At 35.3% G+C, this 288358-nt stretch overlaps 1 protein-coding gene across 2 annotated transcripts; it reads right to left on the bottom strand.

Annotated features, from left to right (window-relative positions):
- Window positions 1-69873: 69873 nt before the first annotated feature.
- SFR6 (sensitive to freezing 6) lies at window positions 69874-282824 on the bottom strand. 2 transcript variants are annotated; one of them, XM_089798209.1, is made up of 16 exons: window positions 282220-282824; window positions 264044-264112; window positions 256955-257043; window positions 208299-208411; window positions 167905-168006; window positions 138600-138690; window positions 133897-134490; window positions 126039-126660; window positions 125886-125965; window positions 123589-123671; window positions 114695-114931; window positions 91493-91670; window positions 90630-91153; window positions 71092-71268; window positions 70626-71015; window positions 69874-70423 (listed from the first exon to the last, which is right to left on the bottom strand). In XM_089798209.1, the coding sequence occupies exons 1-16, from the start codon at window positions 282531-282533 to the stop codon at window positions 70274-70276; spliced, it is 3813 nt and encodes a 1270-aa protein (XP_089654335.1). In that variant the 5' UTR covers window positions 282534-282824; the 3' UTR covers window positions 69874-70273. The 2 variants fall into 2 exon arrangements, with proteins under 2 accessions (XP_089654335.1, XP_089654336.1); XM_089798210.1 differs by lacking the exons at window positions 167905-168006; window positions 208299-208411; window positions 256955-257043; window positions 264044-264112; window positions 282220-282824 and adding an exon at window positions 163118-163140.
- Between the last annotated feature and the right edge of the window lie 5534 nt (window positions 282825-288358).

Below are 288358 nucleotides of genomic sequence, written 5' to 3'. Positions count from 1 at the left end.
TTTCACTAAGTATGCTATTTTTATTAGGCCTAGTATTTCATGTATAGTTTTTCTTGGGAACTCCAAATGTCCTTTCTTGTGGGTTGTAATTATTGTTATCCCTATTGTTATTATTGTACCTATTATTGTTGTAGGAACTGTAGCTATACTTTGGTTTCTACGAATAAGTATTTGGAGCAACATATTGATGTTGGTAATTTTGGTTTGTTAATGGGTTCAACTTTACTCTAATCTTCTTGTTCTATAGTTGTGATATGGCTTTCTTCATAATCTTAAACTCACTAGCCAAGCTATTTTATGGTTTGATCAGGATGAAAATTTTTGCTTCAGAAAAAAATGATTTTATAGGGCTCGCAACAAGGATGTGTAATAGTCAATAGAGGGACAAAATTTGTGTGACAAGTAGAGGGTTTTGATGTATCAGTAAATTTTTTTATTAGTGACACATAGTTATTTAGATTGTATATAGCTATTGAGCTTATTGTACAGCTATTACTATTTGCCAAGTATTTCAGTTGTCACCGAGTTCCACAATTACTACCGAATCCTTTGGAAAAATCTTAGTGGTTATCGAGCAATAACAATTATAGTGAAGATCAGCAGTGTAAACTGTGCATCTCAGTGTATGCCAAGTTTACCAATGTAAGTCAAGCTATGCAATATTCACTAAGTTTTCTAGTGTATGTCATGCAAGTCCAACGTTAACCGAGCTACTCAGTGTTAACTAGGAGACTCAATTTATACCAAGCTCAAGGTGATAGTGTTTTTCGAGTCATATAATGTAAATCAAGAGACTCAATTTATGTGACGAGTTTTACAATATCTATCAAGTCACTAGTGCAGACCGAGTTCAAGACTACTTGGAAGTGATCAATATGGAATAAGCTTCTACATCTACCAAGTGCATGACGATGCTAAACATTGATAGTGGATGTCAACTATTAGAACCTGACTGAGTTAGTCTTCAAAACCCAAATGTCTTCATGTGGGCTGACTTTGTAATATTTGTGGTAACTTGTGTTGTGGCCAACTTTGTAATTTGAATAATTGGATTGATATATATGTAATGTATTGTATCATATCCAAAGTAGTAAGTATGAGAATGAGTATGAGTGTGAAATCAATGTAATCATCAAAGAAGAGTAGAAAGAGAAAATTTGAAAAGGCTATAGTAGTATAAGGAGCAGCAAAGATATATCTATCATAGCAAGGTGATTAATACTTAAAGGAAACTCATTTAGCAAACAAAGTTGGAGATCAGAGTTCATCTACTATTTCATCCTAATTGGTGAATCAGTCAAATCCATTCGCAAGGTAGACCTAACAATATTTTGAAAATCTCTTTACTAAGTGCATACTTAATTGTGTGTTTGTAAATCCTTTCACAAGGTGGACCTAGTAGTCCTCATTGCTTCTAATAGGGTAGATCATCAAAAGTGATCAATGTAAGCTTTAATAGCCTAACTTTATATTGCAATACTAAAGTTGTGGGTATCATCCCCAACCTAGTTTTACTTTTTATTTGGAAGGTTTTTGGGTCACCAAATCTTTGTGTCACAGTGTTACGAATGCTTTCATATTTTTAGTTTCTTATGCATGCAATTAGATCAGATTATATGTGATGAATTAAATGCTAATTGGATTGTTGGATTAAGAACTAAAATTGTTAAAATTCTAAAATTTATTGATTCACCCCTCCCCTCTCAGTAACTTAGCATAGTCTTGAATATTTCCAACAATTGGTATCAGAGCTTTGTGGTTCTCATGAGAAAGCTTAACAACTTGAGCAAAGATCAAAGCTATGGAGATATTCAGACTTGACAAAGCTATTGATAATGAGAAGCTAGATTTAGAAATGGAGAAATTCTGTCAATCCCTAAAAAGAAGAAAAGAACTTGAAATTCAAATGAATGATCATCTCTACATTAAAGAAAGAAGTAAAGACTTTCATTCAAGAAATTCAGATGAAGCCAATGAGGCAATCAAAGAACTTCTAGAAAAGAATAGTTTCCTACAAGAAGTAAGAAAACTTAAAAGAGAGAAAGAAATTCAGGCAATAAGGTTATGTGAATTCATGTAATAGAAAAACAAGATAAATGAAGAGATAGATGGAGGAAACAATGAAATTTAGAACCAATCCCTTCAGCAAGTAGAACTTATTGATCAGCTCTCCAATGCAAATGAGTAAATCATGAGCCTAAGATTTGAAAATGACATAATGAGGAATAATCTAAATTCTGAAAGGAAAATCAATGAAAGAATGAGGAATGATCTAAATTCTGAAAGGAAAATCAATGAAAGATTATGAAATGATTTGAAATCTGAGAGGCAAGTCAATGAAAGAATGATGAAATCCCAAGCAGACATGAATCAATTGAATGAGAAAAATCTTTTATAGGCAAAAAGGAAAAGTAGGAATTGGATATACAAAAGGAGAATCATCCAAGCAAGGAGCTCAAAAGAACTAAAGACTTACTTGCAATCACTGTGGTAAGATAGTTCATACATCAAACAAATGTTAGAGCAATGGAAAAGAAAAATTCAATGGAAAGTACTACAATTGCAATCAGCATGGTCATAAGGCTAATGAATGCAAAGAGAAACCAAGATTTGAAGGCAAATGTCACAAATATAAGAAACATGGACACAAGCCATCAGAGTGCAAAACCAAGGTATTGAATCTAGTAGAGAAAATTGTGAAAGCAATATTTGGTTGGGACTACAATACCTAGTGCAAATGTCATTATTGTGGAGAATTTGGACACATTGGAATAAATTGTGTAAAGCATCATTTGAGGAAAAGAGACACTACCAAAAGATGTTTCATTTGTATAGAACTTGGTCATCTTGCCAAGAACTACATGAATACTAGTAGAATTGAAAATGAGAAAAAGGCAAAAGTTGATAACATCTAAAAACAAATGAGATAGAAATGGGTTCCTAAGTCTACTGAGGACACAAGTCCAAGTAATGATGATCAAGTCACTTAGGAATTGGGTGACTCTATCATTTCTTCCTAAGTTCTTATAAGAGAAACTGGAACTATGCTATCAAAGAAGACATCCAAAACAGTTCCAGATTGAAAGACCAAAATGATTCAAATAAGTATTCAAGATACAAAGGGATCACCAAGTACAAGTTTGTTCTCTACCAAGTAAGGTTAGGTCATAGACTCTACCGAGCAAGGTTAGGAGTGATAAAGATGTTTATGGTTATCAAGTCATGAAGACTTTGTCGAGTGTTCAATACAAACATATTGGATGATAGTTTGTCAATATGATGTTTGTAACGCCCCGCCAAGAGATCCAAAAGAAATAACCTAAATTTTGACTAAGTTTGATAGCATTTTTATTTTTTATTTTGAAACTTGAAAGATACACCATTCACATCAAACACATAATAGCGGAAGCAATAACATACATAATAGGTTACATTCCTTAAAGATTCCATGACATTGAATCACATTTAAATCTAATCCAAAACTAAGTCCATCAAATACTACGTCCATATGAAAGAATAATGATAATTCCAATGTCCATTTAATATACATTGTTTCTGAATGCCTCTTGGCAAATTAATTCACAATGCTCATTCATCCACTGTACATGTCACAGGGTATGAAAGGCTTAAAAGAATATACATATGTAAAAATAGATATACATCATCCTCTTTGGATCCATGATACACGTGCAATAAAATAAATGAAATCATCCACCATACATAGTACATCCATACATCAAAATATATAACATCCATCATAAAATATAACCATCTATCATAATGATCCATGAACCAAATGAAGGTAAATGCCAACAAGAATGCTCTAGCCATGGTGACCACGGACGGATCTCAATGGTAAGAGTAAAAATCACTACCACCTGACCACATGGAACCTAAATGGTCCACTCCCATCGCATTGAGGAGATAGTCTCAAGTCCCAAATAGGATATCAGATCACATAACACAAGAATTCTTTAAGTCCAAGAAATCCTAAAAGTAAACTAACTCAAAAGGTTCTAACACATAGATCGACATCTAGACCCAAAGGCACACAAAGACACATAGGTATCTACTATGTAAGTAGGAAAGTGTCATCGTAAAAATCATGTTCAGAGTTACCCAAGCAGTCCCTTAGGACTCTCGGGTCCCTAGTGATCCCTACAGCCACTAGTATCCTCTCACACTGACAAGGCATACTACAGAATGGAAGGTCATAACCAGGCGTTCTCTCTACTCACATCCTAGTCTGTATTAGCACTCAAGGCATGGGTGAGAACATACAATTATCTCTTATTAGGTTCATTTAAGTTAGTATTAAGTGTAAATTTATCACTTATTAAACAACTTACAATGGGTTACCCCTAGGACCACTTAGGGTCCCCGGCCCCCATTGCAAGCCACTTCCCGACACTGCATAAAGATAACCTACCCTAGGCTCATGAAATCACAAATCACATAATCATAGCAAAATCACTTCAGTCCTATACAAGTGACTGGGAAGCATAATAAAGATAGTCATAGTAATCACATCAGTTCTCTACGAGCAACTGGAAAGCAATAAGATAAATCACAATATCCATCGGTTCTCAACGAGCAACCAAAAAGTAATCCAACAATATTGATCAATGACTCAGAATGGTTAATCAGGTATCTCATAGCATACATCCCTCTATTCCATAAAGACACTGAAACATAGTAATTAACCAACAAAATAAACATACTCATCATAAGCATACCATCACATACATGGTTGAGCAATAATGATCGAGATCAAGTCAACATGATACCGCACTCACAAAACCTTGAGCCTCTGGTAGACGTCCTATAACTGGTCAACAATCTAGTCAACCCAAAAATCCCAAACATAAATAGCATAAAGAAAACAAGATACAAGCACATGTTTTTAGTTTATTGAAAGCACATGGTTAAGTTAAACGTGGGTTTTCAATATCTATTCCAGATTTCGCTAACAAGTGAAGAAATATTTTCATCATTTTCCTTATAATAAATTCAAGTATTAGCTTAAGTAAAAACAAATATTTACCCCATGATAAATTTCCTAAATTTACTAAGGTAAATATTATTATATTTGCTTTTAAGTTTGCTAATGGTAAGATTCTCGTTGATTCACATTGATCAAGACTTAAATTAAATAGTCACATAATTTAAAACAAATAATTAATTTAATAATAAAAATTTATTAAAACATAGTTTTAAATCATTATAATAACTCATCATTATTTAATAATTTAAAGTTTGGTTAACACATATTAATTAATATTAAAATAATTATTAAATAACATATATAATACTTAATAAATATATATATATATATAATTTTATAAATTACTATTAACAACTACTAACTTTTAACTTTACAAAAATATAAATTAAATAATTTTAAAAAAACTTTTAAAACAAAACAAGCGATTTTAAAAATCGTTGTGGCTTATATTAAAAAGAGTCATGTGGCCCTGCCCTCTGTCATAGGGCCTACGACAACAGTCACAATACTACGACAATGGGTACGACTACCGCTAGCAGTTATGATGGGGATGGGGTGGGGTAAAACTCCCCCTCCCAATAAAATTATATATATATATATATATATATATATATTTTTTTTTTTTTTTTTTTTTTTTTTTAAATTTTTTAAATTAAAACCAACATTTTTTTAAACGTTTCTACATTCCTTGCCAATATAAATTTTCTTTTAATAATTTTGAGATAATGAATTTGGTTTTAACTAAATTTATTTTAAATGAATATATATTTATTGTATATATATATATATATATATATATATATATATATATATATATATATATATATATATATATATATATATATATATATATATATATATATATATATATATATTCTTTTACCAAAACTCAGAAATAAATCTAAAAGACAAATACTAGGTACCCATTCTTTATTTTCTTTTTTCCTTTTTAAGAAGATTTTCCAATAAAATTCAACCCTTCCTAGTAAGTTTTCTCAAACTATAATCTACTGGAGGAAATTATATTGAACAATTAAAATATTCCATGTACAGAATAATTTCCCAATATCCAGAATTCACAACATGATTGTTAACCTCATAATGGTTTTTGACACTTGAGTGCCAATAACACTTACCTACTATATATTGGAGCCAAGTACACCATGCATGCCGAGCCACAACAAATGTCGAGTTAGGAAAGAGTTCAGGTGCCGAGTGATCTTCATGTGCCGAGTAGTTTTCAAATGCTGAGTGAAGATCAGATACCGAGTGAAGTGTAAGTGTCGAGTAACATAAGGTGCCAAGTGTTAACAAGTGCCGAGTAACATAGGGTGCCGAGTGTTAACAAGTGCCGAGTAACATAAGGTGTCGAGTGATACAGTTTTGTTTAGGTGACGAGCTATCCAAGAAACAGCATGTGTCAAGTATCAACAATACTTCAGGTGCCAAGTAACTCAGAATATCAGCATAAGAGTTTGTACTTGCACAAATTATGAAGTAAACCATTTTTACAGCCGACATAAGGTAAATCTCGAAGGATTTAATGATGAGATCGAATATTTTATTTTTCCTATGCAATCTACATGTAGCCAATAAGAAAAATGATGAAGGCATGCAACCAATAGAAGAAGTGCAAATAATAAGCGAAAAATGAAGATTGAATATGGATCATAGATCCATACCTAACCCTAAATCCTCAAATGTCTTTATAAGGAAGACGAAATATGAGTGGACATACAAGAGTGCACAAGGAAATCTATTTTTAGAAGTGAGGGTTATCAGATCACAAAAGGATCAAGATCAGAGAAAGCAAAAAAGGTGCTTGCATTCAGCAATCAAGGATTGTAATCTATCAAGTTCATTATACCTAATACTTTCTAGCAATTGTATTAGAATGAAAATCCTATGGTGATAGGTTAGCTTAACAACTATTTCGTAGATCCTTTAATTAGGTGATTAAATCCTTTAACATGGTGACACTTCATGTAAAGTGTTTGTAAAGCCTCTAACCAGGTCACTATTAATACAGTTTAAAGCCTTTAACAGGGCAGGCCTTTAATAGGGAAAACCATCAGAAGTGGTTGAACAATATTGCTACAGTAATTTTTGTGGGTATCATCCCCACCCCAGTTTTACCTTCTTATTCTTTGAGGGTTTCTGGGTTACCAAATTTCAGTGTTATGAGTTGTTGATGCATGTCTTAGTTTCATGTTTACTAGATGTATTAACATGCATGCAATTTATTTTCACCCAAAAGTTTTAATGGATAAAGTGGGATACTTCTTTCCATATTTGAATATTCCAACAATGATATATATTCTTTACCAGAATTATCTAAACAATCATCTAGCAAACACGAAGAAGACAGGAATTAAAAGAACATATTTAAATTATGCAAATTTTCACAAGCGTCTACCTAGACACCGATGCTAATTTGCTACACTCCAAAAATCTGTAGAGAACAATTCCCCTTTCAAAACTTTCTCCTTCTTTGAAAACTTCTTCGTTCTCCAAAATTTTCTAGCCTTTTGAAAAATGAGCCCCCCCAAATTGTGATAAGGAGTTCTCTCCCTAAAATTAGGGCACTAATTGTGCATTCACCTCATAGAACTCTTTGCTCACACCTTTTTAACTCTTTATTAACTTTTATTTATCTTTCTTTTATCTTTTTCATGCACACACAATAATCCATTAGATTACTTTATTTAATTTTTTTACTTGACCTCTTTTAAATTGATTTATTTAATTTAGTCGCATGCACGTATTATGCAATCATGAAACTTTTAATAAATGAATTTCTTTTCCCACTTCTAAATTTATTTTTGAACATTAATTTTGATAACTATCTATTAGTTTAAATAATAATAATATTTAGCATTTAATTTAAAATGCAGTCCAAATATATATATTATTATTAAACCAACTAAATATTATCACGTTCCAAATTTAAACTTATAAATTTATCCTCAAATTAATTCTTTTATTTAATTATTTTTATTTAATTAATTTTCTCAATTAATTAAATAACATAACATGTAATTTTCTATTAAATTAAATCATTAATTAAATCTTTTAATTAGACTTAATTAACAAAAAATTCACCAAAAACTCATACAGTAACATACGAGAATCCATCATAGTAAAACACATACAAAATCAACTAAGTGTTTAAAATCATGAATTAACATCATTCGACACATTCAAAAGGTACATGACTTAGATACTTGTCCTAAGTGTCAATTAGGACGAATGGCTCAAAGGTTTAGGATTTGGACTTAAGAATTTATCTCCCCTCTCTTACCATTGAGATAACATGATAGGGTACGCTCATCCTAGAAATTCAGGAAAGTTGATACCTGGTACCTACAACTTGAATAAAATCCATGCATGTACATACACAATATATACTAAGCTAAATAGGCAATGGTAGGAAGTGGTGCATCATGTAGATCTTGATTAGTAGGTGACTACGACTCCCTTCCTTAACCACATCATAAACACCATACATAAAGAAAACAAATACGCACACCATACACATGCAGTATGGGGTAAGTATCCATAAGAAAACACGTATGATAATCCATCTAACTAAACATCATCAATAATTTAATAGCATTGTAATAATCATCATGCACACATGAAGTATAGAGTACCAAGTAATCTCATCATATATCAACTGAGTCTGAAACAATATCTAATAATCTCAAGATAATGCTACTAATCATCAAACATAAAACTGGCCTAAAAGAGTTTGGCAATAATAGCAAAAATGTAAACTAGGAAAATGTATATTAGGGGCAAGCTCTACAATTTTAGTCGATCTACCTTTATACTGAGCATTTATGGAAAAAAATTTAACAAAATTCAAGAAATCAAAATCATTTCCTACTGTGAAACTTTGAGTGCTATTGCGAAAGTGCTATCCTCAAAGCTTCCAAGTGATTTGAGTGAATTTCCAATGGAAGTTTTTGAATTCCCTCAAACCCTACTAAGTGAAGATACCATCTAGTAGTAGCAAGGTTAAGCAAGGATCTAACATGTTGGTTCATGGAGTGGAATGGCACCTGATTTCAAGCTCACTCCTGTGACTGCTGAAACCCTAGATTTGAGTGGAGCGTAATCACAAATCCCTCCAAAGGTACTTTTGATCAACAATATTCACACTCATTTCAAATTTTTTATTCAAGAAATTGGTACATTGGAAATGAATGATACTCTATGTCAACTATGTGTTAATGAAGTTTTGAAACTTGAGCACCAACACCTGGAAACCAAAGGATTAACACATATCCCTCACATGCCCCATGAATTTCAAGTTAAATGGATTAGGTTTACCCTTAGCCAAGTGCATAATGGTCAATTGTGGTTGGAGCAACAAGTGTTAATGAGAAAGAAGATGATTCATTGAATCACTAGCCTCCCAATGCTAGCCAAGGCCAGAACAAAAAAAACCCTAGGTCGGGCAGAGTTGGAAAAGAAAACCCTAACAGAATGGGATGAAAAAAGAATGAAAATCAATAGTGTTTTTGATATAGAATTGAAGTTTGGTATTCACATCATTGCACATAGAATATACAGCTCTAGTAGGTTGAATAATGTGTCATGTGAAGCTGTGGACTTGGCGTACAAGGTGGTAAAGAACAATTTGTCATTCAACCTTGCCAAGCTACTATTGAAATAGTTCAACAAAAATATGGAAAGCATAAGAAATTAAATGAATAACCCATGTAAGTTCAATTCCTTGTTAACTTTGTATTCTTTTATGTTTAGAAAATTTTTCCCTTCAAAAGGCATTGTTGTGTTGAGAAAAGATGTGCCTGTGCTTTATCAGATAAATGAGTATATTGTAGAGATGGGTGAAAATTATAATAGTATTATGGATAATTATTTTGGTGTATTCAAAGAGAAAATTAATAATAGGTTCCAAATCCTCAAGAAACTAGTAGAAGATTATAAGGATGATGTATGTTTCATGGTGGATTGTAACAAAGATTACATTTAGGCAGTTAAGCATAGAATTGTGTGGGTAAAACCTCTTGGTTATGAGGTTAATATTGATAAAACTAAAGATATTATTGAAGCTCTTATTAATGAGCTAGTTGATCCTAAGGCTACATATTTCAGAACATATTATGAACCAAAGGCCAAGATTGAACTTGAAATAAAGCTTCCTCAGGTGGTGAACAAAGGGAAGAAGAGAATTGCAAAACTGAAATCCAGTTCAACCCTTTTATTAACCAAAGGAAAAGGTGAGGATGTGCAAGTAGAGGATGAGGTAGAATCTAAAGAAGAAGAACCACTCAGGAAGAAAGGAAAGGTAATTATCACCAAGCCCTAAAAACCCATTCATTGCAATTTTCACAAGGAGATCTTCAAGGAAGAAATTTGACAAGGATGGAGGAGACATTATATTCGGAAAACCTCCACCCACCTTCCAAGATAGATTAAAAGATATAGAATTAGGAGCTAGAATTAAAAATTTCAAATCATTAAAATATGAAATTAGGACAGTAGAGGAGCAGAAGCAGATTGAAGACCTACTGATGGATAAGATGGGTAAATGGAAATACTCACGAGAACAACTTGCTTCTTAAATTCCTAAAGATTTGTTGGAAAAGATAAAGCCAAGATGGTATTTTTCCATGCCAACTGTCAAAGACATATATGGGCAAACCTTGAGGCAACTATTACCAAGCATATTAGATGCTGAGGTAAAAGAGTCATTGAAGAAAAATGAAGAAAATTTGACTCTAAAGTTTAATACTTGTCTAGTTTTGATTAAGGACATTGAGCATGTTGTAAGGAACACAACAAAAATTTGGAAGAATATTTATCTATTACATAAAGCAAGTGATTTTCTAGTCAATGTCAAAGATAATGATGATGATGAAGATAAGGAGAAAGATGAAGAAGAGAATATTGAAGAAGTAACTCATTTTGACAATGAAGAAGATGAAGAGGATAAAGGACAAGAGGCTACCAAGGAAGCAAAGCTAGATGATGAGGAGACTAATCCAATTAAGATAGTTGTAGCATTCATTGCCTCACTTCCTCACTCTCCAAGAAAACCAATAACAATATCAAGCACGAAGACATCCCCAACAAGTTTGATTGTGACCACTAGTGCCAATCCAAATGTCCAATCACTTTTTGCTCCCACTCAACTCAGCACATCACTAACAAAAGTGACTTCCACTTCATCTACCAAGCTGTAGATTCCTCCTTCATCTACCGAGTTGAGCACTTCAGTTTTGACTTCTCTAGTTTTGACTAATTCAATTTTGAGTACACCAATTGTGGGTTCTCAAGTTATTTCTATAAATATTCCTTCAATAAGCACAGTATCAATTTTTACAGCTAGTCCTAGCATGTCTACCATTATTTCTATTCCAAGTACCAAAGCAATAAGTGTAAGGACAATTGAGCCCAAGGTTCAACTAAGCACAAAAATTTTGAGTAAAAGAAAAGAGCTAGAGGAAGAAATTGATTTAGATGAGGAAATTGTCATCCCAATTTGGGACATTTCCAAGCTTACCTTAGACCAAATGCAGTTATTTGGTGTACTCCTCTAGAAGAAGGATAAACAATAGAAACTAAGAGAGGAGAGAGATAAATAATTTAAAATAATTGAAGATACAAAGAACATTCTAGCAAAGACCATAGATATTGAGGTTGACTCTTCTCAACCAATTCTATATCAGCTAACAGAGGCAGTTCAAAAATTCAATGAAGATACTAAGGGACAAGAAAAGTTAGTGCAAAAAGTAGAGAAAAAGTTTGATAATAAAGTGTTGGAGCACATTTCTCAGTAGATAGCTATTCATCAAGTAGAACTTTCTACAATTTTGGGTAATTTAGAAGCATCTTGTACAAATTTGTTATCATTTTTTGGAAATATTTGTGATATTTTTGAGTTCACTAAAAAAATAAAGGACAAATTGTCCAAAATAGATGAAGATTTGAAAGCTAGTGCTCAGCAGCTACAACTTGACCCTAGTTTAAGCTCTACAAATTTTCAAAGGATAAGATTTTTGACAGATATGCAAGCAGAACTGCTTAGAGAAGAAACAAGAATTAAATCCACATTGATTGATATTTAGAATATAATTCTTCCCATCATGGATGCACTGTAGAAACATATTGTACATTCAAAAACTCTCATCCATGACAATAATTTCTCTATTACAGATCATATGATAGAATTGTCAACAGAGGTTCAAATTGCACTTAACACATGCAAGGTCCTACAAGACAATTGGGATAACACCTTGGCGATCATTCTTAAGGTACATTTAGATTTTCTATCTCATTCTGGGTTTACTATGTGAATAAATAGAATGAATCTTTGGCATTAATGTCAAAAAATGGGAGAAAAGATATTGGAATAAGTCATATGTTATGGGGGAGATCATGTAATAAGTTGAAAAATAAATGGGGGAGGAAGATATGTACTAAGAGATATATTGTATATAGCAAGAAGATGTATAGTATAATGTATGAAGGAGCCTTATCATGTACAAATATATCCCTTACAAAATCAATTTTGAAAAATCTCAAAAATAGTATACTCTACCAAGCTAGTATTACAAGGAATGGATAAAATGTATTTAAGAAACTTTTTGAATTTAGTTCTCTTATAAGTGTTTTTATCACTAATGCCAAGGGGGGAGATTGTTGACATATCAATCAAGTTTGTTATTAGTGACACATACTTATTCAGATTGTATATAGCTATTGAGATTATTGTACAACTATTAGTGTTTGCCAAGTATTCCAGTTATCATCGAGTTCTACAGTTACTACCGAGTCCTTTGGACAAATATCAATGGTTATCAAGCAATCATAGTTATAGTGAAGATCAGTAGTGTAAACCATGCATCTCAGTGTATGTCAAGTTTACCAGTGTAAGCTAAGCTATGCAATGTTCACCAAGATCATACGGTATGTCATGTGAGTCTAGTGTTAATCGAGCTACTTAGCATTAACCAAGAGACTCAGTTTATGTCGAGCTTGAGATAATAGTATTTTCTAATTCATAAAATGTAAATCAAGAGACTCAATTTATATGACAAGTTTCAAAATATCTACCGAGTCACCAGTGCAAACTGAGTTCAACACTACTTGGAAGTGATCAGTATGGACTGAGCTTCTATGTCTACCAAGTGCATGACGATGTCGAGCATTGATAATGGATGTCAAGTATCAGAACCTCACTGAGTCAGTCTTTAGGACCCAAATGACTTCACGTGGGTTGACTTTGTAATATTTGCGATAACTTGTATTGTGACTGACTTTGTAATTTATATAATTAGATTGATATATATGTAATGTATTGTATCATATCCAAAGTAGTAAGTGTGAGCATGGGTATGAACGTGAAATCAATGTAATCATCAGAGAAGAGCAAAAAGAGTGAATTGAAAAGGCTACAACAATATAAGGAGAAGCAAAGACATATCTATCATAGCAAGGTGATTAATACTTAATGGAATCTCATTTAGCAAACCAAGTTGTAGATCAGAGTATCAATTGTTTCATCCTAATAGGTGGATCAATCAAATCCTTTCACAAGGTAGACCTAATAGTCTTTTGCAAATCTCTTTATCAAGTGCATACTTAATTGTATGTTTGTAAATCCTTTCACGAGGTGGACCTAGTAGTCCTCATTGCTCCTAATAGGGAAAATCATCAGAAGTGATCAATGTAAGCTGTAACAACCTAACTTTATACTATAGTACTAAAGTTGTGGGTACCATCCCCACCCCAGTTTTACTTTCTATTTGGAAGGTTTCTGGGTCACCAAATCTATGTCACAGTGTTATGAATGCTTTCATGTTTTCAATTTCTTATGCATGTAATTAGATCAAATTATATCTGATGAATTAAATGCTAATTGGATTGTTGGATTAAGAGCTGAAATTGTTAAATTCTATAAGTTACTAATTCAGCCCTCCCCTCTCAGTAACTTAGCATAGTCTTGAATATTTCCAATAGAGGGTTCACTAGAGGAAATTGATTTCTCACGATTACAAGGGAGCATCTTTACCTAAGACATAAGGAGTCTCAAAGTTACCTCCACCCTAAGGGCCCAACTGTTATGTAATGTGACGAATTTGTTGTAAAAATTTTGTACTATGTCAATGTCTCTAGGGGAAAGTCTCCTAAACAATATTGAGGTGAGAGGATCAAGGACCTTAAGGTAAACCTGAATTGTATCTTCTTTTTCCAAATTGTAGAGGGGATGAAGCTTGTATTGTAGCTTATGGAACCAATAATTAAACATTATAATGGATTATTATGGCTCCTTCTTAGCAGTAATAAATTGGTGATGCAGTGTAGTGGGATCCAGGTAAAGCTTGAATTGGCTCAAGAATTTTTTCTTGAAATCTTGCCCAGTGGAGATAGACCTACATGGTAAATTGAGGTACCAATTTTATGTGAATCCTCCCAAGATGTACATAAATAGATGACAAATAATTTTTTGATGTGCAGCCTCCCTATGATTGCAGATTTATTTGAATGCACAAATGTTCTCTTATGATGTTCGTAATTCTCTATACATGAATTTAGAGTATAATTTCTTAAGGATTTTGGGAAGCTTTTGGAGCTATCTAGTAAGGTCCAATGGTGAACTTTGGGTGTTTGCAAAGGACAGTAATTATAGAAAGTGAAGTTGTTTATGTAAATTGGTTGTACTTTTCTAAAACGGAGGTCCAAAAAGGAAATTAGAATGGACAAAGATTTGGTTGTAGATCATCCCCCTATGACGTGAGTTCAATAAAAATGAGCATGTTCTAGAAAACTCACCCTTCTTAGGTGAATACATCAATACTCATTCAAATTTATGGGGAGATGAAGACTCAAATATTTCCAATGTTTCAGATTTCAAATTATAAACTTTAAGCCCTCCTTCTAGTGCCACTTACGTTCAACATCTTGTTTATGCAATGACAGTGACAGAATTTTGAAATATATTTCTCTTTGAAAAAGTTGATGAAATTAACTCCAAAGTTCCTTTATGTTGTTTTTCAACTACATGTGTAGCTCAATAGGAGATAAATGTGATTATTCATAGCTCAAAAATATTACAATTAAAAAACCTATAAAATAGCCAAAAAAAACAAAAAAATTCAATTTTCTGTATTTTCTATTTTTAAATGGTAGAAAAAATTAATGTGTAGCTATGATGAATTTCCAAATTATCCAATTTCTTGTAAATAAAAATGCAAAGATATTGTAGAGTGATAAGGGGATAAAGAAATATGCAAAGTTTGAAAACCTAAATAGATATAAGCCATCATTTTTTATGCTCATTAGTAATAATTTGATGAATAGTTTCAAGAAGCTCCATCTATCTAGTATCATCAACATTTGAATCAACAAAAAGAAGAGAGGAGAAAAAGGAAACCATCTCTCTTGTGATTTCATTTTCATTAGTAATTTTATCCCTTCCCTTAATTAGGCTAGAGATTTGATTCTTATCCCTATGCTTCATAGTAGTTAGATGAAAAAAAATAGTATTTTGATCACCTTATTTTAGCCAAATAGATCTAGATCTTTGCCTCTACTAGGTTTCTTCTTTTGAAACTATGTCATGATAATTAACCAACATCTCATTCTCTTCCTTTAGAAACTCCTCTGAATAACCATCGGACTGCATTCTATCTTGAATGTTCTTTAACTCCATTTTCAAATTAGTTTTACCTTCAAAGATAGCTCTAGAAGAGATCTTGTTCCACTCTTTAAACCTTTTTTCACATTCTTAAGTTTTTTAGCTACATGGAAATGGGTCATACCATAAATATTGATGTTCCACCAATCTTTAAAAATAGTAAGAAAATATATTTCTCTTTGAAAAAGTTGATGAAATCAACTCCAAAGTTTCGTTATGTTGTTTGTCAACTGCATGTGTAGCTCAATAGGATATAAATGTGATTATTCATAGCTCAAACATATTACGATTAAAAAACCTATAAAATAGCCAAAAAAACACAATTTTTCAATTTTCTGTATTTTATATTTTTAAATGGTAGAAAAATTTAATGTGCAGCAATGATGAATTTCCAAATGAACCAATTTCTTGTAAATAAAAATGCAAAGATATTGAAGAGTGATAAGGGGATAAAGAAATATGCAAAGTTTTAAAATCTAAATAGATATAAGCCATCATTTCAACACTCTACAAATTAAATCTTGGAGGGAATGAGGGAAAATCCACATAGCCCAAACAAGTGCAACTGTGACTTCATAGATGCAATTGTCAAAATAAGTTTTTAAAGGTTGAATGATATTTTGTAAACCATTAAATCATGGAACCACTCAAATGTATGTGAAAACAAGACAAATTACTATGGATTCACTCATGAAAAATCATTTCTGATTTTTCCTAGTAGAGGAGTTCATAGCAATTATGGAAAACTACAACAAACAAAATTTGACAAGCATCACATACAATAAAAAATCATCTCCTTATTATTCATAAATAATAAATTTATGAAACAAAACACTTTAGTAGGAAAAGCCACACCTAGAATAGAAGCATGAATTGTATAATTTTATTGCACAAAATGTCAACCCTTGTTACATTATACAATCTTGTTTTTATAGAGTAGCTACCTCAAATTTTTGATTTTGAGAGGTAGCATTTATTTCATGCAAAAAAAAAAAAATTTAAATGTATTTTAATCTAATTATATATAAAACTAAGTCCTAACATGTTAGTAATTGGTCTAGATTTATTTTTATATATTTATTGTGTGCATGAGGCCATTACATGGACCAAAAATTAGAGAAGAAGAGAAGAGAAGAGACGAAGAGAAGAGAATAGAAGAAGAAGAAAAAGAAGAATGAAGTCTAGTTGAAACTAATCTTCATGGAATTGTTTAAACTCTACTCCTCAAAATAGAGTCACTTTTAATAGAAAAATATTCACTCCAAAAGAAACTCATAGTTAACTACATAGTACCTCATGTCCTCCAAAAACCCACGAGAAAACCTCCTAAAATAGGAATTGTCTATGAAAAATGTGTAAATGCATCATTGGTCAAAATCATTAGAAGATGACTCTATGTCTTAATCTCGAACCTCAAAACCTCTCCAACTATAGAATTGTGAAGTGCAAAACTTGAGTCTTTCTTGGAAAAGCTTCAAAACTATCAAAGTCCATAAAACTGCAAAACTCAGATATAGGTATTGCTCCTTAGGCTTCTGAAAGCATCTTTGGATATTTATATATGAATCTCTCTAGTATCCCCATCAAGTCAAAGGGATCTAAAATATCCATCTTTTGAATCTTGCTCTCTTTCTCCTTATGAAATTCTCACACTTTTTTCCTTATGACTTTGAAGCATTATAGTTTTTGATACCTCCTCATTCTTGAACAATCTCTAACGATCGTCTTTAAAGGAAATGGCTTCAAATGAAGATTAGAAATTATGAAATACCACAACCACTAGGCATAACCAAGTTCTAAGATCATCATGGTAAATTTTGAGACTCACCTTGCTAAACAAAAAGTCTCCCTCAACCAAATTATAAGATGCTTATTTCCTAACATTGTAAGTCTAGGTGAAAAACTTGGAGAGGTTCATTGCTCTAATCTCAATAAGTATGAAAATTTCATAAAATTTACCTAGTTCTACTCCATCATACACTACTAGAAGCTTCTTGTAACTCTTCTTCTTGATTTTTTGAAGGTTGGACCTCATTTCATCCTAGTCGTGAGCCTGATCTTTAAGTTTATCTTTCCCCTCTACCAATGTTTCCAACATAGCCAAATTATCAAAAATAAAATGTACTATCCACATTATTTATTCTATACACTCTTCCCTAAAATTGACATAATTTTTCCTCCATCATGCGTAATCTTTAGAGAAATAATTTGAATGTATAGAAGGAGGGACTCACTTTTTTGGCACAAAAATTCAATGCAATATCTAAATTACCTAGATCAATGGGACCCTCCATCTTTGTCAAAAAAATCCTTTAACACCTTATTCTTCTTCTAAGGGCCTAGATCTCCTTATCATCTAAACACATGTATTTGAACAAATTCTCAATGCCTAGTGCCACCAAATCCTTACCACCTTCCTCTAGAAGTTGGTGAAAGCCAACTTCACTGTGCACCAAGATCAACTACATGCAGATAACTTGTCGAAGAGAAACCAAGGAAGGAAGGAACAAGATCTTGGAGCAATTCAACAAAGCAAGAAAAGATATTTCACAATAATAAAATAGCATTGCTATGTGAATGATGTGAATTTATAGTGAGAGAGATTGAATATAAAGGCCTCAAGGAAGCTTGTAGAACAAGCTAGAAAGTGCTAGAAGATAAGGTTGACAACTAAGCATACATCCAAAAAAGGTGGAGCATCCTCAATCAAGGTGAGGAGATAAGTATGACTTAGATAGGAACAAACTCTCATGTTGTCAACAACTCCTAGAATACAACTAATAAATAAAATCATTAACCTAAGTAAACTTAAGTAAAAGAATAAATAATTATTTACTCTAACACCCCCCCTTAAGTGCAACTTAGGGGAATTCCTTAAGGTCACAAAAATTAAGATGAAATGTAGAATGGGTCCCAGCAACAAGGCTATGTTCGGTACCCATGTACAATGCAAAGTAATGCAACCTCTAAAAATGAGGAAAGAGAGGGAAAAACCCTCCCCCAAAGAGAGGTAAGAACAAACATGCTAAAAAAATAAGGAAGGAAAGCCTCAACAAGACCCCCCAAGGACAATTTCCACCAGAAATGGCTCAAGAGATTTTCTCAAAACCATAAGTAGAACCAACCCCCCCATGAGAGACAGAAAAGACAACAAAGCTCCCCAAAAAAATGAAGCCCCTAAAGTAAGGATCGAACCAATGCAACTCCAATGTGGAAGAAACAAGGGAACAGAACAAGGGAACCCCTAAATGAGAGGGGAAACTAGAAGGCTTAGCTAATGCTTAAAGGAGAAAGTATGAGGATCCTGAAAGGGAATCCCCGAGGTAGGTGTGATGACACTGTCATGAATATCCTCTACAGTATTTGCAAGAAGTGCACCTGGAGGCTCAATGAATAGAGCTGGAGGATTAGGCAGAGTAGAAGAAGAATTTTGAAGAAGAGAAAAGCCCTCAACTAGATGTGGTGTGGAAGTCAAAATAGGGATCTCAGGAACAATACAAAGGTTCAAGTATCCTGATTGCAAGACATGATGCTTCTATGAAAGAGAAGAGTCATGCTCCGAAAATGGAAATGGTGGGAAAAAATGCAAGAAGTGTAGAGATAGGTGGAAGAATCAACTATCCCTATAGGAATAATACCTCCTATTACATGATCTCGAATGAAGATTGAATCTACAATGAACTTAACTATCTTCCTTGATCCACTACATGTAATCTGTGAAATCAAGAGAAGGTTGGTAGATAAAGATGGAACATACAATACATCATTAAATATACCATCTTGGATGCAAACTAAACCTTTCCCACAAATTGGTAGGGAAATTTTATTCCCCATGAGAATACGAGGAATGGGAGAAGCCTTAATAGTGGAGAAGACACCTTGAGAAGATGTCATATGGTGAGAAGTGCTACAGTAGCAGAGCGGGAAATAGAATAAGAAATATTTTATGTTTTCAATATTTAAATTTAATGTTTTAATTAAACGTCCTACATGTGGTGGCATACCTAGAGTAGCAGTTCGATGAGCTCCCCAGATATAGCCACCTAGGACCAGGTGTAGGTTTTTTAAATTAGAACAGTTTTAATTCGTAGATAATGATTATCAGATTCCAATAATAGGTAGTAGGCAGTTTTGGATTCTTATCATTTTCTTGGATAGAAGATGAAAAAATGTTTCAGATTCTTTTATTAAAAAAGGAGAATCAGTTTTAAAAAGCCAGTCGGCTATGTAAGACAGCATTCAAATTTGAGTAAATTAGAAAGTTTCAGTTTTCGTGATTTGGAGAAATGATTTTGTCGTGTTCTTCTATCCTCTTGCAAATCGATATTAAAAAAAAAAGAGCAATCGAATGGGGAAAGCTATGAAATAATTTTCTTTATGCAAGTTTCGGTTCGTGGTGTTTTTTTGATGTTTTAGCAGTGATATACGGTTTCGAGATTGTTGTTTCTTGGACCTTTCACGCATGGCGTTCTGTTAAGAACCATTTTCCCATTTGTATGATTCAGTTGCACCCGATTTTTTTTTAAGACAGGAATATGAAAGGTGGTTGAGGATGAGTCGTATGTGAGGGCAGATTGTGTTGGGTCCTTGCAGAAACCGAAAGGGTTGATCTTCTGCACTTTCTTTTTCATATGGGCCTTTTTCGAGTCTGATCACACCAAAGGGTTGGCGTTTACGAGAAGAGGTTTTTGGAGGGCGTTCTTTTCTGTGCATTATCCTTTGTCTTAAAAAAAAAATTTGATGTTCTGGAAATGTTTAAGAGGTTAGGCCATCAGTATATTGGAAGAAAGTTTCTTGTTTCATTTTCTCTCTATGATTTGGAAGCCAATACCATTGGAATGTTTTAAATCTTACAAAGGTGGTAATTGCAAATGACTCTATATACTTATATTTGGTTTTATTTCATTTCTTTTTAAATATGTCGTTATCAACATTAGGGAATGTATATAGCCGCATGGAACCCAAGGTTCAGATTGGTAAAGTTGTTTGTTTATTCAAGAGAATGGTTTATTTGTATGATCATGATAAGTATATGGCCAGTCCTAATTCGTGATAGAGAGATTTCGGGAGATAGTCGACTTGATATTTAGGTTTGATCTCGTAATAGTTTTCATTCATGCAATCAAATGATTAGAAAGGATATAGATAATTGACTATTGAGTTTGGCAGAAGTTCGATCTTGGTCTCTCTTGACAAAGTGCAAATAAATTTTCTTTGAGCCTCGATCTTAACAAGTTGATTTAGGAGGACATTCCGGGTTAAAGATCTTGGTGTGCAGTTAAAGGTAAACTATGGAGGTAATTGGTTTTCTTAATAGATCTCGAGTTGTTTTTTAAAGGAGGGTGAGCCTTTTCAAAAGAATGATTAAGGAAGACATAGATTGGCATCACTATTTAGTATGATTTGAAGAGATGGAAAGTTTTTAAAACTATGTTGAACATGCAGATTTATATATTCTGATTAATCCAATCTTGAGTTTGGTTCGAGTTTGATCTTGGGTGATGTACGTGCCCCTTGAAGTAACTCAGTTGAGTGATTATTCCTCCTGATCTTTCCAAGGTGTGGCTCTGCATCATTTTTGGTATCAAAGCTTGAGAGTTGCAGGTTGTGAAGCTATATGTTGAACGCCCCTGATCAAGATTCTTCAGTAGGGTCAAGCGAGATGGTGACCAATGCAGAGTTAGCAAAGAAGGTTGAGGAGCAAGAAGAACTTCTCCAGAACGAGAATAGAGAGTTGAAGGGGATAGTGGCAGAACTAGCCAATAAGTTGGAATATATGCAGAGTGTAGTTGAGAAGAAAGAAATGAAAGAAGAAATGGAAGAAGAGGAAGATGTACCCGACAGTGAAGAAGATAGAATAGCTGAGAACGAGAGGCCATTTTTTAAAGCTTCAAAGGCTTTGAGAGGAAAACTCATTGATTTACCTATGTTTACAGGAAAGATGGACACTAAATTAGTGTTGGAATGGATTGAAGCCTTCGAGAATCATTTTGAATGTGAGAAAGTTTTAGAATCACAGCAAGTTAAATTGGCCAAATCCAGAATGAAGGGAGCAGCCCTTACATGGTGGAATTTCGTGCAAGAAGAAAGGGTAAAGGAAGATAAGAGGAAGATCTGTTCGTGGAAGAAGATGGTGTCAATGATAAGAGAGACGTATCTCCCTGAAGACTATGAGGTACAGTTGCATCAGAAGAGGCAGAATCTTAGACAAAGGGATATGGATGTCTGTACTTATACAGAAGAGTTTCAGAAGTTAAGTCTAAGGTCAAAATTTGCAAAACCTGAGAGTATCAAGGTAGCAAGATACCTAAATAGTTTGAGGATGAACATACAAGAAGAGTTGCAGTTGCTAAGACCTAACACGGTAGCTAAATGCTATCAGTTGGCTTTGAAGGTGGAAGAGAAAATCAAAAGGAGACGAGAAAATAATAACAGAGGAAGAGGAAGACAACCATTCAAAGGAAGAGGTACATTTACAGGAAGGAGTCCAAATTTTCAGCCACAGACGGAGATGCATAATGAAGTTAATAATATTGATAATTTCAGAGAAAGTTTCATAGGTAGAAGGCCAAATTTCAGAGGAAGATCACCAAGAAGGACGAATGGATCAATAAGATGTTACAACTGTAATTAGGAAGGTCATATGGCACACAAATGTCCAGCAAAAGCAAGCTCTAGTACTCATGGCAAAGGAAGAATACACCTGACACAAGAAGATTTAGACGGTTATGGTCATCTAGAAAAGGGGGAAGCACTTATGATGAGAAGAACATTGTTGCAAAGGCCTGTCAAAGAAGAACCACCACAAAGGAAGTCCATTTTCAGAACTACCTGTAAATCTGGAGGAAAAGTTTGTAAGGTACTAGTAGACTCTGGTTCTACAAAAAAATTTGTGTCTCTTGAAATGGTGGAAAAGTTGAAGCTACCAAGAATACAACACCCGTATCCTTATAGAATATCTTGGTTAAATAAAGGGCAGCATACTATAGTAGAAGAGCAAGCTTGGGTAGAATTTCAGATTGGAGCCTATAAGGACAGATTATTGTTTGATATTGTTAATATGGATGCATGCCATTTACTTCTCGACAGACCCTAGCAATATGATCTCAAGGCACATCATGATGGAGTAAAGAATACATATACCATTACAAAGAATGGAAAGGTCATTGAATTGATACCTCTAGTTGAGCCAAGTCAAGAAGAATCCAAAGCCGTAGAAGCCAAAGTTATGGTGATGGGTAAGAAAGAATTCTTGAAAGAGGTAAAAGGGAAAATGTATCCACTATTTACACTGGTTCCTGTACTCAAAGATAAATTATAGAAGGATGCTGAAAATCAGACTGAGGAAGAAAATTTAGAGATGGAGTCTTCAAACTTGAAGGTGGAAGTGATAAAAAGAGAGGAAAAAGAAATGAGAAAACAAAGAGAAGAGGTAAGCAAGATAGAAGAGGAAATAAAAAGTTTGAGAAGGAAACGTGAAGAGAATGAAGCTAAGTTGAGAGAAAATAAAATGCAGAAAGAAGGGGTGCAGCAAGTAAATGTTGATGAGAAGAATAAAGAGGAAAGTCCTATGGGATTTCAGTGTGATAAAGTTATGGTTGGAACAATAATGTGTCCTTTGAAAATAGTGAAGAGTACAATGCTAGAAAGTACTCATATGAAAGAAAGTTTGGAGGCAAATGATGAAGCCCTAAAATCACATAGTGTAGTGAAATGTCAAGAGGAATGGCATGAAGATAAAGCTAAAGAATGTGTAACAGCAAGTTCTAAAGAAGAATCTAATTTATGGGAAGATTTTGCAGCCATCATGAGAGAATGGAAAAGGAATGGTGGTAGTATAGAGACTCAGAATGACGAAGTTTTTAAAGAGGAGATATCTAATGATGTTATAGAAATAGAAGCTGAGATTGAATGGGTTTATGAGAAGGTAACAAATTCTGATTGTGTTTATGACAAGGTTGAAGAAACTCAGATTGAGAAATCTAATTTGGTTCCAAAAGAAGAGACTATAGAAAAGCTAGTTATGGGTTACGAACGGGATCAATTTTTTGCATATTCTCTATGTGTGGAGATGTGGTATGTTTGTGAGGACAACAAAGAGAAATTTAATTGGAAAGTGTATTTGGTGGAATCACAAATATATGTAGTAGTAAAAATCTTACATGGGATAAAGTTGTTACTGGAAATGAATGATCAGCAGCAAATAGTTTTTATGTTACGAAACAGAGACAAACCAAAGATTAAGATGAAGGAAAGACAAATCCAAGGGAGTCAAAGACAAGAAAATGCAGGATTGCAATTGGAAGATGAATATAAGCTTAAACTAAAGATGAAGAAAGGTTTTTCTTTTCTAACATTTATTTTTGCAGATAGTTCTAAAAAGACTCCAAGGAGACAATATATTCAGTATCCAGTAATATGGAAGAACATCCCTGCAACAAAAGATATTCAGATGGACGAGGAACAAAGCAACAAGCATGGTTTATCACTACAACACCTCATCTCAAGTGGACTTGAGATCCTCTCTACAGGGGAGTATGCTGCAGTAGTAGAGCAAGAAATAGAATAAGAAATGTTTTATGTTTTCAATATTTAAATTTAATGTTTTCAATAAATGTCCTACATGTGGTGGCATACCTAGAGTAGCAGTTCGATGAGCTCCCCAGATATAGCCACCTAGGACCAAGTGTAGGTTTTTTAAATTAGAATAGTTTTAATTCGTAGATAATGATTATCAGATTCCAATAATAGGTAGTAGGCAGTTTCGGATTCTTATCCTTTTCTTGGATAGAAGACGAAAAAATGTTTCAGATTCTTTTATTAGAAAAGGAGAATCAGTTTTAAAAAGCCAGTCGGCTATGTAAGACAGCATTCGAATTTGAGTAAATTAGAAAGTTTCAGTTTTCGTGATTTGGAGAAATGATTTTGTCTTGTTCTTCTATCCTCTTGCAAATTGATATTAAAAAAAAAAAGAGCAATCGAATTGGGAAAGCTATCAAATAATTTTCTTTATGCAAGTTTCGGTTCATGGTATTTTTTTGATGTTTCAGCAGTGATATACAGTTTTGAGATTGTTGTTTCCTGGACGTTTCATGCATGGCGTTCTGTTAAGAACCATTTTCCCATTTGTATGATTCAGTTGCACCCAATTTTTTTTTAAGACAGGAATACGAAAGGTGGTTGAGGACGAGTTGTATGTGAGGGCAGATTGTGTTGGGTCCTTGCGGAAGCCGAAAGGGTTGATCTTCTACACTTTCTTTTTCATATGGGCCTTTGCCGAGTTTGATCACACCAAAGGGTTGGTGTTTACGAGAAGAGGCTGTCGGAGGGTGTTCTTTTCTGTGCATTATCCTTTGTCTTTAAAAAAAAAAAAATTGATGTTCTGGAAATGTTTAAGAGGTTAGGCCAGCAGTATATTGGAAGAAAGTTTCTTGTTTCATTTTCTCTCTATGATTTGGAAGCCGATACCATTGGAATGTTTTAAATCTTACAAAGGTGGTAATTGAAAATGACTCTATATACTTATATTTGGTTTTATTTTGTTTCTTTTTAAATATGCCGTTATCAACATTAGGGAATGTATATAGCCGCATGGAACCCAAGGTTCAGATTGGTAAAATTGTTTTTTTATTCAAGAGAATGGTTTATTTGTATGATCATGATAAGTATATGGCCAGTCCTAATTCGTGATAGAGAGATTCCAGGAGACAGTCAACTTGATATTTAGGTTTGATCTCGTAACAGTTTTCATTCATGCAATCAAATGATTAGAAAGGATATAGATAATTGACTATTGAGTTTGGCAGAAGTTCGATCTTGGTCTCTCTTGACAAAGTGCAAATACATTTTCTTTGAGCCTTGATCTTAACAAGTTGATTTAGGAGGACATTCCGGGTTAAAGATCTTGGTGTACGGTTAAAGGTAAACTATGGAGGTAATTGGTTTTCTTAATAGATCTCAGGTTGTTTTTTAAAGGAGGGTGAGTCTTTTCAAAAGAATGATTAAGGAAGACATAGATTGGCATCACTATTCAGTATGATTTGAAGAGACAAAAAGTTTTTAAAACTATGTTAAACATGCAGATTTATATATTCTGATTAATCCAATCTTGAGTTTGGTTCGAGTTCGATCTTGGGTGATGTACGTGCCCCTTGAAGTAACTCAGTTGAGTGATTATTCCTCCTGAGCTTTCCAAGATGTGGCTCTGCATCAAGAAGCACCTGGATCCAATATCCAAGGAACTTGTGAAGGAGATGCAATGGAAGCCTATAATGCATGACCCTTTCGAAGATCTGGTGTAGATGTCAAAGAGGTGGAAGAAGGCTAAAAAGAAGACCCTTGTGAGGTAGAAGAGGATGGAGAAGAAATAGTGCTCTTTTGAAGAAGAGCTCGCAAATCTACAATTTTGTTCTCATAGCCATCAAATTTCTTCTGAAAACAATGTGCCTCATCATGAGATCCTTTCTGACAATAGGAATAGGTAGGAGTCTTAGTCTTCTTTTTCTCCTTCTTCTTAGAAGAAGATGATGAACCAATAGAAGAGGAATCTGATATCTGCTTCAACTTCTGCTCCTATGTATCCTTGGTAAGCAATGCCTACGATTGTGAACTTGAAAGTCAATCCATCTGAGTGAGCTTGGATTGTTCACAAGTTTACTAATCATAAAATATCTCAAATGAAGGCATCTTGTGTCTATCACCCAAGGCATCCATAGTGGAGTAGAAAGTGGAAGAGAAGATCTGATATTGGCCTCGTAACTTGGAGAGTATCAAAAAGATACACTCATCATTTGTCTTGGTTTTCCCACATCTTTGTAAAAGTGTACATAGAGATTTGAACTTCATCAAGAAGTCCTCAGTGGTGGGGAAGTCAGTAGGTTTCAAAGATGTCAATTCTACATCAAGCTGAAGTGCCTAGAACTCATTCATTGTGCCAAACAAAGACTGGAATTTCATCCAAATAGCCTGTAGAGTGGTCAAACCATCCAAGTGAAATAGAAGACAATCTAAGATGTTCAGTGCAATCAATCCCATGGCCTCATCCATTTTTTTCCTATGTTGAAGAACCTCAAAAGGGCACATGAGAAAAGGTTGGTTCTTATCCAAACATGACCATAAACCTCTTGACATAAGAAGCCTAGTCATTTGTGCCTTCTAGGTGTGATAGTTGTGTGGCGTGAGTTGGGTCACAGATGGATCTGACATTGAGAGAAGAAGACGAAAGCAAAAGGGTCTTATTCTAAAGTAAATTATAGAAAAGAAAATGCCCCCCCATAATTTATAAAGATATTCCTCAAGTACCACAAAAAAATAGCTATAGAAAACACAAAAACTAAAAAAGAACCTAGATTCTAGATGCAAAGAAGGAGGAAACATAATCCTACACTTTGATGCCAAAAATGGGAGCTCAAAAAAACTCAAAATGTGACAACACTAGCACCATTTTCTCCATCTCTAAGTCAGCTTTTTGGCACTTCTTTTGGATCAGAAAAAGACCTCAATATGCTTAAGTTATGGCCAAAAACCCAACTACTACTCCAAAAGACTAGCTCACTAGAAAAATACAATCACGGCAAAAAATTTGATGGCCATATATTTATCAACTTGGAGATTGCTGGAAAAAAATTTGGCTACTAGTTTGCTGACATCAGTAGCTGGAAAATGATGTCATCAAGCTGGAAAATGGCATTAGCAGGTAAGGCAAGGATGATGATGTCAGCCTGATGTGTAGCTAGAAAAAGTTGATGTATTCATTGGAAAAAGCTGATGTTGTGCAAGAAAACGATGTAATCTCATCAAGAAGTGATGTCACACTGACGGTTGTTGCAGGCGACAGTGCCACTAGCAGTGGTGGTGTCCGAGAGGAGAACCTGGCAGTACTATTGGTGCACTACTGGCAACAGTGGAGGGTGGGTGGCCCACTGGCGGTGACCAAGCAATAGTGTCACCGTAGTGGTGTGGCCGACTGTGACAGTACTTGCATTGTGTGCAGGTGGAGTGACATTGCCTCCCGGAGTGACTTTCTCCAAAATCAAAAAGATTTATATAGATTTCGACTGTAATGGGCCTTCTAAACTCAATGGAAGCATCTATTTAGGCCCAAAGTGCTCTGAAAATTGCTCTACCCTTAGATTGATGAAAAAAATTACAAACAAACTAGGGTTTGTGTCTCTGAATCACGGCTTCAAAAATTCTTCAACTAAAAAGTAGCAGGGAGGCTCTAATACCATGTAGAAGTTGATGAAATCCAACTTCATAGTGTACCAAGATCCCTAAATGCAAATAACTCATCAAAGAGAAACCAAGGAAGGAAGGAACAAGAGCTTGGAACAATTCAACAAAGCAAGAAAAGATATTTCACAATAAGAAAATGAAATTTCTATGTGAATGATGTGAATTTACAATGAGAGAGACCGAATATAAAGGCCTCAAGGAAGCTTGTAGAACAAGCTAGAAAGTGCTAGAAGACAAGGTTGACAACTAAGCATATGTCTACAAAAGGTGGAATATCCTTGATCAAGGTGAGGAGATAAGTATGACTTAGGAATAAACTTTTGTTTTTTCAACAACTCCTAGACTACAACTAATAAATAAAAGCATTAACCTAAGTAAAATTAAGTAAAAGAATAAATAATTAATAAATAATTATGTACTCTAACAGTTTCATCATTCATTTCCTAGTTTCAATCGCTATCTTGTATTCCCCTAGGTTGAGGTTGGTAATATCTCCCTAAGTTGGAGGAAATACAATTTTTCCTTTCAATTTTCTTCTTGATTCTGTGTCACATATGAGATCCTTTAGGGCTCTGTAGTGGCCATAGGGAACTAGAAGTATTGGCCTACCAAGAGCATGTCAACATCCTCCACTATTGTATGAGTTCTTCTCCTTTGTTGTATGGCCTTGGATAACCAAAAAGGCTTTAAGGAACATTATGATGACTCTGGTTAATCCATCAAGAGAACTATGGGTTGTTTACTCTCTTTCCTCTTTTCAACTTCTTCCTCTGTCAGCTTCTCTCAATTTTGCATATCAATATATTCTCATTATTTGGGTAGAGAAGGTTGTACCTTAATTGTAGGCCTTGGCAGATCTTGAGCTTCTCAAGTTTTTTGGTAATTTTTCATAAACTTTAATACACTCTTTTATGACATCAACCTCTTCTTTATCTAGTGGAGGAGTAATTTCCTCTTGCTTCAGAGGAGGTGTGTTGGAATTATTTAGAATAACTGAGAGGGGGGTGAATCCATTATCCAAGGTCTAGATGTAAAAATAAAGAATTTCAATGCTTAGTAGACTCATATCTATAAAACCTTATCATGCATGCACCCATTAGATCATAAAATACTGAAACTTTGTAAGTTATTGTCCTAGATCAAAATAACTTTGGAAAAATGTAAACATGAAACAACGTAAGATCATTCACACAATTTGACACAAGGATTTTATGTGGAAACCCAATTTGAGAAAAGCCACTAGTAACATGCGACTAATTCTCACTCTTCTAAGGTGATGCCCTATGAAAGGTTAACCCTGTTAAAGGTTACAATACACACTATTAAATGTGACCCAATTAAAGGATTTCAATCACCCTATTAGGAGTGAGCCCTATTGGAGGACTTTAGACCATTCCATTAGAATGTCACCTAATCAAAGGGTTTACAAATGACTGTTAGGTCAACCTTAATCCAAAGGATTTACCTTAGAATGATACAATGATTAGAAAGTAATAGTAAGGCTTGATCTAATAACAAATTACAACCCACTTGCAGATTATAGATCATTGTTTCAGTCCTCCATTCTACTTGGCATTCATACTCTTCAGCTCTAATAAATTTTTCACCCTTCAAGCATTCATAGACTTAATCCTTCTTTCTTTACATGCCAACTACAATCACCTCTATTTGGCCATTGAATGAAGCAAAACCATAGTCTCCTTTTCTTCCTTAGGTTCTCACACATGACAACCTTTGCTTCTGACCAACTATCTCAATAAATAGAGAATTCAAATCTTTTTCTACTTGACCACAATAGTATATTTTAGTATTAGGTAGGATTAGGTAGGATACAATGAATCCACCCACTTTTCTATTTGGTTCCTCTAGAAACTTCTTCTACAATCTTCCTTGAGTTCTCCTCAAAATAGTTTACCTTAAATTTTGTACCACCAACTCATCATAGTTATCTTCCACGTGCTTCATATAATTAAAGAAAACAATATATTTAGCTCATATTCATCAAATCTTTGATTTAACATTGCTTTCTATCACTTGGCATCTATATTGTCGTATCACTCAGCCAACACTAGTTCACTTGGAAAATACTAAAGTTTACTGATGCTTGGCACCAACTAAACTTTACTCGTCATATACTAGAAATCAATTAGCTTGCACTATTTTTCATCTTTTCTTGGCACTTTTTGATTTTCACTCTACTTCAACCAATTTCTGCTCGACTTGCACTGACTACTCGACAAGGCTTGGTAGATAATTTTCTTACTCGATCTTCTTCTAGTCTTATCTTGAGTAATATTTCATTTTAGACTTTAATTAGATAAACAATACACTACAGTATCAATATCTTACTTGGTCTTAGTGCTTCTTTTACATACCAAATAACTCAACCTTTCCCTAGGTGCTAATTTTATCTTCTCTTTTCAAATCCTCTTCATCAAGAAACTAAATGATAGCTTCCAAACCAAAAAGAAATTATCTCACTAGTAGGTAGCAAGTTTGACATCATTGACAAAATAATGATTGTTCTATTACATAACCTTCTCTTCAAAACAATCTTATATCAAAAAGGTGGTGGTGGAATATCATCATGTTTCTCTAGATGTAGAGGTGGAAATTCTTCAACAAATAGAATCTCTTGGGAATCATTCCCCTTAGAATCATCTTCTATCTCATTATGATTTCTCCTTCCTTAATCATATCACCCTCCTTCAGTTCTTGAGTTACCTAATCAATGGTTACTCTTTCAACTCCAAAATTCACTTCTATAGTGGCATATTTTCTAGTGGTGCCTCATGTTAACCGTGTTTCTTCTTAGGACCGAAATTAAAATATCAAATATGAAATTTATTAGAGTCCTACCTGTCCCCAATTCTAAATTTTTTTTGGTCACAAGATTCATCTATTTGGATGGGTTGATCTCTTTAGGGTGGAGGAGTTTCAATTTGACTCTTCCATCTTCTCTCATCCACTATCACCGAACTTTGGTACATTCTCTTAATCAATGAGGTGTGATCCTTAGGATCATCCTCTTCTTTTGGAATAGAACCCATTACCAAAGATGGAGTATAACTTCCTTTCTTCCTTTTGTAAACTTTTCTTTTAGGATCTTTAGATGTGACAACAACAGTAGGATTTCTTTTCTTCTTGGATACCAATGTTTAGAGGGTAACTTCCTTTTCTTCAATTTCTCCTCCTATAATTGAGCCTTTCTTTTATACCTTTGCAAAATATTTTGTCAACCTTAAACTTGTATGCCACTAGACTCTCATGTATATACATGATTTATGGTTTTAGTGGTGTATTTGTCCCCCAAGTGATTACCTTCTTACCCTTTCCCTTCTTTGGTTGGGAAGGTGCCACCAACTACAATCTTAGTGGGACAAGATCCATAGTATAAGGCTTAGTGATCTAGTTCCAAGTGGGAATCTTTACATGCCTTGATCTATGCTCTATGCTCTATGATCTAGTTCCTGATCACCCTCTTGTATATCTCATTCTTGCTATAAATGGTATCCAAATATATTCACAGAAACTTTATTCCAAGCCTTAGGAGGAATCTCTACATCAAACACATATTCTTCTAGAGGAAGATACATCTTGTAGTATTCATAAATTATGACTTCATAGTCATCAATGTGGTCTACCCAATAGCCTTCTAATTACAACTCATTGAAGAACCTCATTCCCATTATCTTCTTGTAATTCCCCTTAGTATCAAAGGATGCTTGGGCCAATGGGTGTTCCTCCAAGGGGTATTATTCCCACTCTATATGGAATGTCTTAATATCATTCACACCAATAATAGTACAAGCTCCCATTGAAATAGGGAAATCCAAATAGTGTCTATGGTTATGTTTACACTCTTCATATGCACTCTCAAATTTTTCATCAATCTCTAGGAAAAAAATTGTCAGAGGAGTATCTCAAAAACTTCCTCAGTTGAATAATAGAACTAGAAACTTTGTATATATGAAATTACAGAACTGGATGTAGTAGGTTCCTAGTTATGTGGCCTTTACAACAACCTCTATGAATGGTATTTTTGTGTAATCTCTATCTACGTATCTAATTACTATAAATATAAAAGCCTCATTAACAATGTGCAACTTTGGAATATCATCACTCGACCTCTTCTTTACCAATTGGGGATAGACCTTGTATGACTAGTCCTTCCCCTCCTTAAGAAATCATCTCTTTAAAAATCCTTGCCAATCATCTCAATGGATACATTTCATAGGCCATATAAAACTTTGGATCATGGGTGACTAGGGAAAATTCTTGATCTCGAGAATCACTGATGATTGTGGTCTAGTCCATGTAATTTTTATTACTCATGATTTTCTCTATGAATTAGACTATCCAATTCTCTAATTTCTTTGATGCAAGAAAACTCATTACTCTACTTAGCATGACAATACAGTGTTCAATGTATGTGATTTTGAATCCTCTACTCATATCTACAATCCCTAGCTTATTGTGAGGAGTATGAACGATCAAGTAGCTCTCTTGCACTATCCTCATCATTTCCTCCTTATTTTCAATGAAATTCTATAAAACGTATTAGATACAGGGATAATGGAAACTTGTTCAATCACATCTAGTCAAACATCTAACACCACCTCTTTGGTTGTTTTCTTAACCATTCTCTTTTCTAGGACATATTCTTGGGTGAGAGTCATTATCATATACAAAGCATACTAGCACCATGGACATGAGCATATTTGATCTCTCATTTAGTTTGTTACAAAAAATGAGGAAGTGACTCCAATCAATATTCTCAAGATCTATATCATTTAACTCTATGTTTATATATCGAAATAGAGATCATAAGATTACCTTGGAACTTATACTACACTAGCATAGGAGAAGATACCTTCACTTTTGATGATGATGATGATGTCATCTTGATAGCTTCACAAAAGGGATTTTTTAGTAACTTTTATTGAGCTTGGAAATCATACTAAACAAGATACCCTAATAACTAAAAAGCATCAAACATGACCTAAAAGACTAAGAGTGGACTCAAAACCCTAAAAAATAGACAAAAAGACTAGCTTAGAAGAAAAAATTTGAAGCTATGGAGCTTAGAGGTTGATGTAGCCTTACAAATATGTCAAAGTCCATGAATTGGTGTAAAAGTCATGAGGATTTATGCAGATAGGAAGTTGCAAATATCTGCACCTCCGCAAAGTCAAAAATATCATGGAGTTGTAGAGATTGAGCATTTTGGACTTTAGGATTATAGGGATGATAGGGTTGTGGACCTCCGCAACTCCACAAAGTTTGTACCCATTGTAGAATATTTATTTCTTCACACCAAGCCTATAAGACTGTGAGGATGATACAGTTGTGAACCTTCGCAACTTTGTGAGGTCTGCACCCATTGTGGAGTTAGCCATATTCTTGGAGCTTGCAAAAACATGAATAAAACTCAAACCATGGAGATCTCAAAATATTCATTGAAAGACTAGGAGAGAGAGGAAACAAATAATGAGGACACAGAAAACCAAGATTTTAATACCCTAAAATGACTAAGAACACTACACTTGACCACAAACTAAGACATGAAACCTCATATTAGTGCAAATGTGGCAGAGAATGTGTCAAAACCCTGGCCCTAATCTAGAATCACAATGGAAAATAATGAACACAAGAATGAAGGAAAAACCAAGAAGGAGAAGAACCCACCAAGACCTACAAAACCAAGTCTTTAAAGAAGAAAAGGAAAAGTGCAAATACATTTTGTGCTTCCACAATGCAAGCCCCATTTCCATAAAAAAATGGGGGCCCCCTACTTTAATTTTTGGCCTTTTCAAGCCCTATTCTACGATCCAAGCCATTTTCAAATCTTTCCTAGACCCTAGCTCATGTCTAGGTCCTGTTGGAGAAACTTAGAGGTCATAAATTTGAGAGACTTAAGAAAAACAAGTTAAAAATTAAGAATTCTAGTGCATTAGGTGCACTAGTGTGCGCAGAGTTATAAAGGCTTGTTGCACATTATTTGTGTGTAGTTGCACAGCTACATCGAGATTTCTCAAAATCTATTTAAAGGGGGAGGGAACCTCTCCCTCCTCACCTTGTCTTTTTCTCTTTTCTTTTTTTTTTCACATTACTATCATTTTTCCTCCATGCACTAGCTTCCACCCGTAGCTCCGCACTATCCAAGCCACAGCACACTCATACTCCCCAGTTCGTGCATCTCCTTCCCTATGCAAATATGCTAAGCATATTGGTGTGCACAAGCGTACCTAATTTGGTGGGCTAGTGCACACCAATACTCATCATGCAAACACTTAAAACTTAAGACTTTGAAAGGTTTTGAAACATTTTTTAAGGTGCATACTAGCGCACCTCACAAGGTGTGCTAGTGTGCATTTTAAACAGGAAAAGTTAAAACATAAAATTAAAATAAAAACACCACGTTATGAATATCGGTGCACTCTAATGCACCTAACTTGGTGTGCTAGTGTGCACCAATACTCATTATATTGAAAACTTATTTTTTTAAAACAAACTTAACCTAAGGAAAAGAATTGGGTGTGCACTACAACACCTAACCTAGTGCACCTAGTGCACAATATTTTTTTTTTGGACTTTAAAATAGGTTTTTTCATGTTTTCAAGCAGTTTGGTTTTTTGAATTTTGTGCAACTTAACCTTAAAGTTTGAATGTGTAATATTCCCTTCAATTTTGAACTACTAAGCATTTCTTTTTGTAGATATAATGGCATCATCTTCCTCTTCCTTCGGCGAGAAAATGGTACTGAAACCCATCATATTCAAGTTTCGAGACATTCCAACAAAGTCATGTTTTCAAGATGATAACTTGGAGATCAAAGATACTAATTTGGGATATACTGATTTGGGGGAATTCCCAAAAATTTGTAACAAACCTACTAAGAGGTCACAAATGGTTTTTGCACTCATCTGATTAGGACTTGTCAACACAGCTTCACACCTAGTGTCGATACAATCTTCAGTGCTTGTCATGACACTTGCAGAACACTTTGTCCCTAAGGAGAGGGTAGTGAAGAGTATAACAAGAAAAAATTTCCTTGATCTACATCCAAAGAATATTGAGAAATTATTCCACCTCCCATGAGTAGATCATTTTATCAAACTTACCTATGAACAAGCAGAAAGGTGGTATAGGGAACATATTGAGGAAGCCTATGAGATCATTCAATCCTCATACCTCGTAGAGAAGATTCCTCTAGGAAAGAAGACTAGTAAAGTTGATATGACTAGGGGATACATGATTAAAGATATTGGGTACTCGATCATACTCTTTGAGTAGAGTTATGGGTTTACCTGCAATAGGACATTTGAATATCTTCATGGTACACTTCATTAAAACAATCAAGAAAGTAGAAATGCCACTAGATTGGGCTTCCACTTTGAGTTAGAATTTGTGTGAGAAGCTGGTAGTGGCAAAGAGCCAAAGGAAATTTTATATGACATCATACCTAGTATACTTGTTAGCTACAAGAGCAACAGACTATCCAAGCATATACAAGAGAGGCAACATGCAAGATCTTAATGCATGGCCATATATTGCCTATCCTCAATTGGCAAAAAATAGACTCTCGGAGTAGAGAAAAGAGTATAGAATTGTTAATGATGCATTTATATTTTCTGTAATCAGATTTATAGTAGGGGATTATGTGAAGAAGTTATCAAACAATGCAATGGCATAGATAACAGTACTTGGAGCATACTATATTCAATTCTAAACTTTTACAATAAAAAATGTTGGACCTAGCCATTGATTATAGGACCTTTTCGAGTATATCAGAAACAAGATATCTCCTCTTTTCAATGTGAATGGGATTAGTATCCCTTGGAAGAGTACAATTCTCAGTGCCCATGTTTTGATAACATCAGGAAAGTATAGTATTTGGTGGGCAAAGCATTCTAGCATGAAGAGGCTATTGAAGATCATTGGATGAATGCTACAAATGACTACGATGTTCAAATAAGGGATTATTGTAGGATGACTTTATACTTGGCAAAGAAGGCCTTGAAAATAAAGATTTCCTTGAAGATATTATAGCAAGATTTTGAGGAGTTTCTTGATCATCTATTCAACAAGGACAACATAGGCAATAGGCCTATTATGAATGTTGAGGTTGATAGGTAGGAGAATTTAGATATCAACCCTAGGACAAGGCACGTCATTAAAATGATGTAGGATTGGATCAAGAAACTATTCAAGCTTGATCCAATACCTAAAATAGTAATCTTTCATGTGACATGCACAAGCCCGTCTAGCCAAAGGAAGAGGGAAGAAAGTCACTATCCCTACATTCATGGCTTAGTCACCAGTGAGGCTTGAGATAGTACATCAACTTGATAAGCTGATTGGTTATTATTGAGCTTAGAAGGGTGGACGCTGAGTAAGAGGAAAATAAGTTCCCCTCAAAGAGTTGAGCTAGAAAAGGGTGAAATTTTGGCACCTCCACAGCAAGGAAAAGAAAATGTACAAGGGTCGGAAGATACCGAAGCTTCACAAGTCCAGGTTGACCTTCAAGTTCCACCTGTTGCACCAAGCCAAATAGAAATAGAGGTTGAAATTCAATAATTTTCCCCACCATGGAAAATAGAATAAGCATTGCCCTCTATGCTCAAAAAGGGAATAAAGATCAAGACTCTGATCAAAAAGAGGCAAAGGGTGCTCAAGAAAGTAGTTCCTACCCCATCCATCCCTAAACCTATTCCTAAAGAAGACGAAGAGGAGGATGATGAGGATAATGTACCTTTGAATAGGAGGACTAGGCTAGCTAGAGCCATAGAATAGGAAATAAGAAGAAGTTCTATAACTACACCAACACCAATCCCAGACGAACCTCCACAAACTACCACATTAGAGGATGAGATGCAATAGTGGATTGATGAATAGAATGTAGAGGGGACTGATGTCTTTAAGATGTTAGATTTTTATTTCATGCCTATAGGAACTGAATTATTTTGGGATAAGATCTAGGATACACCAACCAATGAACCTCAATATGAAGATTAGACTCAGATGCCCCCAGAGTCTCAAGGACTCAAGATATTTCCTACACCCACATCCTAGTTACAAGTCACATTTTGTGTTGAAAAGGGATGAGTTACTCCTCCACCTCTAGGGATAGAAATTGAATAGGTCCAAGTAGAACCTAAAAAAGAGCCACTACAAGTGTCTACCAATGAAGTGTCTGAAGAGGGACAAATAGCTGAGCAACCTTAACAAGCTTCCTAGGACATAGAGGTGAGAACTATGAGCTCCACCAAAATAGAGATTGCAAAAGGAGATCCATCATAGAAGGAAAAGACTCTAGAGAGGAGTGATAAGGGAAAAGGCATAGCTAAAATAGCTCCTTCATCCTTGAAAGGTAGAACTTCGATGGAATGAATCTCGAGATGGTTGCAGAAAAAAATGATAAGAAATAAGAAGCAACAATTCAATGCAAATGAGGAGGATATGATAGAATTAATTGAGGTTCTTTAGAAACTTGGGTCTCCATAAAAGGATGTAAGAGCGTTAGCTTTTATTAATAGTGACCAGAACCAAGATTTGTTCGCACAAGTGGCTATCCCTCCTCCTGATACAAAAATAGAAGATTTGGATCCAAAAGACTATCAAATCAGAGAAGTTATGCTTGGAAAGCCTACATTGGACACAGCTAAGCTGATGGTCACAATGGGAATAAAAGAAGTATTCATAAGTTTAGAATAGGAAGGGGCAAAAATGATAACAGTTCAAAGAAAAAATGAAATCCTAAAGAGATATTTAACCAAATTTGTTGGTCTCTTGGATCCTAAACACCCCAAAGAAACTCTAATTGCAGCTATTGAAAGAAGAGATAGGGCAGGGGTGCAATTGGATCCATTTTTGAATGCCCGTCAGCAATGGTGGGAAATTTTTGAACAGAAGAGCATACTCATCATTCAAGGAAATCTAAAGATACTACATGTCATGCAAGAGAATGTGGATAAAATGGTAGCAATTTTGAATCAAGAATTTCAGTCTTATGGATGAGGTAGATACCTAGCGAAAGGACTTACAAGTGTTGCAAGCAATAAAAAGATAGAGATATAGAATGCTTATGGATGTATATACTATGGAAGAGTTGGATTTAATAGATGATTAGATAGAAAAAATAGTGGATAACAATAAAGTAATGGAATCATTACATGCAAAGATCCATCGGCTCAAGGACCAAGCCCGAGAGCAAATTTTGGAAGCAGAGAAACATTATAGTGATGTGTGCATAGATATTTTTGAAGATGATGCTCAGGAGAAACTAATACTGGTAGAGGTGGTCATGTAGATATTTATGAATATTTTTTATGAAGTTTCTAGTGATGAAGACATTTGACAGGCATTCAAGATAGAAGAAGCTTTGCTAGAGCTTGATACTAAACTCAGGGATTTTGTTGAAACCTGTATAGAGGTAGATAACTATAGGCAAGAAGTCAAAGATAAATATAATGCCTTGGATTTACTAGATGTGGTAAAGGTCACTAAAATAATAGATAAATTCAAGGGCAATCATCCATACATAACTTTGGGATGAAGGGGAACAACACCCAGAAGAAAGAATTTCATTTTTGACATGCAGTGAAATTTTGCAATTTTGGACCCTTGAGGTGCGCTAGTACACTAGTGTGCTAGGTGTGCCAATGCACTTTTTGTGACAAAGTGTTGGAATAATTTTGAAGAAATCAAAGGTGCATAGGTGTGCCAAGTGTGCTTCTTTTAAGGTGTGTTTTTCCAGAGGTGCACCAGTAGTTAACTGCTAGTTCCAAAAGTAGAGTTCTTCATGCATCAGAAACACATTCTGATAGAAGTTTAACTCCGAAAAATACCCAATGAAGGTTGAACTTCTATTTTTGACACTTCCAAACACATCTACATCAACTCATGGCTCTCTTCTTCTTATTTTCTCATTATTTCTTTGTTTTATGAGATGTAAAGGCTCATGCATCTAATTAATAATATAAAAATGGAGTCCTACTAAGCACTAGTTAGATAGTTAGTTTGTATATAATTAGTTTATTTTATTAAATTAGAAGCATTGATTGCATGAAGATATCTCACTCTCAACACAAATTGAGGAAATGATTTCTTATAAATATGGGATTGTAATATGTCATCAGGGTCGTTATTATTTTGCAATAATAGCTTTTGGTGCTCACATTTGGAGTGTAGTGATTCTTGCCTAAATGTGTCATATTTTTGTGAATGTATGTTCATGGAATGTGATTGAGACAAAATTTTATTGCATTATTTCTAGTTGTGCGATCTTTTAATTCTGGTGTTTGCTACAGTTTTACAAATTTTGTTGATGGATCTAGCTTGAGAAGAAATCAATAAATTGTTCCTGCATAACTTTTTGTCTCGCATGAGTGCACTTCCCATGGCCTTGTGATTTGATGAAAAGAAAAACATCTTACAGTTACTAAATTTCCATCGAGGATTGCATTAGTGGAATTAAGGAAGTGCTACTCCTACTTTCATTAGTTACCCACCAATTTCTTTGAAAGTTTAACTCACAGACGTGTTGTTTCTATAGCTTATGTCCATTAAGATTTTACTTTCATGTTATTTTTGTAATTTTATTATTACCTTATCTTTTTTATTTCCTTTACTAACCCCTTGTTAAATTAGGAATTCATATTAGTTGCATTTGTTGGAAATATAAATGGGAATATATACTTATGAGGGGGGGTGAATCAAAAGTACTAGTCTTTAACCAATAAAACTTTTAACTTAAAACAATGCATGCATTAACATATTAAAATAACATGTAAAGTAAATGCATCTACATAACACTTGACACCAGATATGATTACCCAGAAACCCTCCAATGAGAAGGTAAAACTGGGGTGGTGATGACACCCACAATTTTTCACTATTGCAGCAATAAAGTGTCACCTGTTAAGGTTACATAGTTTGACCATTTTAATGATCTTCCCTATGAAAGGCCTACCCTATTAACAACTTACAAAGGATTGTTAGATCCTACCTTATTAAAGGATTTTAACACCCTGTTAGAAGTGTGCTTGGTTAAAGGACTTTAAAACACTTACTTGGAATGTCACCTTGTTAAACAATTTTACAATGAATGTTAAATCAACCTTAGTCCAGGCGATTTCACCTGCTAATACAGTTGTAGAAATTAATAGTAGATTATTTGATCTGATAACTTACAACATTGCCTTGTTGATTTCAGATCATAGTTGTGTCTGTCTTGATCCTCTTGATCTGTTATAACAATGTTATATAGCTTCTCCTCTGTTATGCAAATTGATTCTACAATTCTTTCATACTTTTAAGTCACCTTGAATGCTTTATGATCAATTCACCCATTTCACTTCTTCGCTCACATCACTTCCTTGCATACACATACACATTGAATAATGGGGCTTCATCTCCCTTAAAAAGACTTTGGTGGCTTAGGGTTAGGTATGAATCTACGACTGAGATTCATTCACTTTCTTGCTTAATTCCTTCCATTTTTCTGATTGGTTGCATATTGATCACATAGGAAAACCAAATAGATTTGATCTTATCTTCAAAGCTTCGAGATCTATCCATAATTCAGCATAAAAATAGTTTACATAGTTGTTTGTGCCATCACAAACAACTAGGTCCATTCTATGTTACTCGACACTTGATAATACTAATGCTCAATACTTACTGTAATTCTATCTTGCTCAACATTAATTGTTCACTCAGCACTTGAATTACTCTGCATATGAGTGACTCAACACTCATTGCAACTCGGCATCTATACATATTATACTTGGCATGTGTTACTAGCTCGGCATGAATTTAGTAAATATCTTAAGTGTGTTGACACTCAATTGTCAAAACCAATCTGAGATCAACAACATTGTTAGATTGCATTCAAAAAAAAATACAAAAACATACTTCTTTTGCATGTTTTATTTTGAAGCAGTGAACAGATTCTACATCTCATCCAAAATCATTTGAACTAGTAAAGGCCTCCTCGTGAATAAATACATTTATCTTCAACTACGTAGATTTCACTAGGTTGCAAGATTGCCTCGAACCTTGGAGTTGATCCATAAGATTGACTTTTCAAGAGAGGAGTTCAAAAGGATTCCTATCATTAAACATCATGCAAAACAATAGCTCAACAATGCATAAGACAAACTCGCAAGCATAAACACAAATGCAAGAAGGAAAAGAGCATGAAGAAAATAAAAAATGGACCTTTTTTGTGAGTGTTAATTTTTACTTCATAAATGATGAAGTAAAAATTAACACTCACAAAATAAAATACAATCAATTTTGAATTTATTGGTTCCTTCCCCATCCACTAAACTTTTACTATCAACCATTATTACAATATAATTTATAACAATTATAAGACACAAAATAAATTTAGATTATAAAAAATAAAGAAATACAAGCACACAAGTGCAAAAAAAGATACATAAACATTAAATAAGAGGGGTGTGGGGGTTGTTAAAGAAAGGGTAGAAAGCAAAGATTTTCTTGTTTTTCATTATCTTCTCTTGGATATAGAAGATGCAATTTTGAATATTAAGAAGAGGACTGAGGCTCCTCTCAACCACTCTCTTGGGGCTCCATGAAAGTAATTCTAAGAATTGGGAACCTCATACCATAGACTTAGTTCAAATCTTTGCATTGGAAAAAGGTTTTTTCATAACCAAGTTCAGCAATCTAGAGGATAGGAAGATCATTCTCTGTGATCACTTTCTTACATGAAAAAAATGTTTTCTGTAGTGATTAACTCTGACATCAAGATTTCCACCCATATTCAATTTTTTTTTGTAAAATTCCAATATATATGTCTTCCTATCTTTCCTGTTCATCTTTGATTGAAATGTGTCCTCAAGGAAGTGGATGAGGCTCTAGGATTTTTTTATTAGGGGGTTTTGAGTCTTCCAATGTCCTTCACTCCACCTATGCTCAAATTATTGTAGATATAAATACAATAAAATTTTTTTTAATAGAGATTAAACTTTGTACTCCAAAAGGCTCATAGATTCAAGCATGGCATTACAAAGGTTTTCCTTTTAGATGTAGACAATATTTTTAAATAGTTTACTTAACAACTAAATGTGATTTTGAAAAATCCAAGTTTAAGAAGCCCACTTCATGATGAAAATGAGCCTTTTCACAACACTATATGGTGGTTAAACCTCATCTCAAGGGTGCAAGATTCCTATATTAGATACACAATACTCTTCTAGATTAGATTGGGTGCAGACTATTTTAGAACGAGGTGATGCTCCTTTTATTAATTCTAGTCTAGGGATAACAAAGGTGATGTAGGAGCATCTTGGGTGTAAGAGCAATCTTGTATCACCAAAAAAAAAAAAAAAATCTTTTCTATTTTAATAAGGGCTAGTAAATAGGGTGGTTACTATTAATGGGAACTTGCTATTTTTAGTCAGTTTGTCATACGAGCTTGGAATGTTCTCATTTTCTACATATGGTTTATTTTAGAGTTGTAAGCCTACCATAAAAATCTCATTGCTCCATCTTGAGTATCAGAGAAGTCATTGCAAATTTTCGGTGGAAAAAATTGTAGAAAAATATTTAGGCTCACTGTTAGAAGCCTTAGAGTGCCTGAATGAGGTCCAAAAACTAGACAAAAGGGCATTTCTATAGTTCTGAGCCTGTAGATCAAGAGCTAGCATTTTTGAAAAGTGGTTATAATAGCCAATCAGAGCAACAATTCCTAAGTTATGGCCTTTCAAAGTTGGGCTACTCGAAATATCTAAAATAATTGTCAAAGATGTATTTGGCTGACTCTATATGTATTTTTAGGGTCTATTGGCACTAGGTATTAAGTTTCAATGTCTAGAACCTTCCCAGTCAACATAAAATTGCCTATTTAAGAAAGGCCCGAACATTATCTAGGACAACTCATGGTCATAGTTCGTAGCTTGTCTTGCAGATTACTATAATGAAGGTGCCCATGTGGGTTAGCATATTGTACTTGTGAAACTGTAATTTCGCATTTGTGGTGCAAATAAGAAGTCCATATTTTTTTCTCGCATTTGATGTTGTTTCTTGTTTTTGTTATGATTTTATGGTTTTAAAGGACCACCCTTCATAAAAAGTTTCCAAACCCTATTGGGTTGGAAAATATTTTCACAGAGGTGGAAGAAAATGTTCATCAAAATGTAGTGTTTGTTGGTCATTTTCAACACAAAACCATTATTTTTGTGGATGTTGGTTTTGTAGATTCTACTGATTTTGTTGTTATTGGTTCTGTCCAACATGATTTTGTGGTTGTTGTTGTAATATCTTTCTAGAAAAAAATTTATGTGGTTACTTTGATGTGGTTAAAGAAAGTTCTTTCTTGCTTTGTGATGAATCTTGTCTAGATTCTTCTCTAAGATCTTTGGATAATCAGGCCTAGAAAGATAAGGAAACTATGGTAGATGAGAGTAGATCCCTCTAATCAGAAAACATCACAAGAAATATCCTCCTCTTTTTGATATGATTGTACTCCTAGAACAAGGGAGGTAAATGAAAATCTTAGTTTTTCCTTTTTTCTTTTCAAGTTGTGGGTTCTTTGTTTTGAACCCACTGGAGTAATTTGGGTATATTGTTTATTTTTATATGTTTTCATTATATTGGGGATCTACTAGCTTGTGTTCACATTTTTTTTAGGGTCACTTTGAATATCTTTTGGTAATGATTTTCTAGAGAGTTTTAGGTTCCTCCAAAACCTATTTTTAAATTTAATTAAAAACACTAAAATAGATAGCTACACTTAACTTCACACTTTGATCCTCAAGGCCAACTTAATGAATTATTTTGAAGATATGGTATAAAGGAAAGATGTTTTCCTTTTTTCAAGTATGTTGTGACCGTTGAATGAAGTGTAAAGTGTGAAAAAGAGAAGAGTGTTTACTGAATGCGAGTAAGAAAACCAAGGGATTATTCAAGATGAGTTTTGTGATCTAGTTACAAGATCAAAAGGACTAGAATTCTGGTTGTGTTGGTAAATAGATTGTTCTTTCCAATGTAACTCTTACATGCCCGAACCTATGAGAAATAATTTGATACCAACAGTTGGATAATCTATCATGAGATTGATAGATTTCCTCTGAATTGAAAGGTACAGCTCCCTTATCAATGATAGTCAATGAATTTTTTTGTTCCTAAACTAATTGAGTACATTCTTAACCCAAGAATGGAAGAGGAAAACCAAGCCAGCTCTAGACAGAACTAACTCAGGCAGATTTTAGTTCCTAAACCTATCCAATGCCAAGAACCCACAATTCCTATGACTTCTTGATACCGGTAATGCAATATGGAGGCAAATTATGTGAATGCAATGAAGAAATGAAGATTTAATATTCAGATTTATGCAATACAAATACGTGCAAATACTCTGATCTACAACACATTCATTATTTGACACAAGATGCAAGATAATGTCCAAAACTGAACACAACAATACTCTGATTGAATATATTCAGAAAATAATACTCAAATTCTATGATTTGAAGCAAAACTCTTCTTTGTTTTGAACACAACAAATACAATGCTCTGATTTTTATTTGCCTGCAACTCTGGCCAAATCTATTACTGAAATCAATGCATGAAATGAAATGCATAAAATAAACTACTGTCTTCCCTCTACTCTAGCAATACCTACTCTTGCAGAAAAGAAGCCCCTCTCAATGGAAAAGGTTTTACTATAAATACATTCTCCAGCAAATGTTTGGTTTCTTCCAGTGACTTTTTAATTCTGTAACTGATCTTGTCTCTTCAACTTCTCATATTTTTCCTTTTGAAAACTGATATGCTTATTAACTTCTAAAGTTAATAATGATAGATATTAACATATTTAAATTATATGTTACAATTGACATTTAAATATGTTAAATCAATATCAAAATCTTTCCTTCATTGAGTGGACAGCAAAATAAATAGTTCTGCCAGGTAAAAATGACCCATTTTTCGTGGGGCATATCTTTTTATTCCATCATTGGATTGAGCTCATTTTTGGATATGTTCTTCCAAACTTAGTTATCTTCATCTTGACCAGAGCGATCAGAAAAATAATCAATGAGTAAAAAGATATGAATTTCTGAATTCTGCTCTATATGACTGCTACAAAATCAGAATTAATAAAATAAAATTTCTAGCCATTGTTCTTTCAATGCTCTATAATCCATGTCTTCAATCTGCAACAATGTTATCTTCAATTCTTACAATGTTAATTCTCTGCTAAAATTTGGGAGAAATTCTCTGGAATTCTTATAGCAAAAATCTGACTTTTGTCTTCTCCCTTTGGTGGAAAATTCAACTTTGACTGCGAAACTCGTAGTGGAAAATGAATTTTCCATTTTCATGTAGTGGGTGCAATTTTGATGTAGATTGATTCACAAAATATTTTTCTGGATTAATCTTGATGCTAGACCCCATATACCTTCATCTTGGATTGAGATTTGCCTTTTCTCTCCTCATGTGGAAAATTGGACTTTGCCTGTGAAAGTCGTAGTGGAAAATGAATTTTCTGCTATGCATTTTTCTTTTTGCCGAAAAATCAAAAAAGTGCTTCTCCATGGAAAATTAGAAAATAACTGCGAAAGGCGCAGTGGAAAATGAGTTTTCCATTACACATTTTTCCTTTGGTGAAAAATCTCAAGTTGGCTTCTCCATTGTGAAAAATTAGAAAAGTGCTTCTCCATGGTGGAAAATTAGAAAAGTGCTACGAAAGTCGCAGTAGAAAATGAGTTTTCCACTACACTTCATTTTTCCTTTGGTGGAAAATCCCAAGTTGACTTCTCCATTGTGGAAAATTAGAAAAGTGCTTCTCCATGGTGGAAAAATGAACTTTGGCTTCTATTTGCTTCCACATTTGTATATCTGGACCCGGAAATAATTCAATCCTTCATAGAAACTTAGTTAAGCATATCGGGAACAATTTTTGGAAAATTCTTTATGGGAGGCAACTTTCAAAGTTTTTTTTTTTTTTTTAAATGGTGTACTAAAAGTGCACCTACAGGTTGACAAGAAAGAGGAAAGAAGTACTATTCATTTCTATTATTCTACAAGGAATAATATAGGATCATTTGGAGAGTGGGTTCATTGGTCTTAATCTTTAAATTGTTTGGGCAGTGGGTCCAATTGTCTTCCACAACTCCTAACAGGGTCCATCCTCTAACAAGGAATATATATACTAGTACATCATCTTGTGGGTACGATCCCCACTGGGGTTTTCCCTTTGATCAAGGGTCTCCCTAGTTAACATATCTGGTGTTATTGTGTATGAGTATCTTGTTGTGGTTTTCAATTAAATTACTCATATGATAAAACTTTAATAAGGTTGATAATAGTGATATTAATTGGATAACCGATTCACTCAATGTCTAGAGAAAACTCCTCTAGATGTTGGCTCATACTAGCTCAAGTTTGATTCACTCAAGTGGTTATGAGGTCTATTATATCCCTAATGTTTTTATATCTTCATTTGTATGCCTCTATCAATAACTTCTTTTGTGACTCATTCAACTTTACTCTCAACTTGTTTAGACATTCTTCCACCATTTTCTCATAATATTTTACTCCTACACTCCATTTATGAATTAGGATATTTTTCAAGTCTTTGGGAAACTCAAACCCAACATCAAATGGTCTTCGTTCTCTAATCATCAACCTTTTTAAAATAGAACCTACAACTTTTTCTTTATTTTCTTCGAAAAACTTTGTAAATCTATTCTTTAGAATGGTTTAATCATGGTTCTTTATAATTGTATTCACAAAAACACCTATGGGAATTGGTTTTGATTTCTTCTTACCTTTTTGTGGTGTTGGTGATGCTTCTACTCCTTTGTCAGTAGCCCCCATGATCACAATTGCTCCTACTGCATCATCACTAGGTACTAATTCTTAAGTTTCTAGATCTTCTAGGGATGATTCTTTTATATTTTGTTTTGGGACCAAGTGAGGTGAATTTGTCACTAGCTCTTCCTTCATTTCTTTAGCACTCATTTCTTTGGATGGCATAGCTTGGAAGGGATTTGGTGCTTGATTTCTTATTACTCTTTGTGCTTTTGACTGATGTGTAGCCTTTTTCTTCATAAGTATTATTTTTCTTATTTCTACACAGGTACCAAATCTAGGCAATATATCTATATCGCTTTAGGCTACGAGTTTCTTTATGTAGGGGTTTCCCTCCTCATCTCTTACCTCATATCCAAAGGGTGTTAGCCATAGGCCTCTTAGTTGCACCAAGAACACAATACACTTATTTGTACTTTCTACAAAGAAAATCCTATCTTTCTAGCTTTCTACCATACTTGTGGGCATCAATTCTCTCATATTCATCTCCTTTTGGACGTTCTTGAAATACTCCTGCATCATGGCATTTCCCTTGCCTTCCAATATTTTCTATAGTTATCTTGTTTGAGTCATGACTAGTTGGTCTTCGTTCCATTTGATGTTTGAGGATCCAAATAATTCTCCCCTTGGATAGAAAAAGATACATACCAGTATGAATCCAAACCATAATGTTTGATTATAATGATCATTCATTGTCTTCCTAGCATTTTCTAGTATCTTCCTGTGAAGATATCCACATAGATCAACCCTTGATTTCTTATGCATGATTTTAAATGCTCTATAAGTGATGTTTCCTAGAACATGGTTTATTCTACTAGTGTGGCACAACTTGTAGCCTAACACCATGACTCTAAACCTCAATTTGGGGCTAGGAATGTCACCAATAGAATATTCCATTACATCTTGTGTTGTCTTCTCTCCAATGAATGAACCTACTTATCTTACTGAGATGACATTCATCAATAGATCTATTCCTGATGTGTTGAAACCAGTTACCCTTTCAATTAGGGCCTTGGTCATCTTATACGGTTTGTCCAACCATACATATTGTTCGTGAATTCTACAAAGACTCATGAAAGAAATTGGGTATTTGGACTATTGGACTCCAATGGATCTTTCTGTTCTTCTTTTAGGGATCTCTTTGAGAAGAATGTGTCATATTGCCTCCTGATTTCATTAAAACTGATATCTTATATCTTAACCTCTAGGTACACACTCACATCTTTTGTGAGCAAGGCATCATTGTGCAAACATGATAGTGTGGTTTCGTCTTAACGTCTTTCCCTTTTGATATGATTCCTTTATATTGAGGGTGACTATTATGCCTGGTGTTGATCACATTCACCTTATTGATCTCTTCTGCCATTGTTGTACTTGATTCATGACTCTTTACTATAAAGATATCTCCTTGCAAATGATTCTCTTTTCTTTTGATCTTTTAGGGTCTTCCAGCATGAAAGGACAAGTTTTTTCACAATGAAAAGTATCAAATGGCTCGCATTCCTTGTATTTATGTCACGAGATTTGTGTTGTTAGGGTAACACAAACCAATAAAAGCTTTTCCTATCATAGGAAATATATCATTAATGCTTTGAGTCATTCGGTAACAGTTAATTTTTCACTATTAATTAAAAAGTCATGCTTTTCATTGGCATCTAAATTTCTTCTCTTTGTAAGCATTACTACTAGTTTTGAATCAGGGGACCATTTTTTGACTATTGTCTTTGTCTTCTAACTCCTTTAAGATTTGAGAGCTTATTCAGTTTGTGAAGTCTAACCACTGAAAAGTGATCTTTCCACCTCTTTTGGCTTTGCTTTAACCACTTCACTCTTCTTTGTCCACTTCATGGTGAAGTATTACTCCAGTAATTCAATGGTAAGAGTTTTCCCCTTTCTAACTAGGGACTTTCTGCCTTGTCTTCTACAACATCTATAGTCTCTTGCAAGATGACCTATCCCTGTGATACATACTGGTCATTTTGATACATTTCCATGGTCAGGTGCATTGAGTTTCTAGGTGACCTTTGTATCCACAGGTCATACAAATCGATGTGTGAAACATGCCCCTTCCTACGAGATCTGTTTCCTTAGGAGATCTTTGACAATCTCAAGCTTTGGTTTGACAATCTTCTTCTCTAATTTCATTTTTGTTGCAATAGTAGCAATTTCCATCAATTTTTAACTCATTAAAATGAGATATACACTATTGTGTTTTGTGGCCGTAAAGATGGTAATTGTTGTAGTTCCCTTCACAGGTAGACCGCTAAATAGATGTAATCTACTTAAACCAACACATACTATAATGGTGTCCTTTCTTACCATAAAAGTTACATATGGGTTTATTAGTACCCTTACCTTTATTAGATGTGCTTCATGTGTTAGCATGAATGTTGATGATACTACATTGGGGGAGTATCCAAAGCATTGGAGAGTATTGACATGTTGTATTCATGATTGTGTTTGTCATTGATGTCAACATAGTAGTAAGTTTGTGAAGACTGACAAAGTAACAAAGAGAGATCATAGTTGTACAGAAAAGTTTTTGCTTGCATGGTGATGCACAACCATGGACATGTTCAGTACAGTTTCCTTATGACGTAGTTCAATGTGCAACACTTAAGTTAAAGACCTACTAAATTTGTACCTAATTTACAAAGAGAAATTCAAATACAAAGTGCTTCGAAAGAATTTTCTAATATTTGTATTATATATTTCATCTGACATGTAATAAAGAGATGCATAGTCAGATGGTGACAGAGAAAAATCAGATGATAATGTAAGTGAATGCACAAGCCCTAGTATGCCACATGTGAAATTTTGTATAGACTATGAGCCAACAGTGTTGTTGTAATTGTAATTAATTAATTATCTTATTATAATTAACTGGGAAATCCTCAAGGCCAACTCAATGAATTATTTTGAGGATACAGTATAAAGGAAAGATGTTTTCCTTTTTTGAAGTATGTTGTAATCGTTGAATGAAGTGTAAAGTGTGAAAAAGAGAAGAGTGTTTAATGAATGCGAGTAAGCAATCCAAGGGGTTATTCAAGATGAGTTTTGTGATCTAGTTACAAGATCAAAAGGAGTAGAATTCTGGTTGAATAGAAAGAGGAAATAAGTACTATTCATTTCTATTATTCTACAAGGAATAATACAAGATCATTTGGAGAGTGGGTTCATTAGTCTTAATCTTTAAGTTGTTTGGGCAGTGGGTCCAACTGTCTTCCACAACTCCTAACAGGGTCCATCCTCTAACAAGGAATATATATACTAGTACATCATCTTGTGGGTACCATCCCCACCAAGGTTTTCCCTTTGATCAAGGGTCTCCCTGGTTAACATATCTGGTGTTATTGTGTATGAGTATCTTGTTGTGGTTTTTGATTAAATTACTCATATGGTAAAACTTTAATAAGGTTCATAATAGTGATATTAGTTGGATAACCGATTCACTCAATGTCTAGAGCAAACTCCTTCAGATGTTGGCTCATAATAGCTCAAGTTTGATTCACTCAAGTGGTTATGAGGTCTATTATATCCCTAATTTTTTTATATCTTCATTTGTATGCCTCTATCTATACCTTCTATTGTGACTCATTCAACTTTACTCTCAACTTGCTTAGACATTCTTCACCATTTTCTCATAATATTTTACTCCTACACTCCATTTATCATTTAGGATATTTTTTAGGTCTTTGGGAAACTCAAACCCAACATCAAATGGTCTTCGTTCTCTAATCATCAAGCTTTTTAAAATAGAACCTACAACTTTTTCTTTATTTTCTTCATAAAACTTTGTAAATCTATTCTTTAGAATGGTTTAATCATCGTTCTTTATAATTGTATTCAAACCAACACCTATGGGAATTGGTTTTGACTTCTTCTTACCTTTTTTGTGGTGTTGGTGATGCTTCTACTCCTTTGTCAGTAGCCCCCATGATCACAATTGCTCCTACTGCATCATCACTAGGTACTAATTCTTAAGTTTCTAGATCTTCTAGGAATGATTCTTTTCTATTTTGTGTTGGGACCAAGTGAGGTGAACTTATCACTAGCTCTTCCTTCATTTCTTTAGCACTCATTTCTTTGGATGGCATAGCTTGGAAGGGCTTTGGTGCTTGATTTCTTATTACTCTTTGTGTTGTTGACTGATGTCTAGCCTTTTTCTTCATAAGTATTATGTTTCTTATTTCTACACAGGTACCAAATCTAGGCAATATATCTATTTTGCTTTAGGTTAGTAGTTTCTTTATGTAGGGGTTTCCCTCCTCATCTCTTACCTCATATCCAAAGGGTGTTAACCATAGGCCTCTTAGTTGCACCAAGCACACAATATACTTATTTTTACTTTCTAGAAATAAAATCTTATCTTTTTAGCTTTCTACCGTACTTGTGGGCATCAATTCTCTCGTATTCATCTCCTTTTGGAGGTTCTTGAAATACTCCTACATCATGGCATTTCCCTTGCCTTCCAATATTTTCTATAGTTATCCTATTTGAGTCATGACTAGTTGGTCTTCATTCCATTTGATGTTTGAGGATCCAAAGAATTCTCCCCTTGGATAGAAAAAGATACATACCGGTATGAATCCAAACCATAATGCTTGATTATAATGATCATTCATTTTCTTCCTAGCATTTTCTAGTATCTTCCTGTGAAGATATCCACATAGATCAACCCTTGATGTCTTATGCATGATTTTAAATGCTCTATAAGTGATGTTTCCTAGAACATGGTTTATTCTACTAGTGTGGCACAACTTGTAGCCTAACACCATGACTCTAAACCTCAATTTGTTGCTAGGAATGTCACCAATAGAAGATTCCATTACATCTCGTGTTGTCTTCTCTCCAATGAATGAACCTACTTATCTTACTGAGATGACATTCATCAATAGATCTATTCCTGATGTGTTGAACCCAGTTACCCTTTCAATTAGGGCCTTGGTCATCTTATACAGTTTGTCCAACCATACATATTGTTCATGAATTCTACAAAGACTCATGAAAGAAATTGGGTATTTGGACTATTGGACTCCAATGGATCTTTCTGTTCTTCTTTTAGGGATCTCTTTGAGAAGAATGTGTCATATTGCCTCCTGATTTCATTAACACTGATATCTTGTATCTTAACCTCTAGGTACACCCTCACATCTTTTGTGAGCAAGGCATCATTGTGCAAACATGATAGTGCGGTTTCGTCTTAACGTCTTTCCCTTTTGATATGATTCCTTTATATTGAGGGTGACTATTATGCCTGGTGTTGATCACATTCACCTTATTGATCTCTTCTACCATTGTCGTACTTGATTCATGACTCTTTACTATAAAGATATCTCCTTGCAAATGATTCTCTTTTCTTTTGATCTTTTAGGGTCTTCCAGCATGAAAGGATGAGTTTTTTCACAATGAAAAGTATCAAATGGCTCGCATTCCTTGTATTTATGTCACGAGATTTGTGTTGTTAGGGTAACACAAACCAATAAAAGCTTTTCCTATCATAGGAAATATATCATTAATGCTTTGAGTCATTCGGTAATAGTTAATTTTTCACTATTAATTAAAAATTCACGCTTTTCATTGGCATCTAAATTTCTTCTCTTTGTAAGCATTACTACTAGTTTTGAATCAGGGGACCATTTTTTGACTATTGTCTTTGTCTTCTAACTCCTTTAATATTTGAGAGCTTATTCAGTTTGTGAAGTCTAACCACTGACAAGTGATCTTTCCACCTCTTTTGGCTTTGCTTTAACCACTTCACTCTTCTTTGTCCACTTCGTGGTGAAGTATTACTCCAGCAGTTCAATGGTAAGAGTGTTCTCCTTTCTAACTGGGGACTTTCTACCTTGTCTTCTACAACATCTATAGTCTCTTGCAAGATGACCTATCCCTGTGATAGATATAGGTCATTTTGATACATTTCCATGGTCAGGTGCATTGAGTTTCTAGGTGACCTTTTTATACACAGGTCATCCAAATCGATGTGTGAAACATGCCCCTTCCTACGAGATCTGTTTCCTTAGGAGACCTTTGACAATCTCAATCTTTGGTTTGACAATCTTCTTCTCTAATTTCATTTTTGTTGCAATAGTAGCAATTTCCATCAATTTTTAACTCATTAAAATGAGATATACACTATTGTGTTTTGTGGCCATAAAGATGGTAGTTTTTGTAGTTCCCTTCACAGGTACATCGCTAAATAGATGTAATCTACTTAAACCAACACATACTATAATGGTGTCCTTTCTTACCATAAAAGTTACATATGGGTTTATTAGTACCCTTACCTTTTTTATATGTGCTTCATGTGTTAGCATGAATGTTGATGATACTACATTGGGGGAGTATCCTAAGCATTGGAGAGTATTGACATGTTCTATTCATGATTGTGTTTGTCATTGATGTCAACATAGTAGTAAGTTTGTGAAGACTGATAGAGTAACAAAGAGAGATCATAGTTGTACAGAAAAGGTTTTTCTTGCATGGTGATGCGCAACCATGGACATCTTCAGTACAATATCCTAATGATGTGGTTCAATGTGCAACACTTAAGTCAAAGACCTACTAAAGTTGTACCTAATTTACAAAGAGAAATTCAAATACAAAGTGCTTCGAAAGAATTTTCTAATATTTGTATTATATATTTCATCTGACATGTAATAAAGAGATGCATAGTCAGATGGTGACAGACAAAAGTTAGATAATAATGTAAGCGAATGCGCAAGCCCTAGTATGCCACATGTGAAATTTTGTATAGACTATGAGCCAACAATGTTGTTGTAATTGTAATTAATTAATTATCTTATTATAATTAACTCAAAAATCCTCAAGGCCAACTGAATGAATTATTTTGAAGATATGGTATAAAGGAAAGATGTTTTCCTTTTTTGAAGTATGTTGTGATCGTTGAATGAAGAGTAAAGTGTGAAAAAGAGAAGAGTGTTTACTGAATGCGAGTAAGCAATCCAAGGGATTATTCAATATGAGTTTTTTGATCTAGTTACAAGATCAAAAGGAGTAGAATTTCGGTTGACAAGAGAGAGGAAAGAAGTACTATTCATTTCTATTATTCTACAAGGAATAATATAGGATCATTTGGAGAGTGGGTTCATTGGTCTTAACCTTTAAGTTGTTTGGGCAGTGGGTCCAACTATCTTCCACAACTCCTAACAGGGTCCATCCTCTAACAAGGAATATATATATTAGTACATCATCTTGTGGGTACCATCCCCATCGGGGTTTTCCCTCTAATCAAGGGTCTCCCTAGTTAACATAACTGGTGTTATTGTGTATGAGTATCTTGTTGTGGTTTTCGATTAAATTACTCATATGGTAAAACTTTAATAAGGTTGATAATAGTGATATTAGTTGGATAACCGATTCACCCCCCACCCCCTACCTCTAAGTTATATTGGAGGACTATATATTCTAACAATTGGTATTAGATCATCAAGTCCTTGAAGGATAAGTTTAACAACTTTTGGAGATAATAGAAAGAATAGATAGTCCAAAGGTAGTTATCCTCACCTAGGACACTTCAATAGAATGGGATTGTAGAAACAAAAAACATATTAGTAGTAGAGGCAACAAGAGTGATGCTGTTTGAGAATGATGTATCCAAGACATTTTGGAGAGATGTAGTCAATACAACAGTGGACACAATGAATAGAGTGCGAATCAAAAAAGGTATGAGCAAGACACCTTATGAACTATGGTTTGGTCAATCACCATTAGTTAAGTATTTTAGATTATTTGGAAGTAATTTTTATATTAAGAGAGATGATGATGTTGACAAGTTTGATCCAACAAGTAATGAAGGTATGTTTATTGGCTATTTATTGAAAAGAAAGGCATATAGATATTTTAATCATAGAACTAAGACAATAGTTGAGTGCGCAAATTTAAACATTGATGAAAAGTTTGGAACTAAGGAAAAGATGTTAGATTACAATTCAAATGAAGAAGAAGATAATTTTGGAATTGTTAAACAAAATGTAGAAGTTTTCTTTGAGACTAACAATGATCTATAGAATGATGTGTTAATTGTTGAGCAAAGAGGAGAGAAAAGGTCTAAAACTAGAGATGAGATAAGAGTTGAGCTATCAACTCCTACCCCTAATGGGAATTTAACAAAGAATCACTCTGCAGAGCAAATAATTGGAAGCAAAGAAAAAGGTGTGATGACAAGAAACAGAGTTAATGAAGAGATATGTTTGATTTCTCAAGTTGAACCTAAGAGTGTAGATGAAGCATGTAAAGATGATAATTGGATTCAAGAAATGAAGGAAGAATTAGATCAGATTGTGAGGAATGGAACATGGGAGTAAGTTCCTAGGCCTAAAGATAAGAATGTGATAGGAACCAAATGGGTATTCAGAAACAAGATGAATGAGCAAGGAAAAGTTGTGACGAACAAGGCTAGACTTTTATGCAAGGGATATTCACATCAAGAAGGCATAGACTATGAGGAGACATGTGCACCTATAGCCAAAATGGAAGCAGTAAGAATGTTTTTGGCTTATCCAGTGAATAAGAATTTCAAAGTATATCAGATGGATGTTAATCAACCTTCACGAATGGAGAACTTAAAGAAGAGTTATATATTGAGAGGCCTGAAGGCTTTCCTTTGATAGAAGACAAAGGTATGGTATGCAAACTAAATAAATATCTATACGGTATGAAGAAAATACCAAGAACATGGTATGCAAGGTTGGACAACTATTTATCAAAACTTGGATTTGCTAAAAGTATGATAGATAGTAACTTGTACTTGAAAAAATTGAGAATGGTTTGTTGATAATAGTAATATTTGTTGATGACATCATATTTGGAGGTGATGATGAAGCAAGTGATAAGTTTGTTGAAGAAAAGAAGAATGAGTTTGAAATGAGCATGATAGGAAAAATGAAGTTTTTACTAGGATTGTAGATTGTGCAAAACAATGATGGTATTTTCATCTCACAAGCTAACTACTTGAAATATTTGTTGAAAATGTTTGGATTGGAAAGTTGCAATCCTATTGGTACACCTATGATAATTGCTCACAAGTTATCTAGTAGAGATAAGACACCTATAGTTGACTAGAAGAAGTACAAATCCATAATTGGAGGTTTGCAATATCTGACTCACACCAGACTAGATATAGGAAATGCAACTGGGATTGTAGCTAGATTTCAAGTTGATCCTAAGGAGTATCAATATGTAGCAATAAAGAGGATATTCAAATATTTGAAAGAAACATCTAACTATAGAATTTGGTATGATAGATTAAGTGATTTCACTCTATGTGCATATACTGATGTGGCTTAGGCAGGCAATATGGATGACCAAAAGAGCTCCAGTGGTGGAACATTTTTCCTTGGAGGAATATTGGTTCCTTGGATAAGAAAGAAACAAGAATGTATTTCACAAAGTACAACTGAGGCAAAGTATGTTGTAGCAGCAAATAATTTCAATTAAGTGATGTGGATGAAACAGATGTTGAAGGATATCAGAATTGAGTTTGCAGAACCTGTTATCATTTATTGTGATAACACAAGTATATTGAGTGTGTTAAAGAATCTTGTATTGCATTCGAAGACTAAGCATATATCTATTAAGTATCATGTCTAGAGAGAGAAAGAAATAGAAAAAGAGATCATATTAGAGCATGTAAGCACTAAAGATCAAATTGTAGATATCTTTACAAAGCCCTTACCTAAAGATACATTTGAGTACTTGAGAGGTATGCTTGGAGTTATGCCCCTGCCTACTTCTGAGTAGATGATGTAGTAAGTGCATCAGTCTAGTGGTACTAAGTACTATTCTTAGACTGGACTAAATGTTGATGATTCCCATATGGGGGAGTATCTGAGATGAGTTGACTCATTAAGGACTCTTGGTATTCTTTCTTGAACAGTGTCTTTAGACACTTGAGCTAGTTGAAGACTTGGAGTAGTAAGTTGACATAATGAGGATTTTATCATTGATGTCAATGGGGGAGATATGTACATGAAAAACACCCTCTAGTTGAATGGGGGAGAGAATGCATAAGAAAAGTATAAATGGGATATAAGTCTCTACTTTATTAGGGAGATTTAGAAAGATTTGTGTAAAGAAGAAGGGGGAATATCTCTATGGGGGAAATATGTATTGTGAGTTGTTTATTGTGAACAACTATTACAGATCCTAAAGAAGAAGAAGAATAAAGAAGTGTTCCAGAGGATTTTAGATTTCATTAATGAAGAGGATTTGAGAAGATGAGTACAACAACAATAGCAGCAGAGTACTATTTGATATTCTTAGAACTTAGATATTTTTCATATATGTTTCCATCAATGCCAAAGGGGGAGATTGCTAGCATGAATGCTAATGATACTACATTGGAGGAGTATCCTAAGCATTGGAGAGTATTGACATGTTGCATTCATGACTGTGTTTGTCATTGATTTCAACATACTAGTAAGTCTGTGAACACTGGCAAAGTAACAGCTCAAGAGACCGTAGTTGTACAAACAAGGTTTTTCTTGTCCAATGATGCGTGGCCATCGACATGTTCAGTATAGTGTCCTGATGATGTGGTTCAATGCGCAACATGTAAGTCAAAAATGTATGGAAGTTGTACCTAATTTACAAAGAGCAATTTAGAGACAAAGTGCTTGGAAAGCAGTATTTGATGTTTGTGTTATATCTTTTATCTAAGTTGTAATAAAGAGATGCATAGTTAGATAGTGACAGAGGATAGTTAGATGATGATGTCAATAGATGTGCAAGCTCTAGTATCACACGTGTGAAACTTTGTATAGATTGTGAGCTGACAACGCTATTGTAATTAATTAATCAATTATGTTGGTATAATTAATTGGGAAAGTCTCAAGGCTGAATCAAGGGATTATTTTGAAGATATAGTATAAAGAAAAGATGTTTTCCTTGTCTGTAGTATGTTGTGATCATTTCATGAAGTGCAAAATGTGAAAATGAGCATAGTGCTTACTGAATACAAGTGATCCAAGAGATTATTGGATGTGAGTTTTGTGATCTAGTTACAAGATCAGAAGGAGAAAAAGTTCAGTTGATAGAACAAAAGAAAGCAATACTATTCATTTTAATTATTTTACAAGGAATAATACAAAGATCTTTTGGACAGTGGGTTCATTGGTCTAAACCTTGTATTTGTTTGGGCAGTGGGTCCAACTATCTCCCACATCTCCTAATAGGGTTAGCACAACTCCTAACATGGTTGGAATCTCCTAAAATGGACTCAAAGTCTCCTAACAGAGACTAATATGTATTGAATGTTGTTATAGACTCCTAACATGGTCCATCTTCTAACAAGGAATATTTATATTAGTACAACATCTTGTGGGTACCATCCCAACCAGGGTTTTTCCTCCGATTAAGGGTTTCACTAGTTAACATATCTAGTGTTATTGTGTATGAGTATCTTGTTGTGGTTTCTAATTATATTACTCATATGGTTAAACTCTAATAAGGTTGATAATAGTGATATTTATTAGATAACTAATTTACCCCCCCCCCACATACCCTTATTCTAACATCATGTTCTATAGCTAATCAGACTCTTTGCTCCAAAAGTCTCTCCTTCTTCAGTCTTACTGTCAACATGGTAACCAAGACCAACTATGCTTTTGTTTCTTCTCTAAGCCTTCAATTTATTGTCAATTTTTTTGGAGCTCTCATTTCATTTTACTCATTTTTTCTTCTAAGTTCTTCAATGAGCTTGAGCGCTTGTTGGGTCAGTTCCATGAATTGTTCCATGTTGGATTGGCTATTCTCTTTGATCTCCTACTCACTCGCTCTACTTGTTATTATGATAGCTTCATCTCTTGTCCAGATGGTAGGACCTCTTTCTACTTGACCTTTGGCAACCTCTCTAGTTAGCTCTTCTTTTTCTTTTCTTAGTTGTGTTATTTTTCCCTTGGCTATTTTATTTTAGCCATTAGGTCCAAAATGGCTTCCTCTGACTCTTTAGATCTACTTTTATTGTGTTCAATGACTTCCTAGCTTTCACTAAGTTTCTATGTTAGCTTCTTTCTTTTTAGTTAAGGACTTTCTTAGCTTCTCCTTCAAGTCTTCAATGGTTTCCAATGCATCTTCCAGATGTCTTCTGAGATGCAATTTGATCTTCTACTAAGTTGTTAAACTCACCACTGCCAGGGTTTGCACTTTGATACCAATTGTTTGTCCCATATGCTACTAAGAGGGGGGTGAGTTTGTAACATTCACAAATTAGGGTATTATTTTGATTCTTCCTACTAGCTTTAACACAATCTACCTTACACCTAGAAACAAGGTAAATGCAGTAAGATAAAAATAGGATAACTCACACACAAAAGCATTCATCAAGTTAACATAGATAATTTTTGTACATGGAAACCCTTGATGTGAGGATGAAAACCACATCAGGGATAATGTACCCACTAACCCTTATAATTCATGCAAAGGGGTGCCCTATTAAGAGCTACAAGTGCTTCTTCTAGAAGTGCATTCTATTAGGAATGCCTGCAACATGTTAAGGTTATGAAAGCTTTGTTAAAAGCTATCTGGCTAGAGGACTTACGAATCTCCTTCAGAGAGACACCTTGTTAGAGGATTTTACTAAAAGCTTCCTAATGAAGCTTTCCCTATTAGGAGCTTACAAATAGATGATATGGTAAGAAAGCATACTAAGTGTTTAACCTGAGTGTGATACTAGATTGTTGTCTCCTTTGAAGATGCACCAATCTTCCTTGCTCACTTGGAGAATTATCTTTTCTCACCTCTTCCTAGGTTTCCTATAATAGTTTGTTACTATTTTTCTCTCCCTCTACTTGGTTCAACTTGATTTTTTTAACTCTATGTTCTCTTCATCTTCTTCTTTTGCAATAGTTAATCGTTCTCAACAACTATGTCTCTCTCTTTGATACTTGTTGTATACATCATTATATCGACGTCAGGGCACATTTTCCCACAATTGGATTATCCCACTCATTCTTGACTTCAAAACTTAAATTCCAAGATGACTCCATTCATAGAGGACCCATGAACCATATGCTTGCGGTCTAGGTTGGTAGTGTTGCCAATGCCTTCATGAGCCATTGGTGGTCTTTTGTCCTTGCTTTCTTGTGTTGTTTATCTTTCATCTTTTGTCACATCATTGATGACTTGGATTCATTGTAATCATATTTATCATCATGTGCCAATGTGGGTGTGCCAAAGTGTATGCCAATGTGCTTCTCGACTGATAACTCTAGACTTCTTTCTCTTGTAGCTACTTTTGACTAGTTGTCACAAATTTATTTCCAAATAGATATTATTGGTCATTAAAGACAACACTCAACAATTCTCTTAATCTTCCTATTAAAGATGTGGATGAGGTCAACATGGTAATGCCACCTCAACTAATAGCAATACCATTGTGGTTACGAACATGACACTGGAAGGAGGAGAGATACCACAATTGTTCATGGTGTCAAGTTCAAAGGTTGTTAGCCTGAGAACTAATGCAAATTCTCAATCTCTAGTAATGAAATGGCTACTAAGGTGGCAATTCCAAGACCTAATAAGGTCTTTAGTCAGAAAAATTCTAGGCTCAAATGCCCTTTAGGAAGCTCAGAATCTTTGGTGAACAATACAATGGACCTAGTTTGTGTTGAAGATATCTTGGGATTGACAACTCTCAAACCCCCAAAAAGAAGGGTTACCCCAAGACACACTAGTTATCCAATGTATTATGAGCACTACAACCAAACCACAAGGTGTTGTCCTAGTTGGGGCTAATGGGAGAGAATGGAAAACCCATAATAAAAAGAACAAAACAAGAAACTTGAGAAGGCTAACCCATAAAGAGAATTTATAGATAGAAAGTTTGTGAAAGGGAGATTGTGGCAGGAAGGCAACTCACCCTAGATACTAACCACAAAGGTAAGAAATAATTTTTCTTTTGTGGAATCAATAGTCCAAGGAAATAGCATGTTATTAGATAGTATATTTTTGAACATAAAGTGGATATCCTTTTGCTTCAAGAAGTCAAAATGTCTGACAACAATTTTTCTACTTTAGAGAACATCATTTGGATAGTGACTATATTCATCTACTCTTAATTTTGTGGGGCCTTCTAGGAGGTGCAACCACCCTATAAAACCATGTGTGTGTGAAGGGCTCATGCTTCTCCTTCTTTCAAAACTACCTTGCAATCTCTTTTCTTAAGGACCAAAATTCTTGGCTTTTTTTAACATATATGCTCTTAACAAAAGGGCAAGAAGTCCCTCTCGAAGGAAAATTAGTAATTGTATGATGGCATACCGGCCATATAACTTTGTGTTAGATGGTGACTTCAACTCTCCACTCTATCACTTAGAAAAATATGAAGGGTAATTTGATTACAATAATACTATGTGAGACTTGGAAAACTTTATAAATGACTCCAATCTAGCAGAAATTAATCTTTCAGAAAACCCTCTTAGTTAGTCTATCAATAGGAAATAGGTGCACTTGACTCAGGTTAGATTGGATAGATTCCTAGATTATTCAGCTTGGGAATTAGTTAATGATACCCATCTTAAGTCCCTATCCAAAATGACTCCTAGTCATAATCCACTAATCTTTGATTGTTGGATGCTCCTAAGTTAGGTCCCCATCCTTTTAGTTATGAAATAATATCGAAAAAAATCCTATCTTCAGGGACCTAGCTAAAAAGTGGTGGGCTACTCCTATCAAGAGCATTGCTGTGTATAGGGTTGTTTCCAAACTTGAGGTTATCGGGTTTGAAACCAAGGGGTGGAGTAAAGAAAATTTTGGGGACATCTTTGTACAAAATGACTTCTCCAACACTTTGGAACAACTAGAAACCCAACTGGCTATGGGGAACACACCTTTAGATGTGCAAAACAAGGAGGAAAAATGTTGCCAAGATTGTAAGCAACTATGGGCCAAGGAGGAAACTTACAGGAAGCAAAGATCTCAAGTGTAATGGTTAAAGGAAGGGGGTCGTAACATGTCCTCCTTCTATTGATCTATGAATAACCATAGAAAAAGGAACATTATAGGTTCTATACAAAATGATAGGGTGGAAGTGATAAATTACAAGTTGTAGCTCGACCTGCGTGTTATAAACTCTTTTAAAAACTTTTACTCTGCCTTGTGTGGGAATAACAACCTCCAAGACCCCCTACTATGCCACCTTCCCAATGTGGTCACTGCAGGGGACAATGAAACTCTCCTTGGTCATGTTACAAATGAGGAGGTCTAAAGGGTGGTGTTTGTTATGGATTCCTTCAAGGCACCAGGTCCAGATGGTTTTTACCTATATATTTTCAAGAATTTTGGGACATCCTTGGGCTAGAAGTGCAAGAGACTTCTTTAGGATAGGTAAAACCCTTCGGTATCATAACAAAGAATTTGTTGTTTTGGTTCCTAAACACAATAACCCAAAGTCTATTTCTAACTTTAGGCCCATAAGTCTATGCTCCACTTTCTTCAAAAATTTATCTAAAATTATGGTGAACAGGATTAAGCCACTATTGGACAAAATCATCAATCAAAATTAGAAGAGTTTGTTCCTGGAACACAAATACTTGATGTTGAAATCTCCACCTATGAAATTATCCATTCTATGGACAAAATTTAAAATGGTGGTATTTCCCTCAAACTTGATATTTCAAAAGCTTATGATAATGTTAATTAGTCATTTCTTTATAGAGTTCTTGAATGTTCATGTTTCAATCATAAGTTCATTACTATAATCAAAGAATGTGTGGAAATTGTTAGTTAGTCTATTATTGTTAATGGCACTTTGGGAGAATCCTTCACCTCCAAACAAATGCCTTCGTCAAGGGGACACCCTATCTCTTCATCTTGATTGCAAAGGATCCTGAAAGGTTTATGCAAAATCTAGTGAATCAAAGAAGCATCAAGAGCATCAAACTGACCTCAACCCTCCCCCCTATGTTATTCAATTATTTGTGGATGATACTTTTTTCCTTGATGAATCTTTAGTGATTGAGGCAGATAGTGGAAACTCCTTCTAGATAAGTATGTTGAAGTATCTAGATAGAGCATTAACTTTCAAAAGAGCAGGATCTTCTTCTTCAACACTAGTATGGATATCCAAACAAAGATAATCAATATATAGTCGGTTAATCTCATCTCCACTTACCTAGGGCTCCCCCTAACTGTCAAAGAGGTTAAAGCTGACTTCTGGTCTACAATCCTATAATGCACTCAGAAAAAGCTCATTGGGTAGAAGGGTAAGCTTCTAAACCATGCCCATATACTACAGCTTATAAGATCATCACTTAAAGGAATATGTGTATTTCCTCTCTCTTTTCAAAATTTCTAGAGTTATGATGGACAAACTTGAAAAGCTCCAACACAATTTACTCTATGCAAGAACTAAAGAGAAAAAGAAAATGTCTTTAGTCAACTAGGATATTGTCTGCTCCCCTAAAAAGTATGGCAGTCTTGAGCCACGAAAGATCAATAATCTTAATAAAGCTCTAAACTGTAAGGTAGCTTGAAAACTCATAAAAGGGAAAGAGGATTGGTTTCACATTATGTAGGCCAAGTACTTGAATTGGAACTCTTTTGGGGAGAAATTCATGATGAGGAACCTACCTCAATGGTCAAATTTTGGAATGCGCTTAATAGGTGCAAAAATCTACTTCAAAAGGCATCAAATGGTAACTGAATAATGGAGAAAGAATCGGGTTTTGGTTGGATAATTGGATTAAGGACATGGGTCTAGATCATAGCAAATTCCTCAACCTACAAAAACCTTCTTAGTGTTGACATTCCAATCATGTTTGTTTTATCCAAAATTTTGTGCTCGGTTAAGGCAATCTAGAAATACAATGAAGACTTGAATGGATAGGATAAATTGTTATAGAGAGCCGAGAAAAAGTTTGAGAATAAAGTTTTAGAACTTATTGCTCAACATATTGTCATTCACCAAGTAGAGCTATCTACTATTTTGGGCTCTCTAGAAACCTCTTGCACTAATGTATCATTACTTTTTGGTAAGTTATGTGATACATCAATTTTCACAAAAGAAATAAAAGAAATTGTCTAAAATTGATGAAGATTTGAAGCCAAGTGCACAATAGTTGTAAATTGACCCAAGTTCTACCTCTGCTCACTTCAACGAGATCATATTTCTAACAGATAAGAAGGCAAAATTGCTCAAAGAAGAAGCAAGAATCAGATCTACTTTGATAGATATCTAGAATATGATTCTCCCTAACATGGATGCACTGCAGAAGCATATTGCATATTCAGAAACACTCATCCATGACAATAATTTCTCTATTGCAGACCACATGATTGAATTGTAAGAAAAAGCACAGGTGGCATTGCACACATGCAGGGTCTTGCAAGAGAATTGGGACAAGACTTTGGCGCTCATATTGAAGGTACATTCAGACTTCTTGTCTCATTTTGGCATTACTATGTAAATATAAGCATAAATCTTTGGCATTAATATTAAAAAGAGGGAGAAACTATAGGAGAATTTATAAGAAGATAAAAGGGGGAGAAGATGTGAAAAGATTGGATAAGATGTGATATGAAATAGTAGAGAAAATTGAAAGAAAATTGCAAATTAAAATATATATATATTCTATGTATAGTATACTGTAAATTATGTATGGGGGAGTATTACCATGTACAAAAAAAATCTCTTACAAAACCAATTTTGAAAAATCTCAAAAATAGTATACTCTACCGAGTTGGAGACATAAGGTGATGGATAAAGATGTTGTTGAACGTTCTTGAATTCAGTTTTGACTGATAAGTGTTTTTGTCACTAATGCCAAAGGAGGAGATTGTTGACATTCCAGTCATGTTTGTTATTAGTGACATACACTTATTCAGATTGTAAGTTCATATTGAGCATATTGTATAGTTAACTGTATTAACCAAGCATTTTAGTTGTTACTGAGTTCTACAATTGCTATTGAGTCCTTTGGACAGATTTCAATTTGCACTGAGCAGTTACTACTAAGGTGATGATCAGCAGTGTAAACTCAGTGTATGTTGAGCTTACCAGTGCAAACCAAGTTGTGCAGTGCTCACCGAGTTCACAGTTGATGTGATGCGAGTCCAGTGTTAACCGAGCTACTTAGTGTTAACCAAGAGACTCAGTTTATACCAAGCTCGAGGTGATAGTGTTGATCGACCTATGTAGTGTGAATCAAGTGATTCAGTTTATATGTTGAGTCTCATAGTATTCACCGAGTCACTAGTGCAGACCAAGTTCAAGACTACTTGGAAGTGATCAGTATGGACTGAGCTTCTATGTCTACCAAGTGCATGACGATGTTGAGCATTGATAGTGGATGCCAAGTATTAGAACCTCACCGAGTCAATCTTCAGAACCTGAGTTTCTACACTTTGGCTAACTTTGTAATATTTGTGTAAACTTGTATTGTGGCCGACTTTGTAATTATGCAATTGGATTGATATATATGTAATGTATTGTATCACATCAATATAATTGAAGAGAAGTAATGTAATCATCAGAGAAGAGCAGAAGAGTGAATTACAAAGGCTACAACAGTATAAGGAGCAGCATAGGTTCATCTATCGCAGAAGGTGATTTATACACTCAAAAGAATCTCATTCAACAAACCAAGTTGTAGATCAACGATCAGCGACTGTTTCATCCTAACAAGTGGATCAGTCAAATCCTTTAACAAGGTAGACCTAATAGTCTTATATAAATCTCTTTACCAAATGTGTACTTCATTGTATGTTTGTAAATCCTTTTGCAAGGTGGACCTGGCAGTCCTTATTGCTCCTAATAGGGCAGATCATCAGAAGTGATCATTGTAAGTCTTAACAAGCCAACTTTATACTGCAGTACTAAAGCTTGTGGGTATCATCCCCACCCCATTTTTACTTTCTATTTGGAAGGTTTTTGGGTCACCAAATCTTGTGTGTTAAAGTGTTGTGTATGCTTTCATCTTTTTAGTTCCTCATGCATGCAGTTAGATCAGAATTCATATAAAGGATTAATTGCTAATTGGGATAAGTTTTATAAGTTATTGATTCACCCCTCCCCTCTTAGTAACTTAGCTTGTCATAATATTTCCAACACTTAATCCAATACTAGGGGAGAAGGTGGAAGGGTACATAAACCAAGGGAAGTGGGCTAATCTAGTCCAATGGGTGGGTGATAATTTGGGTATCAAAGAAGTTGCATAGGATCTAATTGATGGCTTATAGCATATTAGAACCCCTCAATTTTTTCAAGTTGATAAGATCATATGATGCGTGAAGATTTGGGATCCTCAACTTACTCCCAAATTTTATTTTTTTGTGGTCCCTCCTCCATGAGAATATCCAAATGTAGGATAACCTGATTAAACAGGGATTTAAATTGGCCAACAAAAGCATTCTATGTAAAAAAAGGTCATTAAGGACAATAATTACCTCTTTATCCACTGTGATTTTGATTCATTCATCTAGTAGAAGAGCATAAAAAACCAAATCTGACTTTTGCCATGAATGATGGCATTAAGTGATTTGTCGGTTGTGCACCTCTAGTCACCCCTCATCAAAAAATTTTGGAAACTTATACCTAAAATAGAGTCTTCCTCCCCCTTAGGTTTAATGAAAAAATCAATACAAAGATCACCAGGTCACCTGAGAAAAGAAAAAAAGAGGTTTTTGCGATTGATTCTAGCAAACACATTGAAACTCTAGGTGCCCATAGGTCAAATAGAATCACCAAAGAAAAATGAGTCTACAAAGTCTAAGAATTCTGTTGTGAAAGCCATTAATGAGTCGTCTTCCAACAAAATATGTGCCTCCCCCTCCCGTGCTAGAAAAAGAAAAACAAAACAAAAAAGCGAACCCCCCTCACACCCCCTCCCCTCCCTTATCCCCTCATGTAATCCTTGTAGAAAGCGCTTCCCCAAACCCCTCTCCCATGCAAGTCTCTCTTTAGTACAATGCTAAGATGGAAGTCATCGCTTCGGAGGTTGGCAAGACGCTGGGGAATTTCAAGAGCCTATTGGTGACTTTCAAAGGTGCGGTCAAGGAGCTGAGTAAGGAGGTGGACAAGTTCAATAGATGGCTCAAGGATTCCAACAAATTTGCTATCAAAGTCATGCACTCCTACTTTGGCACCCTCTACATGCTTCAGGATAAAATCACTGGCACCAAGGCCAAGACGGACAAGAACTACAAGGAACTGTTTGAGTTCCTTAAGGAGTGGACTACTATGTTGCTTTCCAAGCAACTAGTGGAAATGTTAAAATTTAGCTTTTATGGTATAGGCAAAGCTCTATTTTTTGTTCCGTAGAAGCCTTTATGGTTGTTTAAACTATTCGTGGAAAACTGGTGATACCCACACTGCGTGGTGATGTGTTTGTAATTGCTTTCAATTTAAAGACTATCTTGATAACACTTTTAATACTCTACTTTATGGGTCATATTATGTTTTTGATAAAAGAGTAGTGTTGCTCTTTTTGCTATGATTATGCTAGCTATGGTTGATGTGCTATTAATGTTCTAGCTCTGTTGTTGGATAGATCAACACCCTCTTGGTGCTTTTATTTATCAAAAGCATTGAATGGCCTCATAAAGGGTTGTTTAAGGTTTTTCAGAAGATAACAAAGGAACTCCTAAATGCACATGCCTTAAATTAAATTAATCTTTTTTCATTTTAAAATAGACACTAGCATAAGGTTCCACTCTAGTACACCTTAATGCCCTTCCAATGCACATATAAAGCACATCCCATCTTTGTACCCGAACACATCTAGATCCAAAGGTAGGGCATCAATGTGCAAATTAGATAACACAAATTATGCATTTTATGTTCAAATTTCATTATTGAACATTTTGTTCATATTCGTACGTTTTTCTATAAGCAAAAAGATTATATTGTGCAATAATTTGAAGTAAGTTAGGTGAAATTAATGCGAGGAAGATTTTAGACAATAAAGTGTATACTCTTAATAAATTGACCATATAAAAAATTTATCTATCCTATTTTCTCCTAATGAGTTTGAATTGATTTTTGCTTGAATTACTAAAATTTATAGCTTTCATTTATATTATTAACGTAACATAATCATTGTGGATTATTTTGATTAAGTCAAAATAATTTTTGAAGAGGCTCTGAGACTATACAAAATAGGTTTAAGAAGGGACCTGAAACCCCAAATCTAAAAGTATTTAAGAGTACACACTACACGACAAAAAAGGACATCCTAGCCAAATAGAGAAAAAGGAAACACAACCATGTTACTATCACTCACACCCTTAAATGATGGATGTCAAAAAGAATAGTCATGAATAACCAAAATGCAACCAAAAGAAGGGAAAGGTCAAGAGAGGCGACCAAGCCTTTCCAACCAAAACATTGATTTACCCTTAAGTCTTTGTCTTATGGGAACAAAGGGTCATTTCAAACAAGGACTAAAGGGGTTTACATTTCTTATGTTTAATAGTAATCCACACCTCTTCCACCTTAGCAACACAAGTAGACAAAGGTGAAAGGAGGATAAACATTCCCCTTCACCCTCACATCTATATAAATCAGAACTGATGACAAAGGGGAAATTTTGGCATCCGTAGTCAAAACCATAGATGAAGACATCATTGTAGAAGAAATCAACAGAGTAGACACAACATACTGACCAACACTTTTGGCAAGATCATCCACTAGGGCAAACACACTAGAAGAGCAAATGTTGGTAGCCTCGCGAGGAGTAAGAGGATCATTCACAAGAACACTAGAAGCAGAAGCAATGCCTCCGAAGAAACCCCTAGCAAAGATGAAACTTTGCATGTGTCATTCCATCACTTGCCAGATGAATGGTGCATCTACTTTTTTTTTAAATCATTGTATATGTTAGACTAGAAAAAAATGTAATATTTTTATTAATATGTATAATTTTCTCAAAAGAATTTAAAAATAATATAAATCAATCATTTTTAAATAATACTTAAAAATAATGCGAACATACTAATAACAATTTCATAATATTATAATAATATAAGATCATAATAACAATGTAATTACTACAATAGAATCTTCTACATTGAATAGTTTATATTATATATTATTTTAAACATTATTTCAATAAATCTATGTAATTAGTAAATCATATAATGTAATATTATAAGATTCAAAATTTTCAAATTTTCAAATTAGTATTATATATATTGTAAAAAGTAGGTTTTAATTTTTAAATTAAAATTCTTAATTAATAAAAAATAATATATGATAGGTGTGAGTGTCCTAATAATTTATTTATTTTTCTAGTATTAAATCAGCATTATTACATTAGTATATTTAGTTAATGTTATCTCATCATCATATATTATAATTATTTCCATTATATTTACATTTATCTTTTACAACAGTTAATTTAGTATTAGGAAACATTTTTGTAGCATTGAAACAAACAACTGAGATAAATTGAAATCATGCAATTCACATGAACGCTAAATTTTGAATATTGTTCGAAAAATAAAAACTTGAGAAAATAAACAGTGGTGTTCATAGTTAATAAATTCATCAGTCTGCTATCCATGGCTCTAATAGTCTGTCTTAAGAAGACATATCTCCAGAGAAAAGATGTGAGTTTGTGTAAGTCCCTTTGTATGGATGCTGAGTTTTTATTATTAACATTTATGTTACTCTTAGTTTACATCTAAAATTATTAGCATGGATACTGTGTATAGAAGTTAATTGACTCCCAGATCTTCCACTAGATGCCAACAAAAACAAAATTACAAATTTATCGCTCCAGAAGCCTCTACGATCTTGATGTTAAATAAGATTCCCTACATCCCATTTTCTACACCATTGGCTGCCTTTATATTACATGGATACTGTGTATAGAAGTTAATTGACTCCCAGATCTTCCACTAGATGCCAACAAAAACAAAATTACAAATTTATCGCTCCAGAAGCCTCTACGATCTTGATGTTAAATAAGATTCCCTACATCCCATTTTCTACACCATTGGCTGCCTTTATATTACAACTGTTTAGATGGTCAAATTTCATATGCATACTCCCTCAGAGATATCGCGACTCACCTACTGAATATTCCCCTCGAATTCAATTGATGGTGAAAGAAATCACTGAAGAATACTTCTGGCATTGGCAAAGGCCGTATACAACGATATAGAAATTTATTATCTAAAAAGTTTATTTACAAAATTCATAATATAACAAATGGCGCCGAATATGTGATTCTGGGGTTTTTACTGATGAAGAATAACTGCTTTGGCATGGTTGCAATCCGACCGACTTGCAACTTAAAGCTATGTTCTCCAAACAAAACTCTAAAATGAATATTGGACACATTATACATTCCAGAAACACATGGGTATCAAGCTGACCAGAAAAATCTACTCTTGGCATCTGTAGATTCCAGAAACATATACTTCCTTTGTGACAAAACTGATTTCTAATCCTACAATGGAGCTAAACCTCGCACAGAGATTTAACGATAAAAGGTATGAAGCTCGCTTGTGATAGTAAAATTTCTTGATGCTTTGTAAAGATATGGTTGCTAGACTACATGTACCCAAGGTCCTCCACACATAGGACATCCATAAGCCCATCTTGCTATCCACCATAGTTCTAGAATATTGCTTTGATTACCTGAGGTTAGAGATTTAGGCAAAGCCAAAGCAGAGGTCTGGCGTCCACACCTTAAACACTGCAAAACAATGTCATCAAACAGTGACTTCACATCCCCTAATGCAAAATGCTTTCGATATAATAAAATTTAAAAAAAAATGGCAACAGTAGATGCAAGCGTAAATACGATGCAAATTTGGGAAGATGGCCACCAACACAAAAGATTCATGTTGTCAACACAGAAATGGAAAGAATGTGCATGTGTGGTGAGATAATCTCACCTTGTGCCAAACTCCATGTAAACCTGTTTTCCATGATGCAGTAATGACATCCCTTCGGGATCCCATTAACCCCAAGTATGCTCCCATTCCTACTGCTGTTTTCAGACCAAATGCTGCATCTCTCTCAGAGAATCTTCGTTTCCTTGGCCATAGTCCTCTCACACCCTGATAGTCATCTGAGAATATCCCTGTTGACAAGTCAGAAATGCCAGATGAAGATGCTACAGTTCCACTTGTGTTGTGTGCATCTTTGCAGACTTGGAGATCTCCATTGTCAGACCAAGGCCCACCAAACATATTGCGCTTATGCCAATCTTCTGCTGGAGGATGTAGTTCTAACTCACGAAGCAACAATCCAGCAGCATCTGCGCCCCGAGGTCGAGGTAAATTCTAAACATAAACATGTCAGTCAAAGTTTTAGAATGTCTGTTAGTTCAAGGCTAAGGTATCAAATACTAAAGTTTACCTGCATATGGGGTCCAAGGGATGCCTCTACCACTTCTGGTGCAACTGTATACTGCCCATCTATGTAATGCAAGCGTATATTTACATTTGCAGCCCCAACTTGTGATTTTGGTAGAGGGTGTGGTGACTGTGACGTCCTCTTACAGAGATCCACTGCTACAAGAAAAAGAACCTTCACCTGCAAGGAATCATGGTTTTATCAAAATAAGCCTTTAAAGTTATATTAAAACCTCATTGTCATATGTTTCTATCATAGAAACTGCCTTGGTTGATGCCATCCAACTGCTAACACAGAAGTATAAGCCTCCCAATCCAATTGCAAAGAAGCTTTACAGAAAATACCACATACCAACGGGAGATTCAAAAAACCAACTTTCCCTTGACTACACTTGCCCTCTCTTGTAAATTCAGATATTTGTATAAATGTACAAGAAAATGTGCCACGAAGGAACCATAAATTTATGTATTTATGTATGGTCATACACAAAATGTACTAAACCTTTGTCATACGAACATACCATATCTACAAACTCAATTTTAATTGAATAACTTACTAAGAAGATTTTATCATTGTAAGGATAGACAATGAGCATAAATACAATATGGAGTGGCGTGTTCCATAAGAAGTGCAATATTACCTTGCCTTGAGGTTTATTCTATCTTTAGATTTATTGGATATTAAGACATTTTATCGTAGAAACATTTCTTGTAGTGTGTTATCTATTGTTGACATTGTTGTATTTACATTATTAAATGTGTGGAACTTATCAAGGTGAGCATGTCTCAATTCATAGACCTAGAGGTGAGATGAAAACAAGTATGACAAATTCACAACAAAGTGTTACTGGGAATAACTGAGAATTCATTTAATCAAGTATGTCTCAATTTACAAGATCAATAGTCAAGCTCTACTAATATAATTAATTTATTGATTGTTAGGTGAGTTCTAGTATAATTAATTTGATGAGTGTTAGGTGAGTGGGAGATTTGTGTTCGGAAAGAAGGCAAAACTACTATAATAAAATCTTCTAAAGGAGTGCACCAATATGACATTTGTTATTTAAACAAAGATTGTCATATGATTAAATTTATGTGATTGCAGACTGAGCAATAAAAGATAAATCAACTAATCATATCTAACACAACATTTACATGCAGAATCCCTTTCAAAGAAAATCTCCACAAGAGAAAGAAGACATGTATTAATCTTGCAAGGAGAGATGCATCCATAAACTAAGAATCAGAATTCAGCAACACCTTGTAACAATCTTGTCAAATTACTATCTCATGTCTCCAATTCATAGAGAAATAGGAATGATGAAACAGGTCACATTTCAGGAAACATTATATCAATACATCATAAATGTGGAAAACCTGGTCATCTTGTTTCACTTTGTCAAATTCAATACAAGAAAATTCAAAGCATTTCATAGTGCCCATTAAGGATGAAATAATCAAGCAAAGGATTAAAAAAACTGGTGATTTTGCTTTCACTGCTCTAGAAGAACCTGACAATGCTCACAATACCTCCATGAAAGGTGAGGTTACTGACGAGTTCACAAATAGTCTACATGATACTGGTTCCACAAAGCATACACTACATAGGAAAGAGTTATTTGGTTCATTCGAAAATAAAACTCTGCCTCGTGTGAGACAGCCAATCACATTACTCATGCCTCACAAGGAATTAGTATAGTCTTAACACTTTGTTTTCCTGATGGTAGAACACGCTTTAACAAAATGTTTGGCATGGTGCAATCTTTAAGGGAAAAAAATCTCTCCTATCATAGTCACACAGATATTATCAAATAGATCTTGAAATTAATCCCGACTGTTTTATTTCAATAAATGATAGGTACAAAATTGTCTATATATTGGTTATGGTAATGGGAAGTTAGCCAAGTTAAATTGCCAGATGCTTCATAGTATTCGGTGTCCATAGTTATTATTGAGACTATCCATATGTCTTCGCAATGGCTCTAGCATTTGAGGTATGAGAACACTTGCGTGTGCCTTCAATAGTTAAGTTGCAAACAAATCAATTTGAATTTGGTCATCCACGTTCAAGAAGACAAGGATTTTTCTAACAAAGTAGAGAAAGGTTCCCAAACAATCCTCTTTACAAGAAAAGATGTATTTTCAGTCAAAAAATAGTGATATTTGTGGCATTAATTGTCCTACATATAGACATTTGCTACTTATGGTTTTCCAATTGTGATTTTTATTTTAAATGACTTGGGTATTGTTGTGACCTTTGACACATCACCCCATTGCAAATGGAGACCCCCACATTTTGGTTTGATTGACCTTTTTGACTTTGGTCCTTGGTAGTTCTGACATCACTCCTCTGAAGTTCACTGTGTTCCAAATGAGAAGTTATGAAATTGGCCAAGTCTGGAATGGAGAGTTGTTTCTAACCATTTCAGGTTTCAATTTTCAATCCTTCCTTGATTGGGCACACTGAATTTGGATAATGTATTGAGGTGAAATCCTTTTGAGGAATGAACTAATGAAATTTGAAGTCTTTTGGCAAGGTTCCTATTTTTTAGGGTTTCATATTTATTAGGGACATCTATTGTTAGCAAGTTTTACTAGGTCTCAGATTGGCTTCATTTTGAGTTTTGAAGTGAATCCTATTTTATAGGGTTTCCTATTTTTGGGGGGATGTATGTTTTTAGCAAGTCCCAAATTGATATAATTTTAACTTTAAAGAAGCTTACTATTTATAGTAAGTCATTTCGGGCAATTGATGAACACCGACAAAATGGGTATTCAGATCTATATTTGGAAATGTGATTATTAGATGAAGCAGTGTTTAAGTATGTAGCTTCAGTCAGACAAATACTGTGAATAACAAATTTGAACTGTATGCATCTATATACATATCAATATGACTTACATATTGATATGTATATATACATATTATCAATACATAAGTTCAATGCTATTCTGATATTGTTTTCTGAATACAACTGATGCACTCATATATATATTTCATTGATAAAAGTTCACATGTTCATATGATTATCGGTTTGACTGTAAATGTCGATTATCAACTATTATTATTTGGCATTATCATTCATGCAAGTATTGTGTGAATTATACACTATAATGAATTGGTGATATGTTAACCAATCTGCATTAGCAATTGTTATTATTAACTAATCTATGTTAAGATATAAGGGTGAATGGTCATGACCAGTCACCCACATACCCTATCATAGATTATTTATATCTAGTGAATTCATTCTTGCAAGTATTGAAATCAATAAATACAAAGCAAGATCTAGAGATCGATAACAATTCTATGATTGAAACATTCCTTGTCTTTAGCAGTGCATATACATTAGCAACAATCCTTTGCATTTTCAATAAGCAGCCTCTAGAAAAAACATCCAGAAGGGGGAAGCTCAAAGATCTACCAGATCTGAAAATATCATTAAAAAAGCGACAAACAAAAAGCAGTTCAAAAAGTGAAAAAGCACTAAAAAGCATGAAAAGTAATAGCTACGGAGAATTCTTGAACATGGATACTCAGAATGAAAATTTGAGGAAATGGCAAAGTATGGATCAAAAGGGAGGAAGAAACATAAAGAAATGAGAAGTCAAGGGAATTCCTTTGAGTGAAAGCAATTCCTCCACCTTGCTTCAAATGCACCCAAGCGAGAAAATTCCACTATGTTGAGGAATTTCCTTGAGATAGTAAGCTTTACTACTTATGAGCTAAGTAAAAGAAAAGAGATGCAATATCAAAAGAGAAAACGAAAAGAAAAGGAAAATAAGATTGAAAAGATAAAATAATTGACTTTGAGGGTATGTAGAAATCTCTACAAGTACTCAAAAGAATAATTTGCTAGAAGTAGAGCAATCTTTGAGGGGATTACAATGACAACCTTGCCAAAGCTAGATGCCTAACTGGCAGTAGGGCAATGTCCAAGATGACTTTGCAGTTAAGAGGGATATATAATGTGTCATGAATAATCTCAAGGATTTTAAGTGATCATGTCGAGCAGAAATTAACTCCTTTGCACACACCTAGGTAATTATAGTTAAAAGTATTTTGATCCAATAAATGATTCTCCTCCCCTTTTGAGTGCATTTCCTCTCTCCATGATGGCATAAGCGTGATAAACCAAGAATTCTGGATTCAGATTGATTTTTTATTCTTGAAATGTTTTCAACATTTCAATCATAGAGTCACCATATATTGTGACCTTTTCACATATTGCCCCATTGCAAATAGTGGGCCCCTACTTTTCAGTTCACTTGTCCCCTTTTGGCTTTGGTTATTGGTAGTTCTAGTGCCAATCCCTTGAAACTCCTCATGTTCCAAATGACAGGTCATGAAACTCGCCAAGTCTGGAATTGAGAGTTATTTTAGATTATATCAAAAATAGGTTTTGAACGGACCCTGAAACCCTTTGGCTCCGTTTGGCAGCGGGAATAAAAGTGGAATAGGCATATGTGAATTCTTAAAATTTTGAATGCTTTGCTTGGATGCACCAAATCGAAATTGGAATAGGAATAAGATTGGAATACATATTCCAATTTTGGCCCAAAAATGAACATTTTCTATTCCACCTAAATAGGTGGAATAGGAATACGTATTCCTATTCCAATTTTATTTATTTTAGAAAACATAAATTTTTGGGTCCATGAATTCCCCATCAAATTCTGATTGAACCAAAGAAGAATAGGAATACGTACCCCCATTTTCTATTTGAGAATAAGTATTCCTATTCCCATATCTATATTCCCATAGCCAAATGGACCCTTTACAACTTCACAACAAGAAGATTTAAAATTAGGCATAAACAAACAAAACAACTGCAAAGAGAGTTGCAGCAACCAAAACCATGGACCACAGAGGTCCTCCTTAAGAAGTGACCAAGAGGAACTGGCAGATAAAAAGAAGGAAAGTGAGAAAGCCCAATCTGTCCCAAGGGAAAGAAAACCCTCAAACAACTAAAAACAAGGAAAATACTAAGATTTGCCTTTACCTCCCTACTTCTGGGAGCGCAAGTTCAAGTCAAAAAGGAAGACAGAATTTCTTACGGGGCTTTCTAGTACCTGACTTCCACCATCCAATGAAATATCCTCCTGGGATTCTAGAGAAAGAAAATCTCTCAACTGAACTAGCAACAACAGATCCATCCAAGTGGAAAGAACCAGCAGCAGCAGATCCAACCAACTGGACAGAATCAACAGTAGCAGATGCAGTAACAGCAGAACCAGTAACAATATAGAAAGCATTAGGAGAATTCCCACCACCACCTACAGGAGCAAGCCCAACATCAACCGCAATAGTTCCAGCAATCTAGACAGAACCAGCAGCATCCAAACCAATAGACAGGATAAATCTAGCTGCAGCAATTCTAGCAACAGAAGTATCAACAGCAATAGAACCAGCGCTGGTAAAAAAGATAGCGCCAAAGACAGTAACATCAGCAACATCCTTACCAACCACATCATTACCCCACCGTAACTTTGGTAGCCTCAATTGAATTAGAAGGATTCAAAGAACCAACCTCTATTAATTAAATATACAGCAGTATTAACAGCTTCTGCCCACATGTTTAATGGCAACCCTGCATGCAACCTCATGCTTCTTGCATGCTGCATAATAGTCTTGTTCATGCGTTCAGCCACTCCATTTTCTTGTGGAGTCCTTGGAACAGTTTTCTGTCTACGAATACCATTAGCGGAGCAATAATCTTCAAATCCATGACTACAATACTCATCACCATTATCAGACCTCAGACATTTTAATTTCTTTCCAATCTCATTTTCAACCATGCATTTCCATTTCTTAAAAGTTTGAAATACATCAGATTTCTGTCTAAGGAAACAAACACATACTTTTCTAGTTGCATCATCAATAAATGTAACATAATAATGAGAGCCACCAAGGGAAGACACCTGAGCTGGTCCCCATACATCTGTATGCACAAGCTCTAATTTCTCACTTTTATTTTCCTTCCTAGTCTTCACAAAACTCACTCTCTTTTGTTTTCCATACACACAATTTTCACAAAAATCCATATTAACACATTTCAGACCTGGAAAAACTTTCTTTGAATGAAGTACTCATTTCCCGACACTTGTGTTCAACACATCATTACAGTCTTTGTCATATTGATGCTGACTGGAACCCCATGACATCATTTAATTGATCTGAATGTTGGTGCCATTATCTTCCATGCTAAATATGTTGATTGTTGCCTTTCAACTTCAGTGCTATAATAATTCACTGTCTCTTTCTTTGTATGAGCGGCTTTTCTGAGGACTCCTCTATTCCATCTATGTCACTTTCATTGCAATAATTTTCCAGAGACCATCATAACATCTTTGCAGCCTTCCGTATACTTAGCGGGGTTTTCTTATGAAAGTTGATTAATATTTATTCTATTCACTGCTGAAAGTTCGATGCTCATATCTCTGCATCTGCATATCTTTTGGATATAAATTTAATGTGCATCACTGCCGTAAATCTTCATGTATTGGCTGCACAATCATAACTGCCACCTTCATACATCTTTGCCCATCACATATCATTTGTGCTGCCTTAATCACTGTGAGTATTTTAGTCAGCAAGTATTGAGCCTAACATGTCTCAACCTATTGCAAAGAAACGCTAGACGCTAATATGTACATGGCATTTTTTATCATACACTGACATGTATACAATTATTTCTGTTTGAACCTTGCTTACAAGAACTGAAGATTTGCATCTGTATTGGAGTCTTCTACGTTAGTTGCTAAATTACTAACTCCTAGTGGGACCTTCAAAAACACAATGCTCCTGTTCATCATTTGTTTGATGACATGGAACTCTTGATACCATCTATATATGCATTTGACCAACATCATTACTATGGCTGCTTTCGAATGACTGGCTGCTAGAAACAATTGTAATTATAGAATCCTCTTTTTAATCATGCAAATCAATAACTCTTCTCTGTCCACTACATTGGGCAAGCTCTGAATTGTTTGCAGCCTATATGGTGATGTGCCAAGCTTGAGTGCCATATACTGTAATTATTTTCTGATTTCAGTGTATGTACAGAATTCTATGTATGTTCTGATCTTCACTAGGAAATGCTGACTCGATGATGTTCTGTATGCTTGTTCTTTACTAGGACATATAGACTTGTCAATACATACCCTTGACTGATTGTTTCTTTATAATGTATATAGCATATATATTTCCAAATCTGCATCTCATTTGACATCATTGACAATCATTCATCAGTTTGATGTATATATACTCAACTTGATACCTTGTTATGACATCAAATACTTCATTATGTTTCCAACATTATTTCTCAAATGGAGGCCCCAATATGCAAAAAACTAGGTCTCCATCAGCGCCAAGTGAACCAATTCCACTAACTCAAGGAATTGCCTTAAGTTGAAGAAATTCCTTCAGCAATGTCAAAATGTGCCCAAGAGGGCAAATTCCACTAGGTCAAGGAGTTTCCTTGAGTTGAAAAAATTCCTCAACCAAGCTCCAAATGTGCCCAAGAGAGAAAAATCCACTAAGTCAAGGAATTTTCTCGAGTTATAGAAATTCCACCAAGCTCCAAATGTGCCCAAGAGAGCAAATTCCACTAAGTCGTCAAGTTTCCTCCACCAAGTTACAAATGCGCCTAAGAGAGAAAATTCCACTATGACAAGGAATTTCCTTGAGTTGAATAAATCTTCCACAAGTTCCAAAATGCGCCTGAGTTTAGGAGAAGAAAACTTAGAAAAATGGCAAAGCGTTTTAGAAAAATCCTCCTCCATATCTAGTATGCACCCCAAGTTGAAGATAACGAGAAAAAATGAAAAAAATGGCTATGTATTGAAAAGCTCCTCCTCCATGCCTAATATGCACCCAAGTTGTGAAGAGAACAAGGAAAATTGAAAAAAAAATGGCTAATATTGAAAAATTCCTCCATGTCTAAAATGCGCCCAGGTTGAAGAAAACAATAAAATTTTAAAAATTTGAAAGTGTCGAAAAATCCCTCCTCCATGTCTAATATGTGCCTGGGTTGAAGAGAACAAGGAAAGTTGAAAAAATTGCTAAGTATAAGAGAATGCCATGACACCCCCTCAAGTGCACCCAAAGTGGACATTGAGAAGATAGTCTAAGTGTTGCAAAAATATCCTTCATAAGAGCTCAAATGCACCTTGGGTGCCAAATTCAAATCCATGATGGTCAAAGAATTCCTCCAAAACATGAAAAATAGTCCTTCAAGGCCAAAGTGTGCCCATGAGCACAAATTTCAAGATGGCCCAAAACTTCATCTAAAATGCAAAATGCTTAAGTGGGTCTCATTTGCACCAAAGAGCTTAAGTCAAGGGTTGCTAGGGAATTTCTCATGGGCCTCAAAATCCTTAGGCAAGGCTCATATGCACCCAAGTTGGAAGGAAGGTGACAAAAGAAAAAATACTAAAAAACAATACTACAAAAATCCTTCACCGCTGCTCAAATGCACCTTGGGCACAGATCACCACTGGCTAAGGAAAATTTCAATAGAGCAAAAAATCTTTCTGTAAACCTCAGTTTTACAAGAACATGACATTGTATAAAGGTGTTAATGTTTTTCCAAGTAGAAAATTTCCATCACATTGTCTAATCCATGCTTAGGGAGAAATATTCATTGCGAAGAAATTTCAAAGTGTTCAAACTTGTCCTAGACATTCTACGCCAAAGGTGAAATTGCAACGATTCATTTAATTAAAAATGAAAGAGTGGAAAATTTATTTGTGTTCAAACTCTACACCCATGTCCAAATTGAATCATGGAGGGAACTAAGAGGGGTTGATTTGAAATTGGACAAGTATGGAATTATTGGTTGTAAAATATCTTTTAAATGCGCTCAGATTCAAGATCACACAAACGGTGATTCTCACATTGAAAATTGAAGAAACAAATCTAGAGCATGAGAATTTTAAAGAGAGAAAGTTTCTTTCTTGAGAGAGACTAAGTTTTGAAGTAAATTTTTAACATTTTAAAGGTTTAAATTTTATCCCAAGTGTACAATTAGATGTAGAAATGCATTTTATTTTAATTTCTTACATGATCTTATACCAAATATTTTATTCTACAGGAAAAAGAATTCCAATTCTAGATGTCAAAGGAAGACATTCAAGTCCCGAAATATCAGTTCTAGTGTTGAGGCCATCCAAGTTTCAAGCAATCTAATTCAAGGCATTTAAGGTTCAAGACCTCAAAGATCAAAGTCTATGTACAAATGTAGAAGGGAGAATGTAACATCTTGAATTAACTTCGCAAATCCAATACCATATCTAAAGTAGTTCTATGTGAAGAAATTACCGAATGACAAAATCATCAATGAATGAGCCCAATCCATTTCAAGAAAGTGAATTCCCAAGTAGGTACATGGAAGGAAGAAAATGGTCAAATGAAGATAATTTGAAAAGAAATAATCAACGTTGAAATTTGGGTTACAAATGATACAATTTGAAAAGATTTCAACCTACATGGCACCCAATGTGTTGACATGGCATCTAGTCATCTCCACCAACTAATTAAAGGTCTCCAAGCCAAATCTCACTTCATTTCAAGAAAAAGAATCGAGAATAATCTATTTAAGGAAGATGGTCAATTAATAAGTAATACCCATCTTGCGTCATTATGGGTCAAATTTGACCTCTCCCACTAAGAGAACCCCCTTCAAATTGGTTCATGTGGACCCGCTCATTCATTGTAGATTATCTTTCCATGCCCTATCCCTAACCAAGGCTAAGGAGGCAACATCTAAGCTAGTGATTTTGTTTCGATCCAAACCACTTATTGTAATCTAAAACCTATATAAAGGCCTCACTTTTCATTTGTAGAAGAGCAAATTTTGAGATTGATGCTTAAGAGCTACCAATATAAGAAAGTTATCATTAAAGTTTGGTTATTTCTAAATATATTTTGGTGCTTGCATGTTCTCTTTGTTCCTCACTCAAAACAGATTTGTTTTCAAGTACTTAAATGAATGTGATTGATGACGGTGTTATGGTGGAATCATTTTTCCACACCTTTTGTTCTTAAGTGATTCCTAAACAAAATGTAAGGTCGGTTATGAGCCCTTATGCAGATGCTTTACTTCTATCATTGATGCAGATTGTTTGTTTTGTTGATGTTCATTGGAATATGAAAATTCCTTGCACAACACTTGAAGATCTCGCTAGCATTGTGTAGTTGAATTTGGCGAAGCAAAGTATGGTAGATTCCATTGTAGCAATCTTTCTATTTTATATTCTTAGGATAAGATTAGACCTATCTCACCCTTATCTCATTTACTTTTCCGCATATTCGTGAAATTCCCCAAACAAAGGTATTGTCATTGCTATATCATCTACAAGCTCCCATACCCAATGGTATCTAAATCATCTTGAGAACAAGTATGTAAGTCCCTTCGTGATACCAACATATCACATCAACAATTGACCTTATCCATTGTCAAAAAGTGACAAAAAACCTTGCAATCAATTGTATGATCTTTTGTAATCTTATCATACACAAGATTTTTGTCATATCCCTATTTTAGGATAGAATTTTAATAATAGCTAGATAATATAACATTATTAAATAAATAATAAAGTTATATTAAAACTAATACTAAAATATAAAACAAGAAAATGATAATCATTTAATCTATATCATTAATAAAATAATATTTAGAATGATATTTTTAATAACTAAAATAATAATAAAATCTCAATGAGTAAAGAAAGAAATTAAATTAAATATAAAAGACAATATTGTAGAAAGTATGTTGAATTTCTAAATAGAATTTAATAATAAATAAAATAAACACAAATAAATAAGTAAAGAAATAATATAATATAGAATAATATTATTAAGTAAATCTAATGAAAAGTCAAGAGATGTTTAACAAATAGACACGACTCCTTACAATTAAGATATAAAAGGGAGGAGAGTTTATTTTAGAGAGGTCAAAAACAAAGGAGAAGAGAGGAGATCAAAAAGGAAAAATGGAAGAGGAAAGTAATATGAAGAAAATAAGGAAGTGACTTTTTGAAAAGGAGTCAATGATATTGAAAGGATGTGAACCTTCGAAAGGGTCATAATTATGAATAGTTGTAACTCTTCAAAATATTGTGCTTATAAAGTAGTGGGACTTTTCCAAAGGATTTTAGTTATGGAGTGTTATGACATTTTGAAATTATTATAACTATGAAATGTTGTGACTTTTCAAAGGATTTGTATTATGAAAGGGTGTGACTCTTGGAAAAGAAGAAGGTAAGAAAGGTATATTTATGAATTATATTTGTTTAATTTTGTTTATAAATTTATTTATATTAATGAACCATACTTGTGGATAATATTGTGTTAGCTCATGGGTTAACACCATGGATATTAATGAGACTCGAAGCATGGAGCATGTGAAATATTAAGATCTCCATTGTCCGCCATGGTCGAGAATCAATGTGAACTCGAAACATGGAGCATGTGAGATATTAATATCTACATCGTCCGCCATGGTTGAGAATTAATATCAAAGCATGGAGCATGGAGATATTAAGATCTCCATTGTTCGCCATGGCCGATAATCGATGTGCCAGAATATTCTGATGTTGTCAAACATATGCATATGTCGTTGGCCTTGGATAGAGGATGCCTGTCCAAGAAGAATCTTAAGGGGTGCGCTCCTAGGATGATGGCAAGGTAGCTATGAGCTAAGAAGCCTGATCTGGAGATGTCCTTAAGATTGGGGTTAACTTAGAGGGTATAATAATATAGTTAGTGTTATTATTATTGTGATTCTAAAATTATTTTGTAGGTATTACTTGTCCCTAACTAACCCTATTACAGGGGACATTACAGTGGTATCAGAGCATGATCTTGCCATCCGATAGGGTTAAAGAGGCTCTAGAAAAATTATTTATATAAAAGACTAATGTACAAAGTTAATGACTATTAGAAAGGATTCAAACATATCCATGGTAGAAACCGAAGAATTTGGACTAAAAGAAATATATATTTCAACTCAACAGAAAAAATTATCTAATTACTTGAGGACAAGCAATTTGACGAAGGGCGGACTGTCATATCCTTATTTTAAGATAGAATTTTAATAATAACTAAATAATTTAATGTTATTAAATAAATAATAAAGTTATATTAAAATTAATACTAAAATATAAAACAAGGGAATGATAATTATTTAATCTATATTATTAATAAAATAATATTTAGAATAATCTTTTTAATAACTAAAATAATAATAAAATTTCAATGAGTAAAGAAAGAAATTAAATTAAATACAAGAGACAATATTGTAGAAAGTATGTTAAATTTCTAAATAGAATTTAATAATAAATAAAATAAACACAAATAAAAAAGTAAACAAATAATATAACATAGAATAATATAAATTAAGTAAATCTAATGAAAAGTCAAGAGATGTTTAACAAATAGACATGACTCTTTAAAATTACGATATAAAAAGGAGAGTTTATTTTAGAGAGGACAAAAAAAGAAGAGAGGAGTTCAAAAAGGAAAAATGGAAGAGGAAAGTAATATGAAGATATTGCAAGGATGTGAACCTTCAAAAGGGTCATAATTTTGAATAGTTGCAACTATTCAAAAATATTGTGATTATAAAGTAGTGGGACTTTTTCAAAGGATTTTAGTTATGAGGTGTTGTGACCTTTTGAAATTATTATAACTATGAAGTGTTGTGACTTTTCAAAGGATTTGTATTATGAAAGGGTGTGACTCTTGGAAAAGAAAAAGGTAAGAAAGGTATATTTATGAATTATATTTGTTTAATTATGTTTATAAATTTATTTATATTAATGAACCATACTTGTGGATAATATTGTGTTAGCTCATAGGGTTAACATCATGGATATTAATGAGACTCAAAGCATGGAGCATGTGAGATATTAAGATCTCTATTGTCCACCATGGCCGAGAATCAATGTGAACTCGAAACATGGAGCATGTGAGATATTAATATCTACATTGTCCGCCATAGCTAAGAATCGATATTGAAGCATGGAGATATTAAGATCTCCATTGTCTGCCATGTCCGATAATCGATGTGCCAAAATATTATGATGTTGTCAAACATATGCATATGTCGTTGGCCTTGGATAGAGGATGCTCGTCCAAGAAGAATCTTAAGGGGTACACTCCTAGGATGACAGCGAGGTAGCTATGAGCTAAGAAGCCCAATCTGGAGACATCCTTAAGATTGGGGTTAACTTAGAGGGTAGAATAATATAGTTAGTTTACTATTATCGTGATTCTTACATTACTTGCAGGTGTTACTTGTCCCTAACTAACCCTATTAGTGGGGACATTACAATTTTGCTCAAGAGATAATAAGAGACCTCAATATTTTATTTCGTTCGCCGTACAGTCACAAAACACACATCAAGTATGTTTCTTGATAAACAAATTTAAATTATGCAGTCACTAGTGGGCAATATATTTAGCAGACTGAAAATCAGATTAGTTGAAGTTGAAATTTTTAAGTTTTGATCATGGGGGATAATATACCTCCAATATTTTTGATGATTATTGTCTTGAAAGTTGAATTTAACAACTAGGCTATCTTATCATACTACAAAAGAACCCTCCTACGTGACGATAAATCCAAGGTTTAAAATTTAGTCAAGACCCAGAATATCTTAATGTATTCTCAAAATAAGTCCAGTGTCAATGTATTATGGCCCTTCGACCTCCGTGATCTCAAGACGAGGACATACCTAAGATAGGGGGACAACGATAGAGCATCCCTCAATGTTGCCCAAGCACCACCCAACCACAATCAAAATGCAAGGACAATGTAGCATACCCAAAATGATGAGGGGATGCCTAGGCATCCCTTAATTGTCCAAAGGGCATCTAGGCATTCTATGGCGGAAGGCGTCTAAAGTGGATTTACACACAAAAACATTAAAAATATTGTGTTTCCAAGGGAGTTCAAACATGTCAATTTTGCAAGAAAAATGTCTCAAATTTGAGGAATCCAAAGGCCAGACAAGAGGTAAAGCGTGCTTGACAGAAATGCCCCAAGAACACACAAGGAGCATTGCCCCTTGCCCCCCATTGGAGGTGGCTGCTCCTAGACACTTGCTTTCAAATTTAAAAGAAAAGAAGAAATTAATTGGGAAATTGTGTCGAATTGAGTTGATATCGTGGTACACACTTCATTGTGTTCCAGTTTGGAGGACTTTGCCTTGAAGGATGATTAGTGGCCTCCCTTCACTACACTTTTACATTTGTAATTATTTTGATATCATGCTACTCATTGTAATCATCTTTATAGTATTTTTGATATCTTACATTTGCTGATTCAACAATTTCATTTGTCAAATTAGAATTTTATTTAGTATTCTAATATTCTATTGATATTCAATGTTCATTGCTCAAAGTTCGAGTATTTGGTATTTGCAATTTTACTACTTATACATCTTTTTCATAACTAGCATTTCAAGTACCATATGTGCACTTCAAACTATGATGTTTTTAACTTTTTCTTAAGAGTGAATTTAAGAATTTTAATGATTGTCATAGATTGTATAACCTATTAATAATTTTTTTTTAGCTACAATGTTAATTCATTTTGTTATTTCCCTTTTGTTAGGCTTCATTTTATTTTCTTTAAAATATATGGCATTCATGATGACAACTAAGAAAACTAGCAAATATATGGACCTCTGCTAGAAACGTGTAAATGGAAGTATAATGAAAGAAATGAATGTATGCATTTATTGTATTTAAGATATAAAAGAAGCATAAATCATTTAAAATATTATGTTGCATATCCTTTGCCCAACTCTAGGGCCATGTAGAAAAACAAATAGTGTTAGACGTAGGGTTGTTGAACCAGATCGACCTATTAATGCTCGATACAACTAGACTTATAAAATCCATGGTAGGTTGCTAAACTATGCAACAAATCCCAAAAGTGAGGATGCCACACTACAAAAAAATCCCCCTTCTAGCATCACTTGCCATAGCCTACATGGCTTGGAACCTACAACAAAGCATTAATACACTTGTTAGAAAAGTGGTTATCGTTACACCGAAAGATTGGCCTATTAATGACCCATTCAACCACTAGACTTATAGAATCCACAAGAGGTTGTTAAAACATGTCAGGAATTCTATGAGGGATGCACATTGTCGACAAATATATAGGTTTTAAACAAGGCAAAATTTCTACATAAACATTATTAAAAAAAAAAGAAAGAAAAAGGGAATACTAGAGGTAATTGGAGCCTCAAACCCATTTTTCCATTCTAAAGCATCATATGCTAAAGGAGATATGTGAGGTTCTTTCATTGGGATACAAATACAAGAAATAGGTAGTGTTGGCAACCATAGTTCCTATTTCTTTGTTCCTCTTTACCCCCTCCTCCCTCCATGCAACCTTCAATGTAAGGTAGTGTACGGAATAGGGAATTGCTTTATGAGACAAAGTTGGCATGTACCAAATTTTGGTGACACATAAGCATTCCATTCAATGTTTACTTTGGGGCCTATTTAAAGCAGTTAGGTAGTACATTGACCATGGGATTTAAGAGGTTTGAGGCGTTAAGAGGCCCAATATTAGAAATTAAATAGACCATGGGATATAAGAGATTTCCTTAAGCAGCCCATTATTGGAGGATGAGGTCCAAAAACACATCTAAGCTAATAGAGTAACAAAAACAAATTTGGCAAAGCAAAGGGTGTAATATTGTATCCTACAAGAACAAATAAAAAGAATAGAACACCGATTAACACCTTTAGTGGCATTAGGATGACAATAGTCTTCATAAACTCAATTGGTGATTCTACTCAAGTAAAGAATAGGGAGATCAGAGGTAGCTTGTTGAATGAGATGGTAATGAAAATGGTAGTAGGAAATGTAATCCAAAAGCAACAAACAATGCATCCATGTATGGGACAATCAATAGACCAAGACACTAACCTATCTCAGAGCCCTTTTGCCCCCAAATACCTTCACCTGCTCCTTCAAGACACAAAGACAGTAAGTTGGATGAAGAACGAGGTAAGAAGTTCGATGAATGTTAACAAATTCATCTACAACCAAGGGAATTGAGTTTCATGAGAATTCATGCAAAAGGCCAAAAACTTGTACAAAAAAAAGTCACACACGTTGCTACTAATTTCCTCACCTTGCAACCACATAACCTAACCTTAGGCAAATGTTTGTGAGGAGAAAGTGATTCCAAAGTACTTACTACAAAGTGGTCGAAGCAAAGCAAGTCGTGGGGACCACTTTCAACAATACATTTACCAAGACCATGGAGACCCTCGAGGAAAGTTTTACATTATAAAATTTATATATAAAAAGAACTCAAGAAGTTTTTGTTTGTTTTCAATTTTGTTAACTTCATTTATTTTACTAATTTAGTACAATTTCCTAATGTCCTTTTCATTCACCCTCTTGTTTAAAGGGTCAAAATTGTAAGTTACAGTTCTATAATTGGTGGATTGAGATGAAAACCCCATGAATTATCAATATGAGACCATTGATAGGACCAAAGAAGCAATTGAATGTTTGCAATGGTCAAACTAAACCAAATATAACCCCACATGGAACATTGCCGATTGGAGGTGGAACCAAGAAATCCACCAGCATGTTCATGTTGCCTACTTTTTCCACCCTAAATGTTGTTTCTCCCTTTCATTCAGAACAAATGCAGAGATAAAGCTTGGGCTTCACATATTTAGAGTGTGGTTGGTTCCTAATAAAAACCTTGAGGTCTCATACATGATAAGATACAAAAATGACTATGGGTGAAAAGGGAATTATTTTCATTGTTCAACGTTATAAAATCATAGAAGAGCTGTTATGCAGTCATATAAATAGAACATATACATTTGATTTTAGTCTGCTATTCATTTTTTCTCTTTTAACTTTACTAAAATCCCTACAAAGGTATAAATGGTGTCCTCACTCATTTGTGCTGGGAATATTTTTGTGCTATAATGCCTAAAAATCTTCTATTTGTGTGAAAATCAAAATCAGTTTTTATGCCATACATACATAGAAGCATAATAGATTAACTGAAAGGCACCTGAATGATATTGTCTTTGGGTGCTAGAACATTTAGAGTGCCAAGATATAATAATGTGTTTGACATTGATTTCATTGATCAATATTCAGATTGGATTGTTGAAGATGCAGGTCCAGTATTTACTAATAATGACATGGCATTGGAGGGATGTTGCCAAACTGAAAGTGAATGTGGCAGCATATAATGAGGTAGAGAAAAGGTTTGTAAGTCATCACGTTTAGGTTCATTGCATACACAACATGATCCTATGCTTGAGGCTCCTATTGAGGATGTTTAAGTACCATCTGCAATAACAGCAAAGAAGATGATTTTTCTATAATGCAAGCATGTCAAAGGGTAAATGAGATAGAGAAACAAAAGAGGCAATAGGAGGAATCATCAAGAGCACTCAAAGCATCTCTTGCCACACACTGTTAAGAATAGTACTACAAGAATTCTCATAGTAGTGGTAATCCAATGGCTCGTGATTTTAGCTGCAATAAAAACAAATTTCCAAAAGAGCTCTTCATGCACTTTCATTATGAAAGTAAGAAACTCATTATAAGAGTAAAAAGTTCAAGTTAACGGGATTGCAAGAATAAGATCCACAAATGGTTCTAACTCATCAGAGCAAAAGTTTCTCAATAAGGTTCAACAAGTCTGACACAATTATTTGCTCTACAAACTCCATCATCATAACCAAAATTTCATGTTGTAGAAGATCAAACTCAACATCAACAATCAGTACGTTCTAGCCTCAAGTTGAAACTTGACATGGCACCAAATTGAATGAAACAAAAGGTCGAGCAGCACTTTAGTCATTTATTAGTACTTATTATGCTTATCAAAAAAGTGTTCAAACATGTCATATTTGTGTTATCAAGAGATTTCAGCAGTACCAAATTTGATGATGTGCCTTAATTCTTGGCATTTTCTTGGTACTTACTACTTACAACTCAATTGTCACTTCTTAAAAGGAGGTACTACTAAGTCTCTTGACCTCTTAAGAAAATTATTTTGTTTGGATATATGGGAGCTAAGGATTTGACTTTGAACTTGTTAACATGCTCATGTAGGTCTGGATCTTTTATTTTCTGTTGTGGGAAACAGAGACCAAAAAGAACTTCCACATGGATTAGTTCTAATTGCATAAGGGTTTCCAGGAGTTCAAAGAAAACTACTAATAATTATTTTCATTAATCACTCATGAAGTTATTGCATATCAATGTCACTGGAAGTCGCTGCTTTGCCAAGAGCAAGAGGTGCAAATGTTGATTTTATTTATTTGGATGCGCTTAAGATGACCTCCATTTGTAGCACATAAAAATCAGACTCATATGGATAAAAACTATAAACTCATTGAAGGAAGTTTTTTGAAAATAGAATAATGACAGCATAAGTTCATTAACATTTAAAAGACAATCAAAAATCCAAAATGTGACATGCACCTACACATTTTTTGTGAGGGAGAGGTGGCATCTACCTGCCATAAAACAAGGAGTTATATGTAGTAGAGGTAGCATGAGCTCAACTCAGTCAAGGAGATGGTTTGTACTCAAGTATTTAATAATTTACATAGGTAAATAGATATTAATTACCCAAGAAAATGCAGTATATGGTGCATTGAATAAATTATATATATATATATATATATATATATATATATATATATATATATATATATATATATATATATATATATATATATATATATATATATTCAAAGAAAACAATCGAACACTCCAAAAAACAGATCCAAAGAACGCAACCTGATACCAAATAGAACAAGGACTACAATCTCACACTCCAAGCAACAGTAAACCTAGTGCCACAAAAAGAATAACACTTAAATCATGCAAAGAATTCTGAGATGGCATCATCAAAAGAAACTGGCACTGTGGAGAAATAAGAGGGTCAAAATACTTGGAAGAAATACTTCTTTTAAGGACATTTCTTTCTCTCCATAACAAAATCTTACAATTAATTACATAGATTCTGTTTCCAAGTAGCCTTGAGAGCCTAGAATCAATTTCAAATTCAAGAAACAATTAGAGAGATTAGATCTAAGATTAAATAAGCTGAACTTGACAGCTCTTAGGGGGCAAGGCCCGGAGGAGCAACCAGAAACTCTGCTTCTTAATTGCTCCTTTCCATACCATATTTTTCCACCACATTTTTTATGTTTGAACGTATATTTACCTACATATGGCCAAAAACTGATATACTAAAACTGGAAGCTTAAATTTATGATTACAAGGATTTGAGTAGCAATGGTAGTTTACTGTACAGAAATAACAAGTTCATATCTAAATTCTAGTACTAGCATTAAATTCTACTGACAATTCATTTAAAGTAATTAACATTTGGACCATCTATAACACTATAATAATTCATATTACACTATAAATTTAATTATGGAGTTTCTATATGGTATTAATGATAACTAATGTCTTGTCTCAGGCAAATGCAAACACAATAAGTTAAAATGCTAACCTCCTCTGCTGTGTACCCTTGACCAGCATTCCCATTTCCTAAGCGTGGAGGTCGATTATTAGAAATTTCATCTAGTCCCTTGAGGCCAGGAATTGCCTGCCCAGACCTGAGTCCATCTTCAGTTTTAACAACCGTCATGTAAGAGGGCCTAGAAACAGCCGGATTTGCGTCTTCAATATTTTTGCCTCCAAATACTGGCTGGGTTTTGCCACTCTGCATATCAGGATTTCTTTGGGTTCCACTAATAAAGCGAGGCAACTGTCTTCGGCGAAAAATCAAACAGAATAATAACAGTTGACACAACCTATGAAGGAAATGGCAATCTCCAATAAGCCTAACAGCAGGGGTTCCAGGAAAAGTTGCTGTATTGACACTAAGCGGCAACAGAGGAGCCGGCCCATTCACAGAACTAGGAGTTGTAGATGGGCTTCCTTCTGCATTACTGCTGATCTTGGCAATAGCACCTTGAACCCATGCTTGCATTTGTGTATTTCCAGGGTTAGTTGTTGTTCCCCCAGAAGCTCCTGGAGGCAAGCATCAAAATTACATGTGTCAATATCAAACTCCTGCTTCCTTTCAATTTGAGCATAATCATGAAAATCTCAATGAATGCATAGAATTCATCTACCCTGACAAAAGGACATAAGCTATTCAAGAATTCGAGAACCAGCTAGATAACAACATTACAAAAATTCACAATGTCCCAAACAAAAGAAATTCCAAATAGACATAACTTTTAACACATCGATATTTATGGCAGATAAATAAACAATAATGAAGAATTTCAAGCCAGCTAACTGCAAAGCCCAAAAATCCTATTTCTGTTTTCAATGATAAAATGAAGCCTTGCTGGCTAACCTAACCTTGGCCAGGAGATGAAGAAGTCCCTCCGGTGGTTGGGCTTGCACCCATACTGCGACTGCTTGCTGAACTTACAGGAACTCCAACAGCATGACTAGCTAATGTGCGACAAAAGCTAGCATAGCGCCGCAAACGTGTAAGAAAATGAGAAGCTAAATCAAGAACAGCATCAACATAAGCCTGTGACAAAAAAGGAAGCCCATTATAAGCTGCTTTTATAAGAATGCAGACAAAATGAAAAGCCAATGGCTGTAGATAGATTTTTCAAATCACAAACAAGAATATATTATGGCTATACCAACAAATTAATATACAGAGGATGGAAGTCATATTTTCTGTAACAAAGTTTTTCTGAGCTTCCGGAAAATTCTTTCAAATTGCCCCAAAATTTTGTAATGTCCAATTTTAACAGAAGCCCCAAAGAAACCTTTAAAATGTCAACATTTAGAACTTATGATCGAAAAAATTAAAAATAAATATTGCTATCAGTGCACACTTTCAAAACCACTATCATTTCTTTGCATTACTATTTCTGTCAACTGTTATGTTTTCTGTGAAATTTGCTATAAGTTTTTTGTAGCCTCAACCTTCTTTACAAATCACAGACGTGGAATTTTAAACAAAACAAACAAAAATACAGAGCATGGAAGGCCTGTGGTTAAAGCAATCAAAATCAGCATAAGAAAATAAAATATGGTGGATACATAAAAGCAATGGAGCCTCCTGGCCCTTGTTTTTCCTGTTTAATTCATCTGACCATATTAAAGTTTGTAGAACTTTAAGAAGAAAGGAAAATCATTAAAGAATCAATAGACCATATTCAATACCCTCAGAAATAATGCTTGGTTCCCTTTCTAATAAGAATTCTACAAAGAAAGCTCCCATCTCATACCTAAATTGTCATCTACTACTTTAACAAAACAAATAATTTAAGAGAAAAGTGACATAGTAGGATCAGGACTCACGCAAAAAAATCTCAATAGCATGGGTCCTTTAAGTGCAACTCAGTAAACACTTGTTCAGAATGATGGAGAATAAAAAACAATGCCAAGCAAATGTTTAAGAAAATACTCTTCAGGCTGAGAAGAGCAATAAATAATTAAAATGACTAACAATGACCTTAATGCTACAATGAATTGAGTCAACTGAGTATATCATGTGCATCTTATCTCCCAAGATTCAGGAATCAAATACACAAACAGATCACCTAGGTTCAAAGAAAATCTCACAATAACCAACTGAAGTGAACAAACTGCCAAACCCAATGATGCCTAAAGATGCACACAATATGCTCTATGTGCAGCTATACTCATGGTATGTCATAGAGTATAAAAAGTGTATAGGCTCACTAAATTTTGTTTCGAGGATTATCTGATCCATTTTTGGTGTGTTTAGATCCATTTGGTTTGAGCTTGGTCATATGGCAACATAGTACCAGCTTGGAAGTCTTTATCCAAGGTGTTATGTGAATCATTTTAGATGTCATTACAACACCAAGGATTTTGGTCGAGTTGGAGTCAAGTGCGCATAAGGACAAAAAGATACCCAGAAAGATGACAAAATTGCAAAAAGTTGTCAAATACAATTTTGACAACTTTTGGAAGAGAGTCACCTTCACCAACCAAATATAGAAGGTCAAGAGATGGCTGGGGGAGGAAATATTAAGAGTTGTATGTCATTTTGAACAAGAGAGAACCCAGTTGTACGGACTGAGCACTTTTTGGAAGTTGAAGAATAAAGGATTTTTGTGGTTTTTCTGCAATTTTCACTATTTCCAGCTCATGTTCTCTGTTGTATGAATTGGTGAACATGCAACTATGACAGATTCATGTATAGTAGTGTGTTAGCTTTCATTTACTTCAAGTTTGGTGCATTCTTGTTATATTTGATAGAAGAAATGACTATTTTGGGTGACTGGGTCTAAAGCCCTGATTGAGTGAGAGTTTGTCTGAAAATGACCCATTACTTTAAAATCCTCCAGTAGCTTTCAACAGCCTTTTGGGGATCACAAGTAGTGGGAATGAATTTTCATTTGAAGTTGGTTTCATCCAGGGAAGTTCAGCGAGTGACAAGAACAACCAAGCCCTAGTCGGGCATCATCATCTGACCGGCATACTGAGAAAGAAGTTTAAGTATAACAAATATAGAAAATGGGTGGTAGGGTGGTTGGAATATGATGAAAATGTGTTATTAGGCTAGAACAGACCTCAGACTGAAGTGGGTTGAAAAGATAAGTATCTTTCTGAGTAGATTCACGTTGGAGACCTAAGTGTTTCATTGATGCCCTTAAGTCAATTGGAAAGAGAGTCACTGGCAGTAAGAATTGCATCCATGTGTTTTGTGGTAAGATGAATCCTGACGAAGTAATGGACTGGATTGAGGCATTGAAAAACCATTTTGAATGCAAACAGGTGGCTGAGAACCAAAAGGTAAGAATAGACAAATCCAAGATGAAAGGGTCTGCACTTGGTGGAATAATCTCCAGGATGAAAGAGCCAGTGACAGGAAGAATTTAATTTCTTCATGGCACAGAATGGCTTCAAAAGTCAAAGAAGAATTTATGCAAGATGATTATAAGGTTCACCTAAATAGGAAGAGACAAAATCTGAAACAGAGGGATATGGATGTTAGTGGCTATACATCAGAGTTCCATTGACTTAGTCTGCGGTCACAGGTACATGAAAGTGAAAAGGAGAAGGTAGCAAGGTACCTCAATAGGTTGAAATTCAGTATTCAAGATTAGTTTATTGGCACCAGGTACAATGCATAAGTTTGTTCAGTTAGCCATGAGTAGAAGAAAAAATGAAGAGAAACAAGACCAGGGTAGCAGAGGCAGGGGTAGAAATTTCAGGAGCAGAGGCGGATCAAATGGCAGAAGACAGTCTCCTAGATCACCCGCTGAACCAGGTCAGAGTGAATCTGAAGGAGGTAATAATAACAGAGGCCCTTCAAGAGGGAGAAGGCCTAATGGAAGAGGACGATTTGCTGGGAGAACAAATGGCCCATTCAGATGTTAAAACTGCAATCAGAAAGGACACCCAGCTCATAGGTGCCTTGAGAAGAACAATACAAACAATCAAGGAAAAAGGACAGCATGGTTAATACAAGAAGATACCCTAAGTTCAACTCACCCTCTAAACTATTGGATCTTAAGGAAGGAGCATGTCTAATGATGAGAAGAACATTATTGAAGATACCAAATGTACAAGAGCCTCCACAGAGAAAGACCATCTTCAGAACAAATAGCAAGAGCCGAGGAAAGGTATGTAAACTTATAATTGACTTGGGTTCAACTGAAAATTTTGGTATCTTTGGAAATGGTTCAGAAATTGAAATTAGAAAAGTTATGACATCCTTTTCCTTATAGAGTGTCATGGTTAACTAAAGGCCAACAAAATCTTGTGAATGAGCACTCTTGGTTAGAATTCCAAGTGGGAGAATATAGAAACAAGGTCCTATGTGACATAGCTGATATGGTTGCCTGCCATTTACTTTTAGGACATCCATGGCAATATGACTTAGATGTCCAACACAATGGTAGGAAGAACACCCATAACATAGTTAAGGATGGGAAAAGGTACACTATGAGGCCACTACCTGATAACAAATTAGAAAAGCCAAGGGAAGCCACTGTCGTGTGTGGGAGGAAAAGAATTTTTACAAATAGTTAAAGAGAAAGATAACCCATGCTATGCTTGACTTATCAAACAAGAGAAGTTGAAGAAAGAGGCAAAAGATAACAAGAAGAAAGTAGGACCTAAGGAAGTCAAGGACTTGTTGGATAAACGTTAACCCCTACTAGGGAGATTACTCATCTAACAGATTTCATTACTGGTTCTACCCTACCAAACAAAGCTGCCTACAAGTTAACCCCTAAGCAGAATGAAGAAGTGGCTAAACAGATTCAAGACTTCCTTGCTAGAGGACTGATCAGGAAGAGCCTTAGCCCTTGTGTTGTCCCAGCAATTCTAGCTCCTAAAAAGGAGGATAAATGGAGGCTATGCACAGATTCAAGAGCCATTAATAGGAGTACAATCAGGAATAGGTTCCCTATGCCTAGAATTGAAGACTTGTTAGACTGTTTGGGTGGAGCAAGGTACTATTCCAAGATAGACCTTAAAAGTGGTTATCATGAAATAAGAATTAGGACGAGATGAGTGGAAAACAACTTTTAAAACTAATGAGGGATTATATGAGTGGATGGTTATGCCCTTTGGATTCTCTAATGCTCCTAGTACCTTCATGAGACTTATGAATGAAGTTTCAAAACCCTTCATTGTCAGATTTGTAGTAGTTTATTTGGATGATATACCGGTGTTTAGCAGAACTAGAGAAGAACCTTTGATGCTGTTGTTTTTCTTCAGGATCGTTGCAAATATAATAGCACTATTGTTGTTCAGTATGTGTATTCCAAATGCAACATCCTCTTAGGTTTATATATAGAGAATAGGCCATGAATAGACATGTCCCTTCATAAGACATGTCTATTCATTAATACGATAATTAACATTACATATATATAATTATATTACATTAATCTTTCTCATACAACAATAACCCTATATCTCAAATATAAAGAACACACACACACATATATAAAAATTATATCTTATATATAATAGGTTTATCAGACTGAAGCTATCAAACATCAACACTCCCTCTTAGCTTAGAAGGATAACCACATAAGAATAAACATTACTTCAATGTAATATTACAAATAACAATTTTAAGAATATTTCATTTGATATCTCAAAAGATTTTCACCATTTGATATCCCATTCAATATCATGAGTATTGGTCTTCCAGAATATCAACACATAATATTCACCAACTAATCCAAAAGGTTTTGATACCACATTTGATATCAAGAGTATTGGTCTCCCTGAATATTAATGATATTCACCAAGTACTCAAAATAAGGTTTGATATCACATCTAATATCAAGAGTATTGGCCTCCTAGAATATCAATGATATTCACCAAGTACTCAAAATAAGGTTTGATATCGCATCTAATTTCAAGAGTATTGGCCTCCCAGAATATCAATGATATTAATCAAATACTCAAAATAACGTTTGATATCAAGAGTATTGGCCTCCCAAAATATCAATTATATTCACCAATTACTCTTTGAATAATGGCCTTCCAGAATGGCCTTCCATTACTCTATTGTTGCAAATGTACTAGCATTGTTGTTGTTCGGCATGTGTGTTCCAAATGCAACATCCTCTTAGGTTTATATATAGAGAATAGGCCATGAATACACATGTCCCTTCATAAGACGTGTATTCATTAATCGGATAATTAATATTAAAACAAATTTAATCATATATATAAATATAATTATATTATATTAATCTTTCTCATATAACAATAACCTTATATCTCAAATATAAAGAACACACACACACACATATAAATCATATCTTATATATAATAGGTTTATCCAACTGAATCTATCAAACATCAACAAATGCCAAACCCATTATGAGCTTCATTAATTAAAGGCCAAAATGAAATATGAAAAAACGAAACCATAATTAATAGAAAATCAAGGATAACGGAAGTGAGTTTGTTTGGGCAATTTGTATGCTCCTCATTGATCCTAAATTCAGCTCTCAAACCTTGATAGTTGAGAAAATAAGGAAAAGGAAAATCTAGGGCAGTTTGTGTAATGTCCCTATTTTTGGGTTCTCTAGCAGTGCAATCAGTGTTCACATTTTAAGTTTGTCACAAATTGGTATTTTCAATACGCTTATTTTGTTTAGAGGAGTTAAATTACGCTTTCAAATGTTATTCTCGGCTTTTTCTTTGGGCTAGGGAGCATTTATTTTTGGGAAGTCACCCAATTAGGCCCATTTATCATTTTTCATCCCCGCAATCACTCTTGTGCTATCAAATTTGGATTGTGATGCATTTTGATCATTTTCACAAATTGGGAGTGCTATTAGCTATAATTTAATCAAATTTGCACAGGTCGCTATTCTAATGAAAATTGTCTATTGTGAACCTTAGTATTATAGCTTGTTGGACCAAAGATAAGACATTTTTAATCTTGGGCACATAAAACAAGGACCATGTCTATCAAATTATCATTATTTTAATGAAGAGGTCATTTCTGAAGCAATAGTAGAGTTCAATTAATAAACTAGCTTCATTATAATGACAACTTCAAATTATAACATAAAGTTGATTTTCAAGAGAAAATAAAATAGGAGTTTTAAGCCCGTAATGAGAGTGAAGGATCATCAATGGTTTGGGAAGTCTTAATGCAAGAGCCTTATCCTTCTCCAAGGATATGTTATATGGAGACTTTATTTGTTTTCACTTGTTTTGGAGAGTTTTTAGTTTGAATCATTTTCTAGGATCAAAAACACTGGAGATGTTGAGCAACTTGACGAAAATCCATGATCACTTAGGGAGTCATCACAAGATTGTTAGAATATAAAGTCCACAATTATAACTAAGGGAGGGTGGGGGAATCAGTTATACAACTAATATCACAATTATGAACCTTATTAAACTTTAACCATAGAAGCAATATAATCAGAAACCACAACAAGATACTCATGCACAATAACACCAGATATGTTAACTAGGGAAACCAATGATTAGAGGGAAAACCCTGGTGTGGATGGTACCCACAAGATGATGTATTAATATAAATATTCCTTGTTAAGAGGATGGACCCTGTAAGGAGTCCATAACAACATTCAATACATATCAGTCCCTGTTAGGAGACTTCGAATCCCTATTAGGATATTCCAACCCTGTTAAGAAATGTGCCAACCCTATTAGGAGTTGTGGAAGACAGCTAGACCCACTACCCAAACAGCTTCAAGGGAAAGATCAATGAACCCACTGTCGAAATGATCTCTATATTATTCCTTGCAGAATAATAGAAATGAATAGTACTTCCTTCCTCTTTCTCTGTCCTGTCAATCGGACTTCTGCTCCTTCTGATCTTGTAACCAGATCACAAAACTCACATCCAATAATCCCTTTGATCGCTTACTCACATTCAATAAACACTCTACCCCTTTCGCACTTTGCACTCAATACGATACTTGATACACTTTTACAAACAAGGTAAACATCTTTCCCTTATAGCATATCTTCAAAATAATTCCTTGAGTCAACCTTGAGGCTTTCCCAATTAATTATAACAAGATAATTAACTAATTACAATTACAATAGCAGTGTCAGCTCACGGTATATACAACGCTTCACACGTGCGACTTAAGGACTTGTGCACTTGCTAACATCACCATCAGACTGTCCTTTGTCACTGGCTGACCACGCATCAATAGATTATATCATTGTCAAAGGATATAATGCAGACATCAGAAACGGCTTCTTAGGTACTCTCTCTCTCTCTGTACTGCTCTCTGTAAATCAAGTACAACTTTTGTACATCTTCGACTTAGGCTCTGCACATGTAACCTTGTCATCAAGACACTATATTGAACATGTCCGTGAACACACATCACCAAACAATCAAAACATTGTATGTACAACAAAGATTTGTCTGCTACTCTGTCAGTCCTCACAGACTTACTACTATGTTGACATCAATGACAAACACAGTCATGCATGCAACATGTCAATACTCTCCAATGCTTAGGATGCTCCCCCAATGTAGTATCATCAGTATTCATGCTAACAGATATTTTATTAGAGCTACATTGTATTTCAGAACAAGTTAGGAGCAACATCCCACCACAAATTTTCAGATCACTCTGGAGGCATCCATTGGTTGTGACTTGAAGAATTAGGGTTTCTAACCCTTACCTTGGGTCCATTCATAGAAGAAAGGAGTGACTTGACAAAGGAGTGATTTTATTCATATGACGCCTGCTAGGATTTGGTTGGCATTCTGATTTTTAAAGAAGATCTTTAGAATAGTCCTACTACATTTGGATCCATGTTTAATGCCTTTTGGGACATCCTTGCATATCTCACTTCCACAAATCCTAGCACTGCCATTACGGAGTATTTCTGGAGCGATTTATAGGTCATTAGATTGTAACATCTTTCTTGTTTGGAGAGATGGGTTCGCCCAGTTGGGGCATGTTTATCAACATCTTCTTGGCATACTTTCAAACTTGAATGACTGAAATAGGTAACAACACTATTGAGTTTGATTCGGCAAATAAGATCAGATATTATTATTGTTGATCTGTAATCTGCATATACATTACATCTGCAATCCCTATAATTTCATTATGTTTATGTTTTCTCTTAGAATATTGTGACAACAATGTTTCCATAAAATATGAAGGTTGTGTGGATGGTATAATATTCATTTTCTACTCAATCCTATCTAAATCGGCAATAGTTATATACTAGAAAAACATAAACCATAATCACATATCAGATAATAGTAGATTGTGTGCCAAAAGTTTGATCAAATGTCAAACATCCAAACTTAAGGAAAACAAATCAGGATTAGCAGGGGTTCTTACATTTTGGCTATGGGTGTATGAATACCTCAAATGGTACAGCTAAATGCAAATCTGTTGAAAGTAAAGCAATATTCATGGTGTAATCAAAGCAATAACCTTGTTGGGGCTGTGGATGTTGACTGACAGTCAGGCCCCATCCAAAATGCTTTCGAAGCATGCATGTCCTATGCAGGACTAACTACAGTGGGTCTTAGGAAACTTCCATTGGTTTTGTTGAGTGGTGAACAAACATACTTGCACACACATGAGTAATTGGTTCTTCCATTTTGAGTGCATATCCTAGTTGTTTGATAGGCAAAAAGGGAATTGATAAAGGATTCTAAGTCGTAGACTGCATGAGGGTTCTAAGTCCTAGATGTTATAGGATTTTAATCGCATTCACTGTTATGCAGATGTATATGTTTATTCAATATAGATTGAATTCTACAGAGTTCGATGATCTTTGTTTTATTACTATCTCACGATAATAATACTGAGATATGTATCAATATCAATTTTCTATGAAGCAATATCGATCTACTATAATATTGATATTGATATTGATCTGAGATATATTATAACAATATCGATTCACCATCAATATGTATCTGCAATAATATGAGGTTGCTGAGATAGGAATAATCAAAAAGGCCATATAATGGTCTTGCTCTGCATTTAATGATTCTGTACATTACTAAGTAATGGAACAACTTCACATATATAAGCTAACGCTGAGTCATGTCTCACATAGAGACATGGCTCTACGTGAAACCTTGAGATTTCACATACAGACATGTCTCTAGGTGAGACATGTCACTTAACTTATCATTAGTTTCCATTCTTAGTCATTCGATTATACTTTGTCTTGCTCTGCACTTAATGATTATGTACATTACTAAGTATTGGAACAACTTCACATAAATAACCTAACATTGAGTTGTTGTCGGTAAATTCTATATTGCAGCCAACGGGTAGAATTGTATCTGAAAGGGCGCATGACAGTTGAGTCACCCTTCGGGAAAGTATATGTACACCGTCCAAAAGGGACTTTGGAGCAGCACCATAATCATTGTAATCATCATAATCATATTGTAAGCATTGTAGTGCCTCTCGTGTTTGTAGTCTGTACCTTGTCTATTTTGATACGAGAGATACTTGATACTCTTATTTTGTACCTTATGATGACCCAAGGGTCGGATGTTATACTTTGACTTAGTTCCATAGATGCTATGCTGCTATGTTGTTCAGTTTATCATTTTGCATATTGATGCTATTTTGAGATGACAGTAGATCTATGATGATATCTAGTTTTATGGTTTATTGGACATATTTGTTGAGTATGTTATGAGATGGATTCTATGTTATGGTTATTTACTTCATTCTTGTATCTTTACGCTTTCTGTGAACGTGAGTGATGTAAATAGATTAAATAGGTATTTTAATACACGTTGCTTCGGCTATGATATTATATGCAATTGCACTTGATCGTGTGTTTTAGTGTGCAGGAATTATATCCTTGGCAGTGGCACATGGAGTTAGTGATTCAGCTATTCATATTTTGCCAATGTCGTCCCTGTATAGTCAACGTACCCTTATTTAGTTGTTTAAATCTAAACCTTTCGGTGATTAGTAAATCCGAACTCATCTGCATTATGTGATTAGACCAGTGAGCGTGTATGTGCATTTAGAAGTTCGCATTTGTCACAAAAGTGTTAAGTGATTTTCTTTGATTTTGGATTTTTGTGTTTTTAAATCTTTTCGGATTTAATTTTTGGCAGCTTTGCCTTAGGTGAATTTCCATTACGGATAATAACCTGTTTTCGTTTAGGTCAATTCGGAGTTTAGCTACTCTAGCTGGCTAATTTCCAAAATTGACTATTCACTCAAAAATGAATAAGTATTGGAAAAGTGAATTCATTATTCACTTCACTTTTTAGAAATAGAATTTTGAGAGCAAATTTGTAAATCCTCTTCTGAAGGATCCTTGTTTTGTTCGTTCTGGGAGCTGTGAGCGTGGGATCTGCGCAAGGTTGGTCTCGTTGGATTCGGCTCGGGGAGTTTATACTTTGTCGTCGTTTTCAACAGATTTGGCGGGTGGTTTATTTTATTGGGCGAGTTACCGTTTCGGCCCCTTTTTCTATTTGGTAGGGCTTTCTCATTTTGTTGTTTTCGCTCCGTTTCAGCTTCTGTTTCTTGTAGCAGTATGTTAGGAGGTTGAGAACTAGTGTTTCCCTCCATTTTTGTTTGCTAGTTCTACCCAGTTGGTCAGGTATGAACATTTTCCCTATTTTTGAAATGGGGGTTTGGGTTTTTGAGCCATTATGCTAGCTGTTTTTGCATACGATGTCTGATTTCGATTATTTTTGGATTTTAGGGGTTTTTGCACCCAAAGGTCAAATGGGTTTTAATCTCAAAAAATTTCCAAAATTTGGGGTTTCTTCCTCGTTTTGCGTACCGCCCTGTTTTCTCGAGTTTTCTTGGCACAATGTGGGTCGTGGACTTGGATGATCCATTTGGATATCCATCAGACCACTTTTACACTTTTTGTTGCATTGGGATGCATGTAGCATCCGTTATCCCGATTATGCTTTCGATTGATTAACTTTCTATTTGTGTTCTCATCCAGTCCTTGTGTTGATCTTCATGATGGTGGTGCACCACACACGAGTACAGTTGTCGGGTGACCTGCGGGGCCCGATCTTCCGTGCTATTTCTGGAAGTTATGATCATTAGGGTTGGGTTGGGAATTTGCATGCCTACGGGCACTCATCGTTGGATGAGCATGGGTAGGGTAGGGTAGCATATGGAGGGGGCTTCTATCTTGTAGCCTTGTGACCTTGTCCCATAGGGTTGGCGTGAAGAAGTTTTAAGTAAGTGATGATTTAATACAACATTGGATGGTAATAAAACTTAAGATAATGAAAAAGTTCTATGCGTTGGCCTTCAAGGGAGTACCTTGAGTGAGTGTCCGCATTCGTGTGATGGCCTCCAAGGGAGTACCTTGAGAGTGTTTCCACATGTGATCCGAGCTTGGGCTTTTGGATGCCAAGCGACTCTCAATGATGTCAGTCCCTACATAGTAGCCCATTGAGATGTCAAACCAGGACCTATAGTTTATGCATTGTTTATGTCTTGGATTCAGTCATCATACTGCTTGGCATGTGTGTTAGCCATGGATGTTGTTTTGCATGTTTGTGGTTGGATCATTATCTCCATCAGCACGACAGGTGTGGACCTACGGGTGCCACGTGGTTGGGAGGCGTAGCTAACTTCACCACTGCTAGGGACCGGTGTACAGAGACGGTCTTGTATCCTAGTGCGACCGTTGCTGGATGTGTTCACTTGGTACTTCGGTTTACGAAGTATGCTTCTTGTGATTTATGCTTTCATTGGGATGTTGTTTATCTTGTTTAGATGATCTAAGTTTTGACGCATTCCTTATTATATGATTAGCATGTGATAGGTGATGTTATCTATTTGCAGGTTTAGCTTCTGTTGTACTACTAGCATGTTAGATTTCCTTATGCTTTTGGTTATTAGCATGTTTAGTAGTGACGTCCCTATCATGACAATACCGATGATTTGATCGGTGGCTTGGGATGTTACGCGCAAGGGAATGGCTAGGGCCCACGATGGTCTTATGACGCCATTGACGGTTAGGAGGAACCACGTACTTAATTTTGTTGTTTTGTACATTCTGATGTTATTTCAGTTATTACAATGTTGCTTTAGTTCACTGCGATGTTCTTTCTGTACTTTTACTCTTATCTATTAGATGGTTAGATGTTGTTCTTTCCGTATTTCCTTATTTGATTCAAGGGTTCTTGCCTCAACATGTGGATCCGGTACTCCCCAATGTGGAGGTTCTGAACTCAGTTTTGCTCAATTTTTCCCCCTTGGTGTTTTTCTTAAGTGTTCTTGTGTTTCTATGGGCGAGCTTTTATCAACATGTGCAACAAAAAAATGTATCGCATGCCCATTGAAACTGTATCGTGCATCCCCAGATTCTATCACACGCCTCTTGGAGAAATATTGCGCAATACTGGAAAGTATCGCACCTCCTTATAAGAAATGTCATACGACACCCTTAAAGTGTCGCACACCTTCGGGAGAAGTATCGCCCAGTCACTGAAAATGTCGCCCTCCTTTAAAAATGTCGCGCGGTACTTTTTTGTGTTGTATTAAAGTATCGCCTAGTTTTTGTAAAAACCTGTGCAAGCGGGCAGCAAGCACTTTTCGGTCCGGTCCGAACTTTTTGAGAGTTGATTTGGATACCCTCTTCGGTGTTCTTCAACCCTATCATGTCACATTTTGATTCGAATTGTGTGTTTCCTTAGTCAGTCTCTTGAGGTTTTAAAATATATCATTTAAGTAATTCCTTATACTTATGATATATTTTGATATATGCGACGATTCATTTGAGATGGGTTTCAGACCTCTACAGACTAAGATAAAGATTCTAGAAAATTTCAGGGCTTCAAAAATCCAGACTTAGCCAAATTTCAGGGCTTCAGAATTTCGGACTTCGCCAATTTTCAAGAGTCAGCATTTGTCTATCAGCTTGGTTGATCTCATATGTCTTCTTATTTATGTTTTGGTTAGTAGTGGCGTTTGGAGATCCACTGGTGTTGGTTGATTGTCAGTCTTTCGTTGCGATCTTTATGATCTGTGTAGGTTGTTATCATGTGCACTTACACTTAGTGTTTTTTTTTTTTTTTTTTTTAACTCTTGCTTGTTTTTCATCCTTGTTTCCAAAGATCTCCGAGCAGGGCATTACAAGCATTGAAGTGCATATTGCATATATGAATAAAGTATTTGTTCTGTGTTATATCTTGTTATACTACATGCGATAAGTATCTTTTACCCTGTATAGTAAACATGAGTCATGTCTCAGAGAAAGATATGGCTCTAAGTGAAACCTTGAGTTTTCACGTATAGACATGTCTCTAGGTGACACGTCTCTTCACTTATCATTAGTTTTCATTCAAAGCCATTCGATTATACTTACTTTAGTGATATAATTGATTATATCTGCAATACACGTCATAATATATTGATATGAGTTATCGATTCACTTCAGCAATGATATGATTATTAATTAACCCAATATAATCAATCATGTATATGTATATAGTAATATGACTATTATTATATACATATACATAATCAGTGATAATTAAATCCATGATTATTAATCATTTATAGATAGCAGAGATTAATTATGATTACCGTAATCATAGCAGATAATCAGATCAGAATAATGTAAAGAATGGAGATCAAATGTGTTAATGCATTGGATCTCTGATAGAAACAAACTATAATTTCATACTGTGATAAATCAGATTACTTACTTGATCTCTCAGATTGTATATTGCAGATCTTAACCTTCAGAATAGTATTCTATGCTTGGAGAATCTTCTACTTGAATAAAGGATTGATAATCTGGTCTTCTATAATCTGCGAGAGATAGAGATCGCTGGGACTGCATATATGACTTGTGATTGATATATTTTTTGTCCCCACCGATGTAATGACAATATATAGACAATGAAGAGTCATGTCTCTACATGGGCATAACTGCTTGTTTTATTTCCTTAACAACTTAACATAATGCAAAAACATGATAATGATCGGCAGCAATAATATGCCCGATAGCAAATTATAACTCATAAATGAAACCTGATATGAACCGGTGATAGTCATATATTCAATAACAAATGGAACCCAATGTCAGTCGATGGCAGTAAGTATTGATTACATATATATATATATATAGACACACACACATGTGTTTTTATATATATATATATATATATATATATGTATATTCTTACCTGCAATATAACGTACAAAACCATATTCAAATGTTCAGTATTACTTCGACTAATGCTATACTTCAACACTCATTCTTAGCAAGGGAGAAGTAATAGACTCCTTAATAGTTACTAGAACACAAAATATCTATACATAACATATTATCTGACTTTAACACTCTGAAATAGTGGCTTGTCAAATAGTTAAAATCAACATGCTATAAACACTATCATAACATATATTATGATCTCTAATTGTCCAAAACAATATCTAGAGTAATCATAATACATTCATTATCAATGACTTCTGGCGTATCTAGAACAAACTGTCATGATAACAGGCCTATCATTTGCAAGATCGTCACCTTACAAAGATTACCTTCTGAATATATATATATATATATATATATGAAAGATGGTCATCTTTCATTACACATATGATGCAACTATTCAACTTTGAAGCATAAACACCTATAAATTGAAACTTAAGTTTAATATTCAAAAATTACAATTTGATCATATCAAGTTTACCTTTAAAATATTCCAATTAACATTGGCAAGAGGTTCACTAAGAATATCTATTGTTTGCTCATCAATCTTGATATACCATATCTCTGATTCAAAAACGGAATTTATAGATAACTGATTTATCTGAGTACAACATTGCATATGTCACTTTATGTATTCGAACTTTGGAAATGCATCACTCTCCATCTGATTCCTCACTATGGGATTCTCGTTCCACTTTATCTCTTTGTTCAACAACTTAAAATGCAAGATTTTCATCCTTTTCATACTTACTTTTGTGAGGGTTGCTTGAATTTTCTCCCGTTATAGATAGAAGTTATGAGTGTGACCAAATTTGTCACATTTGAAGCATTGTACTTTGGACCAATCTCTTTTCCTATGTGATTTGTTGAATCCCTTGTTGTCTTGATGAATTCCCTTTCTTTTTTCCTTATTATTGGTACTGGCTTGAAGAGCTTGAAATTCTCCCTCTTGATTTGAAATGATTCCTCTCGTAATTAATCTCGACTCTTCTTGAGTGCATTCGTTTTTTAGTAGTTCAAACTTCAAACTAAGGAAGATCTTATCGAGAACTTAGTCCATGAATAAATGTCTCCCAAAACAGTGGTAGTCCTTTTAGGTCTATAATGCTAAGTTCTTTGCAATCTACTTCATTTCCAATGGTCGCAAGTTGATCTTTTAAGTCTGAGATTCTTAGGGAGTAGGATGTAACAATTTTTCCACTATTCATCTTGACGTATAGTAGATCTTGCTTTATTACTAGCAATCTGCTTGTGTTATTAATTTTGAAAGTATTCTTTATAATGGAGAATATCTGAAAAAAAAATTTGAGACTCGTTATGGAAGGAAGAATATGATCCTTCACCAGGTCTATAATAATTTTCATGGCCTTGTTGTCTTTTCCATGTTGTTTTATATAGTTCATTTTCAGGAATAGATTTGTTTAATTTTATGTACTCTTCTCATTCCATTTCTCTTAGTACCATCATGACTCGAATTTTCCATGATGAAAAGTTTGATGCTCCCTCAAGTCTATCCTCTAATCTTACATGATTAACCATTTTGAATTTGAGGATAAAATTTTGTATATTGGTAAATCCAAGATTTTAGTTTTAATTCTTAATAATAGATTTTCCTATCAAAATGCTCTGATACCATGTTAATGCATACGATCTCTAATAGAAACAAACTATAATTTCATACTATGAGAAATCAGATTACTTACTTGATTTCAGATTGTATATTGCAGATCTTCAACTTCAGAATAGTATTCTATGCTTGGAGAATCTTCTAGTTGAATAAAGGATTGATAATCTGGTCTTCAATAATCTGCAAGCGATAGAGATCTCTGGGACTGCATATATGACTTGTAATTGATATATGTTTTGTCCCCACCGATGCAATGACAATATATACACAAGGAAGAGTCGTGTCCCCGTAGGACCATGACTCTATTTGGCCTTTGGCCATGTAGGGCCATGTCCCTACGTGGACATAACGGCTTGTTTTATTTCCTTAACAACTTAACATAATACAAAAACATGATAATGATCGGCGGCAGTAATATGCTCGATAGCAAATTATAACTCATAAATGAAACCCAATATGAATCGGTGATAGTCAAATACTCAATAACAAATGGAACCCGATCTGAGTCGGTGGCAATAAGTATTGATCACATATGTGTGTGTGCGCACATATAAACACGTGTGTGTATTATTCTAACCTGCAATATAATGTACAAAACCATATTCAAATGTTCAGTATTACTTTGATTGATGTTATACTTCAACAAAATGTTCAAGGTCGATAGGCCACTTATACATTTAATTACATCAGTTAGAACAATCCGACCGAAGCTACATATCTCTAACACTCCCTCTTAGCTAGAGAGGAGAACTTTTGGCCATAATATAAACACAATAGATCCACTCTTTGTGGGAAAGATATCACCTCATCGTAATATAAAAAGTCATGGTATATACATGGATATCAAGTCTCATGATATCCACCATAACCTTGAGTTAGATAAAGATATCACCTCACCATGATATCAAGAGTTATGGCATATCCACGGATATCAAGTCTCATGATATCCACCATAAACACACAAGGTAAAGATATTACCTCTTAGTAATATCAAGAGTAATGGCATGTCCACAAATATCAAGTCACATGATATTCACCATAACTCACCATATCCATTATGGTATGTGCACAAGCATCAAGTGACATGATACCTACCATAAGGATATTTTTTTCATGGCATATCCATAGATATTAAGTCATGCAATATCCACCATGAGTATCTCAATAATATCACTCATTATGGCTATTCATAGATATCAAGTCTCATGATAGTGTGGTTACTATTGTAAAGTCGTCACCTTACAATAACCAAAAGTACAACTATTCATCTTTGAAAGATTGTCACCTCTCAATGACATTCATAAGAGCCCATAAATCAATTAAGTCATGGAGTCATGCATATGACATCCACCGCGATTCATATCAATGGGTGGTTCCACCATGGCTACTCCTAGAGGGTGGAACAAGGGCTTTCACCTCAAAATTATCTCTCACAAAGAAGAATGCATTAAGGTACATCTCAAGAAATCACTGATGTTAAGACTGCCTTTCAATAAGGGCTTTGATCTCCACAATTCCAAGCTTGTCTCAAAAATGCATAAACTTCACTTTGGCAGGATTCTTTGTGAGAATTTTGATTGTTCGTTCTTCAGTGATAATATAACTTGACTAAATACTAGAGAAACCATTTCTCCATGGTCTACTTCCATTGAATCCCAATTGATATTTTCAAAATCAATAACTCTGATTCCTTGAGACAGTACTTTCCAGTTCAATTGATGAAGTGTTTATGCTCCTCAAGATATAACACCATCATCTTCATGTTGTTCAGAAATGACAACCTACAATGTTTATTACTACAACCAAGTGTAATCACTGGAAAGAATATAGAAGGCACTCTAAACACTATGATGGATTATCAGATTCCTTCTATAGATTAACTCTCCCTCTTCAAAGAAACATTTCAAACTAACAACTCAGTCTCATAGTAGCAATTATCAAGTTCTTTTCCTTATGCTTCTTGGTCCATCCAAAAAGCAATAAAGAGATTATCCAATGCAAATGAAGCAGAATGATTCACTATCATAGTTATAGCATAACTTGTTGAAGATAGTAGCTTGGGTCAAATAATTGTGAATGACTATAAGATCAATAGAATGATATAATTATATGCATGTATATATATCAATATACTTTGTGTATATTGATATATATTATATATACATACACATTTAATATTTGAAATTATATCATCATACAAATCTTATTGATGAAGCAAATTATCATTCACAAATCGGATTGAAACATAATATATTTGTTCCATGTATAAATCTGAGACTATTGATCTGCATTTGATTGATGTTAAAACAGTATAATTGTTATTTGATGAATATCGATCTAATTGATATTAGAAAACTCAATCACTTGTAATCAATAATGAATGTATATTTCAGCAATCAGAATTACATCTGATTAAAAAGCATTACACAATGAAGATAACAATCAGATCATTTTCGTATTTAATCTATGAAACGGTATGTATAAACACCGATATGTATTTATTATTAGTTTGGATAGCCATTGAGTTATGAAACGGTACAATGATGGAATTACATGTCTCCACATTGGTGACATCTCTATCATCCATTGAACCCGTCCAATGCAATATATATTCAAATTTGACCAATGATATGCAATGTATTTAAATCATTAGTGCAAAGCAATCTGAAGATCAGTCTCTCTTATTCATATTTAGAAATCAGTGATACAAATCTGAAACAATATAAGCATTATTACTATATGACTTCTCCACTATACTTAGGAGAGATTATTGTTTTTACTCGTGCTACAACTTGCAAGGAAATACAAAGACTAGTAAGAGCCACATCTGGAAAATTAAAAATTCATATTCATCTCTATCTGACATAAATATAAAAATCTTCTACATAAAAATTAAAAATTCATGTGCATTAATCAAGCATGGAATACTCATCTTTTATTTGAACAGAACATGTAGTCAGCAAAGAGAACCAAACGACCAAACATGCACCAAACAAGTACCAAAAATCAATGGACTTGGAATCTGCTGGAATAAGAATCACTGTTGTTGTTCCACCATCAAATGACTTCAAGCCTCGATCAGATCAAATCTCCAAACTTGAGGAATCAGTTGTAATTATTTGCAGTGATGAAGAAACTGTGGTGTCATGTTTATAATGCCTGCAGGAAACTTTAATGCCTTCAATTGACTATAATCTGCCAACTGTAATCACTACTAACATACCACCTTTCAAAATCAAGATGGTGTGAAGTTTTCAATCATGTCCTCCATTGAAAACATTTCATATTCCAATGCAAGAGGCATGAAATGAGCTCCTCAATAAATACGATCAACGCAAGTCATGTGGAGAATTTCATATAGTCTAGTCTATGATTCAAATTGTATTGGACTCCTTAGATAAATCATATTACTTCAAGACAGACTTATCACTTGTGATGACTAATGAATAAGCTGTAGTCATTTGATTATTGATCTTCTTCTTGCATTGATAATGCCAAGCACTACTTTTTTCTGTTTCATATATACTCTTGCCCTTGATTAATTTATGATTAATTGGTATTAATTGTTATATTAACAATTTGCTGATTATCTCATAATTCATTAGTTATCACAGGCTTCATAACCAATTTCCTTTGCTCATAAAAATATGTTTTGCTTCATGTCTTCTTAATTTGTATTCGATAATATTCTATTATCGAGATGATGTTTTATCTAGACATTCCTTTCTCAGTCTGTGTAACTGCAGCCGATCTACTTTCGACATTATTGCCCAAGCTCACAAGTATAGGAACCCTGCCTCCTCATCTGCAGAATCATTATGAATCACATCATTCCAGCCCAATCTGACACACACATGCAGAGTAGTCAACTAACATTGTTCCCAAGATATATGAATGTTGACCAGGTACATCAAACATCAACCACGGTGAACTCTTGCTCTCTGCAGAGTTATCCCATAAGGTTTGAGATTGAACACCAATCATGTTTAGATATCAGGAGCACATATAGTTTACAACTCATTATGACAGAAGCTCCCGGTGAATAAGATTAAGTAATCTCAGCAGCAGAATTAAATGAATAATATCCAGAATAAACATGGCACTGCCTGAGTGGAAATCATTCCTGGTACTATATTTGTGCGGCAAAAAAGGTTGACATCTCTTAGAATCTCTACCCACTTGGCTGTTGCCAATACTCATTACCAAGCTTGTACAGGAATTGGCTATGTCGCACGTTAGCAGACATCATACCCACACAAACTTACTTACCCAATAGTTTTAGTCACATTCATGGAATACTTCCTGTATTAGGAATGCATCGAGTCACAAATACTAATACAAGGTTATTTTGGACCAATTAATGATATGCTACCACTATGCCACATACACCTGTCTCCAGAAATTTGTAGAGAAACAGATGTTTTACTTTCAGCAGTGGCTACAACTGGAGGAAAGGCAGTGGGAATCTTTGTGTGCCTTTTAATTTGTGGATTTCACAGAGCAGATCCCTTTCAGTAACGAATACCCATTTTTATGGCACGATCTTGTGAAATCCTTACATAGTAAGCTCTTATAAGTTCATGATTTTTCCTATCCTACAATATTGTCATTAAGAATAGGGCTACCATGAATCACAAAAGAATTATTTAACCGCCATCTGTAGTGTATTTTCTATTAAGGGTAGTAAACATCGAACAACCCTTTATTTTCTTCTGTATTCCTAACCCTGATTGTTGATACTACTCCTATATATGCCCCCATCTTTCCTCAGGATTGCCAGTCCATGTCCAAGCATGGTTCCATTATCATGGAAGGTAACAAGTTCCCATAAATATTAATAATTTCAAAAAAATCCAATGGTTCCAGTTTGATAATTTTATCAATGTGTAAATATATTTCAGCAGTCCAAAAAACTGCATAAGATAATTCCCCAGTCATCCGTGTTATAGTTTATGGAATTATTCTTAACACTGAAATAAGTGTAGTCATAGTCGTTGGTCAATAAGAATGCCACTTCTCAAGACCAGGTTGGCAGTATTTGATTCTCGGACTCAGTTATTTGTCCATGGTGCCAATGATCGAACCTAACAATAAATTTCACTGCAAATCATTATTTCCATACTGCAATGAATATAGTGCAACGGCAGACAACAAAGAAAAACCCTTCATCAGTGTAAGGTTCGGCAGAAACCAATAGAATTTCCTATTCACGTACTAAAAACTAAAGTGGGTGTTATTATTAATTGTATGTAAGCTGCAGGTGCCTGCTTTCCAACAATAGGTGTCTCCATTTCCTGTAGTACTCCCCCAAGTTGTTTAATTTATTCCGTTCACCTCTCTGAATCGGTGATGACTTCAGAGTCTTACTTGCAATTGAGTGAGGTGTTCATGCAGTGTACTTTCTGGTACTTCAATTAAAGGCTCACACCCGATAAAATAAGCTTTGTAGCCAGAATGATAATGTGAGTGTCAGAAATATTCTTCCTCCATGCGTGCTCATAAATTTTCTTTTAAGCAGTTAGGCTTTACATAAGGAACCTTGCTCTAATACAATGTTAAATTTTGAACAAATTTAGATGTTATAGGATTTTAATTGTATTCACTGCTATGCAGATGCATCTGATTTTTTCAAAACACAGTTCAATGATCTTTGCGTTATCACTATCTCACAATAATAGTACTGAGATATGTATCAATATCAATTTGCTATGAACCAATAGTGATATATATTATAACAATATTGATTCACTATCAATATTGATCTGCAATAATATGAGGTTGCTGGGATAGGAATAATCAAAATGACTGAATACTTGTCTTGCTCTGCACTTAATGATTCTGTACATTGATAAGTATTGGAATGGCTTCACATATATAAGGTAACATTGAGTCGTGTCTCTATGTGAGACATGTCACTTATCATTAGTTACCATTCTAAGCCATTCGATTATACTTACTTCAGCGATATCATTGATTATATCTGCAATACACATCAAAATATCTTCATATGAATTATCGATTCACTTCAGTAATGATATGATAATTAGTTAGTCCACTATAATCAATCATGCATATATATTTAATAGTATGACTATTATTAGATACATATACATAATCAGTGATTAAATCACTGATTATTAATCATATATAGATAGGAGAGATAAATTATGATTAACATAATCATAACAGATAATCAGATCAGAATAATGTAAAGCATATAGATCAAATGTTCAAGGTTGATAGGCCACTTATACATTTGACAGCATCAGTTAGAATAATCTGACCAAAGCTATATATCTCTAACAACTTAGATTACGATTTTATTTCAAGTTGTTTAGTAGTAGCGGTTAGTAGAATGGGAGATATTTTGGATGCATCTTCGTTGAACTTGTTTAGACCATACCACTAGCTCTTGCTCATTGTAAAATTGTCTTGCATGGTCAACTAGCACATTCATAAGTTTAACTTCACTTATTGCTCGCACCATTGATTTGTATCAATGGATGCTGTTAATGGAATGGTTATACTTTGAATATCTCACATTTACCTTGGAAGATTTCCATTCCAAAGCTTTCGTTAGGCAATTCCAAGAAGATTTGTGTTTCTTGTCAGTCTAAGCTTTATAGTGATTCCCTTAAGGGAAATTTTTTTGGACCTTTAGTTGTTGTCTTTAATCCAACAGAGGGTTTGAAGTGAAGACTTGAAGCTTCAATTTGGACTGTACTGTTGTATTTTCAGGATTGTCAACATGAGAAGCAATTGATAAGAGTTTGCTGCAGGGCAATCTTCTAGTTGAATTGGAAAGTGGAATTAAAGCAAATTCACCAGATTGCACGGGAAAGTGTGATTTTATAGTGGAAACAATGATCACAGTACACTCTATGTTATCTGCAAAGTCGATTTAATGACACTTAGCATACTTCACGTAACAAGGCACATAGCTTGAAAAAAAGTTACAAAAAGATTTTTAAAATGTGCAAACAGTGAATGTAGCAACAATAATAAGAAAAAAATTGGTTTCTCACTTTGCTAACTCCAAATGATTGTTGAATACAAATCACATCTGCAAATAAATTTCAAACCCTAAACTGTTACAAAATACTTAAGAACTAGTCCAATTGATATATTCAACTTTATTATCCAACACACAAAATTGTTAGGTCTCAATCAAAGCAGTCACAAACTATATATTCTATAAACAAGAACTATATATATATATATGGTACATGCGTAATCATTAAGAAAGGCTTGCAAAGTTATTTTTAGCTAACCTGAATGCTAGGAACAAGAGCCGGATCAACAGTCATTGCATCCATTCCAAGGCTTGATAAGGTTTCACTAGAAGCCTGCCAGGGATCGGGTATTAGAGTTGCAGGGTTTATAAGAGCAGACTCTATGCCCTTTCCCAACATGTCAAGCAATAGCCTTGCTTGCATATCCAAAACAAGTGCTCGAACATCCTGGGCAACTGTTCCTTCAAGCAATCTGCACTTTATTCTATCCAAAGCCTGCAAAATTTAATAGATTATTGATTCATAAACAACACTGACCAACATGACCCGATAATAATTAACTTGTTAAAATTAAGATAAGACATTATCTGTTTACTGAAAATAGCATGTTGCAAGTCACATGTGAGAAAATAAACAGGTGGCTATAAACACATCAATGTCAATAATAATTGCAGCTTAGCCATAGTCATAATAGACATCTTAATTTTTCTTGCCCATCTTAAATGTATACAGTATAATTGAACAATTTTCTACAAGTATCATTAATACAACTTTAATCATATAGTCTGTATAGGTTTATAAATGTTCATGTTTAGAGAAAAGTAACATGAATCGGAATCGGATTGGAATTGGCAAGGCCGAATTGTATTGTGAATCGGCCATGAATCGGAATCGAATTGGCTACAAATCGGCAAATTTAAAAAACCCTTGAAATTTAGAAATTTTAACAATTTAAAACTTATTTCATACACACTTTATTGAATATAACTTAAAACCGGAGTAACGAGACTCGCCACAAATCAGGCAAGTCTCCCGAGTCAGCAAGTCTCACATGGCTTGCCGGGTCAAGATGACCCGTGACCCAGGCTCGGCAGGTCAGATGAGGTGACTCGCCTGACGTGTGAGTCAAGGCGTGACTCGCAGGTCAAGACTGACTTGACCCAGCCAAATTTTTATTTTTTTATTTTTTTATTTTGTTTAATAAGTTTCTAGAGGTTGGTATGAATAGTCTCAAGATTACAAAAGTTTTCTCTTTTATTATGTCTGTATTTTTGTACTGATTGAGAATGAATAACTTATAATAATTGACTCAATTTATCAATTTAGCCCATTATCCAAGGCTAAAAATAATATTTTAAATGCTTATAACACTGAAATGGTCTCTTCAAACTTTGGGATTTGGATTCTTATCCATTGCTTATTCAATTGCCTGGAATGACAGGAATCAAGATTAGTCCAGTTTTTAGAATTTCCTGCAATTTTTGTAATAATGTTTTCAGTTTCCTTTCCTTGACCAAATTAATTTAAATCCAATGTGTGAAGAGTGTTGAACTTAAAGGCCTGAATCATGTGTGTTTGGTTATGGTTCTTAATTAACTAGTTCCTAGGAAGTTTTCAATCCTTTCCTCAACCATTGACTATTTTTGAATGGTTTTTTCCATCAGATTTAACTTTTAAGTCTCAACTCTAGATGAGACCAAATAAACATCCATAGAAAAATATATAAAAATCTTAAACATATACATATTTGTACCTGAAAACAAGAATTAGGTTCAGACAGCCACCTAGGATGCATATAAAAAACTAAATCAACTTAAAAGTCAAAATTGTACTTTATTGTAAATTTTTCAAACTTGAATGTCATGATAGATATTCATAGTTCAATGTTGAATTAAGAATAGCAGCATTGAACTTCATATGGCTCTTGACTCTTTATAATGATCTTCATTGTTAACATCAACATAAGATGTAGGTAGATTTGAAGAAATAAGTGTCATTTGTACTCACTAAAAGTTTGTTGTCTAGTTGACTCCTCAAATGATGAAACCGATGTATGTTGAAGCATGTGATCAAAATACCTTCTATTTCATTATAGTATTGTGTCTTTAAGCTTTATTCAATTTTGGGTGCATGGAATGTTCTTTAAATCCTAAAAAAATTCAAAATTTTGAGGTTTTTTCACTTTGCCAAGTCACTGTCGAGTCTAAGCTAGGTCACGAGTCAAGTTACCCTTGTTGAGTCCGAGTCGGGTCCGAGTCACATCACTATGCTTAAAACACACTATGACATCATCAAATAGAATCTAACATACATAAACAAGGAACATAATTGACAAATCCATCACATATGTAAAATATAAATTTTAGCTTAAGTAAATAGAAATCATAAGATTATAATGAGTCACAACATAGATATATAGAATTATAAATGTTGTCAAATCATAAATGTATGTAAGCTGAAGAACCATCAAACCAATGATATCAAATCATAAATGTATGTAAGATGAAGATCCATGAAACATATGTCTATCTATAAACAAAATGAAAAGACTAAGTCTATCTACTCTAGCAATAGCTCAAGCCTATCTATCACTTTTCCTCTCTTTTTGTCATACTAAACAAATATAAGGCCTTTTAGAGTTATAAGAAAGAGAAATGCGAAAAAAAAATCATTAAAGAAGGTGTATTTTTTTTATGTTTTTAAGTTGCCCAATTGAGCTGCCCGATTTTTCTAGCTGATTCATGGCGATTCCTGGCACAAAATCGTCGATTCGATTCACAGATTTACAAAAAATCACCTAGCTTGAATCGAACCGCCGAATCGCGTGAATCGCCACAATTCTCGTTACTATGGTTTAGAGCATCTATCTAAGTTGGCCTAGGTGACATCCAACACAAAAATTACTCTCTCATCCTAATGAGCATTTCAAACATATTAAAGACTACTGGAGCTATCCTGCTCAAAGAGGGTGATGAGGTTGTTCAATTGAATTAACAAATAATTATTGAGTGTTTGCATTAAATTTCCTCTATTATACAATTTGATTAGATACAAGTGACATCAAAGGATGATCTTACCACCATTAAGGAAAAAAATAAATCATGTTTTTTGGTTTAGAGCATTTACCTAAGTTGGCATAGCTGAACATCCAATGCATAAGCAAGCTCTCTCTCTCTCTCTCTCTCTCTCTCTCTCTCTCTCTCTCTCTCTCTCTCTCTCTCTCTTATTTTAGATTTTTCTTTAAATTTTTCTTTTTATCCTAATTGGTCAGCCCTATTTTTGCCGAGCAGTTTTTAATTTTTCTATTAAAACATCTAAGATTTTTTGGACTCACCAAATCAGAAATGAGACAGGAAATTATTTATCAATCTTAATGTTAGGAGTAAACAATTAAAAAAAATTGTTCCTTCGAAGTACGCTACATGTAAAAATGCATTAGATTTTGGATAGAAATTTGTTAATCTTTATTAAAATATAAAATAAAAATCTTTTATTTATATTATTTTTTGTTATTCATAATCTTATATAATATTTTTATTTTTAATAAGTAATATTTTAGAATCAATTAAGAAATGAGTTTTAAATTTATATAAAAATTGTTTGATGTAGATATAATCATTATAGTTTAATAAAAAAATTCAATAATTATATTTCTTTCAATTAAAAGATTAAAAATATTTATGTTATAATTGTTTTTATTTTTAAAAAATTATAAGTATTTTTTAGTTCAAATTATTTTCAATGAATAACATTTTTAAACAATTTTAATAATTATTTATGTTAAAATCTTGAAATTTGGGAAGAGATAACAAAAAAAATGAGATAATAAAAATCATTTAAATATTTTAGTAAAATTGTATCTAATTTTCAAATACAAGAATCAACTTTATCATTTCTTTGCTTCATATTTTAGTTTAAATTATTTTCTTTCAATTAAATTATAAACTTGATAATAATTTGAAGAGTCACAAGTATGTTAATAATTATATTTTATATATTATACTTTTATGAATTTAAATGATTTTCAACAATAAATAATTTATTAATATATTTATAGATTATAATTTTATAAATTTGATATAATCTTCAACATTAAATAGTTTCTTTCAACATACAATATATTAATATTCTAATTATTATTTTATGTGAAAACTATAAATATACATAACTATATATTAATTGGACTTGGAATATAAAAGTTATAGAAACTTAATTAACTATTTGTACAATTAAATAATCTATTTTCAAATATATGTTTTTATTATCTTATTTTATAAATATATTATATTTGCATTATATAAATATATTCAATATCATACCAACCATGTGTTTTAAATATTGGGATCTGATTTTAACGTTGATGGTTTCTAATATCTCATGTCATAATGATTTAGGCTTTTCCTTATGTTTGCACAATTGTTTAACAAAGCTTGGTAGAATAGGTGGTGGTTTGTGAAGGTCTCTAGAAGGAAACTTTGGAACTTTTATGACTCTGAGCTTTATGAAGATGCCTTGGTGGCCCACCTCCTTTGAATTTGATTATCTTCCCAACTCTTTTGAGGTAGGACATGTATTATTATATTTATGATAATAGTAATAATAACTTGCCAATTAACCTTTTACCCATAAAAAAATTCTAGTAACAACTAAAATTTAAATTTTATATACACCAATTACTTAATATTAATTAATTTTAATATTATATTAAATAATATATAATAGATCTGAACTATAAATCATATATAATGGAAATTTAATATTATCTATAAAAATAACAAAATTATATATATATTGTTACAGCTTTCCTCCCAAGTTAAATATTAAATATTAGCTTTTTATCTATTGTTTTAGTACAAAAATTAATATCACTAATATTAAGTACAATTAAATTTCTGATAGGCTAACATACTTTTAACGTTTGCAAAATTGCAAGCCTCTTACTTTTGGATAAGGCAGGACTATAGCTGTTACACAGCTCTTGTTATATAAACATAAGTAGATTGATATTAAATCATTTTTATTAACATTTTTTTTTTATAATGATATTTAATTTTATAAATAATATATTCAAGTATTTTATATACATAATAGTGATTAAAATTTATAAATTTGATGTAATCATTTAAAAAGCAGTATTTGGATATCCACCCTAGATCTAATTGCATATAAGAATAAGAAAGGTAATAGAAGGTGATTATTTTTTACAGATTTATTATATATTGAAATTCACAAAACATTCAAGTCTACAGTCAAAATGATGTAACCATATAAATAAACACTCAAGTATTTCACATTATTAGTAAACTTTCAGAACACATTTAGAAACTTTAATATTCACACAAAACACAAACAATAATCCATTACATGACTAAATAGAGATATTAGACTATACATGTCACAAGCATCTTGAGGTCATCATGAGTAACTCTATGATCCATTTCCTAATCAATCATCTTATTACTTAGATAATAAAAATAGTAAACTCCAACCACCTATAAACTATCATTGGCTTGGGTAAGACTAGATTGCAATCTAACATGTCACAAATATTCATATGGCTTGAAGCTCCTAGTACATCACAATAGATGGATGAGCAAATATATATACAACATGTGGACCCTCTATCCTCATCTCCATTATCGATAATGTGATTCAATTCGTATATATGGCTAAAAGAGTATTTTCTAGCCATACATACCTTGGGGGAGAAGAACTCACCAGGCTCTTAATATATAAGGTATAGTAAATAATTGCATGATTCATAACTCATTATTAAGACACTTCTACTTATAGCTCAAATAAAGTCATATGTCCTTGTCATGTACGAATCACGATTTCTCTATGGTTCATGCATGCAAACCTATTAAAAACAAAATCACCACTAAGACTCAAAGAAGAACAATAATAAATAATATATATAGAAGAAATTAGATAAAAGTCTAAAAACATGCATTCAATGAATTTAAACATATGTTTTCACTATAAGAAGCATTCCATATTCTATGACACATCAAATAATATTTTTATAACATAAATTAGAGGTTTAGAGTAAAAAAAAGTTTTTCAAATAATATTAATATTTTTATAGTTGTCTTAACAAATGTAATCTCCTAGTGCTCCTTTTGCGAAACAAGACAAACCACTTTGCCAAGGAAAAGTAACCTTCATTGGTCTCTACATGGCACTTTCAAAGGGATTTGAGAAGGGGTTGATTGAGAGTGACTCCCTCAAAATTGTAATTTTCTTAACTAGTAAATAAAATCCAAGCTAGTTAGTAAATGAACTTAATCATACATTGATTAACCATGATGAAGACCCCTGAAGATTATTTGATCTCACATCTCTATACATAGACGAACCAAGTTGCTAATCACTTTTTAAATCTTGATGTCTATAGAAATAATATATATTTGTGGGTAGATAATAATTAACTCCCTATAGAAGTTAAAGTCTCATTTTTAATGGCATCCACTCTTGTTGAAGTGGTGTTGTGTATTGCATCATGATCACTCACTATCTTGGGTCCATTAAAACATAGTAATTGAGTTTTTCAAAATAAATCACAAGATGGAAAGGCTTTGTTTTCACTTTGGACTCTTGGTACAAGATCTATTGACCAATTATTACTAGCATTCATTTTATTTTTGTCTCCACATTCTTTTAGGGTAGTTTTTACTCTAGACTTTCCTTATTTTCCACCCTCGCATGGTTTACTATGAATTGATTACTCTCTTTGTTAATCTCTTTATTGAGTGAGAACACAAATAAGGTGGAGCATAGCTCTCGCGAAAGTGGAAGATTTCCTTCATTATGTGGGGTAAGCTTTTGGCTAGGGGAATCACTCCATTTATAGAAAAATTATGAACATTGGTATGAACCTTAGGTCACAAAGTCATCCAAAGATGGTTGGAAAGTGTATTGTTGGGAATGGGAAAATGTTAGCAATGGTCCAATGTAAATTACTTCCCAAATCCTATATGCATTGGGAAAAAAAAACTCCCACAAAGCAAATCTAATTAGCACAACCTAGTGTGGAAAGGGTGCCAATACAAGATCTAGGCCTAGTGGTTTTTTCTTTGTGAATTCCTAATAAGAAGTAGAGAACTCTAATTTGAATCTGAATTTACTGGTTGTTAGAGTCTCATAATCAGTTGTAACTATAGACCTAGCATATAGGGACTTGTCACTCTCAACTCATAACATCTCAATAAAAAATGACATAAAAATTTTGGGTACAAGCTCCAACTTTCTAGGTGCAAGTTACCAATGAATTTTGTTTATTGAGTAATTTATGATGAAAATTTCCCAGAAATGGTAACTTGATCTATATTTCCTAGATTTAGAATTTCAGCTCCACAATCTATTCTTGCACAAAAAAATGGGGGAAGAAGGTTGAAAAGGGGTTTTCTTTAGTTAAACCCCTATTTTAGAATAAACCTTAAATGAAATGAAACAAAGTAAAAGTATGTTGTCATGTAGAAGAGCCTCGATTTAGAAAATAAAGTATATCATACCTTGCAGATACAATTACTTCTTTAAATGTGATCAAGTATGTTGATGCAACAAACTTGAATAAACACAAAAACTCAAAAGGAAACCATGTAAGACAAATCCTCATGGAATTTACGTTGTGATTCACCATAATGTGTGTGTGTGTGTGTGTGTGTGTGTGTGTGTTGTCATGTAAAAGAGCCTCGATTTAGAAAATAAAGTATATCATACCTTACAGATACAATTATTGCTTTAAATGTGATCAAGTATGTTGATGCAACAGACTTGAATAAACACAAAAACTCAAAAGGAAACCATGTAAGACAAATCCTCATGGAATTTATGTTGTGATTCACCATAGGGTGCATGCGTGTGTGAGTGTGTGTGTGTGCGAGAGAGAGAGAGAGAGAGAGAGAGAGAGAGAGAGAGAGAGAGAGAGAGAGGTTGATGGATGAGTGTGGATCTCCTTTCTTGATAGAAATCTTCTTTTCTTGGCTTTTAATGGGGGGAAGAAAGTAGATATATGGAAGAAAACACCTTGGTTGCTTGAGAGGAATGAAGACTTTGATTCATCATGACTCTCGACAACTTTCTTTAACTTGAAAGCTTGATTTATTGAATCGTCAAATAGCTTATTGATATCTTGGTAGCTTATACTTGAATCAAGGATTATGATACACCAAACGAGGGGAGAGGGTGTCCTTTTATACTAAAGTCCCTCCATTATAGCATTAAATTTGATTAAGTTTGACTAATCAAAACCCCTAAATTAAACCTCTATGTTGGCCCCCAAGAAATATCTAGGTCAAAAAACCCAAGGATAAGTCATACATTGGTGACCTGTATAAGGTAAACTTGGTCCAAAAAATTGTGGGGCTATTACAGATGAAGAAATACATATTACTATGAGATTAAGGCAGATCTTGAAACCCAAAAATAAATGAATTGGTCGTAGGTAAGGAAATGAATTATGGGATTGGATGAAAAAAGAAATCATGCCTAGAAATCAGGGCCAACCTCAAGTTGAAGAAAGATATAAGAGGAGTGGAGGTCCCATATTTTAATTTTAAGTATGGATTAAGTATAATTTCACATCCTACTATAGAAAATAAACTATAAAGTATGCACAAAATGTGTTCAAAATGAGAACAACTTAGGTGCTTTTATAATCAAATAAACTTATGTTATTCTATGATCACATGGACAACAATGCTTTTATGCCACTAACTGCAAAACACTTGTACAACCTTTATGATTTTTTGTTTCCTCTTACTAAGCAAAGGAATAGCCACAAGCTTCGTCACAGCTTTAAGCAATGTCCTACATCTACTTCAGAAGCAGAAATGGGGACTTTTGAGGTGGAATTGATCCGAAGAAGGGATTTGCTCCCAAGTAAACACATGTTGCATAATGGCTTCTTACAAAAACTGAAGCAAATGATCTCATAATACAAACCTCCATACGCATGTACATACATGTATGATGAATACATATATTAGTTGAAAAACGAAATAAGCACATATTTATTGGCAGCCCTAAAAACTTCATAACAAAATTTAAGATTGACAGCTTAGCATAGAGATAGGTCTTTGTAGTCTAATTTAATGATAGCAGAGTTGAATAACTGAAACTGAATAAGAAGTAAGGAGTCCAAAACATACAGGACCGTACTGTTGCCGATGTTGGATTGCAAGGAGTGAATGAAAGTCTGAATCCAAAATTGCAATTACCCTGTTTATTGTCACTGAAAAATAACTCAAATCAAATGACTATCTAGTTCTTATGATACCTGAACAAATAGAAATAATGTACACAGCTGACTCTATATGTGAAGACTTAAAGAAAACATTAACAATCAGACTCTAAAAAACGGAAACACATCCTACAAGTAGCATATCGACAAGTGAGAACCATTGATAAAAGCATACTGATAAGTTAAGTAAGACTGATACACCTTAAAAAGGAATGCTACAACTAAGATTTTGCATGAACTTCACTATAATAACACGTTATGTAGTTAAAATGACAAATGCAGTAGACAGGTGTTAGAAATAAGCTTTCACGTGTTCAAAAGTTAGACCATGCAAGTCAAGAAACATACACTGCCCATTAAAACTATGCCCTATTTTGCATGGCTTGGAAACATGAGTCACTCTTGCATTTTAGTTTCTTATGGTAAAATCTGAGACAGAACTATAGCAGGACAGGACTCCACTATCCATAACAGCCAGATTCACGAACTCAGAGGTTCTTGGCAACCATGGAAGAGTGTCCTAAGCACTCCCATGAAATTTTCATTTGCAAGAACATTAATTTCACACTACAGAATGACTCTTTAACTGGCCTTCACGAGCTGTCATATTTTTTAAACTTTCAACTAAGATGAGGACCTTTTGCCTTTCAGAACCTGTCACAGAACACTGTAACACAAATGAAGGTTGGAAAAAGCACAACACCCCAAAACATATATGTAATAGATTCTACCTTATACAGATCGCAACCCTCACCTCTAGGTGAACTAGGGGGAAGATAACTGGTTATAATGTAATACTTAAATAATCATGTGCTCATCTAAATATTAGTGGGGGGCTTATCCTACCATTTCACCAACATTAGGCTATGCCAAGGAGATGGGCCTGCATCTAGAAGATTGGAAGAACTACAATAGACATCCCTATAATACTTTGTACAGACTGAGAGACATCCCTCGGCATTTTTGACATTTCTTGTAGCAGAAGAGTGTCTTAAAAAATGTAATGGAAAAAAACCAAAAGCAAGAGGAAAAAGAGTTTCCTAAACCTTAAGGTGAGAGACTTCATTTAACTCATTTCTCCATCACTAAAACAGAGAAATGGTGGCACAGTCCAAGAACATGAAATATGCACCAATAAAATTTTCTAGAGAAGAGAAAATCAGAAGATTCAATACACAATGCAGACACACATTTGCACAGACTAGAGTCAAAAGGAATGTTTGCACAGGTCAGCTGAGAGGAACAGACTCACTTTCATTTATAATTTAAAGTTTATGATTTGAAAATGATTCAATCGTATCAAAATATTACAGATACAAGTGCAGAAAAGTGATGAAGCTACTAGTACGTAAACCAAATTTGACAAACTATCTAGACAGGCTTGTTCTGGGAAGCAACAGTCTTGCCCGATTTCGATAAATAATATATGGTGTCGATAAATTTAAAATTCTCAATGTCCATTGGCTAGATGGTACCTCAATCAAAATTTGCATAGCTCCCAAAGCTAGCAGATTTTGGACGGCTCAAATGGAGTAGCCTGAATCATCTCCTGCATACTATATATTTCCAATACACACCAAACGGTGTAGAAATCAGAACGTAGTTCTTAGTATCTTCTGCCATAAAGTAGTCAGGGAAGAGATTCAGTTGAGCCTTAAGAGGAAGGAGTTGTGGCACTCATGAGACTGGATTGCAGATAGTTGCTATCCACCTTTTTGTCTGGTGCAAGTACATTACAGGAAAAACAATTACAACATTAGGAAGAAATTAAAATGCTGGATTGGTTACAGTTGGCATATTGCATTGCATCCATTGTCTGTTTTAAATGGTCTTTGTTGTGTATTTATAAAAATTCAGAAGACCTCAAATAAAAAAATGATTTTAAATTAGCCCAACAATGGTTCTTCGTGGGTATACACTCCACTGAATTAAACTGAAGCTACCCACCATGAGAGACACTGATCAAAACATATATTTTCAATATAGGAATTAGAATATCCTAAGATATGAAACATCAAACTATTTTCCTAAACACGAATATTTGCACACACTAGTGTGCAAACTATAATACCTCTTAAAAGTCAAAAACAGTTTAGCAGAGTATATCTATCCCAGTTGCTTAGATGAGCCTTAGAATTACAAGTGATACTAGAAGTATGCCAACAAACCATGAAATTCTGTTGCACAGAAAACTACAACATTTACCTAGGTCATCTTCAGCTGCACTTTGTGCACAACCAACAGCATCCCACCAATCAACTCCAACCGAGAGGCTCCACCAGAACCTGCATAAGCACAATCAAAATCAAAACCCTCAGAGTTAAAATTAAAGAAAGCAGAGAAAATAATGGTGCATACCTATCTGCTATAGCTCGCTCCCAGGCTGCTGAGTTGCTTTTTCCTTGAATATTTGTAACAGCAGGTGGTAAAATACGCACAATCTTCAAGACACTGCAGTCTTTGTTGTTATCATGCCAAACAGAAGCTAGACAACAGCTTGTAGAGGAGAAAGCAGGTAGTGCAACAGAAAAACCAACAGGGGCACAGTAATAGTCTATATTAGAGAAGTTGCTGCCAGAGAATAAGTATACATCACCATAGCGAAAAGCAAAAGCAACCTCTCCATCATGACCCGAATAGCAAATTTTTGCAAGCATCCGTACATCATTGTTTTCATTAATATCCTCGGTGCTATAATGTTCACCATTAACACCATCAGAATCTCCTGAATTTTGGCCTCCACACAAATTTCTTTGTGTAGCAGTTAACCGAGAAGATTTAAAGCCTTTCATTGGAGGTATGCTTTGATTGACAGTATATGTCCAGATAGTTGCCATGGGTGATTGTCCACCAGAATTAGAACTAGAATTTTCAAAAAGGGGATGGAGAGCAACCTGTTGGTGTGAACTTTCCCATCGCTGTACTCTCCAGCCAGTTAGAGAGGGCCCCTCATCAGGATTATGCGGTGACATATATTGTCCTGTCCATAAAGAAAAATTGTAAAGATAAATTACCTACTTTCAAAAATACAAGCATTATCTTGTTGAGCTAATTTATAAAATACATTTAACGGAAACCTGAAGATCCATCCAACAAATCCCTGTACATGGAAAGAAAGAATTGTTCAATTAATTGTAAAAATAAATTGATAAGAACAATAACTATAATCCTTTACTGATGAAATAGCATTGGTTACATTACCTAGCAGCCCAACATTCCAAGTATCTATGTTTCCTGAAAGAGGATAACAGCAAAGAAGTAACCATGTTCTAAGATCCAACTATGCCAATTCAAACATGGGTCTCTGATTGGAGAAATTTGGATTCTTGTTGATTGTAAACAAGTATGTAGGGTAGTACATTCCATACGCAATCAACTTATTTTCATGGAGTTTCTTCATAATGTACAAAGGCTTATTTAATATACTAAAAGTAATTTGAACTCCCTTTTCCAAATAGAAACTGGGCGGGTTCTATGGATGTTTTGACAATTTACAAGATTTTCTTTATAGAATTCAATGGTCTTACATGATCTAGTTTGATGACTTAAATCTCACAACCTCAATGCCAACCTCTTCATACATGGTTTCCAGAAGGAATCGGAGCTGTACTCATGCAAGAAAGACACCCAATAGCCTTCGAAAGTTGAAAGCTCACCAAAGCAGAAAAACATTACTCAATATATGATAAAGAGATGTTAGCCATCATGCGTGCCTTAGCAAAATTCCGTCAATAATTAGTTTGTGGAAGATTCATAGTAAAAACAAATCATAACAGCTTACGATTCATCTTAAATCAAAAGGATCTTAATGATCGACAACAAAAGTAGGTTAGCCAAATCCAAGCTTATGATTTTGATATAGAATATGTTAAAGGAGTTAATAATGAGGTTGTGGATGCTCTCTCAAGAAGATCCCATATAAATAGTATTACAAGCATCTCCAAGGACTGGAAGAGAGACATTATAGCAGAATACGCTAAGGATCTCCAAGCACAAGAAATATTAGATGGAAACTTGCCCAATGAAGATTTCAAAGTCTGGGACAATATAATACTTTACAAAGGAAGAATATATTTAACTCCACAATAAAAAATTAAAGGTAAAATACTTAAAGAACATCATGACAATCCAGTAGCAGGTCATCAAGGATACTATAAAACATACAAGCATGTTAGAGAAATATTCTTGGAAAGGGTTAAAAAATGATATACTAAAATATGTACAAGAATGCATAACTTGTCAAAGAAATAAGGTGGAATTGCAACACCCCGCAAGATTACTACAACCATTACCCATCCCAAACCAAAAATGGGAAAGCATATCAATGGATTTCGTAACAAGACTTCCAAAGACCCAAGGAAAAGACAGCATATTTGTGGTCGTAGACAGAGTTACAAAATACGCACATTTTTTTGCCATATCAACTGAATACAAGGCACACCAAGTAGTTGAATTATTCTTTAAAGAAGTTTTTCAACTCCATGGGCTCCAGCAAAATATTATAAGTGATAGAGACAGCAAGTTTCTCAGCAAATTTTGGCAAGAACTCTTCCATTTAATAGGGACAGCCCTAACCCCCAACACAAGTTCTCATCCTCAAACTGATGGACAAATAGAAATTGTCAATAAGTGGTTAGAAGGATACCGCAGGAACTATGTTACAGGACACCAACATGCCTAGATTAAGTGGTTGCATTTAGGAGAATATTGCTATAATACTACTCACCACATGTCAATATGAATGAGCAAATTTTGAGGAGCAAATGGACAGCAATGTTGGCAGGACAAATGATCTAGCACACGTTGAGTTAGAGGATATATCTGAAAATGTTGTTTCCCAAGGTGCTGAAAAATCAGAAAATTCTATGGAGGACAGCCCACTTGTGTTCAAAGGAGACGATCAAAAACCATTGTCACTCCTTGACTTATTGGATATGCTTTTGGTCAAAGAGGACAAGATTGTCCAAGTGTTGACAAGAATAGATGATTCTTCCAAATTGGTTGAGAATCTCATGCGGAAGGTTGTGATAGAAGAGAGACAACGGAATGTATGTGGCGTCACAAGTGCTCTTTTACATACTATCTTTGAAACGTTGAAAATGATGAAATATGAGTACTTGAAAATATTAATGGATAGAGATCTAGCAATAAAATTTGGAAGGGACAAGGATGTGGCGTCACAAGTCCTGTTTTACATACTTTGAAACGTTGAAAATGATGAAATATGAGTACTTGAAAATATTAATGGATAGAGATCTAGAAATAAAATTTGGAAGGGGCAAGGAGAGTGAGGTGGATGAGCTATGCCTTCAATTGAGCTTAACACATTTTTCCATCCACAAAACTGAAAATCAAACGAGTGGGTCAGCCACTTATGAAGAAGATAATCGGGGTTCAAGGGTACAAGAAATCATGCAAATCATTTAAGGAATTCATGAAGTGGGTAGATGTGAAGGCAAACAATGTGATTCAATCACGTGTTCCCCATTTGAAACCTTCTATGGTGAAAACAATTCCATGGATCAGCAAGTGGATGAGTCTGAAAATTCTGATTTTTATGACAGCAGCTGTACATCTCCACATGAGCACATGGTTAGTGATACAACAAGTGAGGATAATGCAGAGATGTCAATTAATGGTGAACCATTCTCTTACGAAGACTTAGACATGAGCAAGAGTACTTATGGTGGGGTAGGAAGTTCAGATTTGTCCTTCACATGCACTCAGGAATTTTTCAGCTTACCCAGAGATTTATCACCTAGCCCTTATGAGATGGCCACGGCCTACTTGTTGATTGGTGATTTTTCTTGTTGGGATATTTCCTCTATCAGTGATTTGCCTGTGTATGTTGGTAATATATTCGCTGACTCTATTTGGCCTTCCAAGGTCAACGAGTTATTTGCAAGTGAGTGGAGAGATCACACACTACCCTACATTCCACATGAGGTGTCTACATTTTTTATTCAATTGGGTATTAAAGGCAGTGTTAGCACTCATGATGTTGGTGATTCACCAACCACTCTTTCATTTACCCAGGATCATATTGTTTGGGAAGTCGAGGATCCAGGTGTTAATAGTATTTACATCTAGCGGATTATGTTGTGTTGCTACATAGACACATGATTATGATCTGTGTGTTTCAGCTTTCTGACTTATCAGAGTTCTGAAGATTAGGACTACTCTTTCACCAGAGTGGTATGGTGATGGAGTCGAATTGGCCGGATCTATCATTGACATCGGAATAGATATTACAGGAGCGGTACCGTGGTGCAGGTATTACAAGAACTGGTCAGTGGTATCTCAGACAACACACGGGTCCTCACTTGGGATCCAAGTGGAGCATCCCTAGGTATTGCCTTTGGTCGGGGAGCTAGATGGAGAGTTTGGTTGCTATCTTCTTGGGGAGGATATGGGTATATTGATGGGCCCCCGTCTTCACTTGACACTAAAGACTCACAAGGTCACTCATGGAGTAAGGTTTTCATACTGACTAAGTGTATTGGCACACAGGGCAGTAGCACATGGCAATTGCTGTCCCTTTATGGTGAGACATGGGGTCTTGGCATTCAGTTATTTGGCACAATGATTCCTATTGTACTATTTCACCATTTTGAGTTTGGGACGATGCATGCCGGGGTACATCAACTGAGGCGAGTATGGGATCCTAGCATTTGATTTTTGTAGGTATGAGCGTATTGCTTGTAGGCAAGCAATCTTTGAGAAGGGAGGCCTTGTAATATTCCCTTTTTCTAGGACATTATAATTCAGTGTTGCCGACTCACTTCACCTAGGTTTCGGGGGTGAGAAGGTTCTTTACGAGGTTCCGTTCGAGATTTAACCTAGACATTTCCAGTTTCAGACCCATCAAGACAGTTTTGACAGGTTGTTCAGATACTTACTATTTTTAGTAAGTAAACAGAGCTCAGTATTCTTGATATCTCAGTGTTGGTTTGGAAGCATCTCGCCAATAGCTTTCCAACAAGCTATTGCACATGGTTATCCGAGTTCGTTTGGTCAGTTATTTTAATCCCTGACGATTATATGGTTTTTTGGCTAAGCGACTTTTAAAGTTCATTTAACTTGTCACTTTATTTTAAAAAGGTACTATGTTCACTTAAGTGACTAAAGGACAAAAAAGTGCTTCATCCCACATTGCTTAAAAGAGCGTGCATCACATTGGGAAAAGTGATAAAGGAACATCAGACTTCACATGGGATGTTATGAAGATTATATTATTTATAACGAATATTAATCTGGAGCTGAGAGCAGTTGTTAGTTATTTCTTCGAGGACGCAAACCCTTGAAGAAGCATTTGAAGGTTGGACACAAACCTAGCCTTCTTACAGGTTTAATCTACATTGCCAATTTGACTGTCATTTCTGTTTATAAGATTGGATTCTTGGGATTGTTGCATGTTATTGTATTGCTGTTGTATAATACAGTAATGTTAATGGACAGTTATTTGTATTAATCTGCTGGTTTATGTATAAACTTCTAAATATTGTGGAAATAAAATAATCTTTTCTGAGTTTCTTGTATGCAAATGTGTTGGTTAGAAATCGATTAAAGCTCTGGAATTTATATTGAATATTGGTTTTCTGTTCGGATTTGCACTTTTTATCATAGGTTTTTGGTAAAATATCTGGAAAGGGGTATTACAAAGCGGATGACGGAAGCAGTGGAGATAGCAATGGGTGCCCAATAGCGACCTACAGCAAGGTGAGAGATAGTGATGGGAGAGGTTGTGGAGACATTTCTCGCTGATGTAGCGACTCATGCTCGCCAAGAGGTGGCCTCTACATAAACACTTGCCTTGGATTCAGTGGTAAAGACGCTGGAGAGCGTCATATCCTTCATGAGAGTGGGATGTCTAGCGGCCTTTACAGTTTGTTTTGAGGAGCGCGAATGGCCAAGTGTAGAGACTGTGGAGATGCGCCAAGATTGAGCCACTACGAGGGAGACAAGTATAGAGAGACACATTGAGACTCAGATTGAGGAGATAGTCTGAATACATAGGGATGCTTATTATACCCTTCGGAGGAGTCAAGCAGACCAGGTAGCAATAGAGAGGGCTCAGGAGGAGTCAGCTGCTAGGGTAACAGCAATGAAGGCAAAACTGGCTATAGAGAAAGCAATTTGGGAGTCGGAGAGAGCATCCCGGGTATCTGAGAGGATAGCATTTTTGGCCGAACACAATCAGCTTCAGTAGGTGGCAGCTAAGAAGGAGAGGGAGCTTGGAGAGATTGTTGAAATGATGCAATCAGCCTTGGAGATTCCGATGGAGGCTGAAGCAGATTTGAAAGTACGAACAGGAGCTAACACATCTATAAAGGACGTTGCCATACCTAATTACATCTATAAACAAGGATGGTCAGGGTCTACATAGCATTGCAATTGATAATTACATTTCTAGTACAAGGGTATAAAAGTTGCCCCTTCAAACTGGCTTAGATAAATGCTCAATATTGTGCTTTATTTCCATCATTAAGTGTTCCACTATTGTAACTCTACTTCAATGATAGTGTACTTTCATTACATTATTTTTCATAGCCAAGATTAATTGTCTTATTTCATCGAAAATAAAGTGTCTTTGAGTGAAGTTACACAGTAAAGAGGAAACTATTTTCTTTTAATATAGAGAGCATTGTCCCAACTAAAGTGGACAATAACATTGTTAGAGCAATATTTCACTTAAGATTAACCACAAGGAATCCCTTTCTTTTTGTGAAGATTAAAAAATTGCTAAAAATTATAGAGGATCATATCTCTAGTTCTAAGAAATCGAGGTTAATCTTCCATTGTGCTTTGGCATTTCCTTGTGAGTGGGTTGGCAATATTGGAATATTGCACACCAAAGCCCTATCATGAAGTACTTTGCTTAGAAACTAAGCAGTGGAGTTACCGGTCTGTGGTGTAGGATTTGATTCGCATAAATGTATTCCTTTGATTGATTTGCATTCCTTTGTCAACAGCTTGGTGTGCTCAGTTTGAGGGCAATGTGTATGAGTGCTACCAGGTGCTCTCCAATATCAATTAATGAGAGCTTTAAGAATCTTGCTCTTTTAACCAAGTCCCATATTTGTACATTGACAATTTACAAGTCATCCTTACAGATGGATACCTCGAGACCTTAATATTTTCAACCTGCCTGTGCTTTCGAAGCATGGGGTTACTGGCGATGCTCAAATATATTTTTCTGAATCCGGATGCTTAGAGATTGAGAAAGAAGGTAGTGGTCCTGGTACTCCCCATTATGTGTAGGTTAAGGAAGCACTGTCAGACTATTTTTCTAGGTTGCTTAGTTTCTTTATCTGGTCTTTTGGGGCTATTTTTTCCTTTCGTAACCTTGGTTTCTGTATGGCTTTTAAGCCTTGTAACGATTTCCCCACACTTGCCTACACTTCAAGGATCATCGCCATTGTTTTCAGTAATTTAGAAAGAATGCATACATTATGAACTCCCTTTGATGCTACTTCTTTGGCTGATTTACTTAAAACTAGAGCTAACACAAAAGCTCCCCTCATAGTTATTCTTGTATAATACAGTCTCATTACATTGTCTTTAACTATTGCATCAATCATCAGAGTTTCAGATTTCTTTTGGATTCATTTTCCATCTTTCATATCTTCTCTACCTTAATTTCTTATTTTATGAGCTTTAACGGGGTCATTGTTTGTGTACATTCATTTTCAGAAATCAAGCACTAAGCAAAGAAGAATTCTAAACACAAAATATTTTAACATTTTATGTAAAAACATTGTACTTTGTCCTTATCCATTTCTATCTTAAAATATTGAGATGAAATAAAGTTAAATAGTTTAATCTTCATTCATAAAGTTTTACACTTTACCTAATTTGTAATAACTTTCAACAGACATTTTCTTAAACATGATCATGTATTATTTGCATTTCACATTGATGATAACTCAATGCTGGAACGCAGCCATTGCTTAGTGTCATAGCAACATATCCACATATATATCCTATATATGGCCACAGAAGCATGAGTCTTTCAATATCATCCAAACCAAATTCACACATAACAATAAAAGATCACATTGCATAACAAAAACTGAGGGTAGATCCACAAATGCCATATCCCATGGTTGAGAAGTAAAACTCTATTCAGCGTCTCTAAAAATTCTGTATCCAAAAAATGCCTTGTCATTAACCACGAGAGGAAGTACCTAATTAAGGAGGCAAAAGAATATCTCACCCTCAACAATTGCCACAGCTAAAACTGATCCTCCACGAGATGGGTCAAATGCAAGAGCAGAAACACCTGACGCCCATGTGGTAGTTGCTGCTGATTGAGCTGCTTTTTCAGGATTTACATAAGCAGAAAAATTAGAAACTGGGGAGCAGTTGAGTAAAATAGGTTCAACTGGCTCCACAGCAATCTGTGATTGTGTACTTTTCCCCTCTGCAGATTGATATTCTTGCCAGCTGAACAAATATGCAGCAAGTTGAGAAAAGCCTGCCCATTGAGGGTTCAATGAGGGTGGAACACTAATTCCTGTGCTTGTTTTGACAGTAGCTTGTGGATTGCTTCCAGTACCTGGTGTAACTTCCCAAACTACAACAGTTGATGGGTTCACAATAGGGACACCAGCTACAAGCATTGTGCCTGCCTCAGTTATGATAGCATCAGCTGTCATGATACCACTTGGCCCAGCTCCTAACAACCCCTTGTTTGTCGTAAACCATTTTGGAGATGTGCCAGATTGGTTTTCAGGCCACTGAGACCACCGAAGTTGCACAGAGCCTGATGAAAAAACTGAACAAACACAGAGAAAATTCGGCCAGCAAGCTGCAAATAAACAAAACAAATATCAAATGAGTTCAGAATGATTTCTAAAAAGCAAAAAACTATTAATCTATAAAAAAGAATGAAATTCCGTGTTACACTGAAGTTTCCAGAAAGAGAAAATGATGAAGGATTCACGTTTCCAGAATGTACAAGTGTACTATAAATTCCTAAACAATAAATAGATATTAGAAACCAAGCTTCTCAAGAAATGCTAGGTGCCCAATTATGGATAAATATTGTCAATACAATAAATCAAATCGTTGTTTAAAATAAGTAGTTAGTGATAATACTAATAAGTAGCAGTTAATTTCATAATTTTGTGTTACCAGATAAAAGCAATTGATGGAATTGACCACTAATTCAATTTAGATTATTGTATTCTCTCGAAGTTATACAAAAAGAAACCATCATTGTGCTACACTAAATTTTTTCAGATAACAAGCCCTCATCTGCAATCTACATAGTAATGCACATCTTTTTGACCTGATGATAGGTAGGTCTTTATTTAAGAATTTGTTCAATGTTTTTTCTTTTTTACCCTCAAATAGCATTCAGATGCCTAATGCATTTCCTCCTCTTGATTATGCTTTCCACGTAGGAGGTTTGAGATATATATGCATTGGAAAGGCTCTGTTGTTCAGACATCAGTTTAATTCTAAGGTGGAGGCACGAAGGGAAGAAATTGAGATGAAATCGCCATCAACATCCATTCAGGCCTAGTGCAAGGTTAAAATGAATAAAATTCTACTCACAGAGATAAAAACATCAAATATGATGAAATAATTCCAGGTAAAAGAAAAAAAAAGCTGGTAGAAATTTGTAACTTGACAGCAATCTTGTTGATAGAGTTGATGCTGAAAAACAACTTTTAATTTACAAACATGACAGTCCCTTCATTATATATATATATATATATATATATATGGGAAACATGATGAACACTAATATAAAAGTGGAAATTCACTCTAAGTGGAAAAGTGTCCTAATAAATAGAGAAATGAAAAAAAAAGATTGTAAAAGAGCCATGCTTGCAACAGTTTATATAAAACAGACAATTAAAGAACCTATCATTCACAAAATCTCCTTCTTTCCATCAAATGATCTCACAAGACCTTACAATTAAATGTTTACTCTTGCACATGTCAATGTATGTACAAATCGCCCAATACATTTACAATGTATTTTTCTTTGTTCAAGATAAAAACACAAATTGGTTGGCCAATATATTTCTCAACCATTCATGTAAGGGTTGAAGTAATTACCATTAATATTGAATTTGATCCATTAACAAACATTATGCCCTAACACTCCCTCTTATGTTACTGGGAATTATGCTATAAGTAAATAGGACTTCTTTGACAACCATGCCATAAGTATAAAACATGTCAAGACGAAAATAGCACACCATCATAAACGTCAACATAATTTAGATCTGAATTTCCTCAAAATGATGTTAGAAGATATCATATTAACTTGCCTACTAGAGCTCCTGCGTCCACAAAACAACCCCCATGTCATGCCTCACGAGTTCTTATTGCAATACATAATGCCTATTGGCCTTGCATACACTGCTACTATAAATGGAAGAAGGAATACAAAGAACAAGATACATAATTCTTGTAGATCTTTCATACAGTAAAGTGCCTACGAGTCTTAGCAATGCAAAAAAGATAAGTTTACACACCCTAGCACTGCATCTGGATTTGGATACGATTGGGTTTGGATCCTGGTGGGCAATGGAGTTTAGTATGGTTTAGAAGGGAGTGCCCTTAGACCCCCAAAGGGATTCATTACCCTCAGACCCCCTTTTGATTTTTGAAGTACACTACAATGTTGAATTTGCACAATACAAGTCATTGTCTAAAAACTTGCCATTAGTCTTCTTGATGTATACTTGTCGTCTAGAAGACTGACTTTTCTTTTGAGGGGGACAGTGTAGTCAATATACAATTACTATTGTTGTGTTCAATAATACTGATTAGCAGCCAATGTACTAACTGCTTTTAATAAGTTGATTGTCACTCTCGGATGGCTGTGTCGGTTGGTACTTGTGTTCCTCCTGGCAACCATTGGGTCCTTTAAATATGATGTGTATCACCAAGGAGAGGAGGTGGAATAGTCTATGAATTGTAATTCTTTGCTGACCATCTCTAGTCTTCTTATCTATAATGAATTCATTAGCAAATAAAGATATAATTTACTATTGTATCTGTTATAAATTGTCGACATCATAATTATTTCATGTATGTAATTTACCAGGTATAGTAATAAACAATGTCTGGTTTTTCCATAATTTTGATGCCTCAATTATCATATAACTACTAAGTCAGTCTTTAATGCAAATTCACCCAAACTCTATTCCTATAGAATTAGAAGCCCAAACTATCTTGAAAGAGCCTTGTTGAGGTAAACAATGTTATCTGTTGGCATCTATGTTCCCCCGAGTTTCCAGGACAGGGAGAGCAGCGGACAGTGAGACAGGTTTCCAGGACGACAAATTTTTCTGCCGATTTTAGGGACAGGGGGAACGGCAAACAGGGACGGCAAAAGTGACATTTTTGTTTTTTTTTTTTAATTTTTTGTGTTATAAAAAATTGGGGATGGATGCAAGTCCCCAATGAAGTCCCTGGGTCGGGGACGTCCCCATCCCCAAAATGCTGCCTTTTCTGGGGAGGACGCGCCCCGGGGAACATAGGTTGGCATAGTTTTAATGATCCGTCTACCCTCTGTTGCTTTAACAGTCACTATTTAATATATTTTTCCTGACATACATTACTTGATTGAATTTCAGCTATCAAGTGACTAGTCCAACCCCAAATTATGTTAGTGATTTCTCTCCTTCAGGCTACTACCTCTGGGCTGGTTTTTTTGCACTTGAACTCCAGATAAGAAAGAAAATAAAAGCTAAGTCAATGATCCCGATACTAATTAGGATTCAAGTTTTCCAGTTCGCTTTGTGGATTTGAACAAAAGAAACTTGATGTTGAATTAGTTTTGCATTCAATCTTGATACTGGTTCAGGTGTTCAGTTGCAGACTATTTCACAGGGTTTGGCGAACTTCATATATTAAGTTTGAAATCCAATTTCACCATAATATAAAATTTTCTTTTAAATTAACCTTATAATACAGAGCGATTATCAGGGTTTTCATTTTAATCATTGCACAGTCCAAACAAATAAAGAGCAGCTAGGGCAGTCCACCAGTCCAAAACACATATCGACATTTTTTATTCTCGTTTTTGTCAGAGATAAGCTGCTTATTTTAGTGTTTACAAAAAACATTACCATATTCGATGCATAATACAATTTTGCTTGCTGACACAAGGTGTGAAGTGTGGACGAGGGTGAGGTAAAAGTTGAAAATCAAAATGGAAATGTTTCTATTGCTAAATCCAGCGAGAAGTGTTCAATTTGTCATTTAATAGATAAAATTTAACATATTCTTTATATATTTTAATAAATTAAACTTAACTTTTGTTATTATGTGTTCAAAAATTAATATCATGTTGTTTACAATTATTAAATTTATTATCATATTTTTTCGTCTTGATAAAAAAATTAATTCAACTTAACTATTTTATTTCAAATTTATTTAATTTTTTAAATAGATTCTAATATTGATAATAATTATTAGCTTATATTTTTTATAAAAATATTGATTTTTTTGTATATATTACTTACGACTAAAATAATTCAAATTTATATAAGGCAAATTTATGTCGACATTTTTTCGTGAATTTTTTACCTTATCAAACTTCATTCTAATTTTATTGTTGTTAAACTCAAACTAGAATTCAAACCTTGCAACTTAGGTTGTAGATCTAGACAATTAAGATTTGGCATTTATGTTCATTTCAGGTTCATTGGTAGGTTGCCATGAGGAATCCACAATATACTATATAAGTAACAATTCTATAAGCTAAAATCACTATATGAATCTCACTTATATTGCCAACTTCTATATTTTTAAGGAACGTAGTAACTTAAATATGTGCCAAATTTGGTGTCTTTTCCTAGGGCTGTAATTAAAATTCATATATTCATATTTTCAATTATTTAACCATTTAAAAGATGAAATCCAGAAATTCTATGCAGAAAGGAAAGCCACCTGATGTTTGAGGTTGATGTGAAAGATTCTTTTCCTCGAGCATTAACTTACAGTTTGCTGAAGCATTTGTGCCCGCATTAATCCACCTATACTGCAAAAGAAATATCCCAAGCTTATTAATACAGTAATTAATTTTCTAAGACTGGACTTTCATATTGAGATCAAAGATTAGTATTGCAAATGGATCATATATGCCCATCACATACACAATCCAATAGCAACAAAAAGTACTCTACCTCAGTTAATCACCAATGGCAATACTAACATCATTGTTATAATACCCTTTTTCCTAATTGCAATGTATTTATAAAATAAAAACTGTAACTATTGAATGCATAAAACTAGTTCTGTAACAAACTATACTATAGAAAACATGCTATCAAAATCAGAAACCCCTTTAAGAAAACCATTTTAGATTTTCTAATGCATAGGAAGAATTGTTCAAAACTTGGAACAGACATGCTCTAGATAGAATTTTGAGAATTTCACATATGAACTCTTTGTAGCAAACAATGGATGCAAGCTGGATATTCAAGCAGCTTAACCTAAAAGAAAGACACTATCATATCATTTGGGCTATGTTTTCAAAAGAAATTGATTATGAAATTAAGAGTATAGATCTGATAAAGGTGTTGAGTTTATGTCTAATGAATATGTTGTTTACTGTGAAGAAGAAGGTATTAAAAGACAGCACTTTGGAGCCAGCACACCTCAATAGAATGGGGTAGTCAAAAGGAAAAACAGAATGGCAAAGGCATTGGCCAGAACTTTACTTAATGAATCAAAACTTCCTGATAAGTTTTGGGTGGGAGCAGTGCACACAGCACCCTATTTTCTAAACAGGGTTCAGCTTAGGCCTGACAGCAGAAAACTCCACATGAGTTATGGTATGGTAAGCCAGTTTCAGTTAAATATTTTGCAGTTTTCAGAAGCAGGTGTTTTATTAAGAGAGAAGCGGAAGGTTTGAGTAGTTTTAATTCTAAATGTGATCAAGGGTTGTTTCTTGGTTACTCAACTCACAATAAAGCCTAAAAATGCTATAACAATACATTAAAGAAGGTTGTTGATAAAGCCTAAAAATCCTATAACAATAGATTAAGAATATTGTTGAATGCTGAAATATCCCCAATAGATATTTACTCATTCTTTCTCAAAATAATATTCAGAATTCAAGTATATGAAAATGCGTTACATACCAACAGTATAAAACCAGAAAATTCTCATAAATTTCCTTAAAACATGTTATTGCATTATACAACAGCAATACAATAACCAATATTCAAAGTCCAATATTACACACAGTTTTACCATCAGATTGGAAAACTAAAAAAGAACCTCTAAGCACACACAAGACACCTGATTTGACGTCTCCACGGACAATGGGTTTGCATCCACTGTCCACCGGCACAAGGGTCTACGTCCTCACAGTGGCTGAAAGCTGAAGCTTTCTGAATAACTCTCGCAAGAGAGAAACTGAAATTTGAATCATAAAACAAGCATGCCTAACTAAATGAGCCTCTCTTCTTTAAATCCACAAAGTTGTGACTCTTCGACTCCCCTCCTAGCTTTCCATCTTATCCCTCCTTGTCACCTTTAGCCCACCTTGTAATACTGAATTGCCCCTTTTTATTCACGCTCTCATAGAAAATTTTAATATTATATGAACATGTCTTTGAATCTTCTAATTTTCCAAAAAGGGGACATTACAAATCTCCCCTACTCAAGATTGCTTGTCCTCAAGATCAGTACCAGGATCCCATATGAATCTCTAGGTAGCTCTCTAGCCCAATCTAAAAACAAATCCTGCCACACTGCGAAGCAAGGTGTCAAATTGCAACCAATCCATCAACCATATCCTTGGATCCCATGTTAATCTATGAAATATTGCTGCATTTGTAGGTTGTACAATTCTAGTTATCATCGCATCTAGTCTCAAACTGAGTAGAACTACAACAAAATCACCAACAAGCCATAGACACATATGGTCAACACTTGGATCGCAAACCCTGTTCTCATGACCAACTAATACAATGAGGTAGAAATGTATCTAGGCGCTATGTATAACCCAGTAGATGGTGACGACCCAACCTAAATAGTTGATGTAAGAAACGAGCTTCTCAAAAGCTGAAAACAACACCAAGGGCAAATCAAATATCATACTGTCATTGTCAATCTGGAGAACCCCCGAGTACATAGGTGCTATGAATAAGAATGAAGCTGAAAAACCATTCCTTGTGATTGAAACATAATTCTCATCAACTCTCCACCAAGATCTATTCAATGGTTGATGTATGCAATCCAACCAACTCTGTATGGGTTGAAATCAAAAACCATATTTGGAATGATAAAAGGGTGAGCGAACATAGTCAATTCACCACACCAATCTTGTGACCAAGACTCACTGCTAGGAATTGTTTTTGGATCCAATATTCTTAATTCAAGATCATCCTCTTCATGACAATAGAAAAGAGTTCCCCCATTTATCTCAAAAAGGGGCTTATCAGAAGTCCAATCAGCATCTACTTAAAACAAGCGGTTGTCCACAAGCTGAATGTGATCTAGAGTTTTGGTACTTGGTTGTTTGGGGCAACTATCCAAGTCATACGTCTGCTAAATACTATCAAGTTCATCAATTACTTCTTCAAAAAACTCCTGCCTCTCTTTACCCTCATGTTCCTAAAAATGATTCATGATCCTAATCTGATTTTTTGCTTCCTGAAGAGAAAATTAAGTATCATCCAATGCCTCACCAGCATACTTAAGCTCCATGTTGAGCTACTTAATCTCATTTCTTTCTTTATTAAACTGATCAACATATATTGCAACAACCTTTAGAATATAATCCCTCTCAGAAAGCAAACACCAATAATTGGATTTCATAGTTTTAAGAGTTGTTTCAACTACCTACAAATCAATAAAAAGCCAATCTCCTTCCACTTCCCTTTGAGCCTCCTTGTAGAGATCCTCAACCACCTTGTGAGTGTTGTCATAATGTACCAAAGATGCCACAACCATGTCTTCACTAACCTTCAGCTAGTTCTTTAATGCGTGCATCTCATTATTATCACGTTGATACAACTCATCATCTTGTGGTGTCATCTTGGACTATTTATTGAAGTTAATATCATGCGTATATGAAACGTATGGTTCATCATACAAAGGCTCCAACATGCTGTTACCTTGAGTACAACCAGCCCCGTCAACAAGTTTGCAATGAAAGGTGACAATCTTTCATGGACATATTTATTCAGAAAGTAATTGTTTGTAAGGTGACAATCTTACAAATGATAGGCTTGATATCATGGACATCTCTAGATATTGTTTTGGGCAATTAGAGATCATAGATAACAAACTCATTTGTTATCATGGACATCTCTAGATATTGCTTCGAGCAATTAGAGATCATAGATAACATATTCATTATGATTACTCTTGATATTGTTTCGAACAATTAGAGATTATGATGCACGTTATGATAGTGTTCATAGCTTGGTGATTTTTATTATCTGACTCGTCACTGTTTCAAAGTGTTAATATCAGATAACGTAATTAGATATTCTATTTTGAAATCTAAATGATGTTTTACTTCTCCCTTGCTAAAGAGGGAGTGTTAATGTTTAGCATCAATAGAAGTATATGATGCTTATCTGATATACTACTCTGTATTCATGTTCTCAGATAAATGTTTGTTGTAGTTACTTATACATATATATATGTATATCGTTTGGATTAAACCAATAGCATTATCAGCTGAGAAAACATCGACTGATTGCATTATATATCAGCGGAGGTTATGATATTGTCAAACATTGAAATTAGCAGCAGTATTACTTGTGATTGCCAACTACGTTATGTTTAAGATTACTTTGTGTTAACACGGCAGTTATTGGCCATGCCATTGTAGAGGCATGACTCTTCGTGGCCAAAGGCCACGTAGAGCCACGACTCTACGGGGGTCATGACCCTTCACTACTATATATATTCAGCAATCTGCATTCAAACAATCATCAGCACTTTTCTTTATTATCTAATCTGCAGGGTCATTGTTACGTATAGTATACATCTCACATTATCAGCAATATTTGAAGAAGTAGATTTTGCATACAAAATCTAAGATCATCAATATTTAGAGGGCAACTCTACTCTACAGTAATACAAGTAAGAGTTTCTATTGTTCCCATAGTTATTGTAACAGTTTTATCTATCAGAGATTCATAAAATCTAACATGGTATCAGAGTCATTCTAATAAGAAAAACTACTCAAAATTAAAAGGAATTCTCAGAATTTTTAAAAGAAATAAATTATATTATTAAAATGGTGAATCATGTGAGACTAGAAGATAGGCTTGAGGGAGCATCTAATTTCTCATCATGAAAAATTAGAGTAATGATAATATTAAGGGAAATGGAATTAGAAGAATATATTGAAACAAACATGTCCATGCCTAAAAATGAGCCAGAGAAAGTAACATTGAAAAGACATACTAACAAAGCCATGAAAATCATTATAGACTCTGTAAAAGATCATATTCTCTCATCCATATCTAGTCTCAAGACTGCATTTGAGATGTTCTCCACAATTCGAGATACATTTGAAATCAACAATACTAGTAGATTATTAATTCGAAAACAAGATCTACTATATATAATGATGAAAAATGGAGAAACTATTACCTCATACTTTCTAAGAATTTATGAACTAAAAGATTAACTTGCAACAATGGAAAATCGAGTTGATGACAAAGAACTCAACATGATAGCACTAAGAGGTCTTCCTCTATCATGGAAAAATTTATTTGATGTAGGTTTAAGCTCTCAACCTGAACTCCCCAAATTTGATTTATTAAAGAATGAAGGCACACAAGAAGAATCTAGATTAGTCTCAAAAGAACTAAGTACAAATCAAGAGGGAGAAATTTAAGCATTTCATGTGAAATCAAACAAGAAAAGAAAATTCAAATACAACAAAAAGGAATCTAACAAATCATACAAGCAACATGATTGGTCCAAAGTTAGATGTTTTAAATATGATAAAATTGGTCACTCCCATAATTTCTGCCCTGAAAGGAAGAAAATTCAAGCAACTTTAGCAAAAACCAAAGGACAAGGTGCAAAGAAAGAAGAAAGAGAAAACTATGCTTTTTACTTAACCCTTTCAAGTGAATTAAACTCCAACCACAACGCTTGGATCACAGACAGTGGAGCATCTCAGCACATCACAAATTTTAAAGACAAATTTGAAACCTCCGAACAAACCTCAAAAGAAGTTACCATTGGAGATTACTCATCCTATTAAAGGAATTGCTTCCTGTTCAATTAACCTAAATTCAGGAATTACAATACAACTCAAAAATATTTTATATGTACCAAGAATAAAGAGAAACCTTGTCTCTATTTCTGGTCTTGCTGATCAAGGATTCAAAATCACATTCCAAGAGGACAAAGTTCTATCTTGGCCTAGGAACTCTAATATCAAGAAAGCCATTTCCACCAGATTTAGAGATGGAAGTCTTTATAAAGTTTGTAATAATCAAAAACTAGCTCTTAGTCATGAAACTTCAAATTCCACCAAAATTTGGCATAGGAGACTAGGACCTTCACTATCGTGCATTGTCATCCATAGGAAAAATTGTAAAAGGCTTACCTAGTCTAAAAACTGATCATTTAAGCATTTGCAGAGGATGTGCTTTAGGCAAAAATACTAAACAATTATTTCCTAAAAGTGTTTACAAATCTAAATCCATTCTTGAACTGATCCATACTGATCTTTGCAGTCCTATGTCTATACCTTCTCTTAATGGGTGTTTCTTCTATGTAATTTTTATTGATGATTACTCTAGAAGAACCTAAATCTATTTTATGAAACAAAAAGAATCAGCTGAAGTTTTATCAAAATTCAAAGAGTTCAAAGCCTTAGTTGAAAATCAGTCAAGACAGAAAATAAAAACTCTAAGATCAAACAATGGAGGTGAATATATCTCTGATATTTATAAGAATTTTTGCATTGTTGTTGGGATTAAGAGGGAGTTTTATGTACCTTATCATCCTCAACAAAATGGAATTGCAGAATGTAAAAATAGATCAATTGTTGAATCGGCTAGAGCAATGATGCATGATCAAAACCTTCATACTTCCTTTTGGGCTAAAGCATCTAACACTGCAGTCTACATTCAAAATAGATGTCCACACTCAGTATTAGAGAACACCACTCTAGAAGAAGTATTCACAGGCATTAAACCTGATCTAAGCCATCTAAGAATTTTTCGATGTCCAATTTATATCATAATTCCTAAAGAGAAAAGAAGAAAATCAGAACCTTCCGGAAAGAAGGGGATATTTATTGGATATAGTGAAACAACAAAAGGATACGAGGTTTTCATTCCAAGTCAAATAACAATTGAGATTAGCAGAGATGTAAAATTTGAAGAAGATACTGTCTTTAATATTTCTAGAAACAGTGATGAATCTATTACTAAATCTATTCCTAAAGTAGATGAAAATCAACAAACAGAAATTGAGAGGGAGAATGATATTGAACCATTCTCTTCCACTATGTCTAATCATGAAAATTTTGAAAATGTCAATAATAAAAGAAGGCCACTTTGGACTAGGAAAATGATAGAAGAAAATCAGGTTGAACCTAATGAAGTGATTCAATAGAGCAAAAGGACAAGAAATCAATCATGTTATGTTGCGATATTAACTGAACTTATAAAAAAAGAACCTTCCAATGTTAAAGAAGCACTTTCAAATCAGTCTTGAAAAGAAGCTATGATTGAAGAATATAACTCTATATTAAAAAATGATGTATGGGATGTTGTACCAAGACCTAAGAACAAATTAGTAGTTTCATCCAAATGGTTATTTAAAATTAAAACATGCATCTTATGTCAACATTGAAAAGTACAAAGCCAGGTTTGTAGCTCAAGGTTTCTCATAGAAAGAAGGCAATGATTGTGAAGAAACATTTGCTCCAGTTGCTAGATATACTTCAGTCAGAACCATCTTGGCTATCACAACATCCAAGGGATGAAAGGTCCATCAAATGGATGTCAAAACAACGTTCCTTAATGGCAAAATTGAAGAAGTCTATATCGAGCAACTAGAAGGATTCAGCACTCATGATAGCAAAACTCATGTTTGTAAATTAATGAAAGCACTTTATGATCTCAAACAAGCTCCCAGAGTATGTTATGAAAGGATAGACCACTATCTAATGAAGTTAGGATATTCCAAAAATGAAGCTGATCCCAACTTATATTTCAAAATAGATGGTGATGATATGATTATTCTTGTGTTATATGTTGATGATTTATTCATAACAAGTGAGGAACATCTCATAAAAAAATGCAAACAGGAACTCATAGCAGAGTTTGAAATAAAAGACTTAGGTCTACTTCACTACTTTCTTGGATTAGAAGTCTGGCAACAAGATAAATACATTCTTCTGAATCAAAGAAAATATACAGTCGACATTTTAACAAAATTTGGAATGATGGAATGTAAACCAGCTGCTACTCCTATGGAAGTAAGTCTACACAAGTTGAAGGATGATATGATCAAATCAGAATCTACAGATTCTACTTACTACAGGTAGATTATTGGATCTTTAATGTATTTGGTGAATACTCATCCTGGCATATGTTATACTACTAACACCTTAAGTCAGTTTATGTGTGGACCAAAAAAGATACATCTACATGCAGCTAAATACATTTTGAGATATGTACTATTCGAATGGGAATCAAATATGATAAAGTTAACATTGAACTTCATGGATATTCTGATTTTGATTGGGCAAGCAATCCTACTGAACATAAGAGTACTTCTGGATATTGCTTCAGTCTAGGATCTAGTATGGTCTCTTGGTCCAACTGAAAATAGATTTCAGTTGCATTAAGTTCCACCAAAGCAGAATAGATTGCATCTTCTTTAGGTGCTAGAGGAGCGGTATGGCTACGGAAGTTGTTAGCAGGTCTATTCAAAAAACCTTTGAAGCCCACTGTGATTCATTGTGATAATCAAAGTTGCATTAAGCTTTCAACCAATCCAGTTTTCCACAATCACTCCAAACATATTGAAATTCTTTACCACTACATTTGAGACATGGTAAATCGAGGAATTATTCAACTGGAGTACATCTATACTAATGACCAAACAGTTGATATCTTTACCAAGCCTCTTGCTAAAGTGAAGTTGAAATACTTTAGAGAAAAACTTGGTATGATTAATTTGTAATATTGAATATTGAATTTAAAATTTTTAATTTATGTGTGTTTATGATTCTATTGTCGTTTAGTCACATCATATATGTAATGAAAGGTGACGATCTTTCATGGACATATTTATTCAGAAGGTAATTGTTTTTAAGGTGACAATCTTACAAATGATAGGCCTGTTATCATGGACATCTCTAGATATTGCTTCGGGCAATTAGAGATCATAGATAACATATTCATTATGATTACTCTAGATATTGTTTCGCACAATTAGAGATTATGATGCACATTATGATAGTGTTCATAGCTTGGTGATTTTTATTATCTAACTAGTCACTATTTCGGAGCGTTAATATCAGAGAAAGTAATTAGATATTATATTTTGAAATCTAAATGACGTATTACTTCTCCCTTGCTAAAGAGGGAGTGTTAATGTTTAGCATCAGTAGAAGTAAATGATGCTTATTTGATATACTAATCTGTATTCATGTTCTCAGATAAATGTTCGTTGTAGTTATATATATATATATATATATATATATATATATATATATATATATATATATATATATATATATATATATATATATATATATATATATATATTGTTTGGATTAAACCAATAACATTATCAGCTGAGAAAACATCGACTGATTGCATTATATATCAGCGGAGGTTATGATATTGTCAAACATTGAAATTAGCGGCAGTATTACTTGTAATTACCGACTGCATTATGTTTAAGATTACTTTGTGTTAACAAGGCACTTATCGGTCATGCCATCATAGAGGCATGACTCTTCGTGGCCAGAGGCCACGTAGAGCCATGACTCTACGGGGGTCATGACCCTTCGCTGCTATATATATATTTGGGTAATCAAATCGCTGTAGAACATCAATATACAGCATCTTGGACTCAGCGATCTACATTCAAATAATCATCAGCACTTTTCTTTATTTTCTAATCTGCAGGGTCATTGTTACATACAGTATACATCTCACATTATCAGCAATATTCAAAGAAGTAGATTCTGCATACAAAATTAGAGATCATCAATATTTAGAGGGCAACTCTGCTCTATAGTAATACAAGTAAAAGTTTCTATTGTTCCCACATTTATTGTAACAGTTTTATCTATTAGAGATCCATAAAATCTAACACTAGTCTAAATTTCTTTAGCCTCCCCTTCGTCATTATGGTTTCCACAAACTGGATTGGTTGTGCTAGTGGTCTCACTGGTCAAGCAAATTTGTTCCTACCTCATAGGGGTTCCTTTAACTTGCAAACCCTTCAAGTTTTTCACTATCAGCTGCAAAACTTTCTCCAACACCACATCATTGTAAGTTTTTCTAGGAGATGTTATTCGCATAATCTCATTGAGACAAGAAGCAACTACAAGGTTAACCTATTTATCTGGATGCTCCATAAACCTGGGCTAAACCAAGGTCACCATTGAGGGTTGTAAGGCCCAATTTAAGAGTCTACAATCTGCCTGCTCTACATTGGTCAAATAAGTTTCTGTAATGACCCTTACTATAAAGGTCACTAAAAAAAAAAACCAATACTGTACTGTGGCAATTAGTCAAATAGTTTGCAAATAAGCTCTGATACCACTGTAATGACCCTAACAGGATTATTGCTTCTTTAAACACCAAAATCTTAATATTTCAAGGGTTTGACATTTCATCAAACAATTAGCAAACAAGCTCACACTTAAAAGAACCAATGCTTAAATTTAGATAATTCATACATCAACCCGTCTTATAATCTAAACAGCCTTATGAATAGATAGTGTGCTATTTAAGTTTATCAGACTGGGCATACAACTATTAAGAGATTGATAATCCCAATTCACCAAATAAACAAATACAGAACTGATAACAAGTAACAGTGATTAAATTCCTCTAGCTTTAAAAGAAAAAAACAACATCAGGAACCTGGGATGCCGCTGATGGATTCGATCTATTTGCCTACTATTTGCCTATCAGCAGTATCAGCGTTTGCCACTCCATTTTTTCGAAACTCATCTGCCCCAATAGACATTCCTTTTGCTAGCACTAATTGTCCATAAAAAAACCTTTCTCAACCTCTGCTTGACCCACTACTCTAAATTTATGAGCTCTATCTGATTCCAACTTCTCAACAATGTACCTGGCAATTTCTTGACCATTTCTATTGTATGCAGCTAATATAATGACTGGTATTCGTTCCTCAAATGCGTCATCCACGTACTTATCAATTCCTGGTCGTAATGCCTAGCTACGAACCCCGGCCTCTGTACTTCATTCCTTCTACTGGTAACAAGTCCCAACTTCGTCCTTCTGCTATTGTTGTAGACTCAAAACTACACACTGGACATAATTTACTCCGGATTTCGCCGCGGCTGCCGAAATAATGAAATCGCGATGTGATTGGTATTTGTTTAGACAGTGCCTTCACTGCCCAGATGCCCCTGCAGCTGCACACCTAATGGAGGCGGCCTTGCGATTTGGAGATTCCTAATTTCGCCTAGCGGAATTGACACAACCTGCGCTGGCTGCCGTTTCCAGCTTGGTCTCCGCAATTCGTCGGGTCTGCTATATGAACACTCAGAGCCGATGGATCCAAGTTATATCTGCTCTCATTCAGACTTATTGCTTGCCGTAGGATATTGTGAGCGAGTTAATATGATCCGCCTAATATTTTAAACCCTGTGCCCTGAGTCGTGTGTAACTATGGAGTGTGATTGAAATATGCTTCCCGCCTGCTAATGGCGATTACAGTTTCGGGAGTACATGAGTAGTCCCCACGAAATTCGGCAAACCTGGCTGCTTCTTCAAACTCGATAATCGCCTAGTTAAGTGATATCAAAACCCTTCTTAATCAGCAAATCGAACCTCTTCTGAAACTCGCCTCCAATACCAAACTCCTCAATTCTGCCCTTGAAACTTCAATTCTGCCCCTGACCTGATGACCTAAATCAAATCCTTCAAAGAATAGTGATGCAAGAACCACAAGATTGGCCTTAAGCCACAAATAATCGCCCTGATGAAATGACTGAATGTCACCTCCAATCTGCAATAATTCAGATGATATTTCACACCCTCAAAATTGCGTACCAATTGAGAGTTTTCGTTCTCAATGGCCAATTGTGACAATTGCAGAAGCCCTAGGTTCCACAATGCACATGTGATTGAATCACAATCTGATATCAAGAGAGAGATAAACAACTGCCTCCTTCGAATGGAGCCCCAGGGTGCCTATTTATTCTTTTCTCTCCATCTTCTCCAGAAACTTCTAGAATATTTTTGATTTTATCTATTAAGTGACTTTATTAAATATTTTTATAATTCAAGTCACTATATTAAATTAATTAAATATAAAGTTACCTTTTAATATTTATTTATTTGATAACTTTATAAATAATTAACTTAATATCACTTATTTATTTAATTAAAATGATTAATTAGTCGTCCTCATAAAATATTCATTATTTTGGACAACCAAGTTAATCAAATTAATTAAATCGAACTGCCTCCAAAATTGGGGACATGACAGTTTCTATCTCTTCCAATTTGGATAGAACATCATTCAAAGATTCCATTTGTTCTAATTGCCACCCAAGTACATCTAGCCTACCCAATTGCTTTTCCTTCCGCAAGTTTCTTAGCTCTTCGCCATTAAAGGTGTCATTAGTATCTTTCGAAAACACCTTGTGTTTCAGATTTTCCATTGTCATAATTTGCTTCCTTCAAACTGAATTTGGATGCACTTAAGATTACACTTGATTCCACCAAAAACTTATGCCCTATTCTATTATGTCTGCTTAAACTCGTAAACTCTGTCAAATAGTTTACGTGCAATCTAATATTAATTCTACACCAAACTGCATTGTTCTGCCCAATTTTCACCTTTGCAGAAATTCTCAAATATTTAATATTCAGCCAACACCAAACTCTTAGCAGCCAACAATTTGTACTATAATTTAGCAAATCCCAACATGTACAGCCTTAGTCAATATCATCATGGAATTACACACAGATTAGTACTTTGACACTAATATATAAATTCCCCTTTTCATCTTGTTAGAATGCAACCTCAAAAACCGAACTGTGCTTCCATTGAGTATGTGAGACCCGACTATTATATGTATAACTCCCTACCGCAGCTGCGTCGAGACTACTAGACTCTTTACGATCTCTACCCCATGTTGTTGGAACTAATATTCTGTGACATGTCTCTTAAGAACTTTGTTCCCAAACTCCTCGCAATTGCCTGTTGTTAATCAATCAATATAGTTCTATCACTCCAAATATTTAACGTCTTGTTTTAATTTTTTTCCCACTAATTGCTCAGTCTACAAATATTGTTATCTAGCATCGATACTAACACTCACTGCTTATATAGTCCCAAGACCATCTACAAATGATGTTGGAACTGTCAACTAGAAGGGGCTACATTCCACTAGTCCTTACAACACCATGATAATTGCAAAGCTTGATGAATCCCTCCTTAGAATTCTAATTACAACCTTTGTTCTCTTCTTTTAGGCTTACAATTCATAGATTCTTTTCCATCGATAATCCTCTCTATGCTTCCTTCTTATTTTAAATAACCCCATGCCATCTTACAGCAAGAAATGGATACCCTGAGAAATTCGAATGATGTAACTTGTTCTACAAATAACACAGCAAGATGCCACTAAGCTGCCACTAAGCTGTCACTGCACATCAAGACACTTCTAGAGTACCGATTTTCCGAAAAGATACAAGTGTTGGTAACCTTTCAAAAGTGCAGAGAGACAATGATATAGTAGAGATTACTGTAATCAAGTAATTGATGCCTCAGGGAGGCAGACACAAACAAGTTCCTCAAAGCAACATAGATACCAAAAGCATCTATAACTAACGCTTCAACCATTGCGTGTATCACCAGCTTGGTATGATGAATGTTCCACCTCATATTCAAAGGCGTTGGAAGATACCTGTCTTCAATCCCATCGAAGACTTATAGCCCTGACAACAAATATGATACTGCCTAAATGAAGATATTGGAGTCGTAATGAGCTTTGCACTGTTTCACTCAACTTAATGTGCGCAATATGCTCGAACAGCTACTCCTGCGAGTAAAATGACACACTCCCAGATGACTCCCTCAAACATGAATATACTATGTCATAAATTTTGAGACGGGTGATGGCTTTTTAATTTTTTCATAGCCAATGACAAATAAATATTTTTTTAATAACTGTACTGCAAACGTTATAAATATTGTGGCTACCCAACAGTTTTGTTTTATGTGATTATGTAACTTTCGTCTCATAACCACAACATCTACGGTTATGTCCAAGCTAGACCCACCACCTCTAAATCGAAGAAAGGAAACTGACATTACCATAATAAGAACGTGTCGCCATGATATTCTGGCAACTTATTCCCGCCCAGTCATTCCTAAAATTTCTTGTCTATTGAGACTCCAGAATGAATTCCCTTGAGTCAAGGTAATTCGTGGAGGCAGGAGTTTAGAATTTCAATCTTTTGAATGGTCTCAAGACATTACCAGTAACGGATGCTATGCCTCCCACTACCCTCAATCATGTCAATCTCCAACACTCGTATTAGATTGAGGACCTTCCCAATAGAGAGTAAATAGTTCAACCTTATTCTGAGATGGTCTTCTAGCTTCTAGCTCCCCAACAATGAGTGGCTAGCCAAAAATGATAGAATCACATTCCAAGGAGATTCAATAGAATTCCAGCAAAAAAGACTTCATTCTTCCAAGATTCAATCCAAATCTGCAAACCTCCTCTAAACACTTTGTACATTCTCTCATCCTCTGCCGCTAAACCATTCACCAGTATACTTGTATAGCACTACATGATCTATTGCTATGTATGTATTCCATTGACGACTCCTACTATTTATCATATGTGTCCCAGACAATATTCTCCCAAGTTTATTAGATGCCAAACCAATACTAGCCTCTCAGGTGCACTTGAAGACTGCTCTTTAAATATCTCCTAATATTGAATGTGCCTCCTATAAAGATGCTTGTAAATAATTAACAAGTTTCCCATAATTTTGACAATTCTTATGTATATAATTTTCAAAATCCCTCTCATGGAGCCCACAAAATTTATTTGTCAAATATTGGGACTAAATGGTTGAGGATTCCTTCAAACCCCATAACCTGTAGATAATGTATCTCTGCAATTACTTCACAGGGTAATACTAGTAATGGTCACTCAATGCACTTGATGCATGAACTTCATAATCCAGTTTCAAGATATATTTCCAGTAACCTCACAAACTGGCAAGACTATAGGCTCTGATACCACTGAAATATCCCCTATAGATATTTACTAATTCTTTCTCAAAAATTTATTCAGAATTCAAGTATATGAAAATGCTTTTCATACCAACAGTATAAAACCAACAAATTCTCATAAAATTCCTTAGAACATGTTATTGCATTATAAAATAGCAATACAATAATCAACATTCAAAGTCCAATATTAAACATATTCAAGTCAGATTGGAACACTAAGGAAAGAACCTGTAAGCACACGCGAGACACCTAATGTGACATCTCCATGGACAATGGGTTTGCGTTCTGAATAACTCTTGCAAGAGAGAAACTGAAATCTAAATCATAAAACAAGCATGCCTGACTAAATGAGCCTCTCTTCTTTAAATCCACAAAGTTGTGACTCTTCAACTCCCCTCTTAGCTTTTTGTCTTATCGCTCCTTGTCACATTTAGCCCACCTTATAATATTAAATTGCCCCTTTTTATTCATGCTCTCATAGACAATTTTAATATTATATGAATGTCTTTGAATCTTCTAATGTCCCAAAAAGGGGGCATTAAAAAAGAATTAACGTAAAAAATGAGGTGCAATTACAGAAGAGAAACTTTGAAGAATCTATTGTTAGTTCAGTTAATGTATTTGAAAGGACTCCAACACCTTCCACTAATTCTAATTAAAACACTTCAACAAAAAATACTTCTAAGAGATGATGAATTATGTTTTGAGAATGCTAGTGAAATTTCTTTTGAAAATATTGGTAAAAAGAATCCATCCAAGTTTGTAAAAAGAAATTATCCTGAATAGCTAGTAATTGGTAAAAGAGATGATGGGATCCAAAAAAGGAAAAAGGTTATTAAACATTATAATGAAGAAGTCTACCTACCTTTGATTTCTGAAATGGAACCTAAAACATATAAGGAAGCTCGCACAAATGATAATGGGATTGATGCAATGAAAGAGGAACTAGCAAAAATTGAGAAAAATAACACTTGGGAGTTAGTTCCTAATCCTTTAGATAAGAATGTCATTAGTGCTAAATGGGTGCTTAAGAATAAACTTAACGAAGATGACAAAATTGTTAGAAATAAAGCTAAACTGGTATGTAAGGGTTATGCACAAATTGAAGGGGTAGATTTTACTGAGACATTTACTCTTGTAGCCAAGCTAGAAGGTATCTACATGTTTTCGTCATTCTCAACATGTCTGCACAATCAAAAAGGCATTGTATGGTCTTGAACAGGCACCTAGGGCTTTGTATTCCACGCAAGAAGTAACCTATATTTCGAATTTGTATTTTTTTATCAGGTATTTGTAGTGGTTGTATAAATTGATGAAAATTGTTTTTGGTGAGAATGACGAAGTTTGTAAAGATTTTGCTAACAAAATGCAATCAGCTTTTGAAATGTCTATGTCAGGGAAGTTGTCATATTTTCTTGGTTTTCAAGTTTCAAAATTGGTTGAACGCATATTCATATAACAAACTAAATATACCAAGAAAATGTTTTAAAATATTCATATAGATGTATTACGAAGTAATTGGTAAAATACTTGCTGGTTAATAACAGAGACCGCGAGGCCTATATATACAAAAGAATAAAGCAATGTTTCCTTAGGAAATGATTGTAAAGAATGGAAATATTCTATGCTAGCTTAAAAGAAAGCTAAAGAAAGATAACAAATAACTACACCTAACTAAATATTAGAAACATTCTAATATTTACAATAGATTACAAATAAATTACCATTAACTAATAATATAAGCTTATATATTATCGTAATACCCTCCCTTAATGGTTAATCTATCCACGACACCAAGTTGTCCTCTGAATTTTACAAACTTATCAGTACCAAGAGGCTTGATGAGAATGTCTTCAGTCTGATATATGGTAGGAACATATGGCAAGTCTATTTCCCCGTCGTCAACCATCTGTCGTATGTAGTGACAGTGAACATCCACATGCTTGGTTCATTCATGGAAGACTAGATTTTGTGCTAACTTGATAACGCCTTCATTATCAACAGACAAAGTGGTTGGTCCTGCTGGTGACATCTGCATATCCCCAAGCATCCGATGAAGCCAAACAATTTCAGAACCTGCCTTGAGTGTCCCTCTATATTTGGCCTCTGTAGAGGAGAGAGAAATTGCCTGTTGCTTCTTACTGGTCAATGTGACGACACCTGATCCCAAACTGAACACATATCTAGAAGTTGACTTTTTATAGTCAACAGAGCCTGCCCAATCTGAATCTCTGAACCCACGGAATCTAGGATTAGAACTTCAAGGGTAAAGAAGTCGATAATCTAAAGTTCCCTTCACATAATGAAGCACACGCTTTGTTGCCATCCAATAATCAGCCTTGAGAGCTGTCATGTGAGATGTAGCTGACTGCAAAGTTGATATCAGGCCTAGTAGCAGAGAGGTATATGAGGTTGCCTACTAATTCCCTATATGTAGTATCATCAACGGGAGGAAAATCAAACTTGGTTGATAACTTGAGACCTTTCTCCATAGGTGTAGATGCATGCTTGCAATCCTGCATACAGAATTTGTCTAATAGAACCTTGGCATTTTTGGAGTAACAGATGAATATATGAGAAAACTGTTGCCAAATCTCAACACTTAGGCAATAATGCCCAATCTCTACAATGTCAAAAGGCTGGCATAAATCATGTTTGATTCCCTGAACCAAAGATGTCAAATTGTCAATGATGATCAAATCATCCACATAAATAACCAAAAGGATGATGTCACTGTCAGTAGTCTTGATGTACAAATTTGAGTCTAAAGTAACTACATTGTTTTGTTGTGGTGTGTGGGGTGTGTTTAACTGGTGTTTGATGCAATGAGCATTCAAGAAGCTAGAGAAGTCATTAGAACAATGGTGTACTCTTGTCTGCCACCAAAAGTAATAGAATTTAAGTAAGGTTGGGAGTTAGTGAACCGGTCTCTACGATGGGTGAAGTGACGAGAGGCACCTAAATCAATGTATTAGACAAACGACGTCAATGTATTAGACAAACGACGTCACATGATCTGCAGGTCTTTTAGCCATGAAGGCATAATAAGAAGCTTTCGTCTATTCAATGTGCTCTGCACTATTCCCTTTGGTCTACGATCCTAATTGCTAAGATTGGGCAGCTAAGCGTTTCCGACATTCAACCTTCATGTGACCAAACTTGTGACAATAGTTGCATTGAATGTTCTTCTAGGAATCTTATGAAGTTGGAGCAGATGATTTTTGTTAAGAATACCGCTGAAACTTGCCTTTATCCTTCTGAAAGGATTTAGCAGCAAAGGCTTACTCTTTTGAGGTAGAGCTAGAACTGTAACCTATTGTTCCCACCGATCTTGCTGAAATAGAAGTGTGCAAAAATCTCTAAACTTCAGATAACAACAAAAGACTTGATGTTGAAAGTCTTGATAAAATGCTTGTGGGACTTTTGTGAACTCCAGAGAGTGATAACCACAATGTCCTCTTCCTCCATCTTGCGACCAATGGCAAGCAGTTGATCATGGATTTCCTTAATCCTGATCAGGTGAGCCTAGAGCGATGTTCACTCATCCATGATAATAGACAATAAAGTGTTTTTCAAAAAGAAAGCTCAGCTTTTGTCAAAAGTCTCGTGAAGATTTTGAGATGTGTCCACATCTCGGCAATTGTCTTGCCGGATGGAATCTAAGCGAGTTGATTATCAACTACGGATAATTTAGGAAGCATCACCGCCTCCCAATTATTCAAATCCCATGTATCCTAATTAGCACCAGGGGCAGTCGAACGCTATGTAACACCCAAAAAAATCTGATCAGTATCGTGATATTGAAAAATTGCTATTATTCGCTGCTTCCAAGTGCCACAATTCCGACCATTGAATTTGGAATAGCTCTCAAGCATAATATTAGTCAATGATGTAATAGCCCATTTTTCAATGAAAAAGCATGAAGATTTGTGAAGGCATGTTCGTTGAGGCTAAAAAAGAATACCTAGAAAATTTGAAAGGTAACCCACAAGAGAGCTGTAGAAAACATAAAAAGAATATATTGTCAACTTTTGGGTCTGTTGGCTCGAAAATTGAGGCATAAAAATCGAGGCACCCAAAAAAATTGGACAATTAAGTTGAGCTCACGAAAAAACCCACCAAGAATCTATAATCAAAAAAAAAATTCAAGTCAAAAAATTAGGGTTTTGAACAGAAAAGTCTTGGGCTGAAAAAAGCTTGAAAGCAATGGCAAATCTACAGCAAAAAACACAATTTCTAGGCTCAATTCTATTACTTGGTTATTCCCAACCCTAGATGTGCAAAAAAATGGACGAAAATGCTCAAAAAACAGTTAACATTTTTTTCAAAATCCACCCGAAAAAAAAAAAAAGAACATTGATCGTCAATATTCTCACACAAACCCTAGTTCGAACCAAATATTTCAGAAAAGTGATTTCAAAAATAGGGTCCGATAATTTCATAAAAGAAATTATGATTTTCAATTTTTTTTAAATAAGTGGCTATAATACCATATTACGAAGTAATTGGTAAAATATTTGCTTGTTATTAACAAAGACCGAGAGATCTATATATACAAAAGAATAAAGCGATGTTTCCTTAAGAAACGATCATAAAGAATAGAAATATTTTATTCTAGCTAAAAGCAAGCTAAAGAAAGCTAACAGATAACTACACCTAACTAAATATTAGAAACATTCTAATTTTACAATAGATTACAAATAGATTACCACTAACTAATAATAGACACTTATCTATTATCATAATAGGATGCACCTAATCTTGTCAATACACCAATGATTACAAATTGTACATTAACCAAGGATGATAATTCTCTTGCAATAGATCAAACACAGTAGAGGTCTATGATAAATAGTTTATTATATCTAACAACATCTAGACCAAATATAATGCAAGCAACATATAGCATTGCTCAATTTCAGGCTTCTGCTAAGCTTTCTCATCTAAATGGAGTAAAAAGAATCTTCACACGTTTAGAGGGTACTACTAATATTGGGTTTTGGTATTCACAAAAATAACAAATATTCTCTTAGGTTCATTTAGAGTTGGTTCTCACTACCTCAGACCTCGGACCGATCACCATATGGATCGGGCTGATCAGATATGTCAGTTGTGTACTTTGTCAGAGGTTGAGACTGAGATCCACTTCATTTTCCAATATCCTCTTTATTATTAGATCAAAGGGAGATTTACTGCCTTTTTAGAGACTGTTTTTCTCTTTCGATGTTCTTCAGCTATATTGATTAGCGATGTCTTGCACTTTATCTTTAGGAGGCCACCCACCTTCGAGAGATTACGTTGCAGTCTTTTATACCTCAGGGGTGTACTTTAGACCAGCTCATTACTGCCTTTTTCTCTCCCTTGTCTCCTCCACGGGGTTTGAAAAGGCCTTCTAGTACTTCTCATTCCAGATCGGTTAGACACTGCACCAGTGTCTCTAGGTAGAGACAATCCTACAACATTTTTACACGGCATTCTAAGACTATGGATCATTCACGGGTTTACCCCTCTATTACTGATTTTTTTGTGACAAGGAAGGACCCTTAGTCCTTACCTTGTCTTCTCCCTTGTTTTGTTTCTTGCTTTTTTTTTTCCTCATTCACCATTTGGTGCTTCTGCTTTGGCTAGCTCTTCTATTTGTATGATCAGTCCCATAAACCTTATTGGTTTCTCATGGAAATTAATAATATTATCTTATCTCAGAGTGTATATTGATGCATATTATGCAAGTTGTTTGAATGGTAGACGCAGCACCAATGATGGCTCGGAACCTTTCTTTTTGGAGATAGGTTAGTAGCATGATTAAGTAAGAAACAAGATTCAGTTACTTTTTTCACAGCTGAAGTTGAATATGTTGTTACAATTGCTTGTTGTACACAAGTCTAGCGGATGAAGCAAACTCTTATGGATTTGAAGGTGATATTTGAAGATCTAGTACCTAATTATTGTGACAATACTAGTGTGATTAATATTTCCAAAAAACTGTTCTCCATCTTGCACTAAACATATCTCCATTAAATATCATTTTTTGAAAGAGTGAGTTGCTGACCGTGAAGTTAGTCTCAAGTATGTTTACTAATGATCATGTTGGTTACAATTGAGAGATACGACACCATTTGAATAGTGCTTTTAATATCTAGGTCTTGTAGCAAAGTTAAGTTCAATTTGAAAGATCTTTAAGGGGATTCTTTCTATGTGCACCCTAAAATGGTCGCCTAGAATATGGGCCCCCATTCTTCAATTTATCAAATGATGGAATCAATTTATCAATTTCCTATATCAATGCCTTCCAATATTTTCAATTGAAATAAATTTTCTTGATCAAATCTCTATTAATTCAATTATTTAACATTTCCTAAGGTTTGATCATTTCATCAATAATCTTATTTAATTAAAAGAAAACATCCCTTTTAAATAAATAAAATAATCTTATTTAATTAAAAGAAAATCTCTCTTTTAATTAAATAATTTTATTTTCTTTAATTAAAATCTCTCTTTTAATTAAAAAAACTTATTTTATTTAATTATAAGAAAACTCTCTTTTAATTAAATAAACTTATCTTATTTAATTAAAAGAAAACTCTCTTTTAATTAAATAAACTTATCTTATTTAATTAAAAGAAAACTCTCTTTTAGTTAAATAAATAAATCCCCACTTAAAGCTCTCTTTTGATGAAAAAAGGAAATGAATTAAGTAAATCAAATAAAAATAAATAAAGATTCCATTTTTGCACATATTTCTAAATGGTGGGCTTTTTCCTCTTTAGGGATTTCTCCCACATTGCTCTTGAGGATGCATTCCTCTCCACACCTTCCTTTATAAGGAGCCCTCTCCTCCTCATTTTCATTGATCAAGATTTTATTACTATGCTGCAAGTTTGGAGAGCAATTTTGGAGGAGAGCTTAAGCACTTGAGCTTGGACATTGCAACTTCTCTTTTCTTGTCTTCTTCTCTCATGCATCCATGGCAATCCATTTAGATTACTCTTGCATTTGCATGTTTGATTAGATTTATATTTCCTTTAATAGAATAATCTTGCATTTGCCTTTCCTTTCATAGATTAGTTTGCTTTCATGCGTTGTTATCATATAGAATAGCTTCCATTTTCGTTTGCATGCATATTTGATGATCATGGAGACTAGCACTCTTGCTTTTCCTCTTTGAATCTCTCATTTTATGGTGTACCTACATTGGCACAAACTAAGTCTAAACTGAGGGCCTCCATTATAAACCCTTGCACTCCATGAATAGAGAGCACTATGAGTCACCATTTGAGACCTCATTCTTGAGCAATCTTGGATATAATGATTCATAGAAGTATGTCAATATTTTAGCACACACTTTCTTGTTGGGAAGATCATTTTCAAACTCAATGGATGCAGAAATGGGTGAATCATCTGAAACCGAAGCAAGAGAACCAACAATAGGGGAGTGACCAGCTTCATCATGAAATGAAAAGAAGAGGTAACAGCATAAACTCTGTCTAGCCTGCAATACAGTCTATGTGTGCCTTTTTTATCATTATACCATGTAAACCAAATCTCATTAAATTCCTTCTTCATTTTCTCAATAGGGTCAACGATATTAAATTTTCTTTTGAATCTATTCAAGAAGAACATTTCATTCACTTTCCACTGAAAGTTTAAACCTCCTGATTTGTCTATACTATATTCTATCATATTAAAGTCTCCTATTAAAATCCAGTGAGAATTGGGTAGAGAAGAAATGGCCCACTGCCATAGATTCAGTCTTTCTGCATAGTCATTAGTTGTATATATATTGCAAATCCCAAAGTTACCATCATCTTTTTTGCAAACAATCCATATTGCCCTCTGACATGGGGATACACCCCTATCAATAATTGAATCAACCCATTTGGATCCCACAAGAATAGCAACTCCCCACTTACCCCTTTCACAGTTAGAATGGAAACCAGTTGCTTGATTCCACAGAAATTTAAGTATTGTATGAGCTTGAAAACCAACCACTTTAATTTCTTGCAAACAAATAAATCTTTGTGCTTTAATTTGTTGCACCGCCTTCTAACAATATATTTCCAATCAGCCATTTCCAGACACCCAACATTCTAGCTGTGGCTATTGATCACTGAATTTATTTAGTGGTAGTTTACCATTATGATAAAGCCTATTAAAGCAACATAAATATCAGTTTGTTTGTTCTTATGCCCACTACCATTTGATAAATTTTGATTCTCAATACATTTCCTTTTCTTCTGAACATGTTTATTGATGACTTCAGTAAAAGGACCATCTTTGTCTCGGGAAATCTCCATCATGGAAGGCATGCTACCATCCAAAGCATTGTTCTTTTCAGGCAGAGTTCGTTTGGCAATCTTACTGATCTTAGCCCTCTCAGCAATGGTCACTGGAGCTAGTTGTTGTGCATTGAGTCTAGAGGAGTTTTTTTTCCTTAACCACTGACTCACAGTTGTCCTTAGCACATACAATAGATTTGAACCTGGTTGAGGTATCAGCAACAGCAGGCAAGATATCAAATTCATTATCAAAGAGAGCATTAATTTGGGTAACAAAATCACCATTGTGTGAGAACCATGATATTTACTAATTCCCAAGCTATCCTCTACTAAACTACTTTTAACACTTACAGTAGTTTCACCCTTTTTGGAGGGAATAGAATTAACAATATTAGCACCATTATCGTCATCCTTGGTAGGGCCAGAGGAAATATCAAAATTAGCAATCTTGTTTTAACCAGGGCCGACCAATCTTTCCTAGCATTGCCAACTATTTTGCAATGGAAACAAGCTCCCAAATTACCCAAAAGACTTATGTCCCAAGAGAATTTTTCATTTTCAATGTTGAGAAACAACATTTGGAGAACTCACCCCCAGGTTTAGGGCTAATAAATCCTTAGCATTACGATGAGAGAGACTAGTTTTCAACCTATAAAACAAAGCCGATAAGCTTAAGAATTTGATGAATAAAAAGATGGAATTCAATATTCAGATTTTTTATCTCAAACCAAATCAGGGAAGACTTCGCAACAACTTCTTCAAAATCTCCTTTTGGAGACCAAGGAAAAGCTCGAAATAATGATTTACCCACATTCCAAAACTTCTTAAGGATCATATCTTGCATATTATGTGTTTTCACAAACAAACAAAAACAGACCCTTTTAAATCATTCTGAAAAAATTAACATGAATACCGTCTTTTTCCCCATACATTACTAATTCATTCATCAAAGAATTTGTGTGAATATTCCTAAACCTTAATTGCTCAACCCGGAAAGCTCTTACCATATCCTCTTTTTGCAAGAGTGGGGGTCTTCAATTCATGGGGCAAAGACTTAACTGGAGCACTCACCCGATAAATTCATGGTTTTAGCCAAATATAATCATGTGCAGGACTTCTGAATGGCAATCAGGTCAAAACTTTATACTCTTAACAAAAAAGATCTATTTAAGACAACTATAAAGAAAGCATAACAATTAGTCTTTCAATTAATTGTCATTGGCATGCATCAGATTTTATTTTCTTGATCTCCACAAATACCAACATAGGAATGATAGTATTGCAGCAATGCTAGGGCTATTTAATTGGCCACTCGATCCAATATTGATAATAACTCTTTTATAAACAGAGCTGGAGTGGAGTTTTTTAGATTCTATTGTTTCATTAAAAGAAATTGACTTTCCATCTGGTATGGAGATCAAATTATCTAAGTTTGAATCTTGATTATCTAGATGATACGCCCCCTAATTTACTACTGTGTCATATCTAATACTATAGTTTGCAGAAGCAGCTATTTTTTATATGTTGATGGCTATAACTAGCAAAGAGCATGGCAGAGATCTCTAGTGACAATTGATATTCACTTAAAACGGAGGTAAATGGTCTAGAAAAGAAATTGCTCACTTAAAATTACATGGTTGTACTTTCATTCCCCTGGTCAGTAGAGATTATAGATGTAGGATGCCTAACGTATAGTTAACAACGGGAATGTCATACCTGAATGTTTGCAATAAGCTACTCCAGAGACAACACTCGCATTTATTAAGAAAACTTCTTTATGCAATTTAAATGGAAATGCACTCCTTCCCACAAAGACAAACGCTACCGTGTCACTGGAAAATCACAAAAATAAGGCTATAAGGGCACAAATGCTATATGATATTGCTTTGTAAAACATAAGCTTCCAGCATTATTTCATTTATTGACAATTTCTTACACCACCACTCAAATAGTATAAGAACATAAAAGAGAATAAACAATGGTCTTACCTGACAGCTTCAAACTTTTCAACAACGAATAAACATTTATTTCACCCTCCAATACATTTGCGTCCCATAAAATATACTTTATGGCTCTTAATAGAATATACAGCCTTCTTAGAATTGTGATACATGCAATACCCTAAGCTTGTAATAATCTTTTGTCTGACCTTTTCACATGTATTAAGAGCATACAATTATGAGACAGACCCCTAATGTCCAAGCAACACTCAACAAAAAATAATATGTAGTGCTCACTACTATATTTCGATCCTCTACTTCAGCCCTACTGAATAACTGCACCAAATAGAAGGTCAGAGCCCACATATAATTTCATGACACTTTAATGAGGCACAATGGAATTACAATCGTAAAGCCAATACTAGGTCAAATATCAATGCTCATTCAAAGATTTACTGTCTTCACACGGCAATAATAAAGCCAAAATATTGAAGCAATTTTAAAGTAAAGTCTTTAAGCTTCGTTGATATACCATTTTCTGCTCTATTTAAATTTTTCTTGAATATTTTATCTCTGAATAAAAACGAAAAACTCTGAAGATCACACGGGCTAGCAATATGCATTGCTTTGATACCACTATAATATCCCAGATGGGTATTTCCCTCAGAATGCAAACAAAGAATCTATGCAATAAAAATCCAACAAATATACCAGAAAAGTGCTCATATGAAATACTCAGGAAATGTTATTGCATTACAATATTCAGCAATACAATAATAATCCAATTGTAATAGCAATGATTATAATCAGATTGGATAACCAAAACATGAACCTAAAATGCAACTGTGAACTCTTTCACAAATTCAACTCCAGTGTTGAACTAGGTTTGCATCTGATTCGGCGAGCATAGCCTGAATGTTTGTATTCTCAAGTTCTGAAAATGCAGTTGAACACTTCACAGATTTCTCCAATAGAAACTCAATACCAAAATCATTATCCAAGCACGCTGAAAATGAGCTCCCTCTTCCCATTTTAAGCACAACGGGATGACTCTTCCGATTCCCTTGCATGTCTCCTCATTTTGTATTCTCTTCTCCCCTTTAATTGTCTTTTTTGAACTTAAGAGATGATAACTTTATAAGATGAAGTGGCTAATTAATTCACCTATTTAATTTTGAAGTCACTTTATTAAAACAATTTGATCTTTAGACATTAAAATAAATATCATGTCAAACTCATAAAGTCGTGTATAATAGCTTGTCAGAGAGCTCTCGGCAAGATGCTCGAAGTCCAGTACTGCAAAACCGGAAACACAGATCCCAGTTGACTTACTTTAAAGAATGAGTATCAAGAACTCTTGCTACCTTTAATCTGCCCGAGAGTGAAGAGGCCTATATCAAAACTTACATTGACCCCCAACAAAGACCTAGTTAGCCCACGAGACCATGATGGAAAAGGCTAACGATGCATCAGAGGCTAAAGGCTAGAAAAGGGGACATTACAAACAACCACAAACCTTGTGTTTGGGTTTGATTCTCTCTGATATACTGTGCAACCATTTTCCCCTCATTCAACGTTAACTACCTTTGATACTCTGTGTGAAATTTTGTACATTTCGTCCACTTGTTTTTCTATAATACATTTGATTAATTTTTTGGTCAATTTTTCATCCAATTGGTATAGTCATCCTATCATATAAAAAAATTGTGTGCTACTAACTTTATGTACACTTAAATATACATTATTTTCTTTATCCAATCATTCCACACTAATTTCCCGTCAAATGTTTATATGTCTATATTTCAGCTTCTACATGAATAGGATTTGTTCCTTTATTTTCTTTTCTTCATATGGCTATTTTAAGAAATCTTAATATTACATACCTACTTTCTCTTCTCCTATACCACATGTATTAACAAGAGCTTTACCCAACTCATCCATGTTCATTTGTTGTCATTTCATGCCATTTTATTATTAAACCAACGTCTTCTGAATCTCCCCAAAAACTTGAATATATAAAACCTCTCATATTGCCTTCTAAAGCAGCCACCCATGCATTAACTACTCCATTTGGGCTTTCTACGGTCCAACTCACAATGATCAAACCACTTTGACACCAAAATAATTTACGAACTCTCCAAATTCCATATCACAAACTTTACTGATACTTGCTCCAACAAATGGCAATTTAAAGAGGCATACAGCTTTGAAAGATCAGACAAACGGATCAACACAAATTGCTCAAAAAAATTAAGGGGGACACATGTGAGGGAGATAATCAGCTTTAAGTGCCAATTTGCTTCTCTACCTTGATGCAATTTATTGAAAGAACATGTACAGAAACTACATACAACAGTTCTTCCCTTAACTTCTCTGCCAGATCTACGTAAATTATCAACTACTACATTCATCTAGTCTCCTCAATATAACACTAAAATGTTTCCTTCAATGCCAACACACATACACTCAACCTCTATTCATAGTTGCTCACTGTTAAAGTAGATTAAATTTATTTTCAGACTAATAGATTTCTTTTAATTTTCACACTGTAATTCACTAATCTATGAAACTATTCTTACCACTTGCAGGGTATGATCAGAATTTGTCTTGAAGAAATGAATATCAAATACAATGAATACATAAATACATACATACATACATACATACATATATATATATATATATATATATATATATATATATATATATCAACTCATGAGACATGTCATGAGAGGACGTGTCTCCACAACGTGGAGCCATGTCCGCTCATGACATTGCTTTTCATAACCCTTATCCTAATCAGGTTAGTTATTACTTAACCAAATATCCTTTGGCAAGTCGCCGATCTACAGTTAATTGTTTTTAGTCATTGCTTGATCCATAATATGGTTCAATATTAATGCATACCATCATTGCTTGATCTGTTCTTTTAATCAATATTAATACATACGATCACTGCTTGATCTATGGCAACAGAATATACAATAAATAAGATTAGAATCTGCTGGTACAGATTACAATATACTTGGATCTGTTATGATGCATAGAGTTTCGATTAAATACAAGAATGATAGTTTTATCTCCAAAGCTTTTGAAATGATTATTCTTATTGAGCACAAGGAATGTGCATGTGTATCAGTTCACATAGTGGACTGACATACATACATACATGCATATATAATCAAGTCAAACTGTCATTCTTATATCTGACTGAAGCTACTAGGAATCAACACTGACAATGTTGAAGCACTCCTCTCAGGGCCTAGAAGAATTACTTGAAGTGCAATGGACATTATTTTGTTCTGGTTTGTATTTTCAATAATCAGGGATCAAAATTGCAGGTGCACAAAGGAAGTAAGACACTTGGCCCTCTTGCATGTATCACCAGTCTTTATAATGGATTCACATACCATTACGCCTGGCCTTGAAATGATTTACCCATGTCCTTGAAATCAGTGAGATGACCTATAGGTTAACATATCTTTTGCAAAACTACATATGGGCAGATTATTGATTTTGAGGCTATGATAACCTTTTTCCTTGATTCTACTGTATATGGGTTATTGTGAACAGGCACTCTAGCAACTATGGTCAAAGTTACATTTATGCAATAATTGGTCACAACTGGGAGAGCTTCTATAGGATAAGGATCATACTAGTGTTTAGTCAATCTTCTGTTGTATAGGTGCACTTAACAGTGCATAAACTTGTTGCATCAGAATACAGCTGAATTGAAGTACATTTTTTTAACGTAGTACCAATATCTTGCAATGTAATCTAGACAAATTAATAGATTCCTTGCTCACATATTAGGGCCTCTCATGACCAAACACCAGGATGCCTGCCAATACAAAAGGATTCTGCATCTTCCATTTGCTTCTTGTGCATACAACCCCTTGATTCTATTGATAGAAAATCTATTGGCTCTACACAATGCCTATTCATATCAAATAATTCGAAAGACTTAAAACCGTAGTGAACACCTATCAATAGACTTAAAACCCTACTTATCAATAGACTTAAAACCCTCGTAAACACTTCCTATATTTGGATTATTAAATAGAGAATGCTCCACTGACCAACCCATGATCCACCACTGACCCCACATAGTCATCAAGTTGTTCAATATCCATTCAAAATTGACTCCTGCAATCAATTCTCAAAGCTAGAGTTTTCTAACCTTCTTCTTCTAAACCCTGGATTTTTCAGCTAAACCTCATCTTTTAATTAAATTGCAGATTTTCAAACTTAAAGGAAATTTCAGAGCAATTGACAATTCAAAAAATTCTTTATTTATCTCTAATAAGTTTAGCATCAAATAATAAAAACTGTTTGTTTGTATTTTTAAACTTACTTCAGCATTTTTTAATTTGCTAGGTTCTGCCCTGCTTATTTCCCATTTTCAACCCCAGTAAGTGAAGTCCATTTAAACGTGCAGTTTGCAGTGTGAATGAATGCTATTCTTCAAAAAGTAATATAAATCACAAGTAAAATGCCATAATAACTGCCAGTTATTTTCTGAATAAGACTTAGAAAAGTGAAAGTCATTAATAATAATTATACCGGAGACATTCCAGAAAGCCATTTTGTCACAACAGCAAGGTCCTGACGCCATTCATGCTCACAATACCAACAATTCACAGCTCGTGCAAGATTTACTGCGCCCTGATGTAGACAAGAAGATTTAATGTCAAAATGGTTCAGATAATAACAGATAAAACTAATGATTATTAAACAAAACTGGAATTGTTGCCATGACATAAAATTCCCTTGCAAATAACATACAGAACTGATTTAGAAACTAAGCATTAACTTGAGTCGAGCATCAAGTATCTATTTATAGAGCATCAAACAGAGTTCCTATGCAATGTCTATAAGAAATGACAATTTTAATTCAAGTAAAACAAGCACACAAAGAAGATAGACTTATTCCTGAAGGGTTTCACTCTAATGCATTAACATCCAAATTGCTATTGTCTGCAAGTTGTATCCTCAACCAATTGCATCCTTCCTTGCATAAGTACTTACCTTTTCTCTAGATCAGCAAAGAATATAAGGAACATGTAAGCAAGGCATGAAGGATAACAAGTGATTTTAGAATTATTTACATTATATCTTATCAGTCACCCACAACTTATGTAGATAGAATATTGACTTTCAATCTCTATAGACTAAAGCTGGCATAGAATTAATCGGGTTCTGTTACATCAATTCTTTCTTGACATGTATCACATTTTCTGAATGTCCTTTGAAAGAGATGAGGATTGGATGATGGATAAAGTTAATAGAAAATTTGTAAAACACGATGATAATCTACTATATTTCACTCGGACAATTGAAGTTTACCAAAAAGGTATCTCATTCCATCTTGTATTCTTTATCTGGTGCCTTCTAATGAGTAATCAGCTCAACAAAGCTTACAAGGAGTTTTCTTTAATCAAATCAAAAGAAAATTAAAAAGGTCATACCATCTGAAAGAGGTAGCATATTAAGGTGTGGCATAAAATCTTTGGCTCAATTAAATAATAAAACTTAACGTGTCTTGGAAGCAACTTGTTAGGCTTAATTAATCCCATTATTTCCCCAAAGGCAGTCCTTATAAGAATGGTTTACATTTGTGAAATATTCTCTTTGATAACTTGAATTTATAATTTCTCGTTGCATACCTTTTTGTTAAGTATATTTAACCAGATAAACCTACAGGTCTGAAAGTGCAGACCGTACTTCTTCTTTTACCCTTATATATCATTTATGTTGGCAATAGATTATTTTCCTTAGAAACCGGCAACTTCTCAAGAAATGAATTAATAAACCTTAACTAATCTAACACATTGTGTTAGTTAGATGTTATCATATTTATTTATTCTGATCACCGACTTGTAGGAGTATTAATTATGTTAACTAAGGAAGGGTTATGTCCCTTTGAGGGACATAACCTTTAGGAAGGATATATACAGAGGTTATCGATCCAGATTTAGGACACACAGTTACAACAAAGTCTGCTCCTCTAAGCATCTATATCCTGTGAATTATATCAAAGATACTCCATTACTCCCTCACAATCAAAGGTCGATTATTCATTATTGGATTTGCATCAAGATAGGTGTTAATTTCATCAATATTCAGAATTCTTAGAAGACCATTCTCAGCATTTAAAGACTGAATTAAAAGTCTGATTCAGAGATAAGGAATTAGCAAAAACTTTACATGGTATCAAACCTCTGGTAATCGAACGTAGGTTCTACAAAATTTCAGTAATCAAACTTTGTATACATCAAGCAACAATCTCTTATCTTCTATGCCATACACAATCAGACCCGAGAATAGGTTTGATGGGAAAGAACATTTTGATGCCTGGAAATTCAGAATCATGATTATTGTTGAAGAGAACGATGTAAAACAATTTGTTGATGGAGCATCCAAACAACCTCCAGTTGAACCTCACAGATCTATTTGGAGCAGAGGAAATAGAAAAGCTATTCAAATGATCTTGGATGGAGTAAAAAATGATATCGTACCTATGCTTACAAAACATCAAATTGCTTTTGATATGATGAATGCATTATGAAATGCATATTAAGTAAACAATGCAGCTAGGGTTCTCGCACTAAAAAGCCAACTAAATCACATTCAAATAAAGAAAGGAGAATCGATAAATTCTTACTTCCTCTGAGTTGTCGGCATTAGAGATGAACTATGAAGCATAGGAACCACCATTAGTGACACAGAATTAATGCTTATGGCTATAGATGGATTGTCAAATTCACGGGAGACATTTGCACAAGGAATAAGTGCCAAAGATAATCTTCCGGACTTTAATAGACTCAAGAACGATTGTCGTCAAGAGGAATCAAGAAAACTAAAGAAATGAGGGAAACCAAAAGCAGAAGATGAAGAACTTCATGTTCTTAATACTAACTCCTATAAGGGCAAGAAGTAGCATTTCCAGAAGGAAAAGGGAAATCAAAAGAAAGATTAATCTAAAATAAAGTGTTTCAAATGTGAAAAATTTAAACACTATAGATCTAATTGACCTGAAAATTACAAACAACAAGCAAATTGTACAAACGTTATTAGAGAAGAAGATACTTATGATCCTGAGAACTGTGTTTTGTATTCCTCTCTATCAAATGAAATTTCAAATAAAGCATGGGTAATTGATAGTGGATCTTCTAGACATATAACGAGATACAAAGAAACTCTAGATTCTTTATCAAAGAAGGTTAACGGTGAAGTTACCATTAGTGATAACTTAGCACACTCCGCTGAAGGAACTGGAAATTGTACTTTGAAACTAAAATTAGGAAATATTCTTCTTCTTAAAGGTGTACTCTATGTACCAAGAATTAAAAGAAACCTAATCTCAATTACAGCACTTGAAGATGATGTGCACAATGTTGCATTCGTGGATGGAAAAGTATTAACTTGGGCTAAGAACTCCTCCATCAAGAAAGAAAAGTTAATTGGTCAAAGAAAAGGATATTTGTACGAATTGAATACAGAATCTAGTCGATCTATTCAAGCCCTAGTTCACCAAGCTGCAGATACAAATGAAATATGGCACAGAAGATTAGGGCATCTAAATGGCAATGAAAGAAAGCAAAAGACCTAAAAGATTCTCTAGTTAAACAGAAAACATGAGTGCTTTATCCAAAATAGAACCTACCAATCCTTCTGATGCTATTAAACATATTGCTTGGAAAGAAGCCATTACAGAGGAATACCAATCTATTATGAAAAATGATGATTGGGAAATTGTTCCAAGACCTAAAGGAAAATTTGTTGTTTCTTCCAAGTGGATATTTAAAATAAAGCATGCTGCTAATGGTAGTATTGAGAAGTATAAAGCCAGATTTGTAGCTAGAGGATTTTCTCATAAAGAAGGAATTGATTATGAAGAAACCTTTGCTCCTGTTGCCAATTATACCTCCATAAGAGCAGTCTTGGCAATTGTCGCATCAAAGGGATGGAAGGTACATCAGATGGATGTAAAAACAGCATTCCTAAATGGAAAGATTACAAAAGAAGTTTATCTGGAGCAACCTGAAGGATTTGAAACTCATGATCCTAACATTTTTGTTTGCATGCTCAAGAAAGCTTTGTATGGGCTTAAACAAGCTACAAGGGCTTGGTATGAAAGAATTGATGAATATCTCACTGGCTTAGGATTCTCCAAGAATGAAGCCAATCCAAACTTATATTATAAAAGAGATAAAGATGATATGGTAATTATGATATTGTATATTGATGATTTATTAATCACGGGTGATGATCATCTCATAGATCAGTGCAAGAAAGATCTAACTAGAGAATTTGAGATGAAAGAATTGGGACTTGTCCATTACTTCCTAGGATTGGAAGTATGACAGAATTCTAACAGTATCATACTTAATCAAGGAAAGTATACATCAGATATTTTGAAGAGATTTATGATGTGGAACAGCAAGTCTATGTCTTCTCCAATAGAGACTAATTTACATAAAAAAGCAGCAGTAGAATCACCTCCCATAGATTCTACTCTCTACGAACAGATGAGTGGATCCCTTATGTATTTGGTAAATACAAGACCAGATATTTGTTATGTTGTTATGTGTGAGGCAAAGGAGATTCACCTAGTTACAATTAAGCACATTATGAGATATTTACAAGGCACTCTTCACCTTGCGCTCAAATATGAGAAAGTTGACTTGGATTTACATGGATTCACAGACTCAGATTAGGGTGGAAGAGTTAAAGACACAAAAAGTACTTCAGGATGCTATTTCAATTTAGGATCAGCTATGATATCTTGGATATGCAGAAAGTAGTCCTCAATAGCTCAGAGCTCCACAGAAGCCGAATACATTGCAGCAGCAATGGCCTCTCGAGAAGCAGTCTGGCTAAGGAAGTTACCTGTAGGATTATTTGGGCAAGCCATGAATCCTACAATTATTCATTGTGATAATTAGAGTTCCATCAAGCTTCCAATGAATCCAGTTTTCCATGATAGGTCCAAACATATTGAAATTCCTTACCATTATGTAAAAGATATGGTAGATAGGAATTTTGTAAAGTTAGAATACATTTGCACTGCAGATCAGACAGCAAATATTCTAACCAAACCTCTATCTAGAGTAAAGATAGACCACTTCAGGAGAAGACTTGGTATGGTTGAATTGTAATTCATTTATATTCTTCAAATTATTAATAAAATAATTTTATTTGTTAGGCTATTGATTGTTATGGGCTTCACCATTTGTATTCATTATTTAAGAGGTGACGATCTCTGAGATAATGAACACTTGTATAAAAGACATTATGAGAGATGACGATCTCTTAGATAATGCGCTAAATAGTAGAGTTCTAATGTAAGATCTAAATGAGTTCAAGATCATATTGTGATGTAAACATTGCTATGTCTATGAGTCACAATTTTGATAAAGGAAGAATTTTAGTATTCTCCGGGTTTATCCTGTATTCTGGTAGATCTTAAACTCAAGATCTTGTTGTGATATAGAAATATCAGTTTCTATGAGTCACAACTTGGATAAATGAAGAAATTAATTTACTCTTCAGATTTATCTTGTATATTATCATTAGTAGCAGTGATTTGTCATATCATAGGTTTAGTAATATGACTTTCTATCATGTATTCTATGATACCTCATACTAAGAAGAGTCAGACAGATATAGAGTATTAATTCTTGCTTATTCATCTGTATTGGTGTTGCTAGATATAATATCTCTCTGCAGGATTATCAAGTTAAGAGGGAGTGTTGAGTATATTTAACCAGATAAACCTATATGTCTGAAAGTGCAGACTGTACTTCTTCTTTTACCCTTATATATCATTTATGTTGGCATTGGATTATTTTCCTTACGAGCCGGCGACTTCTCAAGAAGTGAATTAATAAACCTTAACTAATCTAGCACATTGTGTGTGTTAGATGTTATCATAAGAAGTGAATTAATAAACCTTAACTAATCTAGCACATTGTGTGTGTTAGATGTTATCATGTTTATTTATTCTGATCGCCGACTTGTAGGAGTATTAATTATGTTAACTAAGGAAGGGTTATGTCCCTTTGAGGGACATACCCTTTAGGAAGGATATATAGGGAGGTTATCGACGCAGATTGGGGACACACAGTGACAACAAAGTCTGCTCCTCTAAGCATCTATATCCTGCGAATTATATCAGAGATACTCCCTCACAATCAAAGGTCGATTATTCATTATTGGATCTACATCAAGATAGGTGTTAACTTCATCAATATTCAGAATTCTTAGAAGACCATTCTCAGCATTTGAAGACTCAATTAAAAGTCTGATTCAGAGATAAGGAATTAGCAGAAACTTCACACTTTTTTCTCTATTTCAAGAGTTTTATTAGAGGACATAAATTTCTATAGTAACAAGGTTAGTGGCTGTAGTTAATACAAGACGTTGCTATGCTAAATGTTAGAATAATCAACATATCAATTTAATTGACTGATTGTTTCACAATAATGCTGCAATGGGAAACAATGCAGAATAAATTTGGGATTCTTAGACATCAGAAGAAGACTCATACTATGATGTAAAATGCAGAATTGAATGGCACCCTTCAGTTCATAATAATGGAACGATAATTTGGAGGAGAAATTCAATCGGTTGGTTGCCAGAAATTTAGGTTACTCCTAAATACTTGTATGCTTTGCTGCCTGACTACTGCTATGAATCGTACTTTCCTGTCGAGACTGATTCATAATGATCAAATTTGAGTTTGAGTTCGGTGACGATAAAATTTTATTTGGATGAAGTTAACATGTTAACTAGTTTGTATGCTGCAAGAGATATCATTCAGCAGCCTCCGCATATGGGGAGGCTTCATGTCTTGTTGGCACAATTGTTCTTCTTTTGCCTTACTACCTGCATTCTTTCTCCCTGTTACCTGCATTCTTTCTCCCTGCTACCTTTCAGATGCTGACTTGGCAAGGGTTACTATGTCCAGTCGTCTTCACCATTGGTTCCATTTTGGGCTTCGCAGGATTTTACTTAGTGGCATTAATGAACTTGTCAATTTTCTATCTTCACCACTCCATTTCCTCATCAGCTTCTTTTACCGTGTGCTGTCACTTCATATTGGTAACTCATATATTTTGTAGTGTCAGAAAGGGGAAAATAATCTGCAATTACAGCACATAGTGTTTTGGTGAATTATCTGCGAGAAAGGGAATATAAGATTTTTTGTGTATCAAGAAAGTTGTGTTGATCATCTTGGCAAGATTAGATACTGCCATTTGTCTTGCAGAGTTTCATGCTATGCTTTGTATGTGAATAGTATAAATAATAACAGCCATCTTATGTGCATTGAGATTAAAAACTGTGCAGTTTATCTGTGTATCGTGAAGCAATATTCTGTTGGTTATTTTTTCTGATCATTTAGTGGTCATTGTTTTGTTCAAGACGTCTAAAAGAGGCAGAGACTCCTTTGTAATTGTTTTGATGAACTGAGTAAAGGCTGTATCTTTCTGTGCATTGGGCTGTTTCCCTTGGTTAGAAAAGTTTTTCCAAGGATATAATTTTTGTGTCATCTTCCATGTTGTTTTTTGTATTTCTGAATATTTCATTTCATGTATTCTGGTTTGAAAACTTAACATGGTATCAGAATGGGTCTATTAAAGATCCTGAATCAAATCAGATGTTTGGAAATTTAGGAAATGTAAGAATTGAAGGAGATTGTGTAGCTGAAGAAGTCTTGGAGGCAGATGTGCTGGTGTTCGCTATTTTCTCTTTCTACCTGCACTATGATTTTGTGATTGTCAATTTTTTTTGCTGGATTGCGAGGAAATTCAGACAATAAAAAGATCAGTATTTTATGATTATATTTTTCAATGTGAATCATGAATTTTATGTAGCTATTATTACTTCATGTTGTTTCACTGGGAATAGTGTATGCTTTTAGCATTGGTCTGGATATTTCTCTTAATGATAAATTTGTCGCTATTATTATTATTGATCTCTCTTGGTTGCAGGATGGGTCAAGAAGCAACGAGATGATAAGAGATTTCATGCAAGCTGAACAAATGAATAAACATAAGGACTTCGTTTGCAGTCATGAGACTGAGTTGATGGCACAAAACCCTGTTGAAGACGGAGAATCTACACAGATTGTCATTGCAGTTAATTTCTTCAAGAGGAAGAAATGACTAGGAACTTGATGTTTGAAAAGAGTCATTATGCAGGAAAATTTTCAAGAGACCCTTATGTTTCCAATGTTCGATATACAAAGTGTTGCATACTCGTGGCATATACATTGCTATCATGGATAACTATAAATAAAAATGTTGATGGAGTAGTTACATTTCACACTAAGCAAAAAATAAAATTAGAACAACAATCACTAGAGATGTTGAAAGAATCAATTTATAGTGGTATAATGACATAAAAGAATGCTTTGAAGGGGGATTAGTCAAGGAGAGATTGCTTTCCATACTACTAAAAATATCAAGCCTGGTCCAAACATGGAATTTCACTCCAATGATCTGAATGTACAAATGAATCATTGCCACCACGACTTAAAACTTCCAACAATGGAAAGTCTTCGATTTTGCAAGGATAAACTACTGGACAAGATGCTTCTTCAGAAGATGCAAGGGGCAACATTGCAACATGCTTTCAGACGTTTTCCGTGTATATTTTAATAAGTCGCAACTAGATGGGAAAATGAATGTTTCCTTGTTTGTAAAAAGTGACTTCTGTCACTTTGGTCAAAGTTCAGTAGTTGACTCTTTTTGTGCAAAATTTGTTAGGTTGATAACCTCATTCAATTTGTACAAAACTAAGTTAGATACTAGCTCAGAAAAGTAGTAGTTACCCTACAAAGCCTATAAATACAAGACAGTTTGTAAATGTGAGGGGATACACTTGAAGAGTAGAAAATATCAGGAAATTTCCCAAAAAAAACTTTTGTTTTACGCTATGTACAAAGGGTCTTTCAAACTTGTGTATTCTCAAGGAGGTAATGTAGAATGAATTGAGTCATGTGTCTTAAATGTATTGATGAATTATTACTAATTTTTCATATGATAAGTTAGTCATCTGTTTATGTATTGCTGAAATCCAATGATTTTTCTTATCTGTATGGTGGATGTGAGGAAAAACACTCATTTCTTGGTATCTTGATCTGAATGTGTTGGCATAGCAAGTCTCGTCATATGTCAAGATTTGTTATCCTTCTTTCTCCATCATTGCATCAGGTGCTTAAACCCCTTTCACTATCATAATTTGTTGCGAGTATCAAATAGTATTTGATGTCTAATGTTTGTGTTTTTGTTATACACTCTCTTGAGTTATGCCTTGTCTCCTTTTCGTACTTTCTGGCCAAAACTACACTAGAAATACAGATAACCCTATCATATGAGGGAGTTGACCCTCTCAAACATGGTGGAAGGTTGTGGATTACTGCAATCTCTCCAACTATTAGCACAATTGTCATTGGTCACAGGGAAAACAGGGTTAATTATAGAGAAACATTCACAGTGAAAAATCTGTTTACCAACAAGATTTATTTTCTCTATCGGGCAGATTATGAGACTCTATCCTCAACTAGATGTTGTATTCAGTCTACACAACTGCAGTATTGTTGATCAGGAGACTCGCCCTATAGTTGTCATAGGCATTGTTTTCCATCACAATCTTTGCATCAGTCGTATGGGCATCTCAACGTACACTATCTCTCTCAGCTAGTTCGAGAGGGTCTGGTTATTGGTTTTACCTGACATTCAGACTCAGAACTCATGAAGTTTGGAAAGCTTGTCAGGTTGGAAAGTAGCATTAAACTACATTTTCAAATGGTGATACATGGTAAGCTTCCAAAGTATTATAATTGGTTCATGCTGATGTCTGAGGACCAATAAACACCCCTTCAATTACTAAGTCAAGGTAGTTTCTGTTATTTGATGATTATTTTAGTTGCAGAATGTGGGTGTATTTTCTTAAACAAATATTAGAGGTGTTTAGCATGTTTTAGAAGTTCAAAGTTTTGGTAGAAAAAGAATCCAGTCCACAAATAATATTTCGTAGGTCAGATAGTGGGCAAGTTTTGTTCTTGTGATCTCTCGAACTTCTGTACACATCATGGCATTAATCATCGACTTACCATACCTTACACACCTCAGCAAGTTACTATTATTGAGCAAAGAAACTGCGCAATCACTAAAACGACCAGCTCTATGTTGGCACATATAAGTGTTCCAAATACATTTTGGGCTGAAGTAGTCTAGATTGTTGTTTTTTATTTGAATCGGTCTCCCACATGAGCCATTTTGAAGAAGACCCCAAAGGAAGCCTATTCTGGTAGGAAGCCAAAAATCAGTCACCTGGAAGTCTTTCACTCTACAATTTATGTTTAAATCCTATTTACCATGAACTCAAAATTGGATTCCAAGGACCAGAAGCTCATATACCCAAGAGAGAGAAAGCATATTAACTAATTGATGTAGGCACTGATTGTCTCGTATTTAGTTGTGTTGATGTTCACAAATTTTTTCATCCATATATAAAAATTATGTGTTAACATTACTTTGATTAATAATTATTAAATATAATTATATACATATATATAAAAAATTGATTCAGATATTTAATAATTATTAATCGAAGAAAATATGTTGATTATCAAATTGATTAAACGTATGCTACAAAACAAAACTTTTGTTAAGTGTTTGATTAATGAGGAAGCATGTCTCATGGAGAAACATGCCCCTACGCATAGGAACATGTCTCACCATGAGACATGTCCCTTGTGGCATATATATAATTTCATTGGGCTGCTCTTCAAAAATACAGAAATCACAATAAAATTACCACTACAAGCAGCAGTCCTATCTAACACTTGCATTCTATTTTGACAGCCCTACACAAGGAAAAGGATATCTCCAATGATAAGTAAAATATGTCAGCACCATATCAAGAGTTATTACATATTAATTAAAAATAAAAGTATCACATCTGACCTTCGATCTTCAACATGGTATCAGAGCAGATACAAACTCTTGGGATAACAGACTTGAGAAAAAATAATATTCATTTTGATCTCACTATTAATAAAATTGGTGCAATGTTGTATATAAAGCAGGTGGCAAATTTTGGTACGTAGTAGAGGGCACAACAATAGGCGTGGACAAGCATTTCAACAGAGGTCGGTTGGGTTTAATGCAGCATTACCGGGAGACCCGTCTCCATACCCCTGGGACGCATCACGAGTACTGGGACTCGTCTCCGGTCTCCGAAACGTTTCAGGAGACTTAGTGGGTGCTCAAGAAGCGGGCAATGAAGTCTCCTGCAGTCCCCTGTAGTCTCCCGTTGATTTTTCAACGTCTCCAACAAAATCAAAGCCAAAAAACGAAAATAAAAAGTCAATGACCTAAAAAGCGCGATAGTTTTGTCTTTTCAAATTGCAGACGGGAAAAAACATATACTTTATTGTAATAACTCATAAGTTATAACTATGAGTTTTGACCTAAAACCCCATCGTTCATTCTACAGCAGCGGCCAAAAGCGACGTTTTTGCAGAATGATTTGCAGACGACGCACAAACAACGGCTGGCATACGAATTTGCTCAAGAAAGTCGCAAACGACACGTAGTGAAGTTGCAAATGATAAACATTGCAGTGACGTCAGACGAGTTGTAGACAAGCATGAATTTGAAGACATCGCGAGTTGCAGACAAGCACGAATTTGGAGACGCAAGTTGCAGACGAGAAGGAAAAGGTAGAAGTTTTTGTGCGGTGGCTCGTAAAGTTAAAAAATTAAAAGTTTATTAGGTTTCCAGTTTTTAGCTATTAAAGTTTAAAATTAAAAACTAACAGTATTGAGTTTATAATATTTTATAAAATTATAGTGAATACTATTAAAAGTATATATTATATAATTATAGACGAAAAATAATTTAAACAAATCATAAACCCATCAGACCAAACACAAATAAAAAAATATCATTTTTATAAAGTAAATAATAGATATACATTGTAAAATTATACCAAAACTATGTAGTATTTATTTATATTATTATAAATATAGTTTGAAAAAATTAAAAGTTAAACTTATTAAACTATAAAACTAACTATTAAGTTTACTAATTTTTATTTTGAAGTGCTAAAGGCTAAGAATTTTAAATTGATTTTAATTTTTAATATATATACGTTAAAATTATTAAATTTGTAAAAGCTATATAGTTAAAATTAAAAACTATTATTGCAATTTTTAAGAGATCTAAATATATATTTTAAATTTATATTATAAATATAAATTCAAAAAATGAGATTATAAAATTAAAATAAAAATTTACAGAGTTAACAATTTGAATTTAACTGTCAAATAGGATATTTATTATTTATATATTTTTAAAGCAATTTAAACAGTCATGTATGAAATGAAATTTCAAATTATAAATGTCATTACAGTTTGATTATTTATAAATTATAATTTTTTAAAGCAATTAAAACAGTCAAGAATGAAACGAAATTTGAATTTCAAATCATGAATGTCATTAGTATTAAGATAATATCTTATACTTTCTATAATAGTCAACTACTTGTCTGTAGTCCGTCTTTCAGTCTAGATAGGAATGTTTCCTATCCCGTCTCTTTTTTCTTCAGTCCACATAGGAATGTTTCTTATCCTGTCTCTAGTTTTGTTTCTAATTCCGTCTTCAGTCCACATTGTTTCTTTTAGAAACAACGTCCTTGTAATTCTTTATAAAGAACACATTTGTTCCTCTGTTAATCAATGAATCATCCGAAAATCCGTTAATCTGCCAACTCTTCTTGAATCTTGTAACATGGTATCAGAGCTATTACTTAAATTTTTTCGAAAAAATTTATAATTTCTTCGTGAAATTATTTGTTTAAATTTTTTCAAAATTATTTCTGTTGAATTTCTCTAAAACCCACTTAGGGTTTTCGGCCTAGAGAAATTCCCGAACTCGGGTCTACCTGTGTTTGTTCAGCACACTCTAGCCCCATTCGTCCATGCACATCGATCCTTGAAGAAAAATCTGCCATTTTTTATCAAGAAATCTGAAGTTTTTTCAAGCTTTTTTCAACTAGGGCCTTTTTTTTTCGAAACCCTAATTTTTGGGGTCAAAAAAATATTTTGTTTGCAAATTCTTGGTGGGTTTTTCGAGAGCTCAACTGGGTTGTCGTCTGTTTTTTTTGGGTGCCTCGATTTTTGTGCCTTGATTTTCGAGCCAGCGGATCCAAAAAACGACAACAGATTCCTTCTAGGTTTTTCGAGCTCTCTTCTGGGTCATTCTCTGATTCTTCTGGGTCTTTCGTATTTTTGCCTCGAAGAACGTGCCTTCACAGATTTTCCCAATTTTTCATTGGAAAACGTGCCATGGCATCTCTGACAAATATTCTGCTCGAACATAATTCCAAATTCAATGGTCACAATTATGGAACCTGGAAGCAATGCATCATTGCAATCTTCGAATATCGAAACATCGATCAACTTGTTCTGGGTGTTAGGCAGCGTCCGACTTCTCCGGGTCCTGATCAAGGCGAAGCTGCATTTTTCGCCTTCTAAATCTGTTTCTGTTTTTTATGGGTTTGTTGATTTTCTCCTCAAAAATCATTTCAAGTTGTCTGTAATACGCAAGGTTGTGTGAGATTCTGGGTTTGTTGATTTTCTCCTCAAAAATCATTTCAAGTTGTCTGTAATACGCAAGGTTGCGTGAGATTCTGAGTTTGTTGATTTTCTCCTCAAAAATCATTTCAAGTTGTCTGTAATACACAAGGTTGTGTGAGATTCTGGGTTTTACCGTTTTTTCCACAAAAACAAAGTTTTGTAAATGCAACTTATTTTGAGTCATAGCACTCTTTTGGCAAAGCTTCTTGGTTTCAGCATTCTGTAGATCCAAGGAGGGTCTCAATTATCACAGAATGTTCCGACATCCGTACGTTGACCATTAAGGGAGGGTATTAAGATAATATCTTATACTTTCTATAATAGTCAACTACTTGTCTGTAGTCCGTCTTTCAGTCTAGATAGGAATGTTTCCTATCCCGTCTCTTTTTTCTTCAGTCCACATAGGAATGTTTCCTATCCTATCTCTAGTTTTGTTTCTAATTCCGTCTTCAGTCTACATTGTTTCTTTTAGAAACAACGTCCTTGTAATTCTTTATAAGGAACACATTTGTTCCTCTGTTAATCAATGAATCATCCGGAAATCCGTTAATCTGCCAACTCTTCTTGAATCTTGTAACAATTAGTCTCACATTTCCTATTATAAAACAAAGTTTCAACATCTTTTTTGCTATTGGTTGTCATTTGCCATAACTAAAACTCAGAAAACAAAAGCTAAAGCCTAAAATAATCAAACATGCTGACATAGGTTTTTTATTTTTATTTTTAATGTATACTGTGCAAAATGTCAGGTGGGGGAAGACAAGGCTTGTATCCCCTGTGAAAGTATGTCAACCGTGTTCCGGGACCAAAAGGTTCAGGTGGAACAGCAACAATCAAATGCAAACTTTGTACAATGGCATGGCTAGGTTCTTACACGAGGGTGAAGCCTCATTTCCTTCACCAACCTAGAAAAGGTGTTGATCCTTGTGTGAATGAAATAGAACGATATGAGGCTGTGAGGGAGCAAGAAAGGGCTGAAGGAAAAGTTTATAATATGAGCTCCTCTCATGCTTCAACAACAGGGGCAAGTCTTGCAACTGCTGATCAGAATAGAGAGAGAGAGAGGTGGATGTGTCTTCTACAGTTGAAGATATAGCAGCACAACAATCTAACAAGAGACCACATATTGGCAGTTCAAACCCCATTGGCAGGTTATTTGATGTGCAAGGTCGAGAAGCGGTTGATGCAGCTATTGCACAGTTCTTTTATGCAAATGGAATACCATTTAATGTCGCTCGCTTACCGTTCTATGGAGAGATGGTCCAAGCTATCAATAATGGACCACCTGGTTATAAACCCCCTGGATCTGAAAAGCTTGGCACAACTCTAATTGATAAAGAAAAAATTTGTTTAGAGCAACTAACTACACCAATGAAAAGAGTGTGATCTACAGAAGGATGTAGTATTGTGATGGATGGGTGGACAGATGCAAGAAATCATCCATTGCTTAATGTGATAGTGACATGCAGCAAAGGGCCTTATTTTTTGAAGGCAATAGACTGTTCAGGGCAAGAAAAAAATGCAGAATTTCTTCATAGTCAGCTATGTGACAGCATTGAAGAGGTGGGCGCATCACATGTTGTCCAAGTTGTCACTGATGCTGCCCCTGTTTGTAAAGCAGCAGGTATGATGGTGCAAAATAAGTACAAGCATATATTTTGGACACCATGTTGTGTGCATTCATTGAATAATGCACTCAAAGATATTGGAAAGTTTGAATGGATTTCAGACCTCATTGAGAAGGGCAGAAAAATACAGATGTTCATTTGCAACCATTACCACACACAAGCTATTTACCGTAAATTTGCTAAGGTGGACCTTCTCAAACCCGCTGATACACGGTTTGCTTCCTACTTTATTCTTCTTGAGCGTCTTTGTGAAGTTAAAGGAGCTTTGTGTTCTATAGTTGTTAGTGATGCATTGGCAGGTTGGAGACAATCTACCTCAGATACTGCAATTGAGGTGACAGCTTCGGTCCTTGATGACCATTTTTGGGCTGATGTTCGATTTGTTGTGGACTTCATTCAGCCCATATGTGAGGTGATTAAATTTGCAGATTTAGACAAGCCATGTTTGGGTGAAATTTATGAGGAAATAGATTCTATGTATGAAAGAGTCAAGAAAATAGCAGATGCAAAAGACATTGCTTTGTATCCTTCGATAGAAGAAAAATTACATGGAAGGTGGAACAAACTGAACACACCCCTTCATTGTGCTGCATATGCCTTGAATCCTAAATGGCATAATACAGAACAGACCAATAAGAGGGATCCACATGATGAGAGAGGTAATGAAGGGATTTTGGGCTGCAGTAAAAAAGATATATGGTCAAGGTGAGGATGCCTCAATCATAAGGACTCAATGAAATAAGTTTTCACGTGGGCAAGGTGATTTTGCTTCAATAGAGGCTTTATATGATATGCAAACAAAGAAAGAACCTTTAGAATGGTGGTGGAACCATGGAGATGGAACACCTGAATTGCAATCAGATTGCTGTCACAAGTAGCGAGCTCTTCATCTTGTGAAAGAAACTGGAGTACTTATGGTTTTATTCATTCACAAAAGAGGAACCAATTAGGGTCAAAGAAAGCAGAGAATTTGGTCTACATTCATAGTGCTCTGCGTCTTCTCTCTCGTGTTGATCCAGGATACATAGAAGGTCCTTCAGCAAAATGGGACCAAATTGCACATGATGGAGAATTTCCAGGCATAGGGGATGAAGTGGTTGAACCAAATGGCCTTAATGAATTGCCTCCAATTGTACTACCATTAGAGGAACCTGAGTTAGAGAGTGATGAGTATCTGGATAGCATCCTAGCTGAGGATTTTGATGTAAATGATCAAAACATAGCAGCATAGATGATAGATATCTGAATTTTGTGCTGAGAAAATTTATGTGGTTGATCAAAACATAGCAGCATAAATGATGGATTTCTGATTTTTGTTTTGGTTTGTGTATCAGCATTTGCCATTGGCATTAAAACTATCGATATTTTTGGATTTCAATATGGAACAAACTACAGTAGGAGTAGTACTAATGACAGTCAAATATGAAACATTAAAATATGTAGTATGAGTTTGGACTTTGGAGTCTTGGACTCTTTGACACAATATCATTTGACATTTGTGTATTAAAATGTAAAACTTATTGTTATTTGCTGTTCTTTCTTTCAATGTTCTGTCATGTTACTTATTTTCTAAAAATTAATAAAATGTTAATTTAAAAAAAATTGTCATCTCCAAGTACCCCCGTCTCCTTTTTTTCAATATTTGACGTACCAGTACCAATACCGGTCTCCCAAGTCTCCAAGTACCCCCGTCTCCTGGTAACCTTGGTTTAATGACTAGGAAATATGGCCTCTCTGCAACCATGTCATAAATGCTATTCTGGTGATCGTCCATGGCAAAGTGGTGGACAGAAAGGCAATATGAAATTATTTGTTTAGGGCCATTTGGGGTGGTGGTGGTGGCAGCTAGGGTGTGGTTGTGACATAGCAAATAAGGCTTGTCTAAGCGCCTGCCAAGGTCACTGTGTTTAATGCCAATCATGCGCGAAGTGATAATGTGACAAAGGTTCTCCAGATATGGCACGATTTCGCTCCAAATGCCCACAAGAATCTGTATGTTCATGCATTGGTGTTTGGAGGGCAGCTAGAGGTGAAAATTACTTTGAATGGTATGTTTTTGGACTCACTTCATAAGCATAAATACCGGTATTGCAGAGGCATGAATTTGGAGCAAAAATATTGGTATTGTAGAGGCGTGATTTTGCCTTTGCGTGGCAAGAACATAAGTTGAAATTACATGTCACATTGTTATAGTCTAGGGCTATATGAATATTCTCCAGTCCGGCTATATCATGAGAAGAGGAACTCATAATGACAACTCATTTATTGATAGTATCCAAGGAATTAAGAGCGTTGTGGAATTGTGGGTACATGTTAGAGCATTTGAATTGGTCAAGACTTTCCTTTGCAGCCGTGAATATTGAGAGCTACTAGTCAAGGCCCTTAGTTAAAGACGTCTAGAGATTTGTGGTGATTCTTGGTTTCAATCAATTGCTGCCAAAGTTGACTCCCTTTTTTACTCATTTGTCTTTCATCATTCATCTCAAGATGACCCTTTTTGGAGATATTCACAATGATTGGTTTCTACGTGAAGATTTTGGCATTATTGGGTTAACTATAGAACCTATACATATCAATAGAAAGAACAAGATTACTAGTATGCACCACAATCATCTCATCTAATAAGTTATATGGAATATAATACTCAATGACGAAGGGATCTGATCAAATAAAAATCATACGTCACTCAAAATCAACTAAGTTCATTTTGTGCTATCATTATTAGCCCCATGATATGTTGTAAACTCCAAGATCGATTTGGAACAACATTTGTCTCTAAAAGGAAGGAGATTACAATTAATGAATATAAACTAGGACAAAAATACCTACAAATCCAATGCTAGAATTTATACAATAATAAAATATATTTTACTATTCTACCCTCTATCCTAACCCAACCTTAAAGACGTCTCTAAATCGGGTTTCCTAACCTTTAGTTATTCGACCATCTATTCTAGAGTGCACCCTTTAAGGTTCACATATGCATATGTTGACAACATTAGAATATTCCTTATAACTTCCTCAAGCATGTTGGTCAGATGGAGATAGTTCTCGCATACCAACATTATAGAGGGTGTATCCATTAAGTAGTGTTTTGGCCAAATGAGCATTATGCCCATTTCTGATACCAACACTATATATCCATTTGTGTCATCCAAACGGGTAATTACACTCATCTTCGATACTAACACTAAGAGTTTGCAACCTACTTCATTATGTTGGCCGAACAGGCGTGCACGTATCTTTGATACCCATATAAGAAGTGGTGACCTTCCCTTTACAAATAATTTTTTTAATCCTTGAAACATCAACTTATCCTTATTATCCCTTTATTAGTAATGTAAAGTTGCATGTTCATGATTTATATATCACCTTTCCCTTCCATGCCTTTCCTTCACATATAAACGAGGACCTTTAATAATAAATAATGATTCATATCCTAATTCCTTTGATTAGTCAGACAATGTGTACTTGGAACTTCACACAAGACACGTGTACTTGGAACTTCACACAAGACACGTGTACTTGGAACTTCAAAAGGAAACCACATTATCTTAATATCTAGTGTTGCCAAGACTGGGGATAAATCCACAGTTTAGTACTTTCACTCATGTTACTATGAATCAAGGTATGCTTTCATGATAGAGGGAGCAGATAGAGGATATGCTTTAGTTGACTTTTGAGGATCTTGGTCATATTCATTCAAAGGGGTAGAACATGTCGAAATCGATTCTCTAGTGATCAAGAAACTGCAGCAATCAAAGGACTTTGATTCATGAGATGAAGTTCTATATGTGTAAACTAAAAGGTTTTTATGTGAATGCCTAAACCATAGATGAAAGCCTGGAATGTTATTCATTAAGAGTATATTATCATTGAATATTCGACAACTGATATTTTCTCCAAAGCCTTCAACCAAAGTCAAATTTGCACATTGTTGAAGATGAGCTCAGAGTTATGGATCAGACCCCTTATTGAGAGGGAAACTAAACATCAGTGATTTCCTAAGATGTATCTTAATGCATCCTTCTCTATGAGAGAAAAGTTTGAGGTGAAAACCCTTGTTTCACCATTTGGGAATATTAATCATAAACCCACCCTCTAATAAGGTGCATGGTGGATGTCGTGTGAGTTATTACATAATTTTGTGAGAACTTCTTGAAAGGTGACGATCTTTGAATAATTTACTTGTCGTTACTCTTGTAAGGTGACGAAGTTAACAATAGTTTAACCTGCTATCATGATCAATATCATTTGTTTGATGTCCCTGGAGATTGTCATAGTACATATCTCTTATGTAACCTTTTAAGTAACATTACTGAGACATGGCATGGTGTATACTATGAGACGTAGTATTGGAGACACCATGTGCAGATATCATGATGGATGTTACATATCTCATATAACTAAGTTAGTAGTTACTGAGATATTGCACTAGTCTCTACTGCTATCATGATGGATGTTACGTCAATGTCCCTAGAGATCATGATAGTGCATATCTCATGTAGCTAAGTCAAGAGTTACTGAGATATGGCATGGTGTATATTAGGAGACTTAGTATTCGGAGACACCATGTGTAGATATTTTCATCAATAGGCATCATGAAACTTGATGTCAATGCACATACCAAGGAAAATATAAGTATGGTGAATATCTTATGGAAGATATTCTTGGATGTACCATACTTGCGATGATACCGTAAGGCAACATCCTACTAACAAATAGAAGTTGCTATCCTATCACATTATTTCTATGCTATCATTTTGACATGATAATTCAAGAGTAATTGTGTGATTAATCAAGCTGCAATCCTCCCTAATAAGAGGGAGAGTTGAAGTTTTAGCTTCGGTCAGATTGAATTGATCAAAGAAAAAAAATAGTTTTTATCAATATATATAAATTATGTGTTTACATTACCTTGATTAATAAATATTAAATATAATTGTGTACATGTATACATACATACATATATTGTTGTTATTAATATATATAAATATATAATAGATATAATTGATTTAAATATTTAGTATTTATTAATCAAAGTAAATATGTTGATTATCAAATTGATTAATTGTATGCTATAAAACAACACTTTGTTGTGTTTGATTAACGATGAAGCATGCCCCTATGTGCAAGGACATGTCTCTCCACGAAACATATCTCTTGTGGCATATATAACCTCATTGGGCTGCTATTGGAAAAAAAAATCACAATAATAGTACCATTACAAACAGCACTCCTATGCAATACTTGCATTCCATTTTGACAGCCCTGCACAAGGAGAAGTATATCTCCAATGATAAGTAAATTATATCAGCATCATATCAAGAGTGATTGCATATTAATTAAATATAAAAGTATCACATCTGATCTTCGATCTTCAGCAAGTTGGGATGTTTTCTTTCATAAAAAACTAAGACCCTTTCAGCTCTCTTCTCCTATTTTGAGCTTTAAGGAACACCCTCCAAAAGCTAAGGATTAAGGTTTTTTTCTTCCTTTCGATACACCTAATTAAAAGGTCTCAACAAACTGAATCTGAAGATGTGGAGTCACCTAGGCATGTTATTGCACCAATAAAATTTCCTCAAGAAGATGTTGATCTACATCTTGATGAACCCATTCCAACCATCAAAAGTCCACTTACTCCTCTTGAATCATAAAAAGAGGGCATTGGCATTGATTACAAGGAGATTGCTCTCAATAAAAAAATGAGTACAATTCAGCTTGTCCTCGCCCTTTCAACCCAGTTTGGATGGAAAGTCCATCGGATGTCACAAGTGCATTCATCAATGGTGACTTGTAGAAAGAAGTTTATATGATGCAGCCTCCTACTTTCAGGGTTGTCAGAACTACTAGTGGTGATATACTTGTCATCTATGTTAATGATCTGATTATTATTGTCAGATCGACAATTTAATTGAGTAGATCAAATATAGTTTGAGCTAGACCTTAAAATTGACAAAATTGGAGATTTTGCATTACTACTTAAGTGTTGAGGTTTGGCAAATAGATCGCATTTTCTTTATCTCATAGCAAAAGTATGCCAGGAGTTCGCTAGATAAGTTTCAAATGCAAGATTGTAAACCCATATCCAGACTTACGGAGAAAGGGTTGAAATTCTTTAAAAAAATCCACTCCCCTATGGTGGATGAATCCGCGTTCAAGCAACTAGTGGGCAATCTCATCTATTTTTCTGCCACTAGACTTAACCTCAGTTATGTAGTGAGCTACATCTTTCACTTTATGATAACCCCCAAAAGTTGACAATTAGGTTGTAGCGAAGTATGTGCTGCGATATATGAAAGGCACTTATGACTTTGGCATTTTGTATGGTAGAAGCAAAGATACTAGACTCACTGGCTTCACAAACTCAGATTGGGCAAAATCTATTGATGACAAAACGTATACAGCTGAGTATGTCTTCAATATGCACTCTACTGCAGTCACATAGACCAACACGAAACAACAGGCGATAGCTCTTTCCTTAACTAAAGAAGAATATCAACTAAATGTTAAAGTGGTTTGAGGCAATTTGACTTTGAAGGATGCAATCTAATATGCAATTGTCTCAAGCAGGTCCTTCACCCATGTTTTGTGGCAATCAAGTGTACTAAAACTTGCCAAAAATTTAGTCTTCCATGAGCAAACCAAACATGTTGAGCTCCACTATTATTTCATCTGCAAGTTTGTAGAAGATGGATTGATACAATTGGAGTATGTTCCAATTAAGGATCAGACTGCAGAAATATTCACCAAGTCTCTGGGTCTGGACAATTTTTCAAAATTTAAGGGGCAACATTGGCGTAGTTGACAGATTGACCATTAAAGAAGGGTATTAGAATAATATTTGCATATCTTATTTTTAATGGTCAATAATATATTTTTCCTAAATCTTAGTTTAGATTAGATTATTTCTAATTTTGTAATGAATGAAAATTGTTACTTTAGGAAACATCATCTTTGTAATTGCTATATGTACATCTTCATTTGTTGAACTAAATAACACAATCACCATTCTAACACTTGTTATTTGGCAGACATTCCGTACTGGCTTAATTTGGTTACTAAAATTGCTATGCCACGAAAAAGCTACAAGACACCTTCTTGTGCAGACTTGACTGAGAGGTCACTCCAATTGTTTTAATTATCAAATGTTTAACTTTTGGTTTTGATATTTACTGTTGAGTTTTAATTTTTCGATTGAATTTTAGAGTTTATCCTAATTAAAGTTCTTTTATTTATACTTATAGTGATTCATATTTTTAAATTTTTTGTTGACTTTATATATTTATCAAAATTGCATACTTAAAGTTGATTTCACTATACAGTTAATAGGGCAAAAGAAGTTGAAGAAGGGAAAAGAAAAGAAGGAAAAAAATATAGCTGCATTGTTCTTTCCAAGGGGTGGACGGACATGACCACACCATCATTAACTTTTTGGTTGTAAGAATAATGTGGTGTTCTTCAGATCCGTGGATGCCTCTAACAAGGTGAGCATTGTTGAATCTTTGGCTATTATGTTGGAGTTGAAAATGTGTTGCAAATAAAACCGATAATGTAGCAACATGTGTTTCTCCAAGAGAAACATAGGACAATTTTATGGACACCTTGTGCAGCACATATCCTTGGCCTTCTTGTTGAGGACATAGACAAACTAGATTTGATGACACCAGTAGTAGAGACTGATAGGCGGATAACAAAATACACTGACAACTACATTTGGGTTCTTTGCTTGATGAGATAATGCACCGAAGAGTTGATAAGATTGGGTGTCACAAGGATTACAATGATTTTCTTACTATTGCAAAGTATTCTTAGCTCATTGACAACTGTGAAGAAAATGTCTGACTCCAACATGGATAGACTCAAGTTATTCCACGAAGCATGAAGAAGAGGATGTTGCATGCATTATCTTCGACAACGTATTTGCACAAAGAGCTGTAGAGATTGAGGTCACTTGAATATTTAAATTATTTTTGTATTAAGCTCTCACAATTTTATTTGCAACTTTAATGATTACTCTTTTTGTTTCTTCCAATTATAGGTGTCACAGCCCTTGGTTAGAATTCTCAACTTGGTAGAGAGGGATCAAAGGCCAACCAGTTCATAGTGTTGGAGTTTGTAGCTGCTATAGAGATATTTACCTCTGGGAGTTAATATTGTTATGGTCGCTTTCAACTGAAAAAGACATTTATGATAAATTGTAATATTAAATATTAAGACGTGTCATACAAAATGCATTCAAGCATGGAAATTTGAAGAGTCGTATTGTGGAAATTCAAGAAACCTTCGGTTGTAATGTGAAGAGTCTCAATTGTGTTGTTTATATCACTTCAAGCAAAAGGCATTGTACACTTGAACATTTAATGATCAATAAAGGGATATTTTGTTGTGTGGTTGGGTTTTTCCTTTCATTCTAGAAGGATTTTCCTAGGGTATTTTGTGGGTCTCTTGTTTCAATCTTCATTATTCAATTTTGTTGTTTATCTAAGTTTCTAGGCTGAATCCAACATAATATTAGAGCCAGGGTAGATAACAATAATAAAGAAGGTTCTCTTGTTTTCTAGTATTTTTTAGCAAGAATTTGTGTGTGATGGAGGTTGGTAGCAGCATGATTGTAGGGTTCTCTTTAAATTTTGGTTCTCATTTTTTTTAAGTTCATCTTTCTAACATTTGTGCCATCGATTCATTGGAGCACGATGGATAGTAAAACATTCTTTTGGTATGTATGTTTGTTTTTTCATTCGAGCGTTGATACCTGTGTAAAAGTGTTTCCTTTCTCAAGCTATTTTTTTGAAGTTTGAGCACCATGATATAAGTTTTTTCGGGCTATAATTTTTAAGGAATTTTGTTTTTATTTTGTATCTATTCTTCTCTCCTATGTTCTCCTTCTGGGATTTCCTTTAGTCTGGACTAGTCTGACAGTCGGCTTTACACTTTATGTCATTTGATATTTCTAGTGTCAGTTCTCTGTTTCGTGACAGTATTTATTTGAGTTTGATTGTATGTTTCCCAGTCCATTTGTTTTGCTATCATGTCAAACATCTCCATGGCTCATTTTATTCAAGCATGGATCTCTGCTTCTAGTGTGGCTTTATTATTTCTTGACTTTTGTTTCTTTTATAATGGTCGATCAAATCTATATCAAGCCATTGCTTCTATGAGTTGGCGCAATAAAGATTATCGTTTTGTTTGATATGGAAATGATCTTGTCTCCTTTTACCCAAACGCATAACATTTTGGGTTATTTGGTTATTTCGTGCATTTTTGTTCATCTGTGCTCATATCATTTTATGAATGTCGGGTTCTAACCTTGGTACCAGTTATGTCCAGATTCTTGCTTCGTCCACTCTTTTTATCAGTTTGTCTATTATATGTCTTTGTCCCTCTTAATTTTTATGCTCATGGTGATTTCCTGATGCCGTTTTTAAATATTTTGTACTAGTATTTGATCATTATGGAGGACACTGCATTATTTTATTAGTCTTTTTAAAGGTAATTTAAAATTTTGTGGGCCCTTCTAACTATGGTTGCTCTCTCTACCCCGTGTTTGAGTGCTCTCTAGAACTTTTCTGCTCGGCCATGGCTGTTGGTGATGACCCACCCCCTCTGTCTCTCACCTACTAGACTTTTTGACCAACAAGTGAAGATAGAGGCAGAAAATGTGAAGATCAGGAACACAGTCCAAACTCTACCTAAGACTATTGCAGAACTCAAACTGCTAACAGACTCAAACACGACTCTCGTTGGGAGGTTTTCAGTAACTTTTGTTTTTGAAACTACAGGCCTCAAATCGGATTTGGACTTTCTTTTCGGGCAACTTGAGGATTAGACTCTATCAAAGAGAAACAAATAAAGATTGTAGCTAGACATTCCTCTCTGATGGCGAAAACCAAACAAAAGGTGAAAACATGGGCCAGTTCGTGTAACTATACTGCTGCTACACCTTTATTAGGAGTTGAAAAGTTGGTACAAGGGAAGATGGATGATGAGCGTATGAAGAGGGCTCGTGAATTGAACCTACGGGTATGTGTCCTCCCCTCCACTGTTGACTGTAATATCCCCATCATAAAATAGTTTATTAATCAAATATTTGTTAATGGGCCGATTGACTTAAAATATCTCAAACCCATTTTAGTTTTGTTTTTATAAGTAATTGTAGCCGTCGGCTATCTCTATATACCCTCGGAAAGTTTTCCCAACGGGTATTTAAGCACAGCTTGTAGGTAGTCGTAGGTATGCAATTCTGATTATTTCTTTGTACAGTGAATTCCTGTTGGAGATCTAGATTTCTTCGCCATTCCAGAAGTGAAAAATCTTCCCTATTTGGCTCATGCGATTTCGGTGGGACTCAACCCTCACCCTATTCCGTTGTTGCATGTAATACTTCGCTCGGATCTAGCAAATCAAAGCACCATCTCTTGGCAAATATTAATTGAAGGTTATTCATGTTCAAATCTACATTCTTGTTTGGCATTGTTTAATGACTTCGGGGTCAATAGTTTAAGGTACCGAACTAAACCATTTTCCCTCCGTACCACTCAATACAATTTATGTCTGTAACTTTGCTCAATATACGGCCTCCAAGATAACCTATACTACCCTCGAACTAACCGTATGACCCTTCCTAACCCCACCGTACGGCCATTCACATCACCGTCCTACCACCACCATATGTCATCCCACCCCCTGTCATTGTACAGCCTTCACCTTGTACAATACGAACTCATCTGTACTACCCTGAAACATCTCTCCCCTCTCCACCATATGACCTACTTTCAACATAGCCTCCTCCACAGTACAAACCCCATTATGAAGCACATAGACTGCCATTCATACCTAACCATTCGCTCATTGTGTTTCAAACACTGCACTACTAGCACGGAACATTACAGTGGTACCAGATCTTTGATCTTGCCACCCTATGGACAATGAATGAGAGTTTATAGCCAGAAGAGAAGAAGAACCCATTCCGTTGATAGAAAGGTTGCCGAATCGGAACCCACAGCTACCGAACTCTTGGCACTACCAAGAGAGCTTGCGAGGAATCAGGCACAGATCAATGATACTCAGCAACTCATGGACGAGACTCAAGAAGTTATCAAACAATAAAATATTCGGAGAACAAAATGGTCACAACGCGGACTTGGTGTCAAGTAAAGCAAACCCTCATACAACACACTCTCGACCTTCCATGTCTTCTTTTCCCCCAAGGATAGAGGCACCACCCAGAGGGAAGCAGCCGACCTTTGAAGAAATGCAAGAACAACTGAGAGAAGACTAAAAAAATGTGAATTTGGAGGAAGATATATCCTACAAAGATTATGTAGATCTGAGAATTAGATATTAGGGGGGTGGAAACAAAGGATATTTTAATGATGATCTCAAGAGGAAGTTGAGTAATGCAAATCTGTTACCATTTGACAGATTTGGAACCATATGTGCGCAAGCGTGGGTAATGAAGGCAAATACTTACTTCCAGCTTAATCTCATGCCAGAAGAAGAAGCAATTAAATTTGTGGCCTTACACTTGGAGAGAGTTGCGCATAAATGGTTGCATCATGGCACCATCACACTGCGACATGATCAAATAAATACCTATGCGGAATTCACTGAGAGATTGATAGATCGATTTGACGGCAAAGATCCAAAACACAATTTCAAAGATTTGGCACAAAAGAGGCAAACTGGATCAGTTGACCAGTACATTAAGGAATTTCAAAAACTCTCTATTTTGGTCACGGACATTTCTGAAAGAAGACGGATAGTGCTCTTCATAAACAGACTGACAGAACCACTAAAGGGTTGGGTAAAAGGGTTCAATCCTACTAGCCTATCGGAGACCATTAAGAAGGCAAGGAGTATAGCATCATCAACAGCGTCATCCTCACAGAGTTACTCATATTCCAAACCATTGGTATTTCTAAGGGACAAGATAACAAACGTCCACTGAGAAAGCTGTCGTTGGACGAAGCTACCAAACAGGAGCTCCAAAGGAAGAAACTATGTTTCAACTGCAAAGGACCATGGGAACCTCGGCACAAATGCCTTAGGAAAGGAAAAATCCACTACATTGAGGTCGTGTTTGATGATGAGGACAAACAACAAGATATACCCTCCGAAGACAAACAACCCCACAAGGACACCAAAATGGTTGGTTTGAACCGTATGGAAAGAACTATAGCATTGGTACAGCATAGAGGAACTATCACCCTAGCCAGTAGCCCAAGCTGCATGATTTTTCATGTACAAGGAACCCTTCAACGATAGAGGGTTATGGTGATGCTCGATAGCAAAGCCACTCTAAACTTTATAAACTCATCTCTGGTAAAGTGAAGAGGTCTACCTACGGAGACGCACGCACGATTCCAAGTCAAGGTTGCCAGAGGGACTCTTCTGCCCTGCACACACCTTGTTCCTCAGGTAAGTATCACAATGGCGAATCACACAGTGACTGAGGATTTCTTCATAGTGGACCTTGATAACATGGAGGTTATTTTGGTCATAAAGTGGATGGGGACACTTGATGAATACACTCAGAGCTTCAAATAGATGGACTTCACTTCTCCTGTCGATGGAAAGAAGGTTGTCCTCCGCAAAATGGCAAATGAGGGTCCAAAGGAAGTTTTTGCACATCGGATGGAGGCAATTTTTGGGCGTGATGACATTGCTTGGGTTGCACATTGTTTGTCTCAGCAGAACCTATAAAAGGGCAACAGACACCTCCCAAGGATGATGATCTCCAAAATATTTTGAGTGATCATGACAGAGTTTTTATAGACATTCCTCCTGGCATAGCGCCTCATCGAGGGTTCGAACACACTATCAAGTTGGAATCAAGAGCCAAGCCAATCATAACCACACCCTACTGCCATCCTAAGAAATTCAAAGATGAGATAGAAAGGATGATTCAGGAACTGCTGGTCAAAGGATGGATCCGTCCCAGTTCTAACCCTTTTGCGTCATCAATGGTATTGGTCAAAAGAAGGACGAGACAATGCGCATGTGTATGGACTATCGTTCGTTGAACAGAAAAGCAATTTAAAATAGATATCCCATTCCAAGGATAAATGAGTTGCTGGATGAATTACATGGCACAGTCTATTTTTTGAAAATAGATCTTCGTTCCGGATACCACCAAATCCGCATGAGGGAAGAAGACGTAGAAAATACGGCCTTCGTTGTCACTACGGGCATTATGAGTTCCAAGTCCCATTCGGATTAACGAATGCACCTGCTACATTCCAATCATGGATGAATCGCATCTTCAACAAACAATTGTGCAAGTACTTACTGGTAATTTTTTATGATATTCTTATTTATAGCAGTACATGGGAAGAGCACCTGAAGCATCTAGATGAAGTCCTAAGGATCATAAAGGATCAATCTTTGTTCGCCAAGCAATCCAAGTATGAATTCAGTATGACAGAAATATTGTACCTAGGGCATGTTATCAGTAAGTATGGAGTTCAAGTGCATCAAGAGAATATTCAAGCTCTCCTTGATTGGCCTCCCATAAAATCACGCATGGAATTGCGACGATTTTTCGAACTATGCAATTAGTACGAGAGGTTCGTTAAAGGATTCTCTTAACTCAGCGCACCCTTAACGGATCTGACAAGGGTTCTTTCCAATAGAATGAAAAGGCACAACTCACTTTTGATAAGCTAAAAGAGGCAATGAGCACTTGTCTTGTACTTGCATTACCTAATTTCACTCAACCGTTCATTCTAGAGTGCTACACATCCCGAGAAGGCATTGGCATAGTACTAATGCAAGATAGACACCCCATAGCCTACGAAAGCAAGAAGCTTACACAAACAGAACGCTTATATTCCATTTATGACAGAGATGTTGGTCATCGTGACAGTATCTGGTGGGTGCCAAGTTTGTCGTTCATAAGGATCACAATAGTTTGAGACATTTTCTAGAGCAACAAGACTTGAATGAGAGGCAACAAAATGGGGTAAGCAAGGTTTAGGTTTTTGATTTTGACATTGAATATGTGAAAGGAAAGAACAATGTGGTTGCAAATGCTTTGTCCAAAAAACCTACCATCTGCTTACTAACCCAAATTTCAGCTCACTGGAAAGCATATTTGTTGATAGAATATTCCAAAAACACATTTGCCTGTGAGCTAATGGATGGAAACACTCAGGATGATCAGTACAAAGTGGTGGATGACATCATTTACTATAAGAATTGGAAATTTCTAGTGTCGGAATCCAAATTGAAGCAAAAAATCTTGAAGGAGGTACACGACTCACCATTGGCAGGACACCCGAGTTTCCTCAAAACTTACAAACATCTCAAGGAGAGGCTTTCATGGAAAGCTCTTAAAGGAGACGTATTGCAATATGTAAGAGAGTGTATGGTCTGCCAACAAAACAAATCCAAACATACTCTACCAGTCGGGGTACTACAACCTCTACCAATTCTTGAACAAAAGTGGGAAAGTATCTCAATGGATTTCATAACTGGACTTCCCAAGGTGAACGGAAAGGATTGTATCTTTGTGGTGTTGACAGACTAACAAAGTACGCACATTTCTTCGCCATCTCGTCAAACTTTTAGGCCGCACAAGTTGTCGATCTATTTTTTAGAGAAGTCTTTCGTCTACACGGGTTAACTCGAAACATTGTCAGTAATCGGGATGGGCGATTTATTAGTATTGTCTGGCCAGACCTGTTTCGATCGGCAAGCACAAAATTGTCACCAAGTGCTAGTTACCACCCTCAGACAGACGAACAAACGGATATTATGAACAAGTGACTCAAAGGATACCTTCGGCACAACAACGGGCGTGGGTCAAATGGACACACCTAGGGGAATATTGTTACAATACCATGTACCACATGTCTATCGAGATGGAACCATTCAAAGCTCTATACAAGTAGGAACCTCTTTCCTTAGTTGACACAGTTCGGGGAGATAGTTGCACACCAAGGACAAGAGACTGGCTTCAAGAGTGATAGGACATCCTGAGATACCTAAAGGAAAACTTACAACAAGCACAAAATCAACAAAAGATGTATGTCGACAAACACTGAATAGAGAGGAGATTCGAAGTAAGAGACTTGGTCTACTTCAAGCTCTACCCATACCGACAATCCTCATTGAAGGAAAAGGGAAAAGAAAAACTAACGCCACAATTTTATGGGCCTTATCGTGTAGCTCACCGCATCGGTGAAGTTGCCTACGAGATGGAACTTTGGGAGGGGAGCCGTATTCATAACTTTTTTCATGTTTCCTGCCTGAAGAATGTTGTGGGACAAAATGTCACGTTAGCTACAAACCTACCACTACTCAATGAAGAAAGAAAGCTCATATTGGATCCAGTCGAGATTAACGTGACAAGACCCTGTGGAACCGAACGGTGAAAGAATATTTGGTACGTTGGAAACACTTGTCGTTCGACAACACAACTTGGGAAGGCGAGCACATTCTACAGCAAAAACTTGGGACGAGAAGACTGTAATATCCCCTTCATAAAATAGTTTATTAATCAAATCTTTGTTAATGGGTAGATTGATTTAAAATATCTCGGAGCCATTTTAGTTTTCTTTCCATAGGTAAGTGTAGCTGTCAGCTATCTCTGTACACCCTCAAAAAGTTTTCCCAACGAGTATTTAAGTACGGCTTGTAGGTATTTGTAGGTATGCAATTCTGATTATTTCTTTGTACTGCAAATTCTTGTTGGAGTTCTAGATTTCTTCGCCATTTCAGGAGTGAAAGATCTTCCCCATTTGGCTCGTGTAGTTTCAGTGGGACTCAACCCTCACCCTATTCCGATTGTTGCATGTAATACTTCGCTCGGCTCTGGCAAATCGAAGCACCATCTCTTGGCAAATATTAATTGAAGGTTATTCATGTTCAAATCTCCATTCTTGTTTGGCATTGTTTGATAAATTCGGGGTTAATAGTTTAAGGTACCGAACTAAACCATTTTCCCTTTGTACCACTCAATACAATTTCCATCTGCAACACTGCTCACCATATAGCCTCCAAGATAAGTCGTACTACCCTCCAACCAACCATACAACCCACCCACACAACCTTATGGCCCTTCTTGACCCCACCGTACGGCCAACTTGGCCCACTGTACACCCATTCTAATCACCGTCCTACCACCACCGTACGTCATCCCACCTCTTGTCGTTGTACGGCCTTCACCTTGTTCCATATGGACTCATCTGTACTACCCTACAAAATCTCTCCCCTCTCCACCGTACGACCTACTTTCCACATAGCTTCCTCTACCATATGGACCCCATTAAGCACACAGACTGCTATTTGTACCTAACCATTCGCTCATCGTGTTTCAAACACTGCACTACTAGCACAAAACATTACATTGACCCATCTCTTTTCTAGCACTCCTTCCTCACGGATCAGCTTTGTATCTCGGACATAACACTTGACAAGTGTTAGGTAGACCCAGACAGTATTCTCTTTATCTAGTTTTTCTCCCTATCTAATAGGTTGCGGGCTCTTAGGGCAAAGAGGAAGTTGTTCCTTCTCTCCCTGCTGAGAGTCTTTGGGATGAGGACCTCACAAAATCCGAGATTGTTGAGTTGAAGCACTCTAAAAACCTCGTTGTCGAGGCTAGGCACAGTAATAAGTGGGCAGTTATTCATAATCTTTGGGCAATTATGCACAACTCTCCCCCCACTGGTTAGGAGTCAAGGCAAGCCGTCAAGGCCAAATGACATTCTCGCCAACAGTCAGACAAGGGTGGGCCCTCATCTAGATCTCTTCTTGTCAACTGTTGGAACAACGACTCACTGTGGTCCCTACCAGGTCTCCACGATGCGGTTAGTTCAGCAGATATCTTGGTCATCACTAAAACACGAGTCTTGTACGTCCTCTTTCAAGTTATGTTGGGTATCAGTCGTTATCTATTTTTAGGGAGGTCCACATTTATGGCGGTGTTTAGGGTTTTCGAGGTGTTGGGTGTTTGGTCAGAGATGATCTCTTCAGTGCTAAATAGATGGTCCATTCAGACATCTATGCCAGATTCTCGTGGATCCACATCAGTCCTACTAGCTATCGTAAGAAAGATATCTTCATTGTTGTTTGCTACTTTCTGCCTACCTCTTCTCTATATGTCATTCACAATGCCAAGGACGAGGACCCTTTCTTGGACTTGCACGAGTCCATCTGTAAGTTTGTGACCATTGGTGACAATCATCTTAGATGATTTTAACGTGCAGATCAGAGATTTGCAAATACATGACCGTTGCTTTGACTGGACTTGTACTTTGGAGACAGATCCAGCTAGCCAGGGGCTTAAGTGCACGTTTGATGATAGTTATCGTCCACTCTACGGTCATCGCCTCCTATAGATTTGCAAGTCTTTCGACCTGGTGTTTATGAAACTCCTCTCTTGCTTCCATGGCTTTGAGTTGTTCACCTGTTGGCCACAATATGGGCTTGCGGCAACCCACACCCCTACCTGCTCCTACTTCTCTGAGAATGATGATGACCTCTTCACCTTCCATCTTAGACAGTTCCTTCCTCGTGATGGTTTCTCCGAGTCCAACCAAGTTTCCTCCATGTTTGACCTTTTAGCCGCTGCTATATGGGAGTCAGTTTTCCTTTCCATCCCCCATCACCACCACCATCGTTCGTTACTATGTAGCACTTGCCTTGTAAACCAATGATTCAATGATGATTACAAGTCCTTCCATCGCCGCTTACACTCAGCTTCTGTGATTCACTCTGTTGAGTTCATTAACATGTGTTACTCATACCAACATTTTTTTGCTCCAAGAAATAGTCACTCATTGCTTCTCAATGTCAATTCTTGTGTACTACACTTTGCCTCATCCCTAACCTCTTCTGACACACTTTGTTTTTGCTACCCCTTGCCCTCCACCCTTGATCTCTGCTCCCTCACCACTCATACCTCCACTCTTTACGGCATTCCTGGCCAACTCCCTCTCCAACTCACCTCGTCTCCCCGCAGCCACTTTTTCACCCCTTCCATCATTTGTGAGGCTGTCAGAATAATTAGTTGTAGTAGGGCAGCAGATGAGGAGGGTTTTCAAGCTAAGCTCCTCAAGATTGATGTCCCTATTTTAATGTCCTTTCTCTCCACGCTCTTCACTAAAGACATCTGCACTGGTTTTCTTGAGTATTGGTCAAGACAAGTGATCTATCCAATTCATACGGTTGGCTTCAAACCCCAGTAACTATAGGACTATCATGATTGGAAACACCTTCGCCAAACTCCATGCCATGACACAAAACATTATTATTTCTAGAGAGCTTGATAGGATAGCTTGCAAAGCCATGGGTCAAGTGGATTTACGGGCTGATTACCAGACCATCGAACACATTTTGACAATGCGGCTATCATTGAGGCAAATCGGTACTGCTCAACAAAAGTCTACTGTTGTTTCGTAGACTTTCGTATGGCTTGATACCGTCCTACAAGTCGCCCTCTTTCAGAGACTTAGAGACATCCGAATTTCAAAGATTTTATTGACGGCTATTATGAGATTGTACGAGAGCATGATAGGCAAATTCAAGATTCCTAAGGGTTTTTTACTCCTATACAGAGTACCATTCGGGTGAAGTAGGGCTGCCCTCTTTCACCCACTTTGTTCGGCATTTATATTGATGAGCTTGAGGCGTTCTCCAATCCCCGATGACAATTTGTATTTACAATAGGTCTTGATTTCCATTCTCTTGTTTGCAAACGATGTGATCCTTTTGGCCTCTTCTCCAAAGTCTTTAGAGGCTTCTTGATGGCTTCGCTTCCTTTTGTGGCCTTCGGCAACTTTCTGTGACTCTGGGCAAGACCTAGGTTATGGTCTTTAGTTGTTTGAATACCTCGAATCTGCATTTTTCCTTCCAGGGCTAGCAAATTGAGATTACCTCTTCCTACGTGTACCTCAGGATCACGTTTTGTGGACCTCACTTCAGTTTGAGACTTGTCGTCCAACCCAAATTTAGCAAGGGGATGGACTCTCTTGCTATGCCTAATAGACAATGCTTTAGGCATCACTTCCATGACACTTTGTCTAAGTTGTCCCTCCTAGCCTCTTTGGCCAGACTAACGGTTATGTATGGTTCGGTGGTCAGGGGCCTTCTCTTCTTCACTCTGATCGGGCCTCCATTTAGTGCATTCAGACTCTATCACTCCTACAAATTATCAGATGTTTCTAGCTAAGTTCGGAGCTCATCCCTTTAGGTTGGCCACCATTTTTTACCTTGTTTAGTTTCTTCATCGTCTTCGTGCCTTTGTGGATTTCGGGAATGATCCGCATAGATATTCTTACTTGGCTTATTGTTCCTTTGTCGTAGTTACAAACTCTTATCTTTCCTATAGAGCCCATTACCAATATGTGCAAGCAACTTCCTTGTTGAGCTTGATCGGGGTTGATATTGACCACCTCCCCCTTTTCAGTTCTCACTTGATGCTCCTACTCACCTCCTCCCTTCGCAGTTGGAGCTGAATGGACATGTCAGACTTGACATTTACTGACAATACATCACCACGACGTGGAGTAACCCTATTGGGGGCTTACATTGAAAGATGGCCTTTTATGCTAAACACTTTTAGATATTTGAGACAGTATTATTGTGCGCCCTAGCTACTTGTCTCGACGTTGGTGCCATGTTTTATGTATCTCTATGGGATCCTTCAGAGTTGGCTCCCACCAGTTTCGGATCCAGACTGATCACCACATTAAAATAGAGGACTAGATATGTCGTTAGTGTACCCCCTAGTTGCGGCTAAGATAGAGACCCATTTCACTTTTTGCTGCCCAGCCCACTACGAGATCAGAGAGAGATTCCACTGCTTGTACAAAGAGTGCAGATCCCTCACGGCTTTTTTCAGCTACATGGATTAGAGGTGCCCGGCACTTTATCTTCGGGAGACAATGCACTTCCATGACCAGACTCTACAACTCTTATTCCTCGAGACAAAGGCCCCAAATCAGCTCATCGCCCCTTTCTTCTCTCCCTTGTCTCCAACAAGGTGGGCCAATCAATCGTCCTACACCTCTACCACCAGTCACTATACATCAGTGAGGTCCTGCAACGGATTTACTCATTAGTGTCACCCCTCAAGAAACTCTTGGCGACGACTCAGGGCCCTTCCTCACCCTAGACCATACCGTTCTGTGCTAGACTTCTTTCAACCTAAGAACAACCCTTAGCCTCATTGTTGGCTCCTTGTTTCTTTTATTTCAAATTTTCTCTTTCCCAGACACCACTTGGTGCTCTTTTAGCCTTTTGTTATTGTGTTTGTACGCTCTTTCGCATAGACCGTCAGGTGGTCTTTTGTTGGACATTAATAAATTTATTATATCTTCTAAATTTGATTATTATTGAGATCGTTATGTGCTTTCTTTTTGTGTGAGACTGAGAGAGTCACCTTCTAGGCCTTTCAGAAGTTAGCATTGTGTTTGATATTGTTGTTAGGGTATCAACATTGCAAACTTTGCTTTCTCCATTATTATAGTCATTGTGCTTTTGCAACTTGAAAAATCGTTTTCAGTTTTATAGAGTGATTTTGGTTTTACTCTGTCAAGGCTTTTGCCATAAAGGTTATCTTTATAGCTAAGGGATTTGATTTTTGAGTCTATTGATCCTGTCGAAAGTTAGCATTCATATCAACTGATTCTCTTTTCGAAAGATTATACCTCAATCCGCTTGCTCTTGCTATGGTTTAACAATCTGTGTTGTAGTGGCATAAGTCAGAATCTTTGCTTATATTCATGTCCATGTTGAGATTAAACAATCAAGGAGATAAGTTGTTTATAACACCCTTAATACTGAATATGATCATCTATCATCAATATGATCATCTCCATCGGCATCCTCATGCTACTGTGATGCCTCATCCTCTATCACGTGAGTGTAAACCCACATACCACGATTCAATGCTCCCTTTAGCCTCAACGCACAAGTATGACCTTTAGAGAAAGGCCCCTTGCACCAATAGCAAAGCTGAATCCTTCTCAAATCCTCTGTAGAAATATCATCAGACCTCCCCATTGGCTTACCCTTGTCCTCAACAACTAGTGGGGGCTCATCATCAGGCGAAAGAGCAAAAGATTGTGGAGCAACCTTGCTTTGAGAAGAGGACTTCAAGACTCGTGCCTTCCTTATCACTACCCATAGAGAAGATGGGTCCAATGACTTCACCCATCCACGGAGTGGCTCAGTTCGTCCCTCTATAAATAACATCACTCGTCTGTGCTCCAAAATATCATAAAACATGACTGAAAGCAATATCATAAAACATGACTGAAAGCCTCTTGAACTAACTGATGTCACTCTCCAATCCACCATACTGCTTCAACTGAGCCAACTCACGAAAGTACACCTTTGAATCCTTCCTATCAAATCTCTCAATCAAGTTATCCATGAACTCCTAGTAGGAAGTGATCTGATCATGCTGCAAAGAAACTAACCCATGCTACCACCAATTATGGGCAGCTCCATCCAAATGCAACACTCCAAATCCAATAGCGTCCACCTCTGACATAGGACGCAAAGCCAAATATGTGTCAAGCTATGAATCCAAGTCCGAGTTGTAACTCTCCCAATACCATCAAAGTGCTCCAACATCATCTTGCTAGCAACTTGTTGTAACTCAATTTGTCAAGGTTGTTGTCTCTCAGGTGCCGACCTCACTCTAGAATGCTCCCGTTTTTAGTTAGAAACCTATCAAAATTCAAATGATCTTTAATAGTCTGTGGTAAAGCATCCCACTCCGTAAAGTGTGCCACCATGTCATCAACAAAATCAGCAGCCTTGACTCAATACTAACCGCATCCACCTTAGGTCTCAGAAACGTGGATCTCTGTAGCCTATCATGAGTGTCAGTATGTATGTCAACTATGTCAGCTAATCCACCACAATCTTCAACTCAAACTTGATATGCATCCCCGTACCATAACCATCTCGAGTTCTATCCTTGACTCGAGATCTATGAGAACCAACAAAAACATCTCAAGCTCTCTCCCTACTCCGTCCTCAAGGAAGTGTTATCTGCTACAGAGTGTTAGACAATTGCTGCAATACACCTGTCATGTGTTGTTGTCCGGCTGCCAAGTTCCTAAATGTTTGCATAGCTTATCTGTCAACATCAAAATCTCTAACTCCTAACCTGCCTGAACCACCTGGACTACCAACAGAACCAAACTGTATCTCAAGTTCACCTTCCCTAGGTGGAGTGGTACGTCCTCTTCAGGTATAGTGCATACCCGGTACAAATCTCTTATCAGCCATGATACAAATGTTGACACTCACATAATTGAGCACTAATCAAAATAATATCCGAGTCAAAGCCCAATTCCTGCAGGTTGGCAGGAAACTGCTTTAATACCACGGTAATAACCCTATTGGTTATATCTTAAATCTCTCCAATCTTTACCAATTTACACTAATCATTTTGTTTGCTTTTGGGCCAACATTTTGCAAATGAATTCTTTACCAATATTTGCTAGCAAACTCAGATGTAATTAATCTACAAAATTTTCTGAATGAACTGCAACTAAAATTTCAAAGCTAGATGCTCATTGAAATTTATTTTGCACTTATTACATCAAACTCAATCCTTGTGCAATTACAATTATTTGATAGTAGTTCCAGCTGCAACTAACAATTCTACCCTTGCATAGCATAATTACATATGATAAAGAACCTGATTTTGCACTGAAGAATTCAATATGCCAACGCGACCATAATTAACAAGCAATTTCAATGCAATACAAATGATTAAGGAACCTGATTGGTCTGTTGTGTAATACAATGCAAGGAGAGACTGCAATTGAATACCGCCTCAATTCCCAAGCATGATGTTGACTGTATATCAGGAGTTAATATTTGCAGACCCTGATACTCCAAAAACACTGGTCACAGTCCCTTGGTAGCAGCCCGATTTGAAAAGCTGATGGTCTAATATGAAGATGTAAAACCTCCAATTACCTAGCACCAGATTTATCCAATAAAAACGCTGCCCCTTCAATCACCACCAACTCCCAATTAGCTCAAATGCTGGTCATAAATGAATCGCTTCAGCTATGAGCAACGACGTCCAAGACATACACGTTTTAGACAATGTTGAAGCTCACACACTACCACTAGATGAAATCGACGGTCACATAGATCCAATTTCGAACTCTATCAATTTTTACAGCAGTTCACAAAAATCCCTCTTCCATAGATCCACACGATACCTCCAGCAAAACAATCTGCTAAGACACAGATTAAACAGTAGGAGAATTAGCAAATAGTTTTAACTTTTACCTCAGCAACTATTTGCAAAGAAAACCCTAACTAAAATCTCAGATTCGAATCTATAATACTTCAGCTGTAGATCCAATGGGACAACTCAGAATTCAGACCCTTATACTTCAGCAAGGGCACAAAAATCAGAACTCAAAAAAAGCCACAAAGGTATCAAAAGCAAATAAAATATCCAAGCCTGTTTTTCCCAATGAAATGAGCTCCTATTTATAATCCTTTGTTGGCCAAAGTTTCCTAAAAAACTTCACTTCAAAAATTGTGGAAGTTTCCCAAAAGAACTCAACATGATGGTGTCCTAGCGCCTCAACATCGGATCCTTCCAAAAAGAGTTGGTCACTGGCGCAATGGTCAAGACGGTGGCAATAGTGTCGAGTGCTCTGGTTCTTGTGCAAGTGGGGGTTCTTTTTTCCCCAACTTCTCAAGGGAAGAGGCAGCAAGATGGTTTAGCTGATAAAGATGTTTGGTCTTCTAGCTTGCAACATGCCCAATTTTGATAGTATGGGCTATAGTGTGTATTCAGGTGGGTTGTTGTTTGTCTTCAAAGCAGGTTTTGTATGCATGTAGGGTTTGGTTGTTTGGTGCTTGTATGGAAGTATGAAAATCTATTTTGATTCCAACAGATTGGGGTTGTAAAGTCCAAATCTGCCAACTTGAAGTGGCATTGTAATACTCTTTTTTATATTAATAAAATTAATATTACCGATAAAAATATATATATATATATATGAATCCTAATAAGTCTTATGTGCAGAGACAATTAAAGTAAAAAAATCTTGAACAACAATACGAATTTGAACAAAGTTCGCAAACTCGAACTCAGCTCATACTCAGCAAGGCCAACTCAACTCATGACTCAGCTATGACTCGGCAACAACTACATTATGACTCTACAAAATGACAAAACCCTTGAAATTTAGAGAATTTAATGATTTAAAATTTGTTTCATGCAACTTTTATTGAATAAAACTTAAAGACACTATAACATCATCAAATAGAAGCTAATTTGTCATCACATACAAGAACAAGGAACATTAATGATAAATCCATCATATATGTAAAATGTAAATTGTAGCTAGGTCTGCCAGGAACTTAGAATTGAAACCAAAGGGATTTTGGATGAAATGAGTTAAAACTTAATACCTTTAGACAATCCTTGTTCTAGCTTCAATTTGACCTTAGTGAGGATAAGTTATCGGAGGTTAGAGTATTGAAGGCATGTTGAATCTTGGACTTTGGCTGAGTCTGGGATTTTTTGGAAAACACCAAAATCTAGATTTTGCATCTTAATTCCTAAGAACCTGAAACCTATCTCAAACATCCTTACAGTATTTATACAAATATAACTTAAAGGAACTTAAATGTTATATTTGTATAAGTCCTCCCACCCCCTGAGCTAACTCCTGAAATTGCAAAGTAAACTTGCACGTGTATGCTCGGACCCACCTGAGTTATGCATGTTTCAACTCAGCGAGTTGGGCAAGTTATGCCAAAACTCGGCAAGTTGGGGAAGTCATGCCCCAAAACTCGGCAAGCTGAGTTGCTGAGTTGACATAACTCAATTGGGTTGACCTCGCAGCGAGTTTGGGAACTCTGAATTCAAATAAGTCTGCAATCGATAAAAGAGAAGAATTTTTGGAAACATCTGCAATTCACTACAATTTGGATTGAATAAAATAGTGAGCAGGATTAATTATAGCCCATGAATAATGTGCACATAGTCTGCTTATTCTTTAATTATTTAAATACCAAAATCTGGCCTTCAAAATCCCAGCTTCCCTAAAATAAAATATTTTTTGAAAACTACTCAAATATACTATTTGTAGCAACAAATACAACAGTCATCAAACTAAGACAAAAAGTATCCTGAGTAAAAAAACAGCTGAATTCACTAAAAAATGAATAGAAGAGACTATTAAAATTGGTATTTCAATACCCAGAAAATCAGCATTAGTCTTCTGAGAAAAGCTTGCCAAACACGGTCTAAATTCAGAATTTTCAGTTTCTAGTTTTCCAACTGCTGCACAACCACCAGTGATTCTAACAGTTATTAGTTTTTATTACCATGTATATACTTCAAATAAACATTTTTGCCTCAAAAAATGAGATATATTCATCTTAAATTAAGAAATATGGAAGTTTCTTGCCACATAATCACAATCCTTTTATAACTGAAAATTGAAACAAAATAGGCATATCATTCTCCTCAATTAAATTAAAATATGAAATTTGGCAGTCTCTCACACAACTTACCAATACAAAGAGCTCTTCTCAATATGTAGATATGACAATATTCATTTCATCACAATCCAGGGAATACGAAAAATAAGGTGAACAAAGAGAAAATGATCCATCTCCCCTTGTTTGGTAGAAAACAAAATTTTGGGTCACTAATATAAATTGCTTGCCTGAGTAGGCTGACTCCAGATATTTACTCTCCCATTAAAATTAGCAATCAGCAAAGCACGAGGGCACGATATTGGAGACCACTCAATGAACTGTACAAAATCACATGGAGCATCTGCAAAGCAAGCAGATGTATCAGATTAAATGTAACATAATATCAGATTAGCCACCTGTGCGGTAGACTGTAAAAAAATAAGCAACTTAAAATTTATCATAAACAACAATCGAAAAAAAAAATGTCGATGCCCACAATGACAAAAAAGTAGGAGATATCACATTAATAAGATGACGAACACTTAATTTGCCAGCTTTGTCCAAAATACTTACTGGAATTAACTGATATTAATACACTAACATATCTCAGAACATAGATGCAATTTACAACATACTAATCTAATATTAATGCAATCTACAACATACAATGAAGAATTTGTACAGTCGATAAAAAGACTGATTATATAGAAAGTTAATCTCTGTATCAAACGTCCAAAAGTATATGTTTCCAAGATCACTGTAATGTTCTCTTTAATGCAATCTACACCATACACTGACATATCTCAGAACATAGATGCAATTTACAACATACTAATCTAATATTAATGCAATCTACATCATACAATGAAGAATTTGTACAGTCGATAAAAAGACTAATTATATAGAAAGTTAATCTCTATATCAAATGTCCAAAAGTATATATTTCCAAGATCACTGTAACGTTCTCTTGATAAAAAGTGAATTCAGAATTGCTACCAAAAATTTTCAAATCATTGCAATGATGTAATGTCCCCTTTTAGGGACATTAGAAAAATTACAGACACACTCATGTGATATTAAAATTGACTATGAAGGCAAGGACTCAAATTATAAAAGGTCAATTTAATATTCAAGATGGGCTAAAAATGACAAGGAGAGATAAGACGAAAAGCCAAGAAGGGACTCAAAGAGTCGCAGCTGTGAGGATAAAAGAAGAAGAGACTCATTCATTTGGTATACTTAAGTTATGATTTAGATTTCAATTCTCTCTCTTACGAGAGTTATTCAGAAAGCTTCAGCTTTCAGCCAGTGTGAGAACGTAGCCCCTTGTGCCGGCAGATAGTGGAGGCAAATCCATTGTCCGTGGAGACATCACTTCAAGTGTCTCGTAGGCGCTTACAGGTTCTTCTCTTAGTGTTCCAATCTGATTATAACACTGTGTTTAAGATGGGATTCTAAATGCTGGTTATTGTATTGCTGTTGTATGATGCAATAACATGTTTTTGAGGAATTTTATGAGAGCTTACTGGTTTTATACTGTTGGTTTGTAACGCATTTGCATATGCTTGAATCCTGAATATTATTTTGAAAAAAATGGGTTAGTATCTATTGGAGAATCTACTGGTCTATTGTTGTTTCATAATACATCGGCCTATGTTTTAAGTTCTAAATATATTTTTGAGGAAGAAAACGGGTCAATATCCGTTTGGGATATTTCAAATGACTAAACCACCTGTCAAATTATGTACACAAACAAGTAATATGATAGCTCCATCTATAGAAGAAGAAATCTGCAAACAAATCCCAATTATATCTGATTAATCCCGAATCCTAAAGCAAACCAATTTTCCCCCAAAAATCTTGTTTCATGAAAAAATTGTTGATCAATCATTGAGACTATTTTATATCAGCTTTTTGCATTTAAACTGCATTAGTATCGTACTAAAATCCCAAAAAAGTGGCTTAAAAACATGAAAACATCATTGTAAAAATCTACAAAAAACTCACAAAATTGATGAGTCACCCAGAAATAGGGATGATTACAGGACAAAAGCAAAGTTGATGCAGAACCAACGTAGAAAACATTTGCAATTTTGTCAGCTTTAGTTTTTTTTCAGACCTCTTGAAAACCCTAAAAAGAGGACCAAGAGGAGCAATGGTCATTACTAACAAAATTTGTGAAGGGCCTCAATTATCCTAAATTGTGGGGGCATTGTGAGATGGTGTTGAAGCAACTAACGAATTTGGTCTAAATCGCGGTTTCACAATGACATGTGCTCTTTGCATGCTTTGCCTCATGGATTCATACGAGATCAAATATATAAATATTGTATACTTATCTTAAAATTATAACTGTTCTTGAAATTTTCAGTAACTATTTTCAATTCATTTTTAGAGGAAGACTAATTATGTTGGCATTGAGCAATTGAGGAGATTGTTGAAATGATTGGAAGGCATATGACTATCAAATGGCTGTTATTGATGGTAATCGTAGTATACCTTGATCAGTGAGAACTATGTTTACAACAAGTTATAAACCCTCATATGCACACCTGTCGTAATTGGTGATCACTAAGTAACGAGTGGTGATTACATGGCAAAGTGTGGTCAGTAAAGTAAAGAAGTCAAGGAAGAACTACATTGGATAATATGCATCCAACAGTCAAGACTAAGGAAGGATGTATGTATTGCCTTGAGATATATATCTAGGTTAGCATACCTATGTAATACATTTGGGCTCCACGTGCAATCTGTTTTCTCTAGTCCAAGTGGTGGACAGGTAAACAAAGAAGAAAACCTACCCGGTTGAATCTAATCATTGAGATTTGTAAACTATTTTAGAAAACACAGAGGGAAACACAAATTCAAATGGAAGGTCAGGATTAAGAAGCAAAAAGAGCATGTGCAAACATAGCAGATTTTTAACAGACAAATTGTATCTCCATGTTGTTGATCTAGAAACCGTTGAAGGAAGACAATTGATGTAAGCCTTCTAGCCTACGTACATGGTACATCATATGAAATCAGAGCCCTCTAATTACTACAATTTTCTGGTCACTAGAGAAACCATCTTGACATGGTCCACTCCCTCTGATCCAATATGATCAAGATCCTTGACAATCAATTCAAGGAAATCCTCTAGTTGCTCCCTTTGTCATGGAAGGATACCCTGCTTACATAGTCTCAATCATCAAAGATATATGGCTCCAAGAGTCTCTTATTATCTGACATGTAACTGAAGGTGCTACATCCAAGACCAATTCAAACCTACTATCATAAGATCCATCGCCTAGGTATCCGCATAAAGGCCTTCTAGCCTACATACATGGTACTTCATCATATAAAATCATTGTCCTCTGATTTCTACAATTTTCTGGTCATTGGAAAAACCATCTCAACATGTTCTGCTCCCTCTGAGCCAATATGATTGACATCCATGATAGTCAATTGAAGGAAATCCTCTAGTTACTCCCTTTGTCACGGAAGGATACCTTGCCCACATAGTCTCAATCATCAAAGATATCTGATTCCAATAATTTCTTATTATCTAACATGATTCACATGTAACTAAAGGTGCTACATCCAAGACCAATTTGGACCTACTATCATAAGCTCAAGCCCTAACCAAGATGGTTATCTAACAATCTTGAGATTTGAACAAAAATCCCCTCGCAACCCACTCCCTCTCAATAGAAGAGGCCCCTTATCTCGACTTTGTTTCATAATCCCAGATGCTACCATCACCCACATAAATGTCTCGACAACATTCTAATGCACCATTTTACTTTACCTACAAGAATATTATCGGGGGCCAAGGAAAAGAGCAAGAGCATAACAAAGAAAATGAATCTTATAATACATACAAGGATACAAGTAAGAGGTTAAATATAAAATATAAAATATAAAATTATACTCAAGATAGAATACTTAACTCACTATTCTGAAGCAAATGCTCATCAGCATCCTTCTTGAACTTATTCAAGATCACTTTGTTTGAGTCATCCAAACATATTCTTAGTCAAAGTATTGGACTAAGGTCTAGTACACCATGTTCCATATCGTGTTCAGAACTGAGCATCCTTGCTCAATTCCTTCTGCAATAACTTTTCAGTTTGGACAAACAATTCTACTAAGGACGCAATAGAGTTGAATAGGTCTCCTCATCCTAGGCATATGATTATTTGTTTAATGATCACAAAATCAATTTCCTATATGCAAATGCACTTGTTTGATTCCATAGTAACATGAGTAAATGAAATAAATTGTATTCTCCACACACAAAGAACGCATTGTATTCTGCTCACACCAACATCAGTCTACTCTGCCTCTTACTTTGAAAATCAGTTTGTACGGATGTAGACATTCCATTCAATGAAAAACAATATGATGATGATTGACTTTTCCAAACCTCACACAAGCATGTATCCAAGCTTGCATATTTTGCATCCATGTTTGTCACAATAATGAATATGTGACTCATACTTCGAACTCTCTCACAACAATAGCCTGAATTTCCTTTGTTCATGCAAAGGTATTTGTTTGATTAGCAATATGGTGTTCCATGGCTTCCCTTGGCATAGGTTGTGAGGAATGTTAGCAACGAGGTGGAATTTGGCGATATCTCATGCTAATCCCTGCCCATAAAATAACTGATGTATTCGTTTCGACAATAGTCAAACTAAGAAATGAATTTCATGCTCCACTATTCACCTTCTTGGACCACTTATCTTCCAAACAGACTCATGTCAAGCACCCAAAGGCATTAACTACGTATGAAGTAAAGATTCAGATATTTATAATATGGAAAAAAATAGACATTATTCTTAATATGAATCACCCCATTCTTTCAACAAATGCCAATAGACCAATCTAAGAGTATTACACTTGCAATATAAACTCAAAAACTATGAATTTGATCATAAACAAGGAATATGCTAGTCCTTTATTATCCAACGCAGCAACACAGAAACTCATACCATGAAAGAATGCATAGCCATCTCAAGAACAATAACCCTGGTATTGATAAGAGTTGTTTAAATGACATTTTAAGAAGCTTAGGTATGGAGATTGACACCATCAATGAAAGACCCCACCCCAGTAAGAGCCCACACCACAATGAAAGATCTGCAGCCTATGAGGAAACTATCTCTATGTGAACTCTCTCCCGTCTTCCACCATGGAATTCCTTATGCCAAAGAGTTATCAGTGTTTCGCTTCAACTCTCAATGAAGCAGCTTTGGATATTAAATTCATCTAAAATATACAAGTCACTAAATATTTCGAAGATTTTACTATGACAATCATCTAATATAATCTGTAGTATAACCCAATATCAACCCCATTTCCAATAATCTCCCAACCACACTCCTCACCAGTAGAATAAATGAATTGCGCAACTTAAGGAATTCCATGCCATTTATTAAAGATGGAAATTTATAAAGAATACCAAACTACTTCCCAACAAATATTCAAAAATATATCAACATTTTCTACTTGTTTTTAGGCTTTCAACTTGTGTTTACATTTGCGACCATTAGATCTCATTGTCTACAATTCTACATTCACAACCAAACTCATGTTCGTGAATAGAAAGGATTATACATTATAGAATAACACTTCTTGAGATGGCCTGTGCGTTTTCAATGGTCCCACAAATACTTCTAGGTGGATACATCACATTGCGATTGTGGCATTGCAAACATAAACATTGGAGGGCAATACTATCACCAAGCTCCATATTCATGTTGCAATCAATTCTAAACCAAGCAAGAACTATACTGTAAATCCAATATTAATCATGAAATCTAAATTTGCAGTTGCAGTGTCATCGCATCACCATTATTTGTGATTTTATCTAGAAATATCATTCTGATACATCTTGCATTGGTGACATAACACACTGTGATCTCCATCTACTACCATATCTCTTAATCGCACTCGCTTCAAGGGATTAAAGTTACCAATTCAAAATCTAAACACATAATCAACTATAAAATGCTATCATCAATCATCAATTGCAAACCTGAGAATTTGATTGATCACAATCAAAAGGATATCGTTGGCATCAACTTCATTATTAATATCACATCCCCAACACATATCAACAATTTCAAGATATTATACAATAACCGCAACTTATCGTAGAATGATATCACTACAATCATAACAGTTGTTCCCCGTTCTGGTGATTATGAAAAATGACATTCCTAGAGCTCTTCCCACTCCGGTATTGTGTTGAAAATTTCAATGTGTATATTTTCAATTCATACTTTAGAGGAAGACTTATCCTTCCTACATATATGTTGCTGGTACACTGTAACCAAGGGACATGGCTTTCCCATTATGGTATAATTATAATTATATAATATAACATAAAAATTATTATACTATTATAATACAATAAGTATATAACATAATTATTATAAATGTATAATAATTATACTATCAATTTTATATAATATATTTATTATTACTATAATAATTACATTTTAACTTTAATACAATATAATTATTATCAATACAACAACTATACTATCACAACCTTTACGTTATCTATGTCTCCTTGAAGGAATCCGACCATAGCTACAATAACATGAACAACTACTATGTACTATTATAGATGGCCTTTTAACGAGAAAGCAGCTAACTCCAAAAGCTTATAACTAGATTGCACGCTTATGTACATGCAACACTGAGCCGATAGATTTTATTTTTAAATTTAAAATAGAATATTATAAGAAAATTACATAACCTATTCTCGTAGTCATGTGTGAAATTTGCACTTGTTTGTCACACATCTGACTATAGAACTGTTGATTCAAAAAATACAGACAATAATTTAATATGCATATTCTTTAAAATACTTTGCAAAAACAACACTTTCCTAACATAGACTGAGTACAACGCTTAATTTTGAACCTCAATTTAGTCATGATGTAATTGTAAAACAATGAATAGATTGTATTTATACAAATCAGAAATTTCAGTGCCTAGAAATGTCTTAAATGAGGACAGATTCGACATTCAGTTCATATTGACCCGTTGCATATAATTGACAATTTTCTTGTGATTGATAGCATTCCTAATAAGACTAGTATTCTCCTAGTTCGATGTAAGTTGCAAAATTGATAATTCGATCATAAAGAAATACAACCAGACCTAGGTTTTAATTAACATTAATTTCAGAATCATTGTAAATTAATTGCATAAAAGCACTATAGAATACAAGATCATGATTGCAAATTTAGTGGAGTAATCCCAGTGTAATTTAACACAAGTTGTTATAAAATTATAATTTTCATGACCCATTAAAAAATAATAAATTTATTTTTAAAATGGATCCTTAAGAGCTTGGTTATAAGTAACTCAAAGGAATTGATAGGGTTGTCATATTACGAGCACAAACATGTCAGATTAAAACAAAATGGGATTATTATACTCAAAATATTGATGCATTTAAAAGGTTTTTTCAACATATAAGAAAACGTTTATGGGCAACTCTCCAAATTGAAACAAAAACTTTATTGTAGAAATAGCTAATAAGCATACATGAATAATTTGTTGATTTAGAAATTTTTGGCCCAACGTTTTGAGATATTATTTACTGCAATTTGTGCATATATATCTCGCATTAGATATGTAGATAAGGTCCCAAGAAAACAAAGATAAAAATACAGTTAGAAGAAAAGATGAGTGGGAAGAAAAAATAATTAAAGATGAGTCCAAAAAAAAGGTTAGATCTACAAATATCTTATGAAAAAAATGTGTGAGACTTAAAAATTTATCTTTTTGAGAAAAGCTCTCACATAAAGCCTATCAGCTTAAGAAAAATATTTTCATTTTCAGCAATTCACTATATTTTATTTTATCTTACCTATTTTGCTCTTGTTTTAAGAAAATAATTGCTATGTAAATCTATTCACTATATTTTATTTTATTTAACCTATTTTGCTTTTGTTTTAAGAAAATAACTGTTATGTAAATCTATTTGAAACATTATGCATTGTATAGCACAAATAAAAATTAAACAAACAATGCTTGAACCTAGAAACATAAAAAGTTTTTTTTAAAATAGGTATCATATTATATATCTAAAATATGTTAAATTATTAAAAAAGTAAAATATATTATAATCAAATTATAATTAATTCTATAATATATTTTATAGTGGACTGCAATATATAGAATATATTAAATGCTTTTTTCGAACAGTAATAGACGATATCATATTAATTTCAAAAAGCATTACATTAAAGAGCCACAATAAGCATTACATTAAAGAGCCACACTATGACAAATATGACCAATTATTAAAAAAGTAAAATATATTATTATCAAATTATAATTAATTCTATAACATATTTTATAGTAGACTGCAAAATATAGAATATATTAAATGCTTTTTTCTAACAGTAATAGACGATATCATATTAATTTCAAAAAGCATTACATTAAAGAGCCACACTATGGCAAATATGACCAATTATTAAAAAAGTAAAATATATTACTATCAAATTATAATTAATTCTATAATATATTTTACAGTGGACTGCAATATATAGAATATATTAAATGCTTTTTTCTAACGGTAATAGACGATATCATATTAAATTCAAAAAGCATTACATTGAACAGCCACACTATGGCAAATATGACCAACTTCCAGCCCCAACAAAATCAATCCAAATTCGATGGTCAGACTTGAGTGAAATCTTCCCAGAGTTCAAAATTTTCCTCTTGTGATCCTGCCACCCCGATATTAGATAGTTTGTAAGCAATAGCATTTGCCCCCTTGAGGAAAGGGGTTACTTTGAATTCCGCAACTTCTAGGATAGTACGAATTTGCTTGATGTATCTGTCAAGATGCCAAGCATCAAGGGTTCATTTGGCAATGCCATTGACCATGATTAGCGAGTCTCCTCCTAAATGAAGTTTCTTAGCACCAAGTTTTACCCCCATTAGGGCTGCCTCAACAACAGCCAGGCATTCTACTTGGTTATTGGTGTCGTCCATGATTCTCTTAGCACTAAGAGCCAAAATATTGCCAGCCTCATCTCTAGCCATAACGCCAGTTCCAGATGGAGCCGGATTTCCTTTGTACACCCCACCGAAATTGATTTTAATCCAACCTGATTCCGGAGGTGTCCAAGTCACATGAACTAGAGGGGGAAGAGAATTAACTCTCAAGAGCCCATTAAGAGGCTAACAATTTATTAAATATTAAAATTAAATAACAGTCTTTCAAAAATTGGAATAAATTCAAAAAACTGCATATTCAACAATATTATATTATGTAGTTTAGTTTTTAGCTTTTTAAATTAGTTTAGTTTTTAGTTTTTACAATTATTTTGGATATTTTTTTGCTCTATCTGTGCTTTTTATTTTCATGTTATTTTCCTATCAATTTTTCATTATAGATTTTTTATGTGGAGATATTTTTAGATGATATTTTATTCATATGATAAATTAAGTATAAATAAATAATATTTGTTTAGTCTATTTAAAATATTTTTTTAAATTGTATTTTACTTAGATTAAAAATAAGTTATAATTTTAATTATTCACGATAAATTATATTTTAAAAATAATTTTATTATTACACACTTATCGATTGAGCACAAAAGCGTGCAACTATTAATATCATATTATATTATTTTATAATAAAATTAGAAACTTCTAAATCTAAATCAAAGTTCAACCTAAGTAGCCAGTTTGAATGCGGGTCCGAGATTCGAGTTCGACATTCACTCAATTTTTTCTTGGACTGGGTTCGAGTTCGTTTTGGGTTCACTAGTACAAGGATTTTAAAAAACTAAAAACTAAAAATATTATACTCTGCAAGCTAACTGCATTTTGAACATAACTCACATATCCTATTTATTTCTCTTGCTTTAGTAATCTATAGAATGCAAACTACAAAGTTACAAACACCAAACTACTGCCATAACACGACCCAATTAATGATAGTAAGAGTTACAATTACAAAGATAAGGAAGAAAACTAGAACCAAGTGATCTATCTTGAGGTGACGTATCCAATAATAGGAATCGTTAATTATGATGTATGAATTTGGAAAGTATTAATTATATGCATTGCAACTATGTTAGTTTTCCTCTATACAAGGACTTGCATATGTTGATGTAACTTTTCAATTATTATTTTATTATTTTACATGTTATGCTAGATAGTAACTTGACATACAAAGAATATGTCAAGGTTTTTGTGATTACTTAACCATCCAGATTACTATGTACATGAAATACTGGGAGTCAAGACAATACATGCTTTCAAGAGATGTCATGAAATAGAAAAACCACCTGCCTTCTATTTTGCCAACGAACTGCAAAAAAGTTGTATTTGACCTGCCCTTTAATGCAACATTGTATTCTACAAAATGTGCGGTGTCTTCATTCCTTTGTGGCTCAAAAAAAATTCCACTTTGTATCTCAAAGTTGAAATTGGAGAGCACATTTGGGATCTCAAATCAGATCATAGACCACTGTACGTAAATTTGTATTGGGCAAAGGATAGACGGATTGGGGCAAAAATCCAAGGCCCTCAACACCCACCTTCTCAGGGCAGAATTTTGTTAACTTCAGAAAATAGTAACACTTTCAGGGCTGCTCTTGAGGAACTTTGTATGGGACACCCTATGTATAAGCATGGTGTTAATAGTCATGATTTATCAAATCTGATTCACAAGGCTCTTTCAAAATGCAAGAGAGCAAAAAATAGAAAATCTGAAACTAATTGTTTTCCAGCCAATGCATGGTTTGATAAGGAATGCAAGAGGGCTAGGAGAAATCTAAGGGAGTCAAATAAAACTAACCTTGACATTAAGACCTACAAACAGATCCTAAAGAAGAAAAAAATCGATTTTATGTCCACAAGGAGAGAGGAGCTAATTTTCTTGGGCAGAAATAACCCCAAACGTTTTTGGAAAGAACTCCAACCAAGGAGGAAGCAAACTGAAAATAATATTACTGCCACCCAATGGTTTGATTATGCTAAGAAACTTTATGAACAAGAGGGTGGAGTGGGACAGCCACCTTTGGTCAATGATACCACAAATATTTTTACTGTGCAAGAGATAGAGACAGGGATTAAGAAGTTGGGTGGAGGCAAAGCAAAAGACCTTGTTGCGCTTCAAGCTGAATATTTGAAGTGGGGTATGAAAACTCTTGCACCGCACATCACTGAAATCTTCAACAAAATCTGCCAGGAAGGGTTTCCGAAAGATTGGACAATCAGCCTTGCAATACCACTTTTTAAGAGTGGTGATGTTAACAATCCCTCCAACTATAGGACTATAATGATCAATCCCCTCTTTGCTAAACTTTTTGGCAGTATGATAGAAACTAGGATCAGCAAATGGGCAGAAGAAAATCATAAACGTGCTAAAGGGCAAGCTGGTTTTAGGCCAAAGCACTCGACAGTGGATCATTGTGTCACTCTGAGACACATTATTGAAAAAGAGTGGGAAAAAAAAGAAGAGGTTTTTTGTTGCTTTGTTGACTTCAAAAAGGCTTTTGATACCGTTCCGAGAGACAAGCTTTGGTTGAGGATGGAAGAATTGGGGATTCCTAGGCATCTCAGAGCTGCTGCTCATAGAATGTACGAAGAGGTGAAAGTCAAAATCAGAACTTCAGATGGCATTTCAGAATGTTTTAGGAGCGATATCGGGGTCAAACAAGGCTGCCCTTTATCCCCTACTTTATTTGGTTTATATATTGACAAACTGGAAGAGTGGTTAAACACGCAAGAGCGTGAAGGCATTCAGCTAGGGGAATTTGTTATAAAGCTACTCCTATATGCGGACGACCTCATTTTAATTGCCAAATCTGCTTGTGGTTTGCAAGACCATCTATCTTCTCTTGAGCGCTTTTGTAGAATGGTGGGGATGCAAGTCAATATCAGCAAAACCAAGGTTATGATTTTCTCTAATAATAAAAAACAGCATCAACATGAATTTTATTACAATGGAAGTGTTCTCGAAGAAGTTGCGGAATATAAGTACCTTGGCATCGATTTCAACAAAAAACTAAGCTGGTCTAGCTGCAGGTATAAAAGGACATTAGGTGGATGGAAGGCTTTCTACGCTCTTCAGAATAGGTGCCGTGAAGCGGAGTTGTGGGATTGGAAAACTATTCAAACCTTGTTTGGTCTTCTTGTCCTGCCAGTTGTTCTTTATGGGTGTGAATTATGGGCCAGCAGCACTACTATAGCACAATGGAAACAAATCGAAGGAATCCAAAAGCGCTTGATTACAAGCAAGTTTAAAATTAAAAGCACTATTCCATATGACATCATGCTAAGTGAAATGGGGGCTGCGCCTATTGAGGCACTTGCTATGGTTCGCCTTTTAAGCTATCTAAAAAGAATCGAAAAAATGGAAGAGGATAGATGGCCGAAAGTTGTCTTTAGTGACACACTATGTAAGCGAAAAAGGACATGGATGCAACAAAACATCAAGTGGATGAGTAAATGGAATATTCATTTCAATATGTGCCCCACAAGTAATAAAGAAATAAAGGTTTTTGTTATGGAGAAATTCTACAAGAGAAATTGGGGAAGCGAGATTGGGAGGAAGAAACTATATTATATAAATGAGTTCAACCCCACTTGTGATCAACTCGAAAAAGTGTACATAGGAGCCAACATTTCTTGGAGAGCTAAAATTCTTATTGCTCAGCTGAGAACCAACTCTCACCAACTTCGTTGTGAGACCGGGCGTTGAAAGAGGCCAAAGGAGGCTTGGGAAGAGAGAATTTGCAAATTTTGCAATTCTGGGAAAGTGGAAACTGAACAGCACTTTATTCTAGAATGTGAGGCCTACAAGGATAGCAGGGATAAGTTTGCGGATACTATATGTGACAGTTCTTGGCATAACCTGTTCAACGAAGAGTACATTGAGCAATTGGGGGGGCTCATCATTAGTCTACACAAGAGGCGAACAGCGCTACTTAAGTCTGCTTGAGTTGTCTTGCTGTCCCATAGGCTATTTTTGGCCTCGTGGACGTTAAAATTTTATCTATCTATCTATCTATCTATCTATTCTTGCGTGGCAGGAGAAGAATGCTTGCGTGGATATTAAAAAACTATTAAAATCACCGTCAAGGTTTATAAAAATTATTAAAAAGTCAAAACGACCCAATGAGGTAAAATTCGAAAGGAAATCATTGCGGGGATTTATAAATTCAACGGCATTCGTTGCAAACTCGCAAAGGGCCCCGCTGACCAATTTGGCAGCAAATGATAGGGATAAATATCGAATTCGTATTGAATCAAAACCAAATTCGAATGTTGAACGACCCGACTACCGAATGTCAGGTTCAATATACGAATGTGGTAAATTAGAGTTCAACTATAGACTAAGTCACAGGGTTCACCGAATTTTCAGCTCCAAGTTCGAAATTTGGCAAACACATAAAAAGTGTAAAACATTAGCTAAAATTCATCATAAATTCGCATGGAGCTATTTTTTGTCGATTTGTAGGAAATGATGAAATACTCCAGTTATATTTTGGCATTTGTTGCTGCTCCATTGTTTGGCATCCGTTTTTTGGCGTATGTTGCTCGAGTTCCATCAGCTTAGGGTCCTATGTCTGGCGTCTGACATTTCCAACTAACTACATCTTCCATCTTCAACCACTTCTTTGTTTTACTGCATTGATGGCCAATGATCTGCATTTTCTCCAATGTCATCTGCATTTGCCCCAATGTATGCATTTTGCTCCAGTGAAGTCGACGGCCGATGACATACAGCAAGTCCTTAATAATAACTATTAAAATAGATACGATATATATTATTAGGTTTTAATATTTTTTGTTTCAGTTATAAATCTTTGATAAGGCTATTATAATAAATATGATTTGTATTATTAGATTTATACATTTTATAAGATTATAATTATACAAAGTAAAAGTTATTTTTATTATTTTTTACCAAGAAAATTTTTAATAATAAATAGCATAATAATATCTATCAGAAAAGAGTAAAAAATAGCATTATAATAATAAATAAAATCATAAACAAATAATAATAATAAATAAATTCAATATATTATTATTTCTTTGCATAAAACTCATAAACACGTAATAATAAATTGCATATACTTTTTCTTTAAATTACACAAGCCAAATTTAATGTCAAATTTTTTTTTCATTTTTTGGACTTTTTGAATTTCATCCAAACTTCATAGCTGTCAAACTCGAACCTTGTGACTTAGACTATAAATAATATTATACTAATTGTTGATGTTTTGAAGCTTTTGTCAGATAAATCCTATGAGACTAAACTATTGAAGATATATATATATATATATATATATATATATATCTTATGTGAGATACAATAAATATATAGATATATATATTTAAACTACCGTTAGCAGAAATTAAAATAATAATATACATATACACATATAGATATATATATATAGAGAGAAAGAGAGAGAGCTACATAATCAATTATTATTATATTAATCATAATGAATAGACATATCCCATGAAGGGACAAAACTCTCTCCCTGCCTTATTCTCAATACAAATACAAGAGAGGTTGCAGCATTTGGTATTTATAGGCAGTGTTATTACATTTGCAGTAATCCTCTAACTTCAACATGGTATTAGAGAAGGTTATTTTACAGGGAAATAGTTATAATCACTACTATGATAATGGTGGAAAGAATACAACATGGTTCATGGCACATTACAGTAAATCTCTTCATTCCCTAAGGATTGAGTGAGATATTATTTCCATATAATATTATCCACAATCTTGTTGAACTAAAAGGAAGATTCATATAAGACTAAGAAATCTTCTTTATTTAATCGGACTATTATATTGATGCACGATATATAATAATATTGTCACCTATAAGGAAAAAAAAGGTATCAAAAACCCATGGTCATTTATTCGCATTTTCCGAGGTTAGGTAAAGCAAACGCAGAAAACTATATTCAGACTTACGAAGTGACAACAATTTTTTTTTTAAAGATTGTTCCAAGATTAGCGAATATAGATATTAGCAGAAGTTATTTAAAGGTGATAGTCTGTTACTGCTAGTAAGGTAGAAGTACATTATAATTGATTCCTAGAACAGAGACGGTTGTAAAATATATCTTGCAAAGACATCGAACTAGTAAGAGAAGAGTTTGTGTCAAATAAGGATCAGACAAATTTACTGAACGAAATGAAGCAGCGAACATATAATGCAAGTTAAGACACCTGCGAAACAGCAAAGCCTGTAGCTGCCAATGACTAAGTTGATCGAAAAACAAAATAAACATGGAGGAATATATGCCTTTGATACTTATGTTCCTACTTCATGCCAGATGTAATACAATCTTATTAAATCAAACCTATTATTATTTGGTCAACTTCTATCATAACAGAGAGGACCTCAAAAATAGGTGGCAACGAATACAAAGGTGATTATATATTGAATTGCCAAATAGGAAGGATCGCCCAATGATTGATGGGCATGCAATAAATGGGAAATTCATAGCGATTATGGATTATGAAGAGGTGACAACAATTATAGAAGGAACAAACAAATAAATAAAGGGGAAGATTTATGGTGATAAATATTTGCAGCTAATTACAGATAGAGGAGACACCACTTAGGGAGAGGGTACAATATATGTGGACAATGTAATATGGGGGAAATTTAAATAAGTGGCTACCTCCCTAACGTAAAAGTCAGTAGTTGAAGAAATGTGAGCTGTGTAAAAGAAGTCGTCTGGAGAGCATTACCTGAGGAAAAAGAAGATTGATATCAGATTCGGATGGAGTCTAACACTTCGTTAGAGGCAACCTTGGAAAGAGGAGCAGATAGAGGATATGGTTCATTCAACTTTTGATGATCTCGATCATACTAATTCAGATAGAGTAGACCTTGTCAAGATGGACTCTCTAGTGATCAAGAAACTGTAACAGTCAAAGGACTATGAATCATAAATGTTATTTCATGACTATTTTAGGCCCGTTGTACATCATGAGGAAGGGATGACTTCCAAATGATCATCACTTGTATTTGTTAAAGGTATTGGAAGGTGGCGATCTTACAATAACTTAATCTTCTATTGTGATCGATATCTTATGATATCTAAGCAAATCATGATAGACTATATCTAGCATGGTGGATTGAGTTCCTTAAACATATCATGAAAGTACCTATGGTAGGTATTATTGACGATACTATGCATGCATTACTTATGGACATTTTTTGAGTACTTGGTGAATGTTATGTAAATTGATGTTCAAGAGGCCATTACTCAAAGTACTTGGTGAGTATCATGCGAATTGATGTTCAAGAGACCATTACTCAAAGTACTTGGTGATTATGTTACAAATTGACATTTAGGAGGCCATTGCTCGAAGTACTTGGTGAATGTCAAGTGACTTGACATTCACGAGGCCATTAGTCCTAATATCATGAGATGAGATCTAATGGTGAATATCTTTTGATCAATGAAATTCTTAAATATGTCATTCTTGATATTATGCTGAGGTAATATCATATCTCGTGTTTATCCTTTCTAGCTAAGAGGGAGTATTGATGTTTTGTAGCTTCTGTCAGATAAATCCTATCAAATTAAACTATTGAAGATATATATATATATATATATATATATATATATATATATATATATATATATATATATATATATACGTGTGTGTGTGAGATAATAAATACATAGATATATATCTAAACTGCCATTAAGAGAATTATTATAATATATATACATGTATATAGATAGTTACATAATCAATTATTATTATATTAATCTCATAATAATGAATAGACATGTCCCAGGGACATGTCTCTCTCCTTGCTTTATTCTCAATATAAAAGCAAGAGAGATTGTTGCAATTGAAAAATACAGATATTACAGGCAATGTTATTACATTTGCAGCAATCCTCTAACTTGAACACTAATTATTATTATTATATTATATTATGAAATATAAATTATATATTGATGTTTCAAATATTCTAAATCTTGAAGCATGTTATTTGTTTTTTCCAAGTCGGATAGCAATTCTAGGGTTTACTACTTCGGTTATTTAAAAATCTCTAATTTAAGGAAAGAAATCAAAAAATTGAAAAAAGATAAAATATTTTCTAAATTTGTTGACGACAAACATTTTAATAAATAAAATATTACATCATTAGCTACATATTTCCAGCACGCTTTTTGGAAGGGATAACAATTTTCTGGTCAAAAAAAAAATTACGGAAGCAGAGCTCCCACATATAGCCTATCAACTATATTAATATTATAAAGTAGTTTATTAATTTAAATTATTATTGACTTTTAATAACATAGACAGAAAATGGAGGAAAATTGTGATTTCACACTCTTAATCAGGAGTCAACATGTGCAGCGAGTAATGAGATTTTTTTATCAACGACATTTAACATTGTTTTGACGATTTATTAGGTGTTTAATTGGCGAAGGCAATTACTTGACAAAAAAAATTGTGGGAAACTAACATAAACACTAAAAGTTATGCTGGCAGAAAAAACCCACCAAATCAGCATAGGACACTAAAGACAAGGCCAACAAAGTTGGATCAAAACTATTGCAAAGTCCCAAAGTGTTAAAGAGTCGGAAAGTAGCGTGCGAGATAGGCAATTACAAACAAAATGTTCCTCTCTTTCTACGTTGAATAATTGTATAGCTTGATAAATACTATTTGTGTTCTAACATTGATTTTGATGGTATAAATTTCAAAAATATTGCTTCAATAAGAAACAAAAGAAGACCAAAACAAAGCTGTCTTATTCATTTGTTACAATGTGATCCTGGGTAACAAGGTTTTGCCTTGTTTTTTTAAATGAAAACAAGAATCCTCCAGTAATCATAATAATCATTTTAGGTTTGGTTTGTCAATTATGACATATAATTTATTATGATTAATCAAATCACTACATATTTAAAACTCTACTCAAAATTAGAATAGATAATTCATGTAATTCAATCTCTAAGTTCAATATATAAAGTTGTTTTCGTATATACGTCTATATATGATTTCACATGTGTGTATCATGCCAACGTTGTATAGATTATGAATTCTAGTTATATGATTCTGAAGATTTTCTTTTATTAACAATATTTTGTGAAGAAAGCTTCATTCTGATTTGGAATAATAGGAAAGCACGCATCATACTTTGGTGCTACTTCAAATCATAGCTTGATTGAAATTTATACAAACAAAATCAATGTTCAAACTGAGTCCTCAAACTTCAAATATATCAGGAGGAGGCTGCGCATATGCTTTAAATCAATTGTATAAGTCTTTTATCATCTAGATGCTATAGAAATGTTAATGTTATGTATTTTCAAGATAGATTAATTACCTGTGATTGTCTGCAGTAAGGATTCTCAGAAATTCTGTGTGATGTTAATATCTTCTTACCATGCTTCATTCTTCTCTATTATTTGATACCAGTTCCAGCTCCTTGATGGCTTCATGTAGTTCATCTAATTGGCATCAACATATTTCTATAACTCTCTCCCTCTTTGTCAGTTGTTGGAATTTCAGGTATGTTCATGCTGGCAGCTTGAGTTGGTTTCAGTTGCATTTGTTGAAAAGTTAGTTGGACCAGCATCTGTTCGCATCTTTATCTTCTCCTCTGGTATATTTTGTAACTGCTGTGTTATTGCATCGTTAAGTCCTTGTTGTCTATCATCAGTTCTTCTTGTGAAGGTCACGGCTATCTTTATGCCTTTCCTGTGCAGTTCATTGAAGAAAGATAAAACGGTTTTGAAGGTGTGTAGTTAGTATGTTCATGTGGTGTATCAAGAGTTGCCTGCCTGTTTGTGTACCGGGAGTTGCCTGTGTCTATGAATGCCAAGTTTTTGATTCTGCATTTTTCAATGAGTGCATGATCAAATGATATTGGGGATCATTATTGTAGTTAGTATGTTCATGTGGTGTATCAAGAGTTGCCTGCCTGTTTGTGTACCGGAAGTTGCCTGCCTGTGTATGTATGGGGAGCTGCCTGTGTCTATGAATGCCAAGTTTTTGATTCTGCATTTTTCAATGAGTGCATGATCAAATGATATTGGGGATCATTATTGTAGTTAGCATGTTCATGTGGTGTATCAAGAGTTGCCTGCCTGTTTGTGTACCGGGAGTTGCCTGCCTGTGTATGTATTGGAAGCTGCCTGTGTCTATGAATGCCAAGTTTTTGATTCTGCATTTGTCAATGAGTGCATGATCAAATGCTATTGGGGATCATTATTCTTGTCATAGTAGAATCTGTGAGATGCTTAAATATATGTTTTGTACTCAAATAGTGATTATAGCAGGATTATTGGGACAGTGAAGAAAGGCATCTATTGATTGGCAATCAACCATATGCCTGAGATCACTGTATTTGTTTTTTGATCATTCTATAAAGGATCTATCTTTTGTGGCGACAGGTTTTTCATCCTCAAGTGGAGGGTTCTCCCAGGATATGTGTGTCATCTATTCGTGTATTTTTTGAGTTTCAGAATGTTGAATTCTATTCTGGTTTTGGAAAATTAACATTTTTTTACGTTTTCCTGTAAATCCTATTTATTCCCAACTTTTTCCATTTTTTTCAAACAAACCTACTCTGCTAGTAGGCCAATTTATTCCCCAAGTGATCTCTAACTCTATGGCTACAACAACTGACTGTATATTAATATATAGTGTTGCAATTGACTAAAAGTATACCAGGACATATGGCATACACATAGCCGAACTTCACAATTACCCAAAAAACCACTTTTTTATCATAAACAACGATTTTTAAAAATATTGATGCCCAGAAGTGACAGAAAAGCAGGAGAGATCACATGAATAAAATGATAAGCACTTCATTTGCCAGCTTTGTCCAAAATACATACCGGAATTCATTAATATTACTGCAATCAAAATCATATACTGACCGATCTGAGAATAAAGATGCAATCTACAACATATGATCCTAACATTAATGCAAACTACAACATGCAATGAAGAATTTGTAGGGCGGATATGCAGACTAACTATGTATAGTTAACTCCACATCTGACGTCTAAAAGACTAAAAAGTATATATGCTTGGGCTCACTGTAGTATTCACTCAATAAAAAATAAATTCAGAACTGATACCAAATATTTGCAACTGATTGCAATAACTCAACCAAGACCCAAATCAAATTATGTAGATAAACAAGCAATATGATAGTTGCAACAATCGATTGTATAATAATATCATAGTTACATTGCCATCAGGGAGGGGTGACCCCGGAACAAGGGATGGGTTTCCAAAATGCGGAAACATAGGGTCCTCAATACATATGATACTTGAAATGCTAGCTATGAAAACATGTATAAGACTATTAAGAAGTAAAATACTAAATAGAGTGGCATGATATTAAAACAAGTACAAAATGTAGTGAAGGGAGGCCTCCAATCATCCCTCAAGAAGTTGGGCCTTAGGCAGTGTTTGGCGGCTTACCGAAACTTGGGAACATCATCCCTAAGTCTTGAGAATGCTAGCATTTAGGGGAGTTTGGGGGAGCATCCCTAGAGATTTGCCCCAAGTCTTGAGAATGCTAGCACAAGGGTTTGCCCACATCAAAATTTTGCCGATCTTATTTACTTCTCAAAAAGTTACATTTATAGGCCCTTTTGGAATTGGCCAGTTATCATGATTACTCAACAAAGCATCTTTGAACATTCGCAAAATAGGATTGAATAGATATGTCATTCGTTACAAAACTTTAGCATACGGGGAGAATGCCAAATATGGCTACAATATAAGAAAGTGAGAGAGAGAGAAGAGGTGACACTTGTCATATGTTTGCAAGGAAAGTGCAATCCTCTGTCAAAGCATTAGTTTTTCTTTGGAGTCCCAACCTTGGCTCGGTATGCCTTGATTGCATCAGTTACACTCTTCAACTCATGGACACTTGGAATCAGAATGTTGTCAACTCTAATCATCCAATAATCACGCATTTCTATCAATTCTTTAACTCTGGGGATCTTTGATTGGAGCTTCTTTGCTGCACGCTTTAGAACACAATCCATTGCTGAGAGTTCCAGACTCTTTGCCACCTGGAAATTTGATGAATCAAAGCCTCTTCAACAAATGCCAGAAACTTAGACTTCATTTGTTTGATGTCTACCAATGGACCATTATTGGTGATATATGATTCAGTTTGCAGAACCTTTAAATGTTCGAATATCTTGTCCATTACTTTCTTCACTAAATCATATACATCCTTTAGCTCATGCTCAAACTTAATTGAGCTCTCAATTTTGAATTCCAATAATTGCTTCCAATGAAGCAATGGTTTTTGGCCTATCTTGAGTATCTCATGGGTCACAGCAACATTAGTCTTCATGTCAAACACCTCTTGCAACAAGGCCACTTGCTCTATTAGGCTCTCTAATGCTTTGTGCATCAAAGTCTGGTGGCTTAACACTGCTTCTCTCAAATTGTCAATGTCTAACAACAGACTCCCAAGGTTCTCAATGAGAGGGGAACCTTGCGCCTTTATTTCATCAATCTAGGTATGGCCAACTTGACCAAATTGCCTCTCCTATTGTAGCTTAAGTAGCAAATTCTTGTTCTCCTCTACACTTGGGTCGAATGTGCTTGTAGAGGTACTTCCAAGTGCAAATCCGATGTAATCCATCAACTCCTTATTTGAGGCCTTTAGTACCTCTTTTTTTGACCTTAACTCTTCCAGTCTATCCTCAATCTTCACATTTGTTGATTTCTAGATGTTGACCATAGAATCGTGCACTGGAGAGCCTATGTCAACCAATCTAATCTGAAAATCATTAGGAGTTAGTTCATAAAATTTTCCCTCCTTCTAAGGTTCTACAATCTCCACTAGCGTGTGACCAGTAGAAGAATTCGTGGCCAATGCAGCTATAGTCTTCTACTTCTTTGCCTTCTTCGATGTTGGCTAAGATGAAGTTTCTTGTACAATAATGTCCTTAGATGGAGCACTTTCCTCACATCTTCTATTCTTCCGATCAATTGTCTCTTCCAACCAAGATTCAGTTGATAGGACATTGAGTGCTGACTGCACAGTTGTAGGATCAAAAGGCTTACTCGCAACTAGAGGTGTCATCTTGCTTTGGCTGGCAAAAGGAAAAAAAATTTCCTTGGTAACAAAGAGGACTAGAGTATCACCCTATTGAGATGCCTCCTACTCTTGGCCATCCAAAGGGTTATTGTCACCATCGAGGTTGATGGTTGGCACAGTGGACAAGGCCTTCGCTACTGGTTTCTCCTTCTTTTTGCCTTTATCTTTCTCTTCATCTCCAACCTTTCCTATATCTACCAGAGATCCTCCTCCACAAGTTGGAGTAATTTGAACATTCTTCTCAAGAGGTTGACCTCCTCCTCCACCAACAGATTGTGTTGGTCCGGCTGATGTTGATGTAGCAGCAGTAGTGGATGCAACAGCAGTAGATTGGGTTGTCCCGAAAGCTACTCCACCAGCAAAACTTGCAATTCTAGTTTTTTTCTTCCTTGTTCCAGTCCATTCCACCCATTTGTCTGTCCTCTTGATGATACCACACATCAGGACTTCCATCATGTCAATAACAAGGCCTTCAAGCAAAGTTGACACTATAGGAGTGTTCTTGATTTGCTCGTAAGTTGAGAGATGCATGTAAGAGCCATCATTTGCAAGATCACTAACATCAACAGTGTCATTATACAACTTAATTTCATCTATTGTCAATCTGGATCAATACCTTTCTCTAGTTTGGTATTCATCATAACACCCAGCCCAATAGTCTTTAATGTCTAGAATATGACTATGAGCATACCCTAGCTTCAAATGATCTTTTACAAAGTTAACAGGGTCATACTGAGGTCTTATCACCTCATAATCAATCAATTTAATTCTACTCTCAAAGGCTTTAATTAAATTCCGAGCATTAGATCTGGAGGCACAAGAGTAAGGTCACATCACTATTGGAAACAGAATTTCAGCTATCTTCTTCAGAATGGAAAATAAGGTGTTCACCTCTAGTATTTGTCTTTACAACTCAACAAGAACTACCTTATCTTCGGGATATCTAAGGAGCCTCTTTGGGAAGCCATCGAATGCACCAATCCTCAAGTAGGAGAAAGATAGAAATTGGATGAAACAACACCCAAATTGGCTGACAGTTGCTATGGCTTTTAGTGAAAATCTCCACTCAGGGCACCCTTGCAATTCCTGGCACAGCCTCATTGTGAAACCATCATTTACCTTTACATATTCTTCAAAACTCCTCTGTAGTTGGAGATGAGGATAGAATTCATATACCTTCGTGTTTTCATCAAAGTCCTCAGTACTAGGGAGAGCAGGCCAGAGATGATGCATGGCTAAGGCATATATCAAATACGATGACATAAAGAATTGCCTGAATGCCTTAGCTGAATTTAGCCAAGAGGCAAGCTCTTCACATATAATCTGAGCCCAATCAATCTGTAGTCCTTCAGCACAAATGGCCTAGACCAAGTAGAAGTGATGCTCAATAAAATCTAGAATCTCTTCCTTTACTTTTAATCTAAGCAACAGTGCCAAGATATCCACAATTTCTCTCTTTAAATTGGTTCCAAAAAGAGTCATTGGCATCTTACTCTTTTTGCTACGAGGTGTTTGGAACCATGTTCTCTGCATGTCCTCTCTTCTCAAAGTCTTTTTCTTGTTGAACATCGATGTAGAGGAAGAAAAATCGATGTCGCAATACTCTTCCTTCATTGGGATTCGATGTGCAGATTGCATCAATTCTTAATTCACAAAAAGCATAATGGATTGATCAGGAAACAATATTTGTTTTGTCTCCAGATTGTATCTATTGATACATTCCTTTACCAATTAATGTGCTTGCACAGCCATGGGGAACCCGGCAACCTCAACTAGTCCGCTCTCTTTTAGTTTCTGAGTTGGGTATTAAGTCTTTTGTGCGAATCACCCAAGTTGTGAAATTTAAAGGAAGTGTCAGAAAAGTTCTTCAACTCACTCTCCAATCCAATTAGGCGATCATACCCTACTGCTTTGATTGCCATTAGCTTATGCTTTCACGTAGAGAAGACAAATTACTTTGACAAAATTGTTGTTAGGACAAAAAGAACTTTGTTTGGGAGAAATCCGATTATATAGACTCGAAAATTCGAACGTCAACACCACACAAACAAATTATCTCACAACTAGCAATCATAACGGTTGAATTTGCAATAAATCAAGTAGATTAATGACTCTTTAAATCATTTTACTTCTACCCATCTAATGATTCATAAATCCAACGAATATAAAATTCACTTAAATCTCATGCAGTAGAGAGATCATTTACTTACGGAATCAACTGGCTCAAGCTTTAACGAAAACTATCCTTTTAATTGTAAAGTTTCTGCAAATTTTGAACAACCAAACTGATATAATGTCTGTCTTAGCTTGCTAAAGATGGTCTTGAATATGTCAGACCTATATATGAAGTGTTATTAGGTGTATAATAATTATTCTGCAAATGTTTTATACCTGCGACAAATCGTATAGGGTAGTAATGCTGAAGGAGCAAACCTTATGTTTTTCGTGTGTCCTTTATCCACATTCACACCTTACCTAACTATAGCAACTAAGGGGGATGTCCTTAGAAAGGACATGTCCCTATCTAGGTCGGCCTTAATTATTTTCTTCAAATTGGCGTCCAAGAGAGAATTACCTTTAGTTAGTGATTAACTAAGTTGCTTTAGTCCTTTAACTATATTGCCCCAAGGAGACGCCAATCAGAATAAAGGGAATGACAATTATATATAGACCTTTTATCTAAGGGATTTCATGGATTATCAGATCTGTATCATCTGTGTAATCAAACCAGTATGATGTCATAGTTAAAGATTTAACACTCCCTCTTAACTTGATAATCATATTGAGACATAACATATCTAGCACCATCAATTAAGATGAATTAGCATAGATCAATACTCTATATCTATCTGAATCTTCTAAGCATGTGGTATCATTGAACATGTGATACTATGTCATATTACTATACCTGTGATATGACTTATCACCTATACTTGTGATAATAGTATTGCATGGAATGCAATATATAGGATAAAATCTAGAGAATGATTAAATTCTTTCTTTATCCAAGTTGTGACTCATAAGTACTGGCAATCCTATATCACAATATGATCCTGAGTTAAGATCTACCAGAACACAGGATAAATCTGGAGAATGATTAAATTCTTCCTTTATCCAAGTTGTGACTCATAGGCATAGAAATGTCTACATCACAATGTGGTCTTGAACTCATCTAGGTCTAACAGTAGTTCTCTACTATTCAAAACATATCTTAGAGATCATCATCTCTCGTAATGTCTTTTATTCAAGTGTTCATTATCTTAGAGATTGTCACCTCTTAGATAATGAATACAAACGGTGAAGCCCATAATAGAAAATAGACTGACAATAATAATTTTAACTCAAAATTATTTCATTAATAATTAAAGAATACAAATGCATTATAATTCAACCATACCAAGTCTTTTCCTGAAGTGATCTATCTTCACTCAAGAGAGAGGTTTGGTAAGAATATATGTTGCCTGATCTACAGTGCAAATGTATTCTAATTTTACAGCATTCCCATCTACCATATCTCTTACATAAAGGTAAGGAATTTTAATATGCTTGGACCTGTCATGAAAAACTGGAATCACAGAAAGCTTGATGGAACTCTGATTATCACAATGAATAATACTAGGATTCATGGGTTGACCAAATAATCCCACAAATAATTTTCTAAGCCAAACTGCTTCCTGAGAGGCCATTGTTGCGGCAATGTATTCAACTTCTGAGGAACTCTGTGCTATTGATGCCTGCTTTCTGCATATCCAAGATACCATTGCTGATCTTAAACTAAAACAGCATCCTAAAGTGTTTTTCCTATCAATAACACTTGCAGCCTTATCTGAGTCTGTGAGCCCATGTAAGTCCAAGTCAACTTTCGCATACTTGAGCCCAAGTTTAAGAGTGCCTTGTAAGTATCTCATAATGTGTTTGATTGCAACTAGGTGAATCTCCTTTGGCTCACACATAGACTGACTTAAAGCATTAACAACATAGCAAATATCAGGTCTTGTATTTACTAAGTACATACTAGACCCAATCGTCTATCTATATGGAGTAGAATCTATGGAGGGTAATTCGGTTGCTGCTTCCTTAAGTTTGTGTAAATTAGTCTCCATAGGAGAAGACATAGGTCTACAGTGCCACATTCCAAATCTCGTCAAGATATCTAATGTATACTTTCCTTGATTAAGTATGATGTTGTCAGAGTTTTGCCATATTTCCAGTCCTAGGAAGTAATGAAGGAGTCTTAAATCTTTCATTTCAAATTCTTTGATTAGATCTTTCTGGCATTGATCTATAAGATGATCATCACCTCTTATTAGTAAATCATCAACATATAGTATCAAAATTACCATATCATCTTTATCCTTTTTATAATAGAGATTTGGATCAACTTCATTCTTGGAGAATCCTTAACTAGAGAGATACTCATCAATTCTTTCATAACATACCCCTGGAGCTTGTTTAAGCCTGTAAACAGCTTTCTTGAGCTTGCAAACAAAGACTTTAGGGTTATGAGTTTCAAATCCTTCAAGTTGTTCAAAATATACCTCTTCTGTAATTTTTCCATTCAGAAATGTTGTTTTCACATCCATCTGATGTACTTTCCATCACGTCGATGTTGCAATAGCTAGGACTGCTCTTACAGAGGTGTATCTGGCAACTAGAGCAAAGGTTTCTTCATAATCAATTCGCTCCTTCTGAGAGAATCCTCTGGCTAGGAATCTGGCTTTATATTTTTCAATGTTACCATCAGCAGCATGCTTGATTTTAAATATCCACTTAAAAGAAACAACAGACTTTCCTTCAGGCCTTGGAACAATTTCCCAAATATCATTCTTAATAATGGATTGGTATTCTTCTGTCGTAACATCCTTCCAAGTTGTATGTTTAATAGCATCTAAAACATTAGTTGGTTCTGAAGTAGATAAATCACTCATGTTTGTTGCATAACTAGAAAATCTTTTGGGTCTTTTGCTTTCTCTGAAGGTTCCAGATGGTGCAACGAAGTGTTGTGCTTCCTCTATAGTCTTAATAGCCCAAAGTGGTCTTTTCTTAGAATTTTGAGTTTCCTCAAGATTAAGATTTTGAATTTCACCCTCAATTTCTTCAATATTCTCCCTCTGAAACTGAGATTCATGATTTTCTTCAATACTAGGTATATGTGTAGGATCTTCAGAACTAAGAGCTCTTTTGAAAGCTAAATCTTCTTCAAATATTACATCCCTACTAAGTACAATGGTTTTCTGACTAGGTAAGAAAACTCTATATGCCTTAGATGTTTTACTATACCTAACAAAAATACCTTTCCTCCCGGAGGTTTCTAACTTAGGACTCTTTTCTTTTAGAACATGCATGTATACTGGGTACCCAAATATCCTAAGATGGCTTAGATTTGGTTTAACCTTAGAAAAGACTTCTTCAAGAGTTTTATCTCTAAGGTTGGAATGAGGACTTCTGTTTTGAATATAGAGAGCAGTACATGAGACTTCTGCCCAAAGATAATATTCTAAATTGTGATCAAATATCATAGCTCTTGCTACTTCTATAATTGTTCTATTCTTCCTTTTTGGTACCTTGTTTTGCTGTGATTTATAAGCAACAGTGTACTCCCTTTTAATTCTTGCTTCTTTACAAAAATCTTTAAACAAATCTGAAGTATATTCCCCTGCATTATCAATCTTGAGAGTTTTGATTTTGTGCCTGGATAGTTTTCAGTTAAGGTTTTGAATTCTTTAAATCTCTTAGGGATTTCTTCTGATTCTTTACATTTTAAGAAGTAAATCTATGTTTTCCTAGAGAAATCATCTATAAAAAGTATATAGTACCAGAATCCTCCAAGAGAAGGACCAAACATAGGTCCACGTAAATCTAAGTGGACTAATTCCAAAACATTGTTAGTTTTTCTAGTGCTATCTTGAAATGGACTTTTGGTGTTCTTGCCCAGAGCGCATCCTTTGCATATGTTGGAATGATCTTTATTCAACTTAGGTAAACCAGTAGCCATCTTCTCCATAGTCGATAAGGCTTTGAAGTTTAGATGCCATAACCTTCTACGTCACATTTCATTTATATCAGCAGCTTCATGAATTAAGGCTTGAATAGGTTCTATGTTTAATTCATACTAGTATCCCTTTCTTTGACCAATCAACTTCGATTTCGTGAATGAAGAGTTCTTAGACCAGATCATTACTTTACTATCCATGAATGCAACATTATGTCCATCATCTTCAAGTGTTGTAACAAAGATTAGATTCCTCTTTATTCCTTGTACATAGAGTACTCTTTTGAGATGGAGAGAAATATATGACTTCAGTTTAAAGGTCCAGTTCCCAACTCCTTTGACTGGATGAATGGAATTATCACCTATGGTAACTTTGTCATTAACCTCTTCTAATATTGAGTCTAGTACTTCTTTGTATCCTGTAATGTGTCGAGATGATCCACTACCAATTACTTCATTTGATAGTGCAAAATACAATACACGTTTCTTGGAATCATAGTTTTCTTCTTTCCTAGTAACATTTGTACAATTTACTTGTTGCTTTGTATTCTCAAGGCAATAAGATCAATAGTGTCCAAATTTTTCACATTTGAAGCATTTTATTTTGGATAAATCTCTCTTAAGTTTGTCATTTCTATAATTACCCTTCGTCTTCTTGAAGTGCTTATTCTTACCTTTATAGGAATTTGTGTTGAGAAAATGAAGTTCTTCATCTTCAGTTTTCAATTTTCCTCCTTTCTTAAGTTTCCTAGATCCTTCTTGAAGGCAATCTCATTTAAGTCTATAGAAATCTAGAAGATTGTCTCTAGCACTTGCTCTGTTTCCATGAATCTGGTAACCCATTTATAGCCATAAGTGTTAGCTCTTTCTCTTCAATTATGGTCCCTGTACTTGCAAGTTCATCTCTTAGACTAGCCACCCTTAGGAAGTATGAATTCTAGTTTCTCCCTTCTTTCTCTGTATATGATTTAGTTGCCTTTTTAGTGCAAGGGTTCTAGTTGCATCATTAACGTCATATGCATTTAATAATGTACTCATCATATTAAATGTTGTCTGATGTTTCATTAGCATAGGTACTATTTCATTTTTAACTCCATCTAATATGATTTGGATGGCTTTCATGTTTCCTTTACTCCAGATAGTTTTATGAGAGTCAACATCAAGTTGCTCGAATTCTTTATCAACAAACTGTTTCACATCATTGTCTTCAAGAATCATCATAATTCTGAATTTCCAAGCAACGAAGTGTTCTTTTCCATTAAACCTAACTTCGGGTTTGATTGTGCTAGCCATTGAAGGTAGAAGGATGTTGCTAAATATTTTAAATCTGATTGTCAATTTACAGAGCCTAGGTTCGACTACCGCAGCTTTGATACCATGTAAAGTTTCTGCAAATTCTGAACAACCAAACTAATATAATGCCTTTCTTAGCTTGCTGAAGATGGTCTTGAATATATCAGACCTGTCTATGAAGTCTTATTTGGTGTATAATGATTATTCTGCAAATGTTTTATACCTGCTACAAATCGTATAGGGCAGTAATGCTAAAGGAGCAGACCTTATGTTTTTGTCCTTTATCCACATTCAGACCCTACATAAATATAGCAACCAAGGGGCATGTCCTTAGAAAGGACATGTCCCTATCTAGGTCGGCCATAATTACTTTCTTCAAATCGGCATCTAAGAGAGAATTACCTTTAGTTAGCGATTAAACTAAGTAAGTTGATTAAGTTAGTCTTTAACAATATTGCCCAAGGAGTCACCGATCAAAATAAAGGGAATGACAATTATATATAGGCCTTTTATCTATGGGATTTCATGCATTATCAGATCTGTATGATCTATGTAATCAAACCAGTATGATGTCGGAGGTACAGAGTTAGCATCAACTTCAGAATCCAAAACAAGAGTTTGCACCAGAATTCTTTATGTGTGGGGAAGTAAATATAAACCTATCTTTCTGTAAGCTTGTCTTTTTCTTTGATTCGGAATCGCATCACGAGCAATACTCCTTCGGTGTCGTGGATACCCTATCGCTTTCTTTTCCGCACAAAGCTTTCCTTTGTATTTATCTCATTCCTTGGATAAGCCACAAAATGAACTTTCCGCCTTGAGGGCTTGAACTATTATCTTCTTTAATCAGGTTCGCACTTCACAAACTACTCCATCGGAAACAACTTTGTGGTATTTCCAAAGAATGTCTTCGCATCCGGATTTAGTATTTCCACATTTTTAAATCTTCTGGAATAGAAACTCCATATTTTCTTTTAGATAGAAAGTATCATAGAGGCATATGCTTTCTGAAGATTTGAACAACTAGAAGTATTTCACTTATTTTCCCAACATTGATTTAGAAATGAACTCGAAGACATTCGCTTCCAAGGGTAAAGCAATCAAATTGATGGAACTCCGTTCCTCTGCACAAAAACAAATTCCGGCTACAAACTAGTACTCTGAGGGTTCCATGACTGTAGATCCTTGTCCTTTTGATCCTCTCACCATGATCAACCTTTGAATACACCAAGAGATGTCAATATACTTTTCTCTTCGGGATGCTAACTGACAAAGTGTGCCTGGAACGGGAATTCAACAGCGGGGTCTGGAATCTGAAAGTAACACTATGCTAGCATTAGGAGCTAATTGCAAAAATAAGAATAGGCTTCCTTCTCATCGAGAAGACGCTCAGACAGAAACCCACCCAAACCTAGATCACCTAAAACCTTGATGCAAACAAAAAGCAAGAATCTCGCAAAGAGGTGTCGAGGTAGCAGAGCATGGAAAACCCGAAAAGACCCAAAAGGGAAGCCTCAAGGATGTTTGATGAGAAGGGAACCACCTAGGGGATACCTAGACAAGGACAAAAAAACATATATGTAATGAAAATTGACCAAGCTAGAAGCTTAAAAGGGAAGCACTGAAATTTGGCAACAAGTTGTCTACATCCAAAATAGATGTCTTCATTCACTCCTAGACAATAAAACCATAAGCAACAGACACCAATATCAAACCTAATATAAGTCATTTGTGAATTTTTTGTTCTATGAATCTTTTGTTGTCCTGTCTACATGCATGTGCCTAAAGAAAAGAGGTCTAAGTTAGAGCCCTCAGGCAGAAAAGGAGTACTTGAGGGCTATAGAGAAACATCTAAAGCCTACGATATATACATACCAGGACAAAAATTGATTGAATTTAGCAAAAATGTCATCTTTGAGGAAGACATTTCTTTTAGGAGATCCAAGAGCTCCCATGAGATAGAAATAAATATCTCAAAACCACAGCTAAAATCTGGGACAATCTATGAATGCATGCAAATCTAAACCCTCTAGAACTTTCAACAATTCTTTTGATCCAATTCCGAATTTTGCTCCCCAAAACCTGTGTGTAGAAATGAGTTGGAATCTCTTAATAAAGAGTTTAACTCTACCTAGGGTTTCTGGTTTTCAAACATGCAAAGGACTCCTAAAGATATGGAAGAGCACCATGTTCTTGATATTCAGAGGGAGTCTCCAAAAGAGATTGTAAATAAAAACCAAACTGCTCCGTTAGATGAACACAACAATAACAAAAAGAGAACACTTTGGGCTAGGAAGATGATTCAAGAAGCTAAAAAGTATGCAACACCCAAAGGAACTTTCTGGGAGAGCAAGAGACCCCACAAATTCTCTAGTTATGTCGCCTTGTTGAGTGAGGTCATAAAATCAAAACCAACTTGTGTTGAAGAATCTCTCAAACATCAAGTATGGAATGATGTTATGTCAAAAGAGCATCAGTCCATTGTAAAAATGGTGTGAGAGATAGTACCAAGGCTGAAAAGGAAATTTGTTATTTCATCAAACTAGCTCTTCAAGATCAAACATGTTGTAGACAGCAGTATTGAGAAACAAAAAGCCTGATTTATTGCCAGAGGTTTCTCTCAAAAAGAGGGTATTGATTACGAAGACTTTTGCCCTTGTTGCTCAATACACTTCAATCAAAGCAGTAACTGTTGTTGCAGCCTCTAAAGGATGGAAGATCCATCAAATGGATGTGAAGACTGCATTCATGAATGCCATGATTGAAGAGGAGGTCTATTTAGAGCAACCTGAAGGTTTTGTCATACATAAAGTTGAATCATGTGTATGCAAATTAAAGAAGGCTTATATGAACTCAAATAGGCCCCTAGAGCTTGGTATGAAAGGATTGACCACTATCTTGTGGGACTAGAGTTTTCCAAGAATGATGTTGATCCAAACCTCTATTCAAAGGTAATTAATGATGATATGTTAATACTTATTTTATATGTTGTTGACTTGTTAATCACAAGAGAAAATCACCTAATTTCTCAATGTAGGAGGGCTCTAGCTTCAAATTTTGACATGAAGGACTTGGGTATTTTACATCACTTACTTAAATTAGAAGTTTGGCAACAGTCAAATGGTGTCACTCTTAATCAAGAGAAGTATACTATTAACGTTCTGAAGAGGTTTGGAATGTTGGAATTTAGACCCATGTCTACGCCCATGTTCCCAAGATTTAGAGGGAGTCTCCAAAAGAGATTGTAAATGAAAACCAGACTACTCCATTAGATGAACCCAACAATAACAAAAAGAGACCACTTTTGGCTAGGAAGATGATTCAAGAAGTTAAAAAGTATGTAGCACCCAAAGGAACTTTTAGGGAGACTAAGAGACCCCACAAATTCTCTAGTTATGTTGCCTTGTTGAGTGAGATCATAAAATCAAAACCAACCTGCGTTGAAGAAGATCTCAAACATCAAGTATGAAAAGATGTTATGTCAGAAGAGTATCAATCCATTATAAAATATTATGTGTGATAGTACCAACACCAAAAGGGAAATCTTTTGTTTCATCAAACTGGCTTTTCAAGATCAAACATGTTGCAGACAACAGTATTGAGAAACACAAAGCTTGATTTGTTGCCAGAGGTTTCTCCCAAGAAGAGGGTATTGATTATGAAAAGACTTTTGCACTTGTTGCCCAATACACTTCAATCAGAGCAGTAATTGCTATTGCGACATCTAAAAAATGGAAGATCCATCAAATGGATTTGCATGAATGACATGATTGAAGAGGAAGTCTATTTAGAGCAACTCAAAGGTTTTGTCATACATAATGTTAAATCACGTGTATGCAGACTAAAGAAGGCTTTATATGGACTAAACAGGCCCCTAGAGCTTGGAATGAAAAGATTGACCACTATCTTGTGGGACTAGGGTTTTCCAAGAATGATGTTGATCCAAACCTCTATTCAAATGTAATTAATGGCGATATGCTAATACTTAATTTGTATGTTGATGACTTGTTAATCACAAGAGAAAATCATCTAATTTCTCAATGTAAGAGGGGTCTAGCTTCAAATTTTGACAAGGAATTTGGCATTTTACATTACTTTCTTGGATGAGAAGTTTCGTAGTAGTTAGATGGTGTCACGCTTAATCAAGAGAAGTATATTATTGACATTCTAAAGAGGTTTTGAATGTTGGAATGTGGACCAATGTCTACACCCATGGAAACTAATTTGCACAAATTGAAAGAAGCTGCAGCAAACTCAGAATTTGCAAACGCCACTCTCTATAGACATATAATTGGACCCCTCATGTATTTAGTCAACACAATACCGGATATATGTTATGCAGTGAATGCACTTAGCTAGTTTTTGTGTGAACCAAAGAAGATACATCTTGTTGCTACTAAACATATTATGAGATATCTTCAAGGTACAATTGGATATGGTCTTAAATACAAAAATATAGACATAGATCTACATGGATACTCTAACTCAAATTGGGCTGGAAGTGTAACTAGTTGAAAAAGCACATTAAGATGTTCCTTCAGTTTAGGATCGGCAATGATTTCATGGATCGATAGGAAATAGTCCTCATTTGCACAAAGCTCTTAAGTGCATTGCAGCCTCTACGGAGAGAAGCAATATCGCTTAGGAAATTGCTTGTGGGGTTATTTGGTGAATCCTTGAATGCTACAATTATTCACTACGATAATTAGGTTGCATCAAGCTTTCAGTGAATCCAGTGTTCCATGATAGATCCAAACACATTGAGATTCCTTATGACTATGTTAGAAACATGGTATAATGGAATGTGATTTAGTTGGAGGATATTAGTACAAGTGATCAGATAGCAGACAATCTCAACAAAGCTCTCTCCATGGTAAAAATTGAACACTTTCAAAATAAACTTCATATGGTTGAAAATGTAAGTCAAAATTGAGATTAAGTCTCAACTATTCTTTATTTGTACAAATATATAAAAGATGTTTAATGTATAAACTCTTTTGTTGTCATGTGTGTGACTCCATGACTTTATTGGCCCCTGTGGACATTATTGAAAGTTGACGACTTTTCAAATAATGAACACTTGTATTTGAGATTCTAAGGTGACGACTTTACAATGATTTATTTCACTATCATGATGGATATCATGTGACTTGACATCCATGGACATGTCATGATAGTTAATATCTCTTAAACATTTTGACAGATATCATGAGACTTGATATCATTTGATCATAATGGTCTTTAAGAGATACTCATGGCTAATACTGTATCCATGGATATCCCATGATTCATCATCCATATGGTAGACGTCATGAGACTTGATGTCAATGTACATACCATAATATGGATATTTGTGATATGAAGAATGTCACATGACTTGATATTCTTAAGCACACATATCTTCTAATATCACAAGTAAGGTGATATCTCTTCTCATGATAAATGAATTTATTGTGATATATACTTAAATAAACTTTATCTTCCCTAGCTAAGACAGCGTGTTCAAATGATAGCTTCAGTCGGATAACTATGGATGATAATCATCAATACAATGATCTATGATTATATGCATGTATATATATCAATATACATTCTGTCTATTGATATATATACATAAATATTAAATGCTTAACCATATATCATTACATTGCTTATATTTGCAAAACCAATTATTATTTATATTGTTCCAAATATAATCTGCATTTGATCAATTTTAAATTTTAATTAGCATTGCCATTGTCATTTATAAATATTGATATCTAATCGACAAAGAGAAAATAACATTAATTATCAATCACATCCGAGTCTGATTAAGACCTTTTTATACTGCCAATAATTATGATATCAACCACATATATAATCTGCATTAGTTACCAGTTGCAATAATGCCGATAACAATCGGCCTGTATTAAGGTAACTAAAGGGCACCAATATGAAGTGAGATGTCAATGAAGATACATGTCTCCACTTACATGGAAGCATGTCTATTCATTGACATGTCCTCCACCGATCTCTCTGTATTATTTATATTCAGATCTGCAACATAATATTCAGAGTTAGGCAATATTGTTTCAGAATCATATACAATATTTGTGAAGTTTTATTATCTCATCAATCTTGTATCAACCTGCAAGAAATTATAAGATCAATAAGAGGACAACACAAGAGATAAAGATAATTAAAAGACATCGATTTTCTAATCTGAAATAGATCTAATCTACTTTAACACCTAAGAATGTTAAAGTCCATACATAGTGTTAGCCTGCTTTCAGCACCCAAATTTCAAACCTTAAAAAGCAGCCTTGTTGGAAAAGATTCTCTGATTGTTTCGGTGTCTCGTGAATTTTTATGGCTAACATTGTCCTTGTAAAAGATTAATTTGTGAAAAAGGCAGCGTTCTGAGACTGAGTTGAACTTGAGCTTGAACCGAAATTTTCAAAATTCAACTTCAACTTCAAGTTCGTGTTCAAGTTTGCAGAGTCAAAGTTCAAAGTTCAGGTTCGAGTTTCAGTTTCACCAATTCAAAAGTGAAAATGAATGTCCACTATTCAGGGAGTTCAGAAGTTCAACAGGTTTGATGGTTTGATTTGCATCTCAATCAGGATCATTGATTCGACGTGACACAAAGGATGTGTTCAGATGATTGTGTTCAGAATGTACCATGGTTCAGGTGCCATGTTGACAGTTCCAATTTGGCCCTGATAATCGGAAGTTTAGATCCACGACTCAGCTGGATTACATGTATGAACAGACTTGTAGCATGATTGGCGGGCATCATCCAAAACACTCTCTCAATTTTGGGAACTTGATTGAGTGTGAGGAGCGTGCCCCAACTATTTGAAAGAATGACATATACCATTAAGGAGGCAGGTCCCAAACTAAAAAGGAGTTCAAACTACATTGCATGGCATGTGTTTGACAGAACATCCAAAAACATAGGTCGACTGTAATGGGCACCCCTGGATGTCCCAAAAAACTAAACCAATTTGCTGAAAGGAATTTTGTCAAACAGTTTGCATTCAACCTCTTATTTCTCCGGTTAATGTTTTAAACCCCTTATAACTCCGGAAATCAAACGTTTATTTGTTTGTTGTGTTTTGTGCATGGAATTGGTATCATACAACATAAACAAGAAAGAAACTGCAATAATATGCAAAGTGGAAATGAACTGCTGCTAATAAAATGTTATTTTCAGAATTCATTAAACCAAATACATGGCAGATTTATCAACTCACTAATTACTTCAGCAGTATTGACATAATACTCTAGCCCATGCTTTCGAACTTGCTGCTACAGTGCTTTGTCCTTCAATTAGTCCACTACCTTCGTAATATCATATCCTCAAAGCGGCATAAGCGTCGAAAAAGTAGTGAAGAAGATATGAGCAAAATACCAAATCTGCATGTAGCTGGAAATGCAACTAAATTGCCTGATAATGAAGCCAATAACAAAGAATTCCAAAAGCCAAACCCCAAGGGAATGACGTCTAGAATGTTACAAGAGAGGATAGACGTCCTCAAATGCCAAGAACGGAGCTGCAACTCACACACCAATTTCTTCTCATATTCAACCTGGCTAATGAAGCCACAAATGCTTCATTTTATTCTATTTCCAAGGGTCCGCTCAACTCATATGGCCAATGTGGGATAAAAGATGTGTAGTATATAAAACATATATTAAAATACCCCTTATGTCTCCCTTGGGTACACATCCCCATAAAATAAATATTAAAGTAACACTTTAATATTTTACAATTAAATTAGACGTTACTTTAATATTTTACAATTAAATTAGACGTTACTTTAATAAAACTTCAGGCATTAAAATGTATTAGCAATCGGACTCTGAATAATGCGAGTGATAGCTCATCGGAAAGCTCTCACCGAGGAGTATCAAATCCACTCACCAAAATTGACTTGCATTGTGTCCTGCCGACTTACTAAAAATAGTAAATATGCCTGAAACTGAGTAAATCAACTTTGTTTTGGCCCAAACTGGAAATGACTATGCCAAAACACTCCAAGATCCCATTAAACCCTTCGTTAGCCCTCGAGACCATGTAGAACAAGGCTAACGCACACACACTTGGTCAACTGCTAAAATGGGGACATTACAGTCCGCCCCCCTTGAAATTGCTTGTCCTCAAGCAATCTCAGTCCAGCCTACTGAATAACCTGCTCACTCTCCCATGTAGAATCTTCCTCCGGCAGGTCTCTCCATTTGACCAAATACTCCTTCACTATCCTGTTTCTAAGCTTCCTCTCTCTGGTGTCCAGAATAGCCTCAGGTACTAACACAAGCTTCCCCTCCTCATCCAAAGGGGGTAAATCTACAAAAGGCACTACATTCTGACCAATGGCTTTCTTAAGCCTAGACACATGAAACACATTGTGCACTCGATTGCCCTCTGGAAGCTCAAGCTCATAGGCGACTTTGCCCACTTTGCGAATCACCCTATAGGGACCATAAAATCTAGGTTTCAACTTTTCAGCTCCGCTCTTCTTGAGCGATGACTGTCTATATGCTTGTAGCCTCAAGTAAACCATATCCCCTACCTCGAAGCTACGCTCTATTCGGTGCTGATCAGCATACAATTTCTGTTGATTCTAGGCCTGTTGCATATTCTCTTTGAGCACTTTCAGGATGTCCTGACTATCCTGCAATAAGTTTTTGGCTTTGGGCACTCTATTGTCCCCCAAAACTAAATCCATGAAGCTAGATGCTTCATAACCATAGAGTGCCATGAAAGGAGTCATCTTGATGGACATATGATAAGTGGTGTTATAACAATACTCTCCCATATGCAACCATCTGATCCAAGCCTTTTGTTGTGCAGTTACATAGTTCCTCAAATATCCTTCCACCCATTTATTCACAATCTCTGTTTGCCCATCTGTTTGTGGATGATAACTAGTGCTAGGTGTAAGATCTGTACCACACAACTTAAACAACTCTTGCCAAAAAAAACTCATAAACTTACTATCCCGGTCGCTGACAATGAATCTGGGCAGCCCATGTAATCTGAATATCTCTCTAAAGAAAAGATCTGCCACCTGTGCTGCTGTGTAAGTGGACGAAATAGCAAAGAAGTGAGCAAACTTCGTCAAGCGGTCCACCACCACATAGATGCAATTCCTTCCCTGCACTCGTGGTAAACCAGTGATGAAGTCCATCGAAATACTTTCCCATTTCCTATCAGGAATTGGCAAGGGCTGTAATAAACCTGCAGGAAATGTGTGCTCTCCCTTATTCTGTTGACAAACCACACACTCCCTGACATACCTCTAAACATCATCCTTGAGCCCTTTCCATGAAAACCGCTCTCGAATCTACCTATAGGTCTTGAAGACCCCCGGATGTCCAGCTGTGGGTGCATCATAAAATGCCTTCAGTATCGCCTCTCTCAAATGTGATGACGGAATTAAATAAACCTTGTCCTGAACTCTGATTAATCCATCTATCACCTCATAGTGATCATCCTGTATGGTACCTGAAATCAATCCAGAAGCCCAAGCATCTCCGACATACTCTGCTATAATCCGATCTCTCCAATCTCTTGAAATCTCTGCCAAAGCACATGAGTGAGGTCTCCGAGATAAGGCATCAGCCACCACATTTTTCTTACCTTCGACAAACTCTATGTCAAAGTCATAAGCCTGCAATTTAGTCACCCATTTTTGTTGCCGGTCATTAAGATCACGCTGGCTCATGAAGTATTTAATACTGTTGTGATCAGTCTTGATCACAAAACGTCCACCTACCAAATATGATCGAAATTTGGCCAATGCATGCATTATGGCCAAAATCTCCCGGTCATAGACAGAATAACTCTTCTCAACTCCCCGGGGCTTCCTACTCTCGAATGCAATGGGATGCTTCTCCTGCATCAATACTGCTCCAATCCCATCACCTGATGCATCACAATGAAGCTCAAAAGGCTTCGTGAAATCCGGTAGAGCTAAAACTGGACATGAAGACATTACCTGCTTGAAATGCTCAAAACACTTCTGTGCTGCCCCTATCCACACGAAGGCTCCTTTCCTGGTAAGATTTGTCAAGGGTGTAGCAATCTGTGAGAATCCCTTAACAAACCTCCTATAAACCACATAAACCAAAGAATCCCTTAAGTTGTGTAAGGTTTGTGGGAGTAGGCCACTCTACAATAGCTCTAATCTTTTCGGGATCAACCCGAATGCCATCTGCACCAATGATATGCCCAAGGTAAAGGAGCTCAGTCATGCCAAACTCACATTTAGATTCTTTGGCATACAATGACTCTCTCTCCAGAATAGATAACACCTCCTCGAGATGATGTAAGTGCTCCTCCTAGGTCTTACTGAAGACCAAGATGTCATCAAAGAAGATCAAGACAAATCTCCTCAGCTGCTTCCTGAATACCTGGTTCATACAACTTTGAAATGTAGCGGGTGCATTGGTTAGACCAAATGGCATAACCATGAACTCAAAGTGGCCATAGTGACATCGGAAGGCTGTTTTCTCAATGTCCTTTGCTCTCATCCTGATCTGATGGTATCCGGATCGTAAATCAATTTTGGTGAAGAAGCATGCCCCATGCAACTCATCAATCAGCTCATCAATCCTAGGAATGGGATACCTGTTTTTAATTGTTTTCTTATTCAGTGCCCTGTAATCGATGCACATGCGCATCGTCCCATCCTTCTTCTTCACCAATACTACTACTGAAGCAAAGGGGCTCTTACTGGGCCTGATATGCCCCATCTCCAACAAATCCTTAATCGCCTTCTCTATCTCATCCTTGTGTTTCTTAGGATGACGATAGGGAGTAATCATAACTGGTTTGGCTCCCTCCTCGAGCTCAATAACATGTTCCATCCCTCTGTTAGGAGGAACCCCATGAGGAATATCGCTAAATACTTTAGCGTGTCTATCAAGTATCTTCTAGATATCTGGTGGATGACTCTTTTCTTGTGGCTCTGGTGAAGTTGGCATAATGTAGTACTCTGCCGCCCACTCTATGTCATCATGACGAAAAAGTCTCTGCATTCTCCTCAAAGACACTACTCTGCAACCTCCATCTAAAAGTCCTCTACGTACCACAGTTCTGCCCTCATGCTGGAATCTCATCTCCAATTTCGCTAGGTTGAGTGTGAACTCCACTAGTGAAGCCATCCATGTCATGCCGAGGATGACATCATAATCTCCCATGTCCACAACATAGAACTCATCCTTCAACTCATAGCCATCTCCAAACCTGATGTGAAGATTAGATATCTTTCGAGTGCATAATAATTTATCACCGTTAGCCACCATGACTCTAAACCCATCATGCTCCTCTGTCTGTAACCATCTCCTGGCTACCAACTGTGCATCTATGAAGTTATGTGTAGCCCCAGTGTCAATAAGAGATATCACTTTCTACCCCTGGATAGTACCCCTGACCTTAAATGTGATTGCCTTTTGGGCCCCTGTCAAGCGTGCCAACGATCTATCATCCTTAGGAATGCTACTCTCCTCTATAGTGTTACCCTCATCTGAATCGGAGTGCTGATCCTCCCCCTCTGACTCTGAATCTTCTGCTGAAAAATACTCCATTTGATTTGCCTTAGCCTTGAGAGAACATTTATGAGATAAGTCCCAAGGCTCTCTACAATGGAAGCACAACTTCTTCTTTCGAAGTTCATTCAAGGTTTCATTGTCTAGTCCTTTTGATCCTTCTTTGGGTTTGCTATACTCTTTCTGAAACGATTTTTTGTCTTTGTCCTTGCGGTAGAAAGAATCTGTTGAATGGTTTTTTCTTTTGTATACCGAAGGGGCTAAATCTCGTGCCTTTTTAGCTGCTTCAGCTAAGGTGAGTGGATCATGTCCCTTCACCCAACTTCGTAATGGATCAGCAAGACCATCACAAAATAACACCACCAATCTCCTAGGAGAGATATCAGTAACAAGTATAGACAAACGCTAAAACTCGGCAATGTAAGCATCCACAGAACCTGACTGTTTTAACTGTGCTAGTTCCTTGAAATGTAACTCGGGATCCCTAGTGTCAAATCTCTCAATCAATGTTTCGGTGAATTCCTCGTAGGATGTAATCTGATTATGCCCCAAAGTCACCATGCCATGATGCCACCATTCATGTGCAACGCCATCCAAGTGCATAGCCGCATACTTGATAGCCTCCTCCTCAGGCATAGGATTTAGCTGCAAGTATGTATCTACCTTCTGCACCCAAGCTCGTGCAGTCATCTTCCCTGAAGCATCATAATAAAGTAAGGAAAGTTTTCCAACTTTTTTTCTCAGCTCAAAGTTTTGATTCCTCCCTCCTGCTCTAGGCATGTGTCTCATCCTCAAGTCCATATAATCTCTAAGGGAAATAGCCGCCTGAAACTCCAGTCCACTACCCTCCCAATCCCTCCTGAACTGATCCTGTAACTCGGTAATCTGCGGTTCGTTTACTGGTTGAACCGGATCTCTAGGTGGGAAGGTGGGTAGAAGAGGTCTCGAGCTCGCAGTCCGCGTTGGGCATGCAACTTGTCTAAAGTTATCAGCCTCATTCCCATTGTTGCCGTGTCCATTATTACCATTAATGTTATTCTCAGGACCATTGTTGTTGCATTGGCCTCCATGGTTATTGTTTCCCCCATTGTTATTGTTTCCCTCATTGTTATTGTTTCTGTTGTTGGCATCACCTAGATTAATATTCACACCCATCTGTCTAGCCATGAGCTGCAACATCATGTCCATTCACCTATTCTGCTCCTGCTGCATACGCTGCCCCTGCTCTAATGTATCCAGTAATTGTCTGAACATGATGTCCCCCTGATCTGGACCGGCATTCCCGCCTCCGCCTAATCCTGTATTCCTATCATCTCGATCACCCATATTGTTGTCCTGATCAAAGAATATCTCCTCTGTGTCTGTATGGTTGGATTCAATGTCCCCCTGCATGGATGTACTAGACTGTTTGCTTTGCAAGTCTGAAATCCTATTTTGTCTTGCTCTGGTATCGCGGAAATTATAAGGCCCCTGTCGCATGCTCAAACATAAATGCTTAGCCTGTTTTTTTTTTTTTTTTTTCTAATTTTAGTGTTTTGACATTTCGTCAGACACTTTTCCCTTTATCCGGCTGTTCCAAATTCCCTATAAGACCTCCACAGGATGGCAGAACTTATAGCTTTGATACCACTGTAATGGGCACCCCTGGATGTCCCAAAAAACTAAACCAATTTGCTGAAAAGAATTTTGTCCAACAATTTGCATTCAACTTCTTATTTCTCCGTTTAATGTTTTAAACCCCTTATAACTCTGGAAATCAAACGTTTATTTGTTTGTTGTGTTTTGTGCATGGAATTGGTATCATACAACATAAACAAAAAAGAAACTACAATAATATGCAAAGTGGAAATGAACTGCTGCTAATAAAATGTTATTTTCAGAATTCATAAAACCAAATACATGGCAAATTTATCAACTCACTAATTACTTCAGCAGTATTGACATAATACTCTAGCCCATGCTTTCGAACTTGCCGCTACAGTGCTTTGTCCTTCAATCAGTCCACTACCTTCGTAATATCATATCCTCAAAGTGGCATAAGCATCGGAAAAGTAGTGAAGAAGATATGAGCAAAATACCAAATCTGCCTGTAGCTAGAAATGCAACTAAATTGCCTAATAATGAAGCCAATAACAAAGAATTCCAAAGGCCAAACCCCAAGGGAATGACGTCTAGAATGTTACAAGAGAGGATAGACGTCCTCAAATGCCAAGAACGAAGCTGCAACTCACACACCAATTTCTTCTCATATTCAACCTGGCTAATGAAGCCACAAATGCTTCCTTTTATTCTATTTCCAAGGGTCTGCTCAACTCATATGGGCAATGTGGGATAAAAGATGTGTGGTATATAAAACATATATTAAAATATCCCTTATGTCTCCCTTGGGTACACATCCCCATAAAATAAATATTAAAGTAACAATTTAATATTTTACAATTAAATTAAATGTTACTTTAATAAAACTTCAGGCATTAAAATGTATTAGCAATCGGACTCCGAATAATGCGAGTGATAGCTCATCGGAAAGCTCTCACCGAGGAGTATCAAATCCACTCACCAAAATTGACCTGCATTGTGTCCTGCCGACTTACTAAAAATAGTAAGTATGCCTGAAACTGAGTAAATCAACTTCGTTTTGGCCCAAACTGGAAATGACTAGGCCAAAACACTCCAGGATCCCATTAAACCCTTCGTTAGCCCTCGGGACCATGTAGAACAAGGCTAATGCACACACACTTGGTCAACTGCTAAAATGGGGACATTACATCGACACATAACACCACTAAAGCACAATGCCAAGAATAGGTTTAAGGGTGCCGAAGGAGCAATCAGGTATCTCTCTGCGATGAAGCCAAATCATTCATCGAATGTCACCACAGAATCAGGCAGACCCGATATATGCTAAGGGATCAAATCAGTATATGAAAAACTCCATTCATATAGAGGCCCACGTAGGAGACAAAGCACAAATTTAATATATGCGCGCGTGGACACTGATAGAAGCCTTCCAAAAAGGCAAACGGGGAAGATCGGCTTTGAAACCAACAGTTGTACTGAAGGAAGGAAGTATCAGGTCTATACAGTCCTCTATTATGATGTGAAGAAACACACTACCGAAAGTTGTGGGTAGTAAATCAATACATAGCAATAGAGTCGACTCCCCAAAAGACTCAATAAGGTGAAAACACGTAAATGGACCAACAAAATGCCTCCCAATAGTTTGTGTTGCCGAAAGCCACTAAATTGGAGTTACCAGAGCACATTATATACTGCTAGTTCCTCCCAATAATGGTGAATTCATTTGCCCATGCCAGGAAAGATGAGTGAGATACCGTGCATTGGCCTAAAAGCATCGCAATGGGCGACCATTTCCTCCCACATTTGGCCCTCAATCTACAATGTCACATAGTTGGTGTCATTTGATTCTTAACCAAACACCGATGACGAGCCCCAAATTCTTTCTTGATTGAGCCATCGACAATGGTGTTCTCAGGAGTGATAACTTCACATAGATAGAAGAGAGGATTGTAATAACCCCAATAGGTTATAACTTCTTCAAACACCAAAAATCTTTATACTTCAGTTGTTTGACATTTCGTCAAACACTTTGCAAGCAAGCTCTGATACCACTGTAATAACCCCAATGGGTTATAACTTCTTCAAACACCAAAAATCTTTATACTTCAGTTGTTTGACATTTCGTCAAACACTTTGCAAGCAAGCTCTGATACCACTGTAATAACCCTCCTCAAATCTGCTCTCAAAAAAATGCTGATGAAAGCTCAAAGAATTTCATCAAACAATTCACATGCAAGGGACGTATAACTGATATAGTTTTTCAGCTGGCTTTAAATGACTTTTTTCCAATTTGCATCAATGAGATTCTTATTCTAGAAGACTCCAAATGGACTACCAATGGCCTAACATGAGTGTGCTACTAATTTTGACAATATTCAGTGCATATATATGATCTAAGCATGAGAAATGAACACCTACAGCCAACTGGCATTTTTAGAAACAGTTGGTATGCAAACTAACTAGCTAATAAATAATGATATTGTATTGCTTAAATGACACCAGCAACTATTATCTTATTAATTTGCAATGAAATTTCTAATACAATGCTCATGAAATATGGCCAAGACTTTGGCATTTACATGGATTACAAAATGACAATGCTGGTATAATACACACTTACAGCTGAAAGCTTATAACACCCTAAAAAGCAATACTAACAAAAGAACCTGGTTGTAGATGGCTGTAATAATTTCCTTCAATGCTGCCCCTTCTACTTTGCTTTTCCGATTTGCTTTTTCGGCCTGCTTTTTTTTCGGTTCTGCTTTTTCGAACTGCTTTTTTCGTACCCGCTTTTCCCGCCTGCTTTTTCGGTTCCGCTTTTTTCGGACTGCTTTTTCGTACCCGCTTTTTCAGCCTGCTTTTTCGGTTCCGCTTTTTCGGACTGCTACTATGTTGAATCTCAAAACCATATCTTTCAATGGCGTCAAGATTTTCAGCTTGAAGGGATTTCGTCCTCCAAACTATTGAGACATAATCTCCAGAAAATTTTCCAATTTTTTTGATATTTCCAACCATGCATAAAAGAAGCTCTTCCATTTCTTTTATAGTGTTCTCACAAGAGCTCCATCCTTCGTTTTCTCAATGTGGGATAAAACATAACTCCCTTTATGTAACTTATGTCTCCAATTTGTTATAAAATAAAGGGGACTCTTCTAATTTAAATATTTCCCACAACTATAGTCTATGCATTAATAAAGTTAAATATTTAAATTTAACTTTATAAAATAGCTTTATCAATGCATAACAAATCTTATCAGTGTTAAACAAGTCTTCTTGTCGATTTTAAACAATTACCATCGACATATCGTTGCCACTGGATGTCCGCCCATGCCCAAAATGACTTACTATAAATAGTAAGTATGCCCAAAGTTGCCTCAAAACCCCTCAGAAAGACCTGCAACTGAAACTATCTAGGCCAAATGGCCTCTAAGTCCCTTTAATGTCCTGGTTAGCCTATGGGACCGTGAGGAAATAGGCTACCGACAACATCATGCTATGAATGCTTAAAAAAGGGACATTACAAGGATCTTCGAAATTTGTCGAGCCTAGTCTAACTAAGAGTGAGAAAGTGTCAGGTTATATGGAGGATGACAATGTGTACACTGTTTGACAAATTGCCCATGAGAATCCTATATACTCAAATGATGTGTATAGTCAATTGATAGAAAACTTGATTACTTCAGCATTTGCCAGTACCTTCATGCATCCAAAGTTGAATGTGGTGCCTCTACAACCTCATTCCTTCACATTTATTTTTATGCTAGTGATACCTTCCGGAATTTTAAGGAGTAAAGATGGAAGTAGAAGTTCATATGCATACACAGAATGAGATGACACAGAGAGAATCACTAATCTCATAATCATTGATTACCTCCAGCTGTTGTTTCAACCCCAGATAGTTATCCTAAGCTGAAGTGTCGTGTGATATAGACCTACACAATGGTGGTTCACACTTGGGCAATCCAAATTCATAAAATGACAGGTGGCTTTAAACTGGTGGATTATTATTATAGGTTTTCAAGTCTAAGTGTTTGGGGAAGAGTTAGAAACCAAGAAATAAAACCATTGGGAGTATATTAAAAGAAGAAGGCAGACAAATTTAAAAAAACTTTCATAAGAATCGGTTATGTAACGGAAATGTTATGGGAAAGAACAGATTTTAAATAGAAGACAAAACAATGTACCAGGGGTTCTTCTTTCCAGTCTGCAAGTTCTACAGCTGCTACAGGGAGAAGACAGTTCTATTTTGTAACAAGGAAAGTAGCTTTGTTTTATGCATATTGATTGTAATAGAGGGATGGGACAATACTATCGTTGTTTTGTCATGTCTCTGAAATGAAGAGGAATATACGTGTGTTTGATCCTGTGGTCTGTACATTTATATTTCTGGTTTTGAAGAATTCTGTGTTCTTTTATTTCCTATTTCAGATACAGTCTTTTATTACTACGTAGAATGTGGTGTATGTAATCTTATGGTCATGTACCCATGTTTTTGCATAAGAACATTTGTAACTTCTCTTTTCCTTCTGTAATACAAAAGATTGGTCAAGTAGTCTTGTGGCTGCTTATTTGTTTTTCTCTTTCTATTCAGTTTTTGATCTGGAAATCGCATTCATTTCATGTCTATGAATGAATGTTAGAAAACCTAAGTGCCTTCAGGTTAAAGGTACATCCTATCATTTAAATTCTTTGCAAATCTGTAAATATGGGAGCTGTACCTCTTAATTCAGAGGATAGTTATCAATCAATGATAACTGATCCAACTGTTAGCACATTTTTTTCTTCCTAATTGGGCATGTTGAGTCATTGTTTATGTTTCTATCTGAAGGACAAATCTGTTCACTAACACATAGCACCAAAGATCAATCAAGGGTGTTATAGATGAACCTGTATGAAAATTAGGTGCATTGAATTGCAAAAGAGTGCTACATTCTAGAATTAAACTAGTATGCCCTCACTTAGGGATGCTTGACAAATAAACTTGCTCCAAGTTCCTTTTGTATATATACCTCTAGATCATTCGCTACAATAGTTTCCAAACTTGGACTCAATGAATATTCGGCAAAGTTGACCTGACTCTATTCTCAGCAAAACCTCAACAAGACTTGGCAAACTAGGTTTCTTGGGAGTATTGCCAAGGCTGAGTTTCTAGAGAGCCCCGAGACTCAGCCAGTGTCACTTGACTCAGAACTCTTCATGACTCTAGATAGTTCAAGAACTATGTTCAATACAAACTCTTAACAGCTAATAAGAATAAGATATTAATTAACAACAAAATAGCATCAAAAGCAATTGCAATGCTTGTACAAAAACCATACTAAACCTGAACCACTTCCCACACAGAAAGTCATGGTCAAGCCTAATTCCTAAGAAATTTATTTGGTCAATTGACTTTCAAATCTTAAATTCTTGTACTTTTTGATATATGCATCACTTACAGGCATTGGTTACAAGACAAAGGTGAGCAACCCATTTTGTTGAAGGAATCATGAGGTTTCAACACAATTTTGTTTTTGGCTCTTTGTCATCCTATTGTCATTAATAAAAGCTTCATCTCTATCCTACTTGAATTTGAGTCGTTACCCATTTGGAATGCTAAATTTAAAAAATTGACAACGCCATTCATAACATGAAAAATCCTGACTTAATAGTTGTTCATACAAAAATTTATGTATTCACGGTACTTCTGAACATAGAAATATAACATTAAATGAGCAGCTTTTGACCATTAGGAGCTCTTCATGTGTGATGCATAGTTTCATTCTGTTAATTCAGATCACGCACATATAAGGTTGTAATTGATTGTTTTCGTAAATAAAAAATCATTGGAAGTACCTCACGTAATTATTCTTGTATGTCAAATAATTTTGATCACTTGTTAAAATCAAATGTGTAACGCAATAACATACACAAGCTCAAGTTTAACGGAGATGTCAATACACCTCCTAGATACCGAATCATCTTACAACAATGTGCATTAAAAGACTTGTCCCATTCACATGCACATTTCAACTCACAAGAAACACGGGAAAATCGGACAAATGGACAAAGAAAGCTAGGACAAGATGGACTAAGCCTCCCTCAATTTTTGAAATCCATCATGAATAAGAATGAACCATCCACATGCATATATCAAATCACAAGAAACACAGGAAAATTGAATGAATGAGCAAACAAAGCTATGACAAGATGAATGATGCAGTGAATTGACTAAGCCTCTCTCAACTTTTGAAATTTGTTATGAATAATATAAATCTCGGACTTACTTATAATATCATTCCTTCAATGTGAATTACAAAAAATTGTAAATGACAAAGAAAACAAATATTTTAGAGGTAGCTATTTCACATGGAAAATGCAAAAGATAGGTTATGGTTACCTGCAGTTACATTAAAAACTGTGTGTTCGGTGGGACGCTCTGGACTCACAAGATGAACAGGTATCCAGAATGGTGGTTGCACATTGGAGCTGCAAATGCAATGAAACATATTAGTGAAGGCTGACAAGAAATATGACATGAATTCAGCTACCAAAATATAAATGAATGCATCACATAAGTCCATCGATATTGCCAACAAAAACAATAGTCAATAGAATTTGCTAATCTTGTACTCTGACCTAGTCTCAGACATGGGATAGAGTGTTATCTATTTATCAATTCGTGGATAAATAATTTTGTTCGTAAACACAGGCGAGCAGGATGCCCCTTCAGGGATAAGGAAAATGGGTTTGCTCGTAAGAATCTTGTTCAGTCCTAGGATGGACGGTTGCAAACATGAATCAAAGAAAGCATGTGTATTGATATATGATGAACTCTCTAAGATGTCAAAACATATTCTAATGGGCTATATAGCCAAAGAATCCAAATCAATATTGAGAGAGAACTGTTAAGAGATGAGACAAGCAATAGTTTCATAAGTCAAAAATGAAGAGCATATGGATAAAAATTTGAGTTTGAAAATAGAACAGAATATGATTTAATTTTTTCTAAAAGAAGACAAGAGTCTCCTCTGAACAAAGGCATGTGAAAGGTTAAAAACAAGACAAAAACAGTGCTTTCCATCATTCAGCAGACATGGTGGATGAAGCACTTGAACTAGACGGCCTTGATGAATTACTCCCAATTCTACTGCCACCAAGGAACCTGAGTTTGAGAGAGACGATTATCTGGAGAGGATCATAGCTGAGGATATTGATATGGATCATTGAAACACTGAAGAATAGATGATAGACTTCTGAATTTTGTTTTTTGATTGTGTATCAACATCAAACTGTCAATAGTTTTGAATTTTAATATAAAATATGTAGTGAGTTTTAAAATCTTTTACTCTTTGACACAAGGACTTTGACAAGTTGATTTGAGTATTCAAACTTTAATGTTAAACTTTACCACTGTCCTTGTTTTCAAAGTTCTATGTCATGATTTTTATGGAAATTATTAAATTATGTTTAAAAATTGGTCTCTACCCTCCTCTCCTATTTTCCAAAATTAGCAGCAAAGTACCAGTACTGGTCTCCAAAACCGTCTAGGTACTTTTTAGATTTTGCAGACAAAAAACAGATCTTAAAAAAATGCTATCAAATTAGCAAGGCGTGGCAATCTTCCCTGTAGGTTGAATAAAAAAATTAACCATTTTGCGTGTTCTGCCTGTTGGAATGTATAATGCCTTTCCTAAGTTTTGTTGGCAGCATCAAAAAAATTGTGGCTAGCTATTAGTTTTAGCACTCAATGAGTATTGTATAAATCCAATCAGAAGGATTTGTCTATTGGCTATCAGATGGCTAAATTTACCCTTTCTCTCAAAAATTCAGAACTTCAGCATCCAAAGTTCAAATCAGGCAAACAAGATATCTTTGGAAAACTAGTTTCGCACACTTCCATTGGTGCAAGTCTTATCATCAGATTTCTTGCAGGTTTGTTTTAACATGACATCATTTTTTGCTTGCAACCTCCTAACTTTTTGCCAATATCTGTGATTTGCACAATTAATGCAACATTGAAATGGTTTCTTTTTACTACAATTTTATTTGTTAGAATAACGTGACTTCATGAGGCAATACAATCCATGGTTCTTTCATGAAGCTTTTCTGTTGTTAATGGAACCTTGGTCTCCATTCTAGATCCAATAACTACCACAATCTCCGAGATTCTAGTTTGGGTGCCCCAGACATGAAAGACTAGTTTGCCAGTTAAATTGATTAATTAGGTGAGTGAATTCATGGAAATCGATGATGATAGAGACCCTGAATGCAGATTCATAGAGATTTGAACCCGAATTGACATATCCAAGCCAATCTATCACTCAATTAGACTTCAATCCATATCTCTATTCAAATTTTAATTTGTCATGTAGGTGCTTTTGATGCAATGTGGTTGCACATAAAATTTTAGGTCCTTCTTTGTTGTGTTTTAGAACTATTTATTTTTTTAAATGGTGAGAAAGTCTTGCTTTCCTGACAATTAATTTGTGTCTCATGGTAATGACCAAATTACGAAGCAGTTGAGTCTTTCACAATCTGGACCTTGGGCTCATCGTATCAGTTTCCCATATAACCAATCTAGGAACCAGCTCCTCAAGCTTTTGAACCCGAAGGATTTCTGAAAAAAATATCTTTTCACACATCAGCATGCTGAAGATGATAAATACGTGGAGCATTCTTCAATTGATAAGACCATTTTGTTGAGAAAGTTAGCCTCATGGTAAATTGAAGCAAATTCTATATATATAAATATGTTAATATATATGTTAATGAAATATAATATATGAAAGTCTGATTTAATATATATATCAACTTATATATTTACATATATTATATACCAAAATACATTATTGAAATCATAATATGTATCGGTTGTTTTAAAGACCAAATGCTGATCAAGGTATTGACTATCGTTTATATATTATTACTTCAATCGACAGTGACTTGGAACATGACCACGTAGGGTCATGACTCATGCCACGTAGAATCATGCCCCTACATGGGCATGTTACAATGGTTATAAATATGCCCCGTCAAGACTGCAGATAAAGATCAATCACCATGGCAATGTAACTCAATCATAAAACAAATACAGTCTGCTATACATCACCAGTTCGATCTGCCATATACTTTCAATATAGTCTGAAATAGATCTGCACTTATCAAAGTTACTGTTCATCAGCATAATTGATTTATAAAAGAAAATCAGTTAGATATATATCAGAATTCAGAAAGGGAATTGAATATTGCTCTGATCATTATAGTATTCTGCCAATACAATTTAGTTCAGTCTCCACCAACAACGATCTATGGAAAATAGCTGACTATGGATTTCTCGCCAAAAGAGGAAAGATGCTACTGTCAAATTGCCTCTTCCAAGACCCTAAGAATTGGTTGGAGTGGCAGTGAATTATCTAGGTTCAATTTAGTTCAGTCTCCACCAACAACGATCTATATATATTTAACATCTTTTCCTTCAAGCTTTCTCCAGAGAGCAGGTGCATAGTCTCAATGACTTCATAGACAATAAGGACGGCTGCTTTCTTTCATCAGGAATCTTCATTCTATCCTAGTTTATAATAAAAATATTCAAACCAAACTATTGGACTTCCAAAAGGCGGAAAGGACAGAAAGCAAAAGCAATGAAACTAAGGATTGATGGTTGGGACACAATGGTGGAAAATAGCTGACTATGGATTTCTCGCCAAAAGAGAAAAGATGCTACTGTCAAATTGCCTCTTCCAAGACCCTAAGAATTGGTTGGAGTGGCAGTGAATTATCTAGGTTCAATTTAGTTCAGTCTCCACCAACAACAATCTATATATATTTAACATCTTTTCCTTCAAGCTTTCTCCAGAGAGCAGGTGCATAGTTTCAATGACTTCATAGACAATAAGGACGGCTGCTTTCTTTCATCAGGAATCTTCATTCTGTCCTAGTTTATAATAAAAAATATTCCAACCAAACTATTGGACTTCCAAAAGGCGGAAAGGACAGAAAGCAAAAGCAATGAAACTAAGGATTGATGGTTGGGACACAATGGTGGAAAATAGCTGACTGTGGATGTCTCACCAAAAGAGGAAAGATGCTACTGTCAAATTGCCTCTTCCAAGACCCTAAGAATTGGTTGGAGTGGCAGTGAATTGTCTAGGTTATGGTTCTAAGTAGTAGCATCTTTGACAATAATTTTAGGCAATATTCTACTTTATTGGTCTTTATTTACATTACCTAAGGATGCATCACCAGGCCTCAAACCTTTGTCCCTATTTTTGGGAATCCAGGGAGATCGTAAGGATGTCCCTGAATCCCCATTTTGCAAAATTTACGGGAAACCTTCTTGGAGACAGGGAATGTTAAGGGTTAATTTTCGGCACATCCCCATCATCAATCCTTAAGCTTGAAAAACCCCTTCAATTAAAACGGGCATTTTGTATGTTTGTAAGGGGCCTCTCCTCCTAGCATGCCCTAAAATGGAATAAATGTCCTATTTTCTTTCATTTCAACATTTATGTGTGAAAACAACTCAGTTGAAAGATTTGAAGAGAAAACTTATTTTGAGCAACAATATGACAAGCCAATCCAGAAAGAGATTCAATCTAGGGCAATGGAGCTACAAATCCTTCAATAAGGTAAGCTTTATCCTTTCATTTTAATTTTAAGATTTTTTTTCAAAACACAAAATGGCTGACTTTCTTTCACTTTTTGCATTTTTCCAGTTTAAACTTGCATTAATTCTCAAAAACTAACATGATCAGCAGTGAGAATGATAGTAATAGAGACAGTGAACAAAATTGGAGGAAATGCAAAGTACAAATGGTGGTCTTCTCCACCTTGTTACACTTGTGGATAAAAAGGGGAAAGGGGGTAAGTAGGGTGTGGCTTTGTCAAATCTACAAGAAAGACTTTTGAGGTAACTGCACAAGAGTACGGTCTCATTTTTAGGGAGTTAAATGCATCCAATTTGTTTTCTTAAATGAGAAGATAGTGTCATAGATTGCGTATGGAGGTAGAAATGGGGACCCAAGCTGTGACAATACTGGCACCTACTTTTGCAAGTGTACAGTCATCTATGTGTGTGCCATCCACAATTACTAGCAATATAGTTGTCACAAGAGGAAAGAGGAAGATGAGTGGTGGTGAGAAGCCAAGTTAGTTGAACCTACACTTAATGTGCAGGTACAAGATGCTATAGAGTCTTCCATTGCCAAATTCTTTTTTGCTTATGCCAGCTCATTTCATGTGGCATGTTCCTCTTACTTCAAGCAGATGATCAGAATGTAGCCTCTATTGGTCCCTCAATGTATCCCTAGAGATCATAATCTATGCACTGCCCTCCTAGACAAAGAGTATTACAAGTTAATTTACTAATAGAGCATATAAGGCAAAATTTGATGAAGACAGATTGAGAAGCGTAAGGATGCAGACTTCCAAACTAGCAATTCAAGAGATGCCACAGAGGAGATTAATCCCTCAAATGTTGCACAAGAGATCATTAATATAGCACGTGTGTAAGTTGGTTGTCGTTGCTTTGATGGTGAAGGGTGCTTACAAACTCATATTTGGACCCCATTGTGTGTCCATGAGTAAAGGACAAGATACCTTAGGTGGGGTGGATTGTAATGTCCCCATTTTGGAATAGGATATAACAACAAACAATAATGATAAATCTAAAATAAAAAAGAACAAAAATATTTAACAAAAAAAAGAATTGAATTATAAACATATTTCAAATTTGATTAAGTTTAATGAATGGTCAAAAGGCATGAAATGAAAAGTTGGGACTCCCTCAACCATGAGATATAAAAGGGAGAAGAGCACTTCATTTGAAGCATGGATATGGACAAAGGGAGAAAAGAATGGAGCATAGGAATTAAGGAACAATTAATGGAAGATGAAAGGAATGGGAAGCAAATAAGAAAGTTACTCTTTCGAAGGGCAGAAATAATGAAGAGTTATAACTTTTTCAAAGTAATTATGGAAGATTGTGACAGTCTCACAGTGCAGCAATTATGAACGATTGTGACTCTAATAGAGCACAGCAACAATGAAAGGTTATCCCTTTCAAAGGGTGGTAACTAAGGGAGGCTGTGACAAATACAAAGAGCAGGTAGGGGATAAAATATTATTCTCAAAGGCAACAATGAAAAGTGATAGCTTAATTCTTATGATAGGTGTGACTCTTTCCCAATAAAGTATAAAGGAGAAATTACTACAGGCATTCAAGAATCACTTATCTATGGAAATATCCCTTGTCAATATCAAACTCAAATTACAACATAGAGGCACAATTAGTTATTAGTTTCATACACTTTCCCAAATGAAGTCTTTCGAAAATTCGTTATATAGAAAGATAAACCAATGATAGTATCAACACAAATGCTAAAGATTAACATTTCTGAACTGGCACCTACTTTCAACTCGACATCAAAATTAGATAGCACTTTAAGATCAACAATGTCAAGATTTTGGATATTTAGATAACAGCAACCCACTTTCAAAATATCAAATTTACTTCACATGTCAAAAATGAACCTAGTGAATGTATTGTTTATGACAGAAAAGATTTAATCTTCAGAATAATTATTGCATATTCAACATACTAATCATGATGACACCACACAATTTTCATCAGGCTTCTAAGAGGTACAATATATGCCCTATATTCAATTATCCTGCCACGGATATTTGCTCTTGAGAAATGTTTGAATTGATCAAAGACAACACTCAATAGGAATTGCATCGGAAGGCACAAGCCTAAAGTCTGTTGTCCCTCACAATCTCTCTGCAATCAACAATTCCATGTGCTTAGCCTCCCTATATGATCTTCAACAGTCTAGAATCAGATATGGTCATCCTCCTCTGAGTCTTATGGCTTGTTGATTATCGCCCGACACTTGTCAGAGACAAAGCTAAAGACAAGCATCCCAAACCAGGTAGGTTGCTTTTCCTCCACTGACCTCAGCTGATCTCAATAAAACCCTTCCTCTGGTCTACTCATTTTCCAACTCTCTTGAGTCTTTCATCAACAATAAATAGTCATGGAAGTGATTAGAATTGAATGAGAATCCCCAATAGTAATTATAGTGATAGAAAGGTCAGCATCCCACCTTGCTAGGTCTTCAGAGCTGTCAATCCATCAGACTCGTTGCACTATGCACTTCTCAATTCAACCAAGCATCCTAAACTAAACAAAGCTTCATCTTATATTGGCAATCAAACACAATTGGCTAAGTCAGCCCAAAATAAGAAACAATAGACATTTTGTTGATTTGCTATGATCTCCCTAAAGTCGATCAAGGCAGAGGGGTACCCTAAATTACAGTTGCCTGTGACATGCACTGTGTAAAAAAAGTATGGCCTATAATCATTAACAAATTTCAAGCTTGTGTGAAGATTTGCATTTAAACTGTGGAGATGGGGTTTTTGGCATCTGCCTTTCAGCATAATCAACAGATCAAAAACATAATATTCAAAGGTAGTGCCATACCTTGGATGTCTTGCACATGTCTCAGAAGCGCATGCTATTACATTTAACCTTCCACACCATGCAACTGCACTGCAAAAAAAATCAACAAAACAGAAGGATTAAAAAAAAAAGAAAATCATAATTAACACATCTGAATACACCAAAATTGCAGTTAGCCTTAACCAAGCGAATATCCAACGGTTTCTTATATTGTACCAGAAACAGAATATTTTTACTAGTCTCTCAGATGATTTTGATATAAAAGTGAGAAGGCAATAAGTCTAAAAAAATGTGCCTTAATATAAGATAGTAAAAATATTATAAATCTAGCTTACTAGTCTTTTTACAGACCCAAACAGGGTAGTCTCATTGACCTATTTCATGTGATTAGTTTGCAAGTTGACTATTTGATCAGCAAAAAATTATAATGCCGTAGATTTCAAAAAAAAAATTACATTAGTTTTTCATATTAGAATGATTGATTTATCACAAAATAGCTGATACCGTGCTGATCTTCTAGACACACTAATGTTTGTTTTGGTTTGACCTCATTTTATGGTAAATTTAGTAGAGATTCAAACGTGCAAATCTTTACTGTTCACTTTAAATAGATAACTTAGTTCATGAAAATAGTTACAAAAATATAAAAAGATTTTAGAGCAAAGAATTTCAAGATATATTTTCTGTTATATCCTTTCCTGTTGCCAACCTATTTGATATTCAGACATTCTTTTCTACTACTAACTTCGCTTGTCATATACATGGGCTGTCTGAAGAGAGAATTTCCACACTCGAAAGATAAAATTAAAATAAGACAGGGTATTTCAATGTTTACATTTTAATTCAACTTAGATTTAGGGTTCCATCAACAATGGCCAAGGCAAAGAAGTGTATGATTTTGCATAAACCAATTTGATTTGTGTTAAAGCTGCCTGATATAACAGCTAAGGAAAGAAATTGCATGAGTTTGATTTGCCTGAATGCTGCTGTAATGGCTGCCCTTGGTATCCAACTGATTTTTTTTTTTTAACTTCTGATCTACTGATTGGTTCGACTTCCTTTTTGTTTCAGTTGTTTATATGTATATTTCTACAAAAAGACAAGAAATAAGTATCTATAATGTTGCTTACTATATTAATAACGATAGTACTGACTGCAAACTTCCAAGCCTATTACTTCCATACGAATACTTGTGAAATACATTAATGGAAGGTTAGTACAATTCTTTATCAATTAACAACCAACTTCTGATGTATTGGGCATACCAAATATTGCTGCTACAGCAATATTATCTACTCAAACCCTTATTGCTGCACTGTAGGAAAACTTCAGATATGTACAACACATTACTCCAGAGAATATAACTCCTTATAGTTGGCTGCTAATGTTTACAGCGTCCCACTGATCACTTTCAGACCCCAGCTGTACATATCTTCAGGAATATAAAGCTTGCCGCAAATTACCTCAGACTAATATAGCTCTGTTCTAGGCCCTTTCAGACCAGTACACCATCCACAACTCCTCCAGATGTATACTATAGATATTATCCATACCTATGATGCTCTTCTATTCTCCTGGTTCTCTGTTGTTGAATCCTCAAGAGCCGATTCCTTCTTCCTCAGAGATGTTATCATTTTCTATCTATTGTTACTTATTCAGGAAGGCTCATATTCGCTGGAAATGTGTAACAGCTTCCTTCAGCTTTTTTTATTCCATTATGTGGACTCTAGATCATGGTCAAATTGTTCAATCATAATTGTTTTCCTTCATATATTCTTCTTACCTTAATTCACTGCTGTGTTGAAGTGAGTTGGCTTCGTGAAGTGTCTTCATTTATGACTGTTGGATTCAGTCTGACTGGCATTGGTTCTCGTATTTATTCCATACCTATTGTCTCCTTCGTAACTGTTGATTCGCAGTAACTGTCATTGTGGTCTGTCAAGTTGCTTCGACGATTCATGGTTGGAGGTGGTCATCAAACTGTGTTGCCATTTACCGTCAATGTTATGAAAATTCCATCGGTGGGTGTAACTGTCGACATTTGGCTTTCTGCAAGAGACACGACAGTTACTTTGTGGTGTCATTTGGTTCAAGCATCATAGAGACAAAACTAATATCACTCTTACCGCAATGTAGTATGGTGGTATTGTATCTTCAGATTTGCTGTGTAGTGTTTTTAGCTGAGTTGCCGGTTCGAGTTCGAGCACAGATTAGGATTCAACTTTGGTTTCGTGGATTCGGTGAAAAAAAAAATCCCATTTGGATTCGCGGGGGGGGGGGGGTGGGGGGGGTGTGTGGGGCAAGAGTGTGTGTGTTTGCATTATATGTATGAAAATATAAGATAAACACGCATAATTGCAAAACTAAGTCATTTCATAGTATGAATATATGTTGCTTGATTGACAATCAATGGAAAATGTCAAAGATAAACATTAAAATACTCGCTCATTAATCTATGTTCATGATTCTAAACAAAATCATACATTGAATTACTAAATTGCAAAATCAAATTTCAAAACATAGACTAGTTCATCAACTAATAAAATTTGAAACATAATGATAAAAGAAATTGAAAATCAGTATGACAAGTGTTTAATAGTTTATCAATGATCATAATCTCAATGCCCTTCAAGGGTCAAATGAGTCATCAAAAAATGAGGGATCAATGGCTTCATCCCCAGCTGCAACTATATTTAGATCCTCGTCATTGGAACCCAAACCGGTTCCACTAGCCCCGGATGCTACCATATCATCACCATCATCCTCAACATCTAGCAAGGTAGCTCTAGCTAGATCATGGATGATCATATTCAAGTCAACAAACTCGGGTGCTACATCCCACAACTTCTCTGGCCCCTTCTTGTATCTTGGATCCTTGCGTGACAAGAGGCGCCAACTCATGTTAATATATACCAAGTCCTCTGCTTTCTTGGAACTCAACCAGCTGCGCTTCATTGAGTGGATAAAGGAGTATGTACTCCAATTCTGCTCAGCAGCAGAAGAGCTCACAACTTAGAGAGACAACCAATAAAATTTTAAAAAATTAGAAATTGTAATACAATAGAAATTTAAGAGTGTTAATTCTACAAGGTAAGTGGCCATAAAAACGGAAAAAAAACTTAAAAACTTGTGATGGGATCTTAGTGGCAAGAGGTTGGAGGTACATATTGATGGAGGCGGAGCGCTACTTTTTTGCAAAATTTAGGGCCTCCATTTGAGAAATAATGGACTTATGTCAGGGGCATTCAAGAGATTGTTGAACTTTGTCATTGATGTCAAAATTAAGATGCCAAAGCATATTGAGGAATTTATAAAAGAGTATATGATTGTGTATTTAATGGATCACATTAGAACCAATCAACTTCATTGTCTCATCTTAGTCAGCTGAACCTTAAGATTAAGGGAGGAATATAGGCTACACGTAGACAAGGATGCCAGAAATTCATATCTCATTTTCTAATCATTTAGAAGACCGCATTTCAAGCAAAACATTAAATATCTCCCACATTGATATGAATCAAGATCTGAAAGTCATAATTCACTGCTCATAGTCATAATTCAAAAGACAATGTTGTTAATGTTTCATATGTCACAGCCTGATAATTGAGAAGACTTTGGTGGCAGAGGACTTTAAAGTACTTTGCATTAAGATGAGTAACTTTTTGAGAAAAGACATTCCATACAAAGGATTATGCAGCTGGATACAACCATGAAATCATATTGAGAAGATTGTTTTCAATAAAGTACAGTACAGATATCAAATGGAAGTATGTGCAGATCTGATAAGCAAAACATGAACAGCAAGTATGAGGCGTTTTCATTAGGACTAGCAGTATATGAAGCCGATGAAGACTGGAAAGAATGTTCAAGCTTTCACACAGATATCTAATAGATAACTGAGAATGGAGAGGCCCGTGAAGAATGAATAGTATTCTCATTTTTCGAGTCATCCCTGCACACATCATTCCTATTGTCTAAAATCAGAAATGACTTTTTTTAAAACAGTGCAACTAATGAAATTGAAGTAAGGAAGTTTATCCTCTAGAAAGATATTCTTATCCAGAACTTCATCCAGCACTTTAGCACTCGAGTTTCCAGTCTATAGTCCACAGCCCAAAGTACTTGGGACATATTTGATATGACAATTAGCACTTCCGGTCTGTTGTGATTGTTATTTGGAGCTTCTCTTCTGTTCTTCCTTCCCGTTCTCATACCATAGTCCTGTCTAAAATTGCTACAGATGTTTTTAACACATTAAACAATGTTCCACTGGATATCACAAAATGCATTGTTGGACTAAAAGATCAAATGAATGCAGTCATTGATTTGCTGAATATTGGTACAACTGTTAATAACAGAGCATTTAATATAGTCTGAATTTAGGGCATCGGAGATTGTAGAAACAGATTGAAGGATCATGTTTAAGAAGTCATCAATAACAGTGAGAATGTATAGAGATGATGGCCGAACTCCAGTGAGCACATGTTTGATGATGAAAACTCATTCCAAGAGGAACAATAAAAGACTCGAACACAGAAGGATGAAGATAGCAGATATGACTTCCACACAACTTGCTGTTTTTGCAGCAAATAAGCCTAACAGAGAGGCTTGTTAAAACAAGAAAGCCTGGTCGAAATTATTTGGACGAAGCTTTTCATTTGCAGAATATATGTCCAAGATGCACTCTACAATTTTGCAGATGGCAATATCTGGATTTGATCTCCAAAAAAAGGGCATGGGAGGACATGCAACTTCCATGAGAAAGGCTCACTGTAAAGAAACACGGAGAGAATAAAACCTGATATTTATATCCTTCTTGCCACATGGAAGATTGTTTATCGGATATCTTCTTATCCAAGATCACTTGTTCAATCCATTAAATGAGTTTAGAAACACGATTATGTGCTCCAGGCAGTTTGGGATTACATCACGATTTATCAAGGATACGCAGTTCATAATTTTATTATATTATCAAATGGATCCAATGAGGCACCGTAAAAAGGTGTGTCCTGTTGGGTGGATATTTTGCAACCGACAGTTTTGGGTAAAAATCCAGTTGCAAAATAGGATGACCAGCCACAGCATGTGAGACAGAATCTCTCCTACCTTAAAGGGAAAGCTCCCCCTTCTCACCGTTCCTTCGATGAACTCAAGGTAAGCAAGAAGTCGAGATATTTTGTAAAAAGGGTGTTACCAATATTCTTTCTTCTTAACTTTAAAGAAAGAATCTATGTTACCCCAAGTTTCCGGGAGGGGGGGTCGTGTGGACAAGGAAACGGGTTTTTGGGACGGATTTTTTTTTCTTGGAGCAGGGGACAACAGGGGACGGCAGTGGGAACAGCTATATAAAAAGTAGGGAAAATTTTAAATATTCATATAAAAACATGGATAACACATGCTTATATAAATTATAAAACCTTAACATATAATGTTTGTGTTAAATAATTTAACTTTAGAGTTTACATGAGAGCGGAAATCAAACAAGTTATCAGAACTGAAACATTAATTTTATGGGACAGCCAAGGGAAAGGTTTCCAGAAGTTTCAGAATTTTCGGGACGAGGGGACGTGGGGACGGGGTCAATTTTTGCCAGAAACACGTCCCCGGGTAACATAGGAAAGAATCAACTTACTCATGTACATCTTAATTAACAAGCACTAATATCATAGGCCATCCCCCCGCCCCCCCGCTGCCCCCACACACACCGGCGAAGTAAGTTGGATTTTATAGAAGACATTAAATCTATTGTAATTTTAATAATAATAAAATGTTAATGATAAGAAATGAGATGAGACATTATACAAAAAATGACACTCAATCATGTAATTGGTACATCGAAAGAGATTCTAAAGGTAAGGTAATTTTTATTTAGTATGAAATATATAAATGAACATGTACATTTGCCTTGGTTTAATGTTAAGAATTGCATACTTGGGCCCTCATTTTTTCTGTTCTAAAATTAAGTTCTATAATAATAATAATATCTCTAACTGCACTTCTATCTAAAGCTGGAAACAGTGATACTGATAAACCAACACTAACTCAAAGGCTAGCTAAAAGTGTAATGATTTGGCTCTATGTCCAGTCGTACTTCTATATGGAGAAAGCTTTACTAATAGGGCACAAAGACTTCTAGAAGTAAAGATATCTTAACTATTTTGTGAATAAAAAAGGAAATACAAGCTACAGACAAAGCTTCTGACTATATATTCCACAATTGCTCCTAGTCAAAGCTCCGACACCAATTGCTTCTTAACTCTTTCTATACTCAATTATCAAGAACACAAGATAACATGAATCAAAGATAACGTATGCAAATTACAGACAAAGCTTCTAATTCACATAGTCTCGCTCAATCAAAGTCTCAATTGCTCCTTAGTATTCACTTTTCTCTCAAAATAGTGCTACACAAACAAAGTTTTGCTGGCACCATTTCTCCAGAGCTCTCTTGCATACAATATATGATAAAAGATGATTTACAATGAGGGGCACTACTATATATAGGCACAAGAGTTGAGAAAAAGATGGAGGAAAATTTGGGAGCAACTCAACCAACTTTGACCTAGTCTAACTAAAAGAGAAATTATTGGGTTACATGCAACTCGCATTACATCTTTTCATGCACATGTAACTCGCATTACATGTAATTACATCATTTTATGCAATGCATTCTCTTAGACCTATAAACAAAAATAACAATATTACAAATTGTTTTTTAGTGTCTTAAACTTGATGATGACATCAAGCACTATAGGAAGATCAGCAATCTCCATTGTCTTTGATATGGCTTCTATCCTCACTACATCTGCATATGCTGGTTGTAGAACCTTGGAATTTGTCCTTGAAATCTGAAGAACATTTCACATGACGGAAGAATGCCACATGAGACCAAGGCATCTAGATCAAATTTTGCAATTTCATCCCAATCATTAAGGATTTCCTTCAAATCACTTGCTTCTCGAGTCAAAGAAGAGATCAAGTTTTGCTCCATTTCATTCATCTCTTTGACACGCCTAAGAACTACAAATGTTTCTGTGATGGCTCGAACTCCTTCAGAGATGATTTCTCCTATCCAAGACTTGGTGGCTTCAATCAGCTTTCTTTCCTTGGATGTCTAAGACATAACAACAACACTTTGAGAAGATTGTTGCCAGATGACCTCACTCAAACCAGTAACCTCTTGTTTGAGTTGATTCTTCTTCTCCCATCATTCATGATTGCTTTTTGATACATTTGCTAATGCATCTTGAGCATCTTGTAAACAACTCAAACATGATTACTTCCCAATTTCGACCTTAGTGAACTTGTAATCACAACGAGTAAGTTCTTCAACAAGTTTGTCCACCAGTGGCTCAGCAATTCCTACAAACTTGATTCTATCCAAATCAACTAAGATCCTTGAAACAATCTTATCTTTCAAAGATTTGGACTTAGTTTTCTTTACAGGAAGATTATCCAAAGGTACAACCACTTTTCTTCTCTTCATTGTGATCCTGCTCCACCATGCAAGCAAGCTAAAACTTTCATCTATGGAAACAGGTACTGTGGAGACCATTGGCATTGATCCAAATTGTATCTCCGTCGTGACTGAACGAGATTCAGTTTACATAGCTGAATTCATTGGAGCATGATGAGATGATTATGTCATTAAAAGCTCAAAACCCGTCAATGATGCATCAAGTTGGGAAACTTGACCAATTGTAAGAGTTGGAAAATCCTCAAACACGCTTCCCAAATGCTCATATTGTTCATTTGCCAAGATCAGAGGAGCGACAAGGAAGAGCCATTGCATTGAGTCTTGACTTCTGAAACTAGAATAGATGGCGTGAAAACAGTGGAGAATGAATCCACATCCATCATCTACTTCATCTAGAAAAAGGTGTTTCATGCATGGATGGTGCATGAGTTTGTGCAAGCCTTGGAGGAGATATGATCATGACTTCCCTTCTTCCTCCTCATCTTCTTCATCTGATTCTGTCTCCAATTCCTCCTCTGATTCTTGAACTGGTTCAGAGATCTAAGATGATTTAGATCCTTTCCCACCCTTTAACTTGAATTTGAGGGAATTCTTCACATTAGAACAAGCACCATCTTTCCCTGTAATTTCTAGTTGTGACTTCCTTCCAAGAGGTCCAAAGCTTCCACAATCCAAACCCAATTTAGGATTAACCCTTTTTAGGCCTTCAATTTTCAGCCACTTGTTGGTGTTAGCCAAAATGGATTGAAATCTACCTAGGATAGATGTACCCTCTTTCTGCTGCCACTGAATGGGAAAAGGACACCTTTTATCGAAACCAACCTAATGAAATTCCAGACCAAGGATGTTGCCGTCATCTTCAATTTTGAAATCTGAAGGGATCTCCAAAATGTTAAGATCAATTATCTGCTACAAAGTTAATCTGCAAAAGTCCATCTTCATTATATCCAACTCAGTTCTCATATCAATCCAGACATCCTTGATGCGATGAACATGTGTGAAAGCCCTCTTGATTTGAGAATTCATTTTTCAATAATCAAAGTCAAATCTGGCTTTGAACTTTTCAAAGTAATTAACTGCAATTCCGCTTCCATATTTTTTGCTTTATACACAGAATTGATTGAATAATTACCAATTGCCAAAAGTTTGGCAAAAGAATTACCGAAACCAGGCCTATGCAAAGTATGTTGAACACATTGCACTTCCATGAGTGAAATTCTTCTAAATATCAAATGTGAAATCCCTAAAATTGGTATTTTTAATTTACATTAAAGGAATATTTATTCTGTGTTTATCCTCCCTAGCTAAGAGGGAGTGTTAATGTTTTATAGCTTCTATCGAATAAGATATAAATATAAAGACTATATATATATATATATATATATATTCTCTAATAATAGTGTATCTTAAATTATATTTATATATATAACTTTATATTTCAATCGTTTATTATTATATTCTAAGTGGTCGTGCATGTGCTCATCCTTAGGCTTGTACCATGTTCTAACCTGTTACGACACGTCTCTCATAGAGACGATGAGTATGAGGTGTCTACTATATGTCAGCACCAAGTCTTTCCCAGCTCCACCCGCACATGATCGGTGTACTTCAAACCCTTGTCCAGTCCATGTTGCATTGTCAAGTCTTTTGGGATGTTCGTTGACCAGTCTTGATTAGCTTTACATTTATTTTATCCTTCTAACCTATCTCATGTTTGATGTGACAATCGGGTGCACTGTTTTATGTGGGGTCACCCCCCTTTACTATGGGTTGTATTTATAAACATAAGACCTTCTTTTGATATTATCGAATACATTAAATAGTACTCGGATTAAATTAGAGTCTACTGCCATCTTGTATAAGGGAATATATTAATTGTTTTCAAGTGCTTCACAAGATTAAGTATATATAAGTATTCTTATATATAAGAATACAACTTTATTGAAAGGATTGAAAACTCTGTATAAATTTAGTGAATTTAAATAAATCTAAGTTGACAAAACTAATCATGGTATCAGAGCAAGTCTGAGAAACAATCCTGATTAGATTTATCTTATTCAGCACACTAAATACTATTCTCTATTTCCTTATCAAAATGGTAAGCGGTATCAAGGTGGAGGATAGACTCAAAGGAGACTCAAATTATGCAGCATGGAAACTACGAATGAAGTTGACGTTAAAGGATAATGACCTCCAACAATTCATTGACAAATCTGACCAAGCATCAAACGGGAATGATGAATTGAATAAATGGGAAAAAGATAACACTACAGCCATGAAATTAATTGTGGATGGTGTTAGGGATCATCTACTCCCTACTATCTCGAAACTAGACACAGCACACGAAATGCTTAAAACTCTTGAAGAAATGTTTGAGATAAACAATAAAACGAGAATAATAACCTTGAAAGACAACCTCTCCAACATTAAAATGAACAAAGGAGAATCCTTTGCTTCATATTTCATGAGGATAACAGAACTAAGAAACCAACTCTCCAAAATTGGCCACATTTAAGATGAAAAAGAATTAACCATGATAGCTCTAAAGGGACTGCCACCATCATGGAAATTTTTTAGACAAGGGATATGTGCTCGATCAAGGGTTCCTAAACTTGCTCGACTAAAGGATGACTGCATACAAGAGGAGGGCATGTTAATATCTCAAGGCGATATTTCTATTGAAGGTGATACTCAGGCTCCCATAGCTCAAGTTGATAAAAATAAGAAACCTAAATTCAAAAGGAAAAGAAGACATGTGGATTACTCTAAAATGCAATGCTTTAAATGTGACAACTATGGTCATTCAGCATTCAAATGCCCTAATAGATTGAAACATCAAGCAGCTTTCGCCAAAGTCGGTAATTTTGATGTAGATCCAAAGAATGTCCACTTTAAAGGAACTTCAGAATATCCATAACATTTGTGAAAGTTGGATTTAGAGGGAGTTCTCTAATATAGTCATTGAAATATAAAATAAGCTTGTTAAAATTTCCAAGATGGAGTCTTAGAATATCAAATTATTGTACCATATTATCTATGTATATTCTTTAAACATTAGAGCTATGTGCCTTGACCTTTCTATTTCAAGAATGTTATTACATGAAGAGGGAGTTAATGAGGAGCTCTAATGATTGATATTCAGAGGGAGTTGAAAACGTCCTTGTATATGACAATGATGGGCCTATCCCTATGTACATCACGTGGAAGTGATGACTTCCAAATCATGACACTTGTATTTGTAGAAGTTATTGTAAGGTGATGATCTTACAATAACTTGTATTATGAGATCAAAGAAATTGAGTAAATGGTGAATGTCATACGTCTCAACATTTTGGGAGGCCATTACTCTGAGTATTTTGGTGAATATCTTTAATATTTTGGGAGACCAATACTCTTGATATCAAATGTGATATCAAAGCCTCTTGAGTAATTGGTGAATATCATTGATATTTTGGGAGATCAACACTGTTGATATCAGATGTGATATCAAAACCTCTTGAGTAATTGGTGAATATCATTGAATTTTGGAAGACCAATACCCTTGATATCAGATGTGATATCAAAACCTCTTGAGTAATTGGTGAATATCATTGATATTCTGGGAGACCAATAGTCTTGATATCAACTGTGATATCAAAACCTCTTGAGTGCCTAGTGAATATCCTTGATATTATGGGAGGCCAATACTCTTGATATCAGATGTAATATCAAACATTATATGGGTACTTGATGAATATCATGTGCTGATATTCTAGATCAATACTCATGATATCAAATGTTGAAATTCTTCCTAATATCAAATGTGATATCCCTAAAATTGGTATTTATAATGTTACATTGAAGGAATATTTATTTTGTGTTTATCCTCCCTAGCTAAGAAGGAGTGTTAATATTTTATACCTTCTGTCATTAAGATATAAATATTATTATATATGTGTGTGTGTGTGTGTGATTATATATTATATATATAATATTCTCTAATAATAGTGTATCCTAAATTACATCAAAGTTTAATTGTATATATATAGCTTCATATTTCAGTCATTTTTTATTTTATTTTAAGTGGTCATACATGTGCTCGTCCTTAGGCTTGTACCATGTTTTATCCTGTTACAACACGTCTATCATAGAGGCGATGAGGAGTATGAGGTGTCTACTATATGTCAGCACCAAGTCTTTACCCGCTCCACCCACATGTGATCAGTGTACTTCAAAGCTTTGTTCAGTCCACGTTGCAATGTCAAATCTTTTGCGATGTTTGTTGACCGGTCTTGATTAGCTTTACGTTTATTTTATCCTTCTAACCTATCTCATGTTCGATGTGACAAGCGGGTGCACTATTTTATGTGGGGTTGCCCCCCTTTACTATGGGTTGTATTTATAAAAGTAAGACCTCCTTTTGACATTATCGAATACATTAAATAGTACCCGAATTAAGTCAGAGTCTACTACCAATCTTTGTATAAGAAAATATATTAATTGTTTTCAAGTGCTTCACAAAATTAAATATATGTAAGTACTCTTATACATAAGAATACAACTTTATTGAAAGGATTGAGAGCTCTATATAAATTTAGTGAATTTAAATAAATCTAAATTGACAAAATTTTGACAGCCCTTATTGTATTTGATTGCTTCCATACACTGCATCCGTTGCTAATAACCATCTGGGATAATGCATCTTTCACCCTCACAAGTTGTCTAAGGATTATTGTATGTGAAGCAAATCAAGTTTTAGCCACCTAATAACATGTTAATTGTAAGTTAATAACACATTTAAAATATGTAAACACAGAATATTTTCTTCAATTATATAAAGTATAAAATGATAAATGATAAAGTATAAACTTAAAATTAATTTTAAAATTTACCTTCAATAATTCCAAGTAGGAGAAAGTTCTGAAAATTTCTTGTGACATATTGTGGTTTGTCACAAACATTTGGATTTCCTCACCCTCATATACTTTTTTCACCCATTCAATTTGGGTGTCACTTGCTTTAATCACCGAATTCAAGGAGTGGACAATACATGGTGTCCAAAAGATGTGATCATATCGTATTTCTACCAAAGCACACACAGCCCCACAAACCTTTGCATTCTCCATTACAACTTGGACAACATTATCAACTCCCACAAACTCTGTAAATTCCATGACAATCCGGGCAATAAATTTTGCATCCTTTACCTCCCCTTCACAATCAACCACCTTCAAAAACATTGCCCTCTTGGATGAGACAGCAATCACATTTATTGATAGTCAATTTGTGCAATATTTCCATCCATCAAAGACAACAGTCACCTATGTTTGGAACCAAGAATCTCTTGTTGGTTTGAGGATGTTGTCTACATTTTTTCTCATTGTGCAATAAGGTGGTGTATGGGAGGAAAATGGAATCAACTACCTAACCACAAATTAAGGGGGGAAAACCAAGATTCACCACCTAACGTAGACGCAATTAAAACAAAAGGAAGTGTTGATTTGTAACCTTAATGCAAAAGGGTGAATTACTCAAACTTACTTCTCCCTCACCTACACCTTAAGAGGGTTTTAGGCAAGTCGATATGCAATGTAAAGCTGAAATGTAAGGAACTAGAGATGTGTATTGAAATGAAGAAGGAAAAAATAAATACCTAAAAACAGGTTGTCAAACAATCTCTTAAATTGTTGAATCCTACAACCTAAGCTGAAAAGTGTGGGATCTCTGAAATCCAGAAATCGTTTGGTTGTTTGGCAGAATTTACTTTTGTCAACAGGGACGACTTTTGTCAGCAGGGATGAAATCTGTCCCTGCTCAGTACTCTCCAAACACGAAATAGTTTCCAAATCTCCGAAGTTCGACAAAAAGGGTATCTAAATCTGCAACTTGTTCTTCTTTCCAAAATTGGCAACTTGCAAAAAAAGGGTTTTCATTTTGTTGATGGGGGTTTTGTCTTGGTCAAACCCCAATTTAAGAATTAACCTTGAAATTGAGATAGAAAATAGAGAATGTTGGCAAGTTAGTAGAAGTATATCTAACATGAAGCAATGTAAATCTATGAATATGCTCTTGAATTTAGAATGTATCAAGTATGTAGATGCAATAGCCTTGTCTCAACTTCAAAAACCATAGGAAAGAAAATCAACGTAAATCAAAACCTTCATGAATGAATGTGTTTTATATTCGCCTTAGGAATAAATGGAAGGATGTATGTAGATCTTGGAGAGATGAATGTAGAAGATGCAACAAAGGAACTCCAAATGTATGAAGGGAGATCTTGAATGTTGAAAATGCTAGATCTTGCTTAAACTCCTTCAATTACTTGAATGCTTGAATCCTTGATCTTTAATGGAGAACTTGCTTGAATGTCTTGAGAGCTTGAGTATTAGCATGCATGAAGTGATATTAGGAGTGCAAATGCAAAATGAGGCAAACAGATGGGTTTATAAAGGGCTCGGAATAAACTTTCTCCCCTTGGCTGATAGGGCATAAAAGTTAACAGCTCGTATCAACCCCGAAACAAAGCTCAAGAACGGGGCATAAATGGGACCCAGGCAATGTCAAACTTCGGCCCTGTATAGGGTCTGAGAAAACCCAGTTCTGAAGCAAATAAGAAGCAAATAAGAGATTCTAAACAATAAGAAAGAGGAAATGGAGGACCCAAATGGATAGATCCTACCTCAAGCTTTCTATAGTAAAATAGGAATATTAAGGAAGATATATCGGGTCTCCTTTTGTTGAATATTCTCTTGCTGGGATGTCTTTTCTATTTAAGACTCAATCCTCGATCCTTTTTGAAAAGGTCCGGCGACATTGAAATGCATTTGAATAGTCACGTTGTCCAAGTAACCTTTCGTGGCGATTTCATACGTTTTATTTCGCTATCCAAAATGAAACTCGTGATATTATGATATCCTTTGTAATATATTTTAATTGCCTTCTTTATTCATTAATTGTATATTCATAGTTTGATAATTTCTAAATGATTATCTACAAGTATATTCTCCCAATAAACGTTACATGGATGCTGATATATATGGATTGGTGGTTTACTCCATACTCCGATTGTGGTGTAACTCTCTACAAACTGTATTTTTCCTCCTTCCATGGTCCTGTTTGGGATGATTGTTACCAAGGTTGTAAGCGATAAATTTGGTCCTTTTCAATCCAATCGTTAAATATGTCTATTTCCCAATGGGTTACGAGAGCAACATAACCTCTCAATTGGGTTTCAGTTCTTTTTTATTTCAATCAGAGGCTTCCATTCCTTTGGGCCTTTTGAAGGTGTCATTCCCTTCCAAAAGGGGAGCTTCTGCGTGCTCTCTCTCCACGGAGAAGATGTGAATCTTCACCCAATATCTGCAATTTAATGAGCTCTCAGCAAACTCTCTGCCTGATTCTCCAGATCACTATCTTGGATAGAGAGGCAAGGGTCAAGATTTGTGTACCATCTTTGACTACAACATCTCTATTCCTCATCATGTTTTCTCGATGGTGTGACACGAACATCTATTATGCGCGTGGATATATATGCTAGTTTTCTAAAGCTTATCAAAAACTTTTGCCCCCTCTCGCAGTGGAGCTTTCAGTTGATTCACATGGTCAACATCATCCAAAGCGATAAGTACATGAAGGGATTTTATATACTTAGATTTGCCTTGGCTTATATCCTTCATCATTGGCCATTACAAATGCAGACAAATATCATAACTAGGCTCTGATGTATTAGATGACATATGTTCCAACTGAGAACGTAACCTTTGTTTTGCTACTTTACAAGATATATTTTTCGTCTCTGAATCCCCTGTGTGTATGAATCCTAACACACCTCTTCAAATACGTGTATCATTATTGACATATCTAAAAATAATCATATCAATGTCTTTGACTCTCATCCCGTCGTACATTTCTATAACAAGTTTGATCAGTTCAACATTTGCATAAAATGAACAGATGATTGGCTAGTGATTATCTTTGATAGTGGCCTGAATATTCTGCAACTATATGGATGAACTATAATGATATTATTGAGCACCTTCAAAACTTGTTATGAAGATGGTTACTCTCGTTGTGCTAACTCCAAGCGCAGTATGTATTAATTACAGCAGCTATGTTGCAGTCTTGATCAAGAACAATCTCAACGCCCTAATAATGGTGTAATTGGCTATTGTTGACTACATGCTATGTGTTATTGTGTTGGAGAACTGTTCATATATTGTTATGATAGCAAACTATGCAGTGATGTATGGGAGTATCACACAACTAAAATTTCTTTGGCTGAAAATTCATCATTAATGTATATTACTTGTATTCGTTTGTTCACATGCATTTGCAGCCTGCTTTGATACCATGTTGAGCAACATGGATCTTTTCTGCAAATGTACTAACATGACCATTTTTAATTGATATGTTCCAAATGCAAATTTGGATCTCATATAAATAGAAGAGGAGGAGATATGTCACTATAGTGTAATCATCACTTAATAATATTATATTAACATAAATAATAATATGTATAACAATAAATATATATAAATATATATATATATGATTTAACATGGACAACTATATATAGGAAATGATGATTTACCAATAACAATAATGTATATTAGATCCAATCAATCCGACTGAAGCTACAACTTTAACACCGTAGACCCTAGGTGAATCTAAACCAGGTTGGCAGGGTCCGAACCCTGCATCTTAGGTCTTTAGTGATAATTGTTGAGAGGAGAATACTGAAATTGTAGATGCAATCTGTGTGAGATCATTATGTTCATTTTGTGAATTTCTTTCATTCTGTAGTTGGTCTCGTGAAGATATTGGTCACTATTATTCACTCTGATAACTATAGGCAAAGTGTTCAATCTAGAAAGGAAGAAACAAGGCTTATTGATTGACTATCAAAGTGTCTTCAATCATAAGTGAGAAATTATTGTATTTGGTTTGAAAGCTGAATAAAGGTATCATCTTTTTTGGGCTGAGTTTTTCACCCTCAAGTGGAGCGTTTTCCCAGGATAAGACTCTTGTGTCCCCTATCCTTTGTGTTTTGCATTTTTATATTCTGGTCCAAAAAATGAACAAGACACAGATACAGATACAGATACAATATTAAATACAGATACAGCCATTCTTTTCGACCCCAATATGGATACAGCATACATAAAAAATACAAACACATACATTTAATACACTTTCCTAAGCTACTAGAGGAGATTTCATTACTTCAAAAATGATACAGACACGTGATTGATGCATAAATAAGTATAAGTTGATTTAAATTTTAGAATCGAAAGAAAATAGAGTTGCACTGGAAGATAACCCAAGAAAAGGGGTCACTGAAATAGAAAATCATTTCATTTGTCTTTATCATTTAGTGTAAGGTTTGTTTATACCAATGTTTTTTCAAAAAGTGCACTACATTAGTTTTATTAAATTAATTTTAGGAAGATTTATGGCAAAATAAAAAGTCCAATCACATAGTATATGGCATGTTTGGAAGATCGAGGTTTTTTGGGCATGAGTGGGTATAGTATCTGATGTGTATCCGGACGATAACGTATCTGTTTCAGGTATGGGGATAGGCATGCTCGGGGAGTGACAGAGGAGCATCCAACTACTATGAACTGTAGATATGGGAGCAGATGATGGTTGACTTTAGTAAACCCCAGTTGCACAAAAAGACATACTCTATGCACGCTTTGATTTTATTTTCTCTATATCTTTTTGTTGCTAAAATGCTTATATAAAGTTTTCCTTTCTTTTCTTTTTTCATTCCTCGACACCTTCAATAATCCAGTATTATCCCTTTTTTTCGAAGTATTGTACTTTTGGCTTGCTGATTTTTCCTCAAATATTTTTGCTGCAATGGAGAGTCTCATCCGCTCAAAAAAGCCAATAACATAAAAGGTGATTTTTGGGTGACTCACACGACAATAATTTGATAAATATATAGTGGAAATTCCATGATGGAATTTATTTTTCACTTACTTTTTTAATTCTCCATTTTTTTTGCACTCCTAAGTTTCAACCTGAAATCTTCGGGAGGCCTGCACCAAAAAAACGTTTATCTGACATTCGAACAATTTAGCGGAAGTTCGATAAGTTTACGGTGAAGAAATGTTCTAAAAGTTGTTCAACGACTAGCATCGATGCAAAATGATAGAAACCTCAAATAGAAAAACAGAAACGGATTGCTTGAAAATTGTTAATAAAAAATGTCCAAAACTAGTTATGGCATCCCAGCACAGGCACTGAAATACATCATGCCTTCAAGAAATAAGTGTTTGTGTTCAATTGCAATCAAAGGAAAGTACTGAACTACGAAGAGCCCAAATGTTAAGAGTAAATGGACTTCAAAGCAAAGCCCAACTAAGAAACACAAGGAAGTGTTCAAATAGAACCAGCTAAAACTCAGATCTGGCACCTTCCATGTCGCTATCATTCTACCCTACTTCTAAGCTACTGGCTCTGCTTCTAAGAATTATGAATTATTATTCATCAAATGCAGTTCAAAGCAAATTGTTAAAAATTAAATCACATACAACATCCAGAATACTCGTCCATCTCGTCCATCGGCCTAGACCGAGAGAATACAGATATCATGTAGTAGCCCTCCAAGACAAACTCGTCAATTGAGAAAATAAATACAAAGTCAAAAGTTACCCACCAATTAGACAGTCAGAATTTCCCAAACGTAATCTTAGGAAGGACTATTTTTATTGTAAAAGAAAAAAGAAGGAACCTGTATTTTCTGCAGAGTTCGGGAAAGGTCATCTTGTGCTGTAAACTGTCGGGAGTCTGTTGCAGGTACAGCTGGTACACCGTGCCCGCCATACCTCGATTCTCTCCTTCGGCAGAAGAATCAGTTTTATCAGAATTGTTAACGAATTTGGGCTCGTCGAGTTCCTGTCGTTCGGGGGAAAGGGTTTTGGCTGAGAAAGATTTCATAAGAGGAACCTCCTCCTTCCTCACCTCCTCTTCCTCCACCTCCTCTTTCACCTTTTGTTCTTCCACTTGGTGTTGTTGAATGTCGGTTTCCTGTCTAGAATTATTCATGGTCCTGTCCTCCTCCTTCCTGTCAACAAAATTATATAAAAACAACTGACAGAGACAGATAGCACTGTGCGAGGGATCTTTCGCTACTTGGTCGGGTTTTGATATTGAAAAGACGGAGGAATAGAAATTGAAATTCAACACCCGGATTCCTCTTTCACGGGTCACATCTGCTTCCTCTTCCCTCCTTTCCCGCAAAAGACAAGCAGGTGAAAACGCCCCCACTGCTTTCCGGATTTGCCAATACAAGCATAACCCCTTCCACCACTCGCCTTTATTCTCGTGCTGCGTCACGCCTCCCAAAAAGTCTGCGCGTTTTTTATTGAATTGGAGTGGGCCAAGGTTTTACTCGCCATGGTGGGCAACTCTCAAGCCACTAGGTTCAAAATCTATGCTTTCTTTAATCTTGGACTAGATGATATGATATGATATGATAGATTTTAATGACGTCCACGAGACTAAAGTAGTCTATGGGACCCATGCAATCGCCCTCCCGAGTCAGGAGCCAAACTAGTCAGTTGCAAAGTTTTGGTTAACTTGTTTCTTCTTCTCTGAATTTTGATAATCAACTCCGCTGTTCTCTTCACTTGATCTTCCTCAAATAAATAGTTGAAGTCCTTGTTCTGCAGAATTTTTGTATAATCAGATCTGATGTCGTTGTAAGCCAAGCATTCCATGACAAAGTGTTGCTCTGTCTCCACTGTTCCCATATTGCAAAATAAACATGTTCTGTCTGCCCACTCTTCCTTTGGAACTTGCCATCTACCAGTTTCACATCGCAGCTGATGTGAACTAGTTCTAATTTGTGCCATCAACATTTTTGCTTTCCAGTTAATAGGTGCCCTTATATAGGCCTTTTCATCATGACTAGAAGTGGGATTAAATTCTTTAATGTAATAAGATTTTTTCCTCCCTATGTGTCTTGTCCACAGAATATTGCGAAATTTTTCATTGACAAACTTTTTTATTTCTTTAATGTTATCCGGGCAAGCTTGGATGTTGATATCCCATTTTTGCATCCATTTGTCATTTTGTTTCATCCATGTGCTTTTCCGCCTCACAAGTTTTTCCTCTATTACCAACTTGGGCCAGCGATGTGTTTCTAGACCTTGAGTTTTCTTTAAATAGCTTAGCATTCGGGTCAATGCGACGGCTTCTAATGGAAAGGAACCCACCTCCGCCAAAAGGATTTCATACGGAACTGTGGTCTTGACTTTAAGATTGCATGTGATAAAGTGTTTTTGAATTCTTTCTACTTGCCGCCATTTCTGTTTGGACATACTACCGCCCCACACTTCACATCCGTATAGAATAACCGGAGTGACCAGCAAACCAAACAGAGTTTTCATGGTCGTCCAATCCCATAATTCTGCGTTCCTGCACTTGTTTTGTAAAGAGTACAACGCCTTCCAGCCCCCTTGGATTCTTTTCGATCTACAAGTATCCCAGTTGAGTTTGTTATGAAAATCGATGCCCAAGTATTTGTACTCTTCCACAATCTCAAGGGGACTATTTTCAAACAGAAACTTGTCTTGTATGCCCCTATTCTTCTTTAGTGAGAAGATCATAATTTTGGTTTTGCTAGTGTTAACTTGCATTCCTACATCATGGCAAAAAAATTCTAGTGCTTTCAAGTGCTCTTTCAAACCTGTAGCTGTTCTAGCAAGAATAATGAGATCATCTGCATATAAGAGCAATCTTATCACGAAGTGGGCCAGCTGCACCCCCTCACCATTGGTCTTGTTTATCCACTCTTCTAACTTGTCAATATAAAGCCCGAATAGTGTGGGAGAAAGCGGACACCCTTGCTTAACCCCGATGTTGCTATCAAAATCTTCTGATAACCCTTCTGTCGTTCTGATTTTAGCTTTGACCTGCTCATATAATCTGTAAACCGCTGACGTAAGTTCTTTAGGGACATCCAGCTCTACCATTCTATCCCATAATTTATTACGTGGCACTGTGTCGAAAGCTTTTTTAAAGTCCACGAAACAACAAAAAGCCTCGTTCCCCGGAGTGTCCCAAACTTTCTCTATCAAATGCCTGAGAGTGATGCCGTGATCTATAGTAGAGTGTTTTGGTCTAAAGCCTGCTTGCCCTTTTGCACGTTTGCCTTCTGTTTCAGCCCAGTTGCTGATTTTTTGTTCTACCAAACTACCAAATAACTTGCCAAATAGTGGATTGATCATGATGGTTCGGTAATTAGAAGGATTGTTTATATCTCCACTTTTGTGGAGTGGGATCACCACACTTGTAGTCCATTTTACAGGGAAACCCTCTCTATTGACACTGTTGAAAATCTTAGTGATGTGTGGTGTGAGGATTTCAGCACCCCATTTTAAGTATTCCGCTTGTAGCCCATCTATATCTTGCGCTTTACCAACAGCTAACCTTTTGATGCCTTGAATAATATCATTTTCACTGAATAACTCCCCCGTAGTCTCTGTTTCCATGATACTGTGTTCTCTTAGATCACATTCGTAGAGAGTCTTGGCATATTCCAGCCATTTGGTTCCTGTTATGTTATTCACTATCTGAGTTTTTCTCTGCTGAAGCTCTTTCCAAAATTTTCTGGGGTTGTTTTTACCAAGATTAACCAACTCTATTCTTCTCTTGTTCACATACTCTTCTTTCTTCTTTTTAATTAGTTGATTATACTCTTTTCTACTTTCTTTGTTCATGTTCTTTTTCCAATTCCTTTTTGCCATTTTGCACTCCTCATCAAACCAAGGATTGGCCGGAAAAGTGTTCTTGGCTTCTTTTGTGGCCCTAGATCTTTTACACTCCTCCAATGCTTTAATGATAGTAAGAACAAGATTATCCTTGTCCATGAAATGTTGTTTTTCAGACTCTAGATGGTTTCCCGGAACCCTAGACAGCCGCAAAAGAGAGTCTTGAAAAGTATCATGGTTTTCTTGTGTCATTAAAACTTTGCCAGTCGGAATCATCTTCCTCTTCTGTAAAAGTTTTGGGACAATATGTTGATCTTTGAAGTGAGTAGTCACCCTTATCAAGATGGGGTTATGATCAGATTTTAACTCCATGGGGCAATCTTCTATGTCAAAGTTAATTATCTTTGCGACATAGTCTTGCGAGCATATAACATAATCAACAACACTTTGTCCATTGTGTCTTTTGCATGTGATGCCTCCTGATTTAGGCCACTTTTCCATACCATTGCATATAACCATGTTGTATAGGCAGCATAATCCTAGTAATTCAGCACCAAAATGATTAATCTTTCCCATGCTATCCTGCGAAGATCTTTCCCATTTTTGTGTCCCTTCTTCTTCGAGCCAAACTGGATCTCTGTTTTCATTGTAACTCTCCTTAAGATTGAGAGTTTGGTTGTTTGCTGTTCTAGCATTGAAATCCCCTATTAACATTATTTCCCCTAAAGAGCTAAAGGCTGTTATGTCTTTTTTTAGCGCAACAAACGGATCTTCTCGATCCAACCTATGTTTTTTATATACTTTTGAGCCTTTTGGAGCGAAGTAACATATAGCCACCCTTGTAGAAATCTGATTCTCTATTATTTTTATCCAAATATACTGCTTGTTTACATCTTCTTTCTCTAAGTTTACAAATCTGCTCCAAGTTTCTTTTATTAGAACGGTGATGCCTCCATGCCCCTTACCATTATCTATCTTTTCATTCCACAGTGATACCTTCTTATATCCTTCAAAATCTGGAACTCTACATCCATCATACTCATGAGTCTCGGTAAGCATAATGATGTCATTATCTTTAGCTATCGGCCCTAACCCAGGTCCTCTTCTCCAAGGATAACCTCTACAGTTCTAGCTAACTATAGTTAAATGTTCCTGGGTGGGCCCGAGTTCCTATTTATTGCGTGTGATTTTGTCGCTGATTTGGGCTTTGCCATCTTGTAACCACGCCCACTTGCCTTTTCCTCTTGCTGTTTTCACTTTTTCCCATTCCTTCCTCCTTTCTTCTTGCTGAGTTACGGTGAGATCATCATCAAGATATATGCGTGTGCCTCTAAGAAACTTCCTCTTGCTGAAAATGTTATTTTTATCTCCTATATTCTTCATTGTCACTCTAACATGTCTATCTTTGCCTCCTCTAATCCATTTTCCGATTCTTTGAGCTTGTATGGTTGTTCCATGCCAATCTAATTGGTCTTTAAAGAAGTCTTTAACTAAATCCGTTGTTTTCTCCTGTTCTCCATAGTCTCGTAGCCCTTTGACAACGATATTTGTTGCTTTCTCATTTCTTTCTTTTTCCTCTCTAATCTGTCTCCGAACTTGTTTTTCTATGTTGTCAATAGGAGTGTTTGCTGGCCCCTTTACTATGTTGGCCCATGATCTAACTTCTTCAATCTGTTCTCTAAGTTGATTCTCTTTTATTTCCATATTGGCCATGGCATCTTGTATATTTTTCATTTGCGAGTTTTTGTCTGCTTCTGTAGCCTCTCCTTCTCCCATAGTACTTGCTGCTGTCCTCTTTTCCCCTACTTCTTTCTTCAACAATATTAATTCATACTCTCCTTTTTCCATATTAAATTGCAATTTTTGAATTTGTTCTCTAAGTGATTTGACCTCCGCTGCCAGCTTCCAGTTATCTTCAGTAACTCTTTTCATTGTGATACTTTCTATTTGGTTCCTCTCCTCAAGTGCCCACACCCTTTCCTTCATAGCTACTAAATCATTCACAAAAATGTCTGGATACCACGTCATAGGTGTCCTTGTGGGGCTGTAATTATTCGGTAACCCATCCTCCACCATGTCTATCACCTGAGAATTATCTGGCTTCCCTTTACCGTTAATATCTCTGATATTATCAAACTGCTCAATTGTTTTAGAGATTTCAGTCGGCCTCAGACTTTGTTCTCCCTCCCTTGTGCTGTTTGGGGTTTGTGGAATCGGTTTCGGAAGTAAAGTTGCTAACTTCCCTCTTTTTGCATTTTTAAACTTTCGTATCTTTCTCCGCCTAATTATTTTTTTATATTGTTTGGCATTCACATAGATGTAGTTGCCTCCTGTGAGTGGTCCGCTGGTTTGTGATAAGCTCAAAGTGTTTGTGGGCAAATTACCAATTGTCCCTCCAAGATTGAATGAACTCGTGTGTCCGGCTGAGGGTTCTGGAATAATGAGGAAGCTCCCTTGATTCCACTTGATGATGCTGCTGTGCCTTAAACTATCTCCGTATGTCAAGACCAAGCCACTATTGCCAGAGATGTCGTGTTTCGTAGCTTCTTTCAAACTAGTTTGCTGTTCTGCTGTTACCGGTGCCCTGACTATCTGATTCTCTGCCACCCTGTTACTATCAGATCCTGTGTTATGTAAGGTGGACCCATCTAGTTCTGACTGTTCCTCTCTTATCATAGGTTGATCAGTTAATGATACTTTTACAAGTATCCTATCTGCAGATGTATCTGTGATTTCCCCGTTTGTTCCGTCCATGAGGACCATATCATTCCCACCAGTGCCTTGTTTATATGTTTTTAATAGTGTTTTACTGTTGTAAACTTACCAATGCCAGGAGAAGAAACAAAGGGAGCCTGAACAGGTGTAAAATCATATGCAAGATAAAAGGAAAAGGCGTACCTGGGATCTGCCTGTCCGCCTATTGGAGGCACATATTGTTGTCTTCAAATGGAACCGAGCTGGAGCCCACTGAAAGAGAGGGACACCATATCAAGTAAAATCATCATTTGGAAGCCCGCTAATATCAAAGTCTTTAGTACTGGATGGTCCCACCGGATGCTAAGACTACCGACCAAACCCTTAAATCTGCCCCTGCACTGATCCCGTGTCTTGTGGACCCCTCAATCAGAATGCTGGACCCCTCAAATTTTTATGTAT

This window comes from Cupressus sempervirens, chromosome 8 (assembly GCF_028749045.1).
Source record: "Cupressus sempervirens isolate cs-2001-9-10 chromosome 8, ASM2874904v1, whole genome shotgun sequence".
In the NCBI taxonomy this organism is placed as follows: Eukaryota; Viridiplantae; Streptophyta; class Pinopsida; order Cupressales; family Cupressaceae; genus Cupressus; species Cupressus sempervirens.
This window is presented reverse-complemented; position numbering and strand designations above follow the sequence as displayed.

Bases quoted from the DNA above. Each gene is read 5' to 3' on its own strand.
- SFR6 (XM_089798209.1), bottom strand. From the start codon at position 282,533: ATGAATAATTCTAGACAGGAAACCGACATTCAACAACACCAAGTGGAA. The intron at 126,661-133,896 runs GTGAGATATTCT...CTTTATGGACAG, and splicing joins AGCTGTGGCAATTGTTGAGG to GACAATATATGTCACCGCAT. The intron at 91,154-91,492 runs GTTAGGTTAGCC...GCTTGCCTCCAG, and splicing joins TTCTTCATCTCCTGGCCAAG to GAGCTTCTGGGGGAACAACA.